This window comes from Hemiscyllium ocellatum, chromosome 1 (assembly GCF_020745735.1).
Source record: "Hemiscyllium ocellatum isolate sHemOce1 chromosome 1, sHemOce1.pat.X.cur, whole genome shotgun sequence".
Classification (NCBI taxonomy): domain Eukaryota; kingdom Metazoa; phylum Chordata; class Chondrichthyes; order Orectolobiformes; family Hemiscylliidae; genus Hemiscyllium; species Hemiscyllium ocellatum.
This window is the reverse complement of record NC_083401.1, coordinates 15,673,432-15,961,789: the sequence shown is the minus strand read 5'-3', so window position 1 is coordinate 15,961,789 and position 288,358 is coordinate 15,673,432. Positions and strand designations below refer to the sequence as shown.

Below are 288,358 nucleotides of genomic sequence, written 5' to 3'. Positions count from 1 at the left end.
TGAGGGATCTATGTACAATGACACCAAGATCTCTCTGCTCCTTTACACTACAAGAATCTTACCATTAGCCCAGTACTCTGCATTCCTGTTACTCCTTCCAAAGTGAATCACATTTAACTCCATTTGCCACCTCTCAGCCCAGCTCTGCAGCTTATCTATGCCCCTCTGTAACCTATAACATCCTTCAGCTCTGTCGACAACTCCACTGACCGTAGTGTCATCCACAAATTTACTAACCCATCCTTCTATGCCCTCATCCAGGTCGTTTATAAAAATGACAAACAGAAGTGGACCCAAAACAGATCCTTGTGGTACATCACTTGTAACTGAACCCCAGGATGAATATTTACCATCAACCACCACCCTCTGTCTTGTTTCAGCTAGCCAATTTCTGATTCAAAACACTCAATCCCCCTCAATCCCATGCCTCTGTATTTTGTGCAGTTGCTGACCATGGGGAACCTACCATAGCCTCACTGAAATCCATATGCACCACCTCAATGGCTTTACCCTCATCCACCTGTTTGGTCACTTTTTCATGAAAAGATTTCTCCTCCGGTCCCTTTCAAATCTTTCCCCCCTCACCTTAAGCCAATGCCCTCTAATTAAGGACTCTATGACTCACCACAAAATCAAATGTTACAACACCCCCTCACAAAGTCACGCTCATAAACACATTCAAGAAAATATGGTTGGAGAGAATAGTTCACTATTACGAGATACTAATGGAATTGCTCATAATTCATACAATTCCCTTACTTTGGAAGAGGTGCATTGCAGGTGGGGACGCAATGGCCTAATGGTATTATCAGTGGACTATTAATCCAGAGACCCAGAAAATGTTTTTAGAACATGGTTTTGATGGTGGAATTTGAATTCAATAAAAATCTGGAATTAAGAATCTAATGATGACCGTGAATCCATTGTCAATTGTTGGAAAACCCCATCTGGTTGACTAATGTCCTTTCGGGAAGGAAACTGCCATCCTTACCTGGTCTGGCCTACATGTGACTCCAGACCCACAGCAACATGGGTTGACTATTAAAAACCGTCTGAGCAATTAAGGATGGGTAATGAATGTTGGTCCAGCCAACGATGCCCTCATCCATGAATGAATAAAAATAAAACCCCAGAATCAGAGAATCATTATGGTGGAGAACGTGGCCTTTTGGCCCATTGTGCAAGCACCAATACCATTACCTAGTCCAGTTCTATTACCTAGTGTCAACCTCCAACCTTTTCCTGAAGGCTCTGCACACCATTCCTATCCAAAAAAGACATCCAATACCTTGTTGACTACCTCAGTTGAACCACATTGCCAGGCAGTGCATTCCAGACCCAAGCAACTCGCTGAGTGAATAAAGGTGTTCGCTTGCTTTGTATACATGTCACTTTATATCTATACCCCCTTGTTCTTGTTTCTTTGACAAACAGAGGCAACGTCACCATATCTACTCTGCCAACCCCATTCATGATTTTGAAAACTTTGGTCGGATCTCCTCTCAGCCGTCTTCTCTCCTGGGAGAAAGGTCATAGAGTCATAGAAATGTACAGCATGGAAACAGACCCTTTGGTCCAACTCGTCCATGCCGACCAGATATCCCAACCCAATCTGGTCCAACCTGCCAAACCTCCAAACCCTTCCTATTCATATATACATCCAAATGCCTCTTAAATGTTGCAATTGTACCAGCCTCCACCACCTCCTCTGGCAACTCATTCCATACACTTACCACCCTCTATGATTTTGCCAGACACACTCCGATGTCCAGCGATACATGAATTCAAACAGCAAAGGCAGTGTCAGTTTCTTTCCATCTTTCCCTCCTGCACTGACCTCACCACGTGCTTCCTTTATCTATTCTTCTCCCTTTTAAAATTGCTGTTGTTTTGAGTTGTGCATAACTAGTTATTTACTGTGAAAATAAAAGGGCCATTTCATTAAGGTAGGGTGATAAATGAGACTACTCTCACCAGTTTGGTTTAAAAAATTCTGCATCAAATACAGAAAAATCTATCAATGATCGGAATTGTATTTGAGGCCTAGGCCAACAATATAATTTATTTATCTTCCATTGTTAAGTGGATGGAGTATGAAAGTTCCACCAAACTACATTGATATAATAAAATTCAGAAATGATAAGTGCGCTTAATAATATAGTAAAATGCACAAAGCCATTTCTGAAGAATGGTTCTGAAGGGTCACTGGGTAAACTCACCAAACTGTTTATGTTTCTGATTTCCAACATCCGCAGTTCTTTGTTTCCTCCATTCGCATCCCCGCCCCCAACACCACCAGCCCCCCTCCCCCCCCAATTATTGTGGGTTAGTCTTCACCAAAGTTAGCTGATAGTTACTTGGATAACACTGTAATCAGTCACATGGTCTTTGGGTCATTATCATCTTCACTTGTCAAACCAAAACCAAACATATCAAAATGTCTTCTATTGTGGTCTTTCTGAGTGTTGTCAAATTTGATGCTTCCTAAAACTAGGCACAATGAAAGAATATTAAAAGTCACAGCCCACAAATACCTGACTGGACTCAGCTTTTGGGTTAAGTAACAAATGTCTACTAGGTTCCTCACATCCCAACACTATAGTGTACACCTGGAGAGATCAGGCAAGGATAGAATACAGGCCTGATTATATCAATAATCAGACAAATAAAAGACATGTTGGACAAGGTATTGGAGTACAGCTGTCATTCTTGAAAACAAGGACTGTTTTAACTTTTACAAAACAGAAGAAAAAATGCAAAATTTCAAGAACTGCACTTCTAGCCAAGTAAAACCTCAAACCATAAGCAAAAACAGAAATTGCTGGAAAATTTCAGAGCTGGCAGCATCTCAGAACTGATGTAGGGTCACCGGACCCGAAACATTAACACTGCTTTCCTTCCACAGATGCTGCCAGACCTGCTGAGTTTTTGCGCTGATTAACAACTTCTACAGTTCTCTCAGTCTTTACAAAGTATCAAGCCATATCAGTAATCAAAAAACAGAATGTTCAAATAGGATTGTATATTGTTTTCATTAGAACTTAGAACAACACATATTTTAAAATAAGTTGAAGTATAACAGACATAGTTAAAAATCAGGGTACAGGTTTATTTGAACTATAACCTGGTGCTGTGTGATTTTTAAGTTTGTACACACCTGTCCAACACCAACACCTCCAAGTCATGTATAACATACATGAGCAATATTGTTTCTGCTTCATGAAAAAAATCAGCTACAAGGTATTGGTATCGCAGGATTAAGTATTTAAAATTGGTCTTTCTGGTGCCCCCAATCCAAATAAAATAACCATCAATAGGTGCAATGTTAAACACACCAGGAATAAAAATAGTTAAAGTCGTAAATTGAATCCCGTCCCATTTTCTTCAATCTTTCCTCATCGCAGAAGTTTCTCCATTCTTCTAAATCGTTTCTGCGCTCTCGCCAATGAATTTCCATTTTGCCCCAAACGTGATATACACAGGAAGTGCAGTTTTAGTGAGGTCAGCAGCTAAAATCAGACGATGAAGGGTTTTCTTGAGGGTTTTCTGGACTTTCTGTCCGGTGACAGAGTGCATTTCCAGTTGTCTCATTTCCCTGGGGGTCAGTTTGCTGTTTCAGTAAACCCAAAAGCTTGGAGACTTGAGAATGTTGCAGCATACTAATCTTCCTCTTGGTAGAATGCGCTGCATATATGGGTCTGGAAGAATTAATATGGAGTGAGGTAATTAACACCACTCTCTCCGATTATGTCATACAGATTTCTCATGAGCAAAACAGCTGAGGAGTGATACCTAACATGTGGCCCTCATCAAAGTCTCTGTAGCAATGCCTATCATCATACACTTGAAGAGGCTGGTGGCTGATGTGGCATCATCTTTACCGTGACGTTCCTTCGTGCGTTACACAAGCAAATGAACCGAGTAACCAGATGTTGTCACAGGCCCATGGGCCAAGGCTCTCTGCTCCATAGCATTTAAGGCACAGATAATGTCTGGAGATTACTCTGGGCCGTATATATTAGTTTAGGTGCAAGTAGGCCCACCAGAGATTTTCACATAAACATGTGCCTCATTTGTGTTACTTTAGATTTCACAAGACTGTTATGACAGTGGAGCAACCTTTATCATGAGTCGCAGCTCACAAAGCATCTGGCATTCCCAGATAAAATGATACTGCTTTTTCTATCCCTTCCCCCCCTTTTCTTTCAGCAGAATTGCTTCTATAAAGAGTCAAAAAGACAAATATGGCTGATGAACATGCGACTCCTCATACTTCTGGCTTCTTTACCAAATGTGGTTGCTTTCATGGATCGAGGAGACAAATTTGACCTCATTCAGACCAGCTGCTGATAGAATTTAACTTCAGTTAATAGTTCTAGAACTGGCAGCTTATCACATGCATAATGATTATGAAATGGAGTCATAGAGTCATAGAGATGTACAGCTCAGAAACAGATCCTTCGGTCCAACCTGTCCATGCCGACCAGATATCCCAACCAAATCTAGTCCCACCTGCCAGCACCCGGCCCATATCCCTCCAAACCCTTCCTATTCATATACCCATCCAAATGCCTTTCAAATGTTGCAATTGTACCAGCCTCCACCACATCCTCGGGCAGCTCATTCCATGCTCGTACCACCCTCTGCGTGAAAACATTGCCATTTAGGTCTGTTTTATATCTTTCCCTTCTCACCCTAAAACTATGCCCTCTAGTTCTGGACTCCCCCACCCCAGGGAAAAGACCTTGTCTATTTATCCTATTCAGGCCCCTCATGATTTTGTAAACCTCTAACAGGTTACCCCTCAGCCTCCAACGCTCCAGGGAAAACAGCCCCAGCCTGTTCAGCCTCTCCCTGTAGCTCAAATCTTCCAATCCTGGCAACATCCCTGCAAATCTTTTCTGAACCCTTTCAAGTTTCACAACGTCTTTCCGATAGGAAGGAGACCAGAATTGCATACAATATTCCAATAGTGACCTAACCAATGTCCTGTACAGCCGCAACATAACCTCCCAACTCCTGTATTTAATACTCTGACCAATAAAGGAAAGTGTACCAAATGCCTTCTTCACTATCCTGTCTATCTATGATTCCACTTTCAAGGAGCTATGAACCTGCACTCCAAGGTTTCTTTGTTCAGCAACACTCCCTAGGTCCTTACCATTAAGTGTATAAGTCCTGCTCAGATTTGCTTTCCCAAAATGCAGCACCTCGCATTTATCTAAATTAAACTCCATTTGCCACTTCTCATCTGGTCCAGATCCTGTTCACTACACCTCCAATTTTGGTGTCATCTGCAAACTTACTAACTATACCTCTTATGCTTCCATCCAAACCATTTATATAAGTGATGAAAAGTGGAGGAGACAGCACTGATCCTTGTGGCACTCCACTGGTCACAGGCCTCCAGTCTGAAAAACAACCCTCCACCGCCACCCTCTGTCTTCTACCTTTGAGCCAATTCTGTGTCCAAATGGCTAGGTCTCCTTGTATTCCGTGAGATCTAACATTGCTAACCAGTCTCCCATGGAGAACCATGTGGAACACCTTACTGAAGTCCATATAGATCACATCTACTGCTCTGCCCTCATCAATCCTCTTTGTTACTTCTTCAGAAAACTCAATCAAGTTTGTGAGATATAATTTCCCAAGCACAAAGCCATGTTGACTATCCCTAATCAGTCCTTGCCTTTCCAAATACATGTACATCCTATCCCTCAGGATTCCCTTCAACAACTTGCCCAACACCAACATCAGGCTCACTGGTATATAGTTCCCTGGCTTGTCCTTACCACCTTTCTTAAACAGTAGCACCACGTTAGCCAATCTCCAGTCTTCCGGCACCTCACCTGTGACTGTTGATAATACAAATATCTCAGCAAGAGGCCCAGCAATCACTTCCCTAGCTTCCCACTGAGTGCTAGGGTACACCTGATCAGGTCCTGGGGATTTATTCACTTTATGCATTTCAAGACATCCAGCACTTCCTCCTCTGTAATATGGACATTTTTCAAGATGTCACCATCTATTTCCCTACATTCTATATCTTCCATGTCCTTTTCCACAGTAAATATTGATGCAAAATGCTTGTTTAGTATCTCCCCATTTTCTGCGGCTCCACACAAAGGCTGCCTTGCTGATATTTGAGGGGCCTGTTCTCTCCCTAGTTACACTTTTGTCCTTAATGGACAAACTCTTTGGATTCTCTTTGACTCTATTTGCCAAAGCTATGTCATGTCCCCTTTTTGCCTTCCTGATTTCCCTCTTAAGTATACTGCTACTGCCTTTATACTCTTAGAAGGATTCACTCGATCTATCCTGTCTATACTTGGCATTCTATTAGATTTAAAATAGTGATGGAAAAGGATAGACCAGACCTAAAAGTTGAAGTTCTAAATTGGAGAAAGGCCTTCTTTTTCTTAACCAAACACAAAAATTCTTTAGTCATCCAACATTCCCTATACCTACCAACCTTTCCCATCACCCTAGCAGGAATATACTTTCTCTCATTATCTCATTTCTGAAGGCTTCCCATTTTCCAGCCGTCCCTTTACCTGCAAACATCTGCACCCAATCAGCTTTTGAAAAGTCTTGTGTAATACCATCAAAATTGGCCTTTCTCCAATTTAGAACTTCAACTTTTAGATCTGGTCTATCCTTTTCCATCGCTATTTAAAATCTAATAGAATTATGGTCGTTGGCCCCAAAGTGCTCCCTCACTGACACCTCAGTCACCTGCTCTGCCTTATTTCCAAAGAGTAGGTCAAGTTTTGCACCTTCTCTAGTAGGTACATCCACATACTGAATCAGAAAATTTTTCGTGTGCACACTTAACAAATTCCTCTCCGTCTAAACCCTTAACACTATGGCAGTCCCAGTCTATGTTAAAACCCCCTACCATAACCACCCTATTATTCTAACAGATAATTGAGATCTTCTTACAAATGTGTTTCTCAATTTCCCTCTGACTATTAGGGGGTCTATAACACAATCCTAATAAGGTGATCATCGCTTTCTTATTTCTCAGTTCCACGCAAATAACTTCCCTGGATGTATTTCCGGACATATCCTTCCTAAGTCCAGCTGAAATGTTATCCGTTATCAAAAATATGCAGAAATCCTTCAATCCTACTCTTGTTCGTTTGTTCATTCATGGGCTATAAGCATCGCTGACTGGGCCAGCATTTATTGCTCATTGCTGTTTGCCCTTGAGAAAGTGATGGTGAGCTGTCTTCTATGAAAAGTGGATGAAAGATTATTGGGGCTATGCAGGAATGTAGAGTTGAGGTTAGAATCACATTAGCCATGATCTTAATGAATGGTGTAGCAGCTCTAAAGGGCTGAGTGGTCTTCTCCTTTTCCTTGATTGTATGTTACTGAAGGGTAGGTACATCAACAATGCTGTTCCGCATGTTCAAGGTTTTGATTCAACGACACTGGGTCGAAAACATGAGGCATCAGAGAGAGAGAGATACCTTCTAATGTGACAAACCTACGTGTACACAGACAAGTTCACAAATTTAAGTAGATCAGCAAATCCAGTTTCAGATGAGAGTTTTCATTTTCAGCCTTTGTGATCACAATGTGCTGAGTTGTCTGTCAAAACCTTATAGCAGAAAAAAAAAATTCTGGATCATAACTAAATCCTGAAGGAGAAGGCTTATCATTGGAAACTATTCTTCATCACTAAGAGGATGAATGATTGTCTGGTTATGCATCAGTAAGGAATAGATGTTAAAATTTGATCAGCCATGATCTTATTGAATGATGGTTCAGGCCCAAAACTGAATGGCCTAAGAGACTGGAGGAGACTGAGGCCATTCAGCCCATCAAGTCTGCTCTGCCATTTGCCAGGCATGGCCTTTCATTGATAAAACTGTGCTGACTCCACCAATTTTACAGGCACTTCCAAGAACTCCGCAATCTCCTCCTTAATAATGGACTGTAAAGTCTTACCAACGACCAAGGTCAGGCTAACCGGGTTATACTTCCCTGCCTTCTTCTTCCTTCCCTTCTTAAACAGGGTAATACATTGGCCATTTTCCAATCCTCGGGGATCCATCTTGATTCCAGTCATTCCTGAAAGATCGCCACCATTTCTGTTACAATCACCTCAACTATCTCCTTCAGAACTCCATCCGGTCTTGGTGATTAATCCACCTTCAGTTTTTTTCAGCTGCCCCAGCACCTTCTCCTCCACAATGGCCACTATACTCAACTGTCCCCTTTGACTCTCTCGAATTTCTGGTTTGCTGCTGGTGTCTTCCACTGTGAAAACTGATGAAAAATTTCCTGTTCAGTTCCTCCGCCATTTCTTTGTTCCCTATTACTACTTCTTCAGCCTCATTTTCCAGTAGTCCAAGGTCTACTCTTGTCTCTCTCTCTCTCTTACCTGTGATGTATCTAAAAAAAACTCTTCCAAATTTCTTTTATATTGCTCACAAGCTGACTCTCACATTTCAGTAAAACGAGGGCAGGTTAAAGAACCAATTACTGAAGGAATCATAGAATCCCTATAGTGTGGAAACAAGTTTTTGTAAATTTGCATTCCTCCAGTTTAAAAACTTTTACTCCTGATTTATTTATTTCCTTTTCCATAATAATATGAAATCTAACTAAAGAGAAGTTGAACAGGCTGGGGCTGTTTTCCCTGGAGTGTTGGAGGTTGAGGGGTGACCTTATTATGAGGGGCATGGATAGGATAAATGGACAAAGTCTTTTCCCTGGGGTCGGAGAGCCCAAAACTAGAGGGCATAGGTTTAGGGTGAGAGGGGAAAGATATAAAAGAGACCTAAGGGGCAATTATTTCACACGGAGGGTGGTACGTGTATGGAATGAGCTGCCAGAGGAAGGGTGAAGGCTGGTACAATTGCAACATTTAAAAGGCATTTGGATGGGGAGATGAATAGGAAGGGTTGAGAGGGATATGGGCCGGGTGCTGGCAGATGAGACTAGATTGGGTTGGGATATCTGGTCAGCATGGACGGGTTGGACCGAAGGGTCTGTTTCCATGCTGTACATCTCTATGACTCTAACTGTTAATGGTCACCCATTGTCACTTCCCCCATCTTCATTTCCTAAAACTAAATCCAGAATTGCATCTCCTCTCATTAGGCTTGTAACATATTGTTTTAATAAAATTCTTTTTTTTGGAGGAGGCAAGCCCTCAGGTGCCCTAAGGTTTTCAGCTTTGAGTAACAAACAGAAATTGTTGGAAAAGCTCAGCAGGTCCCAGAACTGAGGAAGAGTCAGTGGGTGGAAAGGTTGCTCAGCAGTTAGCACTACTACCTCACAGTACCAGGGATCCAAGTTCGATTCCAGACTTGGGCGACTGTCTGTGTGGGATTTGCACATTCTCCCCATGTCTATGTGGGTTCCCTCTGTGTGCTCCAGTTTCCTCCCGCAATCACAAAGATGTGTAGGTTAGGTGAATTGGCCATGCTAAATTGCCATAGTGTTCAGGGATGTGTAGGTTCAGTCAGGGGTAAACGTAGGGGTAGGGGAATGAGTCTGGGTGGGTTACTCTCTGGAGGGTCGCTGTGGACTTGTTGGGCCGAAGGGCCTGATTCCACACTGTAGGGATTCTATGACCCGACGTGCGAACTCTGATTTCTCTCTACAGGTTCTACTAGACCTGCTAACCTTTTCCAGCAATTTTTTACTAAAAGATGAAATCCTTAGGGCACAAAGCAGACATGTTCCCTCCAAAAAAAAGGACACTGCCAAAACTGGACCCTTATAGTGTCTAGAAAATACAGGGGAAGATTAAACAGAAAAAGAAAGCTTATGACAGTCACAAATATCAACACTGCAGATAGCCTAGGGAGAAGTACAGAAAGTACAAGGATCAAGTTTAAAAAGAAATAAAGAAATCAAAGAGAGAGAGAGAGAGCATGGAATATAAACAAGATAAAGGAAAACTCAAATGTTTTACCAGAGTATAAAGACCAACAGGGTAATTCAGGAAAATGTGGGATCTGTCAGAGGTGAAGGCGGAAACTTGTATGAAGATGCTCTTGTTCCTTATTTGCATGTTTGACCCCCCTCCCCAAGAACAACAGGCTGGCCATCTATTCGTTTTCAATGCTCCTTCTTTCGGGAAAGGGATTAGCACAGCCTAATCTTTATTTTGGTGTCATACCCTGAAGGGCCATGAGACATTCGCTGAAGCATGATTTATCTTGCTGCTGTGCTACATAAAGCAAATTCTGAGCCAAGTGCTGCCCCTCCCTCACCAGCTCTCTGTCACTAATCGACCAATAAAATCATTAATTATTTGTACTGTTTCTGCTGCGGATAAAGGCAGCTCGTGAATTGAATTGGGTCCTGGCTATTAACAGTCCTGACACACTCCCTTACAGCAGCAGTACCCGGAGGCAGGGGGAGAACAGGGTGGGTCACTATCCAAATGCCAGCACCACCTTCAATCTCCAAATAACCCCTCCGTACCCACGGGCAAACTGCCGTTGAGAGGAACCAGAACTCTGAAAAACATGCATGCAAAGACAGAAAGCAAACCGGGAGCAATAAAGGCAGTGTTCTGTCAAATGTAATTAAAGGCAGAGGGGCACTCTGCAGGATCTGTGATGGACAGCTCGCTTTGCCTCGGGGTGAGACTTAATTGGAGAAAGAAGCAAGGGTGTTCGGTGGGGAGAGAAAAAGACAGTATTCTGCCATTAACCTCATCTCTGTGATGCTGTGCAGTAAAGACAAGCTGCCAGGAGGAGGGATCTGGGGGAAAAGTAGTTTGTTTTAATAATTGATGTGAGTCTCTCCAAAGCCACTAGAAGCTGGTTAAGATTGATTGTGGCCTAATTTATGAGCTGGGGAGTAGAGCGACCAAATGAGGTATTGTGTGAAGCCGGAAGCGAGAGGGTTAATCGCCTGGGTGCATGTTGGGAGGGTGGCCTGCCTCGATTTACATGATAAATTAGCCAGCAATTTAATTGGAAAACTCATCACCAGCATTGACCCAGAAGAATATCTGTATCACCCTCAGGGTTGGAACATTCAATATTAATATTTGCCTTTACCTCTTGGGTGAATTGTTTCTCTTCAAATTGTGGTTTTATTTTAGACTGCTGATTTTTTTTTTCTCTCCAGCATGATTTTAATTCTAAGAGGTCACCAGTTATCCTCAATTAGAAAGAAAGGAACTCATATGAAAGGAACAATAACGTTTCGCATTGATTGTTTCACAGAGCCGTTGCATATTTCCAAGCTGGTATCTTTCAAGGGAAGTCAGTAAGGTCCCACAAGCATTATCTACTGGCCTTCGATTCAGGGATGGGGCCTCCTCACCACTCTGAGTTTCTGCAGGGGTCTCCATGTAATAGAGCGGACCAAATCCTGGCAAATCAGATCAGCATGGCAGTCTCTCGGCCCGACATGACGGTCTTTCAGCCCGACATGGCATTCTCTCGGTTTGCATACCAACTTCTCAGCCCAAAATGGCATCCTCTTGACCGACATGGCGGTGTCTCAGCCCAACACAGCATCCTCTGGGCCCAACATGGCGGCTTCTTGGCCCGACAGGCTGTCTCTCGACCTGACTTGGCATCCACTCGACCAGCGTAAATTCCTCTCAGCTTAACATGGTGGTGTCTTGGGCCCACATAGCATCCTCTCTGCCCGACATGACATCCTCTTGCCTGACATAGTGTCCTCTCGGCCTGAGTAGCATCCTCTCGGCCCAACACATTGGTCTCTCGACTGGCATAGCATCTTCTTGGCCCAACATGGCGGCTTCTAGGCCCATCATGGCTGTCTCTTGGCCTGACTTGGCATTCACTCGACCAGCGTAACTTCGTCTCACCTTGACATGGCAGTGCCTCGGGCCCACATAGCATCCTCTCGCCTGACACTATGTCCTCTCGGCCTGAGTAACATCCTCTCAGCCCAACACATTAGTCTCTCGACTGACATAGCATCTTCTTGGCCCAACATGACGGTCGCTTATGTCTAATATAGCAGTTTCTCCAGCTCAGCACAATGGTGTCTCAGGCCCAACATGGCGATTCCTTGGGCCCGGCATGGTGTCCCCTTGTCTTGGCCTGATGTAGTATCCACTCTGCCCAGCATGGCCTCAGCTTGAACTTCTGGCCTTGTGAGCCTCAGGGAGAAGCCCAACATGGTCCTGGGATCAAGACAAGCTGCCATCTGGGGTCAAGGCCTGGAACAGCCTGGAAGCTAGATGCCACTGTAGGTGGAATGGATTGAAAGGACATTTGTTGTGAACATTTTCTGGCTATATTTTCTCATTTATTCCTGCGATCCCTAATGTTGGACTTTTTATTCCTTTATTTTTCTAATTGTTTTTCCTAAGAACTGAAGTATCTGTAGCTAGGTAACTTTGTACCTAAGATGACGACATAAGTGGTAACTTGTAAACCTTTCACTGTACTCATTTGTATGCATTTAAAAATAAAGCTTATTCCATCTAGTTCTAATTCACACATCTTTGGATACACAGGGCCAGGACGGCCCCTCAGAGTAGGGAAACAGCTTCCCATTCTTGCTACCACCCAGCCACATCGTTAAATCATTGTAACTTGAAGCATGATACAGCTCAATGGACAAATTGTCATCTTATTTAACAATTGGTAGCAAGTTGGAAAGGCAAGAACTGATTAGGGATTGTCAACAAGACCTTGTGTGTTAGCAATCATGTATCACTAACTTAATTGAGTTTTTTGAAGAAGTAACAAAGAGGATAATTGATGGCAGAGCGGTGGACGTGATCTATATGGAGTTCCTTAAGGTTCTTTATGGTAAACTGGTTGGCAAGGTTAGATCTCATGGAATACAAGGAAAACTAGCCATATGGATACAGAAATGACTAAAAGGTACTGGTGGAGGTTTGTTTTGCAGACTGGAGGCATGTGACCAGCAGTATGCCGCAACGATCGGTTTGGATGTGAACATGGGAGGTGTGGTTGGTAGGTTTGCAGATGACACCAAAATTTGAGGTCCTTGTGGTCCTGACAACGATCGCAGTGGTGGTGGTCCTGATGGCAATTTGGAGATGTAGTGGATAGTGAAGAAAGTTACCTCAGAGTACAATGGCATTCTGATCAGATGAGCCAATGGACAAAGGAGTGACAGATGAAGTTTAATTTAGTTAAATGCAAGGTGCTGCATTTTGGAAAGGCAAATCAAAGCAGGACTTATACACTTACTGGTAAGGTCCTGGGGAGTATTGCTGAACAAAGAGACCTTGGAGCGCAGGTTCATAGTTCCTTGAAAGTGGAGTTGCAAATAGCTAGGATAGTGAAGAAGGCATTTTGTATGTTTATACATTGACCAGTGCATTGAGTATAGGAGTTGGGAGGTCATGTTGTGTCTGTACAGGACATTGGTTAGGCCACTTTTGGAATATTGTGTACCAGTTCTGGTCTCCCTTCTATCCAAAGGATGTAGTGAAACTTGAAAGGGTTCAGAAAAGAATTACAAGGATTTTGCCAGTGCTGGAGGCTTTGAGCTATAGGAAGAGGCTGAATAGGCTGGGGCTGTTTTTTCTGAAGCATCGGAGATTGAGGAGTGAGCTAATACAGGTTTATAAAACCATGAGGATAGGGTGAATAGACAAGGTCTTTTCCTCAGGGTGGGGTAGTCCAAAACTAGAAGACATAGGCTTAAGGTAAGAGGGGAAAGATATTAAAGGGACTTAAGGGACAACTTCTTCACAAAGAGGGTGGTACATGTATGGAATGTGCTGCAAGAGGAAGTGATGGAGGCTGGTACAATTACAACATTTAAAAGGCATCTGGATGGGTACATGAATAGGAAGGGTTTACAGGGATATGGGCCATGTGCTGGCAAATGGGACTCGATTAATTTTGGATATTTGGTCGGCAGGGATGAGCTAGACCAAAGGATCTGTTTCCATGCAGTATATCCTCTAACTTCATAAATTCCTCCCATTCATTCAGGTCAATTCTAATGCTCTTCATTGGGAAGGGGGAGGGGGCATTAGCTCAGTTGGCTGGTGACACAAACAGCATGGGTTCAATTCCTGCACTGGCTGAGGTTATCACAGAGGTCCCATCTACTCACCCTTGCCCCTCACCTGGGACGTGGTGAACCTCAGGTTAAACAACCACCAGTCGCTTCCATTGAAGGAGGAGCAGCTCTATTGTCCTCTGGAACTATGGCGGCTTTATGGTTCTTCAAGGAGTGCTCCCCATAAACAACAATGTGAGGATGGCCAAGTGATCAGTTTTTTGGAGATATTAGAACATAGAACATAGAACATTACAGTACAATATAGGTCCTTCGGCTCTCGATGTTGCACCAACCTGTGAAACCAATCTGAAGCCCATCTAACCTACACTATTCCATTTTCGTCCATATGTTGATCCAAATGTTCATGGAGGGGTAATATTGGCCCGAGACACCAAGGAAAATTGACAGACTCCTCTTCTCACAGTTCCCTGGGACCTCTTATGTCAACCTGAGAGGTCATCGAGGTTTAAACCATCTCATCCAAATAGACCATTGTTACCTTCAGTGTCAGCCCAGGCTACGAGCTCAGTTCTAATGAAGAGCCATATTGGACACCAAGTGGTAATTCTGTTTCTTTCTCGTGGATGCTGCTAGACCTACATAGAACATAGAACATGTAACAGTACAGCACAGAGCAGGCCCTTCAGCTCACGCTGTTGTGCCGACCATTGATCCTCATGTAAGGTAAACCTAATGTATGAACCCTCAAGTTTCTGTGACCATATGCATGTCCAGCTGTCTCTTAAATATCCCCAATGACCTCGCTTCCACAACTGCTGCTGGCAACGTATTCCATGCTCTCACAACTCTCTGCGTAAAGAACCCGCCTCTGACATCCCCTCTATACTTTCCGCCAAACAGCTTAAAACTATGACCCCTCGTGTTAACAATTTCTGCCCTGGGAAAAAGTGTCTGGCTATCAACTCTATCTATGCCTCTCATTATCTTGTACACCTCAATTAGGTCCCCTCTCTTCCTTTTTTTTTTCAAATGAAAAAGTTCTGATATCAGTCAGCCTCTCTTTGTAAGATAAGCCCTCCAGTCAAGGCCGCATCCTGGTAAACCTTCTCTGAACCTTCTCAAAAGCATCCACATCTTTCCTATAATAGGGCGACCAGAACTGGACACAGTATTCCAAGTGCGGTCTAACCAAGTTTTATAGAGCTGCAACAAGATCTCACGGCTCTTAAACTCAATCCCCCTGTTAATGAAAGCCAAAACACCATATGCTTTCTTAACAACCCTGTCCATTTGGGTGGCCATTTTAAGGGATCTATGTACCTGCACACCAAGGTCCCACTGTTCCTCCACACTGCCAAGAATCCTGTCTTTAATTCTATACTCAACTTTCAAGTTCGACCTTTGAAAATGCATCACTTCGCATTTATCCAGGTTGAACTCCATCTGCCAATTCTCAGCCCATCTCTACATCCTGTAAATATCACGCTGCAGCCTACAACAGTCCTCTATACTGTCAACGACACCTCCAACCTTTGTGTTGTCTGCAAACTTGCTAACCCATCCTTCAATCTCCTCATCCAAGTCATTCATAAAAATTACAAAGAGTAGAGGCCCAAGAACAGAGCCCTGTGGAACACCACTCACCACTGACTTCCAGGCAGAATACTTTCCTTCCACTACCACTCGCTATTTTCTGTCGACCAGCCAATTCTGTATTCAGACAGCTAAATTTCCCTGTATCCTATTCCTCCTGACCTTCCGAACGAGCCTACCATGGGGATCTTATCAGATGTCTTGCTGAAGTCCATATACACTACATCCACTGCTCGACCCTCATCAACTTGGCTAGTAACAGCATTCTCTGTATCTGCTTCAGATTTCCAGCGTCCACCACAGTCTTGCTTTTATTCTCGATTCTCTGAGTGGGCTATAAACAGGATCCTGAATTGACTTGACACTGACCACATAAGTTTCACACAGGCCAGCCTGGATAAAGACAGCAGGTAAAGATAGAAGGTTCTGAGTGGACTTGACAGGGTAGATGTGGAGAGGTTGTTTTCCCCTTGGGGGAGAGTCAGCGATCAGAGGGCACAATCCCAGAATGAGGGGTGATCCATTAAGTCAGAGATGAGGAGAAATCCTTCTCTCTCGGTGGGTGGTGGATCTGTGGAATTCTTAACTGCAGAGTCCTGTTGTGCCTGGGTCATTAGGCTGAGATGGTCAGATTTCTAATTTAAAGGGAATGAAGGGTGATGGGGAAAAGGCAGGAAGGTGGAGTTGAGAATGATCAGATCAGCCATGATCTGATTGAATGATGGAGTGAGCACAATGGGCTGAAAGGCCTTCTTCTAATGGTCTGATGGTTTCCTTGCCAAATGGTGTTAGTGGACCAGCTGGACTTTTCAGAACAGTCTTCAAAGCACTTGTGTCAAATTTCAATTTTGTGCTCGATGACTCAGGGGTTTGAGCAGTATAACCTGGGGATGACCAACCCAGTACTATAATGACAGTGCTATCGTCCTCTAGATACAAGAGACACTTGAATTGAATTGAATTTATTGTCACGTGTACCGAGGCACAGTGAAAAGCTTTATCTTGCGAGCAACCCAGGCAGGTCACAGAGTTAAAAAGAATAGATAAGTAAATAATAATTAAACAGCAGCAAAAACCAAAACACAGGTACAGGCGAATGCTAAGAGTTTGTGAGTCCATTCAGTCTATTAAGTTTAAAGAGTGTAGAATGATTGTAGGAAATGAGAAACAGATCTGCATGCAGGAGCTTGCAAGTAGTTGACCATATCCGGCACCATCTTGCACAATACTTAGAGACATGGAAAATAGAAGCAAAAGTAGGCCATTCAGCCCTTCAAGCCTGCTCCACCATTCAATATGATCATGGCTGATCGTTTAACTTATTGCCATATTCTTGCTTTCTACCATAATCTTCAATTACTTTAAAAACTAAATCAAATCCGTTGTTGAAAGCATTCAATATTTTAGCCTGTACAATAGCAACTACCCAGTAAGTACCTGGAACATGCCTCCAGGGAAGGTGATAAAAGCAGATACAGTAGCAAGATTCAAGAGGCATTTAGGCAGACGTGTGAACAGGCAGGGAATAGAAAGACCAGAAGCGGGCCGATGGAATTAGTTTAGAATGATGTGGAGGAGCCGGTGTTGGACAGGGGTGGACAAAGTTTAAAAACCATACAACACCAGGTTATAGTCCAACAGCTTTATTTGGAAGTACTACCTATCGGAGTGCTGCTCCTTCTTCAGATGGTCGTGGAGTGTAAGATCATAAGACACATAATTTATAGCAAAAGATTAGAGTGTCAATCAACTGAAATAATATATTAAACAAACCTGGATTGTTAAAGTCTTTCGTCTTTTCGAATACAGGTTTCAGTTTATTAATATGTAAATCCCAGAACTTCTTTTAAGTCACCTTCTCTAGATAACAAGGTTTTATAAAAAAGGTGACATCTCAGCTCAGACAATGCATTAAGGGTATGAGGACAGAGTCTGTCTGTATCCAAAGCTTGAGTCAGACTGGTTCTATTTCCAAAGTGGAATTTACAAAATATTACATGGATTGACTGTATGCAGATTGTGCATTTTTTGAGCAAAATAGAATGTATCTGCAAATATAATTCTGCAAAACAAATTTACCCAACGGACTTGTATGTATGTGTGTGTGCATGCATGAGAGAGAGAATGAGTGTGTGCATGTGAGTGTGTGCATATGAGCATGAATTTAGAATAGTTGACATAGACATTGTGGGCTGAAGGGCCTGTACCTGTTATAATGTTCTATGTTCTAACACATCTCTGTAGTAGAGAATTCCAGAGGCTTACCCCTCTTTGGGTGAAGAACCCTCTCAGCACTGAGCCTGAAATGATTTATCCTTAGACCGTGAGCCCTGTTTCTGGACTTCCTAATCATCAGAAAAACTGTCCCTCCCTGTCTAGGCATGTTAAAGGTTTATGTATCTCCATGAGATTCACTCACCTTCTCCCACACACCATTCCACCCAATTCAACACGAATTCCTGAAGAAGGGCTCATGCCCGAAACGTCGACTCTCCTGCACCTTGGATGCTGCCTGACCTGCTGTGCTTTTCCAGCAACACATTTTTGGCTGTGCTTTTCCAGTGCTTTTCAACTCTGACTCTCCAGCATCTGTAATTCTCACTTTCTCCCAGTGACTGAATAAGGGGTAAGGCAATGTGGAGGAACGACTTCACTCTGAGGGCGGTGAATCTCTAGAGTTCCCTACAGCGGTAGGAGAGGGTTGTTATGGCTCAGTCATTGAATATGTTTAAGGCAGAGATTGATAGATCAAAGATGTTAAGGGATAAGAGATAAAGCAGAAAATTGGTGTTGATCAAATAGAATAATGTAGCCTACCCTACTGCTGTTAGAATACTGAATGAACTCACAAACCTCGCCTGTACCTGTGATTTGTTTTTGTCACTGTTTACCTATTATTTACTATCTATGCAACTTAACTCTGTGATCTGCTTGTACTGCTTGCAAGACAAAGCTTTTCACTGTGCCTCGATACATCTGACAATAAATTCAATTCATGCAGGTCGTGATGGGCTGCACATTACCTTTGTGAAATACCTTGCCCTTTTTAAGTAGCACCTCATATCTGATCTGTTGATTTCATCAGACTAGACAATGGGACTGTGTTCAACTCCAGTTATCCAATTTAGATTTTATATGATGAATAAACCAGATGAACAAGAGACAGGGCTGAAGGCAATGTTTTTGTTTACTGAAAACAAATGTTTTTTAGAATGCATTTTATTTCACCTAAAGCTAGATATCTTTTCTGTAGTTAGTGGCCCACTCACTGGAGCTTTTAAATTCCTTCGCTATAGCCAAATAGATTCTACCCTTGACCCCTCGGAGACATCCACATTTTTGTTCACCTCAGTCCACAATGCCACATCTACCCGTTTCCTTCCATTGCCAGAGTAATTTATGCGGGAATATTGAACATTCTGCCCTGCCCTTCCTTGAGCTTCTGTTCTCAATAACTTCCTCACTGATGCCAAACTCAGTCCACACTTGGTTATTTTAGTATTATCTATCTCTCCCCCTATTCTGTGCACCTGAGCACTCTTTAGGATCACTTCCTGGTATTCACCCTCCTTCTCAGGTAGTTTAAACCCTCCCTGATAGCTCTGGTCAATGGCCACGCAAGGAAATTGGTCCCAGCTCTGGTTAAGTGCAGCATATTTAACCTATTTAGGTCTGTCTCCATCAGAACTTGTCCCAGTCTCCAATTTGTGTGTGACCTCATGTTGGTCAATAACAATACCAATAAGCCTCTTCTTTTATACAGTGCCATTCATACACTAAAGTATCCCAAAACATTTTAACGACGGTAAGTCATATGAAGAGATACTAAAAATTGGTGGAAATTTCTGTACATTCCGTCAAGTTTTTTAAAGTGATTTAAGTCAGAGTAATTTAGAGAGATTGGAATGATCAGCTTGTGATGGTGAAGCTGTGCAGAACTTGAGTGGCAATATAACTGGATGAGTGATCGAGAGGCCCAGACTAATGAGATGGTTTAAGTCTGACTAGTTAGTAAAAGTTAAACTTAATAGGTCACATTTCTTTAATTCATTGGAGGAATTTAGGCTGCCCTTCCCTCCATCATTAGGTCAGGCTGGGTATATTCACTGATGGTTCCACAACGTGCAACCATAATTCCTCAGATACTGAAGCAGTCCATGTCCAAATGCAGCTAGACCGAGACAGTAGCTAGGTTTGGGCTGACAAGTGTCAATTAATATTAATATTACAAAAGTGCCAGGCAATGACCACCTCCAACAAGAGAGAATCTAACCATTACCTGTTGACTTTCAATGGCATTACCATCACAGAATCTCCCTCACAATCAATATCTTAGGTTACCATTGACTGAACTGGACTAGCCATATATATAGACTGTGACTACAAGAGCAGGTCAGAGGTTAGCATTCCTGCAGTAAGTAACTCATCTCCTCAGTTCCCAAAGTCTATCGCCATCTATAAAGTACAAGGAGGAGTGTGACCGAATGCTCCTCACTTACCAGGATGTCTGCATGCCAATAGCATTCAAGATGTATGACACCATTCATGACAAAAGAACCCACTTGAAGCAGCAGTGTACCTTTGATAAGATGTACGAGAGAAATTTCAGGAAAATTTTAGAATGGGGTCCTTAGGTAGCACCGTTCAAACTCAAGACAACTACCATCTAGAAGGGCAAGGGCAGCAGATACATGGGAACACCAGCACCTCCAAGTTCCCCTCTAATTTACTCACCATCCTGACTTGGAAATGTATCGCTGTTTCTACACTGCCCCGAAACTCCCTCCCTAATGGCTTTGTTCTACCTACAGCACATGGACTGCAGATGTCCAAGAAACAGCTCACCAGCACCTTCTCAAGAGCAACCAGGGAAGGGAAATAAATGCTGGCCTGTGAATCCTGTGAATGAATACGAAAAACAGAGTTCATTGGGTCCTTTGTCTCTGTGTCAGCAAGTGCTATCAACTAATCTCACCCTCCATCCTGTCCTTAACGCTGTTCAATTTGTTTTTCTTTGCCTGTTTATTCATTCTGAAAGCTTCCCTTGAGCTTGGCCTCACCAAGCTCTGAAGCAGTGCGTTACAGATCTTCCTTTTCTCACCTTAAAAATATGCCCCCAGCTTTCTACTCCCCAAAGCCTAGAGGGAAAAGCCTTTGCTATTCACCTTTCTGTGCCCATCATGACTTTATAAACCTCAAAAAAGTCAATCCCTCAACCTCCTATGTTCCAGCGAATAATGTCCCAGTCTATTCAGCATCTCCTTATAACTTAAAACCTCTAGTTCCACCAATAATTTTATTTAGCCACTTTCTCAATCTACCAATTACCTTCAAAGGATCCTTACAGGTTCCTCATGTCCCCATTACTTCTTTTGCTGATCGTTGTAAAGCAGTGTCCTCTGGTTTACCATTTTTCCAACAATTAGAACAACTTCTCTCTATCTACTCTGTATCGATTTTAAGCAATTTTCAATCAGATTTTCCCTCAACATTCCATTCTCCAAGACAAGTAGATCCGTCAGAGCGCAGCCTCTATCGCTCTAGCAAAAACAATCCAAGTTTGTCCAACCTCTCCTAATAGCTGCTACACCCCAAACCAGGCAGCATTCTGGTAAACCCTCTCCAATCCCTCCACATCCTTCCTACAGTAGGATGGCGCAAACTGCACACAGTATTCCAAACGTGGCCTGACCAAAGTCTTATACCTGTTTTTGTGTATGTAATACTTGTTTGTATGTGTGTGTTTGTATGTCTAAATGCATCACGTGTATGTGTTTTTGTACATATATGCATCTATGCATGTAAGTATGTGTATGTGCGTGAATGTGTTTGTTTTCCTCCTGAAGATGTTTTTTGAAGCTCATATCCACCCGGCTGTTAAAGTGAAGTGAGGGAGCTGTCACCGTGGCTTTGTGTGTTTTGCCTGATTTTTAAGTGCCTGATTGATGTAGTCGGCGCCAAAGCTTTTCCCAAAAGGAAGGGAAGTGGAGAACCAGGGTTGGTAATGTAATCCAATCCGGGGATGGATACTGTTAATTCCACTCAGCGAGACAGGGGCCATAGATAGTCGAAGGTGACAGGGGATCAGTACAGAGAGTAATCCATAGGGACAACTCTAATAATGGAGCTAATGGGATGTGAATAAAGACAGTAGTAATGATATGGAAGTGGCCTGTTAATTGGAACATAATGGGAGAAACTACATTATCCTGCTATCAAATCCTGCCTATTGGACAAACAAGATTAGGACTGACTTTAATACAAGAAACGGAGGATTCCCTCAGTGCCTCAGTTAATTAGCAAGTGAGTTGTTGTTACAGGCAGACTGGGAGAGGTCCAGGCCTCATCTCTATCTGGGCCTTTAGTGCTGGAGATTGGACAAATACAATAGTTGGCTTTATCAGTGCTGACAGGTCCTGAGCTGGAGACATGCGGAGATATGAATGAAGGTGTGAGGACTTGCTTTCGGTATGTTAGAACTGTCTGGACAGTCACATATGAGCAAATGTTTTACACACAGGGCGATTCACGTGAGAATGAAGTTGCTGAGGAAGTGGATGTAGGTGCAGTTACAATGTGCTGCAGGGACTGACTGGGCTGAAGGATCTGTTTCCGTCCTATAAGACTCTATGACTCTATCCAGGCACATTACCCTCGCAGTCTAGTATTCTACATCTGATTTCTGTGTTTCTGCAGTCCCTGTTTATGACGCATAGTTTGCCACAGTGCACAGAAAGAGACTGTTCGCTCATCATATCTGCTTAGGTTGTTTCAAAGGGGTCCCTCTGCTCCATCCTTACACTTTGGAAAGTATCTCTTTTATTTTTTTTCTATCCATTCCCCTCTTCCCTCCTGAAAGTTATCAATTCTGCTTCCAACCATTTCGCATAGTGCATTCCACACATTGTTACAACTTGCTGCACACATTGAAAAGAGCAGTTCATTTCAACCAACAGAGAAAGCTAACGACCAGGTCATCACCATGTTATAGGTTTTATGACTGTACTCCCCTGACGCCCAGCAGAAACTGCCTGCCCTAAACTGACTGCATGTTAAAAAAAGGCTATATTGTAGGCAATATTACATGACGGGCAGCCTAAGCAATCTGAGACCTGGACTCCAGTCCTTGAGCATTTCCAGACAATCTGATTGGATAGCATCTCTTGCAATCCCAGCAGTGGGCAATGCCAGGACTGCACGGACAAACAATACCAGCCGGACTCAGGTAAGGCCCACCTTTTTAGTGAGGTGAGGGTTCAGGCATGTTGGAGAAGTGAACAATGGGAGTGAAGTGGGTAGGTGGTTGGTGGGTTTGCAAAGCCAGGCAGGGGTGCTGAAAGATGTGTTATAATCACACAACACCAGATTATGCTTCAACAGGTTTATTAGAGATCACTAGTTTTCAGAGCGCTGCTCCTTCATCAGGTCAAGGGCATTCAGCCTTGGACCTTCAGGTAACATCCTCCAGGATAGACTTTGTATATATGACAATGCAGAGTCATTGAGCAGAGGCTGATAGCCAAGTTCGGTACCCACTAGGACAAGATCTTGGGTTCATGTCACACTACAGGTGACCCCACCACACTATGCACACACTCTCCCTCACACACACACACACACACACACACACACACATAACACACTCACAGAACACAGACACACACTCACATGCACACTCTCACACACAGTATCTCTCAAACACGGCACTCTCTCTCAGATGCATAGACTCCCTCACATTCGTGCACACTCTCTTTGTTCACATCCCATTAGCTCCATACAGTTAGTGGAATTTTATAAACTCCTACTTTGAAAATAAAAGATACAGATAGACTCCAAACAAGACCTTACATCTAAAACACAGTGTCTGACTGGAGGTGTCTCCTCTTTTATATCGACAACATCTTAATTTATCTCAGGGCAGTGACTTGAAAGAAATTCTGTGAGTTGCATATTAATCAATTGAAACTTGGACCTTCATTCTAACTGATTAAAGATTTAAGATCCATCTTACATGTGTTCAACACATTCGCATGAGTTGTATGATCTTTGATCTTTTCCTTATAAATTCTATGTCTAAGGTATTCCTCTCTCACTAACACTGATGAAGGAGCAGAACTCCAAAAGTCAGTATTTTCAAATATAACCTAGTGTCATGGACTTTGTCCACCGTAGTCCAACACCGGCACCTCTGCATCATGGGTACATTCTTAAGGGGACGTTCTGTTTATGGAAATGTAGAACTTAGGAGCAGGAGTAGACCATTTAGCTCTTTAAGCCTGTTCTACCATTCAATATGATGTTGGCCAATCATTAAATTCAGTACATCACTCCTGCCTTCACTCTTTACCCTTTGATCCTTTCAGCCCTAAGAACTATATTAAATTCCTTCATGAAAACTTCCAATGTTTTGGCCTCAACCATTCTCTGTGGCAAAAAATTTCCATCATCTCACCACTCTCTGGCTGAAGACATTTCTTCTCATATCATGCTTAAATGGTCTGCCACGTACCTAAGAACATATTTCTTGAAATTACCTGTTGGAATTTTACAGGTTTCCCAGAGCTCCCCCCACCCACCCTATCATTCTTCTAAACCAGCGAATATAGTCATATAGTCTCTCTTCCTCTGTCAGTCCTGCCATCCAGGAACAACAAACAATGTTGCACTCCCTTCACAGCCAGAACATCCTTTCTCAGATAAGAAGACCAAAACTGTGCAAAATACTCCAGATGTGGTCTCACCAAGGCCCTGTACAATTGCAGCAAGATATTCCTGCTCCTGTGCTCAAATCCACTGACTATTGGCCTTCTTCAATACTTACTGCACATATGTACTTACTTTCAGCATATCAAAATATGTGTGTAATCACCCTTTCCTTACCACATTTTCATCATCACAGTTCAAGAAATAGCCATAGAGTCACAGAGATGTACAGTATGGAAACAGATCCTTCAGTCCAACTCGTCTATGCCGACCAGATATCCTAACCTAATCTAGTCCCATTTGCCAGCACTCGGCCCATAAGCCTTTCCATTCAGGCCTGTCTTTTTCTTCCCAATGTACTAAGGCATTGAAGGACATAAATGAACCCTAGTTGAAGGGGAAGGCAACACCTAGTGGTGTTGTCACTGGACTGTTCATCTAGAGAGCAGTGTTCTGGGGACCCAGGTTCAAATCTCACCACAACAGATGCTTGCATTTAAATCCAATTAAAAGAAAATCTGTAATTAGGACTCTAACAATAGCCATGAATCCATTGCTGATTGTTAGGGGGGAAACTCACTCATGACCTTTTGGGAAGGAGACTGCCATCCTTACCTGGTCCAGCCTTCACGTGACTACACACCCACAGCAATGTAGTCACATTAATTACCCACAGTAATTAGGGATGGGCAATAAATGCTGGCCGAGCCAGTGTTGCTCTCATCCTGTGAAGGAATTTGTTTTTAAAAAATTAAATTGGCCACTTAAAACGTTTATTTAAAAAAAAAACCGCCAATGAATTGGTGGGTGGCTTTCCAAACCTGTATGATGGATATTGAGTCAGAGATTGACAAGTAGGGGACATATTTGAAATGTCCTCCCATTGGCCTTATAGCCCAGGCATTTTTGTTTGTGGCAGCTTGCTTTGCACAAATTGTGCTACCACAATATCCTTTAAACACATTTAATTCACTATAAAGAGCTTGTGAATATCCTGAGTCTATGAAAGACTTTATATAAAGCAGAATAAGGGCCCTTGTGGCACTGTGAATATGTCCCTATCTCAAAGCCAGGAGACCCATTTACAAGTCTCACCTGCTCTAGAGGTGTGTAACAACACCTCTGAGCATAATCATTCAAACAGGTCTACAAAGCAGGATAGCAAGAGTTAAAATATTCTCAGCAAAGAGCACCACCCAGGCAATAAGTGATCATTTCGCTCTCAGTCAGAAAAGAAGTGACAATCATAATGTGATCTAACGTCTCTGATTGATGGGTTGTATATGAGATTATTTAATCATGGCATAGACTGCTAACCTTTGACCTGACCAAGAACCCTAGACTGCACAATGCCAGCCTTATGAAAGTGATTAGATAACATCACATAAGTGAATAACCACTTGGCTAACATACCAGGTGGATTTTGATCCTGCAGCTAATACCAGACAAGACATTCTGTCATTCATAGCACTGATAATTTGTGTAATTCACAAGGACGTTCCAGGCCACAGCTGTGAGGCAGAAACTAAACCCATGTTCACTCATAGAACAGGACAGCACAGGAACAGGCCCTTTAGTCCATCATTTATGATGTCATTCTGAGCTAATCTCATCTGTCTGCACATGGTCAATATCCCTCTATTCCCTGTCTATTTATGTATTTGCCAAAATATCTCTTAATGGTTTCTGTTGTATGGGCTTCAACCGGCTCCGCTGGCAGCATGTTCCAGCCATTATTTTTTTGTTAATTCACTGGTGGGACGTGGTCATCACTGGCTGGGTCCAACATTTATTGCTTATCTAGGAGAAAGTGAGGACTGCAGATGCTGGAGATCAGAGCTGAAAAATGTGTTGCTGGAAAAGCACAGCAGGTCAGGCAGCATCAAAGGAGCAGGAGAATCGACGTTTCGGGCATAAGCCCTTCTTCAGGAATGAGGAGAGTGTGCCAAGCAGTGTAAGATAAAAGGTAGGGAGGAGGGACTTGGTGGGAGAAGCGCTGGGAATGCGATAGGTGGAAGGAGGCTAAGGTGAGGGTGATAGGCCGGAGAGGGGGGGGGGGCGGATAGATCGGGAAAAAGATTGCAGGTCAAGAAGGCAGAGATGTGTCCGAGGGTTGGGGCTGAGATAAGGTTGGGGGGAGGGGAAATTAGGAAGGTGGAGAAATCTGCATTCATCCAGCTTCCTCATTTCCTCTCCCCCAACCTTATCTCAGTCCCAACCCTCAGACTCAGCACCGCCTTCTTGACCTGCAATCTTCTTCCCGATCTCTCCGCCCCCACCCCACTCCGGCCTATCACCCCCACCTTGACCTCCTTCCACCTATCACATCTCCATCGCCCCTCCCCCTAGTCTCTCCTCCCTACCTTTTATCTTAGCCTGCTTGGCACACTCTCCTCATTACTGAAGAAGGGCTTATGCCCGAAACATCGATTCTCCTGCTCTTTGGATGCTGCCTGACCTGCTGTGCTTTTCCAGCAACACATTTTTCAGCATTTATTGTTCATCCCCAGAGAAGGTTGTGATAAGCTGCCTTCTTGGCCCACTGCCGTCCACATGCTGTGGGTTGACCAACAATGCACTTAGGGAGAGAATTGCAGGAGGTTGACCCAATGACAGTGAAAGAATGGTGACACATTTCCAAGTCAGGATTGGGAACGTGCACAGGTGGTGTTTCCATGTATCTGTTGCCTTTGTCCTTCGAGGTAGAAGCAGCCATGGGTTTGGAAGGTGCTGTCTGATAATCTTTGGTGAATTTCTACAGTGTATCTTGTGGACAGTATAAGCTATTCTACTGAGCATCAGTGGCGGAGGGATTGGATGTTTGTGAATGTGGTGCCAAACAAACAGTCAACTGGATGTTGTCAAGTTTCTTGAGCATTGTTGGAGCTGCAGCCATCCAGGCAAGTGGGCAGTGTTCCATCACTCTCCTGACTTGAACCTTGTAGATGGTGGACAGGTTTTGGGGAGTCAGGAAGTGAGTTACTCACTGCAGTAAAATTAGCCTTTGACCTGTTCTTGTAACCATGTGGTGGGTCCAGTTGAGTTTCTGGTTAATAGTAATCTCCAAGATATTGATAGTGATGTTGATGGTAACAAAACTGATTGTCAAGGGCAGTGGTTAGAATGTCTCTTATTGAAAATGGTCAAAGCCTCGCATTTGTGTGGTCAGAATGTTACTAGCCATTTGTCAGCCCAAGATCTTGTTGCATTTGAACATGGACTGTTTCAGTATTTGAGGAGTCACGAATGGTGCTGAACATTATGCAATTATCGGCGAACATCCCCACTTCTGACCTTATGATGGAGGGAAGGTCATTGATGAAGCAGCTGAAGATGGTTGGATTAAAGCAGTTTAGTCTAAACAGTGCCACACTGAAACCTGTGCTTTTGACGGTCTTTGTCAGTAGAGGCATAAAATGCAAAATGGTCCTGTTTTTGCTGAAACTATCTAAAGCAGTGTCAAATACCATTGCCTATTGTTTCTAGTTTAGGCCTCCAGCACGATGTGAAAGCTTTGTAGAGACTTAAGTTGGCATTGAGATAGGCAGAACAGTGGTTCAGTGGTTAGCACTGCTGTCTCAGAAGGACGCGGTTCAACTCTGCCTTGGCAACTATATATATGGAATTTGCACTTTTTCCCCCTGTCTGTGTGGGTTTCTTCTGGGTACTCCTGTTTCTTCCCACAGTCCAACGATGAGCAGTTTAGGTGGATTGGCTGTGCTAAATAGTGTCCGGGTTAGTTGGATTAGATATTAGGCAATGCAAGGATTGGGTAGAGGAGTGGGTCTGAGTGGTATCCTCTTCGAAAGGTCAGTGTGAATTCGATGGACCAAATAGCCTGCTTCCACACTGTAGGGATTCTATTCTATAGCCAGGATCATGGTGAATAGCAAAGAAGGCATGAGGGACCAAATTTTTTTTCTATGTTTCTATGTTTAGTTGAATGGCTCCAAGGATGAGAGATTACAGAGAAGTTCTGATTGCCTTCCCACACCACAGTGCAAAACCCAGGGTGAGCCCACCATCACCAAGCTAGTTCACCCTCTTACATTTTCCACGCGGAGGCCTTTAAGTTGTTATGAGGCAGGACATCCATGCAACTCCAGAAGAAAGCCTCACCTCAAACAACTGCTGACCTTTGGAGGCTAATTTCATGAAGCAGGGGTGGTAGTCACTGCTGACCATGCAGGTAAGCCAAAGAGACTGAGTTACACAATGGACCCAAACATTCAAATACACCCAAGCCTAGTACAATGACTTAATGACCTTGAAGCATGTTGAGGAAATGGCATTTGTGGGTCTCTTCAGAAATAACAAAGTAAATTGTCATAGCTCGATGGATAAGTGTGATAACTAACCTCCTAAACTCATCAAAACCAAGATGAAGCACATCTGTGAGGCCCCTTCTGGAATACTGTGTCCTGTTCTGGTTAGTAAAAAGTGAGGTCTGCAGATGTTGGAGATCAGAGCTGAAAATGTGTTGCTGGTTAAAGCACAGCAGGTCAGGCAGCATCCAAGGAACAGGAAATTCGACGTTTCGGGCCAGAGCACTTCATCAGGAATTTAATCCTGATGAAGGGCTCTGGCCCGAAACGTCGAATTTCCTGTTCCTTGGATGCTGCCTGACCTGCTGTGCTTTAACCAGCAACACATTTTCAGTCCTGTTCTGGTCCCCCAGTTACAGGAAGGATATTATTAAGCTGGAGAGGGTTCAGAGGAGGTTTGCCAAGATGTTACCCAGTACAGAAGATTTGAATTGTAAAGAAAGGCTGGATAGGCTGGGACTTCTTTCATTGGACTGAAGGAGGGTGAGATGTGACCTTACAGAGGTCTATAAAATCATGGAGAGCATAGATAGGGTTAATGATAGGTGTCTTTTCCCTAGGGCGGGGGATCTCAAGACTGGGTGTACGTTGTTAATATCAGAGGAGAGAGATTTAAAAAGACACGAGGAACTTTTTTTTACACAAATGATGGTTTGCGTGTGGATTAAACTTTCGTGGAGGTGGTGGATTTGGATTTAAATTACAACATTTAAAAGACATTTGGGCACATTTATAAATAGGAAAGGAAATGTTTAGAGGGATTATTGGCTAAGAGTAGGCAGGTTTTTTTTATTCCTTGATGGAAAGGTGGGCGGGGGGTGGCTGCTGCTGATGAGGCAGCATTTAATAGTCATCCCTAATTACCCAGAGGGCATTTAAGGATTAACCACATTGCTGTGGGTCTGGAGTCACATGTAGGTTAGACCAATAAGGATGGCATTTTCCTTCCCTAAAGCTCGTTAGCAAACCATATGGATTTTTCCAACAATTGACTCATGGTTACCATTAGATTCTTAATTCCAGATTTTCTTTCATTGAATTCAAATTCCACCATCTGCCGTGGCGAGATTTGAACCCAGTTTCATTTGGTATGATGTTTGGCATGGACTGGTTGGACCAAAGGATCTATTTCTGTCCTGTATGACTCCATGACTCTTTGAGACCATGAAAGAGCTAACTACGTTCTTTAGGAAAAAGCCAGTTCAAGATATTGTTTCTTCAAACATTCATGACCCTAAACATTAACCAGTGCAAAGTGGATTTTATGAACAATTGGATGAAACGATTCTCAGATGTGGTCACCAAGAAAATGAAAGTCTTTGCAAGTTGATCTTACAACATGACAGTGTTCTATATGGTTGCAGTTGCAAGTGTTTTCCTGTTTGGTAACCCTGCATTATACAGCTACCTTAAGAAAGCAGATTCTTTAAAATGCCTGAGATTATTAAATCAGACAAGAAATGCAATTCATGAGCTGACCATTCCATGACAAAATCTGTTCTTGAGGATTTTGGCAAGTATTTATACATTTCTGTACTTCAAGGTCTCTGCACTTCTCAATTGAACTTTGGTAATGTGTTTCTGAAAACCTTTAAGTCATGTTGTGGTTCTGTTTATCTGTGTACATACATAGTTTTATTTATGTATTTCTATCTACGCTTTATTTACATTCACGTATTTATATTATCTATCACCCATCCACCTGTACTTATGTTTATCTCTTCTTAAATATACAGCTATTAATTTAGGTCTGTGTTTCTAATTGCAATTATACCTATTTATTTGTCTCTCCCAGAACATACTGATAATATATTAATCTTTATTTGTGTAGAAATGATTTTGTTTCATCGTTGTTTACAACCATTCACAAGTCAGTATATTTCTCCGTATATCAGTCTTTATATTTATCTGTCTTTATATTGATCATTGTTTATATTTACCAGTGTTTCAGTCTATACTGTTTCGATTGTTGTCTTCCATTTAGATACATTTTTATGTCTGTTTGTGTTTGTATTTATTGGTATCAAGGACTACGTAAATCTGTTCTGGAATGTTTCAGTACTTACACATTTCAGTGGTCACAGCTGTCTGTATCAATCTATCTATTTTTCTATTATCTGTATTTCTGCTTGAAGGTATTGTTTTCTTTATTTGATTTTCCCAGGTGTTTATTATTATTGGTGTCACATTGTGTTTATCTGTATTTACATCAGCTGTATTTGAAACCATCTCAACATTATTCTATATGTGTGTTGTGACCAAACTATATCAGGCAAATCAGAGCAAGACCTGTACACTAAGAGGCCATGGAGTGCAGGTTCATAGTTCTTTGAAAATGAAGTCTCCGGTAGGTAGAATAGTGAAGGAGGCATTTGGTCTTCTTCCCTTTTTTGGTTAGTGCATTCCATCTAGGAGTTGGGAGGTCACGTTGCAGCTGTACAGGACATTGGTTAGGCCACTTTTGGAATATGATGCAGTTCTGGTCTGTCACCTATCTGAAGGACGTTGTGAAATTTGAAAAGGTTTAGAAAAGACTTACAAGAATGTTAGTCAAAGAGTGTGATGCTGGAAAAGCACAGCCAGTCAGGCAACATCTGAGGAGCAGGAAAGTCGCCCTTTCAGACATAAGCCCTTCATCACGAATATTCATTATCAACAAGGATGTTGCCAGGGTTGCCAGATTTGTGATATAGGGAGAGGTGAACATACTGGTGCTGTTTTTCCTGGAACATTGTAGGCTGAGGGGTGATGTTGTATAGGTTTATAAAATCACGATGAGCATGGATAGGGAATTTAGACAAGGTCTTTCCCCTGGGGTGGGGGAGAACAGAACTAGAGGGCATAAGTTTAGGATGAGAGAGGAAAAATATAAAAGGGACCTAAGGGACAACGTTTTCACGCAGAGGGTGGTGCGTGTGTGGAATAAGATGTCTAGAGGAAGTGATGGAGGCTGGTACAATTACAACATTTAAAAGGAATTTGGATGGGTATATGAATAGGAAGGATTTAGAGGGATATGGGCCAAATGCTGGTAAATGGGACTAGTTTAGGTTGGGATATCTAGTCAGTATGGATAAATTGGACCAAAGGGTCTGTTTCTGTGCTATACATCTCTACAACTCTATGACTCTATCTATCTAACTTATGGATAGATACAGATAAAGCTTTCATTCTGATGAGCTGTTCTTCTCCCTCTGTCTTCACCATGCATCTCTCAACATTTCTAGTCCTGGTTCAGTTCTTTACAGGTTTCTGGCTCGGTTTCAGATTCAGGTCCAGAGTGTTTCAGAAACATGCAGTAAATTGATGAAAAATAAGAAGGTTGGCCAAATACCCAAACTGCCTGTTGATATCTCTGTTTACGTGCACCAGTAATGCATCTCATGTAATGCTACCTTGGGGAAATAGCAACAGACAGGAGATCTGCTCAGTAACAGAGTACAAAACAGGTCCACTCTTGTTGTGTCTATCTTCAGAGTAGGTTAAGTATACCAGGGCAGAGGGAAAAGGATATATATTTTCATTGGCACATCGGTGACCTTGTAGAGGTTTGTAAAATTATGAGGGGTATGGATAGAGTGAATAGCCACTGTCTTTGTCCCAGGGTAAATGAGAACAAAACTAGAGGGCAGAGGTTTATGGTGAGAGGGGAAAGATTTAAAAGGGACCTAAGGACAACTTTTTCACACAGAGGATATTGCATTTATGGAAGTGGTGGAGGCTGGTACAATTACAGCATTTAAAAGGCATCTGGATGGGTATATAAAAAGAGTTTGGAGGGAAATAACCAAATGTTGGCACCTGGGGCTAGACTAGGTTAGGATATCTGGTCAGCATAGACAAGTTGGACTGAAGGGTCTGTTTCCAACTCCATGAACTTATGATAAGTTGAAATGTCAATAAAAAATATGTGAACTCCTGCAACATACCTCACGGAGAGAAGAAGAGGAGCCACAGGAAGAAGCTTAAATGTATGGAACACATGGTTTTCACTTTTCTTTCATGGATGAGGAGATTGCTGGCAAGGCCAGCACTTGTCATCTGTTCTTAATTCTGCTTGAATTGAATTGGTCATTTCAGAGGGAAGCTCAGAGGCAAGCATGTTATTGTAGGTCACATGTAGGCCAGACTGAGTAAGAATGGCAGATTTTCTTTCCTAAAGCACATTGGTGAACCAATGTGTCTGTACAACAATTCATAATTTCATCAGCCTCATGTACCCCATAAAATTTTAGATTTTTATTCCAGAGGAAGTTTACAAGAATGAGCTAGAATGAAGGGCTTGTCAAATGAGGAGTGGTTGAGAACTCAATGGCTTTTAGAAGGATGATGTGGTAATGACATTGAAACTTACAGAATACGAGAGGCATGGATAGAGAAGATGTCTCCACCAGTAGGAGACACTAGGATCTGAGGCCCCAGCCTCAAAATGAAGGAACAACTCTTTCGAACTGAGATGAGGAGGAATTTCTTCAGCCAAAAGATGGTGAATCTGTGGAACACATGGCTGCAGAAAGCCGTGGAGGCCAAGTCATTAAGTGTGTTGAAAACAGACTTGTATAGGTTCTTCATTAGTAAAGGTATCAAGAAGGCAAGATAATGGGATTGAGAGACATATCAGCCATGGTCAAATAGCAGAAGAAACTTGATGGGCCAAATGGCCTAATTCTGTTGTTATATCTTATGGTCTTATGGTCTAAGATTGGAGTCAGTAGCATTCAGGAAACTCTCCACTGGTTAGAGTCATACCTGGCACTAAGAAAGATGGTTGTAGTTGTTGGAGGTCAATTGCCTGAGTCTTTGGACATCACTGCAGGAGATCTCCTAAACTTAACCATCTTGAACTTTCTTTGTTTGACTTTTCTTACATCAAAATGCCAGAAGTGGGAACGAGAACTGATGATTAAATAATTTTGAGTACTATTGACAACTCCACAGATAGTGAAATAGCCCATCTCCATAGAGCAAGGCCTGGATAACATACAGATTTGGGCTACTAATGTAAAGTAACATTCATAACACACAAGTGCCAGACGATACCTATTGCCAGCAAGACAGAATCTAACCATCGCTTTTGACTTTCATTGACATTACCCATTATCAATATCCTAAGCATTACCATTGACCAGAAACTGAACATAGAAGATAGAACATAGAACTGGACTGACCATTTAAATGTGGTGGACACAGGAGTAGATCAGAATTTGAGGTGCATAATCCATTTGCCTGGATGGATGCACATGCAAAAACATTAAGAAACTTCACACAATCCGGGACAAAGCAGCCTGCTTGATACACACCCTATCCCCCATCTGAAACATTTACTCCCTTTACCATTTGTGCATGATAGGAACAGTGTGAACTATTTATAACTTGCAGTGCGGTGACAAAGTAAAGCTTCTTTAACAGCATCTTCCAAACCTGCAACCTCTCCCACCTAGAATGACAAAAATGGCAGATACACCACCATCTGCAAGTTCTTCACCAAACCACATGCCATCTCTATTTGGAGCTATGTCACCAATCCTTCGCTGTCGCTGAGTGGAAATCCTGGGGACCCCTTCCTAATAGCACTGTAGGGGCACCTACACCACATGGACTGCAGCGGTTGTAGATTGTAGCTTCTCCAGGCCAGTTAAGATGGGAAGGCAATAGCCTAGTGGTACTGTCACTGTACTGTTAATCGAGAGAGCTACATTATGTTCTGGGGACCTGGCTTTGAATCCCATCACTGCAGATGGTGAAATTTGTATTCACTAAAAATCTGAAATCAAGAGTTGAGTGATAACCATGAAACCATTGCCAATTGTTGGAAAAACCCATTTGGTCCACTGATGTCCTTTAGGGAAGGAAACCACCATCTTTACCTGGTCTGGCCTATAGATGACTCTAGGCCCACATCATTGTGGTTGACTCTTAACTATTCTATGCAATGAGCAATAAATGCTGCCCTATCCAACAACGTTAAAAAAAGGAATAAATCCTGATCTAGCCAGTAACACATAAATCCTGTGAATTAATTAAAAATATAATCCGAGAGGTGTTTTGAGCATTGGTCCTCCACGTGGTCTTATGTCTGGCTTTCTGCTGGTATAAACGGTTAATGTTAAGCTCTGTGCAGAGTTCTAGCAGAAGTTGGCCAATGTCATCATCGCTGCAAATTTCATGTCTATCCAAAACATCTGCCCAATTCTCTTGACCACATCCCACTCTTACACTGAGATCTCTCAGCATGTTAACTTACCTTTGGAGTCAACTTTCAACAGAAGGCTATGCAATCAAGGAAAAGCTTTAATTAATTATTATTATTCAGATTGTAAGGTGAGAGCATTTTTGCTAACAATGCTGGCAAATTGGTTGTGGTGGATTGGTGTTGTGCAGATATGAATTAATCAGAAAAGGAGAAACAATGTGGTGCTTCTGGAACCTATTGGCAATAGAGTTCTCAAATATAAGTCCAACACCTGGGAGCAGAGGTGATGTAGTGGTAGTGTCCCTACCTCTAAGCCATGTATCCTGCGTTCAAGTCCTCCCTGTTCCATGGGTGTTTAGCAATATTTCTGAATAGGCTGATTAGGAAGGTATCTAGATCCAAGACCCTGTTTATCATTACCTTTTGCTGACCAAAAAAAGTCTATAACCTGCTCCATCACATGTCAATAATCCTGAGAAATGAACTTCACGATACAGGAGAAGTGAGTAATTAGAGTTGGGAAATGAGAGGTCCTGTGATGTCAATGTTCAGCCAGGTGAGATCTCTGAGTACAAGTGCGGAATGTCTTTTGGAGTGTCTATTGTCATCCGAATCTGAAACTGAGCAAACGTTACAGCATCCGAAGATTCTGTCTCTTTTTTGTTCTGTTTCCACACCACTGAGATACCCATGGTCAAACAGCTGAGTTGAGACAAACAGTATCTGAGCCACCTTTCCTTGGCTTGGCTCCTTGCATCCCAAATCATGTCTACATGGTTCACTCATGTCCTTTATGGAAGGAAACTGCCATTCTGATCTGGCCTACATGTGACTCCAGGCCCATAGCAATGTGGCTGACTCTGAACTGCCCTCTGGGCAATTCAGGATAGATAATAAGTCTGCCCCTAGCCAGAGATGCCCACATCCCATGAGTGAATAAATATATTTTAAAAAATTTCTTGGACGACCCTGTTTGGTCACTCCAGGCTATATTTCAGGTCAACTGTCATAGGGCCCAGGCTACTGAGGGGCTTACATACAGGATTGAAACTCCAGTCACTGGGGCACTTGAACACCAGCTGTTTTGATCAACACACACACACACACACACACACACACACAAATACACACACATACATATGCATATGTACACAGCCCCACTCACACACAAACACTCTCTCTCACACACACGCACACAAACATACACACACGCTCTCTCTCTCACACACACACTCACAAAATCGCACATGTATTTGCACACAGCCACACACACACAAACGTACACAAATACACACACATATACGCACACATACACAGCCACACCCATACACACACAAACACTCTCTCTCACACACACATACACACGCACAAACACACACACGAACACTCTCTCACACACATACACAAACATACACACATGCAAACATACACACACCACACAAGCACTCTCTCTCTCACACACACAAAAACTCTCTGTCACACAAAAACGCACACACTGACACACACATACAAACGTACACAAACACTCTCTCTCTTACATACACGCACATGCACACACAAACATGCATATACAAACATTCATGCACACACCCAAACATACACACACCACACAAACACACTCTCCCTCTCACACGCGCACACTCACAAACTCTCTCACACACATACACACACAAAAACGCACACACAGACACACACGCACGCAAATATACACACACATACACACATGCACACAGCCACGCCCATGCACACACAAACATTCTCTCTCACACACACTAGCGCACACACAAACACACACACAAACACGAACACTCTCTCTTTCACACACACAAATACACACATACACACACACAAATGTACACACTCAACACAAACACTCTCTCTCTCACATACAAATACACACATACACACACACAAACATACACACACAGCACAAACATTCTCTCTCTCACACGCACAAACACAAAAACACACACACAGACACACGCACTCAAACGCACATGTGCGCACACACACACAAACAGTCAAATGTTCACACACACACACAGACGCACACACAAGTACCACACTCAAACACACACAAATAAACACAAACACAAACATTCACACAAACACATAAACACTGACACAAACATTCACACTCACTCACATAAACACAAACACACTCTCCCTCTCACACGCGCACACTCACAAACTCTCTCACACACATACACACACAAAAACGCACACACAGACACACACGCACGCAAATATACACACACATACACACATGCACACAGCCACGCCCATGCACACACAAACATTCTCTCTCACACACACTAGCGCACACACAAACACACACACAAACACGAACACTCTCTCTTTCACACACACAAATACACACATACACACACACAAATGTACACACTCAACACAAACACTCTCTCTCTCACATACAAATACACACATACACACACACAAACATACACACACAGCACAAACATTCTCTCTCTCACACGCACAAACACAAAAACACACACACAGACACACGCACTCAAACGCACATGTGCGCACACACACACAAACAGTCAAATGTTCACACACACACACAGACGCACACACAAGTACCACACTCAAACACACACAAATAAACACAAACACAAACATTCACACAAACACATAAACACTGACACAAACATTCACACTCACTCACATAAACACAAACACACAGACTCTGATACCCTCACACACACCTACTCATGGTCGGACTTTTCCCTGTTTGTGCTTTGAAAAGCTGCGATCAGCTCCTGGATGTTAACCCACTCTTTAGCCTGTGTTTATCCACTGGCTGAGATGGCGCAACTGCAAAACTGTGTTTTCCTCTGAGCTGTTGGTTCAATAGCTTGTCCTCAAGGCAGATTCATTATTACCCAAGAGCTTAGTCCATGGTGTTCAGTTCCCTTGTGCATGAGCTGACACCCTTTGAGCTCTGGAAAGCCACCTGACCATGTTGCCTTTGTGTCTTGATCCTGAAGGGCTTGCAATCCTATTGGAGGATTAGTGGAAATTCTGGAGAGTTGAGTGCTTGAACAAAGACATTCATTTATATAGCATCACCCATGATCCCTTGACAGCCAAAAGCATTTTATAGTTAACAAAGTATTTAAATACAGCTGGTTTTATAATCAGGGGAATGAAGCAGTGACTTTGCAAACAGCAAACTCCAGCAGATAGGAGTGAGATCATTTCTTCTGTATTCAGCTTTCATTTACAATTGCCTATTAGGAGGAAAAGTCTCAGTTTGCCCGGTCATGGAATCATAATCGTAGAGTCATGCAGCCCACAGAAACAGACCCTTCGATCCATCCTGTCCGTGCCAGCCACAATCCCAAACTAAACCAGTCCCACTTGTCTTACTTGGCCTATTCCTGATGAAGGGCTTATGCCCGAAACGTCGAATTTCCTATTCCTTGGATGCTGCCTAACCTGCTGTGCTTTAACCAGCAACACATTTTCAGCTCTGATCTCCAGCATCTGCAGACCTCATTTTTTACTTGGCCTATTGCCCTCCAAGGATCTCTTATTCATGTACTTATCCCAATATCTTTTTAAAAGTTGTAACTGTACCTCCAAGCACCACTTCTGCTGGAAGTTCATTCCATAGATGGACCACTGTCTATGGAAAAAAATTGTCCCTCGCGTCTTTTTAAATCTTTCTCCTCTCACCTTAAAAATAAGCCATCTAGCCTCGAAATCCTCCTTCCTAGGGAAAAGACGCCGGCCATTTACCTTATCTATACCCCTCATTATTCTATAAACTTCTATAAGGTCACCTCTCAATCTCCAGCGAGAAAAGTCCTAGCCAATCCAGCCTCTTCTTCTAACTCAAACCCTATGTTCCCAGCAACATCCTGGTAAATCTCTTCTGAACCCCCTCCAACTTAATAAGACACTTTCTAAAACAGGATGACCAGACTGGACACAGTACTCCAGAAGAGGTCTCATCAATATCCTATACAACCTCAACATGATATCCCAACCTCTATACCCAACAGGGACCAGAAAAATATAGATTCATAGTTATTTGAAGGAGGAACTGATTTAAAAAACAATCTATTGGGAAAAGAGAATAAAAGATTAAATAATTATTTGTGCATTAATAAATTAATTAGCTGAGACAAAAGGATATAAGAATACAACTAAGGGTAAAAGCAAGAGTTCTTAATTTTGTTAATAATTGGGTGTGTAGTATGCAATAGAAACTAAAGTTATAAATGGAGTTATTTAAAATCTGATTGAAGATTTGTAGCTCGGGTATCCGTTGTTGTGGTTCTGCTCGCCGAGCTGGAAGTTTTTGCTGCAAACGTTTCGTTCCCTGGCTAGGGAACATCATCAGTGCTGTTGGAGCCTCGTGTGAAGCGCTGCTTTGATGTTTCTTCCGGTATTAATGGAGTTATCTACAACAAATGTACAGATTTCCAGTGATGTGCATCTGAACATTTACTGTGTTTACACAATTCAGGAATGAAAGTGATTTTCAATTGATCCTTTGTAGATGAGGAGAAGGTGCCATATTTCCACAACCTTTCTATCAAGTCTGTTTTAATAGTATGCCCTTGTGTAGATTCCCATCATAGATGGTAGTTCAAGAATTTACTTTTCTATACTTTTGTTCACTAACGTCTCTTTAATTTTAAAGGCTGAAAAAAATGTGAGTGGTATGGTGGCACAGTGGTTAGCACTGCTACCTTGCAGTGCCTGAGACCTAGGTTCAATTCCCACCTCAGGCAACTGTCTGTATGGAGTTTGCACATTCTCCCCATGTCTGCGTGGGTTTCCTCTAGGTGCTCCTGTTTTCTCCTGCAGTCCAAAAATGTCCAGGTGAAGTGAATTGGCCATGCTAAATTGCCCATAGTGTCAGGTGAAGGGGTAAATATAGGGGAATGGGTCTGGGTGGGTTGCTCTTCAGAGGGTTGGTGTAGACTTGTTGAGCTGAAGGACCTGTTTCCATGCTGTAAATAATCTAATCATACTGCTCTAAGATGACTTTACCTTTTTTTCAGATGGTGACAAATTGCTATTTTCTATGCCTACAAAAGGATTGGTCAAACCATCCACTGCTCATGCCTCGTCTCTTGATGACTAAATTAACTCAGAGTGGAAAACATGGTTTGTCAGCTACCAATGCAAGTTTCTAACCATATATATGGAGAAAGAGTACTCTTTCATGATTTCAGAACATCTCAAGCGTTTCATGGTTAATGGTATTCTTTTGAAGTAATTTCATTCTAATTAAGTATATGATCCAGTTCTTGAGGAAAGGGTTTCCGTTGCAAAATATCAACTTCATGCCCTCTCCTTAATTACTCCTCATTCATAGAACATTGAACAATACAGTGCAGTACAGGCCCTTCTCCCCTTGATGCTGCGCCAACCTGTGAAACCGATCTGAAGCCCATATATCCTACACTATTACATTTTAGAGTCATAGAGTCATAGAGATGTACAGCATGGAAACAGACCCTTTGGTCCAACCCGTCCATGCCAACCAGATATCCCAACCCAATCTAGTCCCACCTGCCAGTACCTGGCCCATATCCCTCCAAACCCTTCCTATTCATATACCCATCCAAATACCTCTTAAATGTTGCAATTGTACCAGCCTCCACCACATCCTCTGGCAGCTCATTCCATACACATACCACCCTCTGAGTGAAAAAGTTGCCCCTTAGGTCTCTTTTAGATCTTTCCCCCTCACCCTAAACCTATGCCCTCTAGTTCTGGACTCCCCAACCCCAGGGAAAAGGCTTTGCCTATTTACCCTATCCATGCCCCTCATAATTTTGTAAACCTCTATAAGGTCACTCCCTCAGCCTCTGACGCTCCAGGGAAAACAGCCCCAGCCTGTTCAGCCTCTCCTTGTAGCTCAGATCCTCCAACCCTGGCAACATTCTTGTAAATCTTTTCTGAACCCTTTCAAGTTTCACATCTTTCCAATAGGAAGGAGACCAGAATTGTACGCAATATTCCAACAGTGGCCTTACCAATGTCCTGTACAGCCACAACATGACCTCCCAACTCCTGTACTCAATACTATGACTGCTAAAGGAAAGCATACCAAACGTCTTCTTCACTATCCTACCTTCCTGCGACTCCACTTTCAAGGAGCTATGAACCTGCACTCCAAGGTCTCTTTGTTCAGCAACACTCCCTCGGACCTTACCATTAAGTGTATAAGTCCTGCTAAGATTTGCTTTCCCAAAATACAGCACCCCACATTTATCTGAATTAAACTCCATCTGCCACTCCTCAGCCCATTGGCCCATCTGGTCCAGATCCTGTTGTAATCTGAGGTAACCCTCTTCGCTGTCCACTACACCTCCAATTTTGGTGTCATCTGCAAACTCACTAACTGTACCTCTTATGCTCGCATCCAAATCATTTATGGAAATGACAAAAACTAGAGGGCCCAGCACTGATCCTTGTGGCACTCCACTGGTCACAGGCCTCCAGTCTGAAAAACAACCCTCCACCAACACCCTCTGTCTTCTACCTTTGAGCCAGTTCTGTATCCAAATGGCTACTTCTCCCTGTATTCCATGAGATCTAACCTTGCTAATCAGTCTCTCACGGGGAACCTTGTCGAATGCCTTACTCAAGTCCATATAGATCACATCTACTGCTCTGCCCTCATCAATCTTTTTTGTTACTTCATCAAAAAACTCAATCAAGTTTGAGAGACATGACTTCCCATGCACAAAGCCATGTTGACTATCCCGAATCAGTCCTTGCCTTTCCAAATACATGTACATCCTGTCCCTCAGGATTCCCTCCAACAACTTGCCCACCACTGAGGTCAGGCTCACTGGTCTATAGTTCCCTGGCTTGTCCTTACCACCTTTCTTAAACAGTAGCACCACGTTAGCCAACCTCCAGTCTTCCGGCACTTCACCTGTGACAATCGATGATACAAATATCTCAGCAAGAGACCCAGCAATCACTTCTCTAGCTTCCCACAGAGTTCTTGGGTACACCTGATCAGGTCCTAGGGATTTATCCACCTTTAACCGTTTCAAGACATCCAGCACTTCCTCCTCTGTAATCTGGACATTTTGCAAGATGTCACCATCTATTTATCCCATGACCATTTAAATGCCCTTAAAGTTGGCGAGTTTGCTATTGTTGCAGGCAGGGCATTTCACGTCCCTACTACTCTCTGAGTAAAGAATCTGCGTCTGACATCTGTCCTGTATCTATCACCCCTCAATTTAAAGCTATGTCCCCTCGTACTAACCATCACCATCCAAGGAAAATGGCTCCCACTGTCCATGTTCTCTACTCCTCTGATCATCCTGTGTGTCTATTAAGTCACCTCTCAACCTTCTTCTCTCTAACATAAACAGTCTCAGGTCCCTCAGCTTTTCTTCATCAGAACTTTCCTCCATACCAGGCACCATCCTCCAAAGAACCCTTTCCAGTGTTTTCAAGTCATTTCTATGATCTTGCGACCAGAACTGTACACAATAGTCCAAGTGCTACCAGAGTTTTGTACAGCTGTAACATGACCTCATGGCTCCCAAAGTCAGGAAAGGAGAGGTCACCCTGTTGGGTGTTTTCTATAGGTTTCTGAATAGTTCCAGTAATGGAGAGGAAAGGCTAGCAAAGATGATTCTGGATAGGAGTGAAAGTAACAAGGCAGTTGTTACGGGGTATTTAACTTTCCTAATATTGACTGGAAACACCATAGTTCGAGCACCTAAGATGGGTCAGTTTTTGTCCAATGTGTTTCCTGACACAGTATGTAGACAGGCCAAAAAGGGGCGATGCCACATTGGATTTGGTACTGGGTAATGAACCAGGCCTGTATTAGATTTGGGGTTAGAAGAGCACTTTAGTGATAGTGACCATGATTTGGTTAAGTTTACTTTAGCGAATGAAATGGATAGGTATATAGCACAGGGCAAGATCTATTACTGGGGGAAAGGAAATTGTAATGTGATCAGGCAAGATTTAGGGTGCGTAGGATAGGGAAGGAAACTGCAGGGAATGGTTACAATTGAAATGTGGAGCTTATTCATGGAACAGCTACTGCGGATCCTTAATAAGTATGTAACTGTAAGGCAGGCAGGAAGTGGTCAAGTGAGGGAATTATGGTTTACTAAGGAAGTTGTATCTTTTATCAGGTGGAAGAAGGAGGCTTATGTAAAGATGAGACATGAAGGCTCAGTTAGGCCACTTGACTGTTACAAATTAGTCAGGAAGGGCCTAAAGAAGGTGTTAAGAGCTGGGAGGGGACGTGAGAAATCTTTGGCAGTTGGATCAAGGAAAACCCTGAAACTTTCTATAGCTAAGTCAAGAATAAAAAAATGATTAAAGTAAGATTAGGGCCTGTCAAAGACACAAGTAAGAAGTTGTGCATGGAGTCTGAAGAGATGGGAGAGGCATTAAATAAATATCTTTTCACCTGTATTCACACAGGGTGACCTCTCCTTTCCTGCTTCTAACCTCAGCCCATACTACCCCAGTAAACAAGTCCTCATCAAAGATAGTTTCTGCTACCGTAATACTGTCCTTGACTAACAATGCCGCACCTCCCCTCTTTTATCAACGTCTCTGTTCTTACTGAAGCATCTCAACACTGGAACCAGCAACAACCACCCCTGTCTCTGGTCTATCCATGTCTCTGAAATGGCCACAGCATCAAAGTCCCAGAAGTGAACCCATGCTGCAAGTTCACCCACCTTATTCCGGATGCTCCTACTGTTGAAGTAGGCACACTTCCAACCACCTTCCTGCCTGCCTGGACATTCCTGCGACCTTGAAACCTTATTCATAACCTCACTACTCTCAACCTCCTATACATCAGAGCTACAATTCAGATTCCCATCTCCCTGCTGAATTAGTTTAAGTCCCCCTGAAGAGCATTAATAAACCTTGCCCCCCTCCAGGATATTTGTGCCCCTCTGGTTCAGGTGTAGAGGTCCCACCCACCCCAGAATGAACTTCAATTATCAAGGTATCTGAATTCCTCCCTCCTGCACCATCCCTGTAACCAGGTGTTCAACTGCTTTCTCTCCCTATTCCTCACCTCATTAGCATGAGGCACAGGTAACAAACCAGAGATAACAACTCTTCTAAGCTTCCACCCTAGCATCTTGAATTTCTGCCTTGCATCCCATCTCTTTTCTTACCTACTTTATTGGTGCCTATGTGGACCACAACTTGGGGCTGTTCCTCCTCCCCCTTAGGGATCCCAAAAACACAATCTGAGATATCACCGACCCTGGTACCTGGGAGGCAACACACCAAAAGCGAGTCTCTCTCTCGTTCCCACAGAATCTCCTATCTGCCCCCCTAACTATGGAGTCCCCAATGACTAATGCTCTACTCTCTCCCCCTTCCCTTCTGAGCAACACAGACTCTGTCCAAGAGGCCTGTCCCCCATGGCTTACCCCTGGTAAGTTGTACCCCACTATCAGTATCCAAAACAATATGCTTGTTATTGAGGGAAACAGTCGCAAGGGATCCCTGCACTGACTGCATGTTCCATTTTTGTCTCCTGACTGTAACCCATCTACCTTCTTCCTGTACCTGAGATATGACTATCTCCCTGTAACTCTTCTCAATTGCCCCCTCAGCCTCGCGAATGATCCAAAGTTCATCCAGCTCCAGCTCCAGCACCAGTGCCAGCTCCCTAACAAGGTTTCCATGTAGCTGGAGTTGGGTTCACTTCCTGCAGATGCAGTGAGCAGGGACACTAGTGATGACCATTGCCTCCCACATTCTACAGGAGGAGCATTCCCCTACCCTAACCTCCATTCCCACTGTTCTGAATTCCCAAAAACTTCTATTGAAAACAATCAGCACAAAACCATTTTTTTGGTTCTAGGTGGAGGATGGGTGGGAGACACCACCTAAGTAGTTTTTCAGGTAAAGCAACCACCCAAATATGTTACCTCACTTACTCAGCAGTCCCGTGTTCGCTCCTGCTCAACTTGCATTCAACCTATTCATGAGATAAACCTTTTAAAGGATGAATCTACCTGCCCGGCAGCCCCCTGGTCCTCTCTCTCACCGCTCCCACTGCAGAAATTTTGGCAATTTTTGCACGTGGTTGTTAGATGTGGTTGGTACTCAGCTTCCTAGACTGGCAACTCTTAATTGCTGAAAATGTGTTGCTGGAAAGGCGTAGCAGGTCAGGCAGCATCCAAGGAGCAGGAGAATCGACATTTTGGGCATGACCTCTTCTTCAGGAATGAGGAGAGTGTGCCAAGCAGGCTAAGATAAAAGGTAGGGAGGAGGGACTTGGGGGAGGGGTGTTGGAAATGCAATAGGTGGAAGGAGGTTAAGGTGAGGGTGATAGGCTTGAGTGGGGGTGGGAGCGGAGAGGTCAGGAAGAAGATTGCAGATTAGGAAGGTGGTGCTGAGTTCGAGGGTTGGGACTGAGACAAGGTGTGGGGAGGGGAAATGAGGAAACTGGAGTTCATCCCTTGTGGTTGGAGGGTTCCGAGACGGAAGATGAGGCGCTCTTCCTCCAGCTGTCGTGTTGCTATGGTCTGGCGATGGAGGAGTCCAAGGACCTGCATGTCCTTGGTGGAGTGGGAGGGGGAGTTGAAGTGTTGAGCCACGGGGTGGTTGGGTTGGTTGGTCCAGATATCCCAGAGGTGTTCTCTGAAACGTTCCGCAAGTAGGCGGCCTGTCTCCCCAATATAGAGGAGGCCACATCGGGTGCAGCGGATGCAGTAAATAATGTGTGTGGAGGTGCAGGTGAATTTGTGGTGGATATGGAAGGATCCCTTGGGGTCTTGGAGGGAAGTAAGGGGGGAGGTGTGGGCGCAAGTTTTGCATTTCTTGCGGTTGCAGGGGAAGGTGCCGGGAGTGGAGGTTGGGTTGGTGGGGGGTGTGGATCTGACGAGGGAATCACGGAGGGAGTGGTCTTTTTGGAACGCTGATAGGGGAGGGGAGGGAAATATATCCCTGGTGGTGGGGTCCGTTTGGAGGTGGCGGAAATGATGATGGATGATATGATGTATATGGAGGTTGGTGGGGTGGTAGGTGAGGAGCAGTGGGGCTCTGTCCTGGTGGCGATTGGAGGGGCGGGGCTCAAGGGCGGAGGAGCGGGAAGTGGAGGAGATGTGGTGGAGAGCATCGTCGATCACGTCTGGGGGGAATCTGCGGTCTTTGAAAAGGAGGCCATTTGGGTTGTACGGTATTGGAACTGGTCCTCCTGGGAGCAGATGCGGCGGAGACGAAGGAATTGGGAATATGGGATGGTGTTTTTACAGGGGGCAGGGTGGGAGGAGGTGTAGTCTAGGTAGCTGTGGGAGTCAGTCGGTTTATAGTAAATGTCCGTGTTGATTCGATCACCCGAGATAGAAATGGAGAGGTCTAGAAAGGGGAAGGAGGAGTCTGAGACAGTCAAGGTAAATTTGAGGTCGGGGTGGAAGGTGTTGGTAAAGTGGATGAACTGTTCAACCTCCTCGTGGGAGCACGAGGCAGCGCCGATACAGTCATCGATGTAGCGGAGGAAAAGGTGGGGGGTGGTGCCAGTGTAACTGCAGAAGATGGACTGTTCCACATATCCTACAAAGAGGCAGGCATAGCTGGGGCCCATGCGGGTGCCCATGGCTACTCCTTTGGTTTGGAGGAAGTGGGAGGATTGGAGAGAGAAGTTGTTCAGAGTGAGGACCAGTTCAGTCAGTCGAAGGCGGGTGTCAGTGGAAGGGTACTGGTTGGTACGGCGGGAAAGGAAGAAGCAGAGGGCTTTGAGTCCTTCGTCGTGGGGGATGGAGGTGTACAGGGACTGGATGTCCACGGTGAAGATAAGGTCTTGGGTACCGGGGAAGTGAAAATCCTGGAGGAGGTGGAGGGCGTGGGTGGTGTCCCAAACGTAGGTGGGGAGTTCTTGGACTAAGGGGGACAGGACCGTGTCGAGGTATGCAGAGATGAGTTCAGTGGGGCAGGAGCAGGCTGAGACAAGGGGTCGGCCAGGGCAGTCAGGTTTGTGGATTTTGGGCAGGAGGTAGAAACGGATGGTGCGGGGTTGTGGGGCTATGAGGTTGGGGGTGGTGGATGAGAGATCCCCTGAGGTGATGAGGTTATGGATGGTCTGGGAGATGATGGTTTGGTGGTGAAAGGTGGGGTCATGGTCAAGGGGGCAGTAGGAGGAGGTGCCCGCGAGCTGGCATTTAGCCTCAGCAGTGTAAAGGTCAGTGCGCCAAATTACTACCGCGCCTCCCTTGTCTGCAGGTTTGATGGTAAGGTTGGGGTTGGAACGGAGGGAGTGGAGGGCTGCACGTTCCGAGGGTGAGAGGTTGGAGTGGATGAGAGGGGTGGAGAGATTGAGGCGGTTAATGTCGCGGCGGCAGTTGGCTATGAAGAGATCGAGGACGGGTAAGAGGCCAGCACGGGGTGTCCAGATGGATGGGGTGTGTTGGAAGCGGGAGAAGGGTTCGTCAGAGGGTGGGCGAGAATCCTGGTTGAAGAAGTAGGCGCGGAGGCGAAAACGGAAGAAGAATTGTTCGATGGCTCGCCGCGTGTTGAACTCGTTAATCCGAGAGCATTGGGGGATGAAGGTGAGGCCTCTGCTGAGGACTGATCTTTCATTTCCTCAGAGAGGGGGAGGTCTGGAGGGATGGTGAAAACACGGCAGGGCTGGGAGCTAGGACCTGGTGTGGGGTGCCTTGGGCATGCTCATACACATAGCCTGCTGAAGGCGCTTGGCAGGCTTGCAAGTGGTATCCGCCCGGTGAGAGTCAAGCTTCAAGAGATGACAGATAGAAAGGAAGCGCTTTGATTTATCGCATGCCATATTGCAGGGTATTTTACAGGCAGTGAAGAACTGTCATAGAATTATAGAATCCCTACAGTGTGGAAGCAGGCCATTTGGCCCCTCAAGTCCACACTACCCCTCGGAGGATCATCCCACCTGAACTGCAGTCACTTCATAGTGCAGGGCCACTGCAGCCAATTTGTCAACAAGCTGGATCCCACAAACAAAGAGTATTGAACATTACAGCGCAGTGCAGGCCCTTCAGCCGTTGATGTTGCGCTGACCTGTGGAACCAATCTGAATTCCATCTAACCTACACTATTCCATTTTCATCCATATGCCTATCCAATGACCATTTAAATGCCTGTAAAGTTGGTGAGTCTACTACTTTTGCCTCTACTACTCTCTGAATAAAGAACCTACCTCTGATATCTTATGTAGGATATCTTATATCCTATATCTATCACCCCTCAATTTAAAGCTATGTCCCCTCGTGCTAGCCATCACCATCTGAGGAAAAAGACTTTCACTATTCACCCTATCTAACCCTCTGATTATCGTATATGTCTCAATTAAATCACCTCTCAGCCTTCCTCTCGCTAATGAAAACAGCCTCGAGTCCCTCAGCCTTTTCTCGTAAGACTTTCCCTCCATACCAGGCAATATCCTAGTAAATCACCCGTGAGCCCTTCCCAAAGCTTCCACATCCTTTCTATAATGTGGTGCCTGGAACTGTACACAATACCCTATATGTGGCTGCACCAGGGTTTTGAACAGCTGCAGCATGATCTCACGGTTCTGAAACTCAATCCTTCTACCAATAAAAGTTAACACATCATATGCCTTCTTAACAACCTTATCAACCTGGGTGGCAACTTCCAATGATCTACGTACCGAGACACTGAGATCTCTCTGCTCATCTACACTACCAAGAATCTTGCTATTAGCCCAGTACTCTGCATTCCTGTTACTCCTTCCAAAGTGAATCACCTCACACTTTTCCACTTTAAACTCCTTTTGCCACCTCTCAACCTAGCTCTGCAGCTTATCTATTTTCTTCTGTAACGTGCAGCATCCTTCTGCACTATCCACAACTCCACTGACCTTAGTGTCATCTGCAAATTTGCTAACCTATCCTTTTGTGCCCTCATCCAGGTCATTTATAAAAATGACAAACAGCAGTGGATCCAAAACAGATCCTTGCAGTAGCCCACTCATAACTGAACTCCAGGATGAATATTTCCCATCAACCACCACCCTCTGTCTTCTTTCAGCTAACCAATGTCTGATCCATACCGTTAAATCACCCTCGATCCCAGGCCTCTGTATTTTCTGCAATATCCTACCTTATCAAATACTTTACTGAAATCCATATACATCACATCAATCGCTTTACCCTCATCCACCTTTTTGGTCACCTTTTCAAAGAACGCAATAAGGCATGATCTACCCTTCACAAAATAATGTTGACTATCCTTAATCAATTTGTTCCTTTCTAACAAAAATGACGTCCAGCCAATGTGATGGGGGATATCCATTGGCTTGGACACTGAAGACAGCTCGTCCCACTCCCTACAGTGTAGAAACAGGCCCTTCAGCCAAACAAGTCCACACTGACCCTCTGAAGATTATCCCACCCAAACCTATTCCCCTACCCTATTACTCTACATTTACCCCTGACCAATGCACCTAACCTACACATCCCCGAACACTGTGGGCAATTTAGCATGGCCGAGTCGCCTAACCTGCATATCTTTGGACTATGGGAGAAAACCAGAGAACCCAGAGGAAACCCATGCAGACACGGTGAGAATGTGAAAACTCCACACAGACAGCCACTCAAGGCTGGAGTCGAACCCAGGTCCCTGAGGTTGGGAGGCAGCAGTGCTAACCACGAGCCACCATGCTTCCAGCAGAGTTTGCCTATGTTTGGCTGAGAGAGAGCAGGATCTTTGACTTAAATCCATCTCGTTGAGATCGCATCTCTGGCAAAACAGAGCTGGCTGCACTAAAGTACTCCCCTTCAACAAAGGGAACTCCCCTTCAACAAAGGGAACTCCCCTTCAACAAAGCTGGGCAGGTAAATGTCATTAGTCCTGTGCAAAAAATGTTAAGTTTATGCTGGTGGAGACAAACGGAGAATTTCTCTGCTCTCCTTTGAAATAATGGCTGTGAGTGGCTACAAGATTGTATTTCATTAGTAACTGGGATTGTGGGGAAGGAATGAGTTCAAGTACTGGTAGATCACATCTGGAGTACTGTGAGCAGTTTTTGGTCTCCTTATTTAAGGAAAGAGCTTATTTCATTGGAAACATTTGAGAGAAGGTTAACAAGGATGAAGGGAAGATCTGATTAGCAAAGACTGAACAGGTTGAGACTCTACACACTGGAGTTCAGAAGAAAAAGAGATGATCCCAATGAATTCTTAACAGGCTTGACAGGGTAAATGCTGAGAGGCTGTTCCCCTCTTGGGAGACTATAGGAGCATAAGGCATAGTGTCAGAATAAAGGGGCTCCAATTTAAGACTGGATGAATATGAATGAGTGTTGAGTGTCTTTGGAACTCCATACCACAGACAGAGCTGTGGGAGCAAAGTTCCTGTGTAGATGTAAGGCTGAGATAGAGTCTTGATCAGTCAGGGAATCAAGGGTTATAGGGAAAGAACATGAGGAATGTCAGATTCACCAATGATCCTACTGAATGGTGGGACAGGTTTGAAGGGCTAAATGGCTTACTCCTGCTTACAGTCTTGTAGTCTTCAGTTAGATTCTTTCACAGAACTCTCAAGAGAACTTCAAAGACCTCGAAACTGCATGATGCGGCGAACGGCCACCACCTTTGCTGGGAGATTCAATGATCTTATTCCAGACTGAGCCCTCAAGTCTTCCGTGTGGTCTGAAAGCCAAAAACATCTGGCACTGTGTTTTGGGACCCAGGAAAAGAACTGATCTGGCACCAATTGACTAAGAGCTGTCATGTCAAATTCCACCCATTGGTGACTCGGCCCAACTTATTCCATCTCCATCTCCAAACATTTCTCCAAGAACAAACAGTGAACAAGTGTCTCTCTTCTTGCGCTCCCTGGAGTGTGACATTGACTGAACAGCTTCCTGACTGAGTGGTGAGGGTAAATACCCTCTGAAACTCAGCTCCACTCTTGTTAAGGAGTTGCTTTTATTGTCTTCAAAGCCACAGCAGGGAAAAAAAGTTGTTGATTTTTTTCAGGGACAAGAAAAATAACCTGATCAGCTAGTCTAAGTGAACCCTTCATCAGCTACAGTTCATCATTCAATATTGTTAGTAGATCCCAGGAGTTGCATTTTGAATAAAATCAAAATAAAAGTTTTAAAAAACGATTAGGAGGAATTATTTTTTCAGAGGGCTATGTGTCTTTGAAACTCTTTGCCACAGAGAGCTGTGTTTATATATTTTAAAGGCTGATATAAATAGATCATTAAGTATAGAACTTCAATTTGATTTATTTAGTATCATTGTCACATGTAGCAAGATACAGAGAAAAATACAGTATTGTATGCTAAACAGACAAATCGTACCTTACATAAGTACATCAGGGTAATAGAACAGTATGCAAAATATATTTTTAAAGCCACAGAGGTTGAGAGAAAGAGCAACTCTAACATGGGAGAGGTCTGGTCATAAGTCTGATAAGCTGCTCTCAAATCTGTCAGTCCGTGTTTTCAAACTTTTGTATCTTCTGCCCAATGGAAGAGGGTGGAAGAGAGTGGAAACAGAGTGGGACGGGGCCATTGATTACGTTGGTTGCTTTCCTGAAGTCGCAGGAAGTGTTGACGGAGTCTGGTTTTCATGATGGGCAGGACTGCGTCCACAACTCTCAGTAGTTTCTTGCAATCTTGGGCAGAGCAGTTACCATACCAAGCTGTGATGCATCTGGATGGGATGAACTCTATGGTGCAGCTATAAAAATTGGTCAGACTTATTGCAGACATGCAGAATTTCAGAGGAAGTAGGTATCTGGATGGGTACATGAATAGAAAGGGCTTAGAGAGATATGGGCCAAATGCTGACAAATGGGACTAGATTAATTTAGGATATTGGGTCAGCATAGAATGGATGAACCAAAGGGTCTGTTTCCATGCTGCAGATCTCTACAACTCTATGACTCTAGAGACATTGGTGCGTTCTTGATTGTAACGTCAACATAGATGGGGGTCGAGAGTGTGGTGCTGGAAAAGCACAGCAAGTCAGGCAACATCTGAGGAGCAGGAGAATCAATGTTTCAGGCTTAAGCCCTTCACCAGGAATGAGGCTTGTGGGGCCATCAATGTAGAGGGACCAGGACAGATTGTTGGTGATATTTATTTCTAGGAAATTAAAGCTCTTGACCATCTCCACCACAATATCATTGACATAGACAGGGACATGTCTGCTCCTTTGCTTTGCTGACATTGAGGGAGTATTTGTTGTCTTTACACCATGCCACTAAGCCCTCTATCTTCCTCCTGTACTCTGCCTCATCATTGTTTGAGATCTGACCCATGCCAGTGGTGTCATCAATAATTTGTAAATAGAGTTAGAGCTGAGTTTGGCCATGTGAGTGTATAAGGAGGACAGTAAGATGAATAAAGGCTTACAAGGAAAATGCAGGAAAGTGGACACAAGAAATGTCAGGTCAGCTGTGATCCTGTGGAGCAGGCTCAAGGGAGCAACGACTCCAGTTTCCATTTCTAACGGCCTAAAATATTGTGGATGCTAGAAACATGCAATAAAAACTGAAAAGGATGGAGAGAGTCTGTAGCTCTGGAAGCATCTGTGAAGAGAGAAACAGGGTTACTGTTTAGAGTCAGACACAGAGTCAGTGCCCAAATGGGTCTTCCCTGCGCTCTTTCTGCATAGCCCTGACACAGGCAGCATTGGACAGCTCATGTCTGCCTTTTTGATTTGTGCTTCATTATTAGGGAGACGTGTAGGCCTTTCCATCCAGTCATAGAGTCATTCCAGCACAGAAAGTGCCCATTCAGCCCATCATGCCGATACTACTACTTAATGAAGTCTAGGACAAATTTTCATCATTAGCTCTCTCACCATAAAATATAGAAAAAACAATTTGGCCCATCGTCTTTTTTTCTGACTCTTCAATTGTAACCACATAAGTAGCCTCAATCCCCTCTCCTTGGTAACATTTCTGGTCAATGGTAACCCTTAGGATGTTGATTCTCAGCAGTTCAACAACAGAAATGCCATGGAATTGCAATGGAAGACTTTTCTTGATTGGAGATTGGCAATGTCTGGCAGTTGTGTGGCATGGATGTTACTGTCAACTTATCAGGCCAAGTCTGAGTGGTGTTTGGACCTTTCTGCGTGTGGGCATGGATGTTATGTTATGCCTGAAGGAACCAAATTCGATAGTAACTTTGCAAGAGAATCAGATAAACACATATCGTAGAATTCCTATGCCTATTCGCTCTTCCAGCCCTACAATCCTCTCAAAACTTTGTACTCCTCCAGTTCTGATGCCCATCATGATTCTTCAAGGCTTATTCTCACCACCATGTCCTTGTGCTGCCTTTAACCTCAGTTCTGGAATTCAATCTCCGAATCCCACACTACCCTCCCACCCCCTTAACAACCACATCTTCAATCAACATTTTGGTCACTGTTTTCTAGATTTTCACATGGTTCAATGGGAAATCTTAATGGATCATGCTTCACTCAACCGTCTTGAAACATATTACAGTATGAAAGGAAACGTATAATGGCAAATTGATATCGGTGTTCATTTCTGAGGAGATCTGTATCTGGAGTTTGGGTATCCCCCTTACACTACTTTTAATGCAAACTCTGATTGAAAGATTAATTGCAAGCTCATTGATTTGATCTCAACCAGTCATTTTGGAATAAGTGCAATCAGACCTCACTTAGTGCTGTGTCAGGCTTCCAACCCCTTGAAAAATAATGAGTGGTGCTTCACTGACATTGATAAAGGAGGGTGCTGTTAATCTAATTCTAATATGTGCCACACTAATGGGTTGACGAGGAACTTCGCCATGCAGACATCTCTTTAATAGATTATCTTGTACAACTTGCTTGCTGCATTAACTGGCTGTGTTTAACCATGACCATTGGCACAAGGTTAGCAACAGACTGGTGATCTCTACTAGGAAGAACTAATGTTGGAAACAGAAAAAAGCAGGTGATTTGCCTGTGTCACGTATCACTCTCTAAGTCTTGATGTGGAGGTGCTTGGTGTTGGACTGGGGTGGACAAGTCACATGACACCAGGTTATAGACCAACAGGTTTATTTGAAATCACAAGCTTTCAGAGCACTGCTCCTTCATCAGGTGAAGTCTCTAATTCTCGTTATTGGATAATATCTAATGGAGCATCACTGAATTCATAATCACAGGTTTACATTCTGAGGACTAAGGTTCAAATCTCACTGTAGCAATAGGTGGAACTTACACCCACTTAACCGATCTGAGATATGACGTTATGCTCAGTAATGGTGACTGTGAAACTATCACTGATTATTGTAAAAACCCACCTAGGTCACTAATATCCTTTCTTGAAGGAAATTTGATATCCTTACCACAGTCTAGCCTGACACAAGATCCACAGCAATGTGATTGACCCTTATCTGCCCTCTGAACTGTCTCGGCAAGCCAATCAGTACAAGAACAGGAGGGATAAAGTGATGGCTGCAGATTCAGGGGATCAGAGTCGAAGAGTATAGTTCTGGAAAAGCACAACTGGAGCAGGAGAATTGACGTTTCGGGGCATAAGTCCTTCATCAGAAATAAGGCTTGTGGGCCAACGGGATTGAGAGATAAATGGGAGGGAGGGAGGTTGGGCTGGGGGGAATGTAGCTGGGAATGTGATAGGTAGGTGGAGGTGAGGGTGGAAGTGATAGGTCGGAGAGGAGGGTGGAGCAGATCGGTGGGAAGGAAGATGGACAAGTAGGACTGTTCAAGAGGGCAGTGCCAAATTGGAAGAACAGTAAGTATGGGAATTAAGGCCTAGTCAATGATGCCCAAATCCCAAGAAAGTATAAAGAAAAAAATATAAAATTCAGGTCACATTCATTCCCAGAACATGAGTGATACTGCCATAAGCATTTAATTTCCATCATTTATTGCCATGAGAAGATGGCAGTGAATTTTCCCCTTAAACTTTCAAACAAGATTTTGGGGAAGGCTTCTGTACATGGGGCCAGAATTGGACAGCCCATCTGTGGGGGAGGAGGGAGGGTAGCAGGCTTCATTCCCTGAAGCTCTGTTAACTTTGTTCTATTCTTTTTGAGCAGTTAGGAGGCAAATATATTGACATTAGTCTGGAGTTACGTGTAGGTGAGACTGGTAAGAACAACAGATTTTCTTCCCTCAAGTGAAGCAGATGGGTTTTTAAAACAATTAGGTTATTGGTCACCATTATTATCAGACTAGACTCATTTTCCAGATTTATCTATCGTTTTCAAATTTCTCCAGCTCTGCTAGTCCGATTTATAGACTATCAGTCTTCTTAGTCATTCTCCCTTGAGCTAGCTCACGTATTTAGATTAGATTACCTACAGTGTGGAAACTGGCCCTTTGGCCCAACCAGTTCACACTGACCCTCCGAAGAGTAACACACCCAGACCCATTTCCCTCGTACTAATGGGCAATTTAGCTTGGCCAATTCAACTGACCTGCACATCTTTGGACTGTGGGAGGAAACCAGAGCAAACCCACACAGTCACAGGGAGAATGTACAAACCCCACACAGACAGTCACCATGGCTGGAATCGAACCTGGGACCCCTGGTGCTGTGAGGCAGCAGTGCTAACCACTGAGCCACCGTGCCACCCTACGGAAAAAGCTGAGAGAGGGGTTTGACAGGGGCTGCAAAATATGGAGGTTTAGACTAAGTTAAAAAGAGAGAAACTGTTTCAAATAGCTGAAGGTCAGATGGTACAGAATTACTGAGATGAGAGCTGATATGAGAAAACCCTTTTTGACAAAATGGATGTTTTGGATTTAGATGGCCTACCCCCACTGTTAGGTTCTACAGAGAAAGTGGGGACTGCAAGAGGTCAGAGTCAAAAAGTGTGGTGCTGGCAAAGCACAGCCACTCAGGCAGCATCCGAGGAGCAGGAGAAATCGACATTTCAATTGTAAGCTCTTCATCAGGAATGTCAGGTTTCTATTCCTCCTTAACTCTAATTCTCATCTCTCTATCAATTACTTTAAGTGTGGTTGTTGACCTCTTTGCTAAAGGAAGGACGGGTGTTCTTCCTCTACACCCATTCCACTCCCTCAGAATCTCACACATGCATTCAGCCTCCATTGTTCCAATGGAAGCCAATTTAATCTTATAGCCAGCAGGGATGAATAGCCTCGCTAAATTGTAGAAAACAAATTCTCAGGACTCTTACATTGGGATTACCTATTGCAATTTTGTCTATTCCTCAGGAGAGCTGTGCAGAGGTCCGGGAGTTGGATATTCCAAGTCAGTTCAAATTGTTCTTTCTGTGTGAGCATATGGTGAGCAACTTTTAATCCTCATGCTCAGCTCCTTCCAAATGAGGGCAGGAGGATACAATGCAGCAAGCAAACCGTATCAAACTCTAATTTGTCTCGCTTACTGGTGATCATTAACTTAGCAGATCTTAGCCTCCGGGACATCTATTCATCATGACTCTGCCAGCAAGCTACACGCAGCATAAGACGGCCTGCACTAAAAAGGCTCTATTGCAAAGTTTATGCTTGAAATGAAATTCAGATTGGTTTCTGTTCGTCGTGATCGAGGGAAGGATCAAGGTAATGAAATTAATGTGTCAGTTCTGCCTCTAAATGTGCATTCGGAGTTTTATGAAATTATGATTGATGGCATGTCGAGAAAAGTAGCATCATCTCAGGAGTAGACTTAATTAAACTGACCAAACAAAACTAATGGGCTACATCATTCTCTATTGCAGCTGCCAAAGATTGGTTTTTAATCTGTAGATTTTTTCATGATAAAGACAGCATTGGGTTTGAAGGTTTTGAGCTCTTGATGTCAGAGATGGTGTGATTGTTTTAAATTCACTCATGAGATATGGATGTCATGGAGTCATAGAGATGTATAACACAGACCCTTTGGTCCAACTCATCCATGCCAAGCAGGTATCCTTAATTAAGCTAGTATTTGCCCTATAAACCCTTCCTATCTACATTTCCATTCAGAAGCCTTGTAATTGCACTAGCCTCCACTATGTCACTAGCATTAATTGCTCATCCCTAATTGCCCAGAGGGCAGTTAAAAGTCTGTCAGTCCAGAATTACACATAGGCCAGACCTGGTAAGGATAGTAGGTTTCCTTCCCTAATGGACATTTAGTGAACCATGGGGGTTTCTCCTCCAATTGACACGGTCACCACTAGGCTAGCTTTTAACTCCAACATTTTTCCTTGCATTCAAATTTCTCCAGTCCCCCTGTGGTATTTAAACCTACAGCCCAGATCTAGATAGCTGCACCAGTGACATTATCACTACATCCCAGCTTCCCCTGATCAATCCTGACTTTAATGCAGAGAGGACACAGGGAAAAGGAAGAGCATGTTTTCAGAGCTTAGGAGAAACAGAAAGAGGAAAGTTGAAGGGAGCACTGGCAAATACTCACATTGTGGGGGGGGGGAATCCAGGAGAGGGAAAGGGAGGGAGGCAAGGTTTGAAGAGTACAGCCAGGGAAGCCTGATGCCAGACCCAGAGAAGCCGTTAATTCAGATAGTGTTCACCTCAGTTTTGGCGAGAAAAAACATATCAGGGTTGCCACTAACTCACTATCCCTCACTACATCCGATATCAACAACCAAGGACATTATTGATAAATTTGACCTGACATCAGCAGTGTGGGTGAGGTAGTCCTAGCAGTGAAGAGATGACTCCTACACTGGTGGGTCTGGAGCAGGCAGCGATGACCTGGTGGAGGAGTGATGTTGGCATGGGTGTCATTGGTGAGCCAGCTCAGGACTCATGGTGGAACAGAGATAGACTCTTTCATTTGTATCTTTCCATTCTTAAACTATTCGAGATGGCATCTGATTGTGGTGAATGTTGAAGCTTTTCACTGTATTTTACTGCATTATTCACTGCAAAATACAAGTGACAGTAAATCATTCAAATTTCAGAGATTTTAACATTAAAAAGTCTTCATACTGGAGAACGAGAGGGGCATGGGTGTTCATTCAAGGAGGAGGGGAGAGAGAGAGAGAGAGAGAGAGGGAGGGATGAAATGAATATGTTTCAAAAAGATTCTGAATGGTTGAGTGAGAGAAAGAGAATGGTGCACCCCTACACCCATGTGTAGGAACTGGGGGTTTTCAAAAAGCCTGAGTCATGGCAGTGAAGACTGTGAAATTTGGGACTAGATGGGATGTAGTTACAGATGCAGTCAGTAATCATGTCATGAAAGTGGTATATTTGAAAGAGCTTTGGCAGTAAAAGGAGGGTGATAAAGGAGGAATTGGTCATGGTTAGGTTCCCTGGGTCAAGCATTGTGCTTAAATTGCCAATGAAGAGTTCCTAAAGTCACAAGAAATGGTAGAAAGTTCTACTCCAAATTTGGATGCACGTGTGTAAGCATCATGGCATTGACCTTCCCTGTGCTAGCCATGTTACACCTTGCCCTAAGTTTCATTTACCTCTCACCCTTGTGCTTGATAATCTATATTAGCTGCCTGCTTAGCATGGGAACACATTGAGTTTAACTTCTTGTCCTCATTTTGAAATGATGGATGAGAGGAGGGGAAAGGACCATCTGGGTTTTACAATAATTGTTTGGAACTTTTCAAGATTCTTTGATCATTTGTGATTTGATCCTGAAGATCTCCTGTCTTGCAGTTCCTTTAATGTTTTCATTTATTAGCAATGATTGAATGACAGGGCAGACCTGATGGGCCGAATGCCCTAATTCTGCTCCCATATGTTATGGTCTTTTCTCCCTTGTCAGTCTTTTGTTTTTGCATTCACGTGTTGGATGTGGGTGTCACTGGCTGGCTCTTCCCAGATGCCCTTGAGAAAATATTGAAGGGCTGCTTTTAAGGCAAGATTAAGCTACATTGCTATGGGCCTGGAGTCACATATAGGTCAGACCAGGTAAAGATGGCAGATTGCTTTCCCTAAAGGACATTAGTGAGCCAGCTGAGTTTTTACAACAACCAATAATGGTTATAAGATCACCAGTAGGCAGGGCTTTATTAGATTGTATGCTTTATGGACCAGATCAGACACCCTCAAGAATATTTTAAGACTAGACCCTAACTTTTTCTTATTTTAAAAACAAATATAAAGTGTCTCAAATGCAATATAACTGGCCAAACTACTTGGCATTAAGCAAAACACAATTTATTTAAACACATTATTAAAATTCAACCAAAGAAAGAGAAATGTAGAATAACAATAGATTGGAAACTTAACAGAATATTATATACAGTAACTATTACTAATTAACTGTGCAATAATAGTAACAGGGAAAATGTGAGGACTGCAGATGCTGGAGATCAGAGCTGAAAAATGTGTTGCTGGAAAAGCGCATCAGGTCAGGCAGCATCCAAGGAGCAGGAGAATCGACATTTTGGGCATAAGCTCTTCTTAAGGAATCTTCTTCAGATTTGATTCCTGAAGAAGGGCTCATGCCCGAAACATCAATTCTCCTGCTCCTTGGATGCTGCCTGACCTGATGCGCTTTTCCAGCAACACATTTTTCAGCAATAATAGTAACATCCCATAAACATACCCTTTTGGCAAAAAGGAAAATTCAAATACAGATTCTCACATAAGGTTCTCCAATCCAACAGAAAAAAAACCACCAAGAGAAAATTGAGAAAAAGTAGCAGCCAAGAGACATCCAATGAACTTCCAACTCTTTTGAGACCTCAATATCTTCTCACATTACTGAACAAAGTGAAACTCAGAAATCTGGATCTGTGACAGCTGGCCACACCCATTCAGACTGTTAGTAAAGAACCCAAGGCCTCTGAAGCTGTTTACTCAAGTCATTTTCAGTAGCCAATTTTACACCTCTGCTTTACAAAATAGCCCTTTAAAATGACAGTATTGTCACAGGGAGGAGTTCAAATGTCACTGTCTATCATGGTGGGATTTGAAACCATGTTCCCAAAACGTTGACCTGGATATGGCAGTAAAGTAACACTACCACTGTGCCACTTTCTACACTCAGTAAAAGCTTGGCACTGATTCCCATAATTTAAATGAATTCTAGCCTCGGGCAACTGTTCTGTAGAGTATGCACAATCTCCCCGTGCCTGCGTGGATTTCCTCCAAGCGTTCTGGTTTCCTCCAAAATTCCAAAGATATGCAGGGTAGGTGGATTAGCCTTGCTAAATTGCATATTGTGTCCAGGGATGTGCAGCTTGGGGTGGATTAACCACGTTAAATTGCCCATAGTGTCCAGGGATGTGTAGGTTGGGTGGATTAGCCATGGGAAATGTAGGTTTGCAGGGATAGCGTGGAGGGGGGTGATGAGTCTGGAGGGGATCCTCTTTGGAGAATTGGTGTGGACTTGTTGGGCCGAATGGCCTGTTTCCACACTTTAGGAATTCTCTGATTCTATGACCTATTCCAATGTACTTATGATAATCAGATGATGATTATCATAAGTACTTTGATAATCATCTTTTCATCTTTCAAAATCAATGTTTCCATTATAGCAGTTTGAAGAAAAAAGATAAATATAACTTTAGAGTTGAGCACCTTTAAAGTAAAATTTTATGAATTTGTCTTTTCTGGAATTTCCTTGCTACAACCTGAGAAGATTTTCTATTTCCTAATTATCCATTGATGTGGAACGAAATCAGAGGTTAATGGAATTTAATGAAGAGCAACTAAGTAGAATTTATGGGGTGTGGGCCTTCGAATAATTAATTGTAACAGCTTGCTTCAAACTCTTAATGTCAATCTAGGTTGACAACTTGATTATTAACATCAAGGAAAGAAATAAAGACATCAATAATGGAAAATAATTAATTCAGTTTTGAGGGCGGCTACCTTTTAAATCAAAATGTTCTGAAGGTAATTCCATTCACTAAGAATCCATTTGTTGTCAATCTGATTAACTATTAGCACAGGATAAACCGAAAGTTGCCAGAAAGATTTGGGGAGGATATACTTTTAGATTTGCAGCTGTAGTCAACAGATGAGTTGAGACAGAGGAGATGATGGATGGATGGATCTGTAGTCAACAGATGAGTTGAGACAGAGGAGATGATGGATCCAAGATGGATGATGGGAAACATTTCTGGCTATAACAGGCTGCTGCTTTTTTGAGGTATTTTAGGTGTTGGAGGTGATTTCCTTGAATTCCAGGAGCAGCAGTTACTGATGTATATGATGTTGCGATTGTTTTGGAACTTTTGAAAAAAAAAGAGTCAAAATGGCAGCACTTTTAAAAGGGAGAAAGACAGACAAGGCAGCAAGCACATGTAAAGAAAGAGAAGGAAGCCCACACTGCTAACTGACTCAGGAGTGAATCTGTGCAGTTATTGCCTTTGCTGTTTGAATTCATGCATTACTGGACATCAAAGTGCATCAAGAAAAAACTTAACAAACAGCAAAATTCACAACTGCAATCTTGGAGGAACTTGTTTGGGAGAGGTAACAGCACAGAAACAGAAAAGGAAACAATTTTAAGTAGAGCCTTGCTGTAAATCTGCAATAGTGAGTAGAGTGGGTTCTTTCTTGAATTTATGTTTTTATTAGGATCTGTCTCCTGATTAAATTTTAAAAATATAAGCCATAAGTATTAAGTTAGCCTGGAGCAGTGCTCTGTAGAGCAATAAGACGGTGCTATTTTCTAGGTCTGTACATTGGAAGGAGCAAAGTGGCCTTCAGTAGAGTGATATGCTCTTCTTGTAGGATGCAGGAGTTTTGGGAAAGTTTAAAGGTTACTGAAGATTATATCTGCAATAAGTGTCATTGGGTGTGAATCCTGTCAGATTGAATGGATCAGTTGGAGCAACTGTTAGAGGCAATGAGGAATTTCCAAGAGCTAGGTAGTGTAATTAATGGCAGTTATAGGAAGGGAGAAAAGCTGTAGATACAGTCAGGTAGATGGGTTAACTCCAAGAAAAGTAGGAGAGGTAGATGGGTACTAAATGAGTCTTCAGTGGCTTGCCCCATTTCAAACAAGTGAGCTGTTTAGGAAAATGTAGGGCGTGATGGACTTTCAAGGGAATGTAGCACAATCAGCCAAGTTTCTGATATCAAGACTGACTCTAATGTAATGAGGGGTACATCAGGCTCCAAGCAATCGGTTGTGTTGGGGAATCTCTGGTCAGGGGTACAGACAGGTGTTTCTGCGGCCAGCAGCGAAAATTCAGAATAGTGTGTTGCCTCATTGGTGCCAGGATCAAGGATATCTCAGAGGGTGAAGAATGCTCTCAAATGAGAGAGGGAGCAGCAGTATGCCATTGTACATATTGGTACCAATGACATAGGAATGGAAAAGGATGAAACTCTGAATGGAAAATATAGAAAGTCAGGCAGAAATTTAAAAAGGAGATCCTCAAGGGCAGTGATATCTGGATTACTCCTGGTGCTACGAGCTAGTGAGAGCAGGAATAGGAAAATAGAACAGATGAATTCATGGTTGAGGGGCTGGTGTATGGGAGAAGGATTCACATTTTTGGATCATTGGAATTTCTTCTGGGGTAGAAGTGATCTGTAGAAGAAGGATGGATTGCGTCTGAATTGGAAGGGAGATTTGCCAGAGATGCTCAAGAGGATATAAACTAATAAGGTTGGGGGGGTGGGGAGGAGTGGGACCCAGTGAGATAGTGAGGAAAGAGATCAATCTGAGACTGGTACAGTTGAGAACAGAAGCGAGTCAAACAGTCAGGGCAGGCAGGAACAAAGCAGAGAACAATGTAGGACTGATAAGTTAAACTGCATTTATTTCAATGCAAGAAGCCTAACAGGGAAGGGAGATGACCTCAGGGCATGGTTAGGAACATGGAACTGGGATATCATAGCAATTATAAAAACGTGGCTCAGGGATGGGCAAGACTGGCAGCTTAATGTTCCAGAATACAAATGCTACAGGAAGGATAGAAAGTGAGGTAAGAGAGGAGGGGGAGTGGCGTTTTGATAAGGGATAGCATTACAGCTGTACTGAGGGAGATTATTCCCGGAAATACATCTAGGGAAGTTATTTGGGTGAAACTGAGAAAGAAGAAAGCGATGATCACCTTATTGGGATTGTATTATAGACCCCCTAATAGTCAGAGGGAAATTGAGAAACAAACTTGTAAGGAGATCTCCGCTATTGGTAAGAATAATAAGGTGGTTATGGTAGGGGATTTTAACTTTCTAAACATAGACTGGGACTGCCATAGTGTTAAGGGTTTAGATGGAGAGGAATTTGTAAAGAGTGTACAAGACAATTTTTAAATTAAGTATGTGGATGTACGTACTAGAGAAAGTGCAAATCTTGACCTACTCTTGGGAAATAAGGCAGGGCAGGTGACTGAGGTGTCAGTGGGGGAGCACTTTGGGGCCAGCGACTATAATTCTATTAGTTTTAAAATAGTGATGGAAAAGAATAGACCAGATCTAAAAGTTGAAATTCTAAATTGGAGAAAGGCTAATTCTGACAGTATTAGGCAAGAACTTTCAAAAGCTGATTGGGTGCAGATGTTCACAGGTAAAGGGACGTCTGGAAAATGCGAAGCCTTCAGAAATGAGATAACTAGAGTCCAGAGAAAGTATATTCCTGTCAGGGTGAAAGGGAAGGCTGGTAGGTGTAAGGAATGCTACATGACTAGAGAAATTGAAAATCAACAAGGTAAGATCAACAAGGTAAATGAAGGGCTTTTGCCTGAAAAGTCGATTTCGCTGCACTTTGGATGCTGCCTGAACTGCTGTGCTCTTCCAGCACCACTGATCCAGAGTAGAGAAATTGAAGGTTGGCTACGAAAATGAAGGAAGCAAATTTCTGGTATACACAGGAGAGATCAAGTGAATCCTTCATGTATAAATACAGTAGGAGTATGCTTAAGAGGGAAATCAGGAGGGCAAAAAGGGGACACGAGATAGTTTTGGCAAATAGGGTTAGGGAGAATCCAAAGGGTTTTTATAAATACATTAAGGACGAAGGGGTAACGAGGGAATGAATAGGACCCCTCAAAGGCAGTCTTTGTGTGGAGATGGGGAGTTACTAAATGAGTATTTTGCATCAGTGTTTACTGTGGAGAAGGACATGGAAGATATAAAATGCGGGGAAATAGATGATGACATCTTGAAAAATGTTCATATTACAGAGGAGGAAGTGTTGGATGTCTCGAAACGCATAAAGTGGATAAATCCCCAGGACCTGATCAGGTGTACCCTAGACCTCTGTGGGAAGCTAGGGAAGTGATTGCTGGACCTCTTGCTGAGATACTTGTATCATCGATAATCACAGGTGAGGTGCCAGAAGACTGGAGGTTGGCTAACGTGATGCCATTATTTAAGAAAGGAAGGACAAGCCAGGGAACTACAGACCGATGAGCCTGACATCAGTGGTGGGCAAGTTGTAAGAGGGAATCCTGAGGGATAGGATTCACATGTATTTGGAAAGGCAAGGACTGATTCAGGATAGTCAAAATGGCTTTCTGCATGGGAAATGATGTCTCATGAACTTGATTGAGTTTTTTAAAAAAGTAACAAAGAGGATTGATGAGGGCAGAGTGTTGGACATGATCTAAAAGGACTTTAGTAAGGCGTTCGACAAGGTTCCCCATGGGGGACTGGTTAGCAAGGTTAGATCTCATGGAATACAGGGAGAACTAGCCATGTGGATACAGAACTAGCTCAAAGGTAGAAGACAGAGGGTGGTGACGAAGAGCTGTTTTTCAGACTGAAGGCCTATGACCAGTGGAGTGCCACAAGGTCCACTACTTTTAGTCATTTGCTTCTGAACATTGGAGGTATTATTTGCAGGTGGCACCAAAATTGGAGGTGTAGTGGATAACAGAGAACCTTACCTAAGTACACAAGATCTTGCTCAGATGCACCAATAGGCTGAGGAGTGACGGATGGAGTTTAATTTAGATAAATGTGACATTCTGCATTTTGGGAAAGCAAATGTTACTAGGGCTTATACACTTAATGGTAAGGACCTAGAGGGTGTTGCTGAACAATGGGACCTTGGAGTGCAGTCCATAGTTCTTTGAATGTAGATTCACAGGTAGATAGAATAATGAAGAAGGCATTTGGTTTGTTTTCCTTTATTGGTTCAGAGCATTGAGTTTCAGAGTTGAGAGATCATGCTGCGGCTGTACAAGATGTTGGTTAGGCCACTGTTGGAATATTGCATGCAATTCTGGTCTCCTTCCTATCAGAAAGATGTTATGAAACTTGAAAGAGTTCAGAAAAGATTTACAAGGATGTTGCCAGGGTTGGAGGATTTGAGCTAAAGGGAGAGGCTGAATAGGCTAGGGCTGTTTCCCTGGAGCGTCGAAGGCTGAGGGATGACCTCATAGAGGTTTATAAAATCATATAGAGCATGCACAGGATAAATAGACAAAGTCTTTTTCCCTGGGATAGGTGAGTCTAGAACTAGAGGGCATAGGTTTAAGGTAAGAGGGGATAGATATAAAAGGGATCTAAGGGGCAATTTTTTCACGTGGAGGGTGGTGCGTGTATGGAATGAGCTGCGAGAGTAAGTGGCTGTGGCTGGTACAATTGCAACATTTAAAAGGCATCTGGATGGGTATGTGAATTGGAACAGTTTAGAGGGATATTGACTGAAGGGTCTGTTTCCATGCTGTACGTCTCTATGATTCTATGACTCTATGAGTTGTACAGCACAGAAATAAACCTTTTGTCTAACTTATCTACGCTGACAAGATATCCTAAACTAATCCAGTCCCATTTGCCAACATTTGGTCCATATCCCTCTTCCTATTCATGTCTTATCCAGATACCTTTTAAATGTTGTTATTGTGCGAGCCTCCAACATTTCCTCTGGTAGCTTGTTCCATACATGCACTACACACAGCATGGAAAAGATGCCTCTTAGATCGCTTTTATCTTTTGTCTCTCACTTTAGAACTATACCCTCTAGTTTTGGACTCCCCTACCCTTGGGAAGAGACCTTGGTTATTCACCTTATCTTTGCCCCTCATGATTTATTAAACCTCTCAGCCTCTGAGACTCCAGGGAAAATAACCTCAGCCTATTCAGCCTCTCCCTATAGTGGAAACCCTCCAGCAAGGAGACCAGAATTGAATACAACATGCCAGAGGTGGCCTAACCTAATGTCCTCAGCAGTCATAACACATCCTCCCAACTCCTAAACTCAATGCACTCACCACTAAAGGCAACCATACCAAATCAGTGTCCTGTCTACTTGCAACTCCACCTTCAAGGCATCATGAATCTGCACCCCAAGGTCACTTTGTTTAGCAAAACTCCCCAGGACCCTACCATTAAGTTAGAAGTCCTGTCCTGATTTGCCTTACCAAAATACAACACCCCACATTTATCAAAGTTAAATTCCATCTGCCTGATTTGTTTGTGTTACAAATTCCAAATTGCCATTAACTCCCAATATCCATTGATTCCCCTGCCCCATCAAAAATCTAACTACCTCCACCTAGAAATGTTTAGTGACCCCACCTCCAGCACCTTGTGTGGCAGACAGTCCTGAAGTCACACAGCCCTCCGAGCGAGAAAAAAAGTCCCATCTCCATTCTAAAATGACATGCCCTAATTTAATAGTTTCCCATAGTTTTGGACTCACCCAAAAGAAGAAACATCTTTGAATGTGTGCACTTTGTCAAGGCCAGTCAGAATCTTATACACTACAATTAAATCATCACCAACTCCCCACTCCCCTCCCACAACCATTTATCTAAACCATAGTGAAAATAAGCCTAATCTCTCTGACCTTGCCTCATTCAAGTCCAATCGTTCAAGATATCAATCTAATAAACCTCTCCTGAACAGCCTTCCATGCAATTATATTCTTCCTTAAATAAGATGACCAAACTGCACAGAGTATTTCGATGTGGTCTTACCAATACTCTATGCAACTGAAGAATCACATCCCTACTTTTATTATAGGTAAAGACCAGCCTTAACTGGAAATCAAAAATGTATGTTTATGTTGTTGCTTAGTTTGCATTCCCACCCATGTCTCCATGGTTTCTGCAGAATGATGGACAGGTTTGCACAATTCAACCCACAAAGTATCAACAAATTTCCCTGCCCACCATTCAATCGGAAGGAAATCAGACTTATGCAGAAACTGTAAGCCAATGATCTTGATCTTTAGCCGTTTAACCAATCTTTAGCCATTTAGCTCCTTGGGTGACTTGACAAGTTTTGTCAAGTTTCGAAAATGCACCTCTGAGATCTTTTCCCGTATAAATTCAATTAATATAATTGTTAACCCTAACAGATCCATTACCAACATCATAAAGTGAGCACAGCCCATAGAGCAGAGATTTTCAATTCTGTGCCGGGAACCAAGATGCTGGTTTAACCATGACTTGTGATTCCTATCATAAGATCAGAAGAAATAAGAGAGGTTTAGACGGTACTCCCAACCCCCATTGAGCTTCTTATGCCCTTTAATTGCTGATCTACTTGTAGCTTTAACTCTATTTTCCGAACAGAAACCCCTCATCCCTCCAATCATTCAATTCCCTGATAAACAAAAGTCTTTTGAAGTCAGCCTTGAATATATACAATCATCCAATCTCTACTACTGCCTGGGAAGAGAATTCCAAGGAGTGACATTCTTTTAAGAGAAGGAATTTCTCAATAACTCCAACTGTAATGAAAGAAACTACTGCAACTTAGCTCTAGATTCTCCCATAAGCAGAAGCATCTTCTCAATTTCTACCCTGTCAAACCCCCTCCGAATGTTCAATAAGATTACTTCTCATTCTACTAAATTCCAATGACTATTAGCCTAACCTGCTTCATTTTTCCTCTTAACACAACTCCTTCATCCTTTGACTCATTCTAGTGAACTTTCTCTGAGCTGCATGGAATGCAGATATAGCTCACCTCATAGTGGTGTATTCATGTGTCTGCAGCCCTTGTTTTTCTAGTTGGTAAAGGTCCTGGATTTGGAAGGTGTTGTCAAAGGAGCCTTGGTGAGTTGCTACAGTGCGTGATACAGAGGATGCATACCGTTGTCACTGTATATCAGTGTAAAGAGTGCCAATGTTGAAAGTGGTGGATGGGTGGCAGTCAAGTAGATCACTTTGTCCTGAATGATGTTAAGCTTCTTGAGCATTGGTAGAGCTGCAAGTAGACAGTATTCCATCACACACCTGACTTGTAGCTGTAGATAGTGGTAAAGGCCACTGGAGAGATATGTGTTATATATTTGTTTATTTATTTTGTGGCTGTTTCCTTTATTCATTTATAGTTTTTAGCTATTTAAAGATGCTTATATCTTTGGTCTAGTTTCTGATCAATGGTAACTCCCAGGATGACGATAGTTGGGGATTCAGTGATGGTACTGTCATTGAATATCAAAAGGCCATGGTTAGATTCTGTCTCTTGTTGGAGATGATTAGCACCTGGCATTTGTATGGCATGAATGTTACTTGTCATTTATCAGTCCAGGCAGAAAGTGAGGACTGCAGATGCTGGAGATCAGAGTCGAGAATGTGTTGCTATCTTCCCCGCAATCCCAACCCCTCCCATTTATCTCTCACCCCCAGCCCACAAGTCTCATTCCTGATGAAGGGCTTATGTCCAAAACATCGATACTCCTGCCCCTCGGATGCCGCCTGACGTGCTGTGCTTTCCCAGCAACATACTCTCGACTCATCAGTCCAATCCTGGGTATCTTCCAGGTATTGTTGCATTTGGACATGGGCTGCTTCAGTATCTGAGGAGTCATAAATGGTGGTAAACATTGTGTAATCATCAACAACCATTCCACTTCTGATCTTTATAGTGGAGGGAAGGTCATTGATGAAGTAGGTGAAGATGGTTGGTCCTGGGACATTGAGGAAATCCTGCAGAGATGTCCTGGGTTTGGTTTGATTGACTTCCAACAAACACACCATTCTCCTTTGTGCCAGGTATGACTCCATCCAGTGGAATGTTTACCCTCCAACTGCATTGTGTCCAGTTTTACTAGAACTCCTTGATGCATCACTTAATCAAATGCAACTTTGATATCTGCACAGTGACACTCACCTTACCTCTGGAGTTCAGCTCTTCTGTCCATGGGTTGGAGAAAAGAGGCTGCAATGAGGTCAGGACCTCAGTGGCCTTGACATTTTCAAAATGCAAGTGCTACTTGACAGCAGTGTTAATGACATCTATTTTATTAACCTGAAAAACATAACACCTGGATATGTTCCTTTGTCTTCTAACAAGCATTATTGAGCCACATTGTATTCTGTATTATTATTTTAAGTTGATTGTGTAAATCTTAGCACACTACAGATTGTCGAGCAAGTGTTGTCCAGTCATGAAATCATAATCAACAAACTGACCTGCAGCTTGGTGTTGGGATTATAGATGGTGCACAAATGTGGAGGTCAAAAGCAAGAAATTGCAGCCCAAGACACTTTTGGTCTTCATCCGACCCACATATCAGAGTTTTTTTTTATTATTAGTAAAATATAAACCATTGCATTACACATCATTACAGTGAATAATGCAAAGCCTGTGCTTGACGATAAACTGCTGTGACAAGAGATTATATATTTTTAAAAATAGCTAACAATGTTAATTCAATGTGCTTGAAACAAGAGATGAACAATAAAGTGATGGTGGTTATTCCTACGTTTTAGATATCAATAATTACAGTAGGGTATTTTTGTCAAAGTAATTCATGACAGGATTGTAATTAAACAAAAAAAATTCTAATTAAGGTCACAGTTGTTTACTAAATAGGATGCTGAGCTTGTTGGAATGGAAAGGATTGTTGAGTAGGCATCCACAGAGCATCCAATACTGTTTATAATTCATGCAATGAAACACACAATGAAACTAAATATAAATAAATATCAGTCTCATTATGGAGATGAGACCAATATTGAGAGGGGGAGAAATGGAACAGAGGTGTAACTAAATATTTGATAAATCATGTAATTGTAGAGCACAGAAACAGGCTGTTCAGCCTGGCTTTTTGGAAAAATAGTCCAATTAACTCAAGTCCACAGCCCTCTGCAAGCTTTCTCTTTCAACTATTCACTCAATGTGGAAGATTCCACTCCCACCATCATTTCAGGTATTGCATTCCTGATCAAAAACCATTTGAGGAAAATAAATTGTCATCTCCCCTCTAATTCTTTTGCAAATATTTTACGTCTGTGCCCTTTCTTTCCCAATTCCCATCACTTTTACAATATCTCCCCTTAACCTTCACTGGTCTCATCAGAATAATGTAGCAATTCTGTATAAGTGAAGTTCTGCATCCCTGGTGCATACACAACATCCTCTCCTTCATCCTCAGCAAGGTTTTGACAACCTGATGTTATGGACCAATAAAGAAAAGCTCTTTAAGCATAATAAAGAGGGGGCTGACATGCAAAACTGATAAATGCAGTTCTGTCAAAAAAACATTCTCATTATGTGTGCAAAGTGACTTGGTGGAGGGAGATCCAGAAAGGGAGTAATTGTTGGCTCATCACTTTCGATGTCTGGACAAATTTTGTGAATTAAAAAAATAACAAAGCAGAACACAAAGGTAAGGAAATCAGAATAGTGTGAATCGTTGACTGTCATGATGAAGTTTTACAAGATACTTAGTCTCTGCTCTGCATGCACAAGACCTTTAGGTATAAACATTGGGCAGAGTGGGTGAACAAGGTTAATTCAAATTAGAAAAGGTTAATGAAAAGCTTACCTCCTGTTTGAAAATAAAAGTGGCCACTTGCTGAACTACATAAAATTAATCTCACTGTCCTTCTGCCAATCCCGTGCCCTCCCCAAATATCTATCCCTACGCGAAAGTGAAGACTGCAGATTCTGGAGATTAGAGTCGAGCGTGTGGTGCTGGAAAAGCACAGCAGGTCAGGCAGCATCCGAGGAGCAGGAGAGACGCCGTTTCGGGCTAACGGCTGTGCTTTTCCATCGCCACACTCTGAGCATGTGTCCATCCCTGTGAATGGAACTGTCCAAGAATGAATCAGGAAAGTTGGCTTCACATGAATTAGTGATGACGTTTCAAATGGGTTGAGCTTCTTGACTCTGGGAATGTAATAAATAATTAAAATGACCAAATAGAGGAACGTTGGAGCTATTGCTGGAAAATATGAGGTAAAATTGTTTACAAAATTGCCGTTAAAAAAATCGCAGGAATTACATTTGTTCTGGCCAAGATTGTCTTCCAAAGGCAGCAGAGAATGTTTCGATTAGAATATTCCCGTTGCTGGTGAACTGACCTTGGGACCTCCTGCACAGAGAGAAAAGTGTCTCTTATTGAGCTCGGCATGACTGGTGTATGTTTTATCAAACTCGAAAGGACCTGCAACTAAGTCGCTACGTTTAAAGACAGAATCCCTTGGAAATGTTATTGCCTTAGGCAGAGCCGTGCAACGGGTGTCTGAGATCTGCGGGAATGCACGAATGAACAACCTACAATGTTTAACCAGGCGAATACATTTTAATAACACAATATGCTCTGGTACCTCACTGCCATAACATAATCGTGAAATCATACTATCAAATGTAATATGATAAAGAATATTAGAATTCAAAAATGGTATCATCAAATCGTTTAATACATCTCAGCTTATGTTTTACATGCAATGCAATAATATGTATTAGGCACAAGCAATAAATATAAATCAGAAAGGCAATAAATGCCAGCGATACCATAACTGAATAAAAATAACAGACGTCAAAGATTCCAAACACTAGTGCAATTTAGACAGTTAAACGACAAACTAAATGACAAGGCGATAACATAATACAAAGAATTGCTATCAATGGTAATTCTTATTAATAAAGCGCAGTTAATATTTTTAAAAAAAAAAGCTTTCGCCAGTATTATCAAAGTTTGACAATCAGGACAAAAGCTACAAAATGCATCTTAAAGAGGGAAGAGAGGAATGAGGAATCTAGGAAGGACCCAGGCAGCCTGGGGAGCTAATCAGTTCAGAGAAGCTGCAAATAACCCAACCTTGTGTATATTTAAGACTGAAATAGATAGATCTTTATCAATAAAGAAATCAAGGGTTAACAGGAGGTATGGTTAATGAGTTTGCAGATGACACTAAATAGGTACTGTAGTGATTAAGATGATCTCAGAGTACAACTAGACCTTAATCAGATGGGCCAATGGGCAAGGCAGTGTCACATTGAGTTTAATTTAGCCAAATGTGAGGTGCTGCATTTTGGAAAGGCAAATCAGGGCAGGACTTTTACTGGTAAGGTCCTGGGGAGTGTTGTCAAGCAAAGAGACCTAGGGATGCAGGTTCATAGTACTTTGAGAGTGAGCTGAGGAAGGGTCACTGGACCCAAAACATTAACTCCTGTTTCTCTGCTGAGCTTTTCCAACAATTTCTGTTTATATCATTGAAAGTGGAGTGGTGGGTGGACGGGGTGGTAAAGAGGGCGTTTGCTATGCTTGCTTTCATTGGTCGCTGCATTGAGTACAGGAGTTGGGACGTCATGTTATGGTTCTACAGGACATTGGTGCGGGCACTTTTGGAATACTGCGGGCAATTCTACTCACCCATCTAGAAGCAGGGTGTTGTTAAACTTGAGAGGGTGCAGAAAAGATTTACAAGTATGTTCCCAGGACTGGAGAGTTTGAGCTATAGGGAGAGGATGGAGAGACTGCAGTTATTTTCCCTGGAGCCCAGAGGTTGAGGTTTGGCGCTTATGGAGGTTTATAAAATCATGAAGGGCATGGATAAGCCGACACCTTTTGTCCTAGTGTAGGGGAGTCCAAAACTCGAGGTTTAAGGTGAGAAGGGAAAGATTTTAAAAGGACCTGAGGGGTGTGTGGAACGAGTTTCTAGAGGAAGTGATGGAGGCTGGTACAATTGCAGCATTTAAAAAGCATCTGGATGGGTATATGAAGAGGAAGGGTTTAGAGGGATATGGATCAAAAGCTGTAGTAGATCAGGTTGGGATGTCTGGTCCAAGTTGGAGCTGGGTGTTATTTCCATGTTGTATGACTGCATGCCTCTTAAGTCTCTGTAAGATCAGCCATGGTCCAAAGGAATAACAGAGCTGGCTCAAATACCCTCCTCCTGTTCCTGTTTGTATAGACAGACGTCTGCAAGGGTTGTGGGGCTGGGGGATATCACGGAGATGAGGGCAGGACAACAAGGAGACTCGGTGATGTGGAGCGGGGGGTTGGGGCTAGGGATGGGTGGGATGGTGGCGGTATATTTCAATCAGGACTGGAGCCTGAAAAGGTGGAAGGGGCTTTTGAAATCAGGAGTCAATGGGAGGCGACCAAGTTTGGTGAGGCAAGATCGGACCTGAGGCGGGGCGCCAGGTGGAAAATGGGTGTCATTCTGGAGTTGTAATATCAGTCTAGAAATTAATCATAAAAATAGCAGCGGTGAGGGTTTCATCAGCAGGCGAGCTGATCAGAGCAGTGCCGAATGCTTTGTTATAATAAAAACCGAAAGAGCTGCGGATGTGGGAAATCAGAAACAAAGTCAGAGATTGCTGGAAAAGTTCAGTAGGTCAGGTGGCATCTGTGGAGGGAAACATCCAAGGAACAGGAAATTCGACGTTTCGGGCCAGAGCCCTTCATCAGGAATCCTGATGAAGGGCTCTGGCCCGAAACGTCGAATTTCCTGTTCCTTGGATGCTGCCTGACCTGCTGCGCTTTAACCAGCAACACATTTTCAGCTCTGATCTCCAGCATCTGCAGACCTCACTTTTTACTCTGTGGAGGGAAATCAAAGTTAAAGTTCAGGGCTCAGTGAGCCCTCCTTAGAGCACTGTAGAGTTCTGAAGAAAGGTACTCCGACCCAAAACATTAACTCTGATTTCTCTCCGCAGCTGCTGCCTGACCTGCTGAGCTTTTCCAGCAATTTCTGTTTGTGTAATGTATTAGAAAACCATTTTTTTTAAAAACGAAATACTTTTCACCCCAATCTAACTCCGGTTGAGTTTTGTTTAGATTTCGTTATTTCCCCTGTTTTTTAAATTTTAAATTGATACAGATCCTGTCTTGGTTCACTGCTGTACTTTTATTCGTTTGCTGATGGTTTTTTTTATATGGGGAGGTAATTGGTGTTGCTGTTGGAGAGACGCGCAATCTTTAAGATGTCCCCATCTTCAGTCTGGCCATCCTGTCAATTGTCTTTCTGCGTTCGTTCGGTTTCCTATTCGGCCGGAGAGTCCAGTGTCCGTGGGGTCTGTGTGAAATGGGTCGCTGTATCAGGCACTAGTGCAACCCTCGCTTTTCTAATGACGTGGGGGAGGGGGTGGGGGGGGGGGGGGGAGAGAAAGTTTCCAATCCCCTGCTAAATGTGCAATCCACGGACTCGGCGTGTCGGTTCCATTCCGGCTACAATTAACGTGTGGCGCCTTTCAAGTCGGTTCAGCGACTAAACGGGAATCTCCATGCAGCAAGGAGATGTCAGGAAGCGTTTTAATTACTCGCGGGGAGATTGCATTAAATGCAATTTAATTAGGATCGTGTTCTAAACAGACCATCGGTGGCATAAACGCGCCCTTTGGTACCGGTTGGAGGGAGATTCTGTTTAGTCTCAGACAAGAGTCTCATTTGGGTCAGCTGTCGGAATGGGACAGGATGAATCCGGGGGGAAAGTGTTTTCTCCCCCTAGTCGGCTGCATTTCAGCATGGGCTCAGGGATTTGGGCGTTTTGACCCCGGCACTGCTCTGTTGAGCTGCCCAGCCGAGAGGCAGCAGCGGAGGGTGTGTTAGTGGGAAGACTGGGGAGTGGGAACGGCTCTGTAAGGGAGCCTGGTTCAAAAATGGACACAGAAGCCGGATTAGTCGGTGAGGGTGGGAGCACGGGAGAAAAGAAAGTGAGGGGGGGAAAGCAGAAGAAAAAGACCCTGAATCTGACAAGACAGGAGCGAGAAAACAGAGAGGGGACGGTAAAGGGGGCACATGCACTTTTATTAAATTCCATTGCCCCCTCATTCATTCACTTCTATCTATTAACGTTCGCATCAAGGTGTGACTCTGACCCATCCGTTTACTTGTACATCCATCCCTTTCACAGAGAGTAACAATGAATTTAAAATCCTCACTGTGATGCGTATGTCTTCAGGCCGGTCTGTACCTCACAGGATCAACTTCACACGAAATCCAACATATCCCCTCGTTCGCCCGCCACCCTGGGCATTCTGAGCGCAGTCCGTTCCCTTTGTGTGAAGGTGGGTCCGGGGGGGGAAAGCGGATAAACTGGCAACTCTGGGTTCACTCATGTTGGTTCGAACAAGCCACGCAGCCCCTGAATCCGAGCGGTAATCACGAGTGTTGAGGAATTTAACAAAAAAATGTCAAGTCAATACCGGGGATAGTCGCAGTTTATGCCATAAATCGCACTAACGTGGAACGAACTTGGCCGTCCGTTTAACAATCTTGTTTCGATTTGCCTCTGAGTTAGCTGAGAATCAGGTGATCGAATTTACATTAAACACAAACCATTCGATAATTGCCCCAATATTGTACAATAACAGGAAAATGGGAGAAATAATGAAGCCTGTTTAATATTTCCATTTTTAAACAAAAAGTGATATGATTTTATGAATTAATTATAAATGGAATTAAACGCTTTTTAAAATTATTTCTTGGAGGGCACTTTAACCTGAAATGGATTCTAGTGTGATTTGTAAATAATTTTCTTAAATGGGAAAATTCTTCTACTTACAACAAGCTGAGCAAAACATATGAGTTGGCATTTCAGTGGAGAGTGGGTGAGTCGAACTTGGAAAGAGCTGGTGTCGAATTTACAACCCAAAATTGTATTTGAAGGATGTTAGAACAGAACCGAAAGTTTCAGCTTTTCGAGAGGATTGCTCTGAATCCAGTTCAAACATTTCCGCATCCTTTAAATGTACATAAAGTAACCATTGGAAGATTTTTTAAAAATACTTTCTTGGGCACGATTTCTGGATTGGGTGAGATTGGTTACAGGCCCCTTTTCGATCTGAAGGGATTGCTCCTTCAGCGCAGTGACCATTCAGAATCAGACATCGCTTTTGTCCCTTTTTAGTCCCTGTACTAGGAGCTAACGAGGGTGAAGAGCAGATGTTGTACTCTGAAACCAGGTTTCACTTGCGTTAGCACCCGCGCCGATAAGCCACATTGACTCGAATTCAAACACACGAGAAAGATGTTCCTGATGCCCTCTCCACCGACCCCTATCACTGCCCCCCGCCCCCGAAATCTCAGCGTACAAACGCATCAAAACTGAACATTTTGAGGTGTCGAGGTCGGGGATTATATTCGGAAACGGCCGGCTGAGAGAACGGGGCAAGGGGTAATTTTCCAAATTGCTGAGGGAGTGTGGGGGGATTGCAGGATAAAAGTCTGGCGGAATTAGTGGGAAAAGGAACAAGGGAGGAGTTCAATCGGGCGCCACTTCCAAAGTAGCTAGCACGAACGGGGCCGGCTGAATGGCCTACTCATTGTGTGTTATGTGAAATGCCAAAAAAAAGGAGAGCGAGAGAAAAAAAAGAAGCCGGGCTGTAATTCATAAAGAGAGCATCAGTAAATGATGACATAGTGGCATTGTGTTAAATGTAGCTGATCTTATTAATATCTACTGCCTCCCGCTCAGGTAGCGGTAATGAAAAGCGTCACTCTTGGTAATACATCAGCAAGGCCGAACGGGAGCAGTCGGAAAGAAAATTCCTATTTATACAAAGTCTTCAAATAAAGCATCGCTCAATCTTTCAGGGACTCCCCAGGCCGCGTCACCTTTAATGAACGACTTTTGAATCCATTTATTTGTTACACAAGCAAACAGAATATTATATTTGTTTAAAAGCGGCCGTGGCACTATTTGCAATAATATCACCACACTTTCTATTAATTACGGGCTCCTACATTTCCTGGTTTTAACCTTTCTGAAAAGTACAATTCGGGGGAAAACCTATCAGAAAGATTTCCATACATCAGATTATAAATACTGAACATTCTTATGAGTTGAACGTTGTTCATTTCTGTACATATACATAGTGTAAAATGTGCAAAATCTAATAACTACCATTGATTTAATTTGTCATGGGAAAGGGACAATTCTAGCACGAACGAATTAATTATCAAAATAACAAATTAATTGACGATAATTTTCAGGCAGCTATTTTTTAGCTCTGGACTAGATTAAATTTCAAACTGGTATCATTACCTCGTTTCTGATCACTGTCCGTTTTCTGAGTTGGATTGTGGTAAAAATGAGGAAAGTGGTATCCATTTGATTGAAAAGAAACACACATAATAGGAATATTTCTCAGTGGTATTCCGAATAAAAATAAACTAAAAGCACAAAACTTCGTGACAGAATACAAGGGGAAAATGACATGGGTCAAATTCTCCTAATCTCACCGTATTTTTAAAAAATGTATAACTATTTTAAAGTCCTATAACATAGGTGGAGAGGCATTTAGCAGGGCATGTCTGCAATTGGTGTAAATTGCATTATGAATATTGTTTTATTAAAACATATAAAATATTTCGATTTAAAATTTCATTTTGAAACTTCCTTGCAAATAGAATTAATGAAATTTAAAACAATTCGATAATTACCGCTCTCGGATTTTGATTTTTTTAAAATGCAGAGATTAAAAAACTACATAACGCAAGGATTCATCCGCCCCCAGCTTATCATTCTTTTATAATTAACAGCTTTATGATGTGCTTATAACATAATTATCAGCTCTATGATATGTAAAGACATCAGTAATACGTTTAAATTCGCATTGATGGGAATAATTCCCAAATTGAGAGAGCAAAACGAGATGTGACACACAGTCTGAATTACCCGCCCCCAGAACAAAAATAAGGAATGCGAATTAGGTGAATACTTACCAGACATTCTCAGAAGGTAGAAAAACGGATTACAGTATGTAATCGTGTTTGCATTTTTAACACAATTGTTTGGTGGGGAGGGGAAGGGGTTGTTTTGCATTCGAAATAGTTACCAGAATAGTTCAGAATTCCAGGTCATGTGAAGCGTTGAGGCAGCTCGCTCCGTCTGAGGAATTAAATAATTTAAACCCAATTTGCTAACGTTGCATTAGGCCGTGCATTGTCTCTGAAAATATTAAAGCGAAGGTGGAGGGGGATGCGATGGGAAGAAGTGCATGACTAACGAATTCAGGAAGTTGAGCATTTGCTGACGAGATTTCCCATCTCTGCATTTTGTTAACACTAATCGTTTATTTTCCTTCTCTTCCAGCCCGAAAGGATATTTAGGAGGCCGGGAGGACGGCGGTTTTTGTTTTTTTTCTCTAGTCTTTGTTGCAAATTGTATCTTTCCCCGTTTGCTAAGTGACCTCCTCCACCCTCCAGCTCCTGGCAAGAGGCGGGCGCTCGTGCTCCGGGAGGCTCACGTCAATCAAACGGCGGTTGTCCAATGGAAATAGAGACCTCCAGAAAGGGACGGCGTTCTCCCGGTTTCTGAATGGGGAGCCGCCGATTGTTGACGTCACCCGCGGGAGACTCCGAAAGCGATCGGCTCAGCTACCTGTCCATCAGGGTGCGATTTTAGCCAATGGCCGTGCGGGAATTGGCGGGAGGGCGGGACGAAGGTCGCCGGCGTCCGAACTGTCAATCAGGGGCGCAGGAGACCAATGAGAGACGAAGACCCCAGGATTCTCGACGCACGGGCACAGCTCCCTGCAGAAAGTCGGATTTAACTCGGCAGAGAGGAAATGCGCTCTTAATTGTTTATTTTATATACATATGAAAATAATTATTATATACACATATCATTTTTATTTTGTTTATTAATTAACCCAAATCAGGAGGAGGCGGGAGGAAGAAAGAAAACAAATAATCCAGAGCGTTGGACCGTGTGGATTTTTCCTTTTTGAGTTTATTTTGCCATTGTCTCATTTGCAAAAAAAAACAAAACATTTGTTGGGGGGGGCACAGATAGAGAGAGAGAGGGAGAGAGTGCATGAGCAAATACCAACACATTGGAGAATTGCGACTGAAATAGCGTTTTAAAAAAAAACATGGATCATGCTGCAATTGAGCAAACGCACTCACAACACGAGCCCATAAACTTTGGAATTGATCAGATCCTGAACAATTCGGAGCCAGGGAGTTGCATGCATCCGAACCGAGTTGCTGAGTCGGACTACCAGATCGCAACCAACGTGTACAACTCCCAGCCTGATGGCTACAGTAATGCTTACAATAACGCCTGCAGTATGGCCGGATTGCCGGGATCCTATAATGTTAACATGTCTATGAATATGAATGTAAGTATGAATATGAATCTTAATATGAACAGCGGGGCCGGGGTGATCCGAGTGCCCGCGCACAGACCTATACCTCCTCCACCTCTGTCGGCCGGGATGCCAACTGTGCCCTGTCTCCCCAGCATGGGCAACATGGCAAACTTATCTAATTTAACTTTCCCCTGGATGGAGAGCAGCAAGAGATTTGCCAAAGACAGATTAACAGGTGAGGTGTTGCATTCCGTGTGGGTGTTGGGTGAATGAATGATATAACCTGTATTTCAGTTTCTTGTTTTTTATAACAAAATGTCGTTGTTATTTCAAGAAATGTGCAGAGTTGGAGCAACCGGTGAGCTCTTCCTGGTACAGGCACAACGGGCCGAGTGGTCTCCCGGCCTGTTCTCATCAATAACTCTATGAAATGTAGCAGTGGGGGAGGAGATGGGGGGAGACCCCGTAACCGAATGATGAGGAATATTTAACAAAGCAGCAAAACATCCGAAGTGGGATAGAGACAGGGAGGTGGAGATCTAGGTGAGAGGGAGCTAAGTGTTACATGGAAAGCGAAAGATTATTTGAAAAGGCCTGAGACTTGAATCTTGAATGGAGTAGTGTTGATTGGATGAAAATTGTAGAAAGTGGTTGTTTTAAGCAAAAGAAACTCGATCGAAATTAATCATGCGATGGAAAATTCGTTCCTTCTGAAATTTAATGAAAATAAACAACATTTTGATCAAAGCAAAGGCGCATTGTCCACCCCTTGCTGGAGTGGGGCCGCTGGATTTATTTTCTCCCTGAGGAATTATAAGGGATGTTTCGGATAATGTGTTTCAATATTGAGTTGGGCCCTATTCTGTTTTTTAACTCTCTCCATAGAAGTACACACTAACATCCCAAAGTCAGAATTATGGCTATAAAATATGTATATTCTAGCATTTAGGAATGTGCTTGGTAGATCGTTAATCCTATATTTAACGGTATCTGTCTCCAAAGTGCATGCATCTTTTAAAACGCTGGCTGTGAATTTATCAATCGGCTTTCCCCAGGAGTCAGACTGTGACTTGAACAATATTTATTAAACCTTTCCAGCGGCCGACTTGTCTAATAGATCACAGTGTCTTACGGGATATTAAAACGTGACTTTGCTTCGAACCAAGGCTCCATTTGTCTCTGTGGAAGGCCCCCTATCATGATGTAGGTGGCCAGCTCGCTGACCATGATGTGAGCAGCCTCAGTTACCGTGCCTCTGACCCCCGTTCACTGAACGTTGTCAGTTTTATTGGTTCCTGTCGGACTGTTACACATCCACCAGTTTTCTCTCCGTCTCTTGGTGCTTCTGTCGAGTTGCTGGTTACAAATGCTGAACCTTCAAAGATTTCTCCCTCAAGTAGCCTAACTCGTATTCGGTCCATTGTTGCTTTCAGTAAAAAATAATCAAATTAACAGATATTCGCTTCAATTATAAGTAGGAAACGCGTTGAACCCTTTTGAAACGACTTTGGGATGTTAGTGTCGTTCAGGGAACTGGGCATCAATTTCTTCAATATTATTGAACCTACAATTTCAAGAAGTTTATAATTTGAATATGAACAATTTATTTTCAAATGCACATACACACACACAAATAAATGGCCTCAGGTGTGTTGCTATCTAGTCTTACCTATCCTAATTACTGCTCCTTGGATGCTGCCTGAACTGCTGTGCTTTTCCAGCACCATTCTAATCTAGACCCTACCTATTCTAATCTCAATCATTTCAAAATGCGAGCCAGTTTAAGGTAACACCGCGGACACTGGAAATCTTAAACATAAACAGGAATTGTTGAAGGAACTCGGCAGACCTGGCAGTATCTGTGGAGAGTTGTATCTTCCCAACCCTTCGTCAGTTCCTCCAACAAATTCTGTTATTTGTTTTTTGTTCTCGTCTCATTTTAAATTAGAAGTAGCCTCTTTTTTTTGGAAAAAAAAATGCTGTTTTTTGAGGGCTAAGTGGATCCGCTCATTGTTTCAAAATGGAAGCGTGGAGTTGAAATTAACGACCGAAGCGTTTAATTTCCCCGTTGACTGGGAAGTCCAAACGGCTTGTTGCAAAATTTTAAAAAAACGAGTCCGGGATAACACAAAGAGCTGCTGGGTATCTGGAACATAAACAGAAATTGCTGGAGGAACTCAGCAGGTCTGGCAGTATCTGTGGACAGTCTGAAGTTTAACTGAGTTGCTCTCTCTCTCTGTCTCTCTCTTTGCAGATGCTGAGTTTGTCCAGCGTTTTCTGTGTGTGTTCCAAATGTCCGAGCTAATCGGTCATCCTTCCTGGCGGTTATTGAAGGGGCATTTTAGATGTGGTGATGAGAAGCGGATGAATAGGGCTTCCATTACCCCCCACTTCTGTGTTATCCCCAAATGGAGTTCTGTTTCTCCTCCTGTGGGCTGCAGCGCCAGCTCCAAGGGATTCCAATCCCAAGTCATTTTGCAAATCCATAAACTTTCCAGCACGGAGACAACATCAGTATAATAACCTGCCGCTTCCAATACTATATCCGTTCACGCGTTGATAATATTTGGAGTCTTTGGACCCGCGCCCGTGCCCATGCTGTCAGGATAACCAAATATATTCTGAATGATTCCAGTGAACGGCACTCCAGTGAATTTCTTTGGAAGCGATGGTTTTAATCAAAATTGGTGGCATTGGAAATCTCCAGAATGCAAGCGGGACATTTTTTTTTCTCTCTCTCTTGGAAATTTGTCCAGCCCCTGGCTTCAGAAAAGCAGATCAGAGCAATTTTAGTTGTTGTTTGAAAGGATAGTTGTGTTGGCCAGTGTTTATTCCCTGGGTCCGAGTGAGGAGGGGGGTGGTGGTGAGCTGCCTCCGTGAGCCTTGGCAGGACTGGAGGTGATAGCCCAGTGACATTATGGCTGAGCTGTTAATCCAGAGACACAGGCAGTGTTAGGGGGACCCGGGTTCGTATCCCCCACCACCGCAGATGGCGGAATTTGAATGACCCCCCCCCCCCCAGAAAATATTCAAAACCGTAGATTCGTATAGCTTCTTGTGTGGCCTAGATGTGACTCCCGCGGTGATTCTGGGCAATGTATACTGGCCTCGACAGAGACCCCAGCATCTTATGCGTGAATTTAAAAAAAAACGCCCTGGCTATAAGGAAATCACGGGGAGTTTTGCTTCAATTGTTTCCCCCCCAAGAGTCTCCAGATTTAAAAGTTTCTGCACGGACATCTCAGAGGGAGCTGTTTGATTTACCCTTGAAATAGTCAGTCGCGAAGCTTTGAACTCCATGTCCAGCTGCCGCTTGAGGTGGAAAGGGGGAAGATGACAGGACTTTGTTGCAGAGCTAGCAAGGGCAGTGGTCCTTCCTCCCGGTCAATGCCTCACCCTCCCAGAACAGTCATTCGCCATCAGCTGGCATTGTGGGATCCTCCCGGTGGCAAGAAATGCAAAAATATTTTGCAAAAGGTTCTGGGAGTATCCTCTAACCCCTTCAGACCTGAACCGTCCCCGCTCTATCACCCCAGTCGCTTATATAGATAGACAGGGGAAATGATAGCACACCGACAATAAGAGAGAGAGAGACGGCAATATTGGTGGGGGAATCGAGAAGGGAAAAATTGGATGAAAACGAAATTTACAAAAACGAAATGGAAAGGATAATGAGCGACTTGATGAAGGAAGCAGGGAGAATGTAGTTTGGATCTAAGGAAGAAACGGAAATAAAAATTAGTTGTAATAAATGGAGTTAATTGCGATTAGTGGAAATGAATCTTGTAACTATCCCCGCCTTTAACTTTTCTAACGGATGTTTCCGGCCCGGTTTTTCTCGGGATCACCGTTTCGAATTCGGGACGAGGCACATACACTTTCTAACACACTGTCTCTCACACATCGTTCAGTCAAGTCTGGGGCTCTGCCCGTTTGTTTTAGTTTTATTGTGATGGACAAAGCAGGGTTGGGCGTCCGGAGGCGGCCGGGGAACCTGGTTATTTTAAAAATATCGATTCGCACTCGGCAGAGTGGGAATGAATTTGTCGACGACGGATCATTCCTGAGCGACATTTCGGAGCTAAATCTCCGCCAGTTAGGAGCTAGGCCTGTGGGAAACTGGATGTGGAGGGGCTGGTGTTGGACTGGGCTGGGCAAGGTCAGAAGTCACAAGCTTTCGGTGCGTGTGATTTCAAACAAAGCTGCTGGACTAAAACCTGGCGCCGTGTGACTTCTGATCTTGTTGGAAGCATGACCTTTATTTACAATTTTACAAGCTTCAGAGGCCGTTCAGATTAACAAAAACAAAATATAAACAACTTGGTCAAAGATATTACCACACACCTGGAGAGCAGGCAGGTCACCTGACTCAGCGGAAGGGACACTACCACTGCACCTTACGAGCCCCTCAGAGTGATTCTGCAGGGAGGAGATATTTAATTAATATCCCTTCTCTTCCCCCCCCCCCAGCACTGCATTTTTATTTCTGTTCAGACAATCGCCCAGCTCCCCATTGAAAGCGTCGATTGAACCTGCTTCCTCAGACAATTCATTCCAGATCATAAATTCATCGCATAAAGTAAATTCTCCTGATCGTTCCTTTTTATTTGCCTAATTATTTTAAGTCCGCGTCCTCGAGGGACATTTACAACTAGTCCCCGCTTTTGCACACTATCCAACCTTTTCCTCATGTCGAGCACCTGTCTGTATGACTCACCTGCATCTCACTGTCCACTCTCCCAGCCTGATAGATGTCAGCTATCCCCCACCTCCCGCGGGAATCTTACTGAATTCCACTTGCGAAGCCAGCAGTTTTTATTTTCTTTTCCAAGTTTCTTTTCATTCTTTCAAGGAATGTGGAGGTCACTGTCAAGGCCAGCATTTCTGCTCATCCGTACTTGCCTTTGAAGGGAATAATTTGCTAGGTTAGCACAGAGTTAACTGCACTGCTGTGGGTCACGCGTAAAGTCATAGAGATACGCAGCACGGAAACAGACCCTTCGGCCCAACCTGTCCATGCTGCCCAGTTTTCACAAATTATACTAATCCAATCTGCCTGCGTTTAGTCCATAACCCTCCATACCTATCCAATCCATGTACCCGTCTAAATGTTTCTTAAATGGCAAAATTGTACTCACTTCCATCAATAGCTGACCAGATAGCCTAACCTAACCTAGTCCCATTTGCCAGCATTTAGCCCATATCCCCCTAAACCCTTCCTATTCATATACCCATTCTGATGCCTTTTAAATGTTGTAATTGTACCAGCCTCCACCACTTCCTCTGGCAGCTCATTCCATACACGCACCACCTTCTGTGTGAAAAAAGTTGTCCTTCCTCCCTTTTAAATCTTTCCTCTCTCACCATAAACGTATGTCTTCTAGTTTTGAACACCCCTACACTGGGAAAAATACCTTGTCTGTTTAACCTATCCATGCCCCTCATGACTTTATAAACCTCGATAAGGTCACTTCAGTCCCTGACGCTCCAGGGAAAACAGCCTCAGCCAGTGCAGCCTCTGTCTATCACTCAAACCATGGCAACAACCTTGTAAATCATTTATGCATCCTTTTCAGTTCAACAACATCCTTCCTTTAGCCATGTAGGCCATACCCAGTAAGGAGGGCAAATTTCCTGACCTCAGGGATGTTAGTAAAATATCCAAGTTTGTATTACAATCAATGATGATTTAATGACCAGCAATGACCCTTCAATTAATCGAATTCCAACCAGGTCGCCATTCCCCCACCCACACACACTTTATCTCTCATACCTTTTACATGAGGGTCGCTTAGATCATTTTCGGCTGGACGCCTGATGGGGGATGCCACAGGTTCAATTCCTAGAGTTGCCAAGGTTACAATGAAGGGGTCTCAACCTTGCCTGAGGGTGTGCTGACCCTCAGGTTGAAGCACCACCAGTAGTCACTCTCCCATGAGAGAGCATCCAATGGTTTGTTAGCCACCGCAATGCCTTTACTTACTTTGACCCTAAAAGCGTTGCTACATCGAACACTTTTCCAGCATCAATGCCACGGTTTAGGGCCCAAGCGATCGAGTGAAGGAGGTAAACGAGGCCTACTCATTATTCAGGTTAAGATTAGGGAGAGACTGTACTGAATACCGCATGTTTATTTTTGGAGCCCTAGCCATGTTCAAACAGGCTAGAAGAGATGAGAGGAAAGTTCAGGGTCCAGGTGGCTAGGAGCTAGAATGGACTGCCTGATGTGATGGGCGAAAGAGTTTCCAAAGGAGATTGGAAAGGAAAAGCAGAAGCCCCTGAACGATAGGGATAGAGCAGGAGAACAAACAATCCAGTCCTTCTTGATTTGATTGACTGGAAACAGAGAGTGGGTTGGAGGTGTTGGGAAGAATTGTGCACTGTATCCCAGCCGAGGAGCTTGGAGCTTTGGTTCATTGACCGGTGGATAGTCACAGAGATGTACAGCACAGAAACAGACCCTTCGGTCCAACCCGTCCATGCCGACCAGTTATCCCAACGCAATCTAGTCCCATCTGCCAGCAACCGGCCCATATCCCTCCAAACCACAGAAGCCTCCAGCACGGAAACAGGCCTTTCGGCCCAACCTGCCCATGCTGCCCAGTCTTCACAATTTAACCGGATCCCATCTTCCTGCGTTTAGTCCCTCCATACCTATCCCGTCCATGTACCTGTCTAAATGTTTCTTAAATGACCAAATTGTACTCGCTTCCACCATTACCTCTGGCAGCCCACTGCAGACACCACCCTTGGTGGGAAAAAGTAAACTCCCTCTGGATTCATTTGTATCCCTCCCTTATCACCTTAAACCTACTTTTGTGTTGCATTTACAGCAGGGGCACAGTTGGTATCTCTCTTTTTTTGTTTTGGGTATTGGATTCAGGAAGTTTTGCTCGCAGAACCGCAACGGGGGACTGACTTCCGTGTTGGAGTTGAGTCTATGACAGTTCAGTGCAGGACTGGGCCATTGCTGGAGAAACGCTTCCCCTCAAGCGTTTCCTGAACAGCGTGCTGACCTGGGAACAGTTAAAAATCTTAACTGTTTAAAAAAAAAACGGGGGGCGGGGAGGCAAATAATTATCTCGCAATGATTTAAAACAAATATTCAGGCCATTGCTATCTGTGTCAGTTTCTATCAGTTTATGTCAGTTTATCGTGTGCCAGTGTTTCCCACAAGGCTAAAGTGAGGACTGCAGATCAGAATCGAGCTTAGAGAGTGGTGCTGGGAAAACACAGCAGGTCAGGCAGCATCCGGGGAGCAGGAACCCTTCATCAGCCTCATTCCTGATGAAGGGCTTTCGCCCGAAACGTTGACTTTCCTGCTCCTCGGATGCTGCCTGACCTGCTGTGCTTTCCCAGCACCACGCTAATCTAGACAGTGTTTCCCCACAATACAACAGTGACTAAAGATCAGCAGCACTCTCCCTGGCGGCCTCGCGAACTGGGACGTCCTCTAGAGGCGCTACGTGAATGCAAGTCTGCCTCTTTGCAAAGAGGAATTGTACAATCCTCGTAGGAAGCAGATTCTCGTTTTCAGGTGGACACGGAAGAACCAGCAGTCCCTAAATATCCCACAGGCGGTTACAATCAGATTTTTGTTTTACCCTGCTGCCCTGACATATTATTACTCAGTCGAAAGTAACCCCAGATACAGAGTGTGTATTCCAAACTGTTCCAAACCTACCACCATACATGTCGGAAGTAAACATACATGTTTGCAAGTCAACATTGTCAGAGATGTGTTATCACACACTTGTAGAACAGGTGGGACTCGATCCTGGGCCTCCTAGTTCACGGATAGGGGCACTACCACTGCACCACTCGACACCAGGTGTATTGAGCTCAAATAATGTTCATTACTGTCCGCGGAAGGGTCATTCGACCTGAAACGTTAACGCTGATTTCTCTCCACAGACGCTGCCAGTCCTGCTGAGCTTTTCCAGCGATTTCCGCTTTTGTTTCCGACATGACAGCATCCTCAGTGCTTTCGGTTTTGACCCTTCATTACCGAGTGGCCAAGGCAGTGAAACTGCAGGTGCTGAAAAATCTCAAACCAAAGCAGAGAATACTAGAGAAACTCAGCAGAGTTAGAATCCCTGGAGAGACAAAGCAACGTCAACCTTGCTTTCTCTCTCCACAGTTGCTGTCAGACCTGCAGAGTTTCTCCAGATATAAATTGGGCTGGAGTGGACGCGCCGAAAGCTAATGATTTCAAATAAATCTGTTGGACCAGATATTAATTGCGTATTGGGTAAACCTGCTACAAATATACAATATGATTTCTAAACATAAAGTAAGTTTTCCACTGTACACGATTGTCCTATATGTCTAACTTAAATATTTAAAAAGTCACACGATAACCATTATTTTTAAACTCAGATATAGCCTGACTAAATTTTAACACAACGTGAGTTCCGAGCGATTTGTAGACAACCATATACTTAGAAGTCATTATTGAAAAGAGCGAGTCCATGTCTGTGCCTGGGTGTAGATGTTCCTGGATCTATACATATTAGGTTCAAACCCAGAAATCCTTCCCTAATAAATTACACCAAGTAGTGCCTTAGCGCTGTATGTAGGTAGGGCGGATTCCTCTATTGACTTCCCACGTTCTATGGATCATATCACTGGTGTATGCTCACATGTCAGCTCAGTTACCGACCTCCTTCTCTGACACTATGAGGGTGGCGGAGAGTTTCTTTAAAAATCTGTCTTGCGCCGTCTGTCTCAAAATTGCCTCATCCCGTCACCGATCTCTACCTGTCAACGATATTAAACACCACAAAACCAACACAACAAAAAGCACAGTTAAGTAAACTAGAAACATCTGACCGGGCGCGGTTGCTTTTTTTTAAAATATAAAACACTTAGCGTTTGGGAAATGATACAACATATTAGTCCATTAGCTGAAAATAAAGACAAGCCTACCGCTTTTGTGAAGTAACACTCGGATGGTGTTCCATTCTCCTTCCGGTAACCCAATACATGAGCCAACCCGGAGTATTACATACAATTAAACCACTAACTACAGCAGAATTAGGCAGATCACTCCCTGACTTACTGTACATTAACTTACTCCTTCTCCTGCCCTCCGACACATTTTCTGCTCCAAATGATCAGGACAGTGGGCAGGAAATGATTTAACTGCATGCAGTTCGGAGATTTCACGACTAGGGGGCAGAGCGTGAGAATTCGGGCCTGACCAGTCAGGAGAGATATTGGTTTGCAGATGCAGCAGGTAATTAAGAAAGTCAAATGGAGTGTTGTCCTTCATTGCTAGAGGGACGGAGTTTAAAACGTAGGGACGTTTAACGGCATAGAGTGCTGGTGAGGCCACACCTGGAGTACTGTGCGCAGTTTCAGTCTCCTTACTTGAGAAAGGATGTACTGGCACTGGAGGGGGTGCAGAGGGGGTTCACTGGGCTGAGTCCGGAGATGAGAGGACTGGCTTATGCGGAGAGATTGTGAAGTCTGGGTCTACATTCATTGGAATTTAGAAGCATGGGGGGGGGGGGGGTTCACAAGAAACATATCAAATTATGAAGGAAATCAATAGGATAGAAGAAGGGAGGCTGTTTCCACTGGTGGGTGAAACTAAAACTAGGGGGAATAGCCTCAAAGTAAGGGGGGGGAGCAGATTTGGGACTGAGTTGAGGAGGAACGTCTTCACCTGATGGGCTGTGAATCTGTGGAATTCCCTGCCCAGTGAAGCAGTTGAGGTGACCTCGTTGAATGTTTTTAAGACAACGATAGACAGATTTCTGAAGAGTGGAAGAATTAAGGGTTATGGTGAGCAGGGAGATACGAGGAGCTGAGGCCACAAAAAAAATCAGCTGTACTAATTGGGCCAGAAGACCTTCTCCTGCTCCTGTCTCTTACATTCTTATGAAAGCACATCACCACACATTGGGATAGATATTTGGAAAGCTCTTTCATAAAGGGCAGTGGACACTGGATCAGTTATTCATTTTAAATCTGACACAGATTCATTTTTGTTAAGGTGTTAAGGGATATGGGCCAAAGGCAGGTATTAGGTCAAAGGTCAGCTATGACCTGATTTGAAGGTCAGAGCTGCAGAGGCAATTGGCTGGACTAAATACAGTGGCTAAAAAGGCAGGTCAGAGGCTAGGAATTCAGCAGCATGTAACTCACCTCCTGACACCCCAATGCCTGTCCACCACTGACAAAGCACAAGTCAGACATGTGATGGAATATTCCTCATTTGCCTAGATGAATATAATAACATTTAAGAAGCTTGATACCATCCAGGACAAAGCAGCCAATCGATTGGCACTGCATTCACAATAATTAACTTCTTCACTGCCAAAACTCAGCAGTAGCAGTGTATAATATTTATAAGATGGAGGTATTCACCAAGGCACCTGAGACAACACGTTCCAAAGCCACAACCACTTCCATCCAGAAGGACAAGGGCAGCAGATACATGGGAACACCACCAACTGCAAGTTCCCCTCTAAGCCATTCACCATTCTGACTTAGAAACCAGAGAAAAGGTGGGGGGGAATCCAACCCACTGTGTCCATGTCAATCCAAAGACACCGTTCTAATCCCTTTTTCCTGCACACAGCCCATTGCCCTCCAGTTTTTAGCACTTACGGTGCAGATCCAGGTAGCTTTAAAGGAGTTTAGGGTTTCTGTCTCCACCATCAGATTTGGCAGCAAATTCAAGACACCCACCACCCTCTGCATAAAAGAAAACGTTCTTATGTCCCCTCTGCCACTTCTGCTTAGACTCAATCTGTGACCTCTGGTTTTTGAACTCTCTGCCAGGGGAAACAGGTTCCTCCTGTCTATTCTATTTCTACCCATCACAATTTTGTGTCCATCAATCATGTCCCTCCCCCACCACAGCCTTCTCTATTCCAAGGAAAACAACCTCTCCGAACTCTCCACATAGCTACAATTCTCCTATCCAGGCAAACCTTCTGTGCCCTCTCTCTCGAGAGCAATTATATCCATCGTGTACCTGATGGCAGAGGCAGTGGTGTTCTGGCTGCTGCAGCGTGTGGAGTCTCAGGGCACCTGAGTGTTCACAGACTGAGGGGTGGACTTTGTGGCTTTTTGTTATGGTGATGAAAACTCATGGCAAAGGCAGAGCGTAATCTGGACATTGTCTTTTCTTTTGGCTGTTTATTTTATTTCTGCTTCTATTTTTAATCCTGTCTTTTATATACTGAGAAGGGCTGAAGAATAGGGACTTTGTAGACTTTGCTCTGCACTCCAGTATCCCTGTACCCAGGTATGTGTGATGATTAAAAAAACTAAGTCTACATCTAAGTCTAATGTGGTGAATAGAACTGCATGTAATACTCCAGTTGTGGCCTCACTAGTGTCTTGTTCAGTTTCATCATTATTTCCCTACTTTTATATTCTATATCTCTGCCAATGAAGGAGAGCATCCCATCTGCCTTCTTTACAGCCTTATCTACCGGTACTGCTTTCCTTAGGGGTCTGTGCACTTGCACAACAAGATTTCTCACTTCATCTACCCCTTTCAGTATATTCCTGATTATTGTGTAGTCCCTTTTACCTCCATAAATAGAGTGAACATCAACTGTACCTTTCTGCCCACTCCACCAACCCATCTATATTGTTTAGGAGCTTATAACTATCTTCCATACTATCCACAATATGGCAAATTCTTGTGTTGTCTGCAAATTTCTCATTAAGCCCCCTACATTCAAATCCGAATTGTTAATCTATAAAGCAAACAGAAGGGGTCCCCACACTGAGTCCTGCAGAACACCAAGTGAAACAGCATTCCAGTCTCAAGGACAGTCATCGACCTTTACCCTTCGTTTCCCGTCACCAAGCCAACTTTAGATTCAACTCAACACATTACCCTCTATCCCATGAGCTTTTACTTTTTAACCAGTCTGCCATTTGGGACCTTGTTAAATTCCTTATTAAAATCCATGTAGACAACATCCACTGCACTACCCTCATCAATCCTCCTTGTCATTTCCTCAAAGAATTCAATCAAGTTTGTAAGGCATGGCCTTTACTTAACAAAGCCATGTTGACTATCCTTAGCCAGTCCAAGCCTTTCTAAGTGACAGTTTATTCGATCTCTCATAATTGATTCTGCCAATTTGACCACCACCGAAGTGAGACTAACTGTCCTATAATTGGTATTTTCTTTGTACTCTTTTAAAACAATGGGACCACATTTGTATTTTTGATTAGAGTGGTGCTGGAAAAGCACAGCAGGTCAGGCAGCATCCGAGGAGCAGGAAAATCGATGAAGGGCTTTTGCCCAAAACGTTGATTTTCCTGCACCTCGGATGCTGCCTGACCTGCTGTGCCTTTCCAGCACCACTCTAATCTAGACTCTAGTTTCCAGCATCTGCAGTCCTTGTTTTTAATCACATTTGTATTCCTCCAGTCACCAATGTTCAGTGAAGATTAGAAAATAATCCTCAGAGCATCTGTTATTTCCTCCATGACCTCATTCAACTCTCAGGGAACAATCCATCTGGCCGTGTTGACTTATCTACTTCCAAGCATTCCAAATCTTCTAACATTTCCTCTCTTATTATGATTATTTTGTCCAATATTTCACTCTGCTCCTCTTAGATTAATACAACATCATCATTTCTTTCCTTTTTGAATGCAGAGAAGAAAAAAGTCATTTAAAATTCATTTCATTTCCTTTGCTTCTTCACTTAAGTTCCCTTCTTCATTGCTGACTGGTCCCACCTTTTCCTTAACTATCCTTTTGCTCTTTAGCTACTTGAAGATATATCAGCGTTCAATCACTGTGGCCGCGTCAAAATCCTGAAACTCTCCCGAACGCACTGCGGGTCTATCTATAGTACATGGACTGTAGCAGTTCAAGAAGGCAGCTCACCACCACCTTCCTAGAGGCAACCAGGGATATGCAATTAATGCTGGCCCAGCCAGTGAGACCCACTTCCCCTGCATTTTTAAAAAATAGCCAGAGCCCACAAAGGATCATTGATACTGAAAACCACAAATGCTGGACATCACAGTAGGTCAAGCAGCATTCATGGAGAGAGAGTAACCTAATATTTGGTCTAGATGACTTTTCGTCAGAGAATCTGGATGACTCTTTATCACTGTGATCTCCAGCATTTGTTGTTTTCAGTACAGATTCCAGCATCTGCACTAATTTGCTCCTACAAGGATCACTGATGTCTCTCCTTTGGAGAAAGACAAGTGTTTACAGGGATTGAGAGACACACTCAGTCCAGTATGAGGCGAGATGAGGAGGCAGAGCTCAATGACAACACCAGAACAGAGACTGAACCATTTTGTTGGTGTCATATTCAATTACATTAGGCCACCCAGCCAACTGTGTGAACTGAGCTCCCACACAACTGCTTTAACCTGTCTGACTCGATAGTGAAACGAGAGAAGCTGATGTATTTGATCTCCACCACAAATGCTGCTCCCTCTCCAAACCTTAACCAGACCATTCATATTCTCAGTATCACTTATCATCCTGAAATGAGTTTTCAAATATCTATCTGGCCACCTATTTCCACCTGCATACCCATCCAGATGTCTTTTAAATGTTGTAATTGTATCAGCCTCCACCAGTTCTTCTGGCAGCTCATTCCATTCACACACCACACTTCGTGTGAAAACGTTGCTCCTTAGGTCCCTTTTAAATTTTTCCCCTCTTTCCCTAAACCTATGCCTGCTAGTTTTGGTAGTTTCAACTGAGGCGTTCACAAGAACATTGGATAATTATTTGAATAGAAATGGTGCAGGGATAAGGACAGAAGGTTTGTACTAGAAAATAGAACTGTGGCAGGCACGTGCTGAATGGTCTCCTCCTGTGGCATAGTAATTCTGTAACTTCCTCAGGTTAAAGGTGCTGCATAAAAACAAATTGTTATTTCCATTGCATAACTCCAGGTAACAAAGACAAGTCACATCGATAGATTACATTTAACACAGATAGAGATGCCATGGTACTCCTGACTGACAGTGAGCTAAAGAAAACGAAATGAACCTGAATATTGCTGAGAAGAGATATATTTTGTCAAAGCTTTCTGTCTGCACAATTAGATCAGGAGTGATGATTTGAAGCTTGTTAAAAGTCAGTATGTAGAAAACTATAGAAATTTAAGGGGCTTGTCCAAATCTTAGTGTCTGATTGACTGAAGGCCCACATCTGGGAACTGGGTGGGGTGGGGGGGGGCGTTGTGGGGGGTGGGTATACATCACTGCAGAGATTTCAGAGAGTTGTAAGAACTGGGGAGGATTTCAGAGAAAGAGAGGAGTGAGGCCACAATGGGATTCTGACCTGAGAATTTTAAATTTGATGTGTTACTGGGCTGGGAGACAATGCATGTCAGGGAACAAAGGAGTGATGGTTGAATTTTCTTTTAATCATCCACGGGATGTGAGTGTCGTGAGCTGAGTCAGCATTTATTGCCCATCCCTAATTGCCCAGAGGAGTCAACCACACTGCTCTGGATCTGAAGTTGCATGTAGGCCAGACCAGGTAAGAACAGCAGGTTACTTCCTGAAAGGGGATTAATGGCATCTCCCAAGCATCAGGTTCTTCTATGCAGATTCAGCGTTTTGCTGCCTCACTCTTTAATAGGTTTTGTTTAGATCAGAGTGCTGCTGGAAAAGCATAGCAGGTCAGGCAGCATCTGAGAAGTCCTGCTCCCCGGATGCTGCCTGACTTGCTGTGCTTTTCCAGCACCACTCTGATCTAAACTCTGGTTTCCAGCATCTGCAGTCCTCACTTTTCTAATAGGCTTTGTCAATCTAAACTTACTGTCAGTCTATGTAACCCTTCCACATTAAACCTGCTTATTTTCTCTCTCCTGTTTTCAGTTTTCTCAGTCTCTAGATCCTCACCTGGAGAACAAATTGTAAATTTAAATGTACAGCTTCTTTACTTTGCACACTTTCCAAGTTACCAGTGTCAACAGATCGGAAGGTGTGCATACACCTCTTTTGTCGGTTTGACATGAAGCCAAAGAGGGTTCATAAGCCTGAAAAATGCAGTGCAAACCCCACAGCTGCCTTATTGCTTAGAATTACACAGAATCTAGCAGCACAAAAGTAGATCCTTCAGACCAACAGTTTCCTGCTGGTTCCTGCACTCACAAAAATTTATCAAATCCTAAAAGTTCATTCTCACTTCTTTTTTCCCCCTGGTACTTATCTTATTTGTCCTTAAGTTCATCAATGCTATTCACTTCAATGTTGTCAGGCATTAGTCATGATTTAAAGGTGTCGGTGTTGGACTGGGGTGGACAAAGTTAAAAATCACACAACACCAGGTTATTGTCCAGCAGGTTATTTGGAAGCACTAGCTTTCAGAGCACTGCTCCTTCATCAGCTATAACTTAGTGCTATGTGATTTTTAACATCAGGCATGAGCATGGTGAGAGACGTTTAGCACAGTTGACTGGATGGCTGCTTTGTGATGTTGTGACGTTAATATCTCAGGTTCAATTCCTGAACTGGTTAAGGTCGCCATGAAGGTCTTGCCTTGCCTGTGTTGTGCTGACCTGCAGGCTAATCCACCACCAGTCATCTAATGAGCAATTTATACTGACTATCCTTTGTAGTAGATTTATAGCGTCATCAATTCGGAAGCATGAGATGATGTTCTCGGAGTGTGTGTTCAGTTCTTCCCCCTGGCAGCTGGTCAAATTTAAATTCAGATAATAGATCTGGAATGTAAAGCTGATGGCGAAAAATTTGAACATTTCACTAATGTCCTGCAGGAAAGGAATCTGTTGCTCCCAGATGGTTTGTCCTATTTTTATCTACAGTCCGGGGTGATTTAATTCACGAATGGAGGGTTTCAGCTGTAGGCAGAGGATGAACAGGCTGGGGCTATTTTTCCTGGAGCATCAGAGGCTGAGGGGTGAACTTGAAGAGGTTTATAAAATCATGGGGGGCGTTGATAGGGTGAATCGCCAATGTCTTTTCCCCAAAGGAGAGTCCAAAATTAGAGCATAGGTTTAAGGTGAGAGGAGAAAGATTTAAAAGGGACCTAAGAGGCAACGTTTTTACACAGAAGGTGGTGCGTGTATGAAGTGAGCTGCCAGAGGAAGTAGTGGAGGCTGGTACACTTACAACTTTTATATGGCATCTGGATGCATACATGAATAGGAAGGGATATGGGCCAAAAGTTGGCAAATGGTACAAGATTAATTTAGGATATCTGGTCAGCATGGACGAGTTGGACTGAACGGTCTGTTTCGGTGCAGTACAGCTCTATGACTCTTTGACTGCATGCTCTCTGAAGTGGCCGAGCAAGAATGTCAATTGTAAAGACTCTAGATGTGTGGGTACATTCCAAGCACAAAGAATGCTGTAGTACAGAGGCATCTGGATGTCTCTGCACAAGGGTTAGCCTGAAGGTACATCAAGTAGGAATACAAGTGAAATACTGGTCAATATCATAAGGTGGGTGAAATATATTTTTATTAATTCATGGGCTGTGGATGTTGCTGGTTGATCCACCATGAAAGTCATCCTTATTTGCCCTTGAGAAATGGAGGTGAACCACTATCATACATTTGCTGCAGACAGACCCAATGCCATTAAGGAGGGAGTTGACCCAGTGATACTAAAGGAAAAGCAATATATTCCCAAGGCAGGATGGCGACAGTCTGGACGGGAACGTGCAGATGATTGTATTCCTCTATTTTACTGCTATTTACCTTCTAGATGGTAGTGGTCATGTGTTTAGAAGGTGTTCTCTCAGGACCATTGGTGAATTTCTGCAGTGCATCTTGTAGATGGACAAAATGCTGATGCAGAGCATCAGTAGTGGAGGGAGTGAATGCTTGTAGATGAGCTGTCAATGAAGTGAGCTGAATTGTCTTGGGATTATGACCAGTTTTTTGAGTGTAGTTGCAGCTGTATTCACCCAGGAGTGTTCCATCATGCTCCTACTTGTGCCTTGAAGATAATAGACAGGCTTTGGCGAGTTAGCATGTGAGTTTCATGTTGCAGTTATAGTCACTGTATTAGAGTATGGTTAGTTCAGTTCAGTTCCTAGTCAGTGGTAACTCCTAGGATATTGGTAGTGACTGATTCAGCCATTGAATGTGAAAGGGTAGTGGTAAAACTTTCTCTTTACAAGATGGTCATTATCTGACACTTGTATGGTGTGAACATAATTGCCACTTGTCAGCCCAAGCCTGGATATTGTCCAGATCTTGTTGCATTTGAACATGGACTGCTTCAGTATCTGATAGTCGTGAATGGTGCTGAACAGTATGCAATCGTCAGCAAACATCCTCACTTCTGATTGGAGGGAAGGTCATGGATGAAGATGTTGGGCTTAGGACACTACCCTAGAATCTAGATTAGAGTGGGGCTGGAAAAGCACAGCAGGTCAGGCAGCATCTGAGTAGCAGGAAAATCGACGTTTCGGCAACAGCTCCTTCATCAAGGAACACTACCCTGATGAGCTCCCTTCAATGGAACCATTCTTGTAATCCCTGTTTGCACTGTTTCCAATGTATTTACATCTTTCCTGTAATGTGGCATATGCAACTGCACACAATACAGTTGAGGTTACCTCATTGAATCTTTTAAGCCAAAGATAGATAGAATTTTGAACAGTAAAGGAATTAAGGGTTATGGTGAGACGGTGGGTAAGTGGAGCTGCGACCACTAAAGGATCAGCCATGATCTTATTGAATGGCAGAGAAGGCTGAATGGGCCAGATGGCCTACTCCTGCTCCTAGTTCTTATCTTCTTATATTCTTATGTACTTATACTCCCGCTGATATTGAACAATTATCTGACATAAATTCAATATCACATCCCTGTTTTTGTACTCTATACCCCAAATAATAAAGCTGAGTACACTGTTACACTTTATTAACTGCTCTCTCCACCAGTAAAGCCACCTTTAATGATCCATGCACATATACAGCACAGTCCCTGTCCCTCTGCACTCTCTTTAAAATTGTATACGTCATATACTATTGTCTGTCCATAATCTTCTGACAACAGTGCATCACATCACACTTGTCTGCAATAAACTTCCTCTGCCACTCCAACAATCCCTCTCACAACGCTGCCAAGTCTTGTATCACCTACAAACTTTGAAATTGTCACCTTGACCATTAACATTTGTCAGGATAAGTGAAGGCCCCAATACTGACCTCTGGGGAACTCCACTACAAACCTTTCTCCAGCCTGAAATATCCATTGATCTATCACTCAGCTGATTTTGGCAGATGCTCAAGTGGATAGAACTGTAATATAGATATCTCAAAGAGGTCGTGGGCTGAAGAAGGCCAAAGACTTGCTGGAGCAGGGCGCTGAACACAAGAAGAATTTTAAATGCAAACATAAAGTATCACATTTTTGGCATAAAATGAGATTTTGAATTCCAACAAGCTAGTTCAATACATAGAAGCAGGAGTTGGCAGCAGCTGCAGCATGTAGTTTGGAAAGGGGATGTCCTTCTCATTTGCAGCAGTGTATTTAGACTCCAGTTCTGTCTGGTTCCATCACACATCACCGGGTCTGTGTGACAAACTGAGGAACACAGGAGGGCAGCTGGCAGAGTGACATGATCACACACAGTTTCTTTGCTGGGTTATTTGTTCAATGGTTATTTATTCTGTCCCACTGTCTTTGTACCTCTTGTCTCATCTTCTCGCTCCCACAAGTTGCCAGTCAGAGGAAAGGGAAGTCCAATCGTGGGCAAGCCTTAACAGGTCTCAGCAGAGACATTCTGCAACTTGCAACATGAGACTGGTTTTCGCGGGCTGGCTAGATCCGTCAGCCGTAAAGCCGTTCTCACAGAATGCTGAAATATGAAAGGGGAGAATAGTGAAATAGTTACACAGATCAGGGATACACGCAGGCCATTGATGAGGGGAATGTGTGGAGAGAAATGAGAGCAGCTGACATTGTTTTTCTAACAGTGCAGAGATTGGGGAAAAGACGGAGACTTCATGATTATTTCTCCAGACAGGTGGCTAAAATATCCAGGCCAAATATCTTAGGGATATGGGTTCAAATCACACAGTATTTAGAATTCTAAATATTATTTATAAAATATCTGGCATTGAAAGCCACATTAGTTAATGGAGACTATGAAATTATCTTTGTTGTTATGAAAACCCACATTTGTTCCCTGAAGGGGAGAAAATTGCCCAAGACCAAATGCAACAAGACTTCAATAATATCCAGGTTTGGGCTGACACATGCTAAGTAAGATTCGTACCAAGTGTCAGGCAATAACCATCTCCAATAACCGCAATCTATCTATTTCTCCTACTCTTAACATTGCCACTATCCATAGGAACAAAGGATTCAGTGAATGGGGGGAGAAACAGTGCAGGGGTCCCCTGTGGTCATTCCCCTGAAAAACAAATATACCATTTTGGATACTGTTGGGGGGAATGACTTACCAGGGGCTTGCATTGGGGTGCAGGTCTCTGGCACAGGGTCTGTCCCTGTTGCACAGAAGCTATGGGAGAAAGGAGGCAAGTATTGGTCATTGGTGACTCAATATTCAGAGGGTCAGATAGAAGGTCTTTTGAGAATGAAAGAGACTCACGGTTGATGTGCTGTCCCTCCATGTGCCAGGGTCCGTGATGTCTTGGATCATGTCTTTGGGGTGCTGAAGGGAGAGGGTGACCAGCCTCAAGCCGTGGTCCACGTAGTTACCAATGACATAGGTAGAAAGAGGGATAGGGATGTAAGGTAGGATTTCAGGGAGCTAGGGTGGAAGCTGAGAGCTAGAACAAACAGAGTTATTATCTCTGGTTTGTTACCCGTGCCACCTGATAAGCGAGGTGAGGAACAGGGAGAGATATCAGCTGAACATGTGGCTGCAGGGATAGTACAGGAGAGAGGGTTTCATTTTTATGGATAATTGGGGCCAATTCTGGGGAAGGTGGGGCCTCTACAAACTCGAACCAGGTACTAATAACCTGGGTGGGAAATTTGCTGGTGCTATTTGGTTGGGTTTAAACTAGCTCAGCAGGGGGATGGGAACCCGAGGTGCAGTTCCAGTACATAGGAAGATGAAAGTAGGGAGGACATGGACAGGAGTTTATGGTCACAGGAGTGTGCTGGCAGACAGCAAACTGGTTTGAAGTGTGTCTATATCACCGCCAGGAATATCCGGAATAAAGTAGGTGGGCTTGCAGCATGGATAGGTATCTGGGATTTGAAGTTGTGGCCATTTCGGAGACATGGATAGAGCAGAGTCAGGAGTGGATGTTGCAGGTCCCAGGGTTACATTAAGATCAGGGAAGGTGGTAAAAGAGGGGGAGGTTTAGCTCTGTTAGTCAAGGACAGTATAATGGTGGCTAAAAGAACTTTTGACGAGGACTCTTCTACTGAGATAGTATGGGTTGAGATTAGAAACAGGAAATGAGAGGTGACAATGCTGGGAATCGTTTTATAGGTCTCCGCAGAGTTCCAGGAATGTGTAGGAGAGGATTGCAAAATGATTCTGAGTAGGAGTGAAAGAACGAGGGTGGTCATTATGGGGGACTTTTACTTCCCCAACTTTGGCGGGAAATGCTATAACTCCAGTACGTTGGATAGATCAGTTTTTGTCCGATGTGTACAGGAGGGTTTCCTGACACAGTGTGTTGAGGGGCCGACAAGAGGGGAGGCCACACTGGATCTGGTGCTTGGTAATGAACCAGGCCAGGTGTTTGATTTAGTTGGAGGTGAGCACTTTGGAGAGAGTGACCATAATTTAGCGATGGAAAGAGATGGGTACATGCCACAGGTCAAGAGTTATCGATGGGGCAAGGGCAATTATAGTGCGATTAGGCATGAATAAGGATGCATAGAATGGGGCAACAAAATGCAGGGGATGGGGACAATCAAAATGCAGAGCTGGATTAAGGAACAGATAATGCGTGTCTTTGATAGGTATGTCCCTGTCAGGCAGGGGCGAAGTAATAAGGTAAAGGAACCATGGTTTACGAAAGAAATTGTATCTCTTGTTAAGCGGAAGAGGGAGGCTTATGTGACATTGAGCTGAGACTGTTCAGATGAGGCGATGGAGGAGTTACAGATTAACCAGGAAGGATTTAAAGAGACAGTTAAAAAGAGCAAGGAGGGGACATGAGCAGGTAGAATAAAGGAGAACCCTAAAGCTTTCTATAGGTATGTGAGGAATAAAAGGATGAGCAGGGTAGGAATAGAACTGGTCAAAAACAAAAGGGAGAAGTTGTGTGTGGACCCTGTGGAGATCGGAGAGATGCCAAACGAATATTTCTCATCTGTTTTCACTCAGGAATGGGAGAATATTGAGACTGAGATATGAGCTATTAGACTTGAAAGAATTGAGGTTAGTTTGGAGGAGGTGTAATCAATTCTAGAAGGTGTGAAAGTAGACATGTCCCCTGGGCTAGATAGGATTTATGTGAGATTTCTCTGGAAAGCTAGGAAAGAGATGGCTAAGCCTTTGGCCTTGATCTTTGAGCTGTCATGTCTACAGGTTTGGTACCAGAGGACTGGAGGATTGCAAATGTTGTGCCCTTGTTCAAGAGGGACAGTAGAGATGACCCAGGTAATTATACACCCATGAGTCCTACGTCAGTTGTAGGAAACATTTTGGAAAGGATTATGAGAGATAGGATTTATAATAATCTAGCAAGCAATAACTTGATTGGAGATAGTCAACATGGTTTCGTCAAGGGGAGGTCGTGTCTCACAAACTTCATTGAGTTTTTTGAGAAAGTGACCAGGCATGTGGATGAGGATAGGGCAGTTGATGTCGTGTACATGGATTTCAGTAAAGTCTTTGATAAGGTTCCACATGTTAGGCTTTCGGATAATATGCGGAGGCATGGGATTGAGGGTGATTTAGCAGTTTGGATTAGGAACTGGCTTTCTGTCAGAAGGCAGTGAGTGATGGTTGATGGAAAATATTCAGCCTGGAGTCCAGTTACTAATTGTGTGCCACAAGGATCTGTTTTGGGACCACTGCTGTTTGTCATTTTTATAAATGACTTGGATGCTGGCATAGAAGTGGATAGGTTAGTAAGTTTTCAGATGACACTAAAGTTGGCAGAATGGTGGACAGTGTGGAAGAATGTTCCAGGTTACAGGGGAACTTGGATAAACTGCAGAATTAGGCTAAGAGGTGGAAAATGGAGTTCAATGCAGCTAAATGTGAAGTGATGCACTTTGGGAAGAATAACAGAGTCAATAGAAAGATTCTTAGTAGTGTGGATGTGCAGAGGGCTTTTGGAGTCCATGTATATAAATCCCTGAAAGTTGCCACCCAGGTTGATCATGCTGTTAAGAAGGCATACAGTGTGTTAGGTCTTATTGGTCGAGGGATTGAGTTCCGGAGCCGTAATGTCATGCTGCAACTATACAAAACATTAGTGCAGCCGCACTTGGAATATTGTGCACAGTTCTGGTCACCCCATTACAGGAAGGATGTGGAAGCATTGGAAAAGGTGCAGAGGAGATATACCAGGATGTCGCCTGGTCTGAAGAGAAGCTCTTATGAGGAAAGGCTGAGAGACTTGGGTCTGTTCTCATTGGAAAGAAGAAGGCTAAGAGGGGATTTGATAGAGACATACAAGATGATCAGAGGATTAGATAAGGTAGATGGTGAAAGTCCTTTTCCTAGGATGATTATGTTAGCTTGTACAAGGGAGCATAACTATAAATTAAGGGATGATAGATTTAAGACAGATGTCAGAGGATTGGTTCTTTACTCAGAGAGTGCATGGAATATCCTGCCTGCCAGTGTAGTTAACTCAACCATATTAGGGGCATTTAAACAGTCCTTGGATAAATACATGGATGATGATGGGATAGTGTAGGGGATGGGCTTAGATTAGTTCACAGGTTGGCATAACATCAAAGGCCGAAGGGCTTGTTCTGTGCTGTGCTGTTCTATGGTGGTAATGCCATGAGTGGAGGAAATGGATAGATGCAGGCCGTTCAACCCTCCTCAAGATGATTTCAAAGGAACAGAAACAGTTCATTCAACCCTTTGAGACAATTTTCCCTTTCGTTGTATCAGTCCATTCAACTTCTTAAGGCTGACTCAGGGTTGATCAGTCCCTGAACACCATCTACCCATTTTGGTTCCATGACCTTCGCTGAACAGAAATGGTCAATTTCACCTGACCATGAAGCTATCACAAAAACCTAATTACTTTCCTGATGTACTTTTGGGAAGGAAACCTGCTATCTTTATGCACTCTGGACTCTTTGTGACTCTAATACCACACAATAGCGACTGATCTCAGTTCAACTCAACGGTCACAAACTGCTTTAGAACCTACTAAGGGTGGGAAATAATGCTGGAAGAGTCAGCAATACCCACATACTAGAAATGAAATGTCTTACAATTTCGTGAATGAACTTGCTCAATTTCCTCCAGTCCATTCACCCAGTAATGAAATACTGCTAATTAAACAAAGAAACCTATGTTTCTCGTGCAAAAGAAAATCTAGGTTAATATCTTCCTCGGGACATCTGCATCCAGTGAGTCATTGAAACAATATGAAGTTTGGCAATACTCATGGCAACTGGAGCATCTAACAAAACAGCAAGCCTTTGATGTTTTAATTCAGCAGCGTTCCTTTTCTCTTTAACTCTTGCAATTTTTCTGTTGAACAAGAAGAAAAGCATGGAAAATCCAAGGGTTATATCCAGAGCTCTCTCTACACCGTTCCCACTGAGAACGCCTAGGACAGGTAAATGATGGATTAAACACAGAGTAAACCTCCCTCTACAATGCCATTTCAAACGCTCCCAGAGTATGGCATCAAACAACAAATCAGAAGTAAATGGGAATCAGTGGAGACTCTCCACTTATTAAAGTCTTTTCTAGCATATTGGAAGAAGGTTGTGGTTGTTTGGAGGCCAGATGTCTCTATAGGAGTTCCTCATGTTAGCATCTTCGGCCAAATCATCTTCAGCTGCTTCATCAATAATGTGCCCTCCATCATAAGGTCAGAAGTGGGGATGTTTGTTGATGATTGCACAATGTTCAGCACCAATCATGACTCCTCAAAGATGGAAGCAGCTTATGTCTATGTGCAGAAAGACAAGGACAATGTTCAGGCTTGACTTGATCAGTAGTTAGTAACATTCGCACCGCACAAGTATCAGGAATGATGATCTCAAAAACCAATGAAACTGACCATCATTCCCTTGGCATTCAACAGCATTAACATTGCTCCCATGAAACTCTCATGGTCAATGTGCTGGGGGTTGCCATTGAATACTGTGGCTGCAGACTAGGAATACTGTGGCAAGTAGTTACCTCCTGACTCCCCAGATTCTGTCCACCATCTACAAGGCACGAGTCAGGAGTATGATGGAATACTCCCCACTTACCTGGATGAGTACAGCTCCAACAACACTCAAGAAGCTTGACATCATCCAGAACAAACGAGCCCTGCTTGATTAACACTGCAACATTCACTTCTTGAATTGCTGATGCAGATTGGAAGCATTGTATACCATCTACAAGATGCATTATAGTAACTCACAAAGGCAACTTCGACATCATTTTTCAAACTTGCAATTCAACCACATAAAACGATGAGTAAAGAAGGTGCATGGGAGCATTATCATCAGCAAGCTTCCCTCCAAGCCACATAGATTTAGATTACATACAGTGTGGAAACAGGCCCTTCAGCCCAACAAGTCCACACCAACCGGAGCAAACCCACACAGACACGGGGAGAATGTGCAAACTCCACACAGACAGTTGCCAGAGGCAGGAATTGAACCCAGATCTCTGGCGCTGCAAGGCAGCAGTGCTAATCACTGTGCCACCGTGCTGCTCCAGTAAGAGTAACCCTCCCAAACCCATTTCCCTCTGACTAATGCACCCAATGGGCATTTTAGCATGGCCAATTCACCTGACCTGCACTTCTTTTGTGATTGTGGGTGGAAACCGGAGCACCCAGAGGAAACTGACGCAGACACAGGGAGAATGTGTAAACTCCACGCAAACAGTGGCCCGAGGCTGGAATCGAACCTGGCACTGTGAGGCAACAGTGCTAACCACTGAGCCATTGTGTCGCCACATACCATCCAGTTTTGAAACTATAACACTGTTCCTTCAGTGTTGCCAGGTCAAACTAATGGAAATCCCTTCCTAACAGCATTGTTGGTGCACCTACTGGACTATCTTGGTTCAAGAAGCCAGTTTGCCATTCCTTTCTCCAAAGCAATTAAAGAATCAATGAATAGTACCAACCCGTTCTATGAATGAATTTTAAAAGTGATCAGGCAGGGGGTTCCACAAAGTGTAAATCCTCTTCTTCACTCATGGATTAGTCATTCTTTTGTAAAGTCATGTTTACACACGCGAGACAGTGGCATGAAGATAATATCACTGCACAAGAAATCCATAACTCTAGACTAATGCTCTGGGCATTTCTGGGCACTTCAGTTGAATCCCATCCTTTTTGCAGCAGAGAATGGTGGGAGCTGGGCGGAAGTGAAGTCAAAGTGCAAAGCGGGTCGGGAAGGTAAGTGATCGTTATTTTAGAACTTACCTCGAGGCCAATGGTCTTTTTGCAGCAGAGAACAGCGGGTACTGGCGGAAGTGAAGTCGGAGCACAAGGCCGGTCAGGAAGGTAAATGATTGTTATTTGAGTGGGTGTGTTCTAGACCCCAGGTCCTACAAAGTAGGGCCTCCATCCCACCCTCCTCCTCTAACCTAAATTAAAAGTCCACAGACCTGCCCCAAAAAGAGGGTCCAAGGAAGTTTCTGTGGAGTGAAGAGTGAGGCTTCAGCTCAGGAGTCTTTGACAAGGAGGTTGAGTGAAGTGATTATGCCACAGTTGAAGAGGGTGAAGACATGACTGCCCAGCTGGTTCAGTGCGCTACGTGCTTGATGTGGGAGGTCAACGACTCTGGTGTGTCTGGCTCGTATAAGTGTGGAAAGTGTGTGCACGTTCAGCTACTGACAGAGAATATTGCAGCACTGATGAAAGAACTCGAGGACCTTAGGCTCATCCGAGAGAACGCGATCTTTCTGGACAGAACCTTCAGCAAGGTTATTACACCCACCATACCAGAAGAGAGCAGAAGAGAGCAGACGATGAGGAAGGCAGAGAGGAGACAGGTGCAAGAGACCCCGGGAGAAGTACCTGTCAGGAACAAGTTGAATCTTTTGGAAACAGTAGAGACAGATGACACTGCCAGTCCGCGAGGCGGCCAGGTCTGTCAATCAAAAGTTGGCGTGGAGGCAGAGCGGAAGAATCGGACATCGCACAGAGCCGTGGTAATAGGGGACTCCATCGTGAGAGGAACTGACCGGGGTTTTTGTGGCAGCAGGCAGGACTTAAGGATGGTGTGTTACCTTCCTGGTGCCAGGGTTAAAGACATCACAGACAGAGTGCAGGACGAAGGTGTAGAGCCAGAGGTGGTGGTACATGTCGGCACAAATGATGTCAGGAAGAGGAGGAGGAACATACTACAGCGGGACTTCGGAGAAAAAGGAAGAAGGCTGGAAAGCAGGATGTCCAGGGTGGTTATCTTCGGTTTGCTTCCAGTTCCTTGGGCTGGAGAGGCCAGAAACAGGGAGATAATGGACTTGAATGTGTGGCTGGGGAACTGGTGCAGGAAGCAAGGATTTAAATTCTTGAATCACTGGGGTATGTTTGTGGTAAGCATAAATTATACAAGAAAGACAGTTTGCACCTTAATAGGTTGGGGACCAGCATTCTGGCAGGCAGGTTTGCTACTGCAAAACAGCTACGTTTAAACTAAGTGGGGGGGGACAAACTGGATAGATTCTTGTTGTCTCGAGGAATTAAGGGCTACGGGGAGAACGCTGGTAAGTGGAGTTGAAATGCCCATCAGCCATGATTGAATGGCGGAGTGGACTCGATGGGCTGAATGGCCTTACTTCCACTCCTATGTCTTATGGTCTTATGGTCTTATGGATGTTTAAGAAGGAAATTGAAGGGAACGTTAGAACAAGGGAAGTCAAGAAAGACAACTGTATCAATGAAGGAGAAAACTCAAAAAGGGATCATGCTGTAAGGTTGAGTGGAATAGGGGTTGATGGGAAGGGTGAGGGCAGTAACAAATTAAAAATACTATATATGAATGCATGAAGCATTAGAAATAAGATGGATGAGCTTGGGGCTCTTTTGGAAATTGCAGATACGATATTGTGGGGATAACTGAGACGTGGTTTCAAGTGGACAGGGCCTGGGAAATGAATATTCAAGGCTACACGTGCTATCGTAAGGACAGACTGACGGGCAGAGGGGGTGGGGTGGCCATGTTGGTAAGGGATGATATTCAGTCCCTTGCGCGGGGGGACCTAGAATCAGAGAATGTAGAGTCAGTATGGATAGAGCTGAGAAATTCTAAGGGTAAAAAAAACCCTCTTGGGAGTTATCTACAGGCCCCCAAACAGTAGTCTGGATGTCGGATGTAAGTTGAATCAAGAGCTGAAATTGGCCTGTTGCAAAGATGTTACTACAGTTGTTATGGGGGATTTCACCATGCAGGTAGACTGGGAGAATCAGGATGGTATTGGACCTCAAGAAATAGACTTTGTGGAGTGCTTCCGAGATGGATTCTTAGAACAGCTGGTGCTGGAGCCTACCAGGGAGAAGGCAATTCTGGATCTGGTATTATGGAATGAACCAGAATTGGTCAGGGACCTCGAAGTGAAGGAGCCATTGGGAAGTAGTGACCATAATACATTAAGCTTCAATCTGCAATTTGAGAGGGAGAGGGTACAGTCGGAAATGACAATATTTCTGTTGAATAAAGGGAACTATGGAACTGTGAGGGAGGAGCTGGCCAAAGTTCAATGGTGCAATACCTTAGCAGGGATGACAGTGGAGGAACAATGGCAGATATTTCTGCGTATAATGCAGAAGATGCAGGATCAGTTCATTCCAGAAAGGAAGAAAAGGAAGAGGAGTAATGGGTGGCTGTGGCTGTCGAGGGAAGTTAAGAAACATATAAAGGTAAAAGAGAAAAAGTATAACATGGCAAAGATAAGTGGGACACGGAGGACTGGGAAGCTTTTAAAGAACAACAGAGGATTACTAAGAAGGAAATACGCAGAGAAACAATGAGGTACGTAGGTAAACTTCGTATATAAAGGAGGATATAAAGGAGGGTAGTAAAAGCTTTTTTAGGTATGTGAAAGGCAAAATTGGACCCTTGAAGACAGAAACAGGGGAATATATTATGGGGAACAAGAAATGGCAGAAGAATTAAATGGGTACTTCAGATCTGTGTTCACTGGGGAAGACACAAGCAATCTCCCTGAGGTAACAGTGGCTGAAGGACCTGAACTGAAGGGAATTTATATTTGCCAGGAATTGGTGTTGGAGAGACTGTGAGGTCTGAAGGTTGATAAGTCCCCGGGGCCTGATGGTCTACATCTCAGGGTACTGCAGGAGGTGGCTCTAGAAATCGTGGATGCGTTGGTGATTATTTTCCAGAGTTCGATAGATTCGGGATCAGTTCCTGCAGATTGGAGGGTGGCTAATGTTGTACCACTTTTTAAGAAAGGTGCGAGAGAGAAAGCAGGAAATTATAGACCAGTTAGTCTAACCTCAGTAGTGGGAAAAATGCTGGAGTCTATTATAAAGGATGAAATTACGACACATCTGGATAGTAGTAACAGGATAGGTCAGAGTCAGCATGGATTTATGAAGGGGAAATCATGCTTGACTAATCTTAGAACATAGAACATAGAAAAATACAGCACAGTACAGGTCCTTTGGCCCTCGATGTTGCGCCGACCCAAGCCCACCTAACCTACACTAGCCCACTATCCTCCATATGCCTATCCAATGCCCGTTTAAATGCCCATAAAGAGGGAGAGTCCACCACTGCTACTGGCAGGGCATTCCATGAACTCACGACTCGCTGAGTAAAAAGAATCTACCCCTAACATCTGTCCTATTCCTACCTCCCCTTAATTTAAGCTATGCCCCCTCGTAATAGCTGACTCCATACGTGGAAAAAGGTTCTCATGGTCAACCCTATCTAAATCCCTAATCATCTTGTACACCTCTATCAAGTCACCCCTAAACCTTCTTTTCCCCAATGAAAACAGCCCCAAGTGCCTCAGCCTTTCCTCATACGATCTTCCTACCATACCAGGCAACATCCTGGTAAACCTCCTCTGCACCCGTTCCAGTGCCTCCACATCCCTCCTATAGTATGGCGACCAAAACTGCACACAATACTCCAGATGCGGCCACACCAGAGTCTTATACAACTGCAACATGACCTCAGGACTCCGGAAGTCAATTCCTCTACCAATAAAGCCCAGTACACCATATGCCTTCTTCACGGCACTATTTACTTGGGTGGCAACTTTCAGAGATCTGTGTACATGGACACCAAGATCGCTCTGCTCATCCACACTACCAAGTATCCGACCATTAGCCCAGTACCCCATCTTGGTGTTACTCTTACCAAAGTGAATCACTTCACACTTACCTACATTGAACTCCATTTGCCACCTTTCTGCCCAACTCTGCAGCTTATCTATATCCCGCTGTAACCTGCCACATCCTTCCTCACTGTCAACAACTCCACTGACTTTCGTATTATCCGCAAACTTGCTCACCCAACCTTCCAGCCCCTCCTCCAGGTCATTTATAAAAATGACAAACAGCAATGGTCCCAAAACACATCCTTGTGGAACACCGCTAGTAACTGCACTCCAAGATGAAACTTTACCATCAACTACTACCCTCTGTCTTCTTCTAGCCAGCCAATTCCTAATCCAAACCTCTAACGCACCCTCAATGCCATGCCTCCATGGGGAACCTTATCAAATGCCTTACTAAAATCCATATACACTACATCTACTGCTTTACTCTTGTCCACCTCCTTAGTCACCTTCTCAAAGAATTCAATAAGGTATGTGAGGCACGACCTGCCCTTAACAAAACCATGCTGACTATCCTTGATCACATTATTCATATCCAGATGTTCATAAATCCTATCCCTTACAATTCTCTCTAAGACTTTGCCCACAACAGAAGTTAGACTCACCGGCCTATAGTTACTAGGGTCATCCCTAACCCCCTTCTTGAACAAGAGAACCACATTTGCTATCCTCCAGTCTTCTGGCACTATTCCTGTAGACGAGGACATCAAAATCAAGGCCAATGGCTCTGAAATCTCCTCCCTTGCTTCCCAGAGAATCCTAGGATAAATGCCATCAGGCCAGGGGACTTATCTATTTTCACCCTTTTCAGCATTTCCAACACGTCTTCCCTACACACCTCAAAGCCATCCATTCTAATTAATTGTGACTCAATATTCACATCGGCAACAATGCCCTGTTCCTGAGTGAATACTGATGAAAATTCTGGAATCTTCTGGATTTTTTTGAGGATGTAACTCTGAAGATGGACGAGGGAGATCCAGTAGATGTAGTGTACCTGGATTTTCAGAAAGCTTTTGATAAAGTCCCACATAGGAGGTTAGTGAGCAAAATTAGGGTGCATGGTATTGGAGACAAAGTACTAAATTGGATTGAAAGTTGGTTGGCAGATAGAAAACAAAGAGTAGTGATAAACAGCTCCATTTCGGAATGGCAGGCAGTGACCAGTGGGGTACCGCAGGGGTCAGTGCTGGGACTGCAGCTTTTTACAATATATATTAATAATATAGAAGATGGTATTAGTAATAACATTAGCAAATTTGCTGATGATACTAAGCTGGGTGGCAGGATGAAATGTGAGGAGGATGTTAGGAGATTACAGGGTGACCTGGACAGATTAGGTGATTGGTCAGATGCATGGCAGATGCAGTTTAATGTGGATAAATGTATGGTTATCCACTTTGGTGGCAAGAACAGGAAGGCAGGTTACTACCTAAATGGAATCAATTTAGGTAAAGGGGCAGTACAGAGAGATCTGGGTGTTCTTGTACACCAGTCAATGAAGGTAAGCATGCAGGTACAGCAGGTTGTGAAGAAGGCTGACAGCATGCTGGCCTTCATAACAAGAGGGATTGAGTATAGAAGCAAAGAGGTTCTGGTGAGACCACACCTGGAGTATTGTGTGCAGTTCTGGTCTCCAAATTTGAGGAAAGACATTCTGGCTATTGAGGAAGTGCAGTGTAGGTTCACGAGGTCAATTCCTGGAATGGCGGGACTACCTTACGCTGAAAGACTGGAGCGACTGGGCTTGTATATCCTTGAGTTTAGAAGACTGAGAGAGGATCTGATTGAGACATATAAGATTATTAAAGGATTGGACACTCTGGAGGCAGGAAACATGTTTCTGCTGATGGATGAGTGCTGAACCAGAGGACACAGCTAAAAAATACGGGGTAGACCATTTAGGACAGAGATGAGGAGAAACATCTTCACCCAGAGAGTGGTGGTTGTGTGGAATGCTCTGCCCCAGAGGGCAGTGGAGGCCCAGTCTCTGGATTCACTTAAGAAAGAGTTGTATAGAGCTCTCAAGGATAGTGGAATCAAGGGTTATGGAGATAAGGCAGGAACAGGATACTGATTAAGGATGATCAGCCATGATCATATTGAATGGTGGTGCAGGCTCGAAGGGCAGAATGGCCTACTCCTGCACCTATTGTCTATTGTCTATCATAGTAGTTGGTAAAATTTGTATCGGTAGAAATCCGGAATAAAATGTTGGACTAATGTAACCTTTGTCAATTGTCATAAAAACCCATCTGGTTCATTAATATCCTTAAGGGAATCAAATCTGCCATCCATACCTGGACTGGATGACATGAGACTCTAGACCTACAACAATATGTTTGATTCTTCGTTGCCCTCTGGGCAATTAGGAATGGGCAATGAGTGCAGGCCTGGCCAACAACACCTTATCCCATGAATAATTAACAAAAAAGTCTTGTCAAGTTAATACAAATAGCTCCAAGTGTATGGTCTTTATAAATTAAGCATTTAAGTTTAGGATGAATTTTCCTACATGTTAGCAATAGACAGGAAAGTGAGATGGCTGGAAAATTAGTTCATGGTTATGTGACAGGCCGGTAGAGAATTTTCGGAAAAGGTACACTCCTGCAATAGGTACTCATAGGGATGGCCTCAATTATGACCTTGGGTTCATGTCATACTGCAGGTGACCCCGCTGCACTACACACTCCCTTACTCACACACACTCACGCAGACCCTCTCTCATACACAAGCTCTCTCACATACAGACACACACACACATGCACCTCCGGCACTCACACCCACGCACACACCCGCTCACAGGTTTATATCCCATTATATTCACTTCACAAAGCTTACACACACACACATACCTGCACTCTTTCACACTGCACACAGTGACATGCACACACTCACTCTGTCTCTCCTGCACATGCCCGCATTTAAGTTTATGGGGTGAATTTGTATTTGCAGAAACACAACTTATTTTGCTCAAAAGCTGCATAAATCCATGTAAGATTCTGTAAGTCCCACTTTAGAAATAGTCTGACTCAGCATTGGGGCACAGACAGACTTTAACCTCACACCTTTAATGCATTGTCTGAGCTGAGATGACACCTATTGTTAGAAAAGCTGAAGCTAACTTGAGAATGTAACTTAAATGGAGTTATGGGATTTACATCTTAAAGAACCGAAACTAGCATATTCCATTCTAAAAGATGTCTCAATCTAAATTTGTTTAATATGTAATTACAGCTGTAATCCTTTTGGGGGAGCACAAACAGAAATTGCTGGAGAAGCTCATCAGCATCTGTGGAGAGAAAACACCACTAACATTTTGAGTCCAGTGACCATTCTTCTGTATTTTATCTCAGACATCATTTTAGTGTTCTGGGGATAGAGGTGGAAATCCTGCCATGGCAAATGGTGAAAAGATTATATATCTGAAATTACAAGTCAAATGACCATTTTGATGCTGGAAAAACCCATATGGTTCACTAACGTCCTTACTTGTTCTGGCCTATATGTGACTTCAGACTCATGGCAATGTGGTTGACTCTTAACTGCCCTCTGGTCAAGTAAGGATGTGCTATAAATGCTGGCCTAGCCAGTGACATCCACATTCTGCAAATCAATTAATAAAAATACCAGGAATGGCAAGGAATGACTAAATGATTAATTAGGACAAATAAATCGGAACATACGAGAAAGCTAATTAGAAATGTAAAAACAGATAGCAAGAGTCTCCAAAGGGATCTAAAAGGGCAAAGAACAAATAAACTGATGTTGGTTCTCCACTGGGTGAGAATGACCAATAATAAAGAAATGGCAGATGTAATAAATGAAATTAATGTGGCTCAGTGGTTAGCACTGCTGCCTCATAGCACCAGGAACCCGCATTCGATTTCACCCCCGGGCGACTGTCTGTGTGGGATTTTCACATTCTCCCCATGTCTGCATGGGCTTCCTCTGGGTCCGCTTTCCTTGCACAGTCCAAAGATGTCTAGGTTAGGTGGATTGGCCATGCCAAATTACCCCACAATGTCCAGGAATAAATAGGCTAGGTGGATTAACATGGGAAATGCAGGGTTACAGGGATGGGGGGTGGATCAGGATGGGATGCACTTCAGTGGGTTAGTGTGGACCTGATGGGTTGAATGGCCTTCATGCACAGTGCAAGGATTCTACGATTCTTTGAATACTTTGTTTCCATCTTTACGGTAGAGGATACAAAAGTATCCCAATAGTAACTGCAAATCAGGAGCTGGAAGGGAGAGGTGAACTTGAGTGAAAGTATGAACAATAATAAGTATGTACTGAGTAAACTGATGAATCCAAGGATTGATAAGTCTTTGAGTCCTACTTGACCTAGGAGTTTTAAAAAACGGTGCTAAGATAGTATTGGATGTGTCAAACTTAATTTTCCAAAATTTCTACGATTCTGGAATAGTTTCATTAGATTGGGAAATAACAAATATAGCCCCTTTATTCAACAAGAGAGGGAGACAGAATGCAGGAAGCTATAGGGTTGATGTATATAACTAGAAAAGTGCTAGAATCAATTGTTATGGAGATTAAAACTGGGCACTTGGATTATTAGATCAGCCATTACCTCATAGAATGGCCAAGCAAACTCATTGGGCTGAATGGATTGTTTCTAATCCCGTGTCTTTTGTCTTATGGTCTGATAATAAAGTAATGGTGGATGAAATGAACAAATGGTCTATTTCCGTCTTCACTACAGAGGAATCAGAAACTTTTCCAGTCATTGTTATAAATCAGGAAGTGAAAGGGAAAAAAAAATGAACTTGATGAAATGATAATCACCAAGCAGGCTATACTGGGCAAACTGATGGATGAGTCAAGATTAGAGTGGTGCTGGAAAAGCACAACAAGTCAGGCAGCATCCGAGGAGCAGAAAAATCGACACTGTGGGCAAAAGTCCTTCATCAGGAGTTTTGTCTCTCATCTCCAGCATCTGCAGTACCCACTTCTACCTGATGGAGGTCTGTGCACCTAGATGGGCTTCATAGAAAACATAGAATATAGAACAATACAGCACAGAACAGGCCCTTTGGCCCACGATGTTGTGCCGAACATTTGTCCGAGCTTAAGCACCTATCCATGTACCTATCCAATTGCCACTTCATCCTTCTGATCTCAAAAGAAGTGGTCAATGAAGTAGGATTAGTGTTACTTTTCCAATTTTTTAAAAACTCTGTATTGGATCTATCAGACTGAAAAATAACTAATTTAACACCTCTGCACAAAAAAGGACAGAGGTAGAAAACAGAAAACTATAGCTATGAGATCAATCATTCAGAAGGCATAAGAATAGACCAGTAAAAAGGTTATTGTTGGACACTTGGAAAAACCCAGGCAACCAGGAAGAGTCAGTCTAGTTCTGTAAAAGGGATATTATGTTTGGTTAATTCTTTGGCATCCTTTAAAGGAGTAATGTGTGCTGTGGATAAAGGAGAGCCCATTGATGTACTGTATTTGGATTTCCAGAAGCTATTTGTGAAGGTTTCACATGCAAGGTTATTACAAAGTAGGATCTTGTGGTATAACATACAAGTATGGCTAGAAGATTGGCTTGTTGGCAGCAAACAGAAATGATTTGGAGATGCTGGAGTTGGACTGGGGTGTACAAAGTTAAAAATCACACAACACAGGGTAATAGTCCAACAGGTTTAATTGGAAGCACTAGCTTTTGGAGCGCCGTTCCTTCATCAGTTGCCTAGTGCTTCCAATGAAACCTGGGACTTTAATCTGGTGTTGTGTGATTTTTAACAGCAAACAGAAAGTATGCACAATTGGGTCATTTTCAGATTGACAGAATATGACAAGTGGGACCCTGTAGGTGTTTGAGCTGGGCCCTCAATTTCTTTTTCAATTACTTGGTGGAGAGATCAAAGGCATGGTAGCTAAATTCACAAGAGACTCATGGTAGTAGGGAGGTGTAGATCATAAAACAGACTTAAAAATCACACAACACCAGGATATAGTCCAACAGGTTTATTTGGAAGCACTAGCTTTTTGAGCGCTGTTCCTTCATCAGGTAGCTGTAAAGCAGGACCATAAGACACAGAATTTGTAGCAAAAGGTTATAGTGGCATGCAAGTAAAATGCTATAGGTTTGTTAAATATATGTGCCTATCCAAGAGTCGCTAAATGTCCCTAATGTATCTGACTCTACTACTACTGCTGGCAAAAACAATGACTGCAGATGGTGGAAACCAGATTCTGGATTAGTGGTGCTGGAAGAGCACAGCAGTTCAGGCAGCATCCGAGGAACAGTAAAATCGGTGTTTCGGGCAAAAACCCTTCATCAGGAATAAAGCTTACTATTGCTGGCAGTTCATTCGGCGCACCCACCACTCTCTGAGTAAAGAACCTACCTCTGACATCTCCCGTAAACCTTCGTCCAATTGCCTTAAGATTATGGCCCCTCGTGGTAGACATTTCTGCCATTGGAAAAGGTCTTTGGCTATCCACTCTATCAGTGCTTCTCAACATTGCTATCATGAAATCCCTACAGTTTGGAAGCAGGCCATTCAGCCTCTTGAGTCCAAATCAACCCTCCAAAGAGCATTCCACCCAGATCCACACCCTTTACCTTACATTTCCCACGGCCAATCCACTTAACTGGCAGGTCATTACACTATGGCAAGAAACCCATGCAGACAAGGGAAGATTGTGCAAACTCCACAAACCAGTCACCCAAGGCTGGAATCGAACCTGGCTCACTGTGAGGCAGTAGTGCTAACAACTAAGCCACCACTTCTGCCATCATATCTGCTGACATCATAACTACTTCTATTGCCTCCCTTGGCAGCATGTTCCATGCATCCACTGCCATGTGATGAAAACTTGCTTAGCTCTATGGTGGCTCAGTGGTTAGCTCTGCTGCCTCACAGCGCCAGTGACCCAGATTTGATTTCATCTGGGTTAAGACTGCTTATTAGGATTGAGATGAAGAGAGGTTTTTTTTCCCTCTCTCTCTCTCTCTCAACAGAAGGTGAGCCTGTGGAGACATAGAAGATAGAACAATACAGTGCAGAACAGGTCCTTCTGCCCTCGATGTTGCGCCAACCTGTGAACTATTCTCAGCTCGCCCCCCCCCTACATTATCCCATCATCATCCATAATGAGCGGTCTCAAACCCAAACTGTTTGTTCCTAATCCAGGGAGATTGATGTCTTGCCTCCATAGGACAGCACTGTGTTCAGCTATAGGTCACAGACACTCAATGTCAGTTTATCTCTATCCACAAGGATTTCTTCACCATTTACTGATGCCATTGAGTCACTATACAATCTTGGATTTTTGATTGGATGTAAAAGTGACTGAAGTCACTTGGTTCCTCAGTAATCTGATAGTTTAAGACCTATTTATTGAATTATATAAATATATACAGCGATATGTGTATGGCAGTGAAGTCTTCTTATTGAATATAAATGATTTCTTTTTATGTGTAGACACTCCATCCCTCCTCTCTTCCTCTACTTCCTAGGGTTAATATATCTGATTTATTTCTATAATCTAATGTTTATTATCTGCATACGACATAACATTGAACATACAAGACTGGAGCTGACACAGAAACAAGAGACAGTGTCTGAATTGTTGATGAACTCGTACAGTCCTGAGTTAGACATGATATGGAGTTCCTTTGCAGTTGTGTTTCAAAATCTAGAAATTTAATTTAGCTAGCAATTACTCTTTGGAGAATCCTGAGGAATTCTTCAAATGGTTACTGAGAAGACATAAAGGCGTGGAACCTAACTGCAAACCTGCAAATGTCCCTTTAAGCAGGCATTGAATAATGTCCATTCCTCAGGTGCTGTATCCCTTTTCAAATCCGTTATCATCATAATTTCCCTCCTTAAATTCATGACTCCTCTGTTCCTTAGTGGACACAATTTAAAAAGGAGTTTCCCATTTAAGAAGGTCATGAGAAAGTTTCTTTTCTCTCATGAGCCAGATGTTTTCTTTTGTACTTGCTCATGGAACCTGAGCAACGCTGGCTGGGCCAGCATCTATTGCTCATCCCTAGTTGCCTCCTTGAAAAGGTGGTAGTGAGCTGCCGTCTTGAACTGCTGCAGTCCATGTGCTGTGGGTCGACCCACAAAATCCATAGGAATGATTTTGACCTAGTGACAGTGAAGGAATAGTGATATATTTCCAAGTCAGGATGGTGAGTGGCTTGGAGGGGAACTTGCAGGGGATGGTGTTCCCGTGTATTTGTTAATCTTGTCCTTCTAGATGGAAGCAGTCATGGGTTGGAAGGTCCTGTCTCTGGTGAATTTCTTTGGCATCATTTTATGCACTAATGTCCTTTAGGAAAGGAAATTGGTAGTCTAACCATACCTGGCATTGACAAAAAATGAATCTAGACCCAGAGCAGTGTTCTTGACTGTTCACTGAAATGGCCAAACATATTGCTCAGTTCAAGGGCAATAAAGGATGGGCACCTTGCCAGCGATCTCTGTATTCAAGAAAGAAGAAAGAAAAAAATCTTCCTTTCACCTAATTCAGATTTATTTAGCTCTGTCTCACATTTTGTCTGAACGATTTTCAGTGAACCACTTTTGGCATTTTACTGCATTGACGGTGCTATATGAGTGCAAGATATTGTTGTTGCTGTGGTGATAGTATCTATGGTGTGAAAGGGGTTTCCTAATTTCATTCCCAAATGGGCTAGCTCTAATTTTATCATCCTGGAATTCCATCTCATGGTTTTACTGTGAGAATCCTCCAATCTTTTGGCTCCCCTTCGGTTCTTAGTTTCTCACACTTTTGAGAACATACTACTGTTTGTCTTTCTTTGTTTCCAATGTGGATGAACTCACATTTCCCACCATGAACTCCATCTGCGTATACTCAATATTTACTCAATAACTTCCTCTCCAATCTTCGAGCTTACTCCCAGTTAAGTGTCTTAGATATGTGTGTGCCCCTCTCTCTCTCTCCTTTAGCTGATTAATTGATATACACAGCGAAAAGCTGAGGAACTCAACTTGTCAATCAGAGTGTATTGTCTTTATCCCTATATTGGTACATATTGATCAATGCATATTACACAGGTCCATCCAAAAACTAAGAAATGAGAAGAAAAAAATCAGGAAGAGGACTGATCAAATAGCTAGTAGAAAATATATCACAACAATGCATCATTGCCAATTGTAATGTGGGTCAGTTAGCTCAGTTGGTCAGATAACTGCATTATAATACAAAGGGGCACCAACAACATGGGTTCATTTCTTGTACTGGCTGAAGTTATCATGAAGTTCCCTCCTTCACAATCACATCCCTCACATGAAGTACAACAACCCTCAGGTTAAGCCACCACTGGTTGTTTCTCTCTGTTGAGAAAATAAGTTTTGCTATTTTCCCAATTTTACTTCTGTGGTGGGAGTAAGATTATTAACTGTTTTATTTGCATTAAAGACTTGTATTTCTATCATGTCAAGCTTCTCAAATCACTTTACAGCCAATTAAGTTCATTTTTTAAAGCAGCATCACAATTGTAATTTAGGAAATGTAACAGCTAATTTGCATACAGCAAATTCCTGTTGACAGCAACATGATGTTTACCAGATAAGTTGTTTTTGTGATAGTGTTTGAGGGATAAATATTGTCAGGGGATAGCATTCTTGCTGTTGCTTTGCAGTAGTGCCATTGGATCTTTTACATCTCCCTAGACAAGCAAATGGAGGCTTAGCTTAATATCTCTTTGGAAGACTGCACTTCTATCTGTGCAGCACCTCTTCAGTACAGCACTGGTGTGTCAACCTTTGTGCTCAAACTCTAGAGTGTGACTTCACAATATTACAGAATTATCACGAGTGCGAAGGAGGCCCTTTGGCCCACCATGTCTATATAAAGCTTATTTGATTTATTTTGAATCATTTGATTTGGTGCAGCCACGTGTACTTAAGTACAGTGAAAAGTTTTGTTTTGCATGCAGGTAGATCATAACATACAAGGACATGCAGATCATAGGGTGTTTGGACAGAGCGAGCCGTACAAGGTTACAGCTGCACAGGAGGTGCACAAAAGCATGTGCTTTTTGAGCTGTCAATGCTACCAACAGAGGCACGGCTGAGTCACAGAAGTAAAGAAGCCACATACCCCTTGGAAAACAGCAGCCAAAAGTAAACATACGTGCGTGTAAAGGGAGAGATTCAGATTCACGAATCATTAAAAGTGATCATCTAGATTAACAAGTTATAAAATATGCAAATAAAAGAGACTGGCTTTACTTCATGAGAAACAGAATTGAAAAACAGGTACGTTATGTTGTGTAGAATCCTAGCTACTGCTCACTAAGAAGAGTTGCGCATAAGATTGACAAGAATAATACCAGAACTGAAAATTTACAGAAAAAATTATAACATAAATGTATCTAAATGTGAAACCAGGTAAGAGCATGGGGGAGGAAGAAATAGTATGAGATGCTAATAGCCATAGATGAAGGGAATTGCGAGGGGGGAATGGAAATGGAACATAAACACTCTGTAATATGCATTGATCAAGAAGAACCAAACATAGCGATAAAGGCAACTTGCAATATATGACAAGTTGCTACCCTCAGCCTTTCCATAGAGAGACACATATCTGAGACACTTAGTTGGGAATAAGCTGGACAGATGGGAAAGGATATTATTGAATAAATGCTTAGACAGCAGTGTATATATAGATGTAGTTCATGGTAGAAAATATGAGTTCATCCGCATTGGGATCCAAGAAAGATAAACCGCCCGGTTGGGTTGAATGGCTGGGTTTTATGCTGTAATCTCAATAATGTAATTGCATGTAAGGAATCCTGTGTTTTTTATTCACTCATGGGGTATGGGCATTATCATCCATCCCTAATTACCCCTTGAGCAAGTGATGATAAACTGCCTTTCTGAACTGCTGTAGTCCAATTTGGTGTAGTTTCACCCACAATGCTGTTAGAGAGGGAATTTCAGGATCTCGTCTCAGTGACAATGAAGGAACAGCGATATATTTCCAAATCAGGACGGTGATGGGCTTACAGGGGATTTTACATGTGGTGGTGGTGTTCCCATGTATCTGCTGCCCTTGTCCTTTTAGATGGAACTGATTATGGATTTGAAAGGCTTGACCTAATGATCTTTAGTGAGTTTCCGCCATGCATCTTGTAGATGGTACACACTGCTGCTACTGAGTGTTGGTGGCAAAACGAGTGGATAATTATTTATGAAGTACCAATCAAGCAGGCTGATTTGTCCAGAATGGCATCAAGCTTCTTGAGAGTTGTTGGGGTTGCACTCATTCATGGGGAGCACTCCAGAGTTGACATTTTCAGAACTTCTTTACTGGATTCGAAACATTAACTCTACTTTCACTCCACAGATGTTGCCACACCTGCTGAGTTTTCCAGCAATTTCTGGTTTTATTTCTGATTTCCAACACTCAAACCTCTTTGGTTTTTGGAGGGAGTATTCTGTCACACTGCTGACTTATGTCTTGCAGACAGTGGACAGGCATTAGGGAATCAGGAATTGATGTGACATGATGCAGGATTCTTAGGCTCTGACCTGTTCTTGTATCCACTGTGTTCGTACAGTTAGTCCAGTTCAGTTTCTGGGATAGTTGGGATTCAGTGATGGTAACACCACTGAATGTCAAGGGACAGTGATTAGATTTTCCCTTGTCGGAGATGGTCATTGTTAGGTTGTGTGTAACTTGAATGCTACTTGCCACTTGTTAGCCCAATCCATGATATTATCCAGATTTTGCTGCATTTGGACATGGACTGCTTCAGTATCTGAGGAGTCAGGAATAATGCTGAGTATTGTGCAATTATTGGCAAATGTCATATATAACAATGGTTCAGGAAGTAGCCTCATCACAACCTTTACAAGGGCAATAGTAATGGGTGGTAAGTGTTGTTCTTGTTGATGATTCTGATATTCAAATGATTGAAATTTTAAGGAATGTTGAGATGGTCTCAGGGATAGGAGTTGACAGGGTGTTGCAAAATTTAAATCTGCTGCCCAAGAATGTGTATGAGTTTGCCCATAAGGCTGTGGATCAAATCTTTGTGTTTCAAGTGGCCTCTTTCTGAACCAAGAGTGTAAGAAATAGGAACAGATATAAACATTGGGAAGTCAAACAGCTCCCATGATCTCATTGAACAATGGGGCAGACTTGATGGACCGAATAGCCTCCTTCTTTTCCTATGTCATGTAAAGCCCATCAGGCCTTCTCATCATTTGGTGAGATCATCTCTGATCATGGATTTCACTTGCATCATATTCCATGTTACTTTCTTCCCCCAGTGACCAATAATCTATCAATCTCAGTGCTGACTGCAATCAGTCCTCCAGGGTAGACATTTCACCTTGTAAGTGCAGAATTGTCTGAAATGGCTGACCACTGATTTGAGGTTCGCTGTAATGCCATTGGCGTTTTGGGGGCATTGTTTGTAAAGTGCAAACTTTTAAAACGTGTGTTGGCTGTAAAGCGATTACACCGCCAACGCTTTAAGTGCATGATCTTTCGATAACGTGGGGTTGTACAAGAACGCATTATAGAAGAACTACCTGCATAGGAAAGGTTTAGTGGGATATGGGCCAAATGCAGGCGAGTGGGACTGGTTCAATTTGGGAAACCTGGTCAGCATGAACAAGTGCTGTGACCGTCTCTCTGCTTAAAAGACAACCCTCTCCGGTTTGAAATCAACCCTGTTTTCAATATGACCAGTAAAAGAAAGCATAACAAACGCCTTCTTCACTATCCTATCTATCCCATTGAAAGTGGAGTCGCAGGTAGATAGGATAGTGAAGAAGGTGTTTGGTATGCTTTCTTTTATTGGTCAGAATATTGAGTATAGGAGTTGGAAGGTCATGTTGAGGCTGTACAGGACATTGGTGAGGCCACTGTTGGAATATTGCATGCAATTCTGGTCTCCTTCCTATCGGAAAGATGTTGTGAAACTTGAAAGGGTTCAGAAAAGATTTACCATGATGTTGCCAGGGTTGGAGGATTTGAGCTATAGGGAGAGGCTGAACAGGCTGGGCTGTTTTCCCTGGAGCATCGGAGGCTGAGGGGTGACCTTATTGAGGTTTACAAAACTATGAGAGGCAGGGATAGGGTAAATAGTCAAGGTATTTTCCCTGTGGTGGGAGAGTCCAGAACTAGAGGGCATAGGTTTAGGGTGAGAGGGGAAAGATATAAAAGAGACCTTAAGGGCAACCTTTTCACACAGAGGGTGGTACATGTATGGAATGGGCTGCCAGAGGAAGTGGTGGAGGCTGGTACAATTGCAACATTTAAGGGTATATGAACAGGAAGGGCTTGGAGGGATATGGGCCGGGTGCTGGCAGGTGGGACTAGATTGGGTTGGGATATCTGGTCGGCATGGATGGGTTGGACTGAAATATTTGTTTCCATGCTGTATATATCTATGACTCTAGTCTTTCTTTCTGCCCAATTTTAAGGCAGGTATTTCAGCTGATCAATGTTCTATGCAATACTCCAAGTGTGGTCTCCCCAACATTCTTATGTAGTTGTAGAAAAAGAACTCCTTACAAATATGTACCAACTCCCTATTAACAAATGATTGAGCCATGGCAGAAGCTCTCTCTTTCTCAATTATATCACATTCAACTCCAGCTTATAAATTGTTTCCATCTTGTACATAATGTGGGCCTCTTCAGAAGATTTTCCCTCCATTAATAGCTGTCAAACGAATGAAAAGCAAAATGGGAAATGAGAGAGAGTGGCGATATCTATGCAAAGAACAGTAAAAGGATACAAGGAGGGCGAATGAGAAAATAAAGGCTTTAATTTACATAGTGTCTTTCACAACCATTAGTCAGCTTAAAAGGTGGCTTAGCCAATGAAGTATGAAATATTTCTGCAAGTGCAGCTGTAATTTTAATGAGTCAACCAATTTGCGTTCAGTCGGCTCCCACATAATCTGTTGCTGTGTGATGTTGAGTGAGGATGAATATGGCTCAGGACACTTGGGATATGGCAGTGGAGTAGGATGCTTTAGCCATCATCTCAATCTGTTTATTTTTCTTCTTTTTTGTGTATTTTGTTCTCTTCTTTCTTCTCCCCAACAACATGAGCATCCAGCCTCAGTGCAGATTCAGACTCCCGGTCTCAGCTCAAACTCAGGCTGTCAGCCTTACTCAAGACTGTTATTCATCTTAAAATGGGGAGGCCATTTGGCCTTTCGCAATTACACTGCGATTCAACTAAATCATGAGTTGTACACATTTGCACAATAAATTATCTCCACGGGGCAATATCTAATGCTTAAAAAGTCAACTACTTGAGTCAACAAAAGATATTGCAGTTATTAGATTACATACAGTGTGGAAACAGGCCCTTCGGCCCAACAAGTCCACACCGACCTGCAACCCATCCATATCCCTACATACCCCTTATCTAGGGCAATTTAGCATGGCCAATTTACCTGACCTGCACATCTTTGGACTGTGGGAGGAAACCGGAGCACCCGGAGGAAACCCACGCAGACACGGGGAGAATGTGCAAACTCCACACAGTCAGTTGCCTGAGTCGGGCATTGAACCCGGGCCTCTGGCGCTGTGAGGCAGCAGTGCTAACCACTGTGCCACCGTGTACCCCCGATTGCCTTGAGCTACCCCCCCGCCAACACAGATTCCCTTTCAGAAATCCCACTCATCAATGTCTCAAGTTAAAATCATGCAATCACGAAATTGTACAGTGCAGAAGATGGCCATTCAGCCCAGCCCTCCTGCAGTATCTCTTTGAAAGAGCAATCTATTTAGTCCCACTGCCCTATTTTTTTTCCAAATCATATGATTATCCTGCACAGAAGACAACCAATAATGGAGGCCACTCAGCCTTCAATGTCATCAGTCTATCCCAAGTTAAAATAAAGTTTGTCATGAGTATCATGGAATGCTCAGCTGTAACTGTAATGCTTGTTATGGATTTGAATTTCCCCATCAGCCTTAAAGTCAAAGCAATGATGTGGGTGCTGGTGTCCAAGTGACATTAATTGTGCTTTGTGACACTATGAACAAACCCTAACATTGCAGTCTGAAACACCTCCAGTTTTATTATGGAAGTACTGCCTCTCATCTCTTCAAATAAGCACCTAAAAAGTTTACATTTTAACATTTATTGGTCCATGTGGCCTCAGACCAAACCAGTTTTCTTTCCCTCTTTTATCTCTTGCATTCTCTTGCTGCGTGAAATTATCAACAAGACCATTAAAATCTCAAACCAGGTTGTTCTGTTTGCAATTTTCCAATGCTGCTAATCGAGAGGTATTTCTGTTCACTCTCTTGTTGCTGGATGTTAACAATCTTTTCCTCAAATAGGATAATTTGTTGAACTGTGACAGCTCCTGCTCTAATGATGAAACCTGTCTGTAAACACGTGGATTCAGAAAAGGAGACAGGTCATTTATGCACCAAACCACAACCTCCCTTAAGCTCCACTCCCCTCCACATTCCCCACAATATCCACATTCCTTGCCTCTCCACCCTCCCCTCCCGCACCAAACCTGTTCCTCCATTAAACATCATCATGGTTGATCTAATTGTGATTCCATATTCCTGCTTAACCCCCAATAAACATTCACTTACCACAAACTTATCCTTTCTACCTTAAAAATGTTCAGAGACTCACTTTATCTTTTGAGGGAGAGAGTCCCAAAGACTTACATCACTCTCAGAGAAAACATTTCACCTCATCCCTGTCTCAAATGGATGACCTCTTTTAAACAGTGACCCCCTAGTTCTCAATTCTCCCACAAAAGGAAACATCCTGTCCACAGCCATCCCGCCAAGACACTTGAGAATCTCTTATGTTTCAGTCAGGTTGCTGCTTAATCTTCTAAATTCCAGCAGGTGCAAGCCGAGTCTGTCAAACCTTCCTCATAAGACCACCCACTGGCACATTGGTAACAATACTCGTTTAAATAGCCAGAGGACTGTGTTGGTGCTCTGGAGTTCAATTCTTTTATTTTTAAAAATTAATTCACAGGATGAGGGCATCGCTGGCCAAACTATCATTTATTGCCCATCCCTAATTTCCCAAAGGGCATTTATGAGTCAACCGCATTGCTCTGAGTCTGGAGTCACGTGTAGGTCAGACCAGGTAAGGATGGCAGTTTCCTTCCCTGAAGGACATTAGTGAACCAGATGCTTTTTTCCCAATAATGTACAATGGATTCATGCTCATTATTAGACCATTACTTCCAGATTTTACTGAGATCAAATTCCACCATCTGTTGTGGCAGGATTCAAACCAGGATCCCCAGAACATTACTTAGGCCTCTGGATTAACAATCTAGCAATAATACCACGAAGTCATTGCCTACAAAGATAGCTCTGAGAATTTCAACAAATTAATGAAGCTCATTAATACTAGTTAAGAAACTACGAAATTCTTATAAAGTCCCATTTTGTTCACTAATGCTGTTCAGGGAGGAAGTCTGCCCTCTGCTCTGAGACACAGATGATTTTAGCACCCCAGCAATGTTGCAGAATATTCATCACCCCCTGGAATGAGTCAGGGAAGCTACTGTATCCTCAAATCATTGTGTGAGCTGAGAATAGATTTTGATAGGTTGATCAGTCCTAACTTTACAGTAGGCCACATCACATTTCTAAGAGGCTAAATTAAGCTGCTCATTAATGTGAAAGTATACAAGCACCATGATGTTACCGCAAGGCTTAGCAATGTCTGTAAAGAATTTGTGTAATCTATATACTTTCTTGTCCTGGTGAGATCAGGAAACCTCTCCTGGCTTTGCTCCATGATGCTGCTGATGATTTCAATTTCTTGTGAGCAATGAGAATAGGAGTTGGGAGGTCATACTGTAGCTGTACAGGACATTGGTTAGGCCACTTTTGATACTGTGTTCAGTTCTGTCTCCCTGCTATAGGAAAGATATTGTGAAACTTGGGAGGGTTCAGAAAATATTTACAAGGATGTTGCCAGGATTGGAGGGTTTGAGCTATAGGGAGAGACTGAACAGGCTGGGGCTGTTTTCCCTGGAGCATCAGAGACTGAGGGGTGACCTTATCGAGGTTTATAAGATCATGAGGGGGGTGGGGTAAATAGTCAAGATGTTTTGCCCAAAGTAGCAGAGTCCAGAACTAGAGGACATAGGTTTAAGGCGAGAGGGGAAAGATTTAAAATGGACCTAGGGGGCAATGTTTTCATGAAGAAGATGATGCGTATATGGAATAAGCTGCCAGAAGACGTGGTGGAGGCTGGTTTAATTACAGCATTTAAAAGGCATTTGAATAGGAAAGGTTTAGAGGGATATGGGCCAAATGCTGGATATGGGACTAGGTCTGATTGTGGTGTCCTGTCAGCGTGAACGAATTGGACCAAGGGTCTATTTCTGTGCTATGAGTGTAAGTCATATGTGTAATGACCTTCTTTCCATTCTACCAAATAGAATACTATCTAATGCTCTACTTCTTTCACGGCCTTGAGGGGGAATGCAGCCTGTTGTAATATGATGGGCCCTCAATACAAATCCATTCCAAGATGTGTTCACTTGAACTGCAACCACGAGAACTTTGTAACACCATGGGAGAAGATCAACCTCTGATAGCAGAGAAGGTGAAAGCTCAGGAACACTCCACTGGACCAGGCTGCAATTTTGTCAACGATTCTCTCTCCATTGGCTTTCTCCTGCCCCAAACCCCTTCTGGCAGCTGCAACTCTTTAAGGCCTACAGCAGCATTTCCGAGTTCCTGCGTCTTCGCACCTAAGTACGAGAAAAGATCTGAAAATCAGCCCACTCAAGGCTTGCAAATGTTCCCACATGAAGAATTCAGGGCAGAGTACAGGTATCAGTGTTCCTCCCACTTGCCATCCCAGGCACAGGAGTCCTTAAGGTAAAAACAATGACTGCAGATGCTGGAAACCAGATTCTAGATCAGTGGTGCTGGAAGAGCACAGCAGTTCAGGCGTTGGATGCTGCCTGACCTGCTGTGCTCTTCCAGCACCACTGATCCAGAAACAGGAGTCCTTAAGCTTTGTTGTATTCTGCAGTCCTCAAAATTCATTAGCATCTCTTTTGTCCCCCTTTCTCCCCACCTTTCCATCCTCTCAGTACAAGTAAATATGCAAATAAGACCATAAGATAGAGGAGCAGGATCAGGCCATTTGGCCCATTGAGTTTGCTCCATCATTTCATCATGGCTGATAGTTTCTCAACTTTATTCTCCAGCCTTCTCCCAGTAACCGTTGATCCCCTTCCTAATCAAGAACCTATCTATCTCCGCCTTAAATACACTCAATGACTTGACCTCCTCGGCCTTCTGCAGCAATGAGTTCCATAGATTCACCATGCTCTGACTGAAAACATTCCCCCTCATCTCAGTTCTAAAAGGCTGTCCCTTCACTCTGAGTCTGTGCCCTCGGGTTCTACTCTCTCCTATAAAAAGAAAACATCTTGTCCACATCTATTCTATCGAGGCCTTTCAGTACTCTGTAAGTTTCAATCAGATCCCCCTCATCCTTCTCAACTACATCAAGAACAGACGCAGAGTCCTCAACCACTCTTTATATCACAAGCCCTTCATCCCGGGATGATTGTTGTAAACCTCCTTCCAATGCCAGCACATCTTTCCTTAGATACGGGGCCCAAAACTGCTCACGATATTCCCAATGCAGTCTGAGCAAAAGCTGCCAAACTCTGAGGCATACCAAGGAGGATCTTGGTGAAGGTGCAGAGGAGACACAATGGGAGACACTGGAAAAGTTCAGACATTTTCTTTGTACAGCAGGGAAGGTTAAGCTATGTTCAAAATTTTGAGGAATGTTTTCAATGCAAAAGACGGGAAACTTCTGAAAGAAAGTTCTTTCTCAGGCTTCAGGACTGATAACCAGAGGACATAGAACCAGGAAGATTAGCTAAAGAACTAGAGGGAAGATAAGGGCAATCTATTTTTAGATCAGCTCTTGTGATCTGGAATGGTTCAGAAGAGGATGGAAGCAGATTTAACAAGAGCTTTCAGGAAAGCCTGATGAAGGGTTTATACTCGAAACGTCGATTCTCCTGCTCCTCGGATGCTGCCTGACCGGCTGTGCTTTTCCAGCACCACACTCTCAACTCTGATCTCCAGCATCTGCAGTCCTCACCTTCTCCCAGGATAGTGGACCAGCCATAGTAGATATGGTAGGGGAGAGTGGGTCTGGGTCGGATGCTCTTTGGAGGGTTGGTATCAAGTTATGGGCCGAATGGCCTGCCTCCATACTGCATGGACTCTGTGAAAAATGTTAAAAAGCAGAGGATCAGCTTGGTAGGTTATTTCTGTCTCAGTAGTTTGCACACCAAATTAACTTCAAATATCCAAAGGAAAAACTAATCCTTAATAGCCATAAATTTAGGCATGTGATTTCCAGTAAACAACTCCAATCAGTTAGCTTAAGACATGTCACTGCCAAGATGTATTTCATTTAAAGGCATGGATAGGGTGAATAGCCAAGGTCGTTTTCCTAGGGTAGGGGAGTCCAAAACTAGAGGGCATATGTTTAAGGTGAGAGAGGAAAGATTTAAAAGGGGTCTGAGGGGCAACTTTTTCATGCAGAGGGTGGTGCCTGTTTGGAACAAGCTGCCAGAGAAAGTGGTGGAGTGGGGGGGGGGTACAATTGCAACATTTAAAAGGCATCTGGACGGGTAAATGAATAGGAAGGGTTTAGCGGGATATGGGCCAAATGCTGGCAAATAGGACTAGGTCCGACTGTGGTGTCCTGTCAGCGTGAACAAATTGGACCGAGGGGTCTGTTTCCATGCTGTATATCTCTCTGACTCTATGTACTTCACTCACTCCTTTCTGAAAAAAACACAATCTAGGTAGTTTATTAGTTTAAAATGAACTACCGTCCACTATCCTTTAAATATCAGTGTCCAAAAAAATGAATACAGTAGTATCTTTGTAACATCTCTTCCAATCAGCTGACCCATATTAATGGACTGCTTGGCCGCATACTTGAACGTCAACTTTCACAGCCCTCCCATGCATATGATAGTAGTGAGGGGATCCCGTGGCTGTACATTCACCTAGTTATTAATTTGCTTTTATGTTTTGTCCTCTCTTTATGTCTTCACAGGAAGAGGGCAGCAATTAGCAGTGGAACACACTCTGAAACCATCAGGAAGTATCACAAGTGTTGCCCTGTCCTATTTTCAAGTGTTAGCACACAGCAATCTCAACTACATCCACTTGGGTGGTGGTGGTACAGTGAGGGTAGAGGTTGCAGGGGGAGCACTGTTGGATACAGAGGCAGAGCGAAGGGAGAACTGAGGGAGAAGGTGCTGGAGAAGTGGGACGGGCAGCATAGAATCATAGAATCCCTACAGTGTGGAAACAGGCCCTTTGGCCCAACAAGCCCACACCGACCCTCTGACGAGTAACCCACCCAGACCCATTCCCCTATATTTACCCCTGACTAATGCACCTAACCTACACATCCCTGAATACTATGGGCAAGTAGCTTTGCCAATTCACCTAATCTGCACATCTTTATGATTGTGGGAGGAAACCCACACAGACACGGGGAGAATGTGCACACTCCACACAGACAGTCGCCCGAGCCTGGAATTGAACCCGAGACCCTAGCGCTGAGCCACCGTGCCACCCCAGTGAGTAGGAGGAAAGAAAGGCAGAGAATAAGAGAGCCTACAATAGCCACATTGGCAATGTTGTCAGACTCCCAGTACTTAAAAGACAAAAACTGGCAGAAGACTACAAATCATTGCAGTCATTGGACAAAGTGTCCATCCAGCAGCATCCATGCCACCTGGACCAGTACGTGGGCGATCAAGTCCTACATGTGTGAGGTACTGGAGCGTAGATGTCCCACGAGTGAGTGATAGTCCCAGATCTTCCTGCTCTGCTGTTCATGTGAGCAGAGACCTTGTTGGCCGGCCTCACTGTGTAAAAACACAGGCAACCTCCAACACAGGTGACTGTGGCATCCTTGAGACTGGGATTGAGACTGTATCCTCCAGAGGATGTGGTGGAGGCTGGTACAATTGCAACATTTAAGAGGCATCTAGATGGGTATATGAATAGGAAGGGTTTAGAGGGTGCTGGCAGGTGGGACTAGATTGGGTTGGGATATCTGGTTGGCATGGATGGGTTGGACCGAAGGGTCTGTTTCCATGCTGTACATCTCTATGACACTATGTCTTAATGCAGTAGTTATGTCCCAATGGCAATGACTTCAAATCTCACCAGTGTAATTCAAGAATTTGTATTCAGTTAAAAAAAACAGTCATCTGAATTTAGTAAACGTGGTATCATTAGAAGTTAATGGGAAAACAATTGGATTGTTGCAGAGATTAGATTACTTACAGTGTGGAAACAGGCCCTTCAGCCCAACAAGTCCACACCAACCCTCCAAGAGCAACCCACCCAGACCCATTCCCCTATACCTAACACTACGGGCAATTTAGCATGGCCAATTCACCTAACCTTCACATTTTTAAGACTGTGGGAGGAATCCAGAGCACTTGGAGAAAACCCACACAGACACAGGGACAATGTACAAACTCCACACAGACAGTTGCCTGAGGTGGGAATTGAACCCAGGTCTCTGGTGCTGTGAGGCAACAGTGCTAACCACTGTGTCACCCTACCACCCCAAATGGTTGTTTAATGGCCTTCAAGGATGAAAGCTCCTTTTACCCACTTTGGGCCTATCTATCGTCAAGGAGGAGACAGTGAGCTCTGCAGGTGCTGGAGATCAGAGTTGAGAGTGTGTTGCTGGAAAAGCACAGCAGGTCAGGCAGCATCTGAGGAGCAGGAAAATCCTTGGATGCTGCCTGACCAGCTGTTCCAGCAACACACTCTCAACTCCTATCTGTCTTCAGTCTATCACCAAAATGTGAGGTGATTCACTTTGGAAGGAGTAACAGGAATACAGAGTACTGGGATGATGGAAGGATTCTTGGTTGTGTGGATGAGCAGAGACATCTCGGTGTCCACGTGCATAGATCCCTGAAAGTTGCCACCCGGGTTGATAGGGTTGTTAAGAAGACATATGGTATGTTAGCTTTTATTGGTAGAGGGATTGAGTTTCGGAGCCGTAATGTCATGCTGCAACTATACAAAACATTAGTGCAGTCGCACTTGGAGTATTGTGTACAGTTCTGGTCACCGCATTATAGGAAGGATGTGGAAGCATTGGGAAGGGTGCAGAGGAGATTTACTAGGGTGTTGCCTAGTGTGGAGGGAAGGTCTTATGAGGAAAGGCTGAGGGACCTAGGCTATTTTTGTTAGAGAGAAAATGGTTGAGGTGATCAAACAAGGTGATCAAAGGATTAGATAGGGTGGACAGTGAGAGCCTTTTTCCTTGGATGGTGATTGCTAGCACGAGGGGACATAGCTTTAAATTGAGGGGTGATAGATACAGGACAGATTTCAGAGATAGGTTCTTTACTTGGACAGTAGGAAAAATGTGGAATGCCCTGCCTGCAACAGTAGTAGACTCGCCAACTTTAAAGGCATTTAAATAGTCATTGGATAAACATATGGATGATAATGGAAAAGTGTAGGTTGGGTGGGCTTGAGATTGGTTTTACAGGTCAGTGCAACATTGAGGGCTGGAGGGTCTGTACTGCACTGTAATGTTCTATGTTCTATGTGGTAAACAAAGAGCAAAGCATCCAGCTGTGTTAAACCAATGTTTCAAAAAACAAGCCCACTACCAACAAGGTGATAATAAACAGCTAGTCAAAAGTTAGTTATGCAGATGCTGGAGATTAGAGTCGAGAGTGTGGTGCTGGAAAAGCACAGCAGGTCAGGCAGCATCTGAGGAGCAGGAGAATCGACGTTGGGGGTGGTATGTTCATTTCTCACCATCAATGTCTGGGTCACACCAACACACAGGAAACTGCATCCCTTCAGGAGTCACTGAGAGGGAGAGAGAGAGAAATGAAAAGGGAAAAAAGAGCAAAGGAAACTGTGGTGCTGGCATCACAAATTGTTAATATTTCAGTTCAGGTGTTCAGTATCAGGTACAGGGTGGATCAACAATACACCCATGATCGAAGGAATCTTTGGTCTAAATGTCACTGAGTCATCGGACTGAGTGCTGGCAGAACTAATCCAAGCCTTCAGGGCAGTATTTAAGTTCAAACGCTTTTCTTTGTTACTTTCTGACACCATGTGAATCCCAAATTCCCACAGCATCATAAGCAAGGGTATACCGAGCAAAGAGTGGACCCTTTCTCCTTCTTCATGGGAACTCTGTCTCTGTGTTCCTCATGCTCTGTCCTTATTTCTCTTGTACGCTCTCACTTTCTCACTGCAACTTATAATTCTCACTCTCTCTTATAATTCATATTTCTGTTTCTTTCACTGTCTATTTCTCTCTCTCTCTTTGCTTCGTCTCTGTCTTTCTGTCACTGTGACTATTGCTTTGCCTCTGCTTACTTTATTTTGTCTCTGTACGTGTGTCTCTCTTCTTCCATGCTTTGGTGTTTCAGGAGAACAGCACATACTTCCTGCAATAATTCCAGAACTAAAAGTGAGGGATACCTGCAAGCCCCTCTTCATACTGAGACAAAGCGCCCTCCCTCAACAAGCTGGTGAGGCTGAGACTATACATGTACCTGTGCAAGTGTTATAACTGTATTGCATCTACCACTTCCTCTGGCAGTTCATTTCACATACGAACCACCCTTTGTGTGAAAAAGTTGCCCCTTAGGTCCCTTTTAAATCTTTCCCCTCTCACATTAAACTTATGTCCTACAGTTGTGAATGTTCTAACCTTGGGAAAAAGACCTTTGACCATTCATGTTTTCCATGCCCTTCCTGATTTTATAAACCTCAATAAGGTCATCCCTTAACTTCCTAGGCTCCAGTGAATCCAGCTATCCAGCCTCTCCTTATAAACCAAATCCTCCATTCCCAGCAACATCCTGGTAAATCTTTTCTGCACCCTCTCCAATTTAATAATATTCTTCCAAGAGCAGGGTGAGCAGACCCAGCGACAGCAAAGGAATGGCGAGATGGCATGGAGGGGGATTTGCATGTGTTCCCATGTACCTGCTACCCTTGTCCTTCGAGTTGCCGGAGGTGACAGGTTTGGAAAGTGCTGTCTGAGGCAGCCATGGTGAGTTGTTGCAGTGCATCTTGCAGATGGTGGACACACTGCTCTTACTGAGCATTGGTGGTGGAGGGACTGAATTTTCATGACTTCAGGATATCTCAAAGTGTTTACAGATATTGGAGTCAACCCCAGGCCAGAAACCTAAACTGATATTCTGGGTTGAGACCCCAAACCCAGTATTGAGGGAGCGCTGCACTGTTGAAGATATAGTATCCATCCTGTCCGCTGAAAGTGAAAACACCCATAGCTAGTATTTAAAGAAGAGCAGAACACCTCCTCTGTGCTTCCACCACCAACACCCCCCCCCCCCCGTCCCCAACCCCTGCTGATTATTTGCTCCACAAACAACATTTCTAAAGCAGGTTCTCTGGTTGTTATCACAATGCTGCTTGCGGAAACTTGCTGTGCTCAAAATGGTGGTCGCATTTTCCTGTCATACAATTGCCAATTCATTTCAAGAGTACTTAACTTGCCGAGGACAGCCTTAAGACATCATGGAAAGTGTGACATTACAATATTTGTTTTTTTTTTTGCTTTTCAGACTATTGTGTAGAAACTTGGAAAATGTGTGTATACATTTAATATACATATTCTATACATACATGTACCATATACATCTAAGAGGCAAAGTAGCAGGGAGTAGAGTGATGGGTCTGACATGTGGTTAAGTGGTGGTTGCAGATAAACTACTGTGAATTTGGGAGGATATAACAATCAGATTTATTGGCAGGTGTAGCTACAAACAGTCATAATTTGTATTTATACTTAAATATGTATATTAAAAATCATTTAACAAAACTTTACTCACTGTCAAATTTCTGTCACATTTTCATGTTAGTCTTCCTTACCTCCAGACTTACAATCTGACGTTCCTATGTAATTATACCTTCCTCCTAATGAAGGTGCTGTTGTGCCTCTGTTCTGTGTATGACAGCACTTCACTTTTAACTGGGAGGGAATCTTTACAGATATAATCTGCAGAGGTGATTATATCCTGTCTGCCTGTCATACCACAGGCTGTGGGAGGCCAGGTTAAGCAGCTAAAGTCTGCCAGGGTCTTGCTTCCTATCCCCAGTGTTTCATTTTAACTTACTTTTCTGTGAGGTTGAACAAAATGGTCTGGACAAACGTGAGGACTGCAGATGCTGGAGATTGGAATCAAGATTAGAGTGGTGCTGGAAAAGCACAGCAGGTCAGGCAGCATCTGAGGAGCAGGAAAATCAACGTTTCAGGAGGAGCTCTTTATCATGCCGTTCACCTGCTGTTCTTTTCCAGCACCACTCTAATCTTGAAAAAAAAAAGTCTGACTGATTCTCGCAGGGTAAAAACAATGACTGCAGATGCTGGAAACCAGATTTTGGGTTAGTGGTGCTGGAAGAGCACAGCAGCTCAGGCAGCATCCGAGGAGCAGCAGGGTCCTCATACAAATGTGCAAAATGGGGCTCCAACTACATAATTAACCACTATTTTAACCACTAGACAATGCAGGAAACTACTGTGCTTGCCCCACCAGGTTGACCAACTTACAAGGTGTCTTTAATGCAGGAAAACATCCCAAGGCACTTTATTGGAAAGCTATCAAATAAAACTTGATACTAAGCCACATGAAGAGATAACCAAGTGTGTTAATGGTGGAATGGGAGAGAAATTCAGGGAACAAGTTCAAGAGTGCAGGGCTGAACCCAATGAAAGCACAAGAAGATGTGCATTGAGATATCAGGGGGGTCATCAGGCTGGAGGAGCTTGTAGAGACGGGGAGGGATGACACCACAGAGGGATTTGAAAACAAGCAGGAGAACTTACAGCAGGTCTTGGCGAGAAATAAAACAATGTCAGAGAAATAGTCATGATTTGGAGGTGCCAGTGTTGGTCTGGGGTGTACAAAGTTAAAAATCACACAACACTTATTTGGAAGCACTAGCTTTTGGAGCGCTGCTCCTTCATCAGGTGATTGTGGAGTATACTGAAATATGCAACCACCTGGTGAAGGAGGAGCACTCCGAAAACTAGTGCTTCCAAATAAACTTGTTGGACCATAACCTGGTGTTGTGTGATTTTTAATTTCAGAGAAATAAGTTTTTAAAGGCGTTACTTTTGCGAAGTCAGGAGGACACACAGATGAGGAAGATCCCAAGTACTAGACTATGTTCGTCAGCAATAACAGGACAGGCAAGTATTAAAGTTGAGGCCAGTCCTGCTTGCTGACTGCTGTGCATTGTTTCACCTGAGGCCAGGTTTGAAGAGGAACATGTTTGACTGATGCCTTTTCCTGTACAATTGTCACAGCCTGGACTCACCTGTGAAAGCAAGTCTGATCAGGCAGGGGATTTGATAGTGAGCCCAGCTTGACCCAGCCTCTTGTTAGCCCAGCACTAGTTAGGAAAACTTGGAGAGAAAAATGACAAAAAACTGAAAGTTTTGTAGCTGGACCAATAATAAAAAAAAACTATAATAACAGTGAGTACATGTTCTGTCATGAGCTGAGAGCCTGGAGACAAACTCATGTCCAGGAACACATAAGCTTTCAGAACAGCTGTAGGACATATGGCCCCTCGTGTTTACGATACGAACGCGGCTGAACTCGTACATCACCAACATTGTAACTCCTCGGCCAATCAGAATCAATTTGCAGACCAATTAGGACCATTTGCACTCATTGTGTAAATTGTTTATGATTGGTTGAAATTTGGCACTCTTGTGTTGATGTCCTGATGAGTGCAAGAGGAGAAATTGCAGCAGCAGGTCACTTTTTCCATCCATTGTCACATTTCGTACAAAGTCAGAAATCACACGAGACCAGGTTATAGTCCAACAGGTTTATTTGAACTCACAAGCTTTCTTGAGCGCTGTTCTTTCATCAAGTGAAGTGGAAGGAAGTGCACAGGCACATAATTTATAGGCAGAGAGATCAGAAGATCGTACAAATGGTGTGAATGGAATGTCGAGAGACTTGTTATTCAGCCTATCGACATTTGTACAATATTGATCTCTCCACCTATAAATTCTGTGCCTGTCTGCTTCCCTCCATTACACCTGAAGGAGCAGCATTCTGAAAGCTTGTAATTTCAAACAAACAAACCTGTTGGACCATAACATAGTGTCATGTGATTTCTGACCTTGTCCACCTTCAGTACTATGTGCCACACAAAACAAACCTCCCTGGAAATCCATCCTCCCCTTTCCCTTTGTTGCGACGGTGTGTGTTTTTGTTTCCTCCTGCCAGCTTACCGTTGACTTCTTGCCCCCCCCCTCCTCTGCTCCCACCAGCTGCCCTGTCACCCTTCACCATGGCCAGGAGGATCGGGCACCCGTACCAGAACCGCACCCCTCCGAAGCGGAAGAAGCCGCGGACCTCGTTCAGCCGCCTGCAGATCTGTGAGCTGGAGAAACGCTTCCATCGGCAGAAGTACCTGGCCTCAGCCGAGAGGGCCACTCTGGCCAAGGCCCTCAAGATGACCGACGCCCAAGTCAAGACTTGGTTCCAGAACAGAAGGACCAAGTGGAGGTAACGCCAGCCCCTACAAGTCACAGGCCAGTCGCTTGAGCCTGTTTCACCACTCAACGTGTCTCATTAAAACACATAAAGGTTCTGAGAGAGCCTGACAGGGTGGGCACTGAGAGACTGGCTCCCCCTGCTGGCTGGAGGACCTCGAACAATGGGGTCACCAGTTCAGGATAAGGGAACTGAAGTGAGGAGAAATTTCTTCACTCAGATGGAGCTTGTATCTAAGTTCATTGGGTAATAGGGAAGGCAGGTGGAATGCTGTTCTATATTTCAAAGGGAATAGATTTTCAATAATTCACAGTTCCTGTGATCACTGCTTCCATGCTCTATGCCTCCATGATGCTATCACCTATTCAGCGCTCACTCACTCCCTGTCTTACTATCCCTTTGTCATCTTTGTCTCTCCCTCTGGGCACTATCTCTACCTATTTGTTTCACTCTTGCTCCTCCTTGCCTCTTCTACCCCCTCAATTCCCCCCCTCCCACCCCTGTCATAAATGCTGACCTTTCACAGATCCTTTCAGCTCTGAAGAAGGGTCACTGGACCCAAAACGTTCACTCTGTTTCTCTCTCCACAGATTCTGACAGACTTCTTGGGTTTCTCCAGCGTTTTTGTTTTTTGTTTCATATTTCCTGCATCTGCAGTTCTTTGTTTTACAAAAGTGGAGAGTTGCGCCGAAACTATAGAAGGTACTGGTGAGACCACAGCTGGAGTACTGTGAACAGTTTTGGGTCCACTATGTAACGAAAAATATACTAGCATTGGGGGCAGTCCAGAAAAGGTTCACTCAGGTGGTAATAGGTATGGAAGGGCTATCATGTGAGGAGAGTGTAGGCCTGTACTCATTGGGATATAGAAGAATGAGAGGTGGCCTTATTGAAACAATCAAGATTCTAAGGGGGCTTGACAGAGTAAATGAGATAAGATTGTTTCCCCTTGTGCGAGAGTGTAGGACCAAAGGGCATAAACTCAGAATGAGGTGGGAATGTGAATTTAAGACAGAGATGAGGAGGAATTTCTTCCTCCGGAAGGTAAGAGGATCTGTGGAATTCTTTACCACAAAGGGCTGTAGAGACTGGGCCATTAAGTACATTCAATGCTGAGATAGACAGATTTTTACTCAGTAAGGGAATCAAGGGATGACGGGAAAAGACAGGAAAATGGCATTGAAGATGATCAGTTCAGCCGTGATTCCATTGAATGGTAGAACAGACTCAATGGGCTGAATGGCCTACTTTTGCTCTTCTGTTTTATGGCCTTCAAGTTGCTCAGTTGTTGAGCAAACTCAAAACAGAGATGGATGGATCTTGCAGCACCCACTGTCAAATGATTTGGGGATCAGATGAGTTACGAAGGCATGAGACATGCTTGTCTCCTTTGGTCAGACCCTTGAGTAAAGGAGTTGAGACGCCATGTAAGGTTATACAGGTGAGGCCTCATCTGCAGCATTGCGTGAAGCCATGGCCACCCTGCTATAGGAAGTATATTATTAAATTGGAGAGGGTTCAGAAAAGATTTACCAGAATGTTACTGGGAACGGAGGGTTTCAATTATAGGTTGGACAGGATGGGACTTTTTCCACAGAGGTATAGGAGGCTGGCAGCAGGTGACCTTATAGAGGTTTATAAAATTGTGAGGGGCATAGATAAGAAAAATAGCAAGGGTCTTTTCTCTAGGACGGGGGAGCTCAAAGCTGAGGGCATATTTTAAAGAGCAGAGGGGAAAGTTTTAAAAAGGACACGAGGGGCAACTTTTTTCCACAGAGAGTGGTTTGTATATTTTGAATGAATTGTCAGAGGAAGTGATGGATGCAGGTACAGTTACAACACTTAAAAGACATTTGGATAAGTACATGAATAGGAAAAGTTGGAGGGATATGGGCCAAACACACACAAGCGGGACTAATTTAGTTTGGGAACATGGTGGGCATGGACTGGTTGGCCTGTAGGGTCCGTTTCCATCCTGTATGACTCTCTAACTCTACAACTGGAGTCAAAATTTAAGATCAGTCATGAACTGAGTTGGATGGGGAATTAAGCTCCAGTGATTGCAGCCTCCTCCTGCTCCTGTTATTTATGCTCTCATTACAGCTGATCACTTTCTTAGCTATATCCAGCAACCTTGGCTCCATACAAAATTAAAGTCTTTTAGATTCCTGCCTCAGGCGACTGTGTGGAGTTTGCATGTTCTCCCCGTGTCTGCGTGGGTTTCCTCCGGGTGCTCCGGTTTCCTCCCACAGTGTGCGGGTCAGGTGAATTGGCCATGCTAAATTGCCCATAGTGTTAGGTAAGGGGTAAATGTAGGGGTATGGGTGGGTTGCGCTTCGGTGGGTCGGTGTGGACTTGTTTGGCCGAAGGGCCTGTTTCCACACTGTAAGTAATCTAATCTAATCTAGATGCTGGAAATCTGAAATAAAACAGAAAAGTCTGGAAATGTTCAGCAGGTCTCGCCACACTCCATACAGAGAGAAATATTGTTAATGCTTCAGATCAAGAAACTTTTCTTTAGAACTAGAAAAGGCCTTGAACTGAAATGTTAATTTGGACCTGGATAATCGTCACAACAGAAAGGCTGTCCGTGGTGATTAAAATGACTGATGAGCCCAGAGATCACAAGTCTGAACTCAGATATGGCATTTTCCTGTGGGCAGGAAGGATGGTTTGAGATGAGCTTTAAGATGTTCTGAAGAAGGGTCACTGGACATGAAATTAAATGACAAAAGAGGTGCTGGTGTGAGGCAAGAAGGGTGGGTGCTAATGGGACGAATAAAGAAGCAAGTTGTGAGTCTGGAGGAAATGTAGGTGATTTAGCAAAACCAACACCTGCTGGCTTTGAGAACGGCCCTTTTGATCTGAAGTTTGTGGAGTCACTGCTGTCAAACTACAAGGTGCTCACTTGTCATTTTGCCTATGGTAGCTATTTGTACAATACAGGGTGTGTGTGTGTGTGTGTGTGTGTGTGTGTGTGTGTGTGTGTGTGTGTGTGTGTGTGTGTGTGTGTGTGTGTGTGTGTGTGTGTGTGTGTGTGTGTGTGTGTGTGTGTGTCGCTCTCCCCCTGCAGAGGAGAAAGGATTTGCAGGGTTCACCAGCCTAATTGCCTGTCACTGACAGAAGAATCTGATACCATCCCTGAGGAAAGAACAATTACCTGAATTTGTGAGGTTAATTGTAGCTCATTTTTTTGCTGCAAGCTACAGTCCATGTGTTCAAACATGCCGCGTTTGTGGGAAGTATGAATAGAGTAACTTCCCAAGAATGTAAGAGTAACTAAAAGACATTGAGTACTTCCAGTACACTCCCATATTCAGGCTCTGTTCAGAAACAAGAAAAACAGAAAGTGTTTGAAAATCCCAGTAGATTTGTGGGCGGCACTGCTGCCTCACAGCGCCTGAAGACCCGGGTTCAATTCCCGACTCAGGCGACTGACTGTGTGGAGTTTGCACGTTCTCCCCGTGTCAGCGTGGGTTTCCTCCGGGTACTCCGGTTTCCTCCCACAGTCCAAAGATGTGCGGGTCAGGTGAATTGGCCATGCTAAATTGTCCGTAGTGTTAGGTGCAGGGGTAAATGTAGGGGTATGGGTGGGTTTCGCTTCGGCGGGTCGGTGTGGACTTGTTGGGCCGAAGGGCCTGTTTCCACACTGTAAATCTAATCTAATTTGGTACTATCTGCAGAGAGAGAGAAATGGTTAACATTTCAAGATCCAATATAAATGATTTAAGATCCAAGCATGTTAACTCATAAGTGAAGGCTGTCACAGCTTTTACCCTTGACCTCCAGCTCCTTGAAACAGAAAAGGAGGAGATTTTATAGTGGCATTCCAAATTATGAGGCACTTCAGCAAAGGAGAAACTGGAACCAAGAGAGTTGGCAACCTAAGGACACAGATTTAATGATAATTGGCAAAAAAAAACCAGACAGGATATGATTTTTCTTCTCTCTATTGAACACAATCAGGTGTTACAATCTGGAACAAGCTGCCTGACAGAGGAACTTGAGGCGGTTTCAAACTAAGCTCTCCACATGGAACTAGATTAATAGATTAGATTAGATTAGATTACTTACAGTGTAGAAACAGGCCTTCGGCCCAACAAGTCCACACCGACCCGCCGAAGCGCAATCCACCCATACCCCTACATTTACCCCTGCACCTAACACTACGGGCAATTTAGCATGGCCAATTCACCTGACCTGCACATTTTTGGATTGTGGGAGGAAACCGGAGTACCCGGAGGAAACCCACGCAGACACGGGGAGAATGTGCAAACTCCACACAGACAGTTACCTGAGTCGGGAATTGAACCCGGGTCTCTGGTGCTGTGAGGCAGCAGTGCTAACCACTGTGCCACTGTGCCGCCCCTAAAGATGGAGGAGAAAGGATTTGCAGGGTTATAAGGAAAGAGCAGGTGAGTTCTCCGTGGTATAGGAAAGATGCTGTGAGGGTTCAGAAAAGATTTACAACAATGTTGACAAGATTGGAGGGTGTCAGCTACAGGAAGAGGCTGAATAGGCTGGGGTTGTTTTCTATTGGAGGGGGGCTGATGGGTGCCCTTGTAGAGGTTTATAACATCATGAGAGGCGTGAATAACCAAGATCTTTTCCCAGGGTAGGTGAGTCCAAAACTAGAGGGGACAACTTTAAGGTGAGAGGAGAAAGATTTAAAAGGGACCTAAGGAGCATGTATGGAATGAACTGCCAAAGGAAGTGGTGGATGCTGGTACAACTACAAGGCAACTGGATGGGTATATGAATAGGATGGGTTGAGAGGGATATGGGCCAAATGCTGGCAAATGGGACGAGATTAATTGAGGATATCTGGTTGGCACGGACGGGTTGGGCTGAAGGGTCTGTTTCCATGCTGTACAATTCCACGGCTCTATGAGTTACATAAATTAATGCAACTTTTAAATACCTGGCACAATGGGGTCTGGGGCTGCCTCATTTCATGATCCTCTCCTTTGCCAATCTTGCTGCAGTCACTTCCCACCATTGAAACACCTTTCTCTTACCGATTGCTGCAGAGGGCATGTTTTGTCACCAAATGACACCGCTCAACGCTATGCTAGATTCCCCACACACTTCTCAATGCAGTGCATACAGGCAGCAAACATGCTTCCACACTTAACGAATGGAAGTGCCCTCGTGGAGAATTGCAATGCACATGAAGTGCACCAGCGACTCGATTTTAAAACTTCTCACCTCTGTTTCAAAACTCTGGCTGACCTTATCACTCGAATCCTCTCCTCCTAAGCACCCCGCCCCCCCAAACCCAAGTTCTCTGTATTATTCCACTTCTAGGCCTCTCACTCATATCTAATTTTCAAGCACTTTGTGCATCATTTTGAGCTGAGATGAGGAGAAACTTCTTCATGCATGGGGTTGTGAATCTTTGAAATTCAATAACTCAGAGAATTGTGGAGGAAAGTTCAGGCTGAGATTCGTGGAGTTCTAGTCTCTCAGGGAATGAGTAGATATTGGGATTGGAGTTAGGGTGGCATGGGAGTGGAGAGGTGGGGGAGAGATACCTGAAACGTGGCAGAGTGCAGTTGTGTACTTGTGTCTGTATGAAATGGTGGATAAAGCTCAACATGTTGAATATGTTATGGACCAGGCCAGACCCCTTAAAACATTTCAAGAAAGTAGCCCAGACCCTACCTTTGCTCGTTGTTTTAAGCAGGTGTAAGGTGGATATTCCAGGAGGGATGCAGCTGATCAAACCACTTAGTTATAAACAAAACAGAATTTATTTACAAGGTTACCAAATGAAACGCAAACAAGAGAGAACAGAATGCAGAATAACTTAATCTATCCGAAAACCCAACAGATTATCCCAACTTAATTATGCCATTCCCAATACTTGCAACAATCCCCATAAACACCTCTTGGCACAAAAGATAAATTCAAACACAGGGTCTTACAAGAGAGAAATCGGAGAGAGAGGACCAGCCTGGATCTGTTTCTTTGGGTCCGGCAGCTTCAAAACACTACTGCTAAAAGCCAAACCAAACCGAGTAAAGCTGAGCTGAGAGAACTGGCCATTCGCCTTTCATTGTACAAATGTGTTTTTCCAAAAACTCGAAAGCCTGTTTCCTGAGACAATATCTGTTAGCTATAATCAAACTGGCCCCAAAACCCTTCAACGTAGACTTTTCAGAACCTGTGTCTTTTACAACGTTTCTGAAAAATATACAAGGACAACATAACCTTGTCAAAGGAGTAGCTTCATCCTAAACATTCTAACCATACTTCTTGTGTTCTCTGTGATTACCTCACCGCCTTTACCATCTTAAAATATTGTTCCTTCAATCCTAAATAAGGCCAGAAGACCACAAGGTAAGGAGCAGTATTAGGCTTATCAAATCTGCTACGCCATTCAATCATGGCTGATATGTTTCTTAACCCCATTCTTCAGCCTTTTCCCTGTAACCCTTGATCCCCCGACTAATTAAGAATCTATCTCTGTCTTAAATACCCTGACTTGCCTGCATAACCTTCTGTGGCAATGAGTTCCACAGATTCATCAAACTCTGGTTGAAGAAATTTCCCCTTATCTTGGTTGAGAAGGGTTTACCCTTCACTCTGAGACTGTGCCCTCAGCTCCTCGTCTCTACTATCAGTGGAAGCATTTTCTCCTCATGCACTCTATCCAGGCCTCTCAGTATTCTGTAAGATTCAATCAGATTCCCCCCTCATCCTTCTGAAACTCCATCGACTACAGATCCAGAGTCCTCAACCACTCCCCAGATGACAAGCCCTTCATCGTCTGGACGTTTTTCGTAAATCTCCTCTGGATCCCTTCCAATGCCAGCACATCCTTCCTGAGATACCGCACCCAAAACCACTCACAATATTCCAAATGTGGTCTGACCAGAGCTTTATACTGCTTCAGCACTATATCTCTGCTCTTCTAATCTAGTCCCCTCGAAATGAATGTAACTTTGCATTTACCTTCCTAACTGCAACTGAACCTACATGTTAACCCTAAGAGAATCCTGAACTAGGTCTCCTGAGACGCCTTGTGCTTTAGATTACTGAAGTCTTTCTCTGTGAGGGACAACCTCAATGCTCACAACACTGAAGCACCTTCCTGCTGAGCAGTGTGGATAGGTATTTCCCCATGCAGACTCTGTTAGTCTGCAGATTGCGGCTGAACACATTTATCCTGAACCTCAGGTGTGGTTTCAGAACTGGAAGATCTATAATTGACACAACCTACTCTGTCCAGCAGCTGTAAGAGGAATTCTGTTGACAAAATATCACACCATGTCCAAATAACTGAGGCTCATAAAACCATGAGATATAGGAGCTTACCTTCATTTTACTTGCTGTTGCTCTTTAGCTTCTTTCCACCAGCTTTACTTGCTCCCAATTTAAGCTCTAAGGTGCCTGGCCCACACTAACAAGCCAGTTTAAATCCACTCCACTCACATAGTTAAATCTCCCTCTAGGTAAAAACAAGGACTGCAGATGCTAGATTCTAGATTAGGGTGGTGCTGGAAATGCTCAGCAGTTCAGGCAGCATTCGATGAGGAGTAAAATTGACGTTTCGGGCAAAAGTCCTTCATCAGGAGTACAGGCAGAGAGCCTGAAGGGTGGAGAGATAAATGAGAGGAGGGTGGGGGTGGGGACAAAGTAGCATAGAGTACAATAGGTGAATGGAGAAGGGGATGGAGATAGGTCAGGGAGGAGGGTGGAGTGGATAGGTGGAAAAGAAGATAGGCAGGTAGCACAAATCATGGGGAGAGTGCTGAGCTGGAAATTTGGAACTAGGGTGAGGTGCGGGAAGGGGAAATGAGGAAGCTGTTGAAGTCCACATTAATGCCCTGGGTTGAAGTGTTCCGAGGCGGAAGATGAGGCGTTCTTCCTCCAGGCGTCTGGTGGTGAGGGAGCGGTGGTGAAGGAGGCCCAGGACCTCCATGTCCTCGGCTGAGTGGGAGGGGGAGTTGAAATGTTGGGCCACAGGGCGGTGTGGTTGACTGGTGCGGGTGTCCCAGAGATGTTCCCTAAAGTGCTCTGCTAGGAGGCGTCCAGTCTCCCCAATGTAGAGGAGACCGTACTGGGAGCAGAGACCACATTGGGAGCAACGGATACAATAAATGATATTAGTGGATGTGCAGGTAAAACTTTGATGGATGTGGAAGGCTCCTTTAGGGCCTTGGATGGAGATGAGGGAGGAAGTGTGGGCTCAGGTTTTGCAATTCCTGCGGTGGCAGGGGAAGATGCCAGGACTGGAGGGTGGGTTGTAGGGGGGCGTGGACCTGACCAGGTATCTCCCTCTCCCTGGACATCAGTCCCAGTCCTGTTAAGATGTAATGATTCAGCTTGTGCAGGTCCCATTCATTGGAAAGGAAGGAGGGTAACGGTTAATGTTTCTAAACAGAGAACATTGAACAATACAGCGCAGAACAGGCTCTTCATCCTTCGTTGTTGCACCAACATGTGACTAATCTAAGCCTATCCCCCCTACACTGTTCCATCATCATCCATGTGCTTATCCAAGGATTGTTTAAATCTCCCTAATGTGGCAGAGATAACTACATTGGCAGGTAGGGCATTCCACGCCCTTACCACTCTCTGAATAAAGAACCTGCCTTTGACATCTGGCTTTAATCTATCATCCCTCAATTTGCAGCTATGCCCTCTCACACAAGCTGATGTTATCATCCGAGGAAAAAGACTGCCACTGTCCACGCAATCTAATCCTCTGATCATCTTGTATGTCTCTATTAATCGTCTCTTAGACTTCTTCTCTCCAATAAGAACAGATCCAAGTCCCTCAGCCTTTGCTCATAAGACCTTCCCTCCAGACCAGGCAACATCCTGGTAAATCTCCTCTGCACCTTTTCCAATGCTTCCACATCATTCCTGTAATGGGGTGACTAGAACTGTACACAATATTCCAAGTGAGGCCGCACTAGCATTTTGTATAGTTGCAGCATGACATCACAGCTCCAGAACTCAATCCCTCTTCCAATAAAGCCTAACACCGTATGACTTCTTAACAGCACTATTAACCTGGGTAGCCACTTTCAGGGATCTATGTACATGGACACCAAGATCCCTCTGCACACCCACATTGCCAAGAATCTTTTATTGACCCAGTATTCTGCCTTCCTGTGATTTTCCCAAAGTGAATTGCTTCGCATTTATCTGCATTTTCCACCTCTCTGCCCAATTCTGCAGTTTATCTAAGTCCCCCTGCAAACTGCAACATTCTTCCACACTGTCCACCACTCCACCGACTTTAGTGTCGTCTGAAAACTTACTAATCCATCCACCTATGCCTGCGTCTAAGTCATTTATAAAAATGACAAATAGCAGTGGTCCCAAAACAGATCCTTGTGGCATATCACTAGTAACCGGACTCCAGGCTGAGTATTTACCATCAACCACCACTCGTTGCTTTCTTACAGAAAGCTAGTTCCGAATCCAAACTGCTAAATCACCCTCAATCCCATGCCTCCACATTTTCTCCTACAATCTACCATGTGGAACCTTACCTTTACTGAAGTCAATGTATACTAAGTCAACTGCCCTCCCTCATCCACATGCTTGGTCACCTTCTCAAAAAAACTCAATGACGTTTGTGAGACATGACCTGCCCTTGACGAAACCATGTTGACTATCTGAAATCAAATTGTTGCTTGCTAGATGATTATAAATCTTATCTCTTATAATCCTTTCCAAAGCTTTTCCTACAACAGACGTAAGGCTCACTGGTCTATAATTACCTGGGTCATCTCTACTGTCCTTCTTGAACAAGGGTACAACATTTGCAATCCTCCAGTCCTCTGGTACTAAACCTGTAGACAATGACGACTCAAAGATTAAGGCCAAAGGCTCTGCCGTCTCCTCACTAGCTTCTCAGGGAATCCTTGGATAAATCCCATCAGGCCTAGGAGACTTGTCTAGAATTCCTAGAAACATGGCATTCCAACTAGAACTCTACCAACAAACACATCAAGTTAGACCCCATCTACCACCCCCTGAGAAAAGGAACAGGAAGTGAATTCACCACAGGAAATAACATCACCAGAGGAAATGACATCACCAACCCAAAGAAACCCAAACATGTAAATAGAAAGCAGGAATTCGCAGCAGTGCTTCGCCTGAGGCCCACTGAAGATGTTAATAGTAAGGTAAGGAAACGTCTTGAAATGAACCTTCCAGCTCAGCGAGCAAACCTACATCCAAAACCTCAACCTGAGTTACAAATCTTCTTAAAACTTGTCTACTTTCACGCTTTCTAGAATTGATAACACCTACTCCTTACTAACGTCAACCCTTTCAAGTTCTAATAGCCAGTTCTAGAAGGGCTCATGCCCGAAACATCGATTCTCCTGCTCCTTGGATGCTGCCTGACCTGCTGCGCTTTTCCAGCAACACATTGTCAGCATTCAATTTCTTTAGTAAACCACGGTTCCTTTACCTTATCACTTCCTCCCTGCTTGACAGGGACATATCTATCAAGAACGTGCAATATCTGTTCCTTAAACCAGCTCCACATTTCAATTGTCCCCATCCCTTGCATTTTGCTGCGCCATTCTATATCTCCTAAGTCTTGCCTATCGCCCCTAGTAATCCAGGGGCTCAGACTCATAGCCTGGACACTGAACTGTAGCAGTTTAGAGCCATAGAGTCATAGAGATGTACAGCACAGAAACAGACCTTCAGTACAGCCCATCCATGCCGACCAGATATCCTAAATCAATCTAATCCCATTTGCCAGAATTTGGCCCAAATCCCTCTAAACCTTCCTATTCATATACCTATCCAGATGCTTCTTAAATGTTTTAATTGTACCAGCCTCCATCACTTCCTCTGGCAACTAATTCCATACACGCACCATCCTCTGCATGAGAAAGTTGCCCTTTAGGTCCCTTTTAAATCTTTCACCTCCCAACATAAAGGTATGCCCTCTAGTTTTGGACCCCTACTCTGGGAAAAAGACATTGGCTATTTACCTCTATCCATGCCACTCATGATTTTATAAACCTCTATAAGGACACCCCTCAGTTTCCCTACACTCCAGGGAAAACAGCCCAGCCTTCTCAGCGTCTCCCTACAGCGCAAACCCTCTAACCCTAGCAACCTCCTTTTTAATCTTTTCTGCACCCTTTCAAGTTTCACAACAACCTTCCTATAGCAGGGAGACCAGAATTGCATGCAGTTTTCCAAAAGTAACCTAGCCAATGTCTTGTACAGCCATAACAATACCTTCCCAATTACTGTACTCAATGCACTGGCCAATAAAGGAAAGCATATCAAAGACCTTCTTCATTAGTCTATCTACCTGCGAGTCTACTTTCAAGGAACTATGACCCTGCACTCCAAGGTCTCTTTGTTCAGCAACACTCCCGAAGGCCCTACCCTTAGGTGTATAAGTCCTGCTGTAATTTGCCTTAAATTAGTATTTTGGAACATAAAGCTAGTCTCAGGCATGGTGACTGTGGAGCTACCATTGATTATCCTAAACTAAAGCCTTCAAAATGGGCCTTTGGATGATTATTTGGAGAAAGGAAATGGGGACGGGTATTGGTGAAAAAAAACCTGCACTAGATATTGTTTCTCATTTGAAGAACTCATGCAGGATCGCTTGGCCAAATGACCTCCTTCTTGCCCACACTTCATTCTGTGAGGAAAACCCTAATATCCTTTAGGGAAGGTAAAACTACCGTCCTTACTTGGTCTGGCCTCATGTAACCCCAGACCCACAGCTACTTGGGTGGCCTTGAAATGGCCTAGCCTGCCATTTATTGCCAGGGAAATTAGGGGTAGTATAGAATCGTAGAACTTCTACAGTGTCAGAGCAGGCTATTCAGCCCATCGAGTCCACACTACCTTCCAAAGAGTATTTCACCCAGACTCACACCCCTAACCTAAAACTTTGCATTTCCCATGGCCAAACCATTTAACCTGCACATCCCCGGACATAATGGGCAATTTAGCACAGCCAATTTACCTAACCGTTACATTAGATTAGATTCAATTCCCTACAGTATGGAAACAGGCATTTCGGCCCAACAAGTCCACACCGACCCTCTGAAGAGTAATCCTACCAGACCCATTACCCTACCAGATATTTAACCCTGACTATTGCACCTGACCCTATAGGCAGTTTAGCATGGCCAATTCACCTGACCTGCACATCTTTGGATTGTGGGAAGAAAGCGGAGCACCTGGAGGAAACCCACGCAGACACGGGGAGAATGTGCAAATTCCACACAATTGCCCAAGGCTGGAATTAAACCCGGGTTCCTGGTGCTCTGAGGCAGCAGTGCTAACCACTGAGCCACTGTGCTGCTCTAATAGCATTTATATCCCATGAAAGATCAAGGAAGAGCTATAGAATAAAAGCCCTATTTTTACAGCCCTGATGAGAAGATTGAACAAGTCTCTCTTTTCACAATCTCAAGATGTCTCAAGGATTTCACAGTTTCCTTTATTGTGTAGTTCAGAAAGTGCAACTGCCAATTTACATGCAGCAATTCACACAAAGATGATGACAACCTTTTCTTTCACTCATGGCATTAGCATTTCTGGCTGGGCCAGTACTTATTGCCGATTCTGACTTGTACTGCTGCAGTCTACATGCATATAAGTAAACCCATAATGTCGTTAGGAAGGGAATTCCAGAGTTTTGGAATCTATTTTGGAATGGATCTAGTTGAAGGATAAATAATCTACCACAACATTGGGCCCATTGTCCAAGTAATATTTTGTACAATCAGCAAATATGGCAGATAGGGACTAGATTTAACATCATATTGGAAAGATAGCACTTCCAGCAATGTAGCACAATCTATCCTGCCTTGGGACTATCTGACTGGCTGTATGTCAAGACTTTAAGCTGGGTCTTGACCTATATTCTTCGGTTCAGAACTGGGAGTGCTACCATTTCGCTATGACAGCCATTCAGCCCTTTAAGGTATGCCCTTGAATTTGATCGTGTCTGATATACATCTTTCCTCCATTTGCCCATCTTAGTTTTGTTTATGTTAAAATCTTTGCATAACAAAAATCTCCCCTTATCACATAATAAAACTTAAGTATGAATGAAAATAGAAACAGGTTGTAGAATATTTTCATCTTGCACAGATCAGGACGGAATGCAAGAATGCCAAATTTCAAACATTAGTGTATACTTTATATTGCAGGGGAATAAGGTGCTGATTGATTGGCAAATCTTGATGCATTGACCAAACAGCACCCTTTCCTCCTGCATTATAAATTGTTTCAATTGTTGGAAATTTGGCATTCTTGCATTCTGTCCTGGTGAGAAGATTGAGCAACAAGTCTCTCTCTTCCAACATATTCTTTCAGTTTCAAAGGTCTCTAATTCACTGATAGAGACTGATTCATGCACCCAGGCAGATGCAAGACAACAGGAGAAAGTGAGGCCTGCAAATGCTGGAGACCAGAGCTGAAAATGTGTTGCTGGAAAAGCGCAGCAGGTCAGGCAGCATCCAAGGAACAGGAGATTCAACGTTTCGGGCATAAGCCCTTCTTCCTGAAGAAGGGCTTATGCCCGAAACGTCGAACCTCCTGTTCCTTGGATGCTACCTGACCTGCTGTGCTTTTCCAGCAACACATTTTCAGCAGATGCAAGACAAATAAACATAGAACAGACAGGATAGACATTTAATGAATGATGCAACTTTGGTGTGAGCCAGAGGTCGTAGAAAAGAAGCAACCCATTACTATCAGATTTTGATTTGAAAGGCTTGTCAGGCTGGTTGAGAAGGTATTTAGCATGCTTGCCTTCATTGCTCAGTACTTTGAGTATAGGAGCTAGGAAGTCATGTTGAGGTTGTACAAAACATTGGTAAGGCCTCTTCGAGAATGCTGTTTCGAGTTCTGGTGATACTGTTATAGCAATGATATTGTTAAGCTGGAGAAGGCTCGGAAGAGATTTACCAGGATGTTACTGGGTATGGAAGTTTTGGGTTATAATGGAAGGCTGGATAGCCTGGGACCTTTTTGACTGGATTGGAGGAGGAGGTTGAGAGGTGACCTTATAGAAGTTTATAAAATCACGAGGGGTACAGAAATGGTTAATGGTAGGTGTCTTTTCCTTAGGATGAGGGATTTCAAACTAGGGATCACATTTTCACAATTTAAAAATCACACAACACCAGCTTATAGTCCACCAGGTTTATTTGGAAGTACTTGCTTTCGAATTGCTGCTCCTTCATCTGGTAGCTAGTGGACCTGGCGAGGGAGCAGTGCTCTGAAAGCTTGTACTTCCAAATAAACCTGTTGGACCGTAATCTGCTGTTGTGTGATTTTTAGCTTTGTCCACCCTGGTTCAACACTGGCACCTCCACATTTTTTAAGGTGAGAGGAGAGAGATTTTAAAAAGACATGAGGGCAAATGTTTTACAGACAGAATGGTTCGTGAGGAAGTAGTGGATGTGCGTATAATTCCAACCTTTAAAAGACATTTGGATACATACATGAATAGGAAAGGTTGGAGGGATATGCGCCAGGAGCAGGCAGGTGGGACCAGTTCAGCTTGGGATTATGATCAGAATGGACTGGTTGGACCGAAGGGTCTGTCTCTGTGCTGAATGACTCTATGATTCCATAAGAGAATAAGAACGTTCATCCCCATAATGACCTGTTTCCTCTCTCTCTCTCTCTCTCTCCAATCAGGAGGCAGACGGCTGAGGAACGGGAGGCGGAGAGGCAGCAGGCAAATCGACTGATGATCCAGCTCCAGCAAGAGGCCTTCCAGAAATCGCTGACTCAGCCCATTCAGCAGGACCCCCTGTGCCTGCACAATGCCTCACTGTATGCCCTGCAGAACCTCCAGCCCTGGGCAGACGACAGCAGCAAAATCACCTCCGTGACCTCAGTGGCATCAGTGGTCTAAGCGACTAACCCCCCAGCGATCGTTTTGGGAACTTGCCTCTTCTCTCCCCACTGGCAGAGACACTCAAACCCCTCATACCAAATAGTGCTGCGCATTACTGTATATTATTGGCTGGAATCTTTTCTTTTTAAAACATTAAGTATAGTTATCGGACACACACAAAACAAAACTCGCTAAAAGGTTATTGCAATGTGAAAAAAAAATTAAAAAGGCTCAATTAATCAAAATTTCAGTCTTGCTGTTTTAAAAATGAGAACGAATTCATCCAGTGGGTACAGTAACTGGCTTTTAAATAGAAGAACAAATAGAACAAATATCCCGAGGCACTTGGTTAAAGTGTTAACCAGGAGAAAGTGAGGACTGCAGATGCTGGAGATCAGAGCTGAAAATGTGTTGCTGGAAAAGCGCAGCAGGTCAGGCAGCATCCAAGGAGCAGGAAATTCGACGTTTCGGCCATAAGCTGATTCCTGATGAAGGGCTTATGCCCGAAACGTCGAATTTCCTGTTCCTTGGATGCTGCCTGACCTGCTGCGCTTTTCCAGCAAGACATTTTCAGCTAAAGTGTTAACCAGATAAGTTCAGACATACAGACTTATTACAATTCAGACAGCCTGCACAAGCTATTAGTTCCAAACTACTGTCTTTTCATAAGCCTGAAAGACTTATAGAAGCAGAATTGGACCATTCAGCCCATCAAGTCTGCTCTGCCATTCAATCATGGCTGATAGTTTCTCAACTCCACTTACCTGCCTTCTCCCCATAACCTTTGATCACCTTACTAATCAAGAACCGATCTATCTCTGTCTTAAATACACCCAATGACTTTGCCCCCACTGCCTTCAATAGCAATTGGTCCCACAGAGTCACCCACCCTCTAGCTGAAGAATTTCCTCCTCATCTCAGTTCTAAAGGGCCACCCCTTCAATACTGAGGCCTCTCAGTATTCTGCAAGTTTCAATGAGGTTTCCCCTCATCCTTTGAAACTCCATCAAGTGCAGACCCAGAGTTCTTAAACATTCCTCACAGGATAAGCCTTAAAACAATACAATGTAATACAGCAAAGGAACACGCCCTTCAGCCTGCACTGACTTCTTATCCTTGGGATCATTCTTGTAAACCATCCCTGGATTGTGTTCCCAGCCAGCACATCCTTCCTTAGATATGGGTCCCAAAACTGCTCACAATATTCCAAATGCTGTTTGACCAGAGCCTTATGCAGCTAAGGGAGTACAGCTCTGCTCTTATATTCTAGCCCTCTTGAAATAAATGTTAGCGTTGCATTTGCTTTCACAATTGCCAACTGAACCAGCATGTTAACTTTAAGAGAATCCTGAACTAGGATTCCGAAATCCCTTTGTGCTTCAGATTACTAAAACCTCTAGAAAACAGTCACGTCTTTATCCTTCCTCACAAAGTGCACAATCTCACACTTTCCCACATTGTATTCCATCTGCCACTCTCTGAGCCTGCCTAAGTCCTTCTGCAGCCTCTCTGCTTCCTCAACATTATCTGTCTCTCCACTTGTCTTTGTATCTTCTGCAAAGTTAGCAACAGTGCCCTCAGTTCCCTCATTGAGCTCATTAATATGTCATATGAATAGTTGTGGTCCCAACACTGGTTCCCATGGAACTCCACTAGTCACTGGCTGCCGTCCTGAAGAAGTCCCCTTTATCCCCACCTTTTATCTTATGACAATCAGGCAATCCTCTATGCATGCCAGCACCTTGTCCCTAATACCATGGACTCTTATCTTATTTAACAGCTCCTTTGCAGTGCCTTGTCAAAGGTTTTTGGAAATCCAAATAGATCACATCCATTGGCTCTCATCTAGTTCCATTACTTCCTGAAAGAATTCTAACAGATTTGTCAGGCATGACCTCCCCTTGTTGAAGCTGTGCTGACTCAACCCTATTTCACCCTCCTGATGAAGGGCTAATGCCTGAAATATCGATTCTCCTGCTCCTTGATGCTGCCCGAACTGCTGTGCTTTTCCAGCACCACACTCTTCGACCTATTTTACCATGCACTTCCAAGTACTTGTCAATTCTCGTCCTTAGTAATGGACTCTAAAATCTTACCAATGACCAAGGTCAGGCAAACTGCCTATAGTTCCCTGTTTTCTGCCTCCCTCCCTTATTAAACAGGACTGTTACATTAGCCATTTTCCAGTCCTCTGGGATTCTCCTTTACTTCAGTGATTCCTGAAGGATCACCCCCAATGCCTCTACAATCTCCTCAGCTGTCTCCATCAGAACTCTGGACTGTGGTCCATCCGGTCCCAGTGATTTATCCACCTTCAGACCTTTCAGCTTCCCCAGCACCTTCTCCCTTAGTGACGGCCACTAAGCTCACCTCTGACCCTGAATGTCATGAAGTTCTAGTCTGCTGCTGGTGTCTTCCACTGTGAAAATTGATGTAAAGTACCTGTTCAGTTCTTCTGCCATTCCTTTGTTCCCCATTGCTGCTTGCCCAGCCTCATTTTGCAGCAGTCCAACATTCACCCTTCCGTCGTTCTCAGACCTTTTAGATATGTGAAAAACTCTTGCAATCTTCTTTAATATTACTGGCTAACTTACTCCAGCTCCTCCCTCACGCCTTGGTCGTTACCTTTACTCAATTGTAATACTTTGAGAACTGATCCCCATAGAAATGATAAATATTCACATCTCCACAGGTGACTTGAAATTGGGCCTCCTGGCCTGGAGATATACCACAACAGCCGCCAAGAGATAGCTATGAAATTTTAGTTCATGGCAATATGCTCACAAGCAAACTTTACTCAATACGTGAATGCAGCTTGGCTTCCCCAGTTCCCCTTAAGACCAAGTCATTGTGTATTTTAGAATTTTCTGGGTAATACAATTATATTAGAATGCCTAGTGTTCATACACATACATATACTTTCATAGAAATGGTGGGAATATCACAGTGTGCCCATGATGTAATTACAATAATAAATAATATTTGATGAGCTTTTTGTTCTTAACCGAATCATGCTCAAGTCCCAGAATGTGCTTTCTGTATCACTTTGTGATTTTTGAAAACCCATGAGCCTTGGTGGCCTTCAGTCAGATAGAAAAATTCCACTCGGCCATGTTTTGCCTATTTAGAAACGTGACGTTCTCTAACCTGTTTGGTTCACTTCAATATTGTGATTTTTCTTTGGGCTGTGGATAGACTATGACATTGACCCTAATGGATTATCTGTGAGGGCATCACATTGACAGCACCAGTCCGCCAACTGTTACAGAGTCACAGAGCACGGAAACACACCCTTCAGTCCAACTAGTCCATGCCAACCATGTTCCCAAACTAAACTAGATCCACCTGCCTGCGCTTGACCCATATATGTCCAAACCTTTCCTATTCATGTACTTATCCAAATGTCTTTTAAATGTTGTAAGCCTATCTATATCCAACACTTCCTCTGGCAGTTCTTTCTAGAAACGAACCACTCTCTGAGTAAAACCGTTGACCCTCATGTCCTTTTAAAAGCTTTATCATCTCACCTTAAAAGTATGCCTCTAGTTTTGAACTCCCCCCAACCTAAGGAAAAGGTTTATGCACCTCATGATTTTATAAACTTCTCAAGGTCACCCCTCAACCTCCTACACTCCAGTGAAAAAAAGTCCACGCCTCTCTTTATCACTCAAACCTTCCATTTCTGGTGACATCCTGGTAAATCGTTTCTGAACCTTCTATCCATCCTATAAGAGGGTGACCAGAACTGGATACAGTATTCCAGATCCTTCAAAGTTGCAACCCAAGAGGATAGGATTGTTAAGAAAGCACATGGTGTTTTGGCTTTCATTAACAGGGGGATCGAGTTTAAGAGCCGTTAGGTTTTGTTGCAGCTCTACAAATCCCTGGTGAGACCACACTTGGAATACTGTGTCCAGTTCTGGTCACCCTACTATAGGAAAGATACAGAGGCTTTGGAGAGGGTGCAAAGAAGGTTTACAAGGATGTTGCCTGGACTAGAGGGCTTGCCTGAAGAAGAGAGGTTGGCTAAGCTCAGACTTTTCTCTCTGGAGAGAAGGAGGAAGAGAGGTGACCTGATCGAGGTATACAAGATAATGAGAGGAATGGATAGAGCCAATAGCCAGAGACGTTTCCCCAGGGCAGGATTGACTGGCACGAGGAGTCATAGTTTTAAGGAGAAAGGTATAGAGGGGGCATCAGAGGAAGGTTCTTTACACAGAGAGTTGTGAATGCATGGAATGTGTTGCTAGCGATGATGGTGGAAGCAGAGTCATTAGGGACATTTTAGCAACATGCACATGGATAGCAGTGAATTGACGGGTGTGTAGATAAAGTTATTTATTGTACATTAGGAGTAATCCTTGGCACAACACTGTGTGCTGTACTTTTATATTCTAAAAGGCCTCACCCCAGTGTTCTGAACAACCTCAACTTGACAACCCAACTCCAATATTCAAAGGCCTGTGCAGCAAAGGCAACCCTGTTAAACATCTTCTTACACACCCTGGAGAAAGTGAGGACTGCAGATGCTGGAGGTCAGAGTCAAAATGCGTGGTGCTGGAAAAGCACAGCCAGTCAGGCAACATCCGAGGAGCAGGAGAGTTGACATTTTGAGCATAAGCCCTTCGTCAGCTCTTCCTGGAGAAGAAGAAGAGCTTCTGCTCAAAACATTGATTCTCCTGCTCCTCAGACGCTGCCTGACCAACTGTGCTTTTCCAGCACCTCACTTTTTGATTTCTAAACCACCCTGTCTACATGTGTGATAAATTCCAAAGAAATATGTACCTCTGGTCTCTCTATTCTACAACATGACCCAGAGCTCTCATCAATTGTTATAAGTTCTGCCCTTGTTCATTTTACCCAAATGGAATACCTCACATTTATACAAATTAAACTCTGTTGGCCCTTCACACTGCCATTGTGAAACAAGACAGACGCCACAACAGTGACAAGAAAACATGTGCGTGTTTGATGTTTGGAAGAATTTGGATTGTATCCATGCTGTGCCAGCCAGGCTGCCTGTGAATGCACTGGAACTGCTTGTCCAATATGAACTCGGTTAGTCAGTCCATAGGCCCATTCAAAAAATTTTCCAGACAACTGTTATTTCCGGACTTTGGATTTCCAGATCAGAGAGCTTATACTGCTCCTCAAACAGTGCCTATTGTTAACAACCGACATGGCTGAGGAACCATAAGGGGTTAAATTCAGGGAATTCCCATACTTGAGTCACTCTCCAGTTTTCCTCGGATGGTGTTGGCTAGCACGAGGGGACATAGCTTTAAACTGAGGGGTGATAGATATAGCACTGATGTCAGAGGTTAATTCTTTACACAGAGAGTAGTAGGGGCGTGGAATGCACTGCCCACAACAGTAGTAGACTCGCCAACTTTACAGGCATTTCAATGGTCATTGGACAAACATATGGATGAAAATGGAATAGTGTGGGATAGATAGGCTTCAGATTGGCTCAACAGGTCAGCGCAACATTGAGGGCCGAAGGGCCGGTACTGTGCTGTAATGTTCTATTCTATTCTATTCTGCATGGATAGTAATGTGCGAGGAGCTTGAGATATTGGACTGAGGAAGTCAAATGAATATAAATACTCCAAGTGATAATGTAGTCTGGGGGTTTGGCGACACAAAGGGCTAGTCTTGACATGGATTTGGTGGATGGATTTTGGGGAAATGAATTCAGGGCTCAGCTGAGGGGCGGGTGGAGAAAAAAGAAAGACAGTAGGAGGCCCTTGCATCAGTGCTTTAATTCAGTTAGATCACTGCTGCACAATATCTCAACATCCATAGCTTAACATATCGATTGACCTACCTATTCTTTAATGGTATTTCCTCACAGAAATCTCTCAATTATGGTTTTAAAATTACATTGTTTCCACACACAGCCAAGATGCAGGATAATTCTTTTGAGCAGAGTTTTCCGGGTTTTCACTAGCTTTCGAATGAAATAAAGTGCTCCCTGATATCTCACCCTGAATGGCCCTGGTCGAAGGTAATGTATTTTTGTTCTGATTACAAAATTGGGTGGAGTTGTCTGTGTGGAGTTTGCACGTTTTCCCCATGTCTGCGTGGGTTTCCTCCGGGCGCTCTGGTTTCCTCCCACGATCCAAAGATGTGCCGGTTAGGTGAATTGGCCATACTAAATTGCCCATAGTGTTCAGGGATGTGTAGGTTAGGTGCACTAGTCAGGGGTAAATAAGAGGATAAGAGGGTTAGGGAATGGGTCTGGGTGGGTTGCTCTTCGGAGAGTTGGTGTAGACTTGTTGGACTGAAGGGCCTGTTTCCACACTGCAGGGATTCTATCCTATTCTATTTTTAACCTCCAACCAGAGGAAACAGTTTTCTTAAATTTATCTTCAGATATTACACTAATCCTCTCTTATACTTCAGATGGCCCATGTGGCACAGGTAAATGTGGGGCTGAAATTAGAACACTGGCACTGAAGTGATTTGTTGCACAGTTTTAACTCTGCTCAGTCTTCTCAAGCAGAGAAGAATGCTCAGAAATGCCCACCTCTAATAGAGGATGGGAAAACAGTGCAGGAACTGCACTGACATCTCCTGTGAAGTTCCCAGATGAATAAAATTTCTCAGCTTCCGGTAGCCCACTCACTTGGACTGATTCGTTTCTCAATTCACTGAGAGCTCAGGAGAATAGCTGAACAGATTGAGAATAGGTTGATTTCGAGTAAACACCCTTCCTCCACCCAAGTGCACCATCGATAACCTGCTGGATGATACACCAAGGGAAGCTTTGATGGGGTGGTGGTCTGGCTGTTGGACATGATCTAGAAAGTACAATGTGCAGAGTCACAAGGGAGAGGAAGGGGAACGGTAATAGGCGATCATTTGGAGAGGATGTAGAGGCACAATGGGCTGAATGGCCACCTTCTACACTGTTATGATCATGTGATTCCCATGGTTCAATTAGTCTTTCACTCAGAGTGAATGTCTGGACCACACAGACTCTCCTTGGTCAGGAGGTAAGATTCACTCTGGCATCTCTAGGACCTGTCTTGAGTTCCTCGTTGGAGAGGTGTTTTCCGATAAAGACTTGTAAGGATGGAACTCCTGACCTCTAGTCTATTCCCCAACCACTGCTCTTCAGCAGCCTTAAGAGTCAGTTTCCGTGCGGTACAACTCTATGACTGTATCCTGGCATGGGCTGTGTGGTAGCTAGCTAATTGGCTTGTCACCAAGCTCAGCTGACTACTGATCGTGTTAATCTATGTTTCTATGTTCATTTAAAAAATGGCTGGCGGGATGTTAATCCAGTGCCCGCCCATCTACTCCACTATAGGGGACAGCTCAGTTATGGGCAGGAAGGAAGTGAGCAAAACACTCAATGCAAATGGCTGAGCAAAGCCACTAAGGTAGATCCCCATCAGATTCACAAGGGCAAATAGGGATAGGCAATAAATTGTGACCTTGTTCATGATGCTCACAGTCTGCCGGAATTAAATTTTTGTTTAATAAATTGGAGGTCACTGGAAGTGGCATTACTCAGTACAGGGGGCAAATTAAGATGGGAGTCAGATGGAAGACTTTCTGCCTGTTGGAAAGGTGGATGGGAGTCCATGTAAAAACAGTTAGTCCACTGAGATTCTATACAATAGGAGCAAGTAGGACAGTGTTAGGCACAATCACATTTTATATAAAGAGAAGTGCTTTGATCCATGGAAAACCATTGGATCAGGCTGTTGCTAATTTCGAGTTCTTCAAACTATTTCAAAGTTTGAGTTCGCTTTTGTCTAGCATGTCTACCTGCCCCGAAAGAATCCGTCAGCCACTTGTCAGTGTTAAGAATGTGTCTGACGCATCAAAACAGGAGCTTTGAAGTATCGAGTGGGGGTGGTAAAGGATCAGTTGAGTTCTTATGATACAGGCCTGTTAAGGACATCAAAGAACAAATGTACAGCAGAGAGGAAATGCAGGCTGGAGGTTTCCAACTGGAAACAGGTGGGGCACTGAGAAGATGCTGGTGAACCATGAACTACTTGCATCTGAGTAAACAAAGCAGGAAGTTAGACCGTGGGGAACTTGCGCTGAAATCTCTCAAACAGCAAATCATCGCAATGTGGGCAGAAAGATAGGAGAATGCAGCAAAGGCTATTATAAAATGGTCAGTGGGGTTTTATAAAAGCACTGGTGAAGTATAAAATAAGAACTTTCTTCAAAATGTGTTGAAGTTTGTAGATGATGCTGCTTGAAATTTCAATCTTGACCGCACCCACATACTTTCCACAGTAATCAGAAGCAGATGCTATCAGAGAAGGTTTCGATATCGTGGAGAAGGAGACCAATCACTTCGTCATGATTGTGCCAGCTCTCTACAGGAGCTGTTCAATCACTCCCACTTTGAGTTCCCCATGGCCCTTGACCAATTGCTCAACCCAGGGGTTAATTTTAAAACTGAGATAGAAAGTTTTGTAAGACTTAGATGTTCAGGAGAAAGTGAGGACTGAAGACGCTAGAGATCAAAGTTGAAAAGTGTGGAGCTGGAAAGGCACAGCAGGTCAGGCACTCTTCCTGATGAAGGTTTTATGTCCAAAACATTGATTCTCTTGCTCCTCGGATGCTGCCTGACCTCCTATGCTTTTCCAGCACTGCACGTTTTGACAAAGATATTCGGGAACTTGGAGCGAACATGGCTTCATGGGGTTGATTAGCCATGATGGCACAGGCTCAAGAACCAAAGCAACGAACACCACCACATTTCAGTGCCTCGCAAATGTTTCCCTTTTTACGAAAGAGAAAATTGAATTGAATTTTTCCAATTCATCAAATAGAAACATAGAATATTTAAACCACAGAAAAAAAGCCATTCAATTAACTGCGTCCAATTCTCTTTGGAAGGTTACTTTAGAATCTGTTTTCAGCACCCAATACATTCTTTTATTCATTCATGGATTGTGAATTTTGCTGACTAAGCCAACGTTTGTGGACCATTCTTTAATTGCTCTCGAGAAAGTGGTGTTGAGATGCCTTTTTTAATTACTGCAGGGGTAAGTCGACTAGGGAGGGAGTTTCAGGGTTTTTGACCCAGTGACACTGAAGGAATGGCAATATATTTCCAAGTCAGGATGGGTGAGTGGCTTGGAGGGCAACTTGCAGCTGTTCCCATGTATCCGCTGCCCTTGTCCTTCTGGATGGTAGAGATTGTCAGTTTCGAAGATGCTGACTCAGGAGTAAGTTGGTATTCAGTTCATTTTGTCGATGATACTTTCCGGATTATAACGATGTAAAAGAATTTCCTCAGCCTCCTTTCAGATTCCTTAAAAATCGCTTACACCAAACAGATTTGGCTTGACAGGTTGGTGCTGGTGCTCCTCAGATGCTGCCTGAACTGCTGTGCTCTTCCAGCACCACTAACCCAGAACCCGAGTTTTGATTCCTGCCTTGGGTCACTGTGTGGAGTTCTCCCAGTGTCTGAGTGGGTTTCCTTTGGTTTCTTCCCATAATATCCAAAGATGTGCAAGCCAGGTAGACTGACCGTGGCTAATATGAGGTTACGGGGTTGAGGTGGGTCTGGGCGGGAGGATCGGTATAGATGCGATGGGCTGAATGGCCTCTACCTACACTGTAGGGATTCTATGATTCTAGATGTAATTTCTCAGGCGAAAGGTCGAAAGGCCTGGTTTTCTCTCTCCACATCTTCTATAAGTCCCGGGGCCTGGTGAAGGAGTTCCAGAAATATTTATCCCTCACGCAACATCTTTGAAGCAGGGTTAGCTGTGAAGGGAGAGCAGATGACACTGAAACTGGGAATGAGCTGAAGATACACACATTCCTCACCTGCGTCCTTCTCTTCCACTTCCTCGCTTTTAATGATCTATCTACAAAACAGTCTGAAAGAGGAGGAAAATCCAGGTAGCCAGATTCCGACACTCACACTTTCGTACGAATCCCAATGACACCAACCCGGACTGTGTGTCAGTAGGGTTGATTCAAAATTGTTGTTCATTTAACCCAAAACCTTCGCTCTGGCTCAGTCCAATCCACTGTTTTGGAGGTCATGGCTTCCTCTGTCTAACACTGCTTAACAAGCAGAAAGGCACAAATGGTTTTACTCAATAGTTCTGCTGCTTGTTATGTTTCGATCATTACTCTTTTTGTTTTAAATACCAATTTATTGCCTCCATTTCTCAAATCATGCTGTTCCAAACCTTACCTTTCTGAAACTTGCTTGCCAGTCCCTTGAGTGACAGAACAATTTAAACTAGTGCCCATACGTCAAGCTCTACAGAGCTGAAGTCAAAAAATCCGCACAGAACAGATCGAAGCCATTCGGCCCATCGAGTCTGCACCAACTCTCCAAAACGTATCCCACCCAGATCCAGCACCCCCACCACCTCAATCCCAAAAACCCACATTTACCATGGTTAACCCATCTAGCCTACTCACCTAACCTGTACATCTTTGGACTGCAGGAGGAAACCAGAGCACCCAAAGGAAACCCATGCAGACACAGGGAGAAGGTGTGTACACCACACAGTGGGTGAAATCGAACCCAAGTCCAAGGCGCTATGGGGCAGCTGTGCTAACCAATCATATCTTTGAGCAAAATCTCTCTTGTATCCTTTCCAAAACCAAAATATTTGATAACACGGTCCAGAATTGGACACAATACTCTCCCCTGGGTACAAATGTTAACCATTTGAACACTTTGCTCCCATCGGCTTGGAACATCACGTACTGAATACTCAGTGTTTCTGAAGTGTTTTGGTGGAGTAGCCATTGTAAAGTGTCGTGGGGATTGCACAGATTCACAGCCCATTCACTAATGCACCTCAGTGCAGCGTTCTGAAAGCAAGGTCCCATCTTGTGTTTCACCAATTAATAGAGTACAATGTAAAGTGAACAATACAGGTTCCTTGCATCATGTGGAAAAGTGCCTCAGAGCTATTAACTCATGGAAGAGACTGCCACCTAGTGCAAGGTTGAAGTAGTCAGAGTGGTTCACAAACTGGGAAATTGCATTACTGTAGGCATGGGCATATAAGTCGACCATTGAAGCTTAGTAAAATCTCCCTGGGAAACGGGAGTCAACTTATAGGCTAGGAATGAAAGATAAAAGCCAGCTTGGATCTGGGTGGTCACCATTTTAAATTTCCATGGCATCTAATGCAAAAAGTGGGAAGGGGTGCCTTAAACTCCCAATGCAACTTCACAATGCAGCAAGTATTGTTAACCTGACCTCCAGTTGTAAGGGCAATCTGTTCATGCAGAGGGTGGTGCATGTATGGAAAGGGCTGCCAGAGGAAGTGATGGAGATTGGTACAATTACAACATTTAAAAGGAATTTGGATGGGTATGTAATTAGGGAAGGTTTAGAGAGATGTAGGCCTAATGCTGGCAAATGGGACTGGGTCAGAATGGGATTGTTACGACACAGGGTAAACACCCCCTGCTTAATTTAAACCAGCAACACAGAAAAGATTTATCTCGTGTAGTAGTCTGTGAAAATCCGAGAGGCCAAGAACTAGTTAAAGTAAAAGTAACAACTTTATTTCTTAAAGTATAACAGAGAATAATTAACTAACAACTATTTACAACTCCTTCCTCTAACTTATCTTTTACTTTCCCTTCTATAATACTAGTCCAATAAAACCCCTGATTAAGATTTACCAAAATTCAAATTTCAAAATCAGTCAACTGTCAAATCTTCCTCTGTCTTCTTTTCTTCTTCTTAGGGATTTCTGTTTCGCAGGTCACTGATCGATAAAGATACCTATTCTCTGGGCAATCTGCAGATGCTGCTGGCTTGGCAGTTCTCCCTCAACTGTTCAATTTCCCCTGGTCTTATACCCCAAAGCATCGGATTGTGTCATTGGCTTTTAATGTTGTCAATATACTCAATTCAAACTTAATTGGAGTTTGGTTTTTTTGGGGGGTATTAAACTGATTGGCCTAATTGAATTTTGTTTTTTGTCTTCAGACAACCAGCTACCCTAGCTGCTGGACCAAAAGGTTACACTGTATTATGTTCAGAACACTTGATGCTTTCAGGTCGTTCTGTTAGCCTTTAACTCTCTTAAAGGTACAGTACCCCATTCACCTTCCTAACAACAATTGACCAAAGTATCTGTTCTGTGCTGCATAACTCTGTGACTTGTACACCGGGTCAAGTTATATTCCACAATTTGTGGTTCATGGAAGGGTGATGGCAGATTCAATAATAAGTTTCAAAACAAAATGGAATATTCTAGAATTGTACAGCAAAGAGGGAGGCCAGGAAAATGTGATGTTTCTATTCCTGTGCTTTGAAAGGGCTATCTAACTATCCTATTCCCCTGCTGTTTCCCAAAACCTTGGAAGAACTTAGCCAATATCATTTCTTTGCAATTATTCAATCTGCTTCGAACATCCTTTAGGCAGTGCACTGCAAGGCATAACAATTTCATTTACAAAGATGAGTTGCATCAGACTTAAACGTTTACTCTGTTTCACTCTCAACAGGTACTTTCAACAAGTTTTTCTAGCCCTTCCTGTTTTCATTTCACAAGGACTCTGCATGGGGAAAAAGCTCAACCCCCCTCTTGACTTTCAATTCCCCCATCTCCCAACACCTTATCTTCACCATAGACATCCATTTGCTATACACGTCCATCCCTCATAATGAACGCCTAAAAGCACTCCGTTTCTTTCTCTCCTGCAGGCCCAGCCAGTACCCCTCCACCACCAACACTCTCATCTGCCTGGCAGAACTGGTCCTCACAACTCTTCCTTTGAATCCTCCCACTTTCCACAAACCAGAGGGGTGACTATGTGTACCTGCATGGGTCCGAGCTATGTCTGTCTCCTTGTAAGGTACATGGAACAGTCCAAATTCCGCACCATTCCCCACCCCTTTCTTCCCTACATTAATGACTGTATCAATGCTGCACTGTGCTCCAACGAGGAGATTGAACAGTTCATCAACTTCATAAACACCTTCCACCCTTACCTTAGGTTCATCTGAACCATCTTGGGACACCTCCCTCCTCTTCCCTGACCTCTCCGTCTCCATCTCTGGCAACTGACTTAGCACTGACATCTGTTTCAAATCCACTGACTCCCACAGCTATCTTGACTAAACGTCCTCCTGCAAAAATGTGATCCCAATGCCTCCACTTCCACTGTATCTGCTCCCAGGATGAGTGATTTCACTCCAGGACATCCCAGATGTCCTCCTACTTCAAGGACCATAATTGCCCCTCCCCGGCGACCAACAATGCCCTCAACTGCATCTCCTCCATTTCCCATACCTCTGCCCTCAAACCCAACCACAACCACAATAAGGATAGAGTCCTCCTGGTTCTCACATACCATCCCACCAATCTCCAAATCCAACGCACAATCCTCCACCATTTTTGCCACCTGCAGTCTAACCACATCACTGAAAAAATATTTCCCTCCCCACCGCTAACTGCCTTCGGTAGGGACAGTTCTCTGTGTGACTCCCTCTCTGGGTCCACACTCCCCACCAACCTCTCCTCCACACCCAGCACCTTTCCCTGCCCCCACAGAAGCTGAATCACCTGCCCTCACACCTCCCCTCTTACCTCCATCCAAAGAATCATTCCAAGTCCGGCAGGGGGATTCACCTGCATTTCCTCCAACTTGACTTACTGCATCCGTTGCTCCAATATGGTCTCCTCTACATCGGAGAGACCAAGCGCAAAATCGGGAACCAGTTCAGAGGATATCCATGGGCCACATGCTACTGATTGTCAGCCATTTCAAATCCACCTCCCACTCCCAACACGACATGTCTAGCCTGAGCCTCCTCCACCATCACAACAGGGCCACACTCAAACTGGAGGGAGAACACCTCATCTTCCACCTCGAGAGCCTAAAACCATATGGCCTTTAATATAGAATTCACCAGCTTTCAAATCTCCCCCCCCTCCCCAACCCCATCGCAGGTCCAGCCCTCAGTCTCCACACCACATCCCCTCTCCCCCCCGACCTGACCTTCCTGTCTATCTTCCTTCCGACCAATCTGCTCTACCCTTCCCACTGACCAATCACAATCACCTCCTACTTGCCATTGCCATCCCACCTACCTTTCGCTAGTCCCACCCGCCCCACTTATTCCGCATACCCCTTCCCCCTCCCCAGCCCTGATAAAAGGTTCCAACTGGAAACATCGGCCCGCTCCTGCTCCTTTGATGCTGCCTGACCTGCTGTGCTTTTTCCAGCTCCACACTTCATTGACTTTGACTTTCCAGCGTCTGCAGTTCTCACTTCTCCAAGTTGCTGAACACTAAACTTAGCCTTGCAGAGAACACAAGTCAGCTCACAAGTGGAAAATCATATATTCACTAACGTCCTTTGCTTCCTGTCAGTGAACTAGTCAATCACTGAATTCCAAGGCCTTCATCTTCTATTTAAGCCTCCCGTGTAGAATTTTATTGAAAGGTTTGACTCAGCTGGTTATATTCTTGTCTCTGAGCCAGAAATTAGGGAGTTACTCGAGTGACAATATCCAGGGTGACACTCCGAGAGGTTGTCTTTTGAACACGTGGTTGGAGAAGATCTCAAGACATTGGCTTAGCTTTTCCAAGTTGGGCCAGTGCTCATTGGACTGCCACTGTCTGACACACTCCTGGTCAACTCTACCATGCATTCTCTTTCAGAATCTTCCTTGGTCAGAATATCCCTGCACTTGGTCCATATCCTTCTAATAATTTCCTAACCATATATTTGTCCACTCACTTGTGACAAAGTTTACGGAAATGAATGGAGTGGGACAGACCACATGGCATTGACCTAAACAACAAACCCGTTTTGAATGTATTGCTAAAGCTACAATACTGACATCCACCTGAAAGTGTGTGCAATTGCCCAGGCATGTCCTGTACACAAAAAGCAGGACAAATCTAACCCAGCCAATTACCACCCCATCAGTCCACTCTTGATCTTCAGCAAAGTGATGGAAGGTGTCACCAACAGTGCTATCAAGCAGCACCTGCTGAGTGAACACTCTGGACTTCATTACTTCCGAGGAAAGTACAGGGCAATATCCGACCAGGAAATCCATCAGAGTGCAGTAGAATAGAAGGAAGATGGGACATAGCTTTTTCTTCAATCATCTTGGGACATGGGCATCCTTGGCAGGGCCACCATTTATTCCCAATCCCTAAGTGCCCAGAAGCAGGTAAGATGACCACACTGCTGTGGGTCAGGAGTCACATATAAACCAGGCCAGGTCAGGACGGCAAATTTCTTTCCCTAAAGGACATGAGGAATTCTTAATGTTTTCATGGTCATCATTATAATCTTAATTCCAGATTTTTAACAAGATTTGAACCTGTGTTCCTCAGAATATTACCTAATTCTCTGGATTGATGGTTCAGTGACACCACTATCCGTCCCCTCCACAGCAATGCGCAGTAAGTTTAATATTCACTTTAACCTATTTTGCTAATCACCCTGATCAGGGATGTTATTACACACCTTCAGAGCAGGTGGGACTTTAACCCAGACCTCTCAGTTCAGGGGTAGGGACTCTACCTTTGCACCACAACAGGGTCCAATAGTCCCCTTTGAATGTTAGTGAAAGAATGTTAATAGCTTGATCAGAAGCTGAATGAGTGAATGGATAATTGAGTGATGGGATGTATGAGGTAGGTGAAGATGGTAGGTAGTTGGGGGAGCTGCATGGATGATGAGCTGTGTACTGCGGAAAGGGTAATTGGGCCATGGTGTCTAATTATGTTGAGGAGGGGAAGGTGATGGCGTAACGGTAATGTGACTGGACTGGTCCTCCAGAACCCCATGTTTTATCCAGGTTTGTTGGGTCGAATGGACATGGTTTCTAGTTTCACAATGGGTGAAATGTGAGTTCAATAAATGTCTGGAATTAAAAGGAATTAAGGCAATTAGAGACCATGTTGTCTAGATCCTACTGTTCCTGGTTGTGCTTTAGGAAAGGAAACCTGTTGTCTTTACCTGGTCTAGTTTAGATGTAACTTCAGGCTTTTAACAGCTTTCTACAATGGCCCTGTAAGTCACTCATAGAGTCATAGGGTCATAGAGTCCTACAGCACTGACACAGGTCCTTTGGCCACGCTGAACAAAGTGCCCATCCACATTAATCCCATTTCCCTGCCCTTGGTCCATATCCTTCTAATAATTTCCTAACCATATATTTGTCCACTCACTTGTGACAAAGTTTACGGAAATGAATGGAGTGGGACAGACCACATGGCATTGACCTAAACAACAAACCCGTTTTGAATGTATTGCTAAAGCTACAATATTGGCATCCACCTGAAAGTGTGTGCAATTGCCCAGGCATGTCCTGTACACAAAAAGCAGGACAAATCTAACCCAGACAATTACCGCCCCATCAGTCCACTCTTGATCTTCAGCAAAGTGATGGAAGGTGTCACCAACAGTGCTATCAAGCAGCACCTGCTGAGTGAACACTCTGGACTTCATTACAGCCTTGACCTAAACATGGACAAAACAGCCGAGCTCCAGAGTTGAAGTGAGAGTGACTGCCCTAGATATCAGACAGTGGTTGAGTGAGTGAGGTATAAAGGAACACGAGAAAAACTGGCATAAATAGGATTTGGGGAAATCTCTCCACTGGTCAGAGTCACCTGGTATAAATCAAGGTGTTTCTGGTTGTGGAAATCAGTCACCTCAGCTCTAAGACAGCTCAGCAAGGAGTTCCTCTGGGTAGATATTTGTAAGCAACCTTTTCAAATGTATTGTGACATATCTCTGGAGCTGGATCTTGCTCAGAGGTAAGGACACCACCACTGCACCATAAGAGCACATCAGCTCTGCAGGATGGAGTCTTGAACACAATCATTATCGACTGTTTCATCAATGACCTTCCCTCCATCATGTGGGCGGCACAGTGGCAAAGTGGTTAGCGCTGCTGCCTCACAGCGTCAGAGATCCGGGTTCAATTCCCGCCACAGGCGACTGACTGTGTGGAGTTTGCACATTCTCCCCATGTCTGCGTGGGTTTTCCCCGGGTGCTCCGGTTTCCTCCCACAGTCCAAAGATGTGCAGGTCAGGTGGATTGTCCATGCTAAATTGCCCATCGTGTTAGATAAGAGGTATAGGTGGGTTGCGCTTCGGCGGGTCGGTGTGGACTTGTTGGGCCGAAGGGCCTGTTTCCACACTGTAAGTAATCTAATCCTCTATTAGTCAGAGGAGGGGTCATTCGTGCAACAGTCAGCACCAATTGCATCTCTACAGATGATGAAGCAGCCCATGTCTAAATGCATCAATATTCTTGGGATAATATAAACTGCTTGATTAGTACCACATTCACCACTCGATGTCCCAAACGCACTGCAGAAAGGCTCCTTCACTAGCATTTTCCAAACCCACAACCTTTACTCTGTTACTGTGTGGATCTCCTCTCCTGTCTGTTGCTATTTCCCCAAGGTAGCATCACGTGAGATGCAGTCCTGGTGCACATAAACAGAGATATCAACAGGCAGGTTGGGGTATTTGGCCGACCTTCTTATTTTCCCACTTAGAAGTATACAGGCAGCAGCGACATGGGTGCACCAGAAGATACAGGAGCAGAATTAGGCCATTCGTCCCGTCAGGTCTGCTCCACCATTCAATCATGGCTGATATATTTTTCAATGCCATTCTTCTGCCTTCTCCCAAAACCATTCATCACAACACCACTCAAGAACCTATCTAACTCTATCTTAAATGCACTCAACGATGCGGCCACCACAGCACCCTGCAGCAATGTGTTCAGCAGATTCACCCCACTCTCTGGCTGAAGAAATTTCTCCTCATCTCAGTTCTAATGCAAGTTCTCCTCCAACCCAAGTTGGTGCTTCACTGCTCCTTCGGTGCATCTAATTCAAAATCCTTGAACTCCCTTCCCAACCGCAATGTGGATTCTGTACCACAAGGGCTGGACTGGTTCAAAACACCTGCACTCTACCACCTTCTCCAGGTCAATGAGAGCTAGGAATTTAAAAAAATTCAAATCAACCGAATGAGGGATGTTATGACACACCTCTGGGGCAGATGGGACTTGAACCCAGGCCTCCAATAACTGCTGTCCTACCCACCATACCTATGGTAGACCCAATCAAGAAGGAGGCAATGGCCTAGTGATATCATTGTTAATGCAGAGACGTAGGTAATGTTCTGGGGAACAGATTTGAATCCTGCCATGGCAGATGGTGTAATTTGAACTCAGTAAATTTTGGAAGTAAGAGTCTAATGATGTCTGTAAATTGATTGTGGGGGAACCTATCGTTTCCATAGAATCCCTACAGTGTGGAAACAGGTCCTTCGGCCCAATAAGTCCACACCGACTCTCCGAAGAGTAACCAGTCAGACCCATTCTCCGACATTTACCCCAGCCTAATGCACCTAACTTACACATCCCTAAACATCAACGACAATTTAGCACAGCCAATTCACCTAACTTGCACATCTTTGGGCTGTGGGAGGAAACCGGAGCACCCGGAGCAAACCCACACAGAGACGGGGAGAAATTGGAAACTCCAATGCATAGGTTAAGTTATTTTATTTTACATTAGGCTAAATCCTTGGCACAATATTGTAGGCCAAAAGTCCTGTTCTGTGCTGCACTTTTCTACCACGGACTGTCACTCAAGGCTGGATTCAAAACTATGTCCCTGGCACTGTGAGAGAGCAGAGCTAACCATCGAGCCACCATGCCACCCCATCTACTGGGGAAGGAATCTGCCATCTTTACCTGGTCTGGCCTAAATGTGACTCCAAACCCGCAGCAATATGGTTGACTCTTAACTGTCCTCTGGGCAATTAGGGACGGGCAATAAAAGCTGGCCCAGCCAGCTATGCCCTCACCCTGTGAATGAATTTAAAAATTCTTTCTGCATCTAGCCAAGTTAACCCCTTTATGTTTCATTGAGATGGACATTATTTTAAAACTGAACAAAGAACTCCTGATGCTGAACATCTGAAACAAACATCTGAGTGCTGGAGAAACTCAGAAAATCTGGCAGCACTTGTGGAGAGACGAAACAGAGTCGTAGAGTCATAGAGATGTACAGCATGGAAACAGACCTGTCGGTCCAACCTGTCCATGCCGACCAGATATCCCAACCTAATCTAGTCCCACCTGCCAGCATCCTGCCCATATCCCCCCAAACCCTTCCTATTCATATACCCATCCAAATGCCTCTTAAATGTTGCAATTGTACCAGCCTCCACCACAACCTCTGGCAGCTCATTCCATACACGTACCACCCTCTGCGTGAAAACGTTGCCCCTTATGTCTCTTTTATATCTTTCTCCTCTCATCCTAAACCTATGCCCTCTAGTTCTAGACCCCCGACTCCAGGGAAAAGACTTTGTCTATTTATTCTATCCATGCCCCTCATAATTTTGTATATCTCTATAAGGTCACCCCTCAGCCTCCGACGCTTCAGGGAAAACAGCCCCAGCCTGTTCAGCCTCTCCCTATAGCTCAAATCCTCCAACCCTGGCAACATCCTTGTAAATCTTTTCTAAACCCTTTCAAGTTTCACAACACCTTTCCAATAGGAAGGAGACCAGAATTGCACGCAATATTTCAACTGTGGCCTAACCAATGTCCTGTACAGCCGCTTCATGATCTCCCAACTCCTGTACTCAATACTCTGACCAATAAAGGAAAGCATACCAAATGCCTTCTCACTATCCCATCTACCTGTGACTCCACTTTCAAGGAGCTATGAACCTGCACTCCAAGCTCTCTTTGTTCAGCAACACTCCCTAGGACCTTACCATTAAGTGTAGAAGTCCTGCTAAGATTTGCTTTCCCAAACTGCAGCACCTCACACTTATCTGAATTAAACTCCATCTGCCACTTCTCAGCCCATTGGCCGATCTGGTCCAGATCCTGTTGTAACCTTCTTCGCTGTCCACTACATCTCCAATTTTGGCATCATCCGCAAACTTACTAACTGTACCTCTTATGCTCGCATCCAAATCATTTATGTAAATGACAAAAAGTGGAGGACCCAGCACCGATCCTTGTGGCACTCCACTGGTCACAGGCCTCCAGTCTGAAAAACAACCCTCCACCACCACCCTCTGTCTTCTACTTTTGAGCGCTTTAGTTCCAGTCCAGTGAACCTTATTTCATCTTTTATTCCAGAACAATGTTACTTTGACAAGTTAACCAGGTGCTCTCTACAAGCTGCATTTTGCAATGTCCAGGGAAGCTCGGAGCAATTACAGGACCACGCCATGAGGTGGCGCTCCCGACACACGGAGCTTGTCAATCAGCCTGTCGCCCCGCTTCTGATTGACAGGCCTCCCCACATGCCGATTGGATAGAATCAATAGAACGCTCCGCCTTCCGCCTGATTTTCCGTACTTCCATTGGCCAGTATGTTTCCCGCCCTCCTGGCCCGCTCCCTTATTGATTGGCCAAAGCCGGACGACCCCCTTCATTGGTCAGGTGGCCTGGAGGGGGCGTCATGATTGGTCAATGCTGCTGCCACTCAGCGCGGGGAGGCGGGCGCAGGTGTCCGATGGACGAGCGGAAGGTGTCCGTGTCCGAGCTGCTCAACTCCAGCATTTACCTGTTCGGTAAGCGGCAGGGCCCCGGGCCCCGACCCTCACACCCCCACCCGGCACCGGGGGCAGTGAGCGGGTACAAGGCCCTGGCTTCTCAACCACAGGGAGGGAAAGAGGGAGCCATTGCGCGGGACATCCCCCACCCCACCCCCCTCCCCCCCTCCCCCACCCCTCCCCCCCTCCCCCCTCCCCCTCCCCCTCCCCTCCCCCCTCCCCCCTCCCCCTCCCCCTCCCCTCCCCCCCTCCCCTCCCCCCCCCCCCTCCCCCCTCCCCCACCCCTCCCCCTCCCCCCTCCCCCACCCCTCCCCCTCCCCCTCCATCCTCACCCTCTTTCCCCCATTACCCCCACCCCCTCCCCCTCTATCACCACCGTCTCCCCCACCACACTCTTTTCCCCCCCATTAACTCCCCCCCATTGTCTCCCCATCACCCCCCTCCCCCTCCCCCGCCCCTGCCCCGCCCCCGCCCCCGCCCCCGCTTCCAAGTGGCCCCTCCTCTTCCCCCTGTGCTCCCCCTCATCATCATCATCTTCTCCCCCCTGCAGTGTTTCCACTGAAACAGCTTGGTTTGCCCCCCTCTTTCCTCCTCACCCACCCCCAGGGTGCCCCGTCTTCTTTGCCTTCCACCCCTACCCATCCAGCTGCCCTGTCTTCTTTCTCACTCTCACTCTCACTCTCACTCTCACTCTCACTCTTACCCTCTCCCTCTCCCTCACCCTCTCCCTCTCCCTCTCCCTCTCCCACCTCCTTCCAGGTGCTGCCTCCTTTTCCATGTGTGCCCCCCTTCTGGGTACCTCTCCCATGTCCACCCTCTCCATCCCTCCAGACCGCACCTTCACCCTCACCCTCTCCAGCAGATTCCCCAACCTTCCCCTCTAAACCTCATCTCCCAGACTGACTGTCCTAAAGGCTAACAGCGAACACTGCTGTCTAAACCCCTGACCACTCTCCCTTTGAACTTTATCTTCCCCCTATTTTGTCCCCCTCCCCTAGTTGTTCTCCCCATTTCCCCCCCCCCTTATTGTTTGAAACCCAAGCCCCAAGCTCCCTTTATTGTTCCACCTTCACAACTACCCCACCCAGTCCCCAATAGAAATAGGCCCTTTGGCCCACCGTGTCCATGCCAACTCAGAAACACCAAGCATGCAACAATCTCATTTACCTACCAATGGTCCATAGCCTGTGAAACTCTTGCATTTTCTGTCCTTGTCCAGGTGCTACTTAAATGTTGCAATAGTGGCTGCTTGCACCAGTCTCTCAGGCAGCGTCTGGGTTTTTAAGAAAAAAAAATCTTTGCTCAGATTTCCTTTAAGCCATTTTCTCCTTGCCTTAAACTTGTGCCCTCTGGTATTAGACAGGCCTGCCATGGAGAAAGGGTTCTGATGATCCCGCCTATCAATTTCTCTCATTGTGTATACCTCCCTCAGGTTTCTCCTCTGGCTCCTTTGCTCCAAGGAAAACAAATTCAGTCTCTCTTCTGAACTGAGAATTTTACTCTGAAGAAATGTCTTGGTGAATCTCCTCTTTACCTTCTCTAATGCAATCACATCGAACGTAGAAAAGTACAGCACAAAACAGGCCCTTGGGCCCATGATGTTGTGCTGAGGTTTAATCCTAATGTAAGATATTGTAACTTAACTTATGAACCTCCCCAATTCACTGCTATCCACGTGCGTGTTCAGCAGTTGCTCGAATATCCCCTAATGACTCTGCTTCCATCGCCACAGCTGGCAACGCATTTCAGGCATTCACAACTCTCTGCGTAAAGAATCTATCGCTGACGTCTCCTTTATACCTTCCTTCTAATATTTTCAAACTGTGACACCTCGTACCAGTCATCTTTTTAGTTCGTGGCGTAGAGAGCAACACACCGTATTCCATCTGTGGCATAACCATCGTTGTATACAGTTGCAAGAAGACTTCTTTGATATTTGTCATGTGGCCAATGAAGGCAAGCATCCCGTTGGCCTTCCTCACCAGCCTGCCTACCAGTGCTGACACCTTTGTGGTCCCTTTATTCCTCAGTACTCCCTAGGGACCTGCCATTCATTGTGTAAATCCTTCACTTATTAGATGTCACAAAACGGTGGCTCTGTGGTTAGCACTCGGCCTTGCAACATAGAACGTAGAATCCTGGGTTTCATTCCACCCTTGGGTGACTGTGTCTGTGTGAAGTTTGCACGTTCTCCCTGTTTCCTCCCGGGTGCTCTGGTTTCTTCCCACAATCCAAAGATGTGCAGGTCAGGTGAATTGGGAGAAAGTGAGGACTGCAGATGCTGGAGACCAGAGTTGAAAAATGTGATGCTGGAAAAACACAGCAGGCCGGGCAGGAGAATCGACGTTTCGGGCATAACCCTCCTTCAGGAATGAATGAAGGTTAGGTGAATTGGCCAGGCTAAATTGTCCATATTGTTCCGTGATGTGAAGGTTAGATGTCGGGGTAAATGTAGGGGAATGGGTCTGGGTGGGTTACTGTCAGAGTCGATGTGGACTTGTTGGACCAAATAGCCTGCTTCCACACTGTATGGAATCTAATCTAAAATGCATCACCTCTGTCATTTCAGGATTAAATTCCATCTTCCATTACTGGTTCCTGGACCTGAAACATTGACTGTGCTCTCTCTCTGCAGACTGCTGCCAGACCTGGAGCTTCCCCTAGCGCTTTGTTTTTGTTTGTTAATGTTCAAACCTACCTGTTCCTGTGGGGGTAATGCTATGCCATCAGGGCAGTTACTCATTCTGGCAGTGCATACTATCCATCAGTCTTGCAAGTTCTGCCCTGATATGTTGGAAGAATTTGCCAGATGCACGAGATTGGAAGCACCTCCTGAATTGCCACTAGAGGTGTGGTTGATTGCAGAAAGTAGGGATAAAGGGGTTCAATAAATGTTGTCCAACCAGGGGTGCCTGCCTCTCGTACGTGAATAGGGAAAAAGAAAGAGTGAGAACCTGCAAATTCTGGTTTAAAGTGAGTGCCAGAAGTTGTAACCGGAGATGAGAAGGTTTATTTTAAGGCGGCACACGGTCCAGATCTGGACTGTATAAGGTGAGGGCGCAGTGGAGGCAGGTTTCATGGTGGCCTTACAAAGGAGCTTTAAACATTCTGTGGAGGGAAGGTGGTCAGGATGTATACAAATAATGGTGTTATTTTCGGTTACATGAAAGAATCCAAAGAGGATAATGCAAGGCTGACTTGGAGGAAAAGAATACAAGGGGGTAGAAAAGACATTAAAATGAATACATTATGATCTCCATAAATTCCTAATGCATAATGAGAATTACCAAAAGACAAGCTTTCACATGTTAAGGCTTCATTACGCTGGTTTCTTACAATGCAAGCAACATAGAACAAATGATACTTAAGCAATGAGTATGCCAACCTGGGTACTTTTGTGTTAACTGATTAACTCCGTTGGAAAATACTGTGCAATATATTCTTCTTTGGGTTGTGCTACTGCAAGAGGAATGTCAGAGCGCGATTAAATCTCAAAGCACTTACAACCAATTAGAGTGTGTATTCCAAGTTTAAAAATCTCATAGGAGTGCTGCTCACTCCTAACGCTAGTACTTCCAAGTGAACCTTGTTAGACTATAATCTGGTGTTGTGATTTTTAACTCTGTCCACCCCAGTCCAACACCAGCTCCTCCACGCCATGTGCATTCCAAAGCAGACCTAGACTAGCAAGACTCAGCTCAGCAACTCTTGTTCGCTCACTATTCACCTTGCACATCAAAGCAATGGGGCAGTGCAGGATATCCTCACAGTAGCGGCTGCGTGTCCCCAAGTCACAACTTGAAGGTGGTGTTGGCATTAGTTCCATAAACTCCATGTTAAAACTGGAGATGAGTTTCATCGCAAAGAAAATAATTTGAATGTGTACCCTGTACTTGGAATACAATACCACAGTACTTTAAATGACTGCATATCGAAGTAAAAATAGCTAATAAAATTGTTTTGCCCATTCTTTCATGGGATGTCAGCATGTAGACTGACATTTATTGACTATTGCTAATTGCCTAGAGGGTACTTAAGAGTTTAACCACTTTGCTGTGGGTCTGCAGTCACACAGAGACCAAACAAGGGCAGGATGGCAGTTTCCTTCCTTAAAACTCATTAGTGAATCAAATTTTTTTCTCTCTGACAATTGACACAAAGTCATGGCCGTTGTTAAATTCTAAAGTCCAGCTGTTCTTTATTAAATTCAAATTCAACCATCTGCCATTGTGGGTTCCCGAGATATTGTCTGGGTCTCTGGATTAGTAGACCTGTCATGTCTTCCAGATAATTGCTAAAGTAAAATAAAATGTTAATATTCCATTTACTGTCCTTTCTATAGTAGTCTCTCTCCTTTGCCTAGCCTTTGCTCACTTGCTGTCGCATTCTTGTGGTTTTGTGCTATCTCACCCACATGCACACTCTAGAAGTCCTGGGCCCCATAGTGGACCATGGGCACTGTTGTTCTGTTGACTGTTGTCTTGCTATTGCAGCCGCCACCTTGGAGGGGAAAGAGTGGCTGGCATCTGTAGTCAGGGTTGAGACTGACATCCAGCAGATTGTTTGGGTTTCTTGGGGGGGGGTGGCAATTCCATCTTGCCTGGACAGATCCTTGAGGCACTGGGTTTGCCAGGTGGGAGAGCTTGTGGCTGAAAATTTGGAGCAGCCGCTCAAATTGGGGGGAGACTGCAAATCTGAAAGCTAGAGGTTGCCTTATTTCTGAGAAAATGGAGACCATTTGGTCACATAAGGTACTGCTAAACAACATTAGTATCGTGACCCTCATTGAGTTTTTCAGTCTTACTCACTTGGTGTTAAAGCTGAAAGATGCTGAAACGTTAAACACGGGTTCCCTTTGATTCCTGTGTCTCTTATTCTCGTTCTTTCACGATGTTCCTAGGTGGGAATCCTGTTCTTTGGGTTTAAGCTGCAGTCACAGATCACACAGGTGTGTTTCTGGGCAGATGACTATCCCACATGCCGCGATGTTCGGTTTCACCTCTGAATTAAAGGAGACACATTTAAAGTATAACCAGCTTATAAAGTTCACGTTCATAACAAAAAGGGAAAGGAGTTCAGTGATACAACCCAGTCTGCCCTCGTTTGTCACTTGGAGGTGCTGGTGTTGGACTGGGGTGTACGAAGTTAAAAATCACACAACACCAGGTTAGAGCCCAACAGCTTTATTTGGAAGCGTAGCTTTGAGTGCTGCTCCTTCATCAGGTCATTGAAGAACCACCCGATGAAGAAGCAGTGCTCTGAAAGCTTAGTGCTTCCAAATAAACCTGGAGTTGTGATTTTTAACTTTGCCATCATTCAGTGTATCAAGGCTGATCTTCCGCCTCAACTCCATTTTTTTTTTGCCTATTTGTTGACTCCCCTTTTTATTTTTGGAAGTCAAAAATCTATTTGTCACAGCCTCAGCTGTACCACCTTCAGAGAGAAAATAGTTTCAACACAAGTCGAGGTTTAAGCCTTCAAAAAGTTCAGGGGCAGCACACCAATCCAGAGTTCCCTAGATAGAAAAGGAAAAAGTGCATGAATGACAGGTATCATGTAGAAAATGTAATATGAAAGCTGAATGCCGAAGGGAGGAGAAAAGCAACGGGGATAACAAACAAATGCTACAAGTGACATAAGTAGGAATTCCAAAGTTTTCAATAACACATAAATAATAAAAGGGTGGTCGTAGGAGGAGTAGGACTGATTAAAGTCCAGAAGGGGAATTTGGCTCTCCTTGAGAGGCGCGGTTATCCAATTTGGCAGGAAGAACAAATGTGCAGAGTATTTCTTCATTGGTGGGAGCTTAGAAAATTTAGGTCATAGAATCCCTATAGTGTGGAAGCAGGCCATTCAGCCCGTCGAGTGAACCCGTCCCCTCAGACCCATCCTCTACCCCATCTCTGTAATCCTGCATTTACTATGGCTAATCCACCTAGCTTGCACATCCCTGGACATTTTGGCCAATTTAGCATTGGTAGTCCTGCTAACCTGCACATCTTTGGACTGTGGGAGGAATCCAGAGTACCAGGAGGAAACCTGCACGGACACTGGGAGAATGTCCCTTCTTTTACAAACCTGCTTTCGAAGTCTTTTGCTGTCAACAAAAATGTTCTGCATGCACCTAGGAAATGAGTTGGTCAAGTTAATTTTTCTGATTTGATTCTTTAGGATGTGTGCTGGAGGAAGGACGAAAGGAATACAAATTCCAGGTGCATGATGATCGGATGGCACACCAACTCATTCTAAGGACGGTGAGTGTCCTGACCGATGGGATTGTCATCGAAAATAGCAGCAGTATCAGGCCATTCAGGCCTTCCAGCCTGTTCCACCACTCATTATCAACAAGGCTGGTTATCCAACTCTGGTCCCTCTCTCTCCCTTTGATAGCTTTAGCCAGAAGACTTGTACTAACTCCTTGAAAACATTCAACTTTTACACCTCAACCACTTTCCTGGCAGTGAATTCCCCATCCTCGTCACTCTGTGGATGAAGAAATTTCTGTTTTTCAGTCCTAAATAGCCTACATCATGGGTATTTCTAATCACCCTGCTCAGATGTTATTACATGCTTCTGGACCAGGTGGGATTTGAACACATTCAGTGGTAGGGACACTATCACTGCACCTCAAGAGCCACTGTGGCCTACTCCCCGATCCTTAGTGTATGACTCCTGGGTCTGGATTCCTGGTCATCGAGAACACCCTTCCTGCATTTTTCTGTGTGGGTCTGTTAGAATTTTATAAGTTTCTGAGATTTTTCCCTATTCTTGTAGAGTCATTGAATTTTAATACAGAAGTACGCCATTCGACCCATCATACCAGATCCTGACGGAGCTGCCCAGCCAGTCCCATTCTCTGATTCTATCTCTGTTGTCCTCTGACTTTGTCGCTTTCAGCTATCTAACTCTCTTTGAAACCTCCTTTGGAATCCACCTCCACCACACCACCAGGAAGCTCATTGCAAATCCTAACAATGCTGAGTAAGGAAGTTTCTCCTCATCTCACTCCTATAATTTAACAATTTGTAATCCGTGCTGCCAAGGACCTATCAATCCCACACGTTTTTAATTTCCTAACCAACCTGCCATGTGGCACTGTATCAAATGGTTTCTAAACGTTCACAGCACTACCTTCATCCAGTGCCTGTGTCACTTAAAGGAAGGACTCCATTTGATTTATCAAACACGATCTACCCTGCCAAAGCCATGTTGACTGTCTAATGTTAACTTCATGTTCTCTAAGTGTATGTTTATCATATCTCATACTATGGCCTCCATCACTTTTCTGACTATTGATGTCAAGCTGACAGGTCTGCATCTTCCTGGGCTATTCTTTGCCGTGTTCTTTGTGGGCGGCACGGTGGCACAGTGGTTAGCACTGCTGCCTCACAGCGCCTGAGACCCGGGTTCATTTCCCGACTCAGGCGACTGACTGTGTGGAGTTTGCACGTTCTCCCCGTGTCTGCGTGGGTTTCCTCCGGGTGCTCCGGTTTCCTCCCACAGTCCAAAGATGTGCGGGTCAGGTGAATTGGCCATGCTAAATTGCCCGTAGTGTTAGGTAAAGGGTAAATGTGGGTTGCGCTTCGGCGGGTCGGTGTGGACTTGTTGGGCCGAAGGGCCTGTTTCCACACTAAGTAATCTAATCTAATCTAAGCATTTGAAACCCTCCAATCCCCTGGTACTAATCCTCTGTTCAGAGAGGCCTGGAAAACTTGTCAATGGCATGTTAACATTGGTCTATCACAACTTTGAAGTTAATCCAAATTAGTTCAGTTTCTCTCCATCCGTCAGCCCTGTTAACCCAGGAATCAGTCTGGTAAACCATCTTGCCCTTTTGACAAGGAATTAAGGCCACCCAGATTTTGTTGCATTGCATCTTTTTTCCTAATCTAAAGCAGATGCTGATCTACCTTCCTGTTTTTGCTGCCAAAGTGGATAACCTCTCACTTATCTGCATTATATTTTATCTGCCATGCATTTTCCCTGTTACTCAACTTGTCCAAATCACAGTGAAGCATCACTGCATCTTCTCACAGCTCACCCTCCCACCCAACTTTGTGTAGTCTGCAAAATTTAAATATATTTAATTCCCTTATCTAAATCATTAATATATGTTGTGAATAGATGGGGTCCAAGCACTGATTCCTGCAGGACCCCACTAGTTATTGGCTGCCACCCATCCGTTTATTCTTCTCTTTAGCATAACAGAACAATACTGCACAGGAACAGGCTGTTCGGCCCACCGTATCTCTGCCAACCAAGATGTCATTCTGAACTGATCCCATCTGTCTATACGTGGTCTGTATCTCTCTATTCCCTGCCTGTTCATATCTGTCTCAACACCTCTTAAATGTTGCTATCAAATCAGCTTTTCCCTTGGTATTGTGTTCCAGGCACCTATCTGATTGTCAATCAGATCTGTATCCATGTACACTGCCTCAATCCCATGTGCTTTAAGTTTCCATGCTAGTCTCTTGCTTGGAACCTCATTGAAAGACTTCTGAAAGACCAACTAAACCATATCACTGGTTCTCCCATATCAACTCTTTAAGTTGCATTTTCAAAATATTCCAATAGATTTGTCAAGCCCAAATTCATGCAGATTCTATTCATAACAAAAACCAAATTGTTGGAAAAACTCAGCAGGTCTGGCAGCACCTGTGGAGAGAAATCAGTTATTGTTTCAGTTCCAGTAACCCTTCAGAACTGATGGTAGCCAGGAGAATGTTGATTTATATGCAGAAGGTTGGTTGGGGAGAAGGGGTAAGGAGTAAATGATAGGTGGAAATAGAGCTCACTGAAAAAGAAAGACAGTTGGACAGACAAGGAGTGGATAACAGTCAGCCTAGGAGAGTACATAGCCGCTAATGGGGACTCTTAGTGGCTAACAGTGGGCTGTATATAAAGGCAGACCATGTGATAACAAGTATGTGGGGGTGGGGGGGGGAGAGCATAGGACTTCAGCATCTGCCCCAAAGTTGTTAAATTCCATATTTGTGTGTGAGAAATCATGTCTCACTAACTTCAGCTTTTTATTTTGAAGAAATGACAAAGCAGATTGAAGATAGACAACACATTGACTTCAGCAAAGCAGAGTTCCACGTGGTAGATTGGTTAGTAAGGTTGGATCACATGGGATCCCCAGGCGGAAGCTAGCCAGCTGGATACAAAATTGGCTTGAAGATAGGAGATAGAGGGTGATAGTTTTGTTTTGGACTGGAGGCCTGTGACCAGTGATGCCATAACAATTGGAACTGAATCCACTGCTTTTCATTTACGTAAATGATTTGGAATTGAATATAGAGGAGATGGTTCATAAGTTTGCCTCTGACACCAAAATTGGTGGTGCAGTGGGCAGTGAAGATTATTTCAGAGTACAACAAGACCTTGTTCAGATGGGCCAAAGGGCTGAGGAGTTGCAGGTGAAGGTTAATTTTGGTAAATGTGAGATGTTGCATTTTGGTAAGACAAACCAGGGCAGGACTTCTACAGTTGATTTTGTGTTTTCTCTCTACATTTTTTTTTCCAAATAGTGGAGTTACATTAGCCAATGCCCAATCTATTAGAACTGTTCGTGTCCAAGGGTCTTAAAGGACCAATGCAGCCATTATTTCTAGCACCACTTAAGTACTCTGGGCTGTAAATTAATTGGTCCTGTGTATTTATCAGCCTTCAATCCCATTAATTTCCCAAGACCCTGAAGGCCCATGCGTAGCACCGAATTCTGGAGGCAGGAATTAATGTTGGTCGCCACATACAGAGAAGCAACATGCATGCATAGCAAATTGATGCAACCACAGGAAAGCCAGAGAAGTCTATCAAAACGCTCAGTCTCTCTCGAATTTAGCTGGAGCTGTCCAGTGATGAAACTGGAATCTCAGCTTCGTAGCCATGTCGTTCCAAGGTAAAAGCTTTAGAAACCTGAGCTGTCGCTTAGTGCTGCTGTTTGCCAAGGTGGCACCCTGTTGCTCCCCTGTTATTCATGCCATTAGGTTTCTTTGCCACTGCTCCAGGCTCATCTTTGACCAAGAATGTTGCACAAGAACAATTTAAAGTGGGTTAATTAGAGACTTCAACTCTCCTTGTATTCTTTTTAGCACTTATTTTTCTTTTCACATTTTTAGCCAGAGGCTGTTTGTCATTCTTCAGGCTAGACATTAACTGTTATTGATTCTCTGACTCACCATTTCCCATTCTAAGGCCTTAAATTTACAGCGCACTCTTTAATTTTATATGATTTTGAAGATGCCATGGGATATTATTTTGGATGATGAAGGGAAATAGATTGCATACAATGTAGTATGTTGAACTTCAAAGATGGTATAAACACCATTATAGAAAATAAAGTGCTGCACTTTTTCTTTCAGATTTTTAACTATTTCCCACAAGCTGCAGAATGGTGAGAGTTTGGGAAGTGTTGACGTCCAAAGAGATCTGGATGTCCCTGTTCATAAGTGATTGAAGGGTGACATGTGTGTTCACCATGCATTTAGGAAGGCATGTAGTATGCTGACTGGTATTGCAGGAGAATGAGTGTACAGGACTAAAGATGTCCTGATGCAATTTTTAGAACCTTGGTGGAATTGCATTGGGAGTATTCTACACAATTTTGGTCCCCTTACTCAGGATGGACATATTTGCTATCAAGGAAGTGCAGTACAAACTCACCAGACTAATTCTTGGATGGAGGGACTACACTTTGAGGAGACTGAATCTGTATTCTTCAGTGTTTCAAAGAATGAGAGGTGACCCAGTTGAAACTTAGGTCTTACAGTATGGATACATAAAAGGTATTTGTACAGGCTGTGTGGCCTCCAAATAAGAGGCAAGCCATTTAGGACTGAGATAAGAAATTTCTTTACTCGATACATAGTTTAAAATTATTCCCAAAGGCAGTGAAAGCTGTCTGGATATGTTCAAAAAAGAGGTTAATGGATTGTACAGGGGGACAACATGAGCAACCTTCTAGTCCTCTGGCACCTCACCTGTATTTAAGGATGCTACAAAGATATCTGTCAGGGCCCCAACTATTTCGCCTCTCTCCTCCCTCAGCAACCTGGGATAGATCCCATCCGGTCCTGGGGATTTGTCCACCTTAATAATCTCTAGCATACCCAACAAATCTTCCCTACTTTTGCCAATGTGATCCAGACTAATCAAACTTCTATCTCTAATCTCAAGATTCATCATGTTCCTCCCCTTAGTGAACATATGCAAAATAATCATTCAGAATTTCACCCATTCTCTCAGGTTCGGCACCACAGCCTGCCTTCATTATCTTTTAGTGGACCAATTCTTTCTCTAGTTACCCGCTTGCTTCTTATACAAGAATAAAATGCTTTGGGATTTTCCTTAATTCTGCTAGCTAAAGCTATTTCATGATCCCTTTTAGCCCACTTGATTCCTTGTTTAAGATTTGTCCTACTCTTCCGGTATTCCTCCGGGGCCCATTCTGTTCTCAGCTGCCTAGACCTTATGTGCGCTTCCCTTTTCCTCTTGGCTAGTCGTACAATTTCTCTTGTCATCCATGGTTTATGAATCTTGCCCTTCCTATCCTTTGCCTTCAACAGGACAGGCCTATCCTGCACTATCTTTAGCTTATCTTTGAAAGCCTCCCACATCTCAAATGTCGACTTCCTTTCAAATAACTGTGTCCAATCCACATTTCCCAGCTCCTGTCTAATTTTGATATAATTGGCCTTGGCCCAGTTTAGCACTCTTCCCTTAGGATCACTCTCTTCTTTATTTGGATACAGAACTGGCTCAAAGGTATAATACCAAGGGTGATGATTAGATTACTTTAGATTACTTCGTGTGGAAACAGGCCCTTCGGCCCAACAAGTCCACAGCGACCCGCAGAAGCGCAACCCACCCATACCCCTACATTTACCCCCTACCTAACACTACGGGTAATTTAGCATAGCCAATTCACCTGACCCGCACATCTTTGGACTGTGGGGGGAAACCAGAGCACCCGGAGGTAACCCACGCAGACACGGGGAGAACGTGCAAACTCCACACAGTCAGTCGCCTGCGGTGGGAATTGAACCCGGGTCTCTGGCGCTGTGAGGCAGCAGTGCTAACCACCGTGCCGCCCATGATGGAGGGTTGTTTTTCAGACTGGAGGCCTGTGACCAGTGGAGCGCCACAACGATCAGTGCTGGGTCCACTACTTTCCATCATTTATATAAATGACTTGGATGTGAGTGTAAGAGGTATAGTTAGTAAGTTTGCAGATAACGTAAAATTGGAGGTGTAGTGGACAGCGAAGTTGATTACCTCAGATTACAACAGGATCTTGACCAGATGGGCCAATGAGCTGAGAAGTGGCAGATGGAATTTAATTTAGATAAATGCGCGGTGCTGCATTTTGGGAAAGCAAATCTTAGCAGGACTTATACACTGAATGGTAAGGTCCTAGGGAGTGTTGCTGAACAAAGAGACCTTGGAGTGCAGGTTCGTAGCTCCTTGAAAGTGGAGTTGCAGGTAGATAGGATAATGAAGGAGGCGTTTGGTATGCTTTCCTTTTTGATCTGAGTATTGAGTACAGGAGTTGGAGGTCATGTTGTGGCTGTGCAGGACATTGGTTAGGCCACTGTTGGAATATTGCGGGCAGTTCTGGTCTCTTCCTATCAGAAAGATGTTGTGAAACTTGAAATGGTTCAGAAAAGATTTACAAGGATGTTGCCAGGGTTGGAGGATTTGAGCTATGGGGAGAGGTTAAGTAGGCTAGGATTGTTTTCCCAGGACTGTTTTCCCTGGAGTGTTGGAGGCTGTGGGGTGACCTTAGAGGTGTATAAAATCATGAGGAGCAAGGATCGGATAAATAGACAAGGTCTTTCCCTGGGGTCGGAGATTCCAGAACTAGGAGGCATAGGTTTAGGGTGAGAGTGGAAAGATATAAAAGAGACCTAAGGGGCAATATTTTCACGCAGTGGGTGGTGTGTGTATGGAATGAGCTGTCAGAGGATGTGGTGGAGGTTGGTACAATTGCAACATTTTGAAGAGGCATTTAGATGGGTATATGAATAGGAAGGGTTTGGAGGGATATGGGCCGGGTGCTGGCAGGTGGGACTAGATTGGGTTGGGATATCTAGTTGGCATGGTCAGGTTGGACTGAAGGGTCTGTTTCCATGCTGTACATCTCTGACTCTAGGTACAGCACAGGAAAAGGCCCTTCAGCCCATTGAGTCTATGCCAGTCAGAACAACCTCTTGACTGTTTTAATCCTGTTTTCCAGCACTTCGCACATAGCCTGCTATTCCTTGGCATCTCAAATGGGCATCTAAATGTTTTGAGGGATTTTATTTCTCCCACCCTTGCAAGCAGTGAGTTCCAGATTCCCACCTTCTGGTATCTCTTTAACTTTCCGCTGCTTACCTTAAATCTATTTTTCCTGGTCATTGTATCACGAAGAAGAGTTGCCTTGTGTCTGTCCTGTCGGGCCCCAAAGTCTAATGACAATCCTCTCTGCTCTAGGGAAACTAATTCCAGTCTGTCCAATCTCTCGTCATAACTGAAACTCTTCTGCCAAGCAGTCTCCAGTGCTATCACTTTCTCCAATAATGTGCATTTAAGAATTGCATACACGACTGTATATTTGAGGATAGTGTGGGAAAGTTGCATTGAGGTAGATGCTTAGTCTTGATCTAGACAGCAGAATAGGCTTGAGGGGATGAATAGCCTTCTCCCATATTTCAACACTTTTTTTTGTTTTCGTAACTATTTTCATCTTAATTATCTCTGAACATAGCAAAATGATGCGCTTCCTTTGGAAGTGGGAGGTATCGGAAAATAAGCCAAAGAAACTGATAATTAATCAAATAAAAAGAACAAGCTTGATCTGATCGAAGTTTTTTTTAATGTATTCATGGAAACTGGGTGACACTGGACTTACATTAATTAGTGATTCCTATTTACTCTCAAGAAGTTGTCGTTGCGCTCATGATGCTGTTAGGGATTGGCAGCAGTGTGACCCAGTAACAATGCAGGAGCTATGATATATTTCCAATTTGGGGGTAGTGATTTGGAGGGGACCTTTGCAGTTGGTGCTGCTTTGTCAGAGTTATACTCATCCAGGAAGGTAAGACTATTCCGTCAGCTTCTAACTTGCATCTTCTAAATGGTGGGTATGCTTTGGAGTGTTAGGAGTTATGTCACTTTTAGAGTTCCTAGCTTCTGACCTCCTCTTGTAGCTGCAGTTTTTAAATAGCTGATCCAATTCCACTTCTAGTTGCTGGTAATTCCTCAGACATTGATAGTAATAGAGGTGCACAGTATGGAAACGCACCCTTTGATCCAACTTGTCTATGCTGCCAACCTATCCTAAATTAATCTAGTCCCATTTACCAGCCCATATCCCTCTAAACCAGAGGGCCAAGCAGGCATCCCCACTTCAGACCTTATGATGGAGAGAAGGTCATTGATGAAGGAGCTGAAGATGGTTGCACCTAGGACAGTACCCTGAGGGGCTTCTGCTGGAGCCGATCTTCACAACCGTTTTCTTGTGTACCAGGTATGATTTCAGCTCCTTGATGTCATACTGTAGTAAATATGATCTTGAAACTAAGCGCAGTCACGTTCGCCTCTCCTCTGGATCTCCGCTATTTTGTCCATGTTTGAGCCAAGGCTCTAATGAGGTCAGGAGCTGAGAGATCCTGACTGAACCCAAACTGAGCTTTAAGGGGATGGTTATCGCTGAGCAAGTGCTGTTTGTTAGCTATGTTGATGTCACTTTCCATCACTTATTCGAGAGTAGACGAATGGGCTAGTTATTGGCCAGGTTTGACTTGTTCTGCTTTTTGTATACAGGATGTACCAGGGCAATTTTCCACATTGTTGAGTAGATGTAGCTGTACTGGAACTGCTTGGCCAGGGGTGCTGAAAGGTGTACAATTCTTCAGCATTATTGGTGATTTGTTGTAAGGCTCTGTTGCTTTTGCAGTATCAAATGCCTCCAGTCATTTCTTCATAACATGTGAAGTGATCAAAATGGCTGAAAGTTGGAATCTGTAATACTGGGGACCACTGAAGCAGACGGAGATTGATCATTCCTGATGAAGGGCTTTTGCCCGAAACATCGATTTCGCTGCACTTTGGATGCTGCCTGAACTGCTGTGCTCTTCCAGCACCACTAATCCAGAAAGTGAGATGGATCATTGTTCAACTCTGGAGGTGGTATTAAGAGTGTAAGAATATCGAATGTAGTTGAGTGAATGGACTCTTAAGGATTCGCTTAACAAATGTCTGTCAACATTCAGAGTGAAGCATTAAATATTTTATGGAATTCCCTTCGTGAGGGCGTTATGGGCCGGGCTGCAGCATTTCAAGAAGACCGCTCACCACCACCTCGAGGGAGGGGCAATAAATATTGGCTCAGCTAGTGACAAATGAATTTTTTAATAAATTCTCACCTCTTGCCAAGACCTACCCTGGTGTAATTGCTTAATATTGATTTGGATTGTTTTCGTCTTCCAGAATCAATGTTATTTTTGTATTACTAGAGCTGACCTTTGCAACTCCCCTTTTCATGCTGAATTGCAAGTGTTTCCACATTCCGGAAGTTTAGTCAAGTCAAGGTGCCATTTTAGTCAATACCTTTTAAACACTAGCCAAGAAGGGAAATCATGCACAGCCAGAAAGTACTGTTACTCTATCCTTTTGTATTGTCATTTTGCTAACAACATTAAAAAGGTTAAACTGCTCATTGATATTCTATATGAATTTGAGACTGTATGCAAACAGAATGTATGTGTTACTCCTTTTGTAATTGCAGTTGTGTCACATGTGTCATATGCCACTACTATGGGGGCCATCAACTTGCATTAATAATACCTTGGTAAATCTTCCCCCTTTTGCAATGACACTTTTTGTTTTCAGTTTCAGATGCCTTCACAAGTTGACCGTATAATTAAGATGACACGTTCAGTGCAGCACTGTCAGGTGTCTGTTCAGGTTATGATTCCTTGATATCATTTGAAAGAACTTTTGTGTTTTCCCAGTATCCTGTCTGTAATATCCCCTTGACCAACGCCACTAGAAACTGATTTATCGGGTCACTTGTCGCATTTGGCCTTTGAAGCATCTTGCATATTAGCTGCCCTGTTCATGAAGGCACAAATGAGCAGTACTTTGAAATCGATCAATTGGATGCAATGCAGTTTGGAGTGCAGTGAAACATTTTCCAATGAGATTGTGGTGATCGACTCTGTGAAACATCAGGGCTTTTTGCATCGTTTGTTTTCACTGTCATAACTAGCTGATGCCACTAGATGGTGACTTGCACAATTGTCTTGCCAATCCTCAGCAACACAACCACAAGTCTCCAATACTGTGGTTGTCATTTTTCTCTTTTTTTTTAAAGCATCAATGAAGTTGAAAGAAGTTAGTTTATAGGCCTCCTTTGTAAATATTTTTGCACTTTTTTGTGAAAAGGTGATAACCTTTTTTTGTTTTGACAATAGGTATGTGTGGGCGCAGAAACAAAAGATGAGCTGCACGTCATTGAGCTAGAGGCTATGAACCCGAATGGGAAAATGATCAAGGTGCCTTTGACGTCTCTGAAACCATCCATTCTAACTACAGTAAGTGCCTCCATATATGCTGAAGCATTTACATTTAATGTGTATTGTGTTCGTAGGTAGGTAGGTTCGTATACGTTGTTTGCAAAGTATAGTGGAAATCAGAAATAATGCAAATGGAGTCCAGGAAATGAGACCCCCTAGCTGGTACAGATGGATAATCGGGTACTGCAGTGTAAATTCTTTCGTGCAGGAGAAATGATTCCTGGCTCTTTGTTCCTAGGAACAGGAAATTCGACATTTCGGGCATAAGCCCTTCATATGCCCGAAACGTCGAATTTCCTAATCCTTGGATGCTGCCTGACCTGCTGCGCTTTTCCAGCAACACATTTTCAGCTCTGATCTCCAGCATCTGCAGACCTCCCTTTCTCCTCTGTTAGTTCCTACCCAATATGTCTGTGCCTGTACATTTATTCATTGTGTGTTTGTTTTTTGTGTGTTTGTTTGTTAAGTCAAGTAGTTGTTCGGGATCGAAGCAGAGCTCAAAGAGCAAAGTATTTTCTTTCAGTTGGCGAAGATGGTTCCTGATTGTTTGACTGAACTGGTAATGTGACAGCGACACAGTTGCGCATGCCCTGTGCAAGTAACCTATATGCTTTTCTCTAAATCTTTTTAATCGGCACATCCTTGCTTATTATGATCTGCTTGTAGTCATAGTCATAGAGATGTACAGCATGGAAACAGACCCTTCGGTCCAACCTGTCCATGCTGACCAGACATTCCAAATCAATCTAGTCCCACCTGCCAGCACCCAGCCCATATCCCTCCAAACCCTTCCTATTCATTTACCCATTGGATAGGTGGTGCAAGACACCTATCAAAGGTAGAAGACAGAGGGTGGTGGTGGAGGGTTGTTTTTCAGACTGGAGGCCTGTGACCAGTGGAGTGCCACAATGATCGGTGCTAGGTCCTCCACCTTTTGTCATTTATAGAAATTATTTGGATGAGAGCATAAGAGGTATAGTTAGTAAGTTTGCAGATGACACCAGAATTGCAGGTGTAGTGGACAGTGAAGAGGATTACCTCAGATTACAACAGGATCTGTTAAATGGTGCAATTGTACCAGCCTCCACCACATCCTCTGGCAGCTCATTCCATACACGTACCGTCCTCTGTGTGAAAAAGTTGCCCCTTAGGTGTCTTTTATATCTTTCCCTTCTCACCCTAAACCTCTGCCCTCTAGTTCTGGACTCACCGACCCCAGGGAAAAGACTTTGCCTATTTATCCTATCCATGCCCCTCATAATTTTGTAAACCTCTATAAGGTCACCCCTCAGCCTCCGATGCTCCAGGGAAACCAGTCCCAGCCTGATCAGCCTCTCCCTGTAGCTCAGATCCTCCAACCCTGGCAACATCCTTGTAAATCTTTTCTGAACCCTTTCAAGTTTCACAACATCTTTCCGATAGGAAGGAGACCAGAATTGCAAGCAATATTCCAACAGTGGCCTAACCAATGTCCTGTACAGCCGCAACATGACCTCCCAACTCCTGTACTCAATACTCTGACCAAGAAAGGAAAGCATACCAAACGCCGCCTCCATTATCCTATCTACCTGTGATTCCACTTTCAAGGAGCTATGAACCTGTACTCCAAGGTCTCTTTGTTCAGCAACACTTGCTCGGACCTTACCATTAAGTGTACAAGTCCTGCTAAGATTTGCTTTCCCAAAATGCAGCGCCTTGCATTTATCTGAATTAAACACCATCTGCCACTTCTCAGCCCATTGGCCGTCTGGTCCAGATCCTGTTGTAATCTGAGGTAATCCTCTTCACTGTCCACTACACCTGCAATTCTGGTGTCATCTGCAAACTTACTAACTATACCTCTTATGCTCTCATCCAAATAATTTCTATAAATGACAAAAGGTGGAGGACCTAGCACCGATCATTGTGGCACTCCACTGGTCACAGGCCTCCAGTCTGAAAAACAACCCTCCACCACCACCCTCTGTCTTCTACCTTTGAGCCAGTTCTGTGTCCAAATGGCTAGTTCTCCCTGTATTCCATGTGATCTAATCTTGCTAATCAGTCTCCCATGGGGAACCTTGTCAAACTCCTTATTGATGTCCATATAGATTACATCTACTGCTCTGCCCTCATCAATCTTCTTTGTTGCTTCAAACAACCCTCAAGTTTGTGAGACATGATTTCCCACGTACAAAGCCATGTTGACTATCCCGAATCAGTTCTTGCCTTTCCAAATGCATGTATATCCTGTCCCTCCAGATTCCCTCCAACAACTTGCCCACCACCGAGGTCAGACTCACCGGTCTATAGTTCCCTGGCTTGTCTTAACCACCCTTCTTAAACAGTGGCACCACGTTAGCCAACATCCAGTCTACCGCACCTCACCTGTGACTATCGATGATTCAAATATCTCGGCAAGAGGCCCAGCAATCACTTTTGTCACTGCCAACAGAGTTCTCGGGTACACCTGATCAGGTCCTGGGGACTTATCCACTTTTAACCGTTACAAGACATCCAGCACTTCCTCCTCTGTAATCTGGACATTTTGCAAGCTGTTTGGAAAGTTAAAATCCCCTACCATAACTACCCTATTATTCTTACAGATAGCTGACATCTCCTTACAAGTTTTTCTCAATTTCCCTCTGACTATTTGGGGGGGGGGGGGGGGGGGGGGGGCGGGTCTATAATACAATCCCAATAAGGTGATTGTCCCTTTCTTATTTCTCAGTTTCACCCAAATAACTTCCCTGGATGTATTTCTGGGAATATCCTCCCTCGGCACAGCTGTAATGCTATCCCTTATCAAAAATGCCACTTCCCCTACTCTCCTGCCTCCCTTTCTATCCTTCCTGTAGCATTTGTATCCTGGAACATTAAGCTGCCAGTCCTGCCCATCCCTGAGCCACGTTTCCATAATTGCAATGATATCCCAGTCCCATGTTCCTAACCATGCCCTGAGTTCATCTGCCTTCCCTGTTAGGCCCCTTGCATTGAAATAAATGCAGTTTAATTTATTAGTCCTACCTTGTCCCTACCTCCCTGCCCTGACTGTTTGACTCACTTCTGTTCTCAGCTGCACCCGTCTCAGATCAATCTCTTTCCTCACTATCTCCCTGGGTCCCACCACCCCACCTTACTAGTTTAAATCCTCCCAAGCCATTCTAGCGAACTTCCCTGCCAGTATATTAGTCCCCTTCCAAATTAGGTGCAATCCGTCCTCCTTGTGCAGGTCACTTCTACCCCAAAAGAGATTCCAGTGATCCAAAAATGTGAATCCTTCTCCCATACACCAGCTCCTCAGCCATTCATTCGTCTGCTCTATCCTCCTATTCCTGCCCTCACTAGTTTGTAGCACTGGGAGTAATCCATAGAACAATACAGCACAGAATAGGCCCTTCGGCCCACAATGTTGTGCCAAACATTTGTCCTAGCTTAAGCACCTATCCATGCACCTATCCAATTACTGCTTAAAGGTCACCAATGATTCTGACTCTGCCACCCCCACAGGCAACGCATTCCATGCCCCCACCACTCTCTCTGGATAAAGAATCTACTGCTGACATCCCCCCCCCCCCCCCCCCCCCCCCCATACCTTCCACCCTTCATCTTAAATTTATGTCCCCTTGTAGCACTTGTTGTGCCTGGGGAAAAAGTCTGACTGTCTACTCTATCTATTCCCCTGATCATCTTATAAACCTCTATCAAGTCACCCCTCATCCTTCGCCATTCCAATAAGAAGAGGCCTAACACACTCAACCTATCCTCATACAACCTAGTCTCCATTCCAGGCAACATCCTGGTAAATCTCCACTGCACTCTCTCCAAAGCTTCCACATCTTTCCTAAAATGAGGCGACCAGAACTGCACACAGTACTCCCAAATGTGGCCTTACCAAGGTCCTATACAGCTGCAACATCACCTCACGACTCTTGAATTCAAGCCCTCTGCTAATGAACGCTAATAGCCTTCTTACAAGCTCTATCCACCTGAGTGGCAACATGGACCCCAAGATTCCTCTGCTCCTCCACTTTACTAAGAACCTACTGTTAACCCTGTATTCCGCATTCACATTTGTCTTTCCAAAATGGACAACCTCACACTTGACAGGGTTGAACTCCATCTGCCACTCCTCAGCCCAGCTCTGCATCATATCGAAGTCCCTTTGCAGCTGACAACAACCCTCCTCACTATCCACAATTTCACCAATCTTCGTATCATCTGCAAATTTACTGACCCACCCTTCGACTCCCTCTTCCAAGTCATTAATAAAAATTACGAATAGCAGAGGACCCAGAGCTGATCCCTGCGGAACTCCACTTGTAACTGGGCTCCAGGCTGAATATTTACCATCTACCATCACTCTCTGACTTCGACCAGTTAGCCAGTTCTCTATCCAACTGGCCAAACTTCCCACTATCCCATGCCTCCTGACTTTCCGCATAAGCCTACCATGGGGAACCTTATCAGATCCCTTACTAAAATCCATGTACACTACATTCACTGCTCTACCCTCATCCACATGCTTGGTCACCTTAAAGAATTCAATAAGACTTGTAAGGCAAGACCTACCCTTCCAATCGTGCTGGCTGTCCCTAATCAAACAGTGTCTTTCCAGATACTCCATAATCCTATCCCTCAGTACCCTTTCCATTACTTTGCCTACCACCGAAATAAGACTAACTGGCCTATAATTCCCGGGGTTATCCCTAGTCCCTTTTTTGAACAGGAGCACAACATTCGCCACTCTCCAGTCCCCTGGTACCACCCCCATTGACAGTGATGACGAAAAGATCATTGCCAATGGTTCTGCAATTTCCTCTTTTGCTTCCCACATAATCCGAGGATATGTCCGTCAGGCCCGGGGGACTTCTCTATCCTCAAGTTTTTCAAAATGCCCAACACATCTTCCTTCCTAACAAGTATCTCCTCTAGCTTACCACTCTGTTTCATACTTTCCTCTTCAACAATACGGTCCCTCTCATTTGTAAATACTGAAGAAAATTACTCATTCAAGACCTCTCCTATTTCTTCCGACTCAAAATACAGTCTCCCACTACTGTCCTTGATCGGACTACCCCTCGTTCTTGTCATTCTCATGTTTCTCACGTGCGCATAAAAGGCCTTGTGGTTATCCTTGATCCTACCTGCCAAAGATTTTTCATGCCCTCTCTTAGCTCTCCTAATCCCTTTCTTCAGCTCCCTCCAGGCTATCCTGTATCCCTCCAACGCTGTGTCTGAATTTTGTTTCCTCAACCTTATGTAAGCCGCCTCCTTCCTCCTTACAAGACATTCAACCTCCCTCGTCAACAAAAGTCCCCTCACACGACCATCTCTTTCCTACCTGACAGGTACATACATATCAAGGACACGTCGTAGCTATTCCTTGAAAAAGTTCCACATTTCAACAACATCCTTCCCTGACACCTATGCTCCTCAGATCCTGTCTTGCAGCATTGTATTTACCCTTCCCTCAATTGTAAAACCAACCCTGTTGCACGCACCTATCTCTCTCCATAACCAAGGCGAAAGTCACAGAATTGCGGTCACCATCACCAAAATGCTCACCCACTAACAAGCCCATCACTTGTCCCAGTTCGTTACCAAGTACCAAATCCAATATGGCCTCCCCTCTGGTCGGACAATCTACATATTGAGTTAGAAAAGCTTCCTGGACACACTGCCCAAACACCGCCCCGTCTAATCTACTTGATCTAAAGAGCTTCCAATCAATATTTGGGAAGTTGAAATCGCCCATGACTACTACCCTGTGGCTTCTGCACCTTTCCAAAATCTGTTTCCCAATCTCTTTCTCCACATCTCTGCTGCTATTAGGGGGCCCATAGTAAGCACCCAACAAGGTGACTGCTTTCCTATTTCTGACTTCAGCCCATACTACCTCCAAATGCAGATCTCCCTCGAACTGCCTTTCTGCAGCCGGTATACCATTTCTAATTAGCAACGTCACCCCCCAATTTTACTGAAACATCTGTAACCAGGAACCTCCAACAACCATTCCTGTCCCTCTTCTGTCCATGTGATGGCCACAACATTGTAGTCCCAAGTACCGATCCACACCTTAAGTTCACCCACCTTATTTCTGATGCTTCTTGCGTTGAAGTATACACACTTGAGTCCATCTGTGTCCGCAAGTATTCCCTGTCAGTGCTACCTTCTCCACAGCCTCCCTACATTCTTGGACATCCTGAAAAACAGCTAACCTACTTGCTGGACTACAAGTCCGGATCCCACCCCTTGCCAAATTAGTTTAAACCCCCCCTGGAGAGTGCTAGCAAACCTACCTCCCAGGATATTGGTGCCCTTCTGGTTCAGGTGCAACCTGTCCTGCTTATACAGGTCCCACCTTCTCCAGAGTGCAGTCCAATTGTCCAAATACCTGAAGCCCTCCCTCCTGCACCATCCTTGCAGCCACGTGTTCAACTGCACTCTTTTCCTATTCCTTGCCTCACTGACACGTGACACCGGCAACAACCCAGAGATGACGACTCTGTCTGTCCTAGCTTTTAGCTTCCAGCCTAACTCCCTGAGCTCCTGAATGACCTCCCCACCCCTCTTCCTACCTATGTCGTTGGTGCCAATGTGCGCCACGACTTCTGGCTGCACACACTCCCCCTTAAGGATTAAGACACGGTCCAAGATGTCTCGGATCCTGGCACCCGGGAGGCAACAAACCATCTGAGAGTCTTGCCCATGTCCACAGAACCGCCTGTCTGTCCCTCTAACTATAGTCTCCTATAACTAGCGCTCTCCTCCTCTCCCCATTTCCCTTCTGGGCCTCCGAGCCGGACCTCTTGCCAGAGACCCGGTCACTGCAGCTTACCCCTGCTAGGCCGTCCCCCCCCCCCCCCAACAGTATCCAAAGCTGTATACTTATTGTTGAGGGGAACGACTGCAGGGGATCCCTGCACTGCCTGCTTCCTCCCCTTCCCATCTCTAACTGTTACCCAGCTACCTCTGTTCTCTGGCGTAACTACATCCCTGTAGCTTCTATCTATCACCCTCTCTGCCTCTCGAATAATCCTCAGTTCATCCAACTCCAGCTCCAGTTCCCTAACGCGGTCTGTGAGGAGCTGGAGCTGGCTGCACTTCCTGCAGGTGAAGTCGGCAGGAGCATTGGTGGTCATCCCTACCTCAAACATCCTGCAGGAGGAATGTTCCACTGCCTGCGCTGCCATTACTCTACACTTTGTCTCCAAAACAAGAACACTAAGTAGCTTACCTGTTCAGCCGACTGAGTCCTTTTATTAGGTTAGAGGAGGAGGGAGGGTGGGAGACGCTACACGTATAGTGTCTCGGGTTCCTTCTCCACTCAAACATCTTACCTTCCCAGAAGCCTCTGTTGACGACTTCCGGGTTCCCACTCCTAGTTGGGGAAAAAAAACACAGACTGCGAAAAGAAAATCATTAATTTAAACTGGTCTCCGCTTACCTTCCGGCTCCCCCCTCTATGCGCCCGCTGTAGCACTGATATCCAGATATTACTACTCTTGAGGACCTCCTTTTTCAAATTTCTGCCTAACTCTCTGTAATCTCCCTTCAGAGTCTCAACCTTTTCCCTTCCAATGTCATTGGTTCCAATGTGGACAATGACCTCCTGCTGGCCCCTCTCCCCCGTGAGAACATTCTGCACCCTCTCCGAGACATCCTTGATTTTGGCACCAGGGAAACTGTACACCATTCTGCTTTTCCTCTGCTATCTGCAGAAACATCTGTCTGTACCTCTGACTACAGAATCCCCTAACACAATTGATCAATTAGAAGCTGACGTACCCCTTGTTCCTTGTAAACAAAGCGTCTCACTGTATGTCAGTGCGCATGGCAAATCAATCACCCAGTCAGTCATGGGGAAGGGAATCATTGTTTTTTTCAGAGAAAGCAGGTTAAGGGGAAAGGCACAGGTTTGTTGCTCATTCGGGGAGTTGACGCAGACACCGTGGGCCAAGTGGCCTCCTGTGCCATAAGATCTATGCTTCTGTGACAGGCTATGGTAAATGGTAGGTGATCCAGATAATCTCGGCCCCCTCTGTTCACCTCAATTGTAGAAAGGAAAAAGAAAATTCTTGGAAATTCTGCAGAAATTACTAATGTTTACCCTGCAACATTTCTCTGTTCGAGTTTGGTGAGCAATTTGGAGAATGCATTAAAATACCCACTTACAGCAAGGGCTGAAATAGAAATGGACAAGTACAATTGCTACTTTCATAGATAATTCAAATAAATATACAGTAAAGGTGAGTTTACCATTCCTGTCAGATAATTTTTCTTTACGGGAGCTAGAAGACCTCAGCGTTATAAACAAACATGTGGTATATTGATACTTTTTTTTCATACTTTCACTGTGAAAGGAACCTTTGTAGATCGGAGCCTGTTTCCTGTATGATATATTTGTTTAGTACAGATAGTAACCTTGCATGCCTCATTCTACAATAATAGCAATTGGATTTTTCTTTTTGTTTACACTGGAAGCTTTTCGGTCTGGTCGTTGGAACACACAACTTACACGTGACTAAAGAAGATTAGATTAGATTCCCTACAGTGTAGGAACAGGCCCTTCAGCCCAACAAGTCCACACTGACCCTCCGAAGAGCAACCCATCCAGACTCCCCTCCCTCTGACTAATGCACCAAACACTATGGGCAATTTAACATGGCCAATTCACCTGACCTGCACATCTTTGACTATGGGAGGAAACCAGAGCATCCAGAGGAAACCCACGCAGACACTAGAAGAACATGCAAACCCCACCAGATAGTTGCTCGATGCTGGAATTGAATCTTGGACTCTAGTGCTGTGATGCAGCAGTGATAACCGCTGCGCCTCCTAAGATCATTGGCTTAACTTAGTTGTAGCCCCTTTGTTCCTGGGCCAGGAAGTCATAGATTCCAACTTTACACCATCCACAACATGGACTGACAATGAAGTACCTTGCTGGACAATGCCTTTGAAAAAGGCAAAGATCCTTTGGGTTTTTATGCTGCCTTGACCAATAGTTACTGTATATACTCAGGTAATAGTTGAATTGTTTTGAATACTTTTCAAGGTCAAATGTATGGGGTTGACTATCACATAAATACTACTTTTGAGGGGCTGAAATTCATACCCGTCAAAATTCATACAGTCTCATTCGTAGAAGCCCAATTGATCTCTTAAACAAATAAGTTTTTAAAAAACATCAAATTAAGGTAATTATGAAAACCTGGAAGGGAGCACAACAGCCAGTTGTTGTCGGCTGCAAGGCCGAGAGCAGGGCAGAACAACTGGCAGCCTGGAAAGCTGGAGTGGGATGTGATGATCGGTGCACTGACTCAGAAACGTTGATCTGTTGTCTGTGAAGAACTAGGGTTGACATTTACATGAGATATGGAAAATTCCAGCTAACGTGGCCGAAAATAAGGGGTCAACTTTTACATGAGATCAATTACTGCTCGAGTAGCACCTCTTGCACTTTCCTGCATTAAATTTCATGTGCTGTGTTTTTGCCCACTCACTCAGCCTGTAGATATTCCCCTGGAGGTTCGTTATGTCCTCGTCACCCATACCCTTCCACCTATTTTTATTTCAGATTTGGACACATTGCATTCTGCCTCCTCCTCCAAGTCATTAATATAGATGGTTAACAATTGAAGCCCAAAGACTGATCCTTTACTACTTAGATCTTATCATACTGAAAAAGATCAATTAATTTGAAATCTGTCTTCTGTGTTTAATCAAGCCATATCAGTACGAATTGAGGAGATAGGGTGGGTCTGGGTGGTACGCTTTGAGTATCAGTGTGGACTCGATGGGCTGAATGGCTGAATAAAATGAATGCTTATTTACAAAATGGGAAAGAATTGTTGGGGCTTCATTTCCTTTCCTTTTTCTACTACTGTATGTTCTTCTGGAGAGCATGCCTCTTGTAGGGAAGAGGGTAATTACAGGTTGTTAAAACTGGATAATCACAAAATACAAGGAATTTAGAATAAACTTTTTTACCCAAAGGATGGTGATTCTCAATATAGAGGAATTGATTGTGCTTAATTTAAGGGGAAGTCTAGACAAGCATATGAGGGAGAAGGCTACCGGGAGAGAGATGGGAAGACTCGAGTGAAACTGTCATGAATTTGTTCGAGGGGAATGGAATATAAAAATAGGGAGTTCTGGCAAAATCGAAACCATGCATGAGTCAGACACAAAAGATAACTAACTCTAGTTTCTGTCCACAGACATGCTGAGATTTTCCAGCAATTTCTGTTTTTGTTTCACAGTATTTTTTTGAATACTATGAACTATTTTGGTCCCCTTGCCGAAGAAAAGGTATACTGACGTTGAGGGGTCATCCAGAGAATGTTCACGAGGTTGATTTAGGTTGATCTTTACCCATTTAGACTTTAGGAGAATGAGAAGACACCTTATGAAAACATATTAGATTCTTAGTGCACTTGACAGGGTAGGTGGAAAGAGGTTATTGCCCTTCTGGCAGAATCTAGGATCAGAGATCCTAATCTGAGTAACGGGTCACCCAGTTAGGACAGAGGTAAGGAATAACTGAGTGGTCAGTCTGTGGAATTCTTCACTGCAGAGTGTTGCGGAGGCCGAGTTAAAGAGTCAGAGGTACAGCACGGAAACAGATCTTTCGGACCAACTCATCCATGCCAACTCGACTAAATCTAGTCCCATTTGCCAGCACTTAGCCTATGTCTCTCTAAATCTTTCCCATTCATATACCCACCCAGATGCCTTTTAAATGTTGTAACTGTACCAGCCGCCAACACTTCCTCTGGCAACTCATACCACACACTCTCCAACCCATGTGTGAAAACGTTGTCCCTTGGGCCCCTTTTAAATCTAAACCAACTCCCTGTAGTTCTGAACTCTTTCCCCCCCCCCGCCCGGAATAGACCTTGTCTACTTACCCTATCTATGCCACTTATGATTTTGTGAACCTCTAAGGTCACCCCTCGGCCTTCAGGGAATAAATAAATATGATACAGATTTTTAATTGGTAAGGGAATTTAGTGTAATCGGGAAAAGGCAGGCAGATGGATTTGAGGATTATCCGATCAGCCATGATCTTTTTGAATGGTAGAACAGATTCAATGGGCAGAATGGCCTATGTCTGCTTCTATGTCTTACAGCCTAAGGTATCTCCATAAGTGATCCCAAGATAACCCTGGAGTCATTACCACCATCTCAAGGCACAGACTAATTATAATGTTTCTAATATTGGTACAACAATGTAACTTGATTCAGTACATTGAAAATTAGGCACCTCTTGCTTTTTAACCCTCATAGGAAGTTAAGACAGCTTCTGATGGACAGTGATTGTGTTTCAATCTTGAATGCAAATTCTGTACATGGGCTTAACCAAACTGTGAAATTCGTCCGTGTCAAGTTAATCAATAAAGTAATTGGTGAGCCTGGAAGGAGCCTTTTAATGTGGACCTGATATAGTATGGTGAGTAAATGAACACATGATTTGAAACAACAAAATTGTAACACCCATTTTGCATTCTAGACCGTCCTGGGAGGGTTTGAGGTGTCCCCTCCAGTGTGTTTACGTCTGAAGACTGGTTCAGGTCCCATCTACATCAGCGGAGAGCACATTGTTGGTGAGTTTCACAGTGCATTACCTTTAAAACTATTGCATGTAATTTTACTTTTTGAAATGCAAGTGTGCATAAGAGTGTAATAGTGGAAGGGAATTCTGGGGAAGCGTCTGATTTTTCTGAATAATTACTTGTTTGTGTGGGTAAAACACCAAATTTTATGAACAGAAAGTTCTTTTTATTTTAGATCACTTCATGGGAAGTGGTAGCTAGCGTGTATTGTTCACTTCTCATTGCCTGGAGGAAGTGGTTGCCTTTTTGACCACCTGCAATCACATTTGCTCTAGATAGACCTGCAACGAGGGAGTTTCATGACTTTGACCCAGCGACACTTGCTGATATATTTCTTTGTAGAATGTCTTGGAGGGGAAACATTCTGCTGTATTCTGAGAGCCACTGGGCTCCGGCATCCATATTTAAAAGGTACCTGGACAACGCTGTGTGCAACTGCAGAGCTGCACACAATCTCTGTTCATCAACCCTATCCACTCCAGGAGATGTCAAAGTACCACATTTTAGCAAAAAGTCATCCCAACTGATAAATGTAGCCTGGACCTAAATGGCTGCAGAGGTCAGTGGCCATGCAGCACTGCAGCTACAAGTGAATAAATGATCTGTGCCCTGACAGAGTATGGAACATTCGCTCATTGGGCATGAAACATTGCGTAGCAGAGTTATCATCTGGAAGTCTGCCACCACAGTGGGTGGAAAGACTGGAGTTTAGGAGCTCAGGACTTCTATCAGCGTCTATCATTTCAGTTCATTTACCAGCATGGTGCTGTTGCACGTCAGCCAGGGTTCACACTTAAACATAAAAGGAGCTACTTCGCTCAGCAACTGCACTCTCAGTTCACTGACCTTTCATCACAGAACGTAAAGAATTGAGAGGTTTTCTCTGAAGGATTATATGGAACAAGGGCAAATGGAAGCCTTTGTGTCGAGCACCATGTGCCAGCTCCAGTCCGGTTTACTGTGTCGGCCATTGTAGCTGCCCCACTGGCACAGGCTTCACCTCCTGACACTAAGCGGTTAACACCAAGAAGCCAGACTCTGTGTATGACAGGCTTCCCATGGGCTGATCAACACGGAGGCGCTTCACCCCTATGCTTTGAATTCTTTAAGCAAAGAAATGCCTTGGTTATAAAGGAGCTTATATATCCAGCTGAGTGCCTGAACTGATTCTGCATCCAGCATCCTTCTAGGCAGTGCATTCCAGATCTGAACCACTCATGCAAAGTTTCTTTTTCTCACACCGCAGTTGCTTTAAATCTGTGCTCTTTCTTTCTTGATTCTTTTATAAGGGGAAGATTTCTCCCTATCTAATCTATCCAGACCTGTCAATTTTAAAATGAACCCTATCTCCTTTGAGGAGAACATTTCTAGCCTTTCCAATCGATCCTCTTAATTGATGATTCTCATTCCTCAAACCACTTTTTCAAGTCTCCTGTTTGCTCTCTCCAATGCATTCACGTTCTTTCTGTAGTGCGGCACCCAGAGTTACTCAGAATTACAGCTGAAATCTAACCAGTGTCTTTTACAAATTCAGCAGCATCCCCTTGCGCTCTCGCAACCACCTTCAGTGATCTGTATTGATCTACATCCTCTATTCCACGTGTTCTCTTCAGCGAACTACCCCCTGCTTTATATAGGCTGTTCATGTTCTTTCCAGCAAAATGTAACACTTCTCACTTTTCATTTGATTTTCATTTGCTACCTGTCTGCTCACTTTTTTGGAGTTCTACACTGTTCTCTTTATAGTTGACAATGACACCAAGTTTTGACCCATCCACAAACTCTGAAACTTTCCCCTAGATGCCAAGATCTAAATCAATAACGTACATCAGACAGCAAGAGATCCAGTGCTAAGTCTAAGGGAATTCTTTTCCAAACCTTGATCCAGTCTGTAAAATATCCACTGACCAGTACTGTTTCCTAAATCTCAACCAGTTTTGCATCTGTTGCTACTGTCCCTGTTTATTTAATAACTAAACTTTTTTCTCAAGTCTGTGTGGCACTGTATTGAACATCAACTGAATTATGCTCGTTGATCTTTTCTGTTATTTCTTGTCAGTCAAACATTGATTACCTCTTTTTAGAAGTAAATGCTGCTTCAAGCTAATCAACCAATCTTTTTTTGTGTGGCTTCTATTTCTATCCTGAATTATTTGTTTGTTTCTAGAAGCTTACTCACCATTAAATGTTTAGCAAGTTTCTGTCCATTGCAAACTGACAGGTCTGTAATTGTTGGGCTTGTATGTTCAAACTTCTTTGAACAATGGCATAATGTCTGCATTTCTCCAGTTATCTGACATCCCCTCTGAGTCCAGGAAAGACTGACTCTTCCCGAATATGGTTTTTCACCACCTCTCTGCACTTTGTGATCCTCTTGATTCTCTCTTGTATTTTCCACGTGCCATTCTTTAATTTTGTTTTATTTTAATTTCGACTTCTTTATCGTCTGGGGACCTCTGAATTTATTTACCATTTATTTTTCCTTTTGATGAATCTACTTTCTATTCACTGATGTGGGCATAGTTGGCTTGACCAGCATTAATGCCAATCCCTAGTTGTTCCTGAGAAAGAGGTGGTGAGCTGCCGCTTTGAATTGCTGCAGGAAATTCCAGGATTTTGCCCCAGCAACACCTGAAGGAACAGTGATATATTTCCAAGTCAGGACGGTGAGTGGCTTGATGCTTGGTGGTGGTGGTGCCATTTGTTGTATTTGCTGCTTTAGTCCTTCTAGATTGACATGGTTATGGGTTTGGAAGGTGCTGTCTAAGGATCTTTGGAGACTTTCTGCCATACATCTTATAATTGGATATCACTGCTGCTATTGAGTGGTGGTGGAGGAAGTGGCTGTGGTATCAAGCAAGTGGGCTGCTTTGTCCTGGATAGTGTCAAGCTGCTTGAGTGGTGTTGGAGTTGTATTCATCCAGGTAAGTGGGGAGTATTCCATCACAATTCTTTCTTGTGTCTTGTAGATGGCGGGCAGTCTTTAGGGAGTCAGGAGGTGAGTTAGTATTTTCGCAGTAGCAGTTGTCGCCTCTGAACTATGAAGGGGATGAGTAGGTAACCACTATGTATTTATACGGCTACAAAGTGGAAGTGCTGCTGTTGGACTGAGGTGGACAAAATTTTAAAAATCAAAAGTGTTACAACATGTGGTGAATCTCTCGGCTAATTTAAACCAGCAACACAGAAAAGATTCACCCCGTACAGAAACATGGCTCAAGGATGGGCAGGACTGGCAGCTTAATGTTCCAGGATGCCAATGCTATAGGAAGGATAGCAAGGGAGGCAAGGCAGGAGAGGGAGTGGCATTCTTGATAAGGGGTAGCATTACAGCTGTGCTGAGGGAGGATATTCCTGGAAATATATCCAGGGATGTTATTAGGGTGGAACTGAGAAATAAGAAAGGGATAATCATTTTATTGGGATGGTATTATAGACCCCATAATAGTCAGAGGGAAATTGAGAAGCAAACTTGTAAGGAGATCTCAGCTATCTGTAACAATAATCGAGCGGTTATGGTAGGGGATTTTAACTTTCTAAACATAAACTGGGATTGCTAAGGGTTTAGACGGAGAGGAATTTAAGAGTGTATAAGAATTTTCTGATTCAGTATGTGGATGTACCTACTAGAGACGGTGCAAAACTTGATCTACTCTTAGGAAATAAGGCAGGGCAGGTGACTGAGGTGTCAGTGGGGGAGCACTTTGGGGCCAGTGACCATAATTCTATTAGATTTAAAAATAGTGATGATAAAATATAGACCAGATCTAAAAGTTGAAGTTCTAAATTGGAGAAAGGCTAATTTTGACGATATTAGGCAAGAACTTTCGAAAGCTGATTTGGAGACAGATGTTCGCAGGTAAAGGGACGGCTGGAAAGTGGGAAGCGTTCAGAAATGAGATAACAAGAATCCAGAGGAAGTATATTCCTGTCAGGGTGAAGGGAAGGCTGGTAGGTATAGGGAATGCTGGATGACTAAAGTAATTGAGGGTTTGGTTAATTATAAAGAAGGAAGCATATGTCAGGTATCGACAGGATAGATCGAGTGAATCCTTAGAGTATAAGGAAGTAGGAGTATACTTAAGAGGGAAATCAGGAGGGCAAAACGGGGACATGAGATAGCTTTGGCAAATAGAATTAAGGAGAATCCAGAGGGTCTTTACAAATACATTTAAGGACAAAAGGGTAACTAGGGAGAGAATAGGGCCCCTCAAAGATCAGCAAGGCGGCCTTTGTGTGGAGCCACAGAAAATGGGGGAGATACTAAATGAATATTTTGCATCAGTATTTACTGTGGAAAATGATATGGAAGATATAGACTGTAGGGAAATAGATGGTGACATCTTGCAAAATGTCCAGATTACAGAGGAGGGAGTGCTGGATGTCTTGAAACGCATAACGGTGAATAAATCCCCAGGACCTGGTCAGGTGTACCCAAGAACTCTGGGAAGCTAGAGAAGTGATTGCTGGGCCTCTTGCTGAGATATTTGTATCATCGATAGTCTCAGGTGAGGTGCTGGAAGACTGGAGGTTGGCAAACGTGGTGCCACTGTTTAAGAAGGGCAGTAAGGACAAGCCAGGGAACTATAAACCAGTGAGCCTGACGTCGGTGATGGGCAAGTTGTTGGAGGGAATCCTGAGGGTGTATTCGGAAAGGCAAGGACAGAATAAGGAAACTCAACATGGCTTTGTGCATAGGAAATCATGTCTCTCAAACTTGATTGAGTTTTTGGAGGAAGCAACAAATTGGATTGATGAGGGCAGAGCGGTAGATGTGATCTATATGGACTTCAGTAAGGCATTTGACAAGGCTCCCCATGGGAGACTGATTAGCAAGGTTAGATCTCATGGAATACAGGGAGAACTAGCCATTTGGATACAGAACTGGCTCAAAGGTAGAAGATAGAGGGTGGTGGTGGAGGGTTGTTTTTCAGACTGGAGGCCTGTGACCAGTGGAGTGCCACAAGGATCAGTGCTGGGTCCTCTACTTGTTATTATTTACATAAATGATTTGGATGTGAGCATACGAGGTACAGTTAGTAAGTTTGCAGATGACACCAAAATTGGAGGTGTAGTGGACAGCGAAGAGGGTTACCTCAGATTACAACAGGATCTTGGCCAGATGGGCCAATTGGCTGAGAAGTGGCAGATGGAGCTTAATTCTAATAAATGCGAGGTGCTGCATTTTGGTAAAGCAAATCTTAGCAGGACTTATACGCTTAGTGACAAAGTCCTAGGGAGTGTTGCTGAACAAAGAGACCTTGCAGGTTCATAGCTCCTTGAAAGTGGAGTTGCAGGTAGTTAGGATAGTGAAGAAGGCGTTTGGTATGCTTTCTTTTATTGGTCAGAGTATTGTGTACAGAAGTTGGAGGTCATGTTGCGGCTGGTTAGGTCACTGTTGGAATCTTGTGTGCATTTCTGGTCTCCTTCCTATCGGAAAGATGCTGTGAAACATGAAAAGGTTCACAAAATCTTTACAAGGATGTTGCCAGGGTTGGAGGATTTGCGCTATGGGGAGAGGCTGAACAGGCTGGGGCTGTTTTCCCTGGAGCGTCGGAGGCTGAGGGGTGACCTTATAGAGTTTTACTAAGTTATGAGGGGCATGGATAGGATAAATAGGCAAAGTGTTCCCCCTGGAGTGGGGGAGTCTAGAACTAGAGGGCATGGGTTTAAAGTGAGAGGGGAAAGATATATAAAGAACCCAAGGTGCAATTTTTTCACACAGGGTGGTATGTGTATGGAATGAGCTGCCAGAGGAAGTGGTGCAACATTTTAAAAGTCATTTGGATAGGTATATGAATAGGAAGGGTTTGGAGGGATATGGGCTGAGTGCTGAAAGGTGAGACTAGATTGGGTTGGGATATCAGGTCAGCATGGACAGGTTGGACTGAAGGGTCTATTTCCATGCTGTACTCTGACTCTAAATAGTGACCTCTGGTATAGTTCTTTGCCTCTCAAATTTATAAAGTGAAAATTAGCATCTTTACTAAATCCAGAAAAGAATATTAATACCACTACTTACAACTCCTCTCTCTTAAACCTATCGTTTACCTCCCGCTCTGCAATGCTAGTCATCTTTTGACAAAACAAATCCCGATTTAAGATTTCCAAAAAAAAATACATTTCAAAACCAGTAGGCTTTGCTGAATCTCGTTTTTATGTAGATTCTCCCTTGGTCACTTTCGATGTTCTGCCTTGCAAACATCTTCTATGGACAGATACCTCTGAGTTCTTGAGCTAACAGCCTACATGTGTTGGTCTTTTGGCAGTTCTCTTAGCTGTTCAGAATGTCCGGTTTTATACCTCAAAGCATCAGATTGTTTCATTGGTTTTAATATTTTAAAAATACTAAATTCAAATTTGATAGGATTTTAGTATTTTGGGGCATAATTTAAACTAGCTAAATTTGATTTTGTTTGTGTCCCATGGCAACACAGCTGTACTATTGGTTTCGTCTAAGTGTAACATTGTTACTTTGTGCTGTGTCTAGCAGTCCTTGCTGGCTTTTCAACTCTCATAAAGATACAGTACCTCTACATCTTCATAACAACAGGGTTATAGTCCAACAGGTTCATTTGGAAGGCACAACACTCCGAAAGCTTGTACTTCCAAATAGACTTGTTGAATTATAACCTGGTGTTGTGATTTTTAGCTTTTATACAGCTGGTCCAGTTCAGTTTCTGGTCAGTGGTATCCCCCAGGATATTGATAAGGTATTCAGTGATGGTAATGTCAAAGGGCGGTGGTTAGACTTTGTTTTCTTTTAATTCATTCACAGGATGCAGTTGTCACTGCTAGATCGGTATTTATTGCCCATCCCGATTTGCCTAGAGGGCAGTTAAGAACCATTCACATTGCTGTGTGTCTGGAGTCACACGTAGGCCAGACCAGGTGAAGATGGCAGATTTACTTCCCTGAAGGACATTAGGGAACCAGATGAATTTTTCTGACAATTAGCACTGATTTGATGGTCATCAATAGATTCTGAATTCTAGGTTTTCTTTCTTAAAATGAAATTAAATTCCACCCTATGCCATGGCTGGCTATTGTCCAGATCCTGCTGATTTGGACGTAGACCGCATCAGCACCTGAGGGCTCACTGATGGTGCTGATCATTGTGGAATCATCCTGACTATTCCCAAACCACCATCTCTTTTGAAGGTTAGGTTCAAACCTCCTGAATGGGATCGGAAACTTCCATATCTCGTAGTTATTTTCTTCTGGATTTTAGACTGAGAGGAATTCAAATTGAAAGGGGATTGACAAATTAGACGTAGAGAGAATATTTCCACTTGGGGCGACCTAGAATGAGAGATGAAGGGTAGCAGACTTAAAACAGAGATAGAGAAATCTCTTCTCTCAAATGATCATGGACTTCACTACCCAGAATATAGTGGATGTTGGAATATTGAATAAATTTGAGGAGATAGTTAGTTAGATTTTTTTTTAGTTAGTAGTGGTTATGGGAAGCAGGTAGGAAAATGAAGTTGAAACTGAGATGAGATTGGCCATGACAGTACTAAGTGGTAGAGCTCGCTCGAGGGCTGAACTGCCTACTTCTAGCTCTTATAAGACTGAACTGTCTTTTGGAAGTCTTATTTTGACTGTGTAACATTGGTGTATAAGTTAAGCATTTTTGAAACTTGCGCAGTTATGAAACATTGAATAATGTTTACACTGACCCCTATTAAACGGATGTGAACTTAATCTACTTCCTTTTGACTGTCTTCGACTCAGTTTTAATAAACAGACTAATCGGCTCATCTGAAGGAGTGAATTAACATGTAAATATGTTACCCCAGATCAAGTTTAGGATTCCAGCCCAGGCTGTTTTAGGGTGAAAGTCTTCTCATTCAACCTTTAGGCTCAAAGAGGCGTTGTAGGAGCAGGAACCTTCACTTTAAGACTACGGTTCACAAAGAAAACCTCATACAGCTGAGACCCTGGAGAGAAGTGTTCCCTCAAATACTGATGGTGTCAGGAATAATCTTGGTAAGTATGTGCATGTGCGTGGTTGTGAAAATTTATTGGAGTGTATTGCTCCATGTCTGCTTATGAAACTGTGTACAACTGAAGCCCATGTACTTTTAAGTCTGCCTGAATATTAATGAAATAACAAATGCCTGGGTAATTTATGGACTTTATTTTTTGACCACAGATTGGTCTCGATGTGATGCAAACACATTTCGAAGGACCGGTGAACCCAGTGCATCTGCCATACCTAGCACCATTTCTGGGGAGCCTTGCACCAGCCTGAAGCACTTCAAAATGCACACATTACGATGGTGTCACATGCACACTGGAGAAAGTTGATGTTGTTCAGCATCTTTCAGGTCGTGAAAGACTCTGGGAGAAGATAAGTTGCTTTGGGAAAAGGATTTTGAGCCATCAGTGGGATTTATCTGCAAGCTTCAGAAAAGTACGGATTTTGGTGCACCCAACCATAAGCACAGTTGACAGCCATAGAAGGACACTGGGACTTCATGCTGGAGTTGAATTTGTTTTGTCGATCGTCATTCAGGATTGTCCTCAATCGTTGGGTTGTTGCTCAAATTGCAGCAGAAAGAGCCTTTTGAGTAATTTGACCAGCTTCAAGTGTGTGTTCGTTGAAATTGAAGAACAATACCCCAGAATCTGCTAAGTCAGCTGCTGAGGCAAATGGATGGGTTCCTTTCTAATGTCTTCTTTTAATGCTCCTTGCAATTAAAAACACTAATTGAGCACTGAATTAATGACTGTACTGATGTTGGAGTACTAAAATGTCAAATATTTGCAAATAAATGATTGCACAAATAATACAGTAGTTTCTTTATTCTTTCTGAAGCTGATTCAGGCTGTAAGTGTAAAATCAAAATGCCATGGATGCTGGAAATCTGAACTAAAATGTAAAATATTGGAAATACTCAGACAGGAAAAACGTGCGGAGAGGATAACAGATCTTGGAATCTCTTTCTTAACAGATCTGTTAATGTCTCTCTTCCTCCACCCTGACCTACATAACCTACTCAGGCGTAGACACTACACAACCACAGTGGTTCATGAAGGTGGTTCACCACTACTTCCTTGGGCAAACTATACTGGCTGAACCAGTGACACCTAAATCCTGTAAACAAAAGACGAGAGTTAACATCCCGTGATGTGATTATCTTTCATAGCAGGTGTTGGGTGGAAGGCAGGGTAGATTAAATGATGGCTGAAAATGTGTTGCTGAAAAAGCGCAGCAGGTCAGGCAGCATCCAGGGAACAGGAGATTTGACGTTTCGGGCATAAGCCTTCCTTCAGGAAAATGAAGATTAAATGATGGAAGATTTTATATGCAATCAGCAGCGTGTTAGTGGAGGTCGTAAAGAAACGGGTGTCCAAATGAGCCATGGTTGGCAGCATGAAAAGTGAAGGAAGAAAAGAAACTACAAAACTGAGGCATCCAAATAACAAAAAACAAAGCAGTACTCAAAGCGCGATGATGGCAGAGGTTGTGATCTAAAGCTGTTGAAGTTAATGTTGAGTCCAGAATGCTTTGGGTTACCAAACTGAAAAATAAGGTGCTGTTCCTAGAGTTTGCTGGATAGTCCTGGATGGGCAAGAAGTAGAGAGGTCAGCATGCAAGCAAGGTGGAGAATAAAAATGACGACCAGCAGCTTGCTTGTGCTAGGGGATTGAATTTTGTGGAAGGTATTCAACAAAGTGGTCACTCTGTCTGCCTTTTGTTTGCCCTCTGGGCAAGCATGTTGAGTGTCAAATACTGTATAATAAATTTGGAGGAGATGAAAACCAATTGCTTTTTTTTTTGCTTGGATGTGACCTTCGATGAGAAGGGAAAGGAAAAAGGACAAGGCAACTAGGAGTAGACATGAAATGCAGACCCAGCCAGGGAAGCTCTCCGCTCCCTTCAGTGAAGTTTAAGCAAAAATCTTGCAGCAGGCTATGAACACTGACTTTTCTTGCTTTTTTTTCAAAAAAAAACAAACATTGTTGTGGCAGGTTCTTAACCAAGGCCTCAAGAGATGCGAGTTGGCATATATGTTCAGTTCAAAAGAACCTTTCATCCCAGCCTACAGATTTCAATCAAACCGAGCACTTCTACAGGTATAAAATTCATCATTATGATGTAAGAGACAGATAGTTTTTTTTTGCATTAGAGAGTTGGTAAATCTCAAGTTGGTGGTTAGGTGATGTGTAGATCCTACTTTTGAGCCAAACTGGATCAGGACAGCGGTACTGAGATTCTGCTTGTGTTTCTGAAAACTCGGGAGTCCTGGAAATGCACTGCAGCGACTGTATCGAAGAGTTGCAAATTGTTGACCTGGGAAAGCAGTGCTTTTTAGTTAAGGTTTTGGATGATGAGAGGAGGAAACTTCTGATAGGTTAAAAATAGAGGTTTGTTGCACAGATGCTGTTTTTACAAACAAAACTTTGAGTTTGTCTTGTACCTCCAAATAGTCTGTTTGTTCGTACAAAATAAGACCATGAAGTGCAGTTGCCTGTTATGAAAGTGAAATTTGGCAGCTGGAATGTTCCGTTGGGTCTTACTTGGCTTTTCATTTGTGGGTGTTGATTGTTAGAATAATGGGTAAAACTCCAAATAAATCCCAGACCCCTGAATAATATTATTAGATCTTTTGTTATATGGGTATGCCTATACAGATATATATTGGTATGTGGGTTAACAGCTCTTCGATTAGGCAATGCCTATTTTTCTTGCTAAATTCTAATCTTTGTTTCATTGCCTTCCTGCTCTCTATATTTAACTTCAGTGTTTATGTCTAATATTGTATGACCGATCTATGAAATATCTTGGTTTGTTTTATTCTGAACCCTGTGTGTAAGTAAAAGGTAAAGTCAAAGTCACCATAGTCTCACCAGGACTGTGCGGCTGCTCTCCAATCAGACAACTGGTGGCGCTTTAATGTGTGGGTTATTATACCTCAGGTGGGGATGGGGGGAGAAATGTTGAGAAGGAGAATCCTTCGTGGTAGCCTCAGCCTATGGAGAAACTGAATTCTTCATGTTGCCATCCCTCTACACCACAAACCATCCCTCTAACCAACCCTCAGTAGCTAACCTCACAGTTGATGTATCACCCTTGCAACATGATTTCAATATAGTTTAGATAGCTTTAGAATTTTAGTATTGCTCAATACTTTTTGGAGTACTTAACAAGTACTTTCTGAAATATTTACAGGTGTATCTGACTCTGACTCTGAATCAGAATCTGAATCTGAAGAGAATCACCAGCTGAAATCTCCTGTGAAGAAGGAACTTAAACTTGCAATGTCCCCCAGCGCACAGCACCCTGTTAAGGTATGGAGCAGAGGAAAACTTAATATTTGTGGGGAACCGCACTCAATGATGCAATGCTGGATTGATTATTTTAAACCTGTGGGTGAAAGATCTGAACTTCAGTGTGTATAAGCACAGTTGTATCACACGTGAACCCTGGTGTGGTGGTGTAGTGTTTTGAGGGGCCACTTCCTGTAAGGGATAAACAGAGGTATTGAGCTTCACTTTAATTCCAGGATTGTTCATGTATCTCCATTTATAAAAATGCAATTTCCCTGAATAATGTAGTACTAAAGAAAGCTGTAGGATGAATTGCATCAGTGCTTTGGAAAGGGCTCTTTTTTGGTAAGTTTCATTCCTTTTCAAACCTTTAATAAATTTTGCTACAATTATTTATCCAGAGGTTTGCTACCTTGACTCTGATGAAGAGGTTGATTTATCAAGAACTGGGGAGGTGATGACCTAATGGTTTCATTGCTGGGCTGTTAATCCAAAGGCCCAGATAATGTTCTTGTCACTTAGTCATTTACTATCACTTCATAGAATCCCAGCAGTGTGGAAACGGGCCATTCAGCCCAACTGGTCCACACTGACCCTCTAAAGAGCATCCCACCCAGACCCATGCACTTTATTTACTTTAGCTAATCCACCTAGCCTGCACATCCCTGAGCATTGTGGGCAATTTAACTTGGCCAATCCACCTAACCTTTGGGAGGAAATTGGAGTACCCAACGGAAGTCCATGCAGACGCTGGGAGAATGTGCAAACTCCACAGAATCACCTGAGGCTGGAATCGAACCTGGGTCCCTGGTGCTGTGAGGTAGCAGTGATAACCACTGAGCCACTGTGCTGTGGTGAAAAGTGTTTAAGTCACCATACCATGATGACTACATTAATAACAGAAGGCATAGATAAGGAGGAAAAAAATTAAGACCAAATTCCACCTTTAGTTCAATTCCTGGTTCAGGAAAAGACCAGGGAAGGCAATGACCTAGTGGTATAATCGCTAGACTATTAATCCAGAAACCCAGGTAATGTTCTGGAGACCAATTTTTTTTTTTTAAATATAAAAAAAACTGCAGTGTCTACTGATCACCACAAATCCATTGCCGATTGTCAGAAAAAGCCCATCAAGTTTATTAATGATTAATGTCTTGTAAGGGAGGAGACTGCCAGCCTTACCTGGTCTGGCCTATATGTGACTCCGTACCCTCAGCAATGTGGTTGACTCTTAACTGTCTCTGGACAATGTGTTGGTCTAGCCAGCCACACCCTCATCCCACGAATGTCTGAAAGGAAAATAGAAGATTTGGAGGGGTTTTGACAGGATAAATATTGAGATGTCTCCAATAATTGGGTAACCTCAAACACGGGGGCAGAGCTATGGAATAAGGGGTCACTGATTTAAAATTGACATGTGTAAAAATTTCTCCCAGAGTGAATGTGTGGAATTCTCTGCACCAGAGAATTGTGGACACTAGATCACTTATCATATTTAAAGAAGTAGTGAATAGATTTTGGAAGTAGCAGAGAGTTGAGAACTATGCAGAGATAGCATGAGAGGAGTTAAGTTCTGGGGTATATTGAATGGTGGTTTGACAGGCTGAGTGACCTACTCCTACTCCTTTCTCTTACATTCTTGTGTTCTATCGAATACACTGATTTTAATCCATCTGTCATTGATGCCCATGCTGTCAGCTGCTTAGGTCTTGACCTCCAGAATTCCCTCTTAAAACCTAGTTGCCTCCTCTTCTCTTTCCTCCTTTTAAGTTTTCTTTAAATCTTTAGCTTTAGGAACATAGGAACAGGAATAGGCCAATCAGTCTCATGAAGGAGACAGTGAGGTCTGCAGATGATTGAGATCAGAGTTGTGTGTGTTGCTGGAAAAACACAGCAGGTCAGACAGCATCGAGGAGCAGGAGAATCGACGTTTCGGGCAAGACCCCTTCATCAGGGGTTATGCCCTTCCTGATGAAGGGCTCTTGCCCGGCACATCGATTCTCCTGCTCCTTAGATGCTGTCTGACCTGCTGTGTTTTTCCAGCAACACGCTCTCTCAATTCTGATCTCCAGCATCTGCAGTCCTCACTTTCCACTATTCAGTAAGACCGTGGGTGATCTATGACCTAACTTTATATTCCTTAGTGTTTTGTTAAACAAAGGTATTATCTATTTCCAATCTAAAACTAATAACTGATCCAGCATTAACTGCCATTATGGAAGAGAGGGCCATACTTCTACCACCCTTTGCATGTAGAAGTGCTTCCAAGCATATCTCCTGTATGGTCTGGCCCTAATTCTCAGGCTATACTCCTGAATTCTGGAGTCTCCAACTGTCAAAATACTTTATCTACCGTGTCTTTTCCTATTAATATAATGAAGACTTTAATCAGATCAATCCTTAGCCTTCTAAATTCTAGAGAAAGCAAGCTTAATTTGTATCATCTCCCCTTCTATTGTAAATCCTGAAGTCCAGATATCGTTGTTGTAAACCTATACTGGACACTGCATGGCCAATATATTCTTCCTAAGATGTTTGTTTGATCAACTTTTTGATCACCCATCCTAAAATCTATAGCAAAGTGTAAAACTTTGCTTTATAATGCTGCTGCAGCATCTTGGGTCATTGTAATGTCTGAAAGATGCTCGATTTTGCAAGCTGTTGTCTCCTACATTACTATTTTTAATCTTGAGTAATTCCTTCTATTCCTTTCTTCCTTGTGGATCTATCTTTATAGATTATCTATTTCGCTTGCTTCAACAACTATCTGCGTTTTCCTACACTGAGTTTGACTCCTTGCAAGTTTTCTGACTATCTGTCCAGTCTCTTCATAACTCTAACAGGTCACTTTGCGGTCTTTTTGAGAGAATAGATCCCCAGCCTGCACCGTGTTTGTGTTCAGATATAATCTATTATACAATTAATTGTTCCTGAGGCTGCTGACGACTCTAATTAAACCTACCAAACTCTTCAGTACTATGGGTTTAGGCATCTTCCAGTTAACAGGTTCATCATTCTTCGGTACTGTTGCCAGCTCTGATCATATTTTCTGTTTATAGAAAAAGCTAAAACTAGAAAAGTCAGTAAAAGATAAGGTGATGAATGATAAAGTTGAAAATGAAGATGACGATGAAGATGACGATGCTGATGATGAAGATGAAGATGATGATGATGATGACGATGAAGATGAGTAAGTTTCCCCATTTTTTTCAGAGACATTGAATTAATTACATTTATGGTTCTGGAGATACAAGTACATTACAAGAGGAAAGTTCTTCTGTGTATAGTCATGTAGTCTGGCCAATATATTATTTCATGCGTGAACACGGGTAGCATTCAATAACAGTACAATGAATGCACAGAAGCTGATCAGATGTTTTGAATAGTTTTACAGATGTAATAATATATGCAGAGAAGTGTCATGAGCTGGAATCTAATTGAACGTTCACTGGTTTGGAAATTGACAGCTGGTGTGAGTATCGAACATTTGAAGGAGTCTGACCAGCCTTCATAACCAATACAAAGTGGAGTATTGTTTATATTTAGAATGTTAGATGCTCAGGGCTAAATCATAGGCTTGAATCAAATGCAGTGGTTCATCTAACTTCATATAGGTGAAAAAGATAAGCAATTTACAATTCCTTCTGACCCCCGAGATCCCGTTATAGCTTGGAAGTAGTTTCTTATGTCTACTATTTCTATGACTGTAGTTGTGTAATGTGTCTACAAACCTTACAGTTATATGATGCCTGGAAGTTGCAAGGAATGAGGGTGTGATTTAATTATGATGTCATAATAAAGTATTTTTTAAAAATTGGCAAGACTATTCAATTTGATGCAAATTAATGTTGCAATGCTGTTTAATTATTAAATGAGCAATAGTTATTGAGAGTACCGATCATAGTTGTTCAGTAAAATAGGTGAATGGCACTGTTGGCTGTCCCTCAATTTAAGGTCAATGTAGAGTGAGGGTCGTGGGTTTCTGCCACAGATCTTCATGTGTCTGAGCAGTCTGATTCTCCAACTTTGTGTGCATGGGGCAGGACGTCCCATGAAATTGGATGACCTGGAGTGCAGGGTTTCCCTCCTTGAATATTACCATTTCAGCAAACCACAGGGAGGCACAGTTGCTCAGTGGTTAGCGCTGCAGCCCACCCGGGTTCAATTCCTGCCTCGGGCGACTGTCTGTCTGTGTGAAGTTAACACATTTGTTCAGTGTCTGCATGAGTTTCCTCTGGGTGCTTTTGTTTCCTCCCACAATCCAAAGATATGAAGGTCAGGTGAATTGGCCATGCTAAATTGCCCATAGTGTTAGGTGCATTCGTCAGGGGTAAATATAGGGTAGCTGAATGGGTCTGAGTGGGTTACTCTTCAGAGGGGTCAATGTGGACTTGTTGACTTGATGGGAATACGGGTGTTCCCATACTGTAGTGAATCTAATCACAACTATGGCACACCAGGGTTGGGTTTTCCATTGAATTCCATGGTTTCGATAAGTTGGTAGAGAATGACCTAGAGCAGGAGAAAATACTAAGAATTTCAATTTGAAAGCCATATGCATGCATGCTGTAACAGCAAGGATGTAGATGGCTACATTTTGTTTTAAATGGGTACAAAGGGCCAGTTGATGTATTTTTAAAGGTCCAACTCAACACCACAAACTTTATTTTGACCTGCAAATGTAAAGTGCTATGGATGATGTTTATCAGCTATGAAAAAATAGAAAATGCAGGACGCTTTCAGCAGGTCAGGCTGTTTACGTTGAGAGAAAATAGTTAATTTTTTGATTCTGGGGTAGTGTGTCAAACTTGAAACATCTGTTTCTCTTCCCACGTGATGTGTGACCTGCCAAGTCCTGACATGTTCTATTATGTCCTTTTTTCAGTAGTACTGGAACCCTTAATTGCAATAGGTATTGTGCATCACTTACTAAAGGTTTCCCCAACTTTTATACCTGATATTCTAGGGAGGAAGATGAAGAGGAGGAGGATGAAGATGAAGATGATGATGACGACGATGAGGAGGAGGATGACGATGAGGAGGAGGAGGAAGAGCTTGTGAAGACTCCTCTGAAAACATCCATTAAAGTGAGTTAATGTTGCTCTTATCTCACAACATCAAAAATAGAAACCAAAGTAGGTCATACAGCCATTTGTGCCTCCTTTCAGTACAATTTATGGCTGGTCTTCCTACTCAGTAACCTGTTTCTGCTTTTGCCTTGAACCCATTGATCCCTTTTAGCCCTATGACCTATATCTCTCTCCTTGAAAATGTTCAATGTTTTGGCCTGAACTGGTTTCTGTGGCAGTTAATTCCACAGGTTCACTATTCTCTTGGAAGAAATTTCACCACAACTCCGTGCTGAATAGATCATTTATTTAATAAATGTAACTAATACCTGTCCTTCAATTTATGAGGGAAAGGAAATGATTGAGACTTGCAGTCAAGCATAATGATGTAGCTGGATTTGAACATGCACCTCACGTATATGAGAGGATGTGACTTTTTCGGGTTGGTGCAAAGAAAGGCTCAGGGCGAGTGTCAAACTCAAGTGGTACTCTCACATTTTTTCCCAACCCCTCAACAGAGTGGAATTTATTAAAATTTGGTACAAGTAAATGGTGTTTGCTGTAGTTCGGTAGTCCAGAGACTAAGAGGCATAATGTTTTTGAAAAATGTAATTAGGAGCAGGATGGTAAGTTGGAAATAAAGCAGCTTTCCAGCCAATTGCTAATGGAGTTATGGATTATGTTGCCTAGTCTATATTAAGCCTTTGAAGGTGAACATATTGAAACAGTACTTGGCAACTTCATAAATCAAATGACTGAGTACAAAGGTGGATAATTTATCATGAACTGTTACGGACCTCCAGTTAGGTTACAGGTAATGTATTGCACCCAGTTCTGATCTCCACGCTGTAGGAATGGTGCGAGCGTACTTGGGAATGCAAAGTGTTCTTGAAGATTGATTTCAAGAATGTGGGATTTTAGCTCCAGTGTTAAACAGAAGAAGATGGCATTGTACTTCTTGGAACAAAGGAGATTTGATAGAAATGTTACAGATTAAAGGCAACGTCCTGGTAAGATCACTAACAAGTAATCTATGGGATCATGGGTTCAAATCCCAGTGCAGCAACTGGTGATTTTAAATTCCATTAATAAGTTTTTGAAATTACTGAGACTGCTATTCATTTTATTTTAAAAGTCCTGTTCTGTTCATTTGTGTCCCATCTGCTGTGTAGATGATTCAGAGTTCACAGCAATGTACTTGAGTCTTATCCATTCTCTGAAGTGGCCCAGCAAGCTACTCCATTCAAGGGAGGATGGGCCACAAATATGGGTGAAGCATGTGATTCTTGAACGAATATTTGAAAATGTTCTGTTAGGTTTAGGCAATTTCTTACAATTAGTTGACTGGAGCAACTGAGACTTGGCTGGGAAGGATTGGAAGCTGAATATTTCTGGTTAGAAGGTATCCCGATAAGATAGAGAGGGGGAATGGAAAGGGAGGGAGGAGGTTTGCAATACCAATCAAAGAATTAATTATAACAGTGAGGAAAGATGATATCTTGGAAGGATCATCAAATTTGGCCATATAGAAGTAAAAAAAAGTATGGCAATCACACCATTGTGTGTATAACATGCACTCGCAGACTATCATGGAGAGCTAGAGGATCAAACATATAATCAAATTTCAGAGGTTTAAAGTAATAGATTTTAATTACCCAAATAATGCCTGGGACAGTGTGCGTAGAGAGGGAACAAATTTCTAAATTTGAGCCATAGAAAGGGAGGGGCAGTTCCAGGCTTAATATTCTGAATTGAGCCCAGATGGTTTGGAGTAAAAGTTGTACTAGGGCTGTGAGGAAGACTTGTTTTAATGAATGAAACTTGGTGCTGGATGTCGAAATTGGTTCAAAATTGCTTGGAAATGAACTTGCAGGGTAATAGGAATAGAGTGAAAATTGGGACTGACCGGATTGGTCTGCAGAGACCTGATAGGCCAAGTGGCCATCTTCTGTATTGTAATTATTCCATGATTAATCTTCCCAGCTCCAAGATGGGAGTAGAATCTAATTAGGTAGGTTTTTATAGCTTTATCTGGTGCTGTGGCTCTCAGACATACACCAATATGAATGATATGCAATCAAATCACCAAAAACAGGAAAATATAAAGATTCGGTGGATGGATTTCAGAGTTCCTCAGGATCCTCTCTCCAACCAAAGTGGTCATTTATGATTAAGTGTCTGTGACACTTCGGGGCGGTTGTGGCTTAGGTAAAGATTTTGTATAAAATGAGGTTGTTCCTTAGTTTTTAGGAGGAAAAGTGAAATTTGCATATTTAACCAATGATTTTATTTATACTAGAAGGAAACAACTAATTGGCTGTCACTGGGTTTAGTGTGACCATAGTTTTCAGTACACTGGCTTACACCATGCTGCCACTAGGTTGTGCAGTATGACTGAAACCACAAATTGTGTGACTGCAAGATGATCTGTAAGTCTGTGACGTCTTAAGTTCTCTGCAAAGCCATTTCAGGGGATTTGACTTGCAGGAATCTGTTTGAATTTGTCCAGTCCATGTCCCTTGAAAATTTGCAAAGTCTTCCTGTTTTCTATCCTTTATCTTTCTTTTAGTAACTGCTTTAGACTTTGTAGCAGGTGTACTTTCTTGGACATGTAGGTAAGGGCAATCAGGTTGTTATTAAAGGAGAGAAGTAATTGGGTGCACTATGCAACAATGTCAAAAAGGTGTGCACTTGGTAATGTATTCTGCACTTGGTCACTTAATATGCCTTATAGCTGTGTGAGCAAAAGTCTCACCTCTTGATTCAGAAATTAGTGCAGATCAAGCCCAACTCTAAGCTTTAGCCAGACTGATGCCACGTTGCAGCACTGAGATTGCTGAACAATCTGAGATTTTGGCTGTTGCTGTTTAGAAAAATCCTTCCACCGTTTCAGATCTCATAAAAGATCTCATGGAAATAATTTTGAATTATCCTGCAATGCGAGATAATTTGGTTATCACATTTTTGACTGGGACAGTGTTGGGCATACGATCGCAATCATGTTTCACGTGGCAGAACAGTGACTGCACTCCAATAGTATTTCATGGACTGTCGAACACTTTGGGAGGTCCTGAAGTTCCAAAAGAAACCATACGAGGACAAGTTTTGCCCTTTTTTTATTGATTAGGAAGTAGTTGCAGAGCATGTTTTGCTAGCTCTCCAACTCTCCTAATCCTGACACCCATTCTACTCCTTTAATGGAAAAAAAGTGACTGAATGAGCTAACACATTTTTGTTTCTGTTTATAATTGTGTAAATGTCTGTTTGTGTAATCTTCCCTATCATTTCACTCTTCCATCAACCATAACCTGCCCTCCATCCTGTGGGGAAATGGCTAGTCTGTACTGTATACAATCACCTTGCCATTGGCCTGTTCTGTTCTGTCATTTCCATCCTCTTTCTTCACGGAGGCAATAAGTGTTGAGGCATGATACAGATTGAACAGATACTAGCCTGGTGTTCTTTGTTTCTCTGGAAATAGACCTCATTGCTTGGTGATTATTTTTATATAAGTAGAGTTTTTGGGAAGTGCTTTGATGGTCTGTTCTCCTTAGCGGGTGGAAGTTAAGGATGAGAAACTCACTGCTGCAGGGAATTAACCACATGCTGATCCCTGATGAAGAGGATCAGGTAGAGGGAACAGAGAGCAAGTGCTATGATCTGCAAGTCTAAAAAGAGGTGGTCCATAACTCCGGGAGCTCAAAGGAGGAGGGCGTTTTTAAAAATGTCCATGAGATAGAGAAATGCAGTTAATTTAGTGCCGACTTCAACAGTAGGAAAATGGTACGTTTTATCAAGGGAAAAATATTAGAATAACTTGCTAGAGTTCAGTTCGGTGAACAGAAGATACTATAAATCAAGTAAGGAATGTGATGGAACACTCCACGCTTGCTTGGATGAATACAGCTCCCACAACATTGAAACTCAACATAATCCAGAATGAAGCAGCCTGTTTGTTTAGAACCCAATCCACCATCTTCAACCATTTACTTCCTTCTGTACTAAAGCACAAAGACAGCAATATGTTCTATCTACAAGATGCACTGCAACAAACCAACAAGACAAATCAGAATACTGGAGGAACTCTGCAGATCTGGCAGCATCTATGGAGAGAGAAGCAGAGTTGATGTTTTGAGCCTAAAGACTCTTCTGACTTCAAGCACTGACTCTTTCTTCATCTATCCACATGCTGTCAGACATGCTAAGTTTTTCCACAATTTTGTTTGTTTCAGATTTTCAGCTTCCACTTAGTTTGCTTCAGTTTCAGTGATTAAATGACCGAGCCTCCTCCAAAACCACTTTCCAAACTCTCCACAACTACCATTTGGACGAGTAAGGACAGCAGATGCGCAGGAATGCCACTACCTGCAAGTTCTACTCGAAGTCACTCTCCAGCCCAAGTTGGAACTATATTGGCATTCTTTTACAGATAGTGGATTAAAGCCTTGGAATATCCCAGACATTAATGAGTTAGCCTGCACTGTAGAGAAAGGCAGTACACTGCTTCCTTGTCATGGGCAATAAATACTGACTTTCCCTGAGAAAGAGGTCAGGATTTCCATCCTCTGATTGCTATCCTGAAAGTCACTGCTGTAAAACATACTTCTGTCAGCACTGGGTTAGGTTCAACTGTGATGCCTTCCAAAGGAGAAACAGTAGAACAGTACCTATTATTCAAGGTCAATGTTGTGATGTCAATATTGTCCAAAATATACAAGCTGTTGCTTCACTTTTTTTTTTGGATAGTTAACAGCGGTTACTTGGCCCAAGTATTCATAGTTGGTTTCTATCCATCTGTTAGTCAGCACTTTGAGAAGATGACAAAAATGAGCAGAACAGGGGCAGAAAAGAGAGAGCTAGCCTTGAGTGGTCACAATTAAGTCACTTGTTTTAGAATCTTGTATAAGACCTTACATTTAAATTAAACTCCAGGGACTTGAGTAAATCTACACTGACACTTCCAATACAATATTGAGGGAATGTGTCACAGATGAGGTTTAAGTAGAGGAACCGCTTGACCCTGGTTTGTCTTGTGCCCCCTTAGGTGCAAAGGATGTCATGACATTATATGGGGAAAAAAGAAGCTAGAGACATTGACCAGGTTGCTGGCACAATGTTGCATCAAATTGTAAAGTAATGGTGTCAAATTGCAGTGCACAAATTCTATCATTTCTTAGGACATTGACTGCATGATATTGAGAATGTATTGAGGTTGTGAATGGTGCAGCATAAATGCAAATTATTATGTTCTTCCTTTTATGCATTCTAAATTAACAAAGCTAAATCAAATTTAAGTTAAAATATTATCAACTTGATTCAAGCAAAAAAAAGTGTGAAGTAAAAAGTACATAGTAAAGAAATAGTTATTAGAGTATGTGAAGAAAAAAGCTAATAGCATGTCCTGCAGAGTCTAAATTGTATGTTTCAATCATCTTAACTTGAGACAAACTCTCAACCTGTTGAAATATGTGGTTTTGAATTTAATCATATGGGCCCAGCTTTGTAATCTCTCCTTTGCTTTCAGTCAGTAATTCCTCAGTAGTTCTCCATGCCAAGAAAAAAAAGGGTCTAGCTGAACAAAGGATGTTTTCTTTTCCTCCTCTCCAGCTGATGACATGGCTACATTCACTTCCAACTGGTGCTTTTGTTGGCCTCTCTGTGCACCTGGGCTTTTTATTTTCAACTCAGGAGATTAACACACAAATGTGGCAGAAAGAAAGGGAAAAAAAAAGGTGCTCTGTGCTGCAGCAGAGCCAACCTTAGATCAAAGCGCTCCATGCGACCCCTCTTATTTATTTGTGTGCAGGATTCCGACTTTTGGGCGAGTGGGGGGATAAGGAAGGGAAACAGAAGCTGCAAACATAAGCGTTACGCTTATTCATTATATAATCACCCTGGATGTTTCTGGAATCGTGTTTCAGCCTGAGAACTGGGGTCACTGTGAAGCTTCAGTAGAATGGAGAAGCTTAAGAGAGATGAGCAATAAGCTTTTCTCACCTCTCTTCTTGACACAATAACAGTCGGTGTTCGTCTGAACTTTCCTACCTTGCTGCTCCTTGGCCCCAAAGACATTAACCCACAGACACTTCCTGACTCACTTAGTTGAGGTGGGCCTTCCCTACTCAAGTCTAATTCAGGTGTTGGACTCAGCTCACTCAGAGGCTTGAGAACATAATCAAAACCAACACTCTAGTGCAGTACCATGGGAGTATTGCACTGTTGGAATGTGTTGCTTTTCAGAGTTGATATTAAGCCGGGGTTCTGTTTGCCCCCTCAGGTAGTCGTATGTATTCCACAGCACTATTCAAAGAGAAGGGAAGTCTCCTGATGCCTATTCAACCAATAAAGGAGTCAGAGCTGTACAGCATGGAAACAGACCCTTCAGTCCAACTCGGCCATGCCTACCAGATGTCCTGAATTAAAATAGTCCCATTTTCCAGCATTTGGCCCATATCCCTGTAAACCCTTTTCTGTTCATGTACCCATCCAAATGCTTTTTAAATGTTGTAATTGTACCAGCCTCCTCCAATTCTTCTGGCAGGTCATTCCATCCACGCACCACACTCTCTGGGTGAAAACATTGCCTCTCAAGTGCCCCTTAAATCCTTCCCCTCTCACCTTAAACCTATGCCGTCTAATTTTGGACTCCCCTACCCTAGGAAAAAGATCTTGTCTGTTTACTGTATCCATGCTCCGCATGATTTTATAAACCTCTTTCAAGTCACCCCTCAGCCTCCAATGCTCCAGGAAAAATAGTTCCAGCCTATTCAGCCTCTCCCAATAACTCGAACCCTCCAACTCTGGCAACATCCTTGTAAATATTTTCTGAACCCTTTCAAGTTTAACAACATCTTTCCTATAGCAGGGAGACCAGAATTGAATGCAGTATTCAAAAAAACAGCCTCATCAGTGTCCTGTACAGCCGCAACATAACATCCCAACTAGTATATTCCATGCACTGACCAACAAAGACAAGTGTACCAAACATATCCTTCATTACCCTGTCCACCTGCAACTCCACTTTCAAGGAGCTATGAACCTGCACCCCAGGTTCTCTAAATACAGGTGCAAAAGTCATTTACTTCATTGCAGCTTATAGGAAATTCATGTGTGCAACTTGACACTTGCGTTTCTAACATTACTACAGTGTCTACAAGGCTGTCCTGAGTTAAGAATCAGAACAGCGTTGAATTCCTCACATCCCTACATCATCTGTTGAAAGTCCAAACTTACACAAGCCCAAAAGAAAATAAAATCAAAGATATGGCCCATAAAATTAATTGTAGTCAAAACACTCTTACGATTATTCTAGATATATTTCCTACAATCTACACGATCTGCAGATTCTGTAACATGGAGCCCTAAAGAAAATAAAAATCAAACCATGCTAATATTTATATTATCTTTTGTAAGTCAGCTTGACTTACTTTTGGCGAAAGTGAGGACTGCAAATGCTGGAGATTAGAGTTGAGAGTGTGGTGCTGGAAAAGCACTGCAGGTCAGGCAGCATCCGAGGAGCAGGAGAGTCGATGTTTCGGACAAAAGCCATTCATCGCAAATCCTAATGAAGGGTTTTTGCCTGAAACGTTGACTCACTTGCTCCTCAGGTGCTGCTTGATTTGCTTTTGATCAAACGCAGTCAGTGACACATTCCATTTTGGAGTTGTTCTTTCCGTCATCCCCGTTCCACATTCTATAATTTTAACTCATTCAAAACTCTTACCACTGTACCTTAACACTCACCAAGTCTTCTGCTCACTGGCCTAAATTGGCTACAACTTAAAAAATGTCTTGACTTTACAGTTTTCTCACTGGTGTTCAAATAGCTCCATGATTTTGTCCCATTCCTAACTCTGCGACCTCACCTAGCCCTATACATTGAGATCTCTAATGCTGCAAAGTAAAACCAAATGCTTTCCCATGCTTTAAAACCTTAAAGTACACTTGTAAAAGGGGATGCTAAAGATGATGTATTAAGCACAGTTAGAGAGAGAGGCTGAACAGGATGGGGTTGTTTTCCCTGGAGCGTCGGAGGTTGAGGGGTGACCTTAGAGAGGTTTACAAAATTGAGGGGCATGGATAGGGTAAGTAGGCAAAGTCATTTCCCTGGGGTCGGGGAGTACAGAGCTAGAGGGCATTGGTTTAGGGTGAGAGGGGAAAGATATAAAAGGGACCTGAGGAGCTATTCTTTCACAGAGGGTGTTTCATGTATGGAATGAGCTGCCAGAGGAAGTAGTGGAGGCTGGTACAATTGCAATATTTAAAAGGCATTTGGATGGTTATATGAATAGGAAGGGTTTGGAGGGATATGGGCCGGGTGCTGGCAGGTGGGACTAATTGGGTTGGGATATTTGGTCGGCATGGACAGGTTGGACCGAAGGGTCTGTTTCCACGCTGTACATCTCTGACTATGATTAGATGATTAGATTAGATTACTTAGTGTGGAAACAGGCCCTTCGTCCCAACAAGTCCACACTGACCCTCTGAAAAGCAACCCACCCAGACCCATTCCCCTACATTTCCCCTTCACCTAACAGTACGGTCAATTTAGCATGGTAATTCACCTAATCTGCATGTTTTTGGACTGTGGGAGGAAACCCACGCAGACAGGCAGAGAATGTGCAAAGTCCACACAGACAGTTGCCTGAGGTGGGAATTGAACCAGAGTCTCTGGTGCTGTGAGGCAGCAGTGCTAACCACTCTATATCATACATTGTGTACCTCTGCCCTCCACACAGACTCCTTTTGGAAAGTTTTTATAAACTTCTTTTGTTTTTTGACTAATGCAAGAACAATCAATTTGCATATAGCAATCTCCATCAACTAGCAATGCTGTCATTGTTTCATTGTTCAGGCTCTTGGGGAGAATGCTCCCTCTCTATTTTGTCTAACACCATGAGATAATTTGAGTTGAAATAGGAACAATGGGTGGGACAATTGGGCCTTTGTTAAACACTTTACCTATGAGACTTCATTCCTTAAGTCCGGAGGTTGCTGAAAATCCGAAATACAAACAGAAAATTCTTCAATATCTATGGAGAGTGAAACAGTGTTAACATTTTTTTAAACTTACCGACATGACATGGACATTACTGGCAAAGCCAGCATTCATTGCCCATTCGTGCTTGCCGTTGAGAAGGTAGTGGGGAGCTGTTATGCTGAACTGCTGCAGTCCACTCAGTATAGGCACACACACAGTTTTTAGGCAGGATGGTGTGAGATGTACAGGGGAGGTGATGATCCTATCAGGGAGAGGAAGGGTGGTCATAATCATCGGAGCATGTTAAATTTTAAAACGTTTTATTTTAATGAGATGTGGGCATCCCTGGATAGGCCAGCATTTATTGCCCATCTTTGATAGCCCTTAAGAAGGTGGTGGTGAGCTATTTTCTTGAATCTTTGCAGTCCAAATGGTGTAGGTAGACTTATAGTGCTGTAAAGAAGAGAGTTCCAGGATTTTCACCCAGCCACAGTGAAGGAACAGCAATATATTTCCAGTTCAGGATGATATGTGAATTGGAGGTGAACTTACCCAAGTGATGGTATTCCCATTGCATCTGCTGCCCCCCTCCCTGTAGGGGCAAGAGGATGCAGGTTTGGAAGATGCTCTTGAAGGAGCCTCCTCGAGTCACTTCAGTGCATCTTGTAGATGGTACACAATGCAGCCACTATGCACTGGTATTGGAAGGAGAAAGGTGTCTGCTCTGTCCTGAATGGTTTTGAACTTCATGGGTGTTATTGCAACTGTATTCATCAGGAAGTGGGGAGGATTCCTTCAAACTGCACATCTATACACGCAGCCTTTGAGGAGTTTGGAGCAAAATTGCTTGTTGCAGAGTTCTCAGCTTCTGATTTATTAGAGAATATTTGGTGATCATCAGTAGTAACTCTCAGGATGTTGGTACCAATGGGTTTAAGGGGCGATAGTTATATTCTCTCTCAAGAGATGGTTGTTGCCTAGCACTTTTGCAGCAGCAGCAGAGAAGGGAATGTACCTATTTTTGTTGGTGTACCAACATTACAAAGACTACCAGTACAAGGCAGCTCATCACCACCTTTTTAATTAGGGATGGGCAATCAATGCTGCAGAAGGACTTGGGCAGGCTAGGAGTGTGTGCAAGGGTGAGCTTGTGCACTTTGGTTGGAAGAATAGAGGCATAGGTATAGACTGTTTTCTAAATAGGGAAGAGCTGCAGAAATCTGAAGCCCAAAGGGACTTGGAGCCCTAGTTCAGGATATGCTTCAGGTTAGCATGCAGTTCGAAACATTGAAAAGGAATCTGAATATGTACATGAATACGAAGGCTTTAGAGGGTAATGAACCAAGTATTGGCAAATAGGAATCTAGTTAGTGCAGATGAACTGTTCTAAAAGAGTCTGTTTTCATGCTGTATAACTCTGACTATAATTTGGCGGTTAGGAAGGCAAATGCAATGTTATCATTCGTTTCAAGAGAGCAGGAATGTAAGAACAAAGATGTACTGCTGAGGCTTGAGTCAGACTGTATTTGGAATATTGAGTTGTTTTGAGCCCTCTATCTCTCTAAGGAAAGATGAGCTGGCATTGGAAAGGGTCCAGAGGAGGTTTATAAGAAAGATCCGGGGGGGTGGGGGGGAGGTGCGGGGAGATAAAAAGGGCTTTTGTTTTTATTCATTCACTGGATGGGCATGACCTGGATAGAGTGGATGTTTCTACTAGTAGGAGAGACTGGGACTAAAGGTATAGCTTCCAAGTGAATGAATAATCCTTTAGAACTTTGGTGAGGAATTTCTCCACCCAGAGGATGATGAATTTGTTGTCACAGAAGGCTCTGGAGGTCAAGACCGTATTTAAGACCGAGGGATAAATTCTTTATTTATGACTAGATCAAATGTTACAAGGAGAAAGCAGGTGAATAAGATTGAGAAACATATCAGTTCTGATTGAATGGCGGAGCAGTTTCGATGAGACGCGTTTTGCTCCTGTCTTATGGCCATGTGATGTGCTCCTGTCCCTAAGTGTTATTGTCTTATCCAGGCAAGTGGAGAATATTCCTTGTAGATGGGATTTCCTAAAGCCTGTTCATCAACTTCAAGGCACAACTAAGGACTGCAATGAAATTCTTTCTCAGATACTTCATCTTGGATGATCATAGCTCAACAAAATTCAAGAGAATGTAAATTAGGAGTAGGCTGTTCAGCCCCTTGAGCCCGCCCTGCCTTTTGATCAGATTGTGACTCAGCTGGTTGTGCCCCAACTCATTTTCTCTCTACCATAATAGACTTTGATCATCTTCTTTGTCTAAATCATTTTTAATATTCAATGGCCAAGGTGTCGCCATCTTAATCTTGGGGAGATGATTCGACATAAAATCCCTAGAGTGTAGAAGCAGGTCATTCAGCTTATTGAGTCAATACCTACCCTCCAAACAGCATCCTGAACAAGCCCAGTATTTCTATGAATGTTTTTTTTAAAATTGCATTAATAAAGTGTAGTCCTGCAAAAATGATTCTGGAAAATTCATAATGGAAAGTAAAGAGAAGGGAGCTGAATTGAATAGGTATTTTGTATCAATCCTCACTGTAGAAAATTCAAGTAACGTCCCAGACGCAACAATAAGTGCAGAAATGAAATGAACGGGAAGGAGAAACTTAGGAAAATTGTAGTCACCAAAGAAGTGGTACTGAGTAAATTAGTGGAACTGTGGTTTAACTAGTGCTGAGGTCCTGTTGGACTTCATCCTATGAGCTTAAAAGAAGTGCCAAGTGAGATAGTTAGCTTTAATTTTCCAAACTTCCCTTTATTCGGGGAAGCTTCCAGTAAATTGAAGGTAGCAAATGTAACTCCTTTATTCAAAAAAGGAAGATGACAGCAAGAAGGAAACTTTAGGGCAGCACGGTGGCACAGTTCAGGGCGGCACGGTGGCACAGTGGTTAGCACTGCTGCCTCACAGCGCCAGGGACCTGGGTTCAATTCCCGCCTCAGGCGACTGACTGTGTGGAGTTTGCACGTTCTCCCCGTGTCTGCGTGGGTTTTCTCCGGGAGCTCCGGTTTCCTCCCACATTCCAAAGATGTGCGGGTCAGGTGAATTGGCCATGCTAAATTGCCCATAGTGTTAGGTAAGGGGTATATGTAGGGGTATGGGTGAGTTGCGCTTCGGCGGGTCGGTGTGGACGTGTTGGGCCGAAGGGCCTGTTTCCACACTGTAAGTAATCTAATCTAATCTAAAGATCAGTTAGTTTGATATCTATCAGCATGAACATTTCAGAAGCTATTAGTAAAGAAGTTATAGCAGGGCGCACTCATATGTTCAAGGCAATCACTATTTGACCAACCTGTTGCAGTTCTTTGAGGAGGTAGCAAGTGCTGTGCATAACAGGAAACCAGTGGATGTGCTGTTCTTGGATTTCCTGGAGAAGTTTGGATAAAAGGAAGAAAACTTTGCTTGCCAAATTTGTTAATGGCACAAAGGAAGATAGAAAAGTAAGTTGTGAAGACAACTTAATGCTGTAGAGGGACATGCATAGATTAAGTGAGTAGGCAAAGGTATGGCAAGCAAATGTTGGAAAACGTGAAATTGCTCATTTGGGCAGAATAAAAACGCCTATTGTCTAAATGGTGAGAGATTGCAGCTCTGAATTGCAAAGGGATTGGGATGTCTTAGTTCATGAATCACATATGGGTAGTATGTCATTGTAGCAAGTAATTAGGAAAGGTAATAGAATGTTATCATTTATCAGAAGGGAAATCAAATGTAAAAGACAAGTATAGGAAAGTTTGGAAACCGTTCAGGGAAAGTTTCAGACACATTCCTGGAATGAAAGGTTTGTCTAACAAAGAATGGTAATGCAAGGCTATGCTTTTATCCACTGGAGTCTCAAAGAGGAAGAGATTACCTAATTGAAACACGAGGGTTTTGACGGGGTAAATGTGGAGATGATGTTTCCTCTTATGGGAGAATCTAGAACCAGGGCTCATTATTTAAGCGTTGAGACCAAAAGAGAAAATGCTGGAAAATCTCAGCAGGTCTGGCAGCATCTGTAAGGGGCGAAAAGAGCTGATGTTTCGAGTCTAATCGACCCTTTGTCAAAGCTTTGACAAAGGGTCAGCTAGACTCAACATCAGCTCTTTTCTCTCCTTACAGATGCTGCCAGACCTGCTGAGATTTTCCAGCATTTTCTCTTTTTTTGGTTTCAGATTCCAACATCCGCAGTAATTTGTTTTTTTTTTAAAGTGTTGAGTGTGTTCATGGAAAAGCACAGCAGGTCAGGCAGCATCCGAGGAGCAGGAAAGTCGTTGTTTCAGGCCAGAGCCCTTCAGAAATTCCTGATGAAGGGCTCTTGCCCGAAACATCGATTCTCCTGCTCCTCGGATGCTACCTGATCTGCTGTGCTTTTCCAGCAAGGCACTCTTGACTCTGATCTCCAGCATCTACAGACCTCACTGTCTCCTCATTATTTAAACATCAAGACTTGCTCATTACGAGAGTGTAAGTATTTATTTTGCTGAGGGTGAGTCTTTGGATCCTTCTTTCTGAAAAGGTGGTGGAAGCAGAATCCTTGAATAGTTTTAAGGCGAGGTCGGTAGCTTTTTTTGTCAAGCAAGGGAATGAAAAGTTATCAGGGTAGCCTGAAATGTGAATTTAAGTTTACAATCAGATCAGCTATGATCTTCTTGAACGGAGAAGCCTACTATTCCTGATTGCTATGTTCAGGAAAGATAGCGAAGAACAAAAGGGGAGTGGGTGGGGTTGCATTGTAGTATTGGTAGCCGGAGAAAGAATCATTTTGTTTGAATTGCTAAGTTGAAAGCTGCTTATGATGCTACTCTGGCTATTCTGTAGCCCTTGAAATAGTAGTTAAAAACGACCAGAGCAAATCTATTTCTGAAAAAAATTAGATGTGTAGAATAACTGTGGAGCAATGATGTTGAGGAATGTTTAATTATTCAAATATTTCTTGGAATAGATATTCACGCTTAAGGTAAGAAAGCAGGAAAAATTTCTGAAACGTGGTTATGAGAACTTTGTTACTAAATGTGTTCGTGCTCTTAAGTAGAAAGGCATCTGGTGCTGGGGAATGAGGGTCAAGTAAATCCCTGGATCTGGGAGTGTATTTGGGTAAAAGAGATTAATTATCATATCTAAACCTTATGATTACCCATGGAGAAGAACAAGGAACAATGTCAAGTAGAAGTTCTAAATTTAAAAGTAAATAATTTTGAAGGGATGAGTAGGAATCAAACCAGGTTGAAAGAGAACCAGGGATTGACAGGAAGGTCTGGAATGAACAATGGTTAAGGAAGAGATGTTTCAGACAGAGACAGCTAAATGATTTTTAAGATTTGTAGCTCAGGGTTGTGGTTCAGGTTGTAAGTTTACTTGCTGAAGAGCTGGAAGATTTGTCCTCCTGTTTCGTCGCCATCTGGGTAAATCATCAGTGAGCCTTCGTTGAAGTGTTGGTGTTCTGTCCCACTTCCTATTTGTGTGTCTTGGTCTGCTGTGGTCGGTGATGTCACTTCCAGTTCTTTTTCTGAGAGGTTGGTAAAGGGGGTCCAAATCAACGTGTTTATTGATTTGAGTTCTTGTTTGAATGCCAGGCCTCCAGGAATTGTCATGCATCTCTTTGTTTAGCCTGTCCCAGGGTGGATGTGTATCCCAATCGAACTGGTGTCACTCATCATCTGTGTGTAAAGATTCTAGTGATAGTTGGTCATGTCTTTTAGTGGCTAGTTGGTGCTAGTGTATCCAAGTGGCTAGTTTTCCCACTAGTCTGTCCGATGTAATGTTTGTCGCAGTCCTTGCTGGGTATTTTGTATATGACGTTTGTTCTGCTGGTTACTGGTACAGGGTCCTTTAGGTTCATCAAGACTGGAAGGCTCACTGATATTACCTAGCATGGTGACGAAAATTCTGAGAACAAACCTTTGAGCTCAGTGAGTAAACGTAACCAGAGGACAGCTTTGCATTGACAGTGGTGGAAGGTAAGGGAACCAAAACTAGGCCTCCTTGAATGATGAAACCAAAAAAAGTGTGCGTTGCACAAGGTGAATTCTTCAAATGAAAGTTCGATAAAATGAAGTGAAAGAAAAAAATAAGACTAGCAGAGGGAGAATATAGAAGGGGTGGCTCAGTGGTTAGCACTGCTGCCATATGGTGCCAGGGACCCGGCTTTGATTCCAGCCTCGGGCGACTGTGGAGTTTGCACATTCTCCCTGTCTGTGTGGGTTTCCTCCGGGTGCTCCGGTTTCCTCCCACAATCCAAAGATGTGCAGGTCAGGTGAATTGGCCATGCTAAATTGCCCGTAGTGTTAGGTGCATTAGTCAGAGGGAAATGGGTCTTCGGAGGATCGGTGTGGACTTGTTGGGCCAAAGGGCCTGTTTCCACACTGTAGGGAATCTAATAGACAAAAATAAGGTGGGGCTATTTTGCTTGGAGGTCAGAGGCTAAGGGGTGACTTTATCATGTTTATAAAATCATGAGGGGCATGGATAGGATGAATAGACCAGGTCATTTTTCCAGGGGTGAGAGAAACTAAAGAGGGAATTTAGAGTGAGGGGAAAGATTTAAAAGGGATTTAAGGGGCAACTGTTTCGTGCAGAAGGTGTGTGTATGGAATGAGTTGCCAGAGGATGTGGTGTAGGCTGGTACAGTTACATCATTTAAAAGGCTTCTATGGCTCTGTGACTGTAAGAGAATGAATTAAAAATCATCTGGTCTGTAGGTTGGAACACCAGTAACTATAAAAGGTTGGTTAACAAAGTTGAGACTCATGGAATTGGAGGATCAGTATCAACTTCGCTTCAAAACTTGGCTGAAGAGCAAAAAGTTGTCAGTTGTTAAGTCTTTTTTTTGGACTTGAGGATACTGTTTGGCGGTATTCCCCAAGAGTTGGTGCTGGGACACTTTTTTTTTGACATATGAATGACTTGGATATCAGAAAACAGTAAAAGTTTAAATTTGCCAGTAATACCAAACTTGAGTGGTAGCAGACAGTGAAATTGATACTGATTTGATAGCAATAGGTTATGGACAGGCCAGCAGAATTCAATGCAAAGATAGGTAAAGTGGTGTGCTATGACAGAAGGGATAGGGCAAAGCAAGCAAACTTAATAGTGCTGTTCTAAATAATCTGTAGAACAAAGGAACCCAGCAGTGAAAACGCATCGATCTTTGAAGGTGGCAAGACCTATTGAGAGAGTGGGTAGAAAAGTCTTGTCATCAATAAAGAGGTATTGAGTAAGCATTGTACTGAACCTTTATAAAGCTATGGTTAGGCCACAATTAAGAGTTCTGGTCACTATACTTTAGGAAGGGTGTGAGAACCTTTGAGAGGGTGCAGAGATTTATCAGAATTGGTGGATACAAGGTTAGATTTGAAAAATTAATGTTGTTTTCCTTGGAGCAAAGAAGATTTGCAATTTAGAGGGATACAAAATTGTGGTCAGGTTGGACAAGAAAGATTGTTTGGTTTGTTTGTTTCAGCTTTAGTTATATACTGTGAAAGACTAAGATTTAAAGATTTTGACGAGACTTGTCTGGGGAATGTGAGGAAGAACTCCTTTATGCACGAAGTGGTCATAACCTTGAATTCCACCATGAAGGTGGTGGAATGCAAACACGATCGGTGATTTCTAAAGAATATCAGATGGCACTCGAAGGAAATTAATTTAAATGCCTACATGGGTAGAATGGGGGAATGAGCCGGACTCTTTCGCTGTAGGGAAAGCCAAAGTGGACACAATGGCGTGAATATGAGGAAGTGAGGACTGCAGATGCTGGGGAGTCAGCGTTGATAAAGCGTGGTACCGGCTAAAGCACAGCAGGTCAGCAGCATCCGAGGAGCAGAGATTCACTGTTTCAGGCATAACCCTTCTTCAGGATTGTCCTGAAGAAGAGAGGTCCAAAAAGTCGACACTCTTGCTCCTCGGTTCTTCCAGCACCACACTTTATCAACACTCACAATAGGCTGAGTGGACCCTTCTGTGTTACAAATGACTATGACCTTGTGCCTCGGTTGGTGATGGCTATTATTGCACTGATTTTGTAATTGTTTTTCTTATTTTCTTAGCAAGTTGGACTGACCAGAATGCTTCTGCATGCCACCATAAATATCCAAAATCAAACCAGAGTATGTCCACTGTCCCAGAAGCCAATGTAAACGTGTGAATTTGACTGCTACTCCAGTTTAGGCAAGACTCTACTATCTGATAGTCCAGCACAAAAGCAAAGCTTATTGTTTCCCATTGTGTTAACTACAGCTGAGAAAGAAAGATTTTGATAAAATAACACAAGAAGACTAGAGACAGGAGCAGAATTAAGTTATTCGGCCCATCAAGTCTGCTCCACATTCAATGATGGCTGATATTTTCCTTAGCCCATATTCTTTACTTCTCACCTTAATCCCTTTACTAACCAAGAACCTATCCATCTCTATTAAAGACACACAATGACTTTGCCTCCATAGCCATCAGCAGCACTGAGCTCTACAGATTAATCACTACTTCATTGGCAGTGAGCAAGAACAAATGTTAAATGTTGTCACAAACGTCCTGATTTTCATTCTGTAACTGGTCATTTCTCTGTTAACATCTGGATGTTTAAGATAAACAATATCCAGCAAATACAATGTTTGAATTTAAATGGCACAATTTACTCTCTCATTTTAGTAGCCCTATTGTAACTTGCTGCATTTCCTGGCGTGAAACAAAAGGGTCAAAGTGCAGGGCATCACCAGAGTTGATTGACATAGGAGAGAGGAGAAAATACATAAACCAACAGCATTTGAGAATGTCAGAGTTGCAAGTCATGGAAGACTGTAGCAGGGAGGAAAACTGACATTAGTAAGGAGTGCCATAGCTTTGTGGTCTCAAGAAATACAAGTCCACGTTTTGAGTAATGAGTTAATGTATGACAGGATTTCATATTAGATTAGATTGGAAACAGGCCCTTTGGCCCAATAAGTCCACACCAACCCTCCGAAGAGAAACCCACCCCCCTATATTTACACCTGGCTAATCCAACTAATACTACGGGCAATTTAGCACGGCCAATCCACCCTAACCTACACATCCTTGGACTGTGGGATGAAAGCGGAGCACCCAGAGGAAACCCACGCAGACACTGGGAGAAAGTTGCCTGAGGCTGGAATCGAACCCAGGACCCTGGCGCTATGAGGGAGCAGTGCTAACCACTGAGCCACTGTGATGGATGTGGGGAGTAATCCAAGAAACTAAATTAAGCGCAAACACTTCAAAGAGTAAAATAGAAAGCAAAAAATTAAATAAAGGCAGAGCATTGCAGATGCTGGAAATCTGAAAGAAAAACAAGATACTGGAGAAACTCAGTAGGTCTGATATAATCTGTGAAGAGTGGAATAGAGTTATTGTTTTCAATCCAGTGTGACTGTTGAAGAAGAGTTCTGAAGCAGTTATTGGACGCAAAACGTTAACACTGTTTTGCTCTTAGCAGACACTGCCTACTTGGTGAGTTTCCACAGCACCTTTCCGTTTTTAAATCAAGAACTCAAGATGGCATTTTTCTATCAGCTTGTCTCAAACTGAGTCATAAAGTTTTACAGCATGGAAACAGACCCTTTGGTCCAACTCGTCCATGCTGACAGGATCTTCTACGTTAATCTAGTCCCATTTGGCCCATAGTTCAAACCCTGCATCATCCTTGTAAATATTTTCTGCATCCTTTCAAGTTTAACAACATATTTTCTAAAGCAGGGAGATCAGAATTGAATACAGTCATGTAACCAATGTCCTGTACACCTGCAACGTGACATTCCAGTATCTATACTCTATATGCAGACCAATAAATGCAAGTGTACCAAACATTGCCTTCACTAAACTGTCTACCTGTGACTCCACTTTCATGATCATAATCAATGAATTAACTTTGCTGTGTACTGTGTTGCACTCACACCACCAGCCAACTTGTAGACCGCAGGATTTGTTTTTATTTTGCTGATATTTCTTGAAAGATGAATTTTACTCTGAATACTGGTAACCTTCCTCTTCTGGGCTTGAGCCAATGAGGTCTCAGCTGAGGAATCTCCAACTCTGTAAGACTTCTGCACTGTAATTTCAGGTTAGTTTGCCCACCTAAATGCTGGCGTGAGGTTTGAGACCACACCTGTTTTGCAGTTGAAGTGCTCCTGATGTGCTAAGCTGACAACTTTAAAAAGTTCGTAGAATAGCTTTGTAATTGTAGGATTGTAATAGAAAGACAGCTGTAGGATATGTACTTCAGTTTTTGTATCTGAAGCAAATGTGTTCACTTGAGCACTGTTCACCAATAAGTCATCAACAGAAGATTTAGATTTGCATGGTATCCATTGCGAAAAAAAATTATATTGATTTTAAAAAAAAACCTAAAGAACAGCATATGTTGGAAATCCGAAACACAAACCGAAATTGCTGGAAAATCTCAGCAGGCATGGCAGCATTTGTGGAGAGAAAAGTGGTTAATGTTTTGGGTCCAGTGATTCTTCTTAAGACAAGAAATATTGATCATAAGTAGAAGCTTTGGACCTGTCAAAACTAATTCTTAAAAATATCGTAATTTTTCCATTGAAACAGTATTCTTGATAAAACTCATCAGTGCTTTTCGTGAAAGTACTGTGAAATCCTGCCTCTGCATAACTGATAGTTAAATGTAACTCCATAAGTATGACCCCTAGGTATGTTGGAATAGGAGTAGGCCATTCAGCCCCTTGAGCCTGTACCAGCATTGTGAGATTAGGGATGATCTCTGGGCTAATTCCATGTACCTTTAAACCTTTTGTTTAATGCATTAAAAAATCCATCTCTCAGATTTAAAATCTAAGTTACAGTCTGTCCTCATTTAATGTGAAGGTGTGAATTAGGAGCAGGAGTAGATACCCCAGCTCTGAAAATGTGTTGCTGGAGAAGCGCAGCAGGTCAGGCAGCATCCAAGGAACAGGAGATTTGACGTTTTGGGCATAAGCCCTTCTTCAGGAAGGCACGGTGGCACAGTGGTTAGCACTGCTGCCTCACAGCGCCTGTAGACCCGGGTTCAATTCCCGACTCAGGCGACTGACTGTGTGGAGTTTGCGCGTTCTCCCTGTGTCTGCGTGGGTTTCCTCCGGGTGCTCCGGTTTCCTCCCACAGTCCAAAGATGTGCGGGTCAGGTGAATTGGCCAAGCTAAATTGCCTGTAGTGTTAGGTAAGGGGTAAATGTAGGGGTATGGGTGGGTTGCGCTTCGGCGGGTCGGTGTGGACTTGTTGGGCCGAAGGGCCTGTTTCCACACTGTAAGTCTAATCTAGAAACATATCTACCTCTGACCTAAAAATGTTCAAAGTCTTAGAGCCTCCCTTGTGTCTTATCATGACACACCACTTGGCGAATGATTATTCTTGAGTTGCAACAGAACCTGAAACTGCTGGCCCAACCAATTTAATGTATTGCCTGGTGTAGGAATCAAGAAAGTCTTGGTTTCAGATCACAGTTCTGTTAGCTGGAGTCACAGTGGCCTCGGTTTAGAGTGGGGATTAAAGGACTGGGGTTCTGAAATCTTGATCACTGCTGAGTAATTCCTGCAATAAATATGAATATTAAGTGAGGACAGGGTGAGGCTCATGTAGCAATAATATTCTGAAATTTGGTGGCTTGCAGGTGAAAAATGGCCAGTTAGCTGCAGTTCTTCTGAGCAAAGAGACAGCATGGTCCGGAGACAGCAAAGGAGAAATTATCAGTGATTTCATCCTTCCCCATCCATTACTTTCTAGAGCCCCTTTGCCCTTTTTGTTTTCTTTTGTGCAGCTGCTAACGAAAGGTTTTTAACGATCTTATTCTAAACTAAGGATTTCCCTCTTTAAATCTCTCTGCCTTGCTAGCTCACACTCCTGTCCTTTTGAGACGCTCCTTAAAACCTACCTCTTTGATCAGGGCTTTTGGTCACCTGTCTTACTCCCTCCTTATGTGGTCTGGTGTTAAACTTTGTTTTGTAACAATCTTATGAAGTGCTTTAGGATGTTTTGTTGCATTTCTTATTCAACTTGTTGAGATTTTAAAAGATCAAGGCTGCTGTCCTAAGTTTGAAATCTGCGCACATTTTTGACTTCACTTTGTCTCTACCCGATGTCAAACTCCAGAAATGTTTTTAAGAAAACAACTGAGGTTTATAAAATGTACAGTACATTATCTGATATCCGACCCACCTACTTTGACAAACCCATTCTATTCAATGCAGATTATAGCCCAAGTAAATGAGTGGGGAGGGTTTATGAACGCATTTTTATGCTTCGTGAAAGTATTTAAAAAATATCTAGTTATAAAGTTAATCCCCACGCAAGTGTTTGTAGTAATCTGCCTTTCTACCCACCCAAAGCCCCCACTCCCCTCCCAAAAGCATGCCAAAAAAACATGTTTTGATCTTTTTAATTTTAATCTTCTCTTTTCAAATCAAATTTTTCTAAAGGAGATACCAGCAAAGGTCAAAGCTGAGCTGAAGCTTGATTTGAAGTAGAATGGTACACCTGGGCAGGCAACACACCCACTACCAAAGCTCAGTGCTAGGGAAATGCAGCAGAATTCCTCCATATTTGTCCATGTCCCTCTTTTCTATCTTTATAAGCTTCTATTCTTGCCACCCTGCCACTCCATCAAATTGCCTGTGGCTCATTCACTTTAAGGTGGGCACAAAGTGTGATTTCTAGTACTTGTTTAGGAGTTGATTGCTGACCCTCAGTAAATATCGCATTTCAGGTGGAAAGTATTCCAGTGAAAATTGAAGAAATATTTAAGTTTGTTCATTCCTCATTTGCTTCCTTCCCTCCTTTCACCCCACCCACCATGTCCCATGCATGTGCACGTACACACTCCTACCTCTTCCTTCCACAACCATTACCTCTATTAGTTACCGAGTCTTGTTGCAAACTATAGTTCTACAAGCGTCATCTGGTCTCTGGAACATCAGTCATAGAGCTGTACAGCATGGAAACAGACCCGTCAGTCCAACTCATCCATGCTGACCAGATATCCTAAATTTACCTATTCCCATATCCCTCTTCAACCCTTCCCATTCGTGTACCCATCAATAAGCCTTCTAAATGTTCTAATTGTACCAGCTTCCACCAGCTCCTCTGGCAGCTCATTCTATACACACACCGCCCTCTGTGTGACAACGTTACCCCTTTGGTCCATTTTAAATCTTTCCCCCTCACCTTAAACCTATGTCCTCTAGTTTTGGAATCCTACCTTGGGAAAGAGACTTTGTAAATTCACCCTCATGATTTGATAAACTTCCACAATGTCACCCCTCAGCCTCTGATGCTCCAGGGAAAACAGCCCCAACCTATTCAGCCCCTCCCTATAGCTCAAACCCTCCAATGCTGGCAACATCCTTGTAAATCTTTCCTGAACCCTTTCAAGTTAAATATCGGTAATTGTAAAGTGCTTATAAACCAGCTTGGACAATAGTGATGCTGGGAAACTTCCCTTGAGGTCACTCTTTGTTACCCTAACTACTAATCACTGGTGTACCGTGACACTGAGGCTGGTCAGGAATTTGACAGTGCACCTCAAGGGCAGGTGAGGCTTGAACCTTCTGGCCTGAGGCAGGTTTTGCTTTCTAAAGAAAAATTTTTGTGGGATGTGAGTATTGCTAGCTGCCCTGCATTTATTGCCCATCCCTAGTTGCCCTTGAGAAGGTGGTAGTGAGCTGCCACCTTGAACCGCTGCAGTCCTCCTGATGTGGGTACCCTTGGGGAAAGAATGCCAAAGGGAGGGTGACTACCATTGCACCCACAAGATCCCTACAATGTCAGTTGTAAGTCAAGTCTACTCTCTCACAACATGATCGATTGTATTTATAATTCAACACTGAAATTTGAAGGTGTTCCCCTTGCTCATTGCTGATTAAAAAGTTACATGACACCAAATTATAGTCCAACAGGTTTATTTCAAATCACAAGCTTTCGGAACGCTGGCTGCTCATTCATCAGATGAAGTCTATGCGATGTTTTGGACATCTCAACAGTGCCCAGGCTTCTAAAGTGCTTAAATTTAGGGCTTGGTTACAAAAATCAAAGTTCTGTATTGAGATGTTAAACACATCAGCCTGATCAGGTGCATGCAAAAAATTCCCATGGCACAATGTGTAGTGGAATAATCTTGAGATGGTACAGTGGCTTAGTGGTTAACACTGCCTCACAGTGCCAGGGACCCAAGTTCAATTCCACCCTCAGGTGACTCACTGTGTGGACTTTGTACATTCTCCCAGTGTCTGTGTGTGTTTCCTTTGTTTTCTTCCCTCCGTGCAAAAACGTGCAAAATTTAGCCATGCTAAATTGTCCGTGGTGTCCCGACATGTATAGGTTAGGTGTATTAGCTATGGGAAATGCACGGTTATAGGGATAGGGTAGAGGGGTGGGTCTAGGTGGGATGCTGTTCAGAGGGTTGGTGTGGATCTGATTGGTTGAAAGGCCAACTTCTACGCTGTTGGAATTCTACGATTCTAATCGTTGGCATCCCAGGAAACATTTATCTCTTGATCAATGTCCAGTGCTTGTAAGATATGGAGTGTAAGTGCAAGTCTTTTTATTGTCAACATTTTTAATGTGCTTTGGAATTCCCTGAAAGGCACCACATGAATGTGAGTGTCTGTTTTTGTAAATTTTAGATATCGTCGGCATCTGCTGCTGTAACTTTGTTACATCACACGAGCCACTGCTATGTCATCAAATAACAACAAATAGGTTAGAGTTGTGACTGCTATCCGGTGTTTAATCCAGTTTGAGGAGTGTTTAACTTCGAAGTGCGAAGGTTGTGGGAAGCTGGCTTCAGGCTAAACCACGTGTTGACTGTTCCAAAATCTTTTTAAGCTGTGTGAAAGCCAAGAAAGAAAAGAATGATTACCATTACTTGGAAGGACAGTGTTATATTGCAAACCTGAGAATGTTCAAGGGTTTCATCTCTTGAGGGCTAGTTACACTATTAGGGTAGGTGATGGGAAGGAAAGAACATTTAAAGTTTAAATTCATGCTCCTATTATTTTACGTATACATTGATCAAACAGGATGGTCTTTGTATAACTTTCATAGCCTCAGGGGATTGCAGAGCATTTTGTCGTCAATTACATAGCCCTTGAGCCACAATCATTGTGGTAATGTAGGAAACTGAGTTGACAATTTCATTCCGTCAACTAATGAAGTAATGGTTACATTTTTCTTTCTCCATGATGTCAATCGAGGGATAAATATTGGTATGACTTGGAGAACTTTCTTTCTTTCCATTATTATTTCATAGGCCATGGGCATCATCAACAAAGCCAGCACTTGTTGTCCTTAATTTCCCTTGAATTGAACATTTCAGAGTGTTGTTAAGAGTCTGCACACTTGCTTACCTCTTCAAAAATTCAATTCAGTTGGTCCCATTAACGAAACCTTGTTAACTGTTCTTGATTAATCCTTGTCCTTCTGTCGAACCTTGAGAAATAGGAGCAGAATTAGGCCCTTCAGCCTATTTCTGTCTGCTCCACGATTCACTCATGACTGATTTTGTTTCTTAACTTTTATTCTTCTACGTGGCCCCCCACTTGATCCCCTTACTAATCAAGAACTTGTCTATCTTTGCATAAAGTATGGAGGCATGGGATTGAGGGTGATTTAGCAGTTTGGATCATAAATTGGCTAGCTTAAAGAAGACCGAGGATGGTGGTTGATGGGAAATGTTCATCCTGGAGTTCGGTTACTAGTAGTGTATCACAAGAATCTGTTTTGGGGCCACTGATGTTTGTCTTTTTTTTTATAAATGACCTAGATGAGAGTACAGAAGGATGGGTTTGTAAACTTCTGGATGACTAAGGTCGGTGGAGTTGTGGATAGTGCTGAAGGATGTTGCAGGTTAGAGGGACATAGATAAGATGCAGAGCTGGGCTGAGCAGTGGCAAATGGAGTTTAATGTGGAAACGTGAGGTGATTCACTTTGGAAGAAGCAACAGGAATGCAGAATACTGGACTAATGGTAAGATTCTTGGTAATGTAGATGAGCAGAGAGATCTGTGTCCATGTACATAGATGTCTGAAAGTTACTACTCAGGTTGGTAAGGTTGTTAAGAAGGCATGTGGTGTGTTAGCTTTTATTGGGAGAGGGATTGAGTTTCAGAGCCATGAGATCATGCTGTAGCTGTACAAAACTCTGGTGTGGCTGCACTTATGCACAGTTCTGGTCACCACATTATAAGAAGGATGTTGAAGCTTTGGAGAGAGTTCAGAGGAGATTTACTAGGATGTTGCCTGGTATGGAGGGAAGGTCTTATGAGGAAAGGCTGAGGGATTTGAGACTGTTTTCATTAGAGAGAAGGAGGTTGAGAGGTGACTTAACTGAGCCATATAAGAGAATCCGATTATGATCGGGTTGACATTGAGAGCCTTTTTCCTTGGATGGTGATGGCTAGCACGAGAGGACATAGCTTTAAATTGAGGGGGTAATCAATATAGGACAGATGTCAAAGGTAGTTTCTAAACTCCGAGTAGTAGGGGTGTGAAAAGCACTGCCTGCAACAAGGGTAAACTCGCCAACTTCATGGGCATTTAAATGGTAATTGGATAAAATATGGACAAGAATGGAATAGTGTAGGATAGATAGGCTTCAACTTAGTTCCGTAGGTCGACGCAGTATCGAGACCCAAAGGAACAATATTGCACTGTAATGTTCAATGTTCTGTCTTTGAGTTAAATACACTAATTGATGTGGTGTCCACAGCCTTTGGTAGTGAGTTTCACAGATTAACCACCCTCTTGCTGAAGAAATCCCTTCTCATCTTGGAAAATGTCCACCATTTGCACTGAGGCTGTTTTCCCCATTATCCTACACTCTCATTCCAATAGAAACATCTTCTCCATGTCCACTCTATCCAGGCCTCTCAGTATTCTTTAAGTTTTAATGAGATCCCCCCCATCCTTCTAAACTCCATCGAGTACAGACCCAGAGTCCTCAACCATTCTTCATATGACAAGCTCTTCATCCAGGGGGTCATTCTTGTAAATCTCCTCTGGACACTTTCCAACACCAGCACATCCTTCCTTAGATACAGGCCTAAAACTGCTCACAATATTCCAAATGTGGTCTGACCAGAGTCTTATACAGCCTCAGCAGTATATTTCTGTTCTCTTATTCTAGCTCGCTTGAAATGAATGGCTTTTGTCTACCCAATGGCCAACTGAACCTGCGTGTTAACCTCAAGTCAACCCTGAACTAAAGCTACCAAGTCATTTTATGCTTCAGATTTCCAAAGTCTTTTCCTTTGTAGAAAATAGTGTGTGCCTCTATTCTTTCTATTAAAGTGCATTACTCGCACTTTCCACATTGTATTCCACCTACCATTTCTTTGCTCATTCTCCTTGACTGACCAAGTACTTCTGTAGCCTCCCTGCTTGCTCAATAGTATCGTCCCTCCATTTATCTTTGTCTAATAGATTGCATCCACTGGCTCTCCGTTGTCTAGCTTGTCCACTCTTCAAAGAATTCTAACAGATTTGTCAGACAAGACCTCCACTTGCCAAAGCTGTGCCTACCCTGTCCTGTTTTGAGGCTGTGGAAATTGTACAAAGACAGCCCTATTTTTCCATGCACTTGCAAATACTCCACAGTTTCATCCTTGTAATGGATTCAAATTTTGGCAGCAAGCAGGGTCAGACTATAGTTTCCTGTCATTTACCTACCTCCCCTTCTTTAAAAGGGGCCTTAGATTAACCATTTTCCAGTCCACTGGGACACTCCCTCACTCTAGTGATTCCTGAAAGATCACCACCTATCCAGTCTCTTCAGTTTTCTCCTTTTCTGGGCTGTAGTCTATCTGGTATGGGTAATTTGTCCATGTTCAGAACTTTCAGCTTCTCCAGTACCTTCTCCTAACTGGCCATGACACTCATCTCTGTTCCCAACAATCTTGGAAGTTCTGGTACGCAACTTGTATCTTCCATGATGAAAGTTGAAGCAAAGCACCTATTCAGTTCCTCTGCCAGTTCTTTATTCCAGATTATTACTTCTCCAGCCTCATTTTTCCAATGTCCTCTCATGCCACACTTACCTTTTCTGATATCTGAAACAACTCTTGCAATCTTTTATATTACTAGTCAGCTTGCTCTCCTATTTCTTCTTCCCCCATTATTGCTTTTTTAGTTATCCTCTGCTGGTTCTTAAAGGCTTCCCTATCTTCTGGCTTCCCATTAATGTTCACCACATTGTCTGCTGTTATTTATGCTGTCCCTGACTTGCTTTGTCAGCCGCAGTTGCTTTATCCTCCCCTTAGTATGTTCTTTGTCCTTGGGATGAATTTCTGTTCTGTGTCCAGAATTACCCTCAAACTCCTGCTGTTGCTGACCACTGTCTTCCCTGCTAGGCTCCCCTTCCAATCAATTCTGGCCAGTTCCCCTTCATGTCTTTGTAGTTACCTTTACTCAACTATAATACTGTTACATCTGACTCCAACTTCTCTCCCTGTCTCTCATACTGCAGGGTGAATTTTATCACATTGTGATCACTGCATTCTAGGGATTCTTTCACCTTAAGCTCCCAAATCAAATCTCTTTGATTACACATCACCAAATATTGTATTGTCTGTTCCTTCATGGGCTTAGTCACAAGCTGCTCCAAAAAAGCCATCTCCTAGACATTCCATGAATTCCTCCTCTTGAGATCTGTAGCCCACCAGATTTTCCGAGTCCATCTGCATTTGAAGATCCCCATGATTTTTGTACTACTGCCTCTCTTGCATGTCTTCTTTTTCTTGATTTATTTTCTCCCCCACATCCTGACTACTGTTAGAAGGGCTGTCCACAACTCTCCTCAGGTTCATTTTTCCTTTGTGGTACTCTGTTATATGTAGGAATAATAGGGTGATAATGGTAGGGGATTTTAATTTTCCAAACATAGTCTGTGACTGCTATTGATTTAAGGGCTTAGGTGGAGAGGAATTTATTACATGTGTATAAGAAAACTTTCTGATTCAGTATGTGGATATATTTATGAGAGAAGGTGCAAAACCTGACCTTTTGCAGAAATAAGGCAAGGCAAGTGACTGGGGTGTCAGTAGAGGTGCATTTTGTGGCCAGCGACCATAATTCTATTGGTTTTAAAACAGTGAAGGAAATGGATAGACTGGATCTAAAAGTTAAATTTCCATGAAATTGCACCCACCTACCGACTATTTAAAGTCCTATCCTCAGCCCTAGGTATGCAGTTTTCCAGGACTCTGGTCCCAGCATGACTCAGGTAGAGCACACCCCATCAGAGCAGCTCCTTCCTTCCCTAGCACTGGTACCAATGTCCCATGAATTCAAATCCTTTTTTCCCATGCAGGTCATGAAGACGCACGTTCACTGCTAATCTTATTGACCCTGTGCCAATTAGCTCATGTCTCAAGTAGTAATCTGGAAATTACTAACTTTTTTGGTTCTTTTTATTAATTTAGACCACTATCTGCTCCTATTCCCTCAGCAGAATCTCTCTCGTCTTTCTACCTGTATCGTTGGAACTTAAGCAGACCATAACTGAATCTTTCCCCTCCTACTCCAAGTTCCCCTGCAACCCAGCTGAGAGACCCTGAACCCAGGAATCAGGCAGATAACACAGCCTTTGGGCGCTCAGTACTAGTGACAATTCTGAGAATTGCTCCCAATAGAATCTCTATCACCAAGGCTGGACTGGCTGACCTGTAGTTTCTTGCTTTATTCCTTACTCCCTTAAGTAATGGCAGCAAGTTGGCTGCCTTCCAGTCCTATGACACCTCTTCTGTGTCTAGAGAGGAATTGAAAATAATTACCAGAACCTCTGCAATTTCCTCCCATGCCTTACTGAAAAACCTGGGGAACATTCCATCCGAGTCTGGAAAATTATCGATAGTCTGTTCCGCTACAATGCGGTAGTCCCATTCTCGTGCAACTCCATGTCATAATAGCAGCACCATTTAAACCAATGGGGCCAGAATCTCATTCTCACCAATGCACGCTTTAAAAGTTCACACTTTAGAAACAGTGTCCCCAATTTGTCAATCACGTTATAGTGAATTCACGTTAGTGAAACGCACATTATAACCGAACAATCTGTACTTTTAAAGACCCTCCTCCCTGTCTATGCTAATTTCTTTAATTACATCACAGGCCCCATCCTTGATTTCCATACCTTTGTGTGTGTCTCATTGAATCAAGTGTACATTTTTAATCCTACCCACATCTTCTGATTCTATGCAAGTTACCACACTGGTGCTTAGTAGCTCTACTCTTTCCATTGATTACATTGTATCTGCTGAGTTTTGCCCATTCTCTTAACTGTCTGTATTCTTCTACAAACTGTCATCCTCACCACCTTGCCTTTCCACCTATTTTTAGTGTCGTCCATAGATTTGGCTATAGCACATTCACTTTCTTCAGTGGCCTTTCATCAGAAATGACAATGTCATTGTCCCCATTTCATCTGGATCTAGGGAGAGTGAATAATACCTGCCTCTATGCTTGTTATGGATTTGCAGTTTCACAAATTTTGTGTTTCTGTGTTTGTTTTGGTCTTTTTTATATATTCACTTGTAGAACAAGGGTGTCACTAACTGGCCAGCATTTATTGCCAATCTCGAGTTGCCCTTGAAGGTGGTTATGAGCTGCCACCTTGAACCGCTGTCATCCCTCTGCTGTAAGTAGATTCACAATGTCATTAGAGAGGGAATTTCAGGAGTTTGACCAGGTGCAGCAATTTGTTTCTAATCCAGGATGGTAAATGGCTTGTAGGAGAATTTGCAGGTGCTGACGTTCCCATATACCTGTTACCCTTGTCCTTCTGGCGGAAGTGGTCCTGTGTTTGAAAGATGTTGCCTTAAGGATCTTCGGTGAATTTCTGCCGTGCATCTTGTAGATAGTACACACTGCTGCCATTGAGCATCAGTGGCGAAGAGAGTGGATGCTTGTGGATGTGGTGCCAGTCAAGCAGGCTGCTTGTTCCTGGCCGATGTCAAGCTGCTTGTGTTTTATGGAGCTGCACCCATTCCAGGCAAGTGGGCTGTATTCCATCACACACCTGACTTCACACTCTTGTCAATAGTGGACGGGCATTGGGGAGTCAGGTGATGAGTTACTCATTGCAGTGTTCTAGCCTCTGATCTGCTTTTGTAGCCGCTGTATTTACATTGGGAAATTATTGGAGAAGTTTATTAGGAACAAGATTTAGATTAGATTACTAGATTAGTGTGGAAACAGGCCCTTCGGCTCAACAAGTCCACACTGACCTGCCGAAGCGCAACCTACTCAGACCCATTCCCCTACATTTACCCCTTACATAACACTACGGGCAATTTAGCATGGCCAATTCACCTAACCTGCACATTTTGGACTGCGGGAGGAAATCGGAGCACTCGAAGGAAACCCACGCAGGCATAGGGAGAATGTGCAAACTCTACACAGTCAGTCGCCTGAGGCAGGAATTGAACCTGGGTCTCTGGCGCTGTGAGGCAGCAATGCTAACCACTGTGCCACTGTGGTTTAGTAATATTTGTCAAAGAACGGCCTTGTTAGGGATAGTCAGCATATCTTTATGCAGGGGATATCCTGACGCAGACATTTCTCAAGAAGGAATTATGTCCAAAATGTCGATTCTCCTGCTCCTGAGATGCTGCCTGACCTGCTGTGCTTTTCCAGCACTACACTGCAACTTTATGCAGGGGAGGTCTTGTCTCGCCAACTTGGTTGAGTGTTTTGCGAAAGTGACAAAGATGATTGAGCGTAAGGCAATTGATGTTAACATCATGGACTTTACAAGGCCTTTGACAAAGTCTGTCATGGTAGGCTACTCCAAAATGTAAAATCACATGCAATCCGTACTGCGTTGGAAAGTTGGATACAAAATTGGCTTGGCCATAGATGACAGAGGGTGGTTGTGGTCTTTAGCCAGTGTTCCGCAAGGATCAGTGCTGAGATCTGTGTGCTTGAGAGTCATGGAGATGTACAGCACGGAAACAGATCCTTCGGTCCAACTCGTCTGTGCCAACCAGATATCCGAACCTAATCTAGTCTCATTTGCCAGCACTTGGCGCATATTCCTCTAAACCCTTCCTATTCATATACCCATCCAGATGCCTTTTAAAAGTTGTAATTGTACCAGCCCCCATCACTTCCTCTAGCAGCTCATTCCGTACACGTACCACCATCTGCGTGGAAAATGTTGTCCCTTAGGTCCCTTTTTAAATCTTTCCCCTCTCGCCCTGAACCTATGCCCTCTAGCTATGGACTCCCCCACCCCAGGGCAAAGACCTTGTCTATTTATCCTATCCATAGCCCTCGTGAATTTATAAACCTTCTATAAGTTCACCCCTCTACCTCCAATGGTCCAGGGAAAACCGCCCAGCCTACTCAGCCTCTCCCTATAGCTCAAATCCTCCAACCCTGGCAACATACTTGTAAATCTTTTTGATTAGTAAGTTTGCATGTGGCAATATTAGTAGAGTTCTGGATAGTGAGGAAGAAATGCTGCATCCTTTGACAGATATATATAAACTGGAAAACTAGGTTGAGAAATAGTAGATGGAATTTAATCCAGGCAAATATGAGCTGATCCATTTTGGGAGGTTTAATGCACAAGGAAAGTATACTGTAAATGGCTTTACCTTTAGGAGCATTGATATATAGAGGATCTTGGAGTCCAAGTCCATTGCACCGTGAAAGTAACACAAAAAGTGGATGAAGTGGTAAAGAAGGTTTCCGACATACTTGCCTTCATTGCTTGGGGCATTGTGTATTAAAGTTGGCAAGCTATGATGCAACTATGTAAGACTTTTGAAGTACTGTGCACTGTAGGAAGGATATGGAGGTTTTAGAGAGGGTCCAGAAGAGGTTTAGAGCATAGAACATAGAAAAGTACAGCACAGAACAGGCCCATTGGCCCACGATGTTGTGCCGAGGATTAATCCTAATGTAAAATAAAATAACTTAACCTATGCACCCCTCAATTCAGTACTATCCATTTGCATGTCCAGCAGTCGCTTAAACTTTGCTGACCCCAGACATAAGACTGACTGGTCTGTAATTGCCAGGGTTTTCCCTATTACTCTTGAAAAAAGGAACATTATTCACCTTTCTCCAATCCTCAGGTATGACTCCCGTGGAGACTGAGGAAGCAAAGATCTTTGCCAGCGGCTTAGCAACCTCCTTTCTTGCTTCCCAGAGCAGCCTGGGATAAATCTGGTCTGGCCCTGGGGACTTATCAATCTTAATGTTTGCCAAAATTTCCAGCTCATCAACTTCATCAATCTTGATCTGTTCAAACCTGTTTCCCACTCTCAAAAGTTCTCATTCACAACAAGGTCTCTTTTCTTAGTAAAAACCAAGGCAAAAAACTCATTTAGGGCTTCCCCTATCTGCTCAGACACCACGCACAAGTTCCCTATGCTATCTCTGACCGGCCCTACCTTTTCCCTGATCATTCTTTTATTTTTCACATATGAGTAAAATGCCTTTGGGTTCTCCCTAATCCTTCTTGCCAAGCCTTTTTGTGCCCCATACTTGCTCTCCTCAGTCTATTTCTGAGCTCTTTTCTAGCAAGCCTGTAATCCTCTAAAGCTGTGCTAGATCCTTGCTTCTTCCAACTTATGTAAGCTGCCTTCTTCCTTTTGATGCGAAGCTCCTCTGTTCTCGTCATCCAAGGTTTCTTAATCTTACCCCTTCTTACCTGTCTCAGAGGAACAAATTCTTGCATCACGCGCAACAACAGCCCTTAAAAAGTCTCCATGTCTGCTGTGCCCTTTCTATGAAACAATTGCTGTATTCCTGATGAAGGGCTTTTGCCCGAAACGTCGATTTTACTGCTCCTCGGATGCTGTCTGAACTGCTGTGTTTTTCCAGCACCACTAATCAGGAATCTGGTTTCCAGCATCTGCAGTGATTGATTGTTTTTACCTATGAAACAATTGCTCCCAGTCTGTACTTCCCAACTCCTGTCTGATAGCATCACAATTTCCTTTTCCCCAATTAAATATCTTCCCTTGGTAACTGCTCGTTTTCCCCCTCCAAGGCTATGGTAAATGTGAGGTAGTTATGATCACTGTCATCAAAGTGTTCTCCCACCGCTAGATCTAATACCAGTCTTAGCTCATTGCTGAGCACCAAATCTAAAATGGCCTCTCCCCTCGTCAGTCTATCTTCATACTGAGTAAGGAAACCCTCCTGAACACACCTGACAAAAACGGCTCCATCCAAACCATCTGTACTAAGGAGGTTCCAATCGGTATTGGGGAAATTGAAATCACCCATAACAACAACCCTGCTACATCTGCATTTTTCGAAAATCTGCCGACCAATGAGTTCTTCGATCTCTCTACTGCTGTTAGGGTGTCTGAAAAAAACCCCCAATGCGGTGGCTGTTCCCTTGCTGTTCCTAACTTCCACCCATACTGACTCAGTAGACAAACCTTCCTCAACAGCCTTCGTTTCTGTTGCTGTGATGCACTCTCTGATCAGCATTGCTAGGTTTGCAAGGATGCTGCTGGATTGGAGTGTGCTAGGTATAAGGAGTGGTTGGACAAACTTGATTTGTTTTTACTCGAGGGTTGGAAGCTGAGGGGAGCGACCTAATAGAAGAAATATAAAAGTGAGGGTCATGGATACATTGGAAAGACAGAGTCCCATTCCCAGGATGGAAATGTTAAATATAAGGGGCATATGTTTCAGGAGAGAGGGGGGAGGTTTTTAACACTGTAGTAGGGCCTGGAACCAGGGGAGGTGGAGACAATAACAAAGTTTGAGACATTTAGACACCTGAATAGGCAGAAAATATAAGAATAAGGGCCATGTGCATGCAGATGGAGTTAGATTAGGGTAGCATCATAGTTGACACAGACATGATGGGCAGAAGGGTCATTCTTGTGCTATGCTCTTCCATATTCTGTAGTGAGTCCAGTTGAGTTTCTGGCCAAAGGTAACCACCAAGGCTTTTGATAGTGGGTGCTCAATGATGGTAACACTATTGAATTTCAAGGGACATTGGTTAGATTCTCTTGTCGGAGATGCACAATACTTGACATTTGTGAGATGTGACTGTCACTTGCCACTTTGTCACCCTAAATCTGGATATTATCCAGATCTTCGTGCTTGAACGTGGACTGTTTCAGTATCTGTGGAGTCATGATTGGTGACTGACTTCTGATGGAGGGAAAATCATTGATGAAGCAGATGAAGATGGTTGAGTTGTGACATCTTCTACAGTTGAATAGTCTTGCTTTTGAGTACCTACATTCACATGAAGGATAATCCACTCAGACGGTTCTGGCAGTTTTCAGTGTAACAGTTGGCATTTCATGAGAGATTGGTTGAGACAGGGGTGGTCTACACTTAAAACGTTTAATAAAATGCATGTGTGAATTATTATATTATGGTATCAAATTCTGTTCTCCCAATATCAACCACATAAAACCAGTAGAAAATTTACCATTCTTGCTTAGTTTGGTCTCTGCAGAGACCACAGACCCTGGCAATGTGGTTGACTCTTGATGCTCGTTGTTTGACCTCTGAAGTGGCGTAGCAAGCCACTCTGTCTTTGAGAAGGTGGCTCACCACCACACTCGAGAGCAGTAATGGATAGACAAATCAAAGCTTTCTGATGTCCAAGTACTGAAAATTGAATTTTTTAAAAAAATGTATTCAGTTCCTGAAAAGATTCATTGAGAAATGAGTTTTGTTTTGATATACCTTGCTGTTTTGCTTGCTAGCATGCCATAAGTTAAACATGGTGTGCTTTCTTGACCCTTATTAACCTTTTGATAAATATTACCAGGTCTCAGTGACTTGTGCAGAGTTTGATGTGTGGTTCAGGTTGTAGTGACCTGCAATCACACTCAGTTCTTTCATACATGGCTCTCATTTATAAAGATGGGGCTGATCAGCATGGTTAAGCTGTGCTACATAGAATACATTCCATTCTTCAGATTCATCCAGTCGTGGATATCCTCTTCCTCAAAAAAAAATTGTGCTTGGCTTTCGTAGGATAGATTTGAAAGCTACGTTCTGCTAGATTTTCATCCCTTTTTTAGAATCAAATATCTCTCAATCTTTAAAGTGAACGGAGGAAATTGAGCCTGTTGTGTTGAGATAACTCTGAAAGGGAAAGTGGGGACTGCAGATGCTGGAGACCAGAGTTGAAAAATGTGGTGCTGGAAAAACACAGCAGGCCAGGCAGCATCAGAGGAGCAGGAGAATCGACGTTTCAAGCATAAGCCCTTCTTCAGAACTCTGAAAGAACAATGAAGCGTAATCCAACATTCCTAATATCTGGCCGGCAGACTTTGAAAATTTCCTACGGACTTGAGGTTTCACAGCCTTTTCAGGGGTTCAAATCCAGATATTTTGTTCCTCAAGTCCAGATCCTGGATATGTCTGAATTGGGAGCTGGATGAACCAGTTTGAGCTTTGCAGCATGCTTCACCATCCAAAAAGGTCATAGCTAACCTGGTTGTGATCTCGACCCCGCTTATCTGTTTGGCACCCACTTCCCATATAATTTATCCCTGACTTATCTGTCAAAAAACAATCTAATTCAGTCTTGAATAAATTCAATTATATAGCTACCATTACTTTCTAGGGAAGAGAATTCCACATGTGGATGAGGTGGTGTCGTAGTAACATCACTGAATTACTAATCGGAACCCCAGATGTGTGTTGTGGGGAATTGGGTTCAGGTCCCACCACAACAGATGGGGAAATTTGAATTTTAAGACTAGAATAAAACTCTGGCCTAATGATAACGAAGTCAATTGTCATAAAAGCCGAATGTCCACTAATGTCCTTTTAGGATAAGAAATCCATCGTTCTTACCTAGTCTGACCTGCATGAGACTCCACACTGTTAGCAACGTAATTGACTGCTAACTGCCTGTAGAAATTGTCTAGCAAGCCACTTTGTTCAAGAGCAGTAGGGCTGGACAATATATGCTGGCTCACCCACTTCTCATAGAGTCATAGAGATGTACAGCATGGGGAGAGGTTGAACAGGCTGGGGCTGTTTTCCCTGGAAAGTCGGAGGCTGAGGGTAGGGTAAGGATGACACATTTCCTTCACTTCAAGGCATTACTCAATCAGATGGGCTTTGCAATGATCAACAATACTTGCTATGGTCACCATTACTGAACCTAGGCCATTGGAATGGACTTCATCCTGTATTGCACGTGTTAAGTATATTGGTTGTTGGAATGCTTCGGTTAGTTTGGTGTAATGTAATAAATCCATTGGTCCACAGTCAGGATAGCAAAAGAAAGTTCATATTTCTAATGGCCTGTAAATATTTGCATTTCACGAGATCATAAGAATTGCTACAAATACTTGAATTCTTGTGCAAAATTTTCAGATGTTTTTTGTGTTCAACCACTCTCTAGGCGCTATGAACATTTACTATCCTTTGACACTAATTGAAGAACTTGCTCAGTGCTCCGGTTAATGTTCTTGCCTCTTTCTGCATCAGAGCAGATTAACTGGTTATTTAATACAGTGGTGTTTGTGGGATCCTGTTGGGTGCTATGTGACTTGTTGCACTGGTCTTGAAAAATCAATTCTATTATAACTGGCTTCAAAATGTTTCAGAAGGATAAGGTAGCACATAAAAGAGAGTCACTCTGCTTCCTCGAAAGTACCATGAAAGTATGATTGTGATCCATCCAGCAATTTCTAACCCCAGAGCTCAGACTGTCTGGAAGAGTGCAAGTGATCGCAGCTTACTGAACCTGATGGCCTTAGCGGGTTTGCTTTATTCAGGGTGAACTGTGCTATTCACCGTTTTGAGGGGAGGTCAGGGGTGTAATTATACTTGAATTTTCAGAAGACACTTGGAAAGGTTCCTGCCTGAGGCATCTAAACAAGGTAAAGTTGTAAGGAATTAATGACAGATTAGCCAGCTGTGTTAAAAATGGGCTTGGTCGCAGATATCAGAAAGATATGATAAGCATGTTAAACTTTACACTGAAGAAAAGTGTTGAGCAAAAATTCACAAAGACCTCTCTTGATCTTTTTGCTCTGTCTCCTAAATGATATGAAGGTGAAGGCACGTAACTGATTTAATCAGATGGGCCCAAGCAGGCTCACTCTGCTGAATTGGGTCACCTTCACAACAGTGTGAGTAGTCATTCACTTGACCTTTTTGTGCCCCTGAAACAGGGAAGCTGAGAAAGACGGGGAAGAAAAAGTGATTGCTGGAGTAACTCAGCAGTGTCTGTGGGAAGAAAGCAGAGTTAACTTGGCCTGATGAAGATGAAGAATCACTGGATTTGAAAGATTAACTCTGCTTTCCTCCCTCTCGTTCTACCAGACCTGCTGAGTTTCTTCAGTTTCTGTTTTTGTTTCAGATCTTCAGAGTGTGCTGTTTTGCTGCTTTTTCAACAAAAGAAATGAAAATGCGCCAAGTTTCCTGCTTGTGAGCTCCACCCATTTATGTGTGGGAAGGTGGAGAGCCTGGCTGGGGAGAGGATCAGGCTTATCTGAGATGTCCTACTGGGTTGAATATTGTCAATTCGTATGTTCCTTCAGTCAGAGCATTGTTTATGACCTTACGACCAGTCTTTAACCAGTAAGAGAGTCCTGCCTCATTGTTGCCAGCAGCGATGACAAAGGCAGGCACAATAATGTCATGTAAGATGTATCTAGACAGATAAATAATGGGCAGGGAGCAGAAGGGTGCAGTTCCTTTAGAAAATAGGCGATAGGTTTAGAGAGAGGATCTGGGTTGATGCAGGCATGGAGGGCCAAAGCATCCATTCCTATGCTGTAATGTTCTTTGTTCTCATGTGCTAACTGCCTTCAGTTCATCCAAGGCTGGAAAGGAACTGCAAAGTCAATTAATAGTTTTCTCAGTTTTTAATTGCTCATTTTATCTGCTCTCTTCAGCTACTCTATCTCACATGGATGCTTGTGCGATTTCTGGATTCAGTAATTAGTACTTTATCTACCCCGAGTTAGTGTGGGCTACCGAAATAAAGCATGATGGTAGGCATGCAAATGCTTTGATCTTGTCCATTTCAACTATGGCAAAACCTCCCAGACTTGGACTTGAGGATCTGTAGCTTTATACACCAGGGTAGGTAGAGGTAGTAATTGCAGAGAGGGTCTCACTGGGGATTAGAATTAATTAGTAGCACTACATCACGCTGGAACAAGTGTGATATTCTGTTGGCTATAATTCTAACAGCACTGCTAATGATTTAAATTCCATTATTATATTTAGTTAAAATATAAGTAATGCTTTAAATATTATTTCTAAAGGAAACTGGATAGCTGCTTAAGGGAAATAGCTGGCAAGGCTGAAGATACTGCATAAATAACTATACTGAGAACTGGAATGGACTTGGGCTGAAGGGGCTCCTGTGAAATAATGATTATGACTAACTGAGCCATTACCTCAGTTTTGGAATCTTGTGTGCAAGCAGGCTGTCATTTATCCTGCCTTGTAACTTGTGACTACACTTGAAAAAGAACTTTTAATGGCTGTGAAGAAAGGTGGAACATGAAAAGTGCCCTTACCAAATGCAGGTCTGAGTTCTCAAACTTGTAAGAAAGAACAGTATTGACTTCTGTTTTACAGGATCATGCCAGCATGGATTGTCAAAAAAAGTGCCAAAATAAATAAAGCTTGAGGAGTGCAGCATCATTGATAAATTAATATAAGTGCCTTTGATATGCATGGCATGCCTTTTCTTTTTAAACTGAGATCTGCCTTGCCTGACAATCAGCAGCTTTTAAATAGAAGATTTATTTCAAAGCACTGGGAATGGGAATTTGCTGTTCTTAGAGCAGCAGAATGTCTCACTGTACATACGCTGTCCTGTCATTATCTAAAAGTATACACCCATAATCAGCAGACATCTGCTTCCGACTGCAAATCACAAGCGCTGTCTGTCTGCAGTTGCATCCATAGAAACTCATTCTTTACAGGTTCACCCTATTCTGCCTTCTTCCACATACCACCCCCTCCCCCATGCCAAGCTCCTATGCAAAACCTGATTCCATACCACATTTGAAGAACACCTGAATTTGGAGAAAATAGATACTTTGAAATGGCAAACCTGTAGTGTTGTGAACATGTCTAGCTCAGCAGGGAAGCACCTGATCATTGCTGCGTGATGAAGATGAAAGACCTCATATATTTGCTTCTGCTACTTTGTGGATATTGTCCAGAAATTATTTTGTAGAAACTTTGGGTTTAGTTCTGTCTCTTGTCTATGTGTTTATACTTGTAAATATTGTTGCACTTGAGTCATTGTGTGTATGGTGCCCATTTTTGTGGAAAATATATATTGCAGCTGGGTTACAGTAAGGGGGCTCAAGGGGAACCAATGGACTCAGTAGGGATCCCTTGTGGCGGTTCCCCTCAGCAATAAGTGTACCGTTTTGGATACTGCTGGTGGGGATGGCCTACCAGGGGAAAGCTTTAGTTGTCAGGTCTCTGGCACTGAGGCTCAGAAGGGAAGAGGGGAGAATAGAAAACCGCTAGTGGTAGGGGGCTCAATAGTTAGACAGATTGACAGGAGATTTTGTGGTCAGGAACGGGACTCCTGGAAGGCATGTTGCCTCCCCAGTGCCAGAGTCTGGGATGTCACCGATTTGGGTTTACAGGATTCTGAAGGGGGATGGTGAGCAGCCAGAAATCGTGGTACATATTGGCACCAATGATATAACCTTGAAAGAGATTGAGGATCTGAAACTACAGAGAGCTGGGTTGGAAGCTGAAGAGCAGGACGAGTGAAGTAGTGATCTCAGGTTTGTTATCGGTGCCACGAGATAGTGAGTGAGGTGAAGAACAGTCAGCGAATGCAGCTTAACACGTGGCTGAGAGGCTGGTGCAGAAAAGAGGGCTTCAAACACTTAAACCATTACATGGGACCTGTACATGAAGGATGGGTTGCACCTGAACTGGAGGGACTCAAATGTCCTGGATGGGAGATTTGCACGTGTGGTTCAGGAGGATTTAAACTAGTTTGGCAGGGGGTTGGGAACCAGAGCTACATATCTGAGAGGGGGGTGGTAGTTGTAGATGGGGCAGTGACAGGATGTAGTGAATCTATCGGAAAGGTTTCTCATGTGATGAAACAAAGGGTGTCTGCTTTAACTCAAGGAGTGTCAGAAATAAGAGCGATGAACTTAGATCATGAATCAGTACTTGGGACTATGATGATGTGGCCATAACAGCGACGTGGGTTTCACAGGGGCAGGAATGGTTGCTTGATTTTCCAAGGTTTAGAACATTGAAAAAGAACAGGGAGAGTGGAAAAAGAGTGGGGTGTAGCATTGTATTTGGAGAGTGCATCACACCTACAGCAACACAGGTTGTCGAGGAAGGTTTGCCTACTGAGTCAATATGGGTGGAAGTTAGGAACAGCAAAGGAGCAGCCACCTCATTGGAGGGTTAGGGAGTAGGTTTGCTCGCTGAGCTGTAGGTTTGATATCCTGACGTTTCATTACCTGGCTAGGTAACATCATCAGTGGCGACCTCCAAGTGGATATCAAACCTACAGCTCAGCAAGCAAACCTATACCCTAAACCTCAACCTGAGCTACAAACCTTCATTGGAGGGTTTCTACAGAACCCCTAATAACAACAGGGAGATCAAAGAACTCATAGGCTGGCAGATTTTGGAAAAATGCAGATGTAGCAGGGTTGTTTTTATGGGTGACTTCAACTTTTCCAATATTGACTTGGAACCTCCTTAGTGCAGATGGTTTGGATGGAGCCGTTTTTTGTCAGGTATGCTCAGGAGGTTATCCTTACTCTGTATGTAGACAGGCTGACAAGGGGAGAGGCCATTTTGGATTTGGTGCTCAGCAATAAGCCAGGATAGTACCAGATCTCGTGGTGGGAGAACACTTTGGTGACAGTGACCATAACTGCCTCACATTTACCATAACCATGGAGAGGGAAAGGAGCAGTTACCATGGGAAGATATTTAATTGGGGAAAAGAAAGTTGATGCTATCAGACAGGAGTTGGAAAGTACAGATTGGGAGCAACTGTTCCACAGGGCACAACAGACATATGGAGCCTATTTAAGCAGCAGTTGTTGCGAGTGATACACAAATTTGTTCCTCTGAGATAGGTAAGAAGGGGTAAGATTAAGAAACCTTGGATGTCAAGAACAGAGGAGCTTCTTGTCAAAAGGAAGAAAGCAGCTTACATAAGGTGGAGGAAGCAAGACTCTAGCACAGCTTTAGAGGATTACAGGCTTGCTAGAAAGGAGCTCAGAAATGGACTGAGGAGAGCCAGGAGGGGGCGTGAAAAAGGAAGGAAGGATTAGGGAGAACCCAAAGGCATTTTACTCATACATGAGGAATAATGGAATGATCAGGGAGAAGATAGGGCTGGTCACGGATGGCGTAGGGAACTTGTACGTGGAGTCTGAGCAGATAGGGGAAGAACTAAATGAGGTTTTTTTTGCTTCATTTTTCACTAAGGAAAGGTACCTTGTAGTGAATGAAATTGAGGAGCTGGAATACAGGCTTGACCAGATCAAGATTGAAGGTGATGTGCTACAAATTTTGGCAAACTTTGACTTATCAATCCCCAGGGCCAGATCACATTTATCCTAGGCTGCTCCGGGAAGCGAGAAAAGAGGCTGCTAAGCCACTGACAAAGGTTTTTGCTTCTTCAGTCTCCACGGGAGTCGTCTGGAAGATTGGAGGGAGGCGAATGTTGTTCTTCTTTTCAAAAAAGGTAGCCGGGAAATCCCTGGCAATTACAGACCAGTCAGTCTTACGTCTGTGGGGTAGCAAGATTTGGGAAAGGATACTGAGGTATAGGATTTATGACTATTTGGAAAAGCATAGCATGATTAAAGGCAGTCAGTATGGCTTTGTGAGGGGCAGGTCATGCCTCAAATCTTATTGAGCTTTGAGGAGGTGAAAAGACAGGTCGACGATGGTCGAGCATTGGATGTGGACTTCAGCAAGGCATTTGATAAGATTCCCATGGTGGGTTCATTCATAAAGTCAGGAAGTATGGGACACAGGGAGATTTGGCTGACAAAAGGCAGAGAATGGTTGTAGATGGAAAGTATTCTGCCTGGAGGTCAGTGTTGATTGGGGTCCCACAGGGCTCTGTTCTTGGGCCTCTGCTCTTTGTAGTTTTTATAAATGACTTGAATGAGGAGGTTGAGGGGTGGGTTAGTAAATTTGCCAATGATACAAATATTGGAGGTGCCGTTGAAGTATCGAGGGCTATTGCAGACTGCAGACTGCAGGATGCAGAGCTGGGCTGAGAAATGGCAGATGGAGTTCAACCTGGATAAATGTGAAGTGATGCATTTTGGAAGGTCAAACTTGAATGCTGAATATAGGATTAAAGACAGAATTCTTGGCAGTCTGGAGGAACAGAGGGATCTTCATGTTCAAGTGTATAGATCCCGCAAACATGCCAACTAAGTGGAATGGGTTCTTATGAAAGCATATGGTGTTTTGGCTCTCATTAACAAGGGGATTGAGTTTTAAGAGCAGCGAGGTTTTGCTGCAGCTCTACAATTCCCTGGTGAGACCACACTTGGAATAGGGTGAGCAGAACTGGACACCGTACTATAGGAAAGATATAAAGGCTTTGGACAGGAGGCAAAGAAGGCTTACCAGGATGCTGCCTGGACTGGAGGGTTTGTCTTATGAAGAGAGGTTGACTTTCTCCCCAGAGAGAGGGAGGAAGAGAACTGACTTGATTGAGGTGTACAAGGTAATGAGAGGCATGGATAGAATTGATAGCCAAACATGTTTCTCCAAGGCAGGATTGACTGGCACGAGAGGTCATAGTTTTAAGGTGTTAGGAGTAAGGTGTGGAGGAAAACTCAGAAGTAGGGTCTTTACACAGAGTTGTGAATGCATGGAATGCGTTGCCAGCGGTGGTGGTGGAAGCAGAGTCATAAGGGACATTGAAGTGACTGCTGGACATGCACATTGATAGCAGTGAGTTGAGGGGTGCGTAGGTTAGGTTAGGTTATTTTATTTCAGATTGGTCCACGATGTTGTGTCAAAGATTATTCCTAAAGGGCCTGTTCTGTGCTATACTTTTCTATGTTCTATGCATACATTTATGAATGTGCCTGTGTTGTATGTAAGTACATGTCTATATATTTCAGAGCTTCCATAACCTCAGGACTATCTAGTGAAGTACATTTGAGATGTAGTCACTGTTATCAATATAGGGAACATGGGGATGTCTAATTTCTTTCAGCCTGTATCAATGGTTAGCCCTGCTGCCTCACAGCGCCAAGGACCCAGTTTTGATTCCAGCCTTGGGCAACTGTGTGTGTAGAGTTTGCATGTTCTTACTGTGTCTGCATGGGTTTCCTGTGGATGTTCCACTTTCCTCCCACAGTCAAAGATGTACAAATTCGGTGGTTTGGCCGTGCTAAATTGTCCCATAGTTTCCACAGATGTGCAGGCTAGGTGGATTGGCAATGGGAAATACAGGGTTACTGGGATAGAGCAAGGAAATGGATCTGGTTGGGATGTTGTTTTGTCGGGTTGGTGTGGACTCAAAGGGCTGAATGGTCTGCTTCCAAACTGTAGGCATTCTGTAATTCTAGTCATGAAGGGTCCTAAAGCATATCTGGTGGTCCTCTATAACATAGAGGGGATCAGGTAATGTTATAGAATATTGTCCTTTTAAGATATATGGATCATTATAAGGACACAGTAGTGGGTAATTCAGTCCTTTGTCTATATTTTTTGCCATTCAGTTAGATTGTGGCATTATTGTAACAGATTAATGGAATTCTCTGCTTTTGATTCATTGAAGAAGCTGTCCCTCACTTCCATGATTGATTCTTACAGTACAGACCTGCTGCAGGGTTGACCAAAGAATTCATTGTGAGTGCTTCACCTTGAGTCTCTGCCCAAACATTGCCAAGAATGGTACCAGAGCAGGGAGACCGGAGCTTAAGGAGACAGGAACAGGTCCAGGCCATTCAGCCCATCGAATCTGCTCTGCCATTTGATATGATTATGGCTGATGGAACACTACAAGGCCTTCTTCCCCACACTAGCCTTATAACACTTTATGCCACTGTTAATCAGAAATCTCTCAACCTGCACTTTAAACATACTTTGTAAAAAAGAAACTGCTTCGCAGCCCTCTGAGTTAGAGAATTCCAAAGATTCACAGCCCTCTCAGAAGGCATCTTAATCCTACACGGCATTCTTTTTTAAAATTGTGTTCCTGGTTCAATTCTTTTTTTTTCCTTCCTTCTTCATTCACTCACCCCTAGCCAAGCTGTTGCAGTTCACATATTATTGGATTGCTGTCAATGTACTTTGGCAAAAGCCAGGACAGATCCAACCCAGCCAATTACCACCCTCATCAGTCTAGTATAGATCATCAGTAAAGTGATGGAAGGTGTCTTTAACAGTGCTATCAAGCAGCACATGCTCAGTGATGTCCTGTTTGGGTTCTGCCAGGGCCACTCAGCTCCTGACCTCATTACGGCCTTGGTTCAAACATGGTAGAAAGTGAGGACTGCAGATGCTGGAGATCAGAGTCAAGGGTGTGGTGCTGAAAAAGCACAGCAGGACAGGTAGCATCGAGGAGCAGGAGAATCTGGCATAAGCCCTTCATCAGGAATCGGCCTTGATTCCTGATGAAGGGCTGATGCCCGAAACATCGATCCTCCTGCTCCTCAGATGCTGCCTGACCTGTGCATTTCCAGCACCACACCCTTGACTTGTTTCAAACGTGGAAAAAGCTGAATTCCACAGGGAAGGTGAGAGTGGCAGCGCTTGACATAAAGGCTGCATTCGACATAGTGTGACATCAAGGAGCCCAAACAAGATGAGAATCGGTGGGTATCAGGGCAATCTATTGGAGTCTTACCTAATATATTGGAAGATGATGGTGGTTGTTGGAGGTCAGTCTCAGTCACAGGATGTCTCTGCAGGAGTTCCTCAGGGTAGTGTCCTCAGCCCAATCATCATCAACTGCTCCATTGATGACCTTCCTTCCATTATAAGGTCAGAAGTGACTATATACATCCACCAACAAAAACTTTCTCTGATGCTAAAGCAGCCCATGTTCAAATGTGATAAATGTGGATAATATAAAGGCTTGGGCTCACTGCCAAGTAACATTTGCACCACACAAATGCCATGTGAAGACCATCTCCAATAAGAGACAATCAAACTACTGCCCTTGATGTTCAGTGTTGTTACCAGCATTGAATCCACGAATATCAATATCCTGGGGGTTAACATTGACCAGAAAAATTTTCTGGACATATGAATATAGTGGCTATAAAAGAAAAACACATGGGTTTGTCAAATACTATTTCCCATTCACAGATCCAGACTAACTATGCCTAATCAGATCATTTTAAAGCATCTATCCATTTATCACATTCTTTATAATAGATTGTGCTGTTTCCCTAGTACTGATGTAAGGTCACTTAATTCCCTATTTTCTCTTTGATTCACTACTTAACTCCTGCAGAACATTTTCTAGCTTCCAATCTACAGGATTCATCCAGAATCTATACCAATTTCAAAGATGATTATTGGAAAAAATTCACTCATGGGACATGGACCTCGCTGGCTGACCAGTGTTTGTTACCTGTCTCTTGTTGCCCTTGAGAAGGTGGTGGTGAACTGCCTTCTTGAACCACTGCAGTCAATCTGCTGTGGGTTGGCCCACAATGTCCTTAAGGAGGGAATTCCAGAATTTTTACCCTGCAACATTAAAGGAACTGTGGTATATTTCCATTTTAAGGTGAGTGACTTGGGGAAACTTGTAGATGGTAGTGACAAGTTACCCTTGTCTTTCTAGATGGAAGTGGTCGAGGGTTTAGAAGGTGCTATCTGAGGATCTTTAGTAAATTCCTGCAGTGCATCTTGTAGATGGTACACAGTGCTGTTACTGAGTGTCAGTGGTGAGGGGAGTGAATGCTTGTGGATGTGGTGCCAGTTAAGCGGGCTGCTTTGTCTTGGATGATGTCAAGCTTCTTGAGTGTTGTTGGGGCTGCGCCCATCCAGACAAGTGGGGAGTATTCCATCACACTCCTAACTTGTGCCTTGTAGATGGACAGGATCTGGGGAGTCAGTAGGTGAGTTACTCGCAGCAGTATTCCTCACCTCAGACTTGCTGTTTTGCCCACTGTATTTGTGGTGAGTCCAGTTGAGTTTATGGTCAATGATAGCCCTAAGGATGGGAGCTTCAGTGATGGTGACAGCATTGATTGTTAGTTTTGTAAATTTATTCATGGGACGTGGGCATCAATGGCTGAACAGCATTTTTATTACCCATCCATATGGGCGGCACAGTGGTTAGCACTGCTGCCTCACAGCACCAGACACCCAGGTTCAATTCTCACCTCAGGTGACTGTGTGGAGTTTACACATTCTCCCCGTGTCTACGTGGGTTTCCTCCGGGTGCTCTGGTTTCCTTCCACAGTGTAAAGATGTGCAGGTTAGGTGAATTGGCCGTGCTAAATTGCCCGTAGTTTTAGGTGAAGGGGTAAATGTAGGGGAAATGAGTCTGGGTGGGTTGCTCTTCGGAGGGTCGGTGTGGACTTGTTGGGCGGATGGGTCTGTTTCCACACTGTAAGGAATCTAATCTAATTATACTTACCCTTGAGTGGGTGGTGGTGACCTGTCTTCGAGTTACCCCAGTTCACCTACTGAGTTGATCCTCGATGCAGGGATTCCGGACCGAGCGACTGTGAAGGAACAGTGACACATTTCCGAGCCAGGATGGTGAGTGGCTGGGAGGGGAACTTGAAGGTGTTAGTGTTCCCCTGTACTGGCTGCCATTGTCCTTCTCGATGGAAGTGGATGTGCGTGTGAAAGGTACTGTCTGAGGATATTTGGTGAATTTCTGCAGTGCATCTTGTAGATAGCAGTTGTGTGTACTACTGAGCATCAGCAGTGAAAGGAGTGGATATTTGTGAATGTGGTGCCAATCATGCTTTGTCCTGGATGGTGTAAGTATCATGTTGTTTGAGCTGCATCCATCCAGGCAAATATAGAACATTTCGTAACAGCTGTGAATTATGTTTTGTAGATGACAGTCTGGCTTTGGGGAGTCAGGAGGTGAATCATTCCCCACAGTATTTCTAGCCTCAGAGCTGTTCTTATAGCTGTTCTTATATACACTGTGCCAAGTGTACTTGTGTTTCTAGCAAATGGTAACCCCAATGATATTGATAGTGAGGGAATTCAGTGATGGTAACACCTTTTGAATGTCAAGGGCTGTAGTTAAATTGTCTCTTATTGATAATTGTCGTAGCCTGTCATTTCTGTGGCACGAATGTTAGTTGCCATTTGTCAGATGCTGGAGATCAGAGTCGCGTGTGTGGTGCTGGAAAAGCACAGCAAGTCGAGCAGTATCCAAGGAGCAGGAGAATCAACATTTTGGGCATGAGCCCTTCGTCAGGAATGAAGCTTGTGGGCCGGGAGTCTAAGAGATAAATGGGAGGAGGTGGGGCTGGAGGAAGGTAGATGAGAATGCAATAGGTAGATAAAGGTGATAGGTCAGAGAGGAGGGTGGAGCAGATGGATGGGAAAGACGATGGACAAGTCAAGAGGGCGGTGCCGAGTTAAAGGCTTGGGATAAGGTGAGGGGAGGGGAAATGAAACTGGTGAAATCCATATTAATCCTGTGGTTGCAGGGTCCCAAGGTGGAAGATGAGGCGTTCTTCCTCTGGGCTTCAGGTGGTTAGGGTTTGGCGGTCGAAGGGGCCCAGGCCCTGCATGTCCTTGGTGGACTGGGAGGGGGAGTTGAAGTGTTCGACCAAGGGGTGGTGGAATTGGTTGGTGCGGGTGTCCCAGAGAGGTTCTCTGAAACGATCTGCAAGTTGGTGCCCTTTCTCCCCCAAGTAGAGGAGACCACAGCGGGTGCAACAGATACAGTAAATGACATTTCTGGAGGTACAAGTAAATGTCTGACAAATGTAACTGTCATCTACTGCATCCATGTTTAGCACTGCTGCCTCACCCTGCCAGGGACCCAGGTTTGATTCCACCCTTGAGCCACTGTCTGTGTGGAGTTTGCACACACTCCCCATGTCTGCATGGATTTCTTCTGGATGCCCCAGTTTCCTCCCACAGTCCAAAGATATGCAGGTTAGGTGGCTTGACCATGCTAAATTTCCCATAGTGTCCAGAGATATGCAGGCCAGGTGGATTAGCCGCAGGAAATACAGGGCTACAAGGATAGGGTGGTTGGGTAGGTTTGTTTGGAATGCTGTTCGGAGGGTTGGTGTGGACTTGAAATGCAATAGCATACAAGGCTTGTAGGCTAATTAGGAAAAAGTGAGGACTGCAGATACTGGAGATCAGTCGAAGAGTTGGAAAAGTGCAGCACGTCAGACAGCATCTGAGGAACATAACCTCTTTATCAGGAAACTTTTGACTTAGCAGCCAACTGCTGGAAAATGGGATTAGCATTGGTGGATGCTCAATAACTGGTGCAGATATGATGGGCTAATGAGCCATTTTCTGTGCCATTAAAAACTCCTGATGCTCTACTGTGAATGAAAGGTCTGACCTCAGTTCGCCAAAGCTGACCATCTGCAAAACCTGCTCCGCTGAGTTCACCATCATCTTTAATCAGGAATGAAACCTCAAAGTGTGCTAACAGACCAGCCTTTACACATTCTTTGTTCAGAGACCGAGGAAATAAATGGCATAAATTTTGACTGCAGGTTTCTTTGAAATTTGCTCAAAAGTGAGTATTGAGTTCACTGTACTACACGAGTGCCACGTGCTAGGTTTGCAGGTGGTCAGCTTTGGTGAACACCTTTTCAGTTAAAAGGTCCTATAAGTGCAGAGAGAGGCTGGCTTATTCTAAGCCCCATCACCTCAATCATACAAGACCTGAAAAGATGTACGTGAGCTGCTGTGTCATCCCTCAAGTGACAGTGATAACACCACTTTTACTGTGGACCCAGTAACACTTTGAGATCATTCATATAGTATGCCCAAGGTGAGCTCGACACTGCATAATTTCACATTGGGATTTCAGACACTCCCAGGTAGTTGGTGATATTTAGCAGTCTTTACTGAAGGAGGTGCAAGCGAGCAGAGAACCTTGAGACTGGAAGTCAGCAACAGCTAAAGGAGTGAGTGTGCCAGGTAGTTGGCAGCACCCAGAGGAACAGGTAGATGGAAAATCTGGAGACTGGCAGTCACCAGAAGCTAGATGAGTGGGCAAGCGGAGGAGCCCAAGTTAGGCATCTCCCTATTGAAAATACTACATGTTGACATTTTATGTCTTGGGGTAAAGGACAAATTTATTGCTGAGTTAAATCAGTAAGTGGTGATTAGGTGAAACCTTAAATTTTTTACAAAATTATAATTAATTTCAGGGCAAAAAGGATATCTGTTTGTGGGAGACCTATTAGGAAAATACAGTCAAATATTAACATTGCAGGAAAATCATGAGTTGATTGATTGGAGAGTAACAGCTATTAGGGATAGTGTGTAAAGCACTGAAATTGATTGGATTGCTTGCAGTGTGGAAACAGGTCCTTCGGCCCAACAAGTCCACACACCGACCCTCCAAAGAGCAGCCCATCCAGACCATTCTCCTACATTTACCTCTTGCCAATTTAGCATGGCCAGTTCACCTAACCTGCACAATTTCGGACTGTGGGAGGAAACCGGAGCACCCAGAGGAAACACACGCAGATGCGGGAAGAATGTGCAAACTCCACACAGGCAGTTGTCTGAGGTGGGAATTGAAGCCGGGTCTCTGGCACTGTGAGGCAGCAGTGCTAACCACTGTGCCACCGTGCCAACCATATGCTGAGGATGTCATGAATTACAAGTGGTTAGAGTCATATAGATGTACAGCATGGAAACAGACCCTTCGGTCCAACCTGTCCATGCCAACCAGATATCCCAACCCAACCTAGTCCCACCTGCCAGCACCCAGCCCATATCCCTCCAAACTCTTCCTATTCATATACCCATCCAAATACCTCTTAAATGTTGCAATTGTACCAGCCTCCACCACATCCTCTGGCAGCTCATTCCATACACGCACCACCCTCTGTGTGCAAAGTTGGCCCTGAGGTCTCTTTTATATCTTTCCTCTCTCACCCTAAACCTATGCCCTCTAGTTCTGGACTCCCCGACCCCAGGGAAAAGACTTTGTCTATTTAGCCTATCCATGCCCCTCATAAGGTCACCCCTCAGCCTCTGACACTCGGGGGAAAACAGCACCAGCCTGTTCAACGTCTTCCTATAGCTCAAATCCTCCAACCCTGACAACGTCCTTGTAAATCTTTTCTGAACCCTTTCAAGTTTCAGAATATCTTTCCGATAGGAAGGAGACCAGAATTGCATGCAATATTCCAACAGTGGCCGAACCAATGTCCTGTACAGCCGCAACCTGACCTCCCAACTCCTGTACTCAATACTCTGGCCAATAATGGAAAGCATACCAAACGCCGCCTTCACTATCCTATCTGCCTGCAACTCCACTTTCAAGAAGCTATGAACCTGCACTCCCAAGGTCACTTTTTTCAGCAACGCTCCCTAGGACCTTACCATTAGTATGAGAGTTACTTTGATGGCAAACATGGGCTATCAGTATTCATCTGATATTAATCAAGTGATTTTAAAGAGATCAAATGCTGATCTAAAATGGCTGTGGTGATCACCTAACCACTGATTATGGCAAGTGTAGGGAAGTTGTACAGAATGCACTAAAGAGAGACTCTGAAACCAGACGACTAAAGAAATTTGAATGATAGGTTCACCTATTTAAATTAGATGCAAATTGCTTGTGGAATATTCAGCTTGGCATAAAACTGAGCTGCATTCAGGGATATGCTACCAAACTATATTTTAGTAGGTTGCTTAACAGAGTGAAGGAAAATTGGATTTGCAACAACAGGACCTGGAAGGCTTGGTCTAACTTGTCACCCAATATCTTGGCTCTGAAAAAGCACCTGGAGAAAAGTGCAATTCATCAAGAACTCCTGAATTCCATAAATTTCACAACAACTGAGGAAAGGAGACAACATTAAACAGTCACGAACTGTTTCACTTTCACAACTCAAGGACATGAAGAAGTTTAAACTCCATTTGTCTTTTTATTTCAGTTCATAGTCTCTTCCCATCCCCCGCCCCAATCATTTTTGATCTAGTTAACTGAGTTCTAATTGAATTGTGATAGCTGCGTGCGAAAAGGAAGTAATATTTGTTGGGACCAGCCAAAAATACATTTTAAGAAGGGAGCAGATTCCCTTTTATTCACCTTGTGACAAGATGCAGCAAGTAATTAGAACACCTCATGATATGGGGAATTGAGTATATAAGTAGGAAGGTTATTCTTCAATTATACTAGATTTTGGTCAGACCACATCTGGAATACTCTGCAGTATTGGTTTCCTTAAGGCCAAATATAAATGCATTGGATTCCAGTTGGAGCAGGTTTTACTAGACTAATTCGTTAAATAGTCAAGTTGAGGAGAGGCTGGACAAGTTAGATTTTATATCCGCAAAGTTTTAAAAGAGTAAGAGGCAATTGGTTGAAGCATGTAAGGTTGTGACAATTCTTGACTGGTTTAGTTTTCTTTCTTCCTTCATGGGATGAGGGCTGGTTTAGCAGCATTTATTGCCCATCCCTAATTGTGCAGAGGGCAGTTTAAGAGTCGATGACGTTGCTGTGGGTCTGGAGTCACATGTAGGCCAGACCAGGTAAGGATGGCAGTTTCCTTCCCTAGAGGACATTACTGGACTAGATGGGTTTTTTCCAACAATCAACAATGGATTATTGTCATCATTAGACTCTTAATTCCAGATTTTTATTGACTTCTAATACCACCATCTGCCGTTTTGGCATTTGAGCCTATCCCTCTCCCTGTGTAGACTTCCAAAGGAATAAACCCTTTCCTGAATTGAGGAAAGATTTGGAAGAGCAATACAATATTGTCTCAGGATTGGATAATGTGGGCCGGGAGCACACCATCAGGCCAAGAAGCAGGAAACACAAATTACAAATTTTTAACAGATGGAAGGTGATATGAAGAAGGCCATTTCCACAGTGGCTGACAGTAACTTGGAAACCACTGCCCGCAAATATGACAGAAGCAGAGACTGTCACAACTTCAAAAGGGAATTGGACAGGCACATGAAGGAAATGATTTTTCAGGAATGGAATTGATTGGATTGCTGCATGGAGATCTGGCATGGACTTGATGGGCTGAAGTGCCTCCTTTTGACGTTATGTGATCGTATATTCCAATTTCTATTCACTTTCCTTATACAGAAGGTCAATAGACCACTCCCCTTTCCATCACTCCCACTGCCTGTAACTCCAATAGGCCAGGCCTCTTCCTATTCATTTCCACTGCCTGTAACTCCCCACATTACAGAGAATGTTTCCTAATGTGAGAAAATCTCAAACTAAGGAGTCACTGTTTAAAATAAAACAAATGAGAGTTTTTTTTTACTCTAAGGATCATGAATCTTTTGAACACTTCCTCAAAAGGTGGTGGAAACAAAGTCCTTGAATAAGCAAAGGATTGAAAGGTTATCCAAGGTTAGCAGAAACATGAATTCAAATCAGCTATGATCATCTTGGATGGCCAAGCAGGATTGGGATTGAGTGATCCAATCCTGTTCCTAATTACGAAGTATGAACAACGTGCAGGATCAGTAATACAACTTCAAACGTGAGTCCACAGTGTGCATGAAGTGGTCTTTGTAAGGCTCTGATTGTCTTACCAAAGGCAGTTCAGTAAGGTTGGAGTCTTTGTTAGTTTGAAAATTGGGTTTCTCATCAACAGCTGGTTATGTTGTTTCAAGAGAAATTCTTGGAACATCTGCTTAACATTGAACAGTTTCAGGATTGTGCAGTTTTGAATGTGAAGGAGAATTGACGCCGAGTATAGATCCTTTGGCTGCAGTTAACTTTGTAATAATGGATGCATAATTTCTTTAGAGTTTAAATTGTGGGGTTTACTCTTGTGCATTTGAACTTCTTGGTGCGATTTGATATTCATCACTAAGAATCTGTTGACACCTTTGAAATGATGTTCTAAAAGGGCATAATATAGAGCAACCAGCTGTACCCTGTCTTGTATTGTGACAGGCACATCTTTCACAGGATTTTCTCTTTGCTCTGATACAAACTGAAGGGCAGTCGGCGCAAGAGGTGATTTCCTATCACACAGGTGCTGGCAATCCGAGCCCCTCAGTCAACGTTCTGTGTTCAAGCAACCAAATTAGAACCAGTCAGTGAGGATCCAGACAGACCGCATCACAAACAGATTCATAAACGTAAGGGGAACTACTAATGCATTTAATTGGCAAACGGAGATCAATAGAATCTCTCAACCTGTTGCCTTCACTCCAAACTGAGGTGCCTGGTGTTACAACATTCTCTGTAAGGATAGCATCAAGCTATGTGACTAATCTAATCACTTTTGACAAATGAGGTTTTCCCAAAGAAGGGCTCATGCCCGAAACGTCGACTCTCCTGCTCCTTGGATGCTGCCTGACCTGCTGCGCTTTTCCAGCAACACATTTTCAGCTTTTCCCAAAATTAGACCTGAATTCACTCTTTCAGAACTAACACTGTGGATGCTAGGCTGTCATATTTAAAGCATAAAATATTAACTGTGTCTCAACATCTTCTGGAGTTCACTGCACAGCCCGTAATTTACACAGCAAGAGCCCATAAACAGCAATGAGGTAAATGACTAGAGGATCATCTTTGTGTTGCTATAGCTTCAGTCCTACTCCCTTTATCACTCCACTCTCTCGAGAATAGGGAATGTTGTCTGTTTGTTAGATTGGAATCTGGCATCTAAATCCACAGTCTTATCACTCAGGTAAGGCTGATTTCTAAAAAAAACGGTCCCAGACTTTAAGCAGACTGGAATTGGAAAGTGCTGAGGATTAGATAGGCCAAATCTTTTCTAGCTTAATAAATTAGAAGTATTGGGAATCCTCAAATATAATGATATAAACTGATCCTTCAATAATTGTAGTAATTAATCCAGAGTTTATTTTTCTTGGGTATTTAGATTAGATTAGATTACTTAGTGTGGAAACAGGCCCTTCGGCCCAACAAGTCCACACCGACCCGCAGAAGCGCAACCCACCCATACCCCTACATTTACCCCTTACCTAACACTACGGGCAATTTAGCCTGGCCAATTCACCTAATCTGCACATCTTTGGACTGTAGGAGGAAATCGGAGCACCCGGAGGAAACCCGCGCAGACACGGGGAGAACATGCAAACTCCACACAGTCTGTCGCCTGAGTCGGGAATTGAACCCGGGTCTCAGCCGCTGTGAGGTAACAGTGCTAACCACTGTGCCACCGTGCTGCCCACTGCCACCGTGCAGCCCACGGGTATTCTATCAGTATTTATGCCTCCTGACATTCCTTCTCTTTTTGAAACATTTGCTCTTGGATTACGATGTGTATCGGTAAATTTGTTTCTTATTTCACGTTGCCCAGTGCTAATTGGCATTCTTGGACATTGAATCAACCAGGGAGTATATATTGGGAGTCACACCAGATGTAATGTTTTCTAACCTACATAAATGAATTACAGTCCAGCACTACTTAGGAATTAATGTAGCATGCTTACTTGGGAAGTCCAATAAGGTCATCCCTACCTTTAGAGGCGCAAGTAGGAAATCTCATCTTTCCTGATTTGATGTAACAGCAACCAAGAATAATGAAGCCAAATATGAGCCATGTATTAACCAATTCCAAAACTAACGACCATGCAGTAAAGTCTCATTGTCATGCTGAGTCATTCTAATGGAGCAGAACTTCTTTCAACTTGTAGTGCTTGCTATTGGTTCTACCTAGTTGGATCTGACCTTAGGAACATTGACCTATCGACACCCCTTACTGCTCCCTCATGCAGCAATGTCATTGCTGGTGTTTATGAACTCCACCAGCCTAGCCCAGTCCAGCTGAGGAATAGGTTTCTGATGGATAGCAGAGCACAAAAACAAAGCCTTGCACTGCCTGCAGATGTGCTGTGTTTTCAGCCATGCAACTCAGTTTTCTACATGCACAGATGTCCCACTGTTGCCAAATTCATCCCATTGCCAATTCCACGAATTCAATGGAAACAGGTTGCAGAACCATCTCATACGCACACTGATTAAAACTCATGGATTCGTGCACTTCATCTTCCATTTAGGTGCTATTATCTGTCATCAGCTCTTTTCTGACTTTGGCATTTTACCAGTTATTTATTTATAGAACTTTTTTTATTACAGTTAGAACAGATTAGCAAGGAAGACGTCACGTATTTACAACACACGCAAGTTTGTGTTATAGTTTTTAAATCCCTGTTAAATCAGCTATTTTGTTTCCCGCAGAAGAGAAATATTTCATGGCAAGCAAGGGTTATTCGCTGAACAAAAATCAACTGTATTGAATTACTACTTACATGGGCTTACATCACAGTATTTAGCCTTTTACCACATGAAATGAATTCCAGCCTTTAGCATCATGTAATTAAGTTTGGCATGATTATGCGAGACAAATTGTGGAATAATGCTTCTTTTAGTTCCCAAACCACAGTGTTCAGATGTCTCTTACCTTAATAAGTATGTACTAATCAGAGCGTGACTGCCTGGTTAGTCTTGCTACAGGGGGGGCGGAAGATTGCCTTTCAGAGCCATTGTAATAGTATGTGGAGTTTCAGAAACTGTGGCCAAAGCCAGCACACAACCCTAATACATAATAGGCCATATTACAGCGCAAAATTTACTACAGCTCAACCTTGGAGTGTGCCATTGCACCAAGATTAAAAACAATTTTTAAAAAAATTGAAAATGTCTTTTCCCTAATTTCATTTTTCTTGTTTACTCCACCCCTGCCTTAGTTTCATTTGTATGGCAGGTTTCACCACATCCGAATGCCCCAGAGTTATTTTACTGCCAAAGGCAAACCTTCCTTTTCCAGAAACGTAATATAGGAAAAGCACAGCTAGTTTCCAAACGTCAAACTCCGTCAAACAGCAGTGTGTACATATTGACTGACTGTGTCATCTGTTCTAGTTATAAACGATTTATTTTGTGCTTTCGATAGGAGTTTCACAGAGCATTATCGAACAAAATGTGACACCAAGCGTTGTCATTAAATCATTTGATCAAAAACCTTGAACGTCTTGAAGAAGAGAGTCGAAGTGGAAAGTCACTGCTGGCGGAGCACTCAAAATTCTGGACGAGCAAGGAGCTAGGACTGGAGGAAATACCTCCGGAGGGTATTGTCTAGAGGAAGTAGTGATGAGGAGCACTGAGACCTTGGGAGCATTTGAAAATCAAATTGAGTTTTAATTCGATTGATGAAATAACTGGAATTAAAAAGCTTGGAATCTGTTATAGTGAGCATGTAATGACTGGATTGTTATTAAAACCCATCTGTTTTGTTTGACCAGGTACTGATGTAGGTCAGTGAGAAAATGAGATTGACAGGAGAAATTGGATTGCAACACAACCAGCAGAGTTTTAGATAACCTGAAGTTTACGACAAGTAGAATGTGAGACCAGCCAGAAATGGTTTGGAATAGTCGCATCTAGAGGTGACAAGGGTATGAATTAGGGTTTCAACAGTAGATGAGCTGAGACCAGCAAAGTCAGGCGATGATACAATCTTAATAATGGCATGAGCATGACACGGGAAGATCATCTGTGGGTCACTGTGACAGAAAAGATGCAAACCAGACTGGCTTGACCTCGGACTGTTGCCATGGAAAAGAGCTTGGAGCTAGGGACTGCAAACAATATTCGGTCCTCTCTGGTGGAGGAAACTACTGTTACCCAATGCTGGATGACAGCTTTGTCCTCTGATAATGTAGTGATGTTGGAGGAGTCAAGAGAAATGGTGGCAAAATAGAGCTCTGTGTTGTCAATCTGAATTTAAAGGTAACATTGTGTGCCTTCAGATGTTGGCAGGAGATGGAGTGTAGCTGAGAAATAGGATGGCAAGGATTTGTGATGGGGTGTGAGGGAAGAGGTTGGGCGGGGAGGTGAGGAGCCATTGCAAGTGGTTCTCTGATAGCAATTAGTTGAGAACAGAACCAAGTGAGAATGGTGCTGCCCAGCCTGCCAATGTAGGAGAGATATTCGATGAGGCTAGTGTGGTCACCCACAGTGCGCACTGCAGACACTTCAACAAAGGTGAGGTTTTCGCTGTCATGGGATGTCGTGAAAAACCCAACAAAGGGGTTAGCAAATCAATTTGGAATGATCTTCACTGTTCAATCTGGGTAAAATAGGCAAATCCATTTAAAGGAGCCATCAGTGATTCTTCCCTCCCCTTTTCAATTATTTCCTGCAATGCTCTAACATCTAGCACTGAGGTAAGGCCAAACAGTGAGCATCAGTGATATATTATCTGAAGGTGCCACAGCGCTGTGTTTGGACATTAGTGTCACTGAACCTATAGTTTCAGGGGTCTCAGCTAGTGATCCGCAGATACAAATTAAAATCTCATTACACAACAAGCTATTTTATTTCAATGTATGAAATAACTCTGGAATTAAAAAGCTTAGAATCAATGATGATGAGCATGTCATAAAAGCTCATCTGCTTTACTAATGCCCTTGAAGGAATGGGATCTGTTGTCTGTCCACTGTCTTCTCACCGGCTACTAATAACCCTCTGAAATGGTCAGGCAAGCTTTCTAATTGTATTTGAGGTGGCTAACTACATTTTCTCAATTACAATTACAATGGGATATAAATGTTGGTCTTATCGGGTGACCCCAATGTTGTGAATTTAAACAAAATTACCTCATTTTTCTTGTCTTTCTGCGCTCTCTCTCAAATATTTTTGCTCTTGCTGTGTAACTTGTATGCTAGCTCACAATAACTGAGGGGCCATTGTAGACTCACTACGTCATGATATGGGGCGGGAAGGAGCACCAGTCTGATGGTTGAGTGTAATTAGAGTTATGTAATTTTTTTTGAATATGTCAGAGGAATGTATCAGAGGAGCAAAATGAATTTTTTGTGCTTTGAGTTTGATATAAGTTAGAAGATTAGATTAGATTAGACTTAGTGTGGAAACAGGCCCTTCGGCCCAACAAGTCCACACCGACCCGCCGAAGCGAAACCCACCCATACCCCTACATTACCCTTACCTAACACTACGGGCAATTTTTTAGCATGGCCAATTCACCTGACCCGCACATCTTTTGGACTGTGGGAGGAAACCGGAGCACCCGGAGGAAACCCACGCAGACACGGGGAGAACGTGCAAACTCCACACAGTCAGTCGCCTGAGTCGGGAATTGAACCCGGGTCTTCAGGCGCTGTGAGGCAGCAGTGCTAACCACTGTGCCACCGTGCCGCCCACAAGATGTTTTGGCAATTGAATTGTAAGCATTTTCTGTCATGAATTCAATCGTAATTTGAACATTGTGTTTGACTAGTTGGCAGCACAGCTATGAGCAGATAGACTAAGATGAGTTTTAGTATCGAGTTAGTATTCTCAAATTGTGTCCTTTGCTAAATTGAATTACGTTTCAATCTGCTAGACTTCTATAACTTGAGCAGAGATCAGCTTGAATGGTTTGGATTAAAGAAGCACCAGAGGCCAAATCAGAGGCACTAGAAGGGGATGGCCATTGCAAGTGACTCTTTGGCAGTGTTTAGTTAAGAGTGGAACCAAGTGAGAGTAGTCGGACAACATTGGAAAGATGTTAGAGGCGGCTGTTATGATCATTCACATCCAGCTCTGAGGATTAGACCCCGGTCTTGGTTCAGCATGTCCATTCAGTCCTGTGAAGAGCGGAGCCTCTATCCACTCCTTTTTAAAGCCACTTTCAGAAAGAGCTGGATCTTCATACTTCCTATGGCCTGAGAACCTGGCCTAACCCTTATGACTGATTCGCCCTCCAGTTAAGAGCCTCAGAAGTGAAAAAGTGGGTTCTAGATCCAGACTTCAAAGATGAAATGAAAGATCTTTGAAAATATTGCCAGATTGGTCCTCTTACAGCAAATGGCAAGAGATAGTGGGAGAGAAAGCAATATATGACCACTCCCGTCGACCTAATTAATGCTCAACACCAAACGTCCCTGTATTGTAGAGCTGACTGGAGCCTGTATTAACTACTGTAAACCCCCTCTTGCCCACATTCTGTCGACCATCTTACAGCTCTCACTTAGCACTGGACAATACCACTAGGCACAATCTTGGCATTACAGCTGGGATTCCATGATTGTGACCCTTGGGTTTTCAACATAAATGCCTTCCACATGTCATCTGACATGTGAAGGAATTCCAAAGTGAAAGGGGCAGGAAATTTTGACAAAGAGCTTGAACCCTGGTGGAAATGGCGTATTGTTTTTGAAATAAACTATTCCTGTTGGTCACGTAGCAGTTCATGCCGCAGTTCTTTGAAGACTTAAAATCTACCGTGCTGGCCGTAAGCCAACTTCCAAGGGATTTGAATGTGGTTTCTGTATCCTATAATAACGTTGCCTTTGATCTGACTGATGTAAGAAGACATTGATGTGATGTATTCATTTACAATTGGATTTTTTTGTTGTTGTTAATTCTCAAGGCTCTTCATTACTTTGCTTTTTTTTTCAAAAGGGAAAGAATCATTAATTTACTCGTTCAGGTGAGTGATGACCATATTAGGGAATGGAATGCCTTTTGTCTCCTGGCATCCAGTGTCTGGAGTTTTTGTTGGGTCAGGTATAACACAGGCCACAATGAATTGCAGACAAGCTTCTCAACTCAAGAATTAATGGTCTTTTTGCAATTTGTTTTTTTTATTATTATTGAGGAAACTCTTGTGAGGGACGAGGGGCAGTGGTGTAGGGGACTTATAATGAAAATTTAACAAGTGTAGTGGACGATATGTCAGAGTTTGTTGACAATAAGGTTGAGCTTTGAAATCATAGATTGTAGTAGGTGGGGTATTTTAAGGGAGAAGTTTTGAGATGCCGAAAAACTGTTGAGTGGAAAAGAAGTTTTGATGCTTGATTTCAACTCTGAGGATCACTGAAGGCTAAGAATTTTTATTTTAGATCAGAGTGGTTCTGGAAAAGCACAGCAGGTCTAGCAGCATCCTGAAACCTGAAGAAGGGCTTTTGCCCAAAACGTTGATTTTCCTGCTCCTCGAATGCTGCCTGACTTGCTGTGTATTTTCAGCATCACTCTGATCTAAACTCTGGTTTCGAGCATCTACAGTCCTCACTTTTGCGTAAGAACTTTATTGTCTTAGGAACTGGAGAGGATAGGAAATGGAAGCAGATTGCATGTAGAATGGATAAAACCAAGCACAACTAATGTTAAGTAAGATCCACTTTTAATTGCATCTTAAAGTTTACATCAATTTTGGAACTCGCCAAACAAGATCAGCATATCTCTAATATTATTCATGCTGTGGATTAGTGGTTGTTGGCAACAAAACTGAATTTGAAAATCAGAATGTTGCGTCGTAGAGTCATAGAGGTGTCCAGCATGGAAACAGACCCTTCAGTCAACTCACCCAGGCTAACCAGTTATCTTAAATTAATCTAGTCCCATTTGCCAGCATTGGGCCCATATCCCTCTTAAACCCTTCCTATTCATATACCCATTCGGATGCCTTTTAAATGTTCAAATTGTACCAGCCTCTACCACTTGGGGTGTTAGGGAAGCAGGATTTGTTGTGAGCTATGGCAAGGGCAGCAGAGTTTTCAATGACTTCAAATTCACTGAAGGTACAATGCAGGAGAGTGCCCAGGAGTGTGTAGGAATAGAGTCTGAAGGTAACATGAGCGTGGATGAAGGTTTCCTTAACAAATGAGCTTAAAAGGGGGTCAGAGCCAAGCAATGTTACAGTCTGAGCATCTTATTTTAGGAAGTTAAATTCCTGGAGAGAGTGCAAAGGAGATTTACTAGCATGAGGGATTTTAGATACAAGGAAAGATTAGAGAAATTGGGCTTGTTCTCCATGGAGCAGAGATGATTAAGAGATTACTTTATTGAGGAGTTCAAAATTAAGAACAATTTTGACAAAGCAAAGGAAGTTATTGTGTTTCCAACTGTTGGTCTGTCTGTAAATGGACTATCTCCATCAATTTGATGTCAAACGCTTATCCCAGGATTAAATATTGTCATTGTTTGTGAACTGATTGACTTCATCCCAGATATTTGCCCAAGAAAGGGGTCAAATCGTAGAACCGCAGAATTTTGCAGTACAAAAGAAGGCCATTCAACCCATCGTGTCTGTACGAGCTCCTGAAAGAGCTACCCAGCTAATTCCAGTCTCTAGCCCCACCTCTCTAGCCCCCTTAAAATCATCACTTTCAAGTATATATCCAGCTCTCTTTTGAAACCTCTGTTAGAATCCACCTCTTCTACTTTCCCAGGCAGCGTGTTCCAAATCCTTTAAACTCTGAGCAAAGAACATTCTCTTCATCTTACTCCTAACTCTCTTGGTGACAGTCTTGAAATTGTAACCCCCGAGTTATAGACATACAAACAAGTGAAATCAGTAACTTTCTTTATCCAATCAAAATTGTTCATAATTTTGAACACCTCGATAAGGTCACCTCTTATTCTTTTCTGCTCCAAGGGGAATTTCTCTAAACTTACCTTTTGTTTAAAATCCTTCATTCCTGGTGTCATCCTAGTAAATCTCTTTGCACACTCTCCAGGGCTGTAATATCTTTCCTTAAACAAGATGCCCAAAACTGAACACACTACTCCTAATGTGGTCTGACCAATGATTTGTTGAGATGTAGAATCATATCCTTGCACTTCAAACTCTTCTGTAGTGAGTGACGAGAATGTGAGTTTGCAAAAAAATACATAAAATATACTTTTTCTTTAACATCTTCATCCTGTGAATGAATGCTGTGTAGGACCCAAAGGGCATTTAAGAGTCAACCACATTGCCGTGAGTCTGTAGTCACATATAGACTAGACCAGATGAGGATAGCAGTTTGCTTCCCTAAAGGGCATTAGTGAACCAATTAGGTATTTCTGACAATTGTTAGTATATTCATGGTCATCATTAAACTCTTAATTTCAGATTTTTATTGAAGTTAAATTCCACTATCTGCCATGACAGGATTCGAACCTGAGTCTCTGGATTAACAGTCAAGTGATAATATCACAATGCCAACACCTCCCCTCTTATAGCACAGAAACACCTCATTGAGATCAACCGACCTGTTATATCAAATTAAAGACGTGGAGCAACGAAAATAAATCAAAACAGAGAGCACCAGTAGGCCATCTGGCTTTTCAAACCTGCCCCAACATTCGATATGATCATAATTTATTTCAATGCCATATTCCCAATTTCTCCCTATATCCCTCGATGCCTTTAATATGTAAAAAATATCTAGTGACTCAGTTACGATAGCCGTCCATGGTTTTGAATTCCGTATGTTGGCCACTAACAAAAACGGTCGTATTTACAATGTGCTTCTTTATACTATTGGATGTCTGAAAATGTTTCTCAGCCTGTGACAGACTTTGTCAGCATAGTTAAGGTAACAGTACGGGTAAATGTCCACATACTTTATTTAATCCAAACAGCATATTCTATTGCTCCAGGGCATTGGCAATGAGAAAAGGTTAAAAAGACTAGAATTGTTTTCACTGAAAAAATGGCAGCTGAGAGGAGATTTGAAAGAGGTCTACAGCATTTGAGAGGCATAGATAAAGTGGATAGTCAGAGGCTTTTTCCCCAGGGTTGAAATTTCACTTACAAGGGGACACAGCTTCAATGTGAGAAGGGGAAAGTTTAAAGGAGATGTACGAGGGAAGTTTTCCCACAGAGTGGTCGGACCCTGGAACGCACTGCCAGAAGAGGTGGTGGAAGCGGGCACATTGGAGACATTTAAGAGGCATCTGGATGGTTACATGAATAGGGAGGGAATAGAGGGAAACGGACCGATTTTTGGTTTAGTTAGGGTATGATGGTGGGCACAGGCTTGGAGGGCCAACGGGCCTGTTCCTGTGCTGTTCTTTTGTTCAGATTTGTATTGCTCGACTTGGTGCAATTCAAAGCCAATTGATGATAGTCGGCTAAATGAGAATTAGATGAGCTCCTTTCAGGATTTGGAAAACTTAAATTAGGCCCAAAACCTGCTCAAGAACCGTAATGAAGAAAGGTCGGCTAGCTTCCTCGTCTCCTGCTCCATCTCAGAGGTCTTAAAGCCTAATCTAACACCTTTTTGTGTGATCTCGGGATGGATCAGCAATTGAACTTGTCTATCTTTTTTGAGGTTCAATTTCCAGTTGGTATTATTTTCGCTGACTGAGCCTTGAAAAGTACTTGAATATAATTCTTAAATTTTCAATCTACGTGCCATTTGCTTGATTCTTCATTCTTCTAGCTCCCATCCATATGATTCAGTCCCTCATCACTGGAACCATTCTTACAAAAGTGAAGTCTCTTATTTCTTATATTCATACATGCTGTCTTGAATGGCCTCTTCTCTGATACAGTTCTGAAAAATGTAAGGAGATTACCTTGGAGAAAACTTTCTGGAAGCCAGGTGTAACCTTTGGGGCCACAAAGGATGCAGAAGAACTTTTAAGTAGGTATATTCTGAGGACCAGTGGAACCCAATCATTGCTGCTTTTTGTGTGGATTAGGATTGTTCAGTTGTGACCTGTTATTTTATTATGGTATGTTGCAAATTTGGCACTTGCTGTGTGGTATATTCTTTTTACGTATCTCCAGAACCAGATGCTTAATGGAAGTCAGGTTCATAGTTTGAAAAGCTGTTTGACCGTGATGTTCAGTTGCTTGTTCTTTGTCATGTGAAATAAACCAACACTGTTTGTCTCTACCTTTTGACAGACTCCTGATACAAACCGAAAACAGGAAGACAAATCAAAAGAAATGAAATCTGCCAAGGTTTCGCCCACTGTCGATGAAATAAAAACCAAACTGAAGACCATGGTCGAGAAGGTATCCACTTCTTTTATTCAAAGGTGTCGATGGCTTAGTTCATTTTGTTCTGAGGAAATCTGTTAAAATTCATTCAGGAGCAAAATACTGCACATATTAGAAATCTGAAATATAAATGCTGGCAGGGCCTGAAACAAATGCATTTTCTCTCCACATTTTCTGCAACCTTCAGGTTGGGTCACAAGATTTATGTTTCTTTTTGACAGATTGTTGCTATGTAAAAGTCAGAGTGCAAATAAGAATCAGAATCCCCACACTGAGGAAGCAGGCATTCGTCTCAGTGAGTCCAGGCTGACCCCGCTAGAAAACATCCCACTCAGACCCCCCCCCTCTGACTTTTCTCTTTGACTTCCCCTTTTGCTATCTTTTCCTCTGGATTTCCTCCGGGTGCTCCGGTTTCCTCCCAGGTCCATAGGCGGCAGGTTGAAAATGCAATGTTACAGGAATGAGGTAGAGGGGATGTTTTCTAGCGGGGTCGGCCTGGACTCACTGAGCCGAATGGCCTGCTTCCTCAGTGTGGAGATTCTGATTCTGATTTGCACTCTGATGCTGTCCCATTCATGTTCTCCACAGCACTCTGTCACCCATTCACTCCCAACACTTAATCACTCTGCCACATGCTGCATTTCTTTGATAAGTCTTATCTTTTATATGTGTGTTCTATATTTAGATTCTGTTTTAGTACAAAACTGAGCCCATTCAGTAAGGTGCAAAAAATACTTCACTTTCTGTGACACTGACTTGGTTTATTCTACTTCCCAGGGACAGCACCTACCGAAGACAAAACAGAAGTTTCAAAACTTTATACAAAGCTCATTACGATTTGGAGACCAAAAAGTGAGTACCTAAAAGAGAATTTGAAAGAAGTGTTAGTCCTGACCGTAGAATGCTTTGGTGAATGCTTTTTATATTCATATATGGCATATGGGCATCATTGGCCATTTATCACACATCTATAATTGCATTGGAGAAGTGGCTGCTGCAGTCCTTAGGTATAAGGACACCCACAGTGGCGTTAGGCAGGGAGTTCCAGGATTTTGATTCAGTCAAGATTAGAGTGGTGCTGGAAAAGCACAGCAGGTGAGGCAGCATCCAAGGAGCAGGAAAAATCAATGTTTCGGGCAAAAGCCCTTCATCAGGATTGATCCAGTGACATGGAAGCAGTAAGAATATATTTCCAACTCAGGATGGCGAATGGCTTCTGTGGGGGGCTTCTTAAGGTGGTGTTCCCATGTGTTTCCTGCACTCGTCCTTCTGGGAGTTCCTGAATCGAAAGGTGCTGCAGTTGGCTTAATTTTCCTTGTGCTCCTGAAAGGAAAAGTTGGCCTACTCTTTACACACACGTGAATATGAAGACAGCATAGCATGTAATTGAGATTAATCCTTCCACAGAACCAGATTGTTTAAATGCACACTAAGTAAGGCTCCAAATTGTTGCTTTTTTTTAGTCCCTGTAGCACCCAGCTCCTTCAGGAAAATTAGAGTCCTAGAGCTGTGCAGCATGGAAACAGACCCTTGGGTCCAACTGGTCCATGCTGGCCAGACATCCTAAACTAATCTAGTCCCATTTGCCAGCATTTCGCCTATATCACTCTAAACCCTTCCTATTCACATACCCATCCAGATGCCTTTTAAAGGTTGTGATTTTACGAGCCTCCACCACTTCCTCTGGCAGCTCATTCCATACACGTACTACCCTCTGTGTGAAAAAGTTGCTTCTTTGGTCCCTTTAAAATACTTCCCCTCTCACCTTAAACATTTGCCCTCTTGTTTTAGATTTCTCTACCCTGGGAAAAGGATCTTGGCAATTCACCCTATCCATGCCCCTCATGATTTTATAAACCTTTATCAGGTCACCCACCCCTCAGCCTCCGACACTCCATGGAAAACAGCTGCAGCCTTTTCAGTCTTTGCCTACAGCTCAAACCCTCCAACCCGGGCAACATATTGTAAACCTTTTCTGAACCCTTTCAAGTTTCACAACATTCCTTCAATAGGACGGAGACTCCAGAATTGAATTAAGGAAGCACTCTGTCTTGGCATGAAAAACGAACTCTCCAGTGCATTGCTATCTTATCACTCAGTATAACCCATGGAATTACTCCCATCATAACACTGAACAGTCCTGATTATTAAATGAGGGAGGCTTTGTGAAAACCATACAAGGCAATAGTCAAACCATGGTGGGAAAACTGAATAATTTCAGTCCCCTAATTGCCCAGAGGCCAGTTAAGAGTCAACCACATTGCTGTGGGTCTAGAATCACGAGTAAGCCAGACTAGGTAAGGATGGCTGTTTCCTTCACTAAAGTACATTAGTGGCCCAGATGGGTTTTTCTTTAGCGCACAGGACAGTTGAGGATAATTAAGTATATTCAAGGCCAAAAGACAGATTTTTAATCAGTAAGAGCATCAAAGATTATGGAGAAAAGGCAGGAAGGTGAAGTTGAGGATTATCAGGGAAAGGGAGACTGGGAAAGAGAGGGACAGATGGGCAGACACTGAGGGTCCAGTACTCTAGACTCTGCACAGTCCTTCAGCTGAGATCTAACCAGTATCTCATGTATACTCAGCAAAGAATCTCTGCTCTTACACAGTACCCCAAAAGTAGAGGTCTTGAATATTATTTAAATAGAAAAAGACAGAACAGGATAGAGGTATTTGGGAGTCCTCATCAATGTGAGGAGTTAAGATTTAGCACTGAGGCCAAATGGTGTTTTCTGTATATGTGACATAACTTGCTACTCTTGTCTTCCATGCTCCTATTAATAATGCCCAGGATTCTGAATGCTATATTAACTGCATTATTAATCTGACCGAACACTTTCAATGATTTATGTATATACCTCCAGGTCCCTCTGCTCTTGCACTCTGTTTGTGGACGTATCCTTTATTATATCCTGTCTCAACCAAAATACATTGGTTCAGACTACTTAAGCATTGAATCTCGTCTGCTATTTGTCTACTCATTCCACCCATTTGTATATGTCTGTATGAAGTTCTGTGCTCGTTTAACAACGTTTTCATAGCATTCTCAAATTTTGAAATTTGTCCCAATCACTAACGTATCACAAATGTATCCTTAAGAGCACAGGTCCATACACTGACCCCTGGGGGACTACACTAAAGGTCTTCCCCCAACACAAACAACAACTATTTAATGTTTTGAGCATAAGCCCTTCATCAGAAATGATGAACTTCTGCCCGAAACGTTGACTGTCCTGCTCCTTGGATCCTGCCCGACTGGCTGTGCTTTTCCAGCACCATTCTCTTCAACTCTGATCTCCAGCATCTGCAGTCCTCCCTTTCTCCTAACATTTATTTAACCTCAACTCTGTTTTATGTTAATCAGCCAATTGTATGTCCATTCCCTCCTCAACACCCTGGTTCATACGTCCTTTGCGCCCACGCTCCCACAGCCCCATGGTAACTTCCCCTGCGACAGAAGTTGTAACACCTGCCTACTTACCCCATCCCCCCTCCATATCCAAGGGTCCAAACATACCTTCCAGATGAAGCAGCAATTTACCTGCACTTCTCATAATCTAATCTACTGCATTCGCTGCTCACAATGTGGACTCCTCTACACTGAGGAAACGAAGCATAGACTGGGTGACCACTTTGTAGAAGATCCACATTCTTCCTGCCAAGAAGACCCTGATCTTCCATTTGCCTGCCACTTTAACACACTAGCCTGTTTCCTGACCAACATCTCTGTCTCAGGCTTGCTGCAGTTCTCCAGCAATGCTCAACACAGGCTGGAAGAACACCAACTCATTTCCTGCTTGGGGAACCCTACAGCCTTCTGGATTCACTATACAGTACAACAGTTTTAGGGCCTGAACTCCACCATGTCATAGAGACATAAAGTTATACAGCACGAAAACAAACCCTTTGGTCCAACAAATCCATGCTGAGTTATCCTAAATTAATCTAGTCCCATTTGCCAACATTTGGCCAATATCCCTCTAACCCTTCCTATTCATGTAACCATCCAAATGCCTTTTAAATGTTGTCATTGTACCAGCCTCCACCACTTTTCCAGCATGGCAGCTCAATCCATACATACACCACCTCTTGCATGAAAAAGTTGCCCCTTAGGTCCCTTTAAACTACTTCCACTCCCTCACTAAACCTATGCCCACTAGTTCTAGACTGCCCAACCAGGAAAAAGACCTTGTCTATTTACATAATCCATGTGCCTCATGATTTTATAAACTTCTGTAATGTCACCCCTCAGCCTCTGACACTCCAAGGAAAACAGCCAGCCTATTCAAGACTCTCACTATAACTCATAAACCCTCCAATCCTGGCAACATCCTTTTAAGGTTCACCGTATCCTTCCGAGAGGAGGGGGACCAGAATTGCACACACTATTCCAAAAGTGGCCAAACCAATGACCTGTACAACATGACCTCCCAATCCCTATGCTCTGACTAATAATAAAAAGCATACTAAAAACCTTCTTCACTATCCTGTCTACCTGTGACTCCACTTTCAAGAAGCTATGAACCTGAACTCCAAAGGTTTCTTTGTTCAGCAACACTCCCCAAGAACTTACCATTAAGTGTATCAGCCTGATTTGCCTTTCCAAAATGCTGCACCTCACATTTATCTAAATTAAACTCCATCTGCCACTCCATTGGCCCATCTGATCAAGATTTTGATGTACTCTGAAATAATGTTCTTCACAGTCCACTATACCTCAAATTTAGGTATCATCCACTGACACCCTCTTTCGACTGACTGAACTGGTCCTCACCCTGAACAACTTTTTCTAATCCTCCCACTTCCTCCAAACCAAAAGAGTTGCCATGGGCACCCGCATGGGCCCCAGCTATGCCTGCCTCTTCGTAGGATATGTGGAACAGTCCATCTTCCGCAACTACACTGGCACCACCCCCCACCTTTTCCTCCGCTACATCGATGACTGTATCCGCGCTGCCTCGTGATCCCACGAGGAGGTTGAACAGTTCATCCACTTTACCAACACCTTCCACCCCGACCTCAAATTCACCTAAACTGTCTCAAACTCCTCCCTCCCCTTCCTAGACCTTTCCATTTCTATCTTGGGCGACCGAATCAACACGGACATTTACTATAAACCGACTGACTCCCACAGCTACCTGGACTACACCTCCTCCCACCCTGCCCCCTGTAAAAATGCCATCCCATATTCCCAATTCTTTCGTCTCCGCCGCATCTCCTCCCAGGAGGACCAGTTCCAATACCGTACAGCCCAGATGGCCTCCTTCTTCAAGGACCGCAGATGCCCCCCAGACGTGATCGACGATGCCCTCCACCACATCTCCACTTCCCGCTCCTCTGCCCTTGAGCCCCGCCCCTCCAACCGCCACCAGGACAGAACCCCACTGGTTCTCACCTACCACCCCACCAACCTCCATATACAGCGTATCATCCGCCGTCACTTCCACCACCTCCAAACGGACCCCACCACCAGGGATATATTTCCCTCCCCTCCCCTATCAGCGTTCCGAAAAGACCACTCCCTCCGTGACTCCCTCGTCAGGTCCACACCCCCCACCAACCCAACCTCCACTCCCAGCACCTTCCCCTGCAACCGCAAGAAATGCGAAACTTGCGCCCACACCTCCTCCCTTCCTTCTCTCCAAGGCCCCAAGGGATCCTTCCATATCCGCCATAAATTCACCTGCACCTTCACACACATCATGGCACGGTGGCACAGTGGTTAGCACTGCTGCCTCACAGCGCCTGAGACCCGGGTTCAATTCCTGACTCAGGCGACTGACTGTGTGGAGTTTGCATGTTCTCCCCGTGTCTGCGTGGGTTTCCTCCGGGTGCTCCGGTTTCCTCCCACAGTCCAAAAATGTGCAGGTTAGGTGAGTTGGCTATGCTAAATTGCCCGTAGTGTTAGGTAAGGGGTAAATGTAGGGGTATGGGTGGGTTGCACTTCGGCGGGTCAGTGTGGACTTGTTGGGCCGAAGGGCCTGTTTCCACACTAAGTTAAGTAATCTAATCTAATCATCTATTGCATCCGCTGCACCCGATGTAGCCTCCTCTATATTGGGGAGACAGGCCGCCTACTTGCGGAATGCTTCAGAGAACACCTCTGGGACACCCGGACCAACCAACCCAACCATCCTGTGGCTCAACACTTTAACTCCCCCTCCCACTCCATCAAGGACGTGCAGGTCCTTGGACTCCTCCATCGCCAGACCATAACAACACGACGGTTGGAGAAAGAGCGCCTCATCTTCTGCCTAGGAACCCTCCAACCACAAGGGATGAACTCAGATTTCTCCAGTTTCCTCATTTCCCCTCCCCCCACCTTGTCTCACCGAATCCCTCGAACTCAGCACCGCCTTCCTGACCTCTCCGCCCCCACCCCACTCCGGCCTATCACCCTCACCTTGACCTCCTTCCGCCTATCATATCTCCATCGTCCCTCCCCCAAGTCCCTCCTCCCTACCTTTTATCTTAGCCTGCTGGACACACTTTCCTCATTCCTGACGAAGGGCTTATGCCCGAAACATCGAATTTCGTGTTCGTTGGATGCTGCCTGACCTGTGCTTTTCCAGCAACGCATTTTCAGCTCATACTAACTACACTTCCTCTGTTCACATCCAAATCATTTATATAAATGACAAAATGCAGTGGATACAGCACCAATCCTTGTGGCACTCCACTGGTAACAGGCCTCCAGTCTGTAAGGCAACACTCCACCACAACTCTGTCTTCAACCTTTGAACCAGTTCTGTATACAACTGGCTACTTCCTGTATTCCATGAGATCTAACCTTGCTAACCCGGCCAAACTGAGGACTGCAAATGCTGGAGATCAGAATTGAGAATGTGGTGCCGGAAAAGCACAGCAGGTCAGGCAGCATACGAGGAGCAGGAGAAACGACGTTTTGGGCAAAAGCCCTTCATCAAGAACCCTGCTAATCAATCTACCATGAGGAACCTTGTTGAATGCCCTATTTGTTCTATCATGTACTCTGTTATTGTAGACTCTGTATCTTAGCATTCTGGTTTCTCTGTTAGTTGCTTTGTACTAACTGGAATGTTGATATCTCAATCTCTGACTCCACTTTTGCAAAGTCAGTGCAATTACAGGAAGACAGTGACCTGATCATAATGTCACTGAGACACACAACCTAGAGATCCAGGCGGGTACATGAGTTCTATTCCAACTCTGGAAGCTGATGAACTTTAAAGTTCCATAAATAAACTGAAAATGCTGGTTATTAAATGTTGTTGATCATGGTGAAAATCCATATCTTTTGGGGAAGACCGTATGCTATCCTTATCTGGCCTGGTCTGGTCTGACTCTAGACCAACAATGAGGTTAACACCTAACTGCCTTCTGCCTTGTCCTGTCGAGCTACTCTATTGAAGGGCAACTGGGGAGAGTAAGAACACAAAAGCTAGGACCAAAAATAGGTGATTCAGCTCCTCGATCATGGATGATCTCATCTCAGCTTCACTTCACTCTCCTGTTCACTCCCCACAATCCTTTCACTCCTGAGCCTAGAACTGAGCTCCCATTCGAGAAAGACCCACAAGGGAACCATCCATTGTACATCTACTTTGTCAATCGCCTTCAGCATCTTGTATACCTCAGCTGGATCGCATTTCATTCTTCTAAACTCTAGTGCATACAGGCCATAACTGCTTAATCTCTCCTTCTAAAACAAGCCTTTAATCTCTGGATTAAATATAGTGAACCTTCTCTGTACTGCCTCCAATGCAGTTACATTATTCTTTAAATAATTTGGTCAAAACGATACATAGTACTCTAGATGCAGTCTCACTAGTGCCTCGCACAATTGCAACAACACTTCCCTACTTTTATACTCCATTCCTTGAGCAAGAAATGCTCAAATGCATTTTCCATCCTTATTGCCTGCTGTACCTGCATAAGAGCCTTGTGCAATTTATGCGTGAGGACACCCTGTTCCTTCTGGAGTGAGAGATTTAGAAGTTTCTCTGCATGTGACCTTGAAAGAATAAAGAAAAACAACTTGAGGTGGAGGCGGTCACTGTGATTGCTGTTATGTGCTGAACTTTGCACCAGTGAATGTTGGTGATGTGGGGCTTGATTTGTTTTAACATTTGTTCTCTTTATTTGCAGGCCATTGGAGAACTCTGGGCCTGGGGGCAGAAGTTGAAGCAGATCAAGTGAGGGATCTCGGAAAGTAGCCAATGAGCTTTTTGAATGATTCTCTCATCATTTCAGAATAGTCAATGGCCTTCCTTTGTTTTCCCAAGGGATGTTTATTTTCTTGTCAGGTCCTTCTGCTCGGCATAGTTTGCATCACGTTGACAGCCTCTAAGCTATTTTCTTTTCTCATTTCCATGAAACCGGCTGACTGCGTTGGTAAATGTTTGGTAGCTGACAAACCTCTCAGTTCTTCTAATAAAAAAGGTCAATGGTTGCCTGACCAAGTCCATTTGTAATGAATTGAAACCCAAAGACACTGAAAATATACAGCAGGTGTGTGAAGCATGTGTGAAAAGTCAGATCAAAATTTCAGAACTTTTTGGTAAACTGAAGAAGTATCTTGAACCCAAAATTCACCCCCACCCATTCCCCCCACTCACTTCTTTTGTATCAATTCTGATATACCTGCTGTGTATTTTCAGCATTGTCATTACAGATGTCTTAATATTTTCTAATCTCATTGGTTATGTAGCTCAGCAGCCAATAAACTCCATAGAACTAAAAACAAATCTAAGTAGTTTTTTTAATTAAACAATTCAGCATCCACAACTCTTAGCAT

The 288,358-nt window shown here is 43.5% G+C and overlaps 2 protein-coding genes across 2 annotated transcripts; both read left to right on the top strand.

The window, feature by feature from the left end:
• Positions 1-78,283: 78,283 nt before the first annotated feature.
• tlx2 (T cell leukemia homeobox 2) lies at positions 78,284-151,021 on the top strand. Its single transcript, XM_060828185.1, has 3 exons — positions 78,284-79,083; positions 135,607-135,844; positions 150,497-151,021. The coding sequence occupies exons 1-3, from the start codon at positions 78,630-78,632 to the stop codon at positions 150,714-150,716; spliced, it is 912 nt and encodes a 303-aa protein (XP_060684168.1). The 5' UTR covers positions 78,284-78,629; the 3' UTR covers positions 150,717-151,021.
• A 20,139-nt stretch (positions 151,022-171,160) lies between these two features.
• Positions 171,161-288,013, top strand: npm1b (nucleophosmin 1b). Its single transcript, XM_060828174.1, has 10 exons — positions 171,161-171,257; positions 177,411-177,493; positions 187,703-187,822; positions 199,302-199,395; positions 210,587-210,705; positions 213,744-213,874; positions 215,651-215,771; positions 279,485-279,595; positions 280,358-280,432; positions 287,710-288,013. The coding sequence occupies exons 1-10, from the start codon at positions 171,200-171,202 to the stop codon at positions 287,758-287,760; spliced, it is 963 nt and encodes a 320-aa protein (XP_060684157.1). The 5' UTR covers positions 171,161-171,199; the 3' UTR covers positions 287,761-288,013.
• Positions 288,014-288,358: the final 345 nt, after the last annotated feature.

What these genes read in the sequence shown, in the direction of transcription:
- tlx2 (XM_060828185.1), top strand. Translation starts at nt 78,630, where the DNA reads ATGGATCATGCTGCAATTGAGCAAACGCACTCACAACACGAGCCCATA. An exon ending in TGCCAAAGACAGATTAACAG is followed by an intron (nt 79,084 to 135,606) that starts GTGAGGTGTTGC and finishes TGCTCCCACCAG; the next exon opens with CTGCCCTGTCACCCTTCACC. An exon ending in AACAGAAGGACCAAGTGGAG is followed by an intron (nt 135,845 to 150,496) that starts GTAACGCCAGCC and finishes CTCTCCAATCAG; the next exon opens with GAGGCAGACGGCTGAGGAAC.
- npm1b (XM_060828174.1), top strand. Translation starts at nt 171,200, where the DNA reads ATGGACGAGCGGAAGGTGTCCGTGTCCGAGCTGCTCAACTCCAGCATT. An exon ending in CTCTGAAAACATCCATTAAA is followed by an intron (nt 215,772 to 279,484) that starts GTGAGTTAATGT and finishes ACCTTTTGACAG; the next exon opens with ACTCCTGATACAAACCGAAA. An exon ending in TACGATTTGGAGACCAAAAA is followed by an intron (nt 280,433 to 287,709) that starts GTGAGTACCTAA and finishes CTTTATTTGCAG; the next exon opens with GCCATTGGAGAACTCTGGGC.